Here is a 243,793-nt window from a genome sequence, read left to right on the forward strand (position 1 = left end):
GAGAATCCTACCTCTATTAGCTTTATTAGTGGTTACTCACTATTAGCACCTCATCCGAAGCTTTGTCAGTCTTCTTGAACCACCTGAGCCAAGAAATCAGCATAGCACAAAAGAAATGCTTTAAGAAATGTACTCAGAAATATGAAATGCACGCAGAAATATGAAATGCATGTAGAAATGTGAAATTTATGTAGGCATTCCAGAATCTGAGATTTTTTTATTAAAAAATTCTTCGTATATTCTCCAATAAAATGGCACAAAATAACAAAATTCTAAATAACAATTGCACAAAATAACAACTCGCGAAACCTTGTCTGGAAACCTATTACCATATAGAACGGCGGCTAGGTCCCACAACTCTATTAAAGATGGTAATTGTAATGTGTATACTGAACAATCATTACTTACAGTTTGTAACAATCTAGTAAAACTGAGACAGAGTCTGAAACTGACAATCCATGTAAAACTAAGACAAGTCTGATAAGACCAGGTCTCACAACCCTAAATGGAGGCAAACATAATTCATATTCTGGATTACTTACAGTTGTTATCAGTGAATTTTACCCTACATAAAATGGCCAGTTAGTATGTGACTTTGTTGGGCTAATATCAGACGAAGATTTTTGAACAGTCATATCTCAACCAAAAACAAAGTAGTCAAGCTGTAACTAGCAGGTATGGTTATGAAGTGTTAAATAAGTACATTCAAGCATTGATTTATGTTAAATCCTATTCTTTTGGCTAATGTATAAGCATACCTGCTAGTTAGAGTTTGATCTATTCGCTCTTGGCTGACCGTTCAAAGATCTTCATCTGACATTCACCCATACCCCAAACTTACAAAAAATACTCCTACCGCGTGGCCATTTTTATGTCTGTTACGTAAGCTCACAAGAAGCATCTGACACACTGATAACCAAGTCCAAGAATCTTGTTCACTAAGTACAATTGAAACAAGACTAAATATAGTACAATTTGCAAACGCTTAGTGGACTTACTTTTGTTAGCAATACGAGCATGGTCAGTGAAATAAGGACAAACAAGATGGAACAGGTTCTTAAAAGCACTCAACTCATTTACAGTGCCAGACGTATATGAGGTAGCAGCAGTCAGCTGTTGATAAAAAGTAGTGGAAAACGTGAAGAAATGAGACCAGTTCCCAGAAGAAATGAGATCAATTTCCACAAACCTAAACGAAGGTAAATATAAATTGTATACTGGACAGTCTCAGTGTACTTAATTACAGATGTTAGCAATAGGAAGAATCTCCTAGAACTAGTCTCTCTGCAATTCCTACCCTATTGAAAAGAAAATAAATAAAAACACAATCAGGCTTAATGCACTTACAGCTGCAAGTAACTAGAAGATGAGGTTGAACAACTCCATGAAAAAAGAACAAAACTGTCCACATATGGTCACTACCAGATTCTTTAAAGTAAGCAGCTGCCATTGAAGGAAACTAACACTGCAGATGTTGTACACTGACAACCTGTAGAACTAAGAGGTCCAACAAGAAACTGTACCTCTGAAGAGATAATACACAAAATCATAAGAGCAGACCATGCATACTCTTACCGTTGATAGCTGATGAACAGTGCCCACTCGTCATCCACCATAAGCTGAGATAACAAGTTATAAAATACGTAGTACATACACAGCAACACCAAAGTTGAATCATTTGCAGGTCATTGTCATACAATACACAATAAACAATTTAATACGGCTAAACCTATCGTACAAGCTATCATTTTAGTCTAATACTTACTCATCTAGAGCGGTTTTTGATCACTGCCATCGTAGGAATTGTCCACGCCGCCACTTCACCAGACGGACATTCATTTTCTTTTCCAGATAATAACCTCGCTTTTAATCTTTTTGCTTTTTCTTCTTCAGCTTTCTTAGCCTTTTCTGCCTTCTCTGCTGCTTTTTGAGCCTTCAGTAGTGCTCTCTGCTGTTTCTCTTCTTCTACTTTCTTTTTCTTTTCCTCTCTTTCTTTTTTCCTCCTAAGTTTTTCTTCTGCTTTCTTCTTCATTTGTTTTTCTTTTATTATGCCGAGGCACTCTTTGCTAGTTAACACTCTTGCTGTAGTGATCACACGAGTCGCAGATTTAACTAGTGGTTTAGGATTGACTGGGGTTATCAATTGTTGTAGAATGTTCGAAGTGTTTGATGTTACAGCACTGTTGTTTTTGTTTGCAGGCAAATGGTGTTGCAAAGAGGTAGTTGTCACATCTCCAGGGATGTTGCTAGCTGCTGAAGAAGTGCTAGAAGGTGTTGTGATATCCACATCTGTAAACTGCTACAGGACTCAATACGGGAACATCAGTGAAATTGTCAATTACTGAATTGTTAGTAGAAATGGAAGCAGTGGAGTGACTGGACACAAGATTGTTTGCTTCAAGCCATTGTTGATATATGGGATCGTCCATGTTATATCCTTCCTCATATCGTCTCTTAAATTTTATGATCATTTCATCTGTGATTTTGTCATCAGTATCCTTATTATTTGATGAGTGATTGTGGGACTCTTGTTGATCCAACAGTTGATTGTGAAATGAGGAGTTGTTATTGGACAAACACGGCTGTTCTTTGTCATTGGATACTTGCTTATCTGCCACGACAACATCATCATGGAGTACCTCTATTGCCTCACAATTGAAGGGGTAGACTCCACACTTCTTAAAACCAAATATTAAATTATTTGGTGAAAAAGACTGTGACCATGCCTTTGCAAACAACGGGGAGAACCTTTATTTTGTAATAACTGCCCCAGGGTTATCCTGCTGATAAGTATGGCACACCTCAGTCCAGGCTTTTTTTAGTGGACCAAACACACAGCTGTCCAGAGGTTGGGACCTGTGTGTAGTGTGGGGAGGCAAATAAAAAATAATGACGTCCCTCTCTTTATAAAATTCAATACTGATCAGTTCAAAATGAGAGGAGTGCCCATCTAGTAATAGTAAAAGTGGATGCCCAGGGTTGGCATATTTTAAAAAGTTCCTTAACCAGTGAAGAAAAAGCTCCTGGTCAGTCCATCCTTTACCACTCATTCCATACAAGGTCCCAGGAATTTCCCCAACTGTCCATTTGTGGTTAAGGTATTTTCCTTCGAAAATTGCCATGGGAGGGATGGACTGACCTACAGCCAGTGACAGTTATTTGTTTTCTTTTCCAGATTGTTGGTAGTGTGGGAGGCCGGGGCCCTGGAAGGTGGGCAAGATGGTGTTCAAAAATTGAAAAGGAAGGCCAAGGGATGAATTAGGCCAAGTTTTGAGCCATTGAGGTCTCAAAACTGGCTAAAATGAAAATAAATTCACAGATGTACTTATTCAACACCACAGAGCTGTACAGCCACATGCAGTCATTCCCAGGCTGACCAGAGCTCCATTAAAGCCCCACACCACACGTACGGATCGCCACTGGGCTTGGGAAAAGCAGCCAGCAAAACCAGACCACTCAAGTCTAGCTGATTTTAAATGTGGAATTAGATAGTTTATTCATGTAGCTGTGTGTCCTGGGTGAAAAATTGAATCTGCTGACATGGGCGGTAAGACCGGTTTTCTCAGACTGGGTCACATACAACTGTGTCACGTGAGATCACATGATCCACCCAATAATACAAAGTTATAAACTGGCTGCTGTGGCTGTTCTAAGTGGCTGGCACAACTTCTGGATGTCTTTCATGGCTGAAACAGGTAAGTTAGCTGTTCTGGAGTATCTGGCTATAAGTCTGTAGTTGTATGTGACCCAGTCTGACAAAACCGGGCTTATCGCCTATTTAAAAGTATCGAGAAATGCCGGTTATAAGTATTGAGTGTGTTGTAGCTCGCCAATGGTTGAAGCTATGTGTACCAAATTTTCACACGTTTTACACCAATTCATTACCTTCCAGAGCATCCACTGTGCAAGTAGCCAACAACTAAGTTTCCCGCCATTTTAGATAGTTTTTAAACCAAGGTTGACTGTATCAGGCAAGCTGCAATTTGGGTGGGAGGCAGGGGCCCTGGAAGGCGAGCAAGATGGTGTTCAAAAATTGAAAAGGAAGGCCAAGGGATGAATTAGACCAAGTTTTGAGCCATTGAGGTCTTGAAACTGGCTAAAATGAAAGGAAATTCACAGCAGATGTACTTATTCAACACCACAGAGCTGTACAGCCACATACAGTCATTCCCAGACTGGCACATCACACATACGGATCGCCACTGGGCTTGGGAAAAGCAGCCAGCAAAACCAGACCACTCAAGTCTAGCTGATTTTAAATGTGGAATTAAATAGTTTATTGTGTCCTGGGTGAAAAATCGAATCTGTTGACATGGGCGATAAGACAGGTTTTCTCAGACTGGGTCACATTTATTGAATCCATTCGGATGTGGGCAGTAGAATCTGCATGGTGCAGAGAATGTTCTGGTTGACACTCAATAAACCTTCTCCACCAACTATTTGAAATTTTATCCTTCCTAGGAATTGCCTTGGCCTTTGCTATTGTTTCTACCATCATATTAACTTGTTTTCTTGTTTTCCCATAGCCTTGTTTTGCAGCTGATACCAAGTGCTCAACCAACACTTCCTCTTCATCAGCTCGTAAGTATGGGCTTGGCCCAGGCTTGGTGCCATGTTGCACATGACCACTTATGCGATCATGTAGTGTTGTCTCGGGCACACTAAATTTCTTCACTATTTTACCAATAGTTAGCTTTCCCTTCTTGAACTCTTCTAAGGCTGATGTCATTTGTATGTCTGTCCAAAGTTTCTTTTTCCTGGATGGCTGGTGGTTGGGCCTGATGTTAGCCGTGGGCTTTCTTTTCTCCATGCTGTTCTAAACTTCTTTCTTGGCATATCTGTGTAGTGAATTCATAATAGTCATGCACGTGTATCAACGTACATGATGTGTTTGTGGCTATATATGCATACACACCTTATTTTATATATTGCTGCTTTAATATTTTGCACTATACAGATGTGTACTATTTTGTAATAAATCTACATGCTGTAGTCCAAACTTACTTGGTGATCCCCCTAGGTGGGGTTTCCAATAACTGAAATGTGGCAGTCTGTAATTAAACAGGTGTTGTGCAAACTGAAGCTCTGAAAATACAACCTCTGAATGGCTATTAGATAAACAGTAAAGTCGTAACACTTACCAGCTACAACAGAAGATATCTCGGGAATGTGCCGTATACATAGCAGCAGACGGCTCGCTCTAAAGTAAACCAAAATACAAGTGTAAATAGAGCTCTACGGCTATGCAATAATGCATGGCTACCCTTATTAAATGTGTATTTACGAATATAACACTCACCACGCTTAAAAGATAAACAATTGTGATCCACAACGTGGCTGAACTAAAAGTGCTCCAAGCATTCAATTTTGCGCGCTTGTATAGTTACGCATCGGTTCTGTATATTTTATTAGTACGTTACGTTCAATATTAGTTCCATTCGATAATAGGTGACTTACGCTAGTATGGCTGAAATATTCTTCCTATTATGCTAGCATTGTGCTCAATGCTTTCAGGCACCAATTATGCTCATAATCATGTCAACATAATTGGTGGGCCCCTAATCTATACACATTGCTTTATTGAGAATCAATTTGTGTGGCATTTATCCCTTGATTTCCCGCAATACATTTTCTCATTACCATCTGGTTATCTTTTTTTGTGGCTAGATGGAAAGTTGTTTCTCTGAACATTTGCTTTTCATTTGATAAGTGACCTCTAAGCACAAGTTAGAAATATAAAGTTCCTTAAAAGGATCCTGTTTACACGAGCTATCCATTTAATTGTTGTTTGTATTCTTTTTCTTTCGCACGGTTATGAATTATCTTATTTTGGTCATGAAGTCCTCATAGAATATGTTTTTCACTTCCAATTTTTTTCTACAGGTAGCTGAATGTTGTGACTATCCATTGAAATGCTAAAGATTCCTAATAGAGCAGTCAGTGTATAAAGTAAAAATTAATGCACATTTTTCCATGTTTAAATGCACCCCAACTCTAATTAGATTATTTGATGATCACACCCATGTTCTCAAATCATCACTAGAATGTAGACAAGTAGTGCTGAAAATTTCATGATGATAGCTAAATGTATGTAAGAGATATAATGCAATATTTGAAGTAGCGTAAAATTATTGTGCAATACTTGGGAACCCAAGGGTTATGAAGATGCTCACACACTTAAAAACTAGCTAGCAACATCACATAGTTCTCATTAACACTTTAACATTAATATTGTAATATCTATATTAATTTTACAACTTGGACACCTCACACATCATCATGGCAGCATTATGATATCATTACTTTTTGTCGCAGTTAACTCTGCTTTACTTGGATGCACACTTTTTTTTACAGCTATAAGCTGTTTTTGGATGAGATTTCAATACTTTTTGTTAGAATAAGCATACACTGTTGATAACAGTAGGTGAGTTTCCATGGTTTTGACAGAAACCCCAGATTACAGTGACAGAATATTAAAATACAACTGTAATTTTAGTGGCATGCAACTGCAGTCAACTAACACCCTTTTTAACTAGTAAACCTTGGCTCACTTTGCCTTTGATCTTGTACTGCATTAATACTCTAATAGAGCAGTCACAAATCAGCTGTAACACAGCAATCAATATTACAGAATAGTTGCACCTTTTGCCGAGCATTGGATTGTATAGTTTAAATTACTAGCTACTTACAGACTTTACAATATAAAAATACAGCACTTGTAGAAACGTGACTGTTCTATTGGAGTGATTGACTGCTCTATTAGAGCATCTCGATCTATTTCAAGCATTGACTAATTCAAGCAGAGAAGCCACGCCCTGCCCATATCAATAGGAGCTCTTGTGAAATGAAATGAGAATAGTAGAGAAATGGCAAGTATGTACAGAGACAATAGAGGGGCATGTAATTATGTCCTGTTGTAAATAAACACCTTTAAAATTTATATTACTACTAAATAAGCGCACCAGAGTAGGTTGTGATCTTTGCGATATTGCTTGTCTTTTCGTGTCGAAGGGATTTAGTGCCACTGAGACACAATTGGTGAGTTTGACTATACATGTATTCTGTGTTGTAAAACTTAATTGTAAAAAGGCGATTAGCACATACCACGATAAAACATGTGTTTGTGCAGTAGAGTTTCTCACGATTATTAGACATTAGACCTGGAGGTGCCTGCATTTTGCGGCCTTAAAATGGTATGAAGCGTGCTGTTCTAACTCGCAATAGAGATGGATTTAGTGTGTGACAGTGTGGGGGGATGGGGAAAATAGGGGTAAAACAGGGACAGGGACGGCCAACAGGAGTAAGACCGGGACGGGGACAGCAAGTACCACAGAAGTTATATACCCCTAGCTGAGAAAACAGGAACTGGCGACGTTTGATTAGATGAAATGGCGGTTTTTGTCTTCAAGATGGCTAGCAAGGTCGGGACAGTCCACTGTAGTAGCTGCTATAAGTATATCATGATCAGATTTGAAGTCAATAATAAAGTTTGTACAATTTGTTAGCTGTAATTTTCAGTTTTATAATTAGCGTGTTTGCTTTCCTTGCTATGCCCATGCACAGCTGACCCAGGTTGGTCAGATATGCATGCATGTTGACCAGGAATCCATCATGAATTTTCAAGTATATGTTATTGATTTTGTGTACATTGCATTTATAGTTGATGTGCAATTATATATGTGTGCACTTAATTTCCTTTGTTCATCATAATCATGATGGTGTTTAAATTAAATATGGCTCAGTGGCCAGGGCGGCTTATATTCTTCCAGCATGTACTAGAGCTATTATATAGTTATACTTAGTAATATAAGATTGCCACTAGCTATACTGATAAGACATGTTGACATAATAGACACTGAAAATACAGGATTAGCTACAGTACGTACACAACACACCAAAATCATGAATTACGAATGCAGCTCAGTAGCTAGCTATAGTGCAATAAAATAAGTGCTAAGAGAAATCATAGATGTATAGCTATATAGCTACGTGCGGCATGCAAAAACATAGTTATTCTCTACAAAAAGTAATAAGCATATGAACCAGTTGAAGTTTTGAACTTTGTGGCCATTTTAGAAGAATACTTGACAAATCGCTGTTGTTTTGTTGACTTCAGGCCATCGTAATAGAAGGGACGTCCACACCACATTATGATAGAGACAAAATGTCCTCCAGTATTGATGGTGCAACCGCCAAGCTAATAACGCTGATCATAAATGATAAGTGAAAATGGCAATTTATTGATTTCTTTGAGGCTGGCTGATTCTATGCTTATCGGAATTACCCATGGACTTTTATTGGTAAAAGTATTAGCATAAAAGCTAACTTCAGATGGTTGGCAGTTAGCATTGTTTGTAAGTCATGCTCAAGATGGTTCCAGCAAAAAAATATTCAAGCACAATGGAAACACATCAGTAAAGTCGAATTCTCTATTGGTAACTATCAGCAGTCTCTTTGTAGCCAAGAGTGGTAATGAACACTTTAGACTTTTCATAAATTAGTAAGTGATCTTCTTTGAGTCTCCTTGAATGAATGAAGAAGGCCACTGGTGTGATAGGGTCTTTTTGGAATAAGAAATTTCAGCGAACTAGAGTTGAGAGGTAAAAATCTCCCATATTAAATATGGTATCATAATGCAAGATTACTGGCACTTTTAGCAACATTTCCAGGTTCTCCAAGAGAGGGTGTGGTATCAGATAAATGCATACATTTGGATAAATTTGAAAACGCTTTAAAAAGTGTTGTGATTCTCCTTTCCGATCCTTAAACTGCAGTTGGAAGCACAGTTGATACGTGTTGAAAAAGGCATCATGAGATATTCTGAATAGACAATCTATTTCTTTCTTAAATTTTTTGATTTGATTCTGGTTTCTTGGGGTATTGATGATGTGCTGTGGTCCACCTTTATCTTCATTGACAATTTGTTGATAAAGTTTTTGATTAGAAACCAAAGGGCCTTTGCGTAAAACGTATATAATCATACACCAAAACTATACAACAGTGCATGCAGTAGTATAATCAGCATAAACACTTTAACAGTTGCATGGATATAAACATTGGCGGTGAAAATGGGGGGGGGGGGGGGGGGGGTGCAGTGGGCCACTTTTATTGGATAATGCTTGCAAGAAAAGATTGAGATACTCTAATAGAGCAGTCAGCTACATGTACTTTAATAAAATAGTCAGCCACTCTAATAGAACAATCACCATTACATTTCCTTTAAAAGTGTAGGTAGCTAGCTACATAATTAGTATAGTTAGCAACATAGTGTGATAGGTTACAGAGTATACTGTAACAGAGTATATTGCATTGTATTATTATGCCATACTTTTTCTTTGATGTAAGGTGCAGACTGGACAAATGGTTTTGAACTTTTTTTACAATTGCGATGTTGAAATGGTTCATAGATCGTGTGATCCCCTAAGTAATGAATCAAATAACTTGATCCTATACCCCACTACTCCAATCTCTTAAATGAATTGTCGGCAGTTTCAATTTTTGTATCTTTGACATCAATTGCACCTGTCTTTTCTTGATGGAATATTTACCAAATTCAGTAGTACGAGTACCTTCGTGCACTCACTTGTATTGGTCACACCTATATAAGTAGATGTATGCATATGAAATGCATTAGAATACATGCCAAATGAATTGTGTAACTTGCTATAGTATCAGTATAGTGTACAGGCACACATGCCTTTCGATACCATGCGGTAAACTAATTTTCAGCATGCGCTTTTAAATAATTCCACTTACCTTAGCTTCTTCTTCTTGACTTTCCACTGTGCTCCTAGATCATACAGAAGCACTGTCCCTCCTTTAGGTTGGATGGGAGGATTAGCATCCGAAGTGTTCATGTACTCCTTATACGTTGTGTTAGCATTCTCCAAGTAATCTACAACTTGGCTATGGTCCAGAGCTACATTCAAATCGCTAGAAAATAACAGTCTGAGCAAGAAATGATTTTATCTTCTACTTCACAATCCATTTGAAAAACCACTCAAGAATCTCTTAGCTGTGAGGTCTGAGTTTATATAACTAGCTAAAATTTCTCTAACTTTATGTGGTAGTTCAAAGGTTACCCAAAAAAAGCTACTTGATTTTTTCTTAGCTATAGTATGTTCATGTTGAGCTGAATCCTGAAAAACAGCTAAAAATTAAAAGTGGATTTTTTCTCAACAGAGTTAATATTTCAGCCAACTAGATGATTATTGGCAACAGCAAAGGTGTCACACGTACGGTTTGGCTCCATTACAAGTTCAGGAAAGGGCTATAATGGACACTGTACTTATATGGCTTCCCATAGGAAAGGTATTGTGAAAATTTTGATTGGCCGTAAATATTATGTCAAACATTTGAACAACTATATTTTGAAATATTTTTAGCGGGTCAAGCAATACTACAAATCAGCCAAATTTCAAGATCGTGTGTAATTGCATCCATGAGTTATTAAATGTTTTTGAGGATTCAGCTCAATGTGAACATAGCTACAAACATCAATATCTCTCAAACCATATATGGCAGTTTAAAGGTTACCTCAAAGCTACTTGTTATTTATTTGCTTAGCCATACATATGTCAACATGATCCGTTCAGAGAAAATCTCTTATGATCGCTACACGATATTCTAACAACACATATAGCTAGCTAACTGAAACTAATTCATGAAGCTCTTGTCACGAGCCTTTATAGGCTTAAACATTTAATAGTTGCCTGTATAGTAGCTAAGTATACAGTAGATGAGCCCTTCCATCTTTGGTCCCTACCTTTGGCTGTCCCCGTCCCAGTTTTACTCCTGTTGGCCGTCCCTGTCACTGTCCAGGTTTTACCCCACCCCCACCAAAGGCACTGCTTCAGATGCAGGCAGTTGGCTGTCAAGCCAAAGTGTAAAAATTTTCACTTTTGGTCCTTATAATATAAGCTCTTGATGAAGAAAGTGATGAAGTCATTATCCATAGGATATATATTTTTCAGAGTATCCGTTTTAGTTCTACTATATAGTAGCCAAGTATAAGACGAACATAACACAGTATTCCAGTGGTTTAGTGGTGACCACAACACTGTCTGAGTTAAACTGTGGTGAGATTTGAGACTACCAGAAGCCTTGGAATGCCTTCAACACATGAAATATCAAATATCTGGCTTTCATCCACAGTGTTGGTGGCCACTTGTACAGAAGGGAAACAGCTGCCACACAGTCTTGCAAGCGAAACAGTTGCCACACCCCTTAATTATCAATTTTTAAAATCTTGAGCAAAATTGTGTGTGCGAGCAAGTGCAATATTGTGCTTCGGCAGTGCTGTGTATATGGTAGCCATATCAGATACTGCCTAGCAGTGACACATCATGAGTATTTAAGTCACAATGCATTTCTTTATCATCCATCTAAATACAATCCCTGAATGTGTCATTTTGTGTACAGAGCAATCTACCACAAGAAGTGACCTGAGTAAGGTTTCAGTGTATATTGTTAACCATTAATATTGTTCACCATTGTTAACCGTATGTACAGTGAAACCTCACTTAGCGGCCACCTCTTTAATGAGACCGCCTTGTTATATTGGCCACCTCTAGTAGTCCCAAATATAGCTAAACATTACTTTATGACTTCATTAATAAGGCCACCTTGTTATTCAGGCCAAATTATTTTTGTCCCAGAGTTGGCCCTATTAATGAGGTTTCACTGTACTTATGTGCATTTTTATTTTTTTGTAACTTTTTTCTTCAGGTTTACTGATGGGCACTATGAAGCATTGTTGACTGGTCCATGCATAATGTGGTGACTTGAAGTGCTAAAACGGTACGTAGCATGTCTTGTATGCACATGTTGTGATGTGTCCACACATCTTAGAAATAAATATAATTGCATTCTCTATAAATACTCAGTTCCATTGTAAATCTTCCTGATACAGATGTCAGGTTGTACTTGTTGCCATGGATACTGCTCATTGTAAGGCAACAATGAGGCTGAATTTGTAAAATTGTTTGTAGGATACACTAATGTACATACTGTATTGTCTTGTGACAGGGTTCAAATAAGTGTCTGGTCTTAGTAAGAAACCTGGATAAAATTTTCTTTGCAGCAGCTTTTGACCCAGGCCACAAGGTGAGAGTATGAAGAAATCAACATCTCAGCCACCTGTCAGAATATTTATTCTTGTTGCCATGGCTACCCAGTACACAGCTTTTCATTGTTTCCATAGAAAGTATGTCAGTTAATGTTAGTATTCTTGTGTTGTGCAATGTGTGGGGTTTGGCATAAAATCTTCCCATTGTGTATGATACTGCACAGATTGCTTGAATTGGGTTTTATGCCATTCGTTTGGCGTAAAACTTTCCTTTTAAGTACATAAAGCAAAGAGTGGTGTAAAATCTTCCCTTTAGAGTAAAAGGGGAGCATAGCGTAAAATCTTCACTTTAGACCTAAAGGCAATGTATCCCTTAATTATGCCATTGTGTGCAGTACCCTTTTCATTTTGTCGGATTTCCTTTTCATTTTGTCAAACATTTCATCGTTCAATGGCATCACCCGTTTTAGCGAAGCCACCTGAGCCACTTAATCTGTAAGATAGAATGCGGGGTCTATTCTACGGAACGGAATGGAATGATGGACGAAATGACGGAACAGAATGATGGACTAAACGGAATGGAATGCTTTCTCAAATTGAAGCTTGCAGCTTATCATTGCTGCAGAAGTTATTGGTGACACCTCCAGTAGGTAATCAAACGTACCCCAAGAAAGATAGAAACAATTTAAGGATCGATTGTGGGTTCTTGTTGGTTGTCTTTAGTAACGAAGTACCACAGATACTACACTGAAGTAATAAGCTAACTCAGCGTGTTCATCTTCAGATGTATCAAGTAGGGAACTTAATGCATGACTTGTTTTTACTAGTATGTCAGTTGATTTGTTACTTACTTTGACTTTAGAATGCAGTCTGGGGCCCAGCCTTTCTAATCGGCATAAATCACTAGCTAGCTATGTAGCTACACTATACTACACAGTACAACGAGAGGCATAGACTGATCAGTATAGCAGCGTCTACAACACGTATATAAACAAAGACTGATTACATACGTGTAGCGTCAACCCAAACGTATAGATCAGTCTATCCCGAACCTGGACTCTTAACTTAGACGTCACCTCTGTATATGTCACGAGTATAATCGTATTATAGACCCACACAGAGTCACACGTACCTCAATACGGCTGCATACTATCCTCTATACGGCTGTATACGCTTCTGCTAGACCCACGCCTTGCCCTCAAGACGGCCCATATCCCATCCGAAATACCCTTTTAATTAATGACGTCGCTTTCGATTTATTGTTGCTATTTCATGTGAGCCATAACAAAGTACAGTTGTACAATAATGAAACTGAAAAAAAAGGTAAAAGTCAATGAGTTTTCAGTTATAACTGTTCTGCCTGATCATCACTGAGTTGTGTAGCAAGAACCCACAACACTACCCAATCCTTGCTTTCTTCATACTGAGAACAATCACATCATTTGTGACCGGATTTGCAAAAAGATACCTTTTTCACACATTTTACATACCAGCAAACAAAATGACATAACACTTGACTCTTTATACTGATTAACTTGTTCTTAGTTTCCAAATGTAGCCAGATACAGTAGCTAAACTCATGGAAAATTTCAGGCAAATATGTGCAATGATTAAAAAGTTATGAAACTTCAAAGTTCAAATAATGGGTCAAATTTTGTGTGTAAAAAAGGTACCTTTTTGCAAATCCTGTTACATTTCTTCATCTGCAAATAGTTAACATTAAAGTTCATACTTCGCATGTTGTAAATATACTTACCAACGCCAATTTCAAGGTGAGTAGGTGCATTGAACTTGTGGAGTCATTGATGAGACTGCATGCTGTAGTGCATGAGATAAAAATTAGCAAAACCATACAGTGTAACTCTACTCACATCGGTATCTCTCAAACTAACTACTCTTGGAGTGCTCTATATAAAAACATACATGTAACCCGCATCTCGCATGCCATGTACCATGCTGTGATATTCAGCCCTTGTGCACCTTGAAGATTCAAGATTGCTAGAATCACAGGGTCAATGCAGCACAAATAACTTACTGAATCACCCAAGCAGGTACATCATACAGATTTTACAAAGGAGTAGATAATATCCACTTTCCTTCAATGCTTTATTCAATGTTCCAGCATTTCAAAAATCTAGGCAGTCCAAAGTCTATATTGCATAAGTGCACAGTCACCAATTATTATAGGGTACACATATACACATACTGTCAGATCTCCACAGTGGTTAGTAGGACTTGTAACACCTGATTACTTTCATCGTCCCTCTTCTCTTAGGTCCATGTCCTGCATGTAATTCTTCTATGAAAGGAAATAAGCAGTCAACATTATACAGCTTGCGTATTACAGTATCTGACTATCTGTAGTTTATGTGCACCTCTTTTTTAACTGTTTGTGCAATTCACTCACACCTTCATGGTTGACGCTGTAAACGCTGGTGTCATAGTGTCGATGTGCTGCTCTGTGAACAGAATTAGAGATATAAGACAAAATTACAACTTAAGAAAATAGTCATCAGCTTTCTTTCTCATCTTGAGTTAATCCGTTAGCAAATAATTGAATATAAGTTAAAAAAACCTATAATATTTATGAAGTTGTTGTAAATTAAAACAATTGTGATAATAACACTGATTGGTAATGGCTCACAGCATGGACTTTCCCTTACTGCAATTTCGTGTTGGTCATCTGACTTCACAGCTCACCAACGTCCTTCCTAAGAGTTAAAATTGTCTGTGTCATCATTCGGCGTGCTTGAGACCCACATGTAGCTATATAAGTAGAGGATATTGTACACAGGACATGGTATACACAAGTAAAATTCATACCAATACCTACAGTAAATTATTATTTATTCTTGCCAATACTATTAGCACACAAAGCTAAGGGATATATATGGCCACATGTTGTCTTGGGCTTGGGCTAGGCCAGTCACATGCATCACACCCAAGAGAGATGAGACAAAGATGCAACAGTTACACTTTTGTCTGTAACCGTAGTTATTATATTAATATGGCCAGGGGTGGATCTAGGATTTATAAAAGGGGGGGCTAACTCAAGGTACTAATCCCTTGGGTAGAGGTGTGCAAAGCACACTTCCCAGCATGCTGAAACTACGGGGCTCTGGGGGCATGCCCCCCAGGAAAGTTTCGAAAAATAGATGCTAAAATACTGCAATTTGGGGACATTATCACATAAAATTCATAGTATTTTCTGCCTGTAGATATTTTATATTCTGCCTTTAAATTATAGGTATGGCTCTCTGAAGCATTTTGTTGATGGAAAAGTTTGGGTAGGTACAGACAACCAAATACATGATGCACCCCTCTCACAATTGCACAACACTGAATAGGTGCATGTTAGAATAATAATGTTGGAAGTGGAATTTGAACAATACAATATTGAATCTGAGAGACACGTCCAATGCTGATCCAGGTCCTTGTTGCATAAACTTTAGCATAAATCCACTGATAATACCTTGTAAAGATGTTTATAAGGTGGTTTTATGAGTGTTTGTATTATTAGTGACCATATAATTATGCTAAGACAAAATTTCATTATAATACTCAGCATATTGATCAAGTAAAGCCTAAATATGAAGGGGGGGGGCTTCAGCCCCCAAAGCCCCCCCCCCCCCTGGATCCGCCCTTGATGGCACAGAGATTTAAAATAAAGCACACTACAAGAATATCACAATAATTAATATTTGTATGGGAAGTATCTGATACAGATGGGTCTCTCAATACATTGCACCAGCTCCTACAGATGCAAAGCATCCCACAGAATGCCCACACAAGAGACCAGACGAGTAGAACTGGTAAGTAAAGCGTGTCGACAGTTTTATGAGTACGTGCAAAGAATGACCCCTTACAATCCCACACTCAAGCAATCCTGTGCATACTACTGCGTGTGTGCAAGCTTCTGTTGTTCTTTTTGAAGGGGTGAGCATTGCCAGACTAACTCAACAAAATTTAATTCTGCCATGGATTCACCTTCATTGACCCACTCGGACTTTTACACCTCTGTTCCAGGACCACAGAAATCAGACCAGCCCAGATTCTATGCTGGGACCATTGGATTGACCCTACTAGTCTGTTGTGGCCATGCCACTTTCTCTTCAGACAACAGGGCAAAACCAATTCTTCCTTCCCGTTGGGCCGCTGGTAGCTCACCAAGGATGGCAGCTAACTGCTGTTATATTTGTACATACAAACTAGTACTCACTCAAAACATCAGTCACTTCCACCATCTGTGCTTCGGCTGCACCATACTGCCACTCGAGCATCAGTCAATCAGTAGCTGAGGCTGGTTCTTTGTCACAATAGCGATTCGCGACGTTTCACACAATGCAGTAAGTCTTGACCACAATTATGTGAACAGAAGAAGGCGTTCATGTATATGTAACGTTGTTCATTGGCAATCTATACACCTGTATACAGCCTGCCATCTTGCTCCGTCTCTGTATTTGTCTGTATATTCTCCGTATACGTCTGAAAATGACGGTTTTGTATATATCTGTATATGCTTCCAGTTGCGCTGTGCTAGGAAACAAGTATGGTGACAAGCTGAATCAACTCAATCTAAGCAGAACCTAAAGGAATTTTGTGCAGTGTGTAACATTCAGATACCACAAGGAGGCTATATTGTGTTAACATCAATGATTTTTAACAGTGCATGCAGTGGACTAATTCCAGATAGCTATAGCTATCTCATAGTTGAATCCAGGATGGGAATGCTTTCTGAATCAAAACTTGCAGCTTGGTGGAATTGCATTTTGTTAGTGGAACCTCCAGGAAAATGGAATAGGATATAGTAATAAAATATTAATAGCTGTCTCATTGGATTGATTATTCTCTTACCTGATGAATCAAGCAGGTCTCTTCAACTCATGACCAAGGCAAATTTTGTTACTACAATACAGAAGCTGATTGGATATCAATTGTTTCTGCTGATCTTGACAAGATAGAAGACCACTCAATTTCTTCAGCTTCAGAGCATAATGTCCACAGAGAAATTAACTAGAAAGTTATGGTGACAAGAAAAGGCATGACCTCTGATTCAGTCTAATAAACAAATAATTGTATGGGAGGTATCACTTTTGGAATGCTCAAACGACCAGCGATGAAATGCATGGATTCATCGAATTTTGTTTGTAGTTGGAGATGGTAAATATTCAAAAGCAAACTGACTAGCTATATATATATATATATATATATATTTATTCGCTTTCTTTATATTTTCTCAATTTTGAACCTGTATATAGCTATAGAAATAATTAAATTTTTCTCAGTCAATAGAAATACTAGAATAAGATAGATAGAGAGAAAATTTTATTTTTGTTTACCTATACTGTACAACTTAAAGGAAAATGAAGAAATCACACAGACAAACCAATAAAATTATATAGTACAATTACAAGTAGGTGAATTATAGATTTAAATACTTGGTATGAATTAGAGCCTTTAGATCAAGACTCACGGTAGTGAATCGCGCAGCCAGTAAAGCAGAAACGCGCGCCGCAGACAATAAATGATGCGACCACTACACGTGAGGATTTTACATGAACAAACGTTGTCAAATTCGGCCCCTCCTGTAACTCACCCGTCACTTACACTATCCCTCTAAAACTCTAGAGTTGAACTCATCGTGTCACTAGTAACTACCACACAAGCAGTGAAGTAGTGCTGCATACCATCGTTCGGTTTGAAATTAGTTGCCCCCACGTAATTTGCTCTCTAAGGGTGCGGCTTAAAGAATGATACAGAGCACAACTGCAGTTACTAGTTATTGACACAAGCTGTGAGTAATTAGTACATGTAGCTAACTTAAAAGTAAGTGTGTAAAACCACCTGATATTTCACAATTGTCACCATGCATTTTATAGCATCCCGCACACAAAAATTACACATGTAACTACAACATACAGAGGACACATGAATACCAAACAGTTTTCACAACAATAATGTAAGAATTGTACAATAATGACTGTGATATAACTGCTATGAAAATCTTCTCCAGTGGCCCGCCATGGTAGCAAGTCTCACACAACGGCATGTATATTCATCCAAACACAATGGGAATAATGAGTAAGTGCAATGACAACAAGTTGGTATGACTCCATTTGTAGAATCCAGAAGAGTGGGTGTGGCTCCAGTATATCTAAACAGTTAACAAACATTCCTATTGTAAATATGTGCTAGAGTTGCAATATAATAGTACAGTATTTAAATACTAGTCTCCATTGCATCACCATCAATCACCATCAAAGGACACTAAGTTAAGGATATTGTTACGTCTCGAGATAAACAGTTTTAAAGAATTCAAGCCACCGTAACTCTCAAGGATAGCAAGCATGCATATGAAATTTACACTAAAGAAGCATCAATCTGTTACCTTTCAGACCACTTCCGTAGCTTCTTGTAGAGTTTTCCACCAAATAAGATAGAAAATCTGAGCTATTGGACAAGCAAAATAGTATCATGAGTGCTCACAAAGGGGTGGAAGGTGGAGGGTGGCGGGGTGGGCAAGGGTTAGACCTCCAAATGGAGGCAAACCATGATTGAAGTCAAGAGATGAGATTACAGGGCTGTGCTGCTCCCTAGTGGTTGATATGTAGCAAAATCCACAGAAAAAACGTCTGGCTAACATTATCAGGCTGGCCACCAGTAAACCACTGATTCTTGCCAAGTCAGGTCCTTCACAAGGCCTAAAACTGCCATTCAGTACAATAGTGTAGCTATCCACTGGTGGTGTTAGTTTGATTTTGCCTGATGTGCGATTTGGATTGGTTTTGTAAAATCTGATCACATATTCTGTCAGTGGATGAGATCCACTTGGCCAGGACAAAATGAGACCCAAATGCCCTGGATGATCCATACTCAACCCATTTATGGCACAGCTTAAATTTACTTTTTTTCCAGTGAACCAAGCAAGCACTCACTGTCCTTAACTGGTGCTTACTATGCCTTCCTCTTAAGAGCAACCATTGGAATGTACTGTTAAGTCAGGTGCACTCCCATAGGATGTTTTCACTCCATCATTTGCAGTGATGTACTGAAGTGCAATGGCTTTGTCATTTTCATAGTGACTGCATGGCTCCATAGAGTGAAAATTTTCTGTCACAGCTTATGGCTAGAGCATTTGATTTCTCTACACCATTCGTGTTATGTGGACGTTTGTCCACGTGGACACTTGTCCCAATTGCCAGAGGATATTTGGAGAAATTGGTTTGCAAGACATCTTCAAATGTTTCAGCCTGGTCCACCACTGGACCCAATTCTTTGCCCCTGCAATTTTGATGTAGACAATCCTCATGCTTGATGATATCCAGAATTCCATGCAGTGTCTGCAGTAAGTCAAAAAGATTTCAAATATCTTGCTTTGATCTGGAACTTCAGTGATGCAGTTTGCAATCTTGCAAAATGCAACTTCTTTTTTGTACTATCGTTCACCATGTCAGCAACTCACTGGTATGATCTCGTCCAGTGAACATTACACCCTCGTAGAACAATCTCATCTCCAACCACTTCTCTCAATTCTTTTGCTTTAGAATCACTCCAAGTGATTACAATACCTTTCAAATTCTCACTTGCTTTAAATTATCCTGGCATGTGTTAAACATGATATCAAATGCCACCTTGTAAAGTTCAGATGATTCCTTGCTTGCCCTCATGCAGGCTAATACAGCCCATTCATTGTTGCAACATCAACAACAGTAGCATTAAATAGATACATTAGTTCTGTATTCTTATTGTACAGTGTATGTAGTGTCTGTTTCTAAAAAGCCTGTTTCTAAAGGAAGTTTGCTCACCATAGTCATTAATGGGCTTATGATGAATTGTTAGGTCATGCATGCTGTTATAAGTACAGCCATCCAAATGCCTTGTACTGCTTATTTACTATGGTGAATCCTTCCTTAAAACTATCTTTCTCATCTACCTTATCAGCAATTGCCTCCATTTCTGTGATAACATGCACACCTTCATAACTATGCCACTCTTTATTTTTGTATATTATAAGCTGGTAATTGATCATTTCATAACTAGTTCCTGCCATGTCTACACTAAATTCAAATGAATTATTTCAACCTCCACGGGCAAATATAAACCACAGAAATGTTGGTTAAAATGACTATCTAAAGGTGGTTGTAACTGCAGGAATTTGAACTAAATCAGTCAAAATAACTAGGGAAGGTCAAGATAAAAGTAATATTCACTTAGGATGTTGAATTAAGGGTAATTTCAGTGTGTATTGTCAAGTCTAGTATGGTAAGGTTGAGCTGATCAACTACATGGTTAAATTAACATTGGTACACGGATCATTAAAATATTTGTGGTCAATGCTGTTGGCTAACTTTACATCCCACAATCAAAAGTGAACATGGAGAACATAGGTTTATATACAATTTGAAAACTCTGTAAGATTAGATATGGTGATGTAGAATTATTGTGAATGTGTCATAGGTATAGATTAATGTATGTTATTACTAGTGATGACTGACTCATTAACTAAATATAATTAAACAAACGAACAACTAAATAAACAAATATTTTGTGACAAGAGTAGAATGGATGGTTAAAATGACCATGATGGCAAGGTTGTATCAAACATTTGCAAGAGGTTGAACAGACCATGGGAAATGTAATAGTTGTAACACGGGCATGAGGGCTTTGCCTGATATTTATGCCCAACCTCCAGAGGGCCACAGGCCTGAGTGCAGTATCAGGTAAACCTTGAATGCCCCATGTTACCGCTAATATGTAATACTTATCAGGCTGATAGCCTGTACAGGGTGATCAATCACCCTAGCCAATATGAGTGCAGGTAATGGATGCATTATATATGTATACCTAAAGTTTTTTGATTATGGGTCAGCAGCTAGTATGTTCTGGTCACGTTCAGCTACGGTGAAAGGACATATCCTACAGATATCATGGAGATGCGAGTTTAATGTTTTAATCAGTGCTGTTGATTCGTTTATGGACAAAGTTTATTAAAGGCCTAGAGAGGTAAGCTTGCTTGTAGAGTGGTTACTCTGTGCAGAGTGGTAGCTTCATGATGGGGACATGTCCATATTCGAAAAATGTGCTAAGATGATCGTTGAATAAGCATAGCATTACCTCAGCCCAATGTTTTTCAACTCGTAGGTTGGTGAAGATAACAAAACAGTCTCTCTGTCTAAGTGGTTTTCATGGCAAAATCCAAGCCGTGCATCCAAATCACATGAGTATTAATCAATCCCCACAATTGATTTTGGCCTCAACGTCTATATAATCACTGCCCAGTTGTAGCCCTGCTACATACGAATTGTAACCCAGGTGGTTCCTTTGATCTGAGATGTGAAAATGTTACATCTGGGTAATATACCACTTTGACACCTCAGATCGAAAAAAATATATATTTCATGCATTGCCCTGTAAATATAGCCTTCACCACAACTGAGTTTGATGCTGAGGCATTTACAAAGCATCGGTTCCCTTTGATTGTAAAGGGTGGCGGCGCATCTTCGCCGTGACACCTCTATATGAACCCACTGTAAACTAGACTCAAATAGACTCTTAATATGATGACACACATCAAAACAACAATTCTGAGTCTAATATTACAATAACAACCGTGTCGTGAATAATGTCCTGCCTAGTACAACCATAACACTACTAACACCTGGGACGGCATGGTCAGTCACGTGCCCCCATTTCTGGATTGCGTGACTTCCCTACAACTTATTATATAGAGCTGCTTAGAGTTTTGCATTGTGGGTTGAAGTTGAATATGTTGATTTAGCTAGGCTAGGCATTATTTTGAAGGAAAAATAATTGAGGCAGCATTGCATAGTTCAGTTACTAAGCACCACTAAATAATCATTTTTGCAATGTGGGGATTGTCTTTCTACACAATACATTTCAACCGCCCCCAACCTATACACTTAAGTATTTATTTTATCCACAAAGTGGTTATTTGGTTATTTGGTTTAAAATGGCATCACTACAACCAGTGAAACCCACAATTATTTCTTTTTGTGCCCACAATTTAAACCCACAATTGATGTTTGCAAACCTCTGTATAAAAGCAATGTGGTTGACTGCTGGTTTGTCTTTCTTCACCTATTGGTGAGCATACCAGATTGGTATATACCATGGCCACTCGAAATTTGCCTGATATATATGCCCACACCCTCAAGTCTGCGGCTCTAAGGCTTGGGCATATATATCAGGCAAATTCCTCATTGCCATGGTATAACTATTAAATATCACTATATTTTACAAAGTTAAAATAAACAAGTACATTCTTGGGTCATTATTACCCAAAAAAATGGTCATTTGAATTGCAGGTAAAACAACCCAACTTTTGGGCCATTTGTACCCATATGAATTTACAATGTGCCAAACTGGGTTTGTATCCAATTCCCTAACTGCATGCTAATTGGCAATATAAGTAGTGAGATAAAAATTTTCATTGATGGTGTTTTGGATTGCAGATGTTACCATTGAAGAGAGCTTGTGAGACAGACTTAAAATGACGTGATGATTGAGGAGGTTTCTGCTAGAAGATACCACACCACTGTGACCAATTCCTTATCCACCTCGGTATCTGCAGGAAAAACATATACAAACTCTATTGCACAAATAGAAATTCTGCAATCATTTTTAATACAGACATTTGGCAAAATGTGGTCGCATTTTGTACACTTCTGTACACTATTGCATTTGGCCATCCAGTAATTGAGGGTCTCCTTCCCATGCATTATCACTGATGTTGAATTCTTAGAAGTACTATATAGCTTTTCCATATTGAATATCTTGCCACAGATAATGCTCTCCACTATGCTGTGAAAGCAAGGTGACATTTTCTGTGTAGTGAAGAGCATTGCCTACATTACTGTCATGCCAGCTAAGCCGGTTTCCTCACCATCATGCAGTCTTTTCAATATTGATAGCATGTGGTTTCCTTTCCTATTCAGAGCTTTGAATAGCTTTTTGTCCTTTCCCTTCACCTGCTATAGCATTACGTCTTTTTTGCATAAGCACCCTGGATGCTTGTTCCAAAGGTAGCTGGTTTAACAGACCGTAAAATGAAGCCAGCAGCAGAAGTCTGATGGATAAAGATTTTCCACCATTCTTTAGATAAGCTTGGTGGACTCCTGCTATGTGCAGATGGATCACTCCTTACTATCTTTTGCATCCAGGCAGTTTCACCACCCTGTACCCATTCTGTCACTCAGTAGCTAAAAAAAGCTATTCTTCACAACTAGCCCAAACCTGAGACCGGGGGGGATAGTAGTACATATGAACAAAATTTTCATTTGTGTTTGAATTACCTATTTTATATTCTATATTGTCACAATTGTTGTGTAGCAAATGTCAGTGAAGGGAATGATTGAAGGGATTTCAGGGGAGTGTGGGAGTATATTTATCTAGTTAAAACATAACTGTGGCAAGATTGAATCTGGAAGCAATTTGAAATAAGTGACTGAGACCTGGAACTAGGAAATAGCAAACAAACTTACAATGACGTACAAACCAATTCTTTAGATCAAACTATTGTTTTATAAGATTTTAAGGCAATTATTTTACATCAATAGTGGACTGTAAAATGACTATAACTATAAAGTACAATTTTAGTGGACCACAAGTGGAAATTTTTTTAAAATGGCAATCTCAAGACTGGATATTGAGAATAATTTTAGTCAAATCCCTGTAAATATGCACAGCACATGTGTGTAATTTTTGACTTTATGGTACAGCTTTCTATTTAGTCTGACTTTTACAACTAACCAAATCACCATTTACAACTAGCCAAAAGTCATTTACAACTAGCCAAAAGTCATTTACAACTAGCCAAAAGTCGTTTACAACCAGCTTTTTGGCCACAACTAGCCGCTTTTTTTAGCCCCTACTGTCACTTTCACGTTCTTAGTTCATCAACTGCTTGAATTAGTAAAGACAGCTCAGATGTTCTGTCTAGCTCTTCACATCTCTTATACTTCTGCCTGAAGTCCCATTCATACACCAAATGTGCCTTATCAATGGCTACTAAAGTAAACCAGGTTGATTCTGTCTACATGTATGTATTTACAGCCCAAGATTTATAGCTGCAGAATCAAATAACCACTCTGGGCTAACAAACAAAAAAAGGGTATCAGAGATTTATCTGTCAGGGCTTTACTTTCAGCATGCCGGTGATCCTAAGTTGCATTGCAGGTCTCTTTTGTTCAATTCAATGATTTGGTCTTGCACAAGACTTATTGTTGGCGTAGCTAACAACTAAAGTTAGGATAGCACTTGCACACAGCAGTGAGTTAGCTGTTTGATAGTATTAATGTTAGAACTCTCTTTGGTTTCTTGTAAACTATTATGTCAGTCTGTGATGCTGGATTCTTACACCCTGAATAATCAGTGCTAAAACTTGGGAAGCATCCTGACCATAGGAAGGGGGCTAGGAGGACTAAAGTGCCCCTCGGTCAACTGTGGGGGGGGCTTAGCCCCCTCTCAGAATGGTATCTCACCAATATTATCCTTATAAGTGGGCTGAAAACTGTGATAAAGATTGATATACTCTATTAGAATGCTTAAATACCCTAACAGAGCAGTCAAGTTCTTCCATAAAACATGAGGTAAAATGCCTGCAATGGAAATTGAACCAGGTACCTCTTAATTTGAGAGTTGGTGCCTTACCACTATGTCAAGTGTCTCCAGGTGGCTAAAGGCTGTTTTGTACTGCTTATAAATCCTATATCTCTGTAGTCAATAGCTAAACCTTTGCTACAAGAGGTTTTTATCAAGTGTAAATAGCCTGTTTAAATACTTTGACTAAAAGTTGGTGCAAATTGTACGTATAAAATTGTTAAAAATTAAGTTTGGTGAACTTTGAAACATTTTGAAAACTAAAATGGCTGGGAGCACAACCCCCAGACCCCCTGCTGCCAGAGAGTCTATACTCTGGTCAGCCCCCCCGCATCAACTACTTCCTCCGCCACTGATCCTGACAACTCAAAATTAGTATGTTTGTGCTTGTGGTGGTCTAATTGATGCACACTATTTGCAGTGCAAGCACATGTATTTTTTGTTACCATGGTTACTTAATGATGTATAACTTGTTCTTGTTTCAATAGTAACCATGTCAATTTGTGGTATTACTGTTAGGTCATGCAATGTATGGGGCTTAGCGTAAAATCTTCCCATTATGTATGATACTGTAGAGACTGTTTGCATTGGGTTTTATGTCATCAATGGAATAGGCTGTGGTTGTATGGGACCCATACTATCAAACTGATATCCAACAGTTAGAGAAAGTGCAGCGTAGAGCTGCAAGATGGAGATACAGTTCAATCACAAACACAACATAATTCATACACAAATACTGACTGTATTTATTCCGTCTATGTTTAGGTGTTGGAACTAATAGTCCAAATATTCTATCTTGGCTCAAACAAAAACAGACCACAGCACCAAATAGTGAATAACATTAGAGTCATTTATAGAGTTGAGGTTTGTTTTGTCTTGTTATAAGGAGTTTTTAAAAATATTTGTTCCAATACTGAACAAAGACGGGGTTAGAATATGTAGTATTGGAACACTATTTTTGCTGTGAAATATGTTGCAACAGCTTTCTTGGCCAAGTCTCCAAGTACGTTGTAAGATATGTAGGTTACAAACACTATTTAAAATCATCCACAATGAGTACCCTTTATCTATCCCATCCTACTATTTAGAAATGGAGGAAAGAGCCACTAGACAATATCATCCTAGACGTTACATTCTTCCTACTTCATCCACCAACATATTCCAGAATAGTTTTTATTTCAGATCAATTCGTGTTTGGAACGCTTTACCACCCAGATTAATTGATCATGATAACATTGACCAATTTACTAATGAAATCAAATTTATAAGTCCTAACTTCTGTACGCATGTAATCATTGTAACTATGTTTGTAATTGCTAAATTTTTCCTGAGCTAGTCAGCACTGAGTGCTGCCTGCTCGGTAATAATAAATAAATGTGTTTGGCATAAAATTTTCCCATTAAGTACATAAAGCAACGAGTGGCGTAAAATCTTCCCTTTAGAATAAAAGGAATCAACTGCATAAAATATTCCCTTTAGACCTACTCCCAAAATGCGCTGTTATATGTTCGACCCTTTGCAAAATTTGCCATAAAACATGAATGCGTGCTCCAATCGGGATGAAATTTGGCACACGTAAAAGGCTCATTAAGGCGGATCTCCGTACCAACTTTGATAGGAATCCGATAAACATTCACGGAGTTATGACCGATTATTCACATAAAAACTGGTCAAAGGTCCGTCGCCCACAGGGTAAACCTCTTGAAGGAATGAGCTGAAAAATTGCTATGTAGATAGAGTAACCATAGTAGGAGTGCCTTTTTGTGGAATCAAGATAAAGACCATGGAAATATGACACAAAACCCAACCTGTGTCACAATTACGCGATCGATTTTTATTAATAAAACACTATTAGTTTTCACGCCTGCCAGGCAAACCGCTTAGAGCAATGAAGTGAAAATCGGTATGTAGCTGAAATATTTATCTTAGAAAGTCCTTGCAGTAGTACAGAAGAATCGGAGTACAAGCCACTGAGTTATGAATCGAAAGCCAACTACCATGTGTAGCAAATGCGAGAGAGAGAGAGAGCCATCATTACATGAGAAAATATGTACAGGTATGAAAAAGAAAGAAACATGTGTAACCTCGGACTGCATGCGACCACAGAGTAGGCTGCCTAGAGCACCACTGTGGGCATGGCAAGGTACAAAAAGAGAAAAAAAAACACACACAATTATACACATACAATTACAATGATAATTACAATATTAGCTAACTACGTATCTAGTTCGGACACCACTCTTTACATTGTTTTGCCATGAAAATCGTCTGAGAGGCAGAGATACTGGCAGAGGCTGCTTCATCTAACCAACTCCTGGTTCCACTTTTTGATGTGTTTAACTCAGGAAGGATAAATCTGAACATATTGACCAAGTTCTGGATAGAAGAGACTTGGTAATGCCCCAATACTGTTATCTCAATTGTTTCATAATAATTAGAGATGTTGAGGTGATCAAATTCAGCCAACAACTGAAGGTAATCAGTTTTATTCTGTTTTCTAGATTGAGCCAACTGAATATGATGAATAGAGTCTAGCGGACATGTTAATTCCAACAGTGCAATGGATGAGCTCTGAGGGTTGTAAATTACAATATCAGGACAGTAGGGGGTAATAAAAAGACTTGCTGGAATTGTTGACTGGGGAGTGTTATCAGCATGGAAACCTGGTAAATCTGCAAACACTTTGATGAAAGGAGCACTAGTGAAGGCTTCAACAAATTTAGTTGCTAAAACGAAAAGCACTTGGTTATGCCGATACGTATACCTCTGTTGAGTCAATGCCACAGGGCAGCCGCTCAGAATATGAGCTGTAGTGGGACGGTTTGTATCGCAAAGTGAACACCTTGCACAACACTGTAGTGACCATCGCTGTAAATTAACTGGAGTAGGGAGAGTATCAGAAGCTGCCCGTAGGAGGAATGACAGTTGACCAGAATGAAAGCCTTTTAAAAGCCTATTCTAAGTTTTACAGGAATTCTCTAGTTCAGCTGAGCCCTCAAACTTGGACTGAACAGATAGCGTCTGCAGATGGTCTTCACATTGACTCTTAGTATAGTCTCTCAACTGATTCTTGGCTTTAACATATAGGGATCGAGCAAATGGAAGTGTAGATAACTGTTTCCTGTAAATCGACAAGATGGAGTAGTCATTGTCATTAATTTGCAAAGCAACATTCCCAAGCTGTAACTGGAGGCCAAGCTCCTGCAGCCTTAAGTCAGAGGAAGTGCTGACACATGCCAACAAACTTAACTTTGCTTCTCTAGACACATGGGTGATACTCGGGAAGCAAACCCCAGGATAGTACAATATAACACGAGTAGCACTTCTGGGTAAGTTTAACCATTTCTTCAAAAAACAAGTAGCGATCGACTCTACCCTCGCAACGGAATAGCTGGATACAGCATCAACACACAGGTGAAACCGAAGCAATGAAATTATATAGTTCCTATAAATCCAAAGCTTATACTCACCGCGAATTGGGAGTGAGTCAGTTGCAGTAAGCAAGTTGGTCAGGTGGCATACCATGTTCTTACTGGCAGCTTTCTTTGTAGCACCTAATGAGACATCAATCAGCTTCCCTAAAAATTTAGTGTGACCTTCTGTGATAGGTCTGGTGGAACCCGTCGATAATGGTAGCCCTTGTGGCATACCTTTGGATCCATCAAAGAGAAAGGAAACACATTTTGGAGGTTTGAAAGTCAAGCCCAAGTCGGAAGCTTTTACTCTAATAGAACAGTCACCCTAATAGAGCATTTGCTACATTTATAACTTACTCCATTATAGAATTATGTTACACTGCAAGTTATTCTGTAGGGAGTTCAGCTACAAACAGTCAATCTTATAGACAATTCAGCTACAAGAAAGTCATCCTAGCGAGTTCTGCTACAAATATATCGCTGTAGCTAGAGATTCAGAACATTACAAGTCACACTGAAGAGAGTTCAGATATAAACAAGTCACTCAGTAGAGAGTTCAGCTACAACAAGTCACTTTGTAGAGAATTCAGTTACAAACAAGTCACTGTGTAGAGAGTTCAGCTACAAAGAAACTACCCAGTAGTGAGTTCATCTATATAAACAATTTAGCTACTGTATATAGATCAGCTACAAACAAAGTATTTTATACAATGTTCAGCTACAAGTAAGTCACTATGTAGAGAGTTCAGCTACAAGCAAGTCACTCTGTAGTACAAACAAGTCACCATGTAGAGAGTTCAGCAATCAATAAAAAATATGCCCTGTAAAGGGTTCAGCTATACAAACAAGTTATAACTATATAGAAAGATCAGCTAGAAGCAACACAGTAAAAACAAAGTAGTGAAGGTCACTACTAAATGTAGTGAACGTCACTACTAATGTCTGCCACAATACTTACTATTATTGTGTAGTGACGTTCACTGGCATCACTACTATGTGGTGAGGGTCACTACAAAGGAGTAGTGAAGGTCACTACAAAAGTAATGAACGTCACTACACAAAAATAGTGAGTATTGTGGCAGAAATTAGTAGTGACCTTCACTAGTTTGTTTTTACTATGAAGAGAGAGCTCAGCTACAAACTTAAAATAGATCACACTGTAGAGAGTTCACTAGAAACTGTAGAGAGATCAGCTATAGAAACAAGTCATCCAGTAGAGAGATCAGCTAGAAGACATTGCCTTGTAGAGAGTTCAGGTACAAACAAATCACCCTACAGATAGTTCAGCTACAAACAAATCACCTTGTAGAGAGATCAGCTAGAAGAAGTCACCTTGAAGAGAATCCAGTTACAAAGAAATCACCATGTAGAGAGTTCAGTTGCAAATAAATCACCCTGTAAAGAGTTCAACTAGGAACAGATCACCCTGTAGAGAGTTCAGTTAGAAACAAGTCATCCTGAAGAGAGATCAGCTAGAAACAAGTCATCCTGTAGAGAGACCAGCTAGAAGAAGTCACTTTGTATGTAGAGAGTTCAGCTACAAAAAACCGCCCTGTAGAGAGTTCAGCTACAAACAAATCACCATGTAGTGAGATCAGCTAGAAGTGGTCACCTTGTAGAGAGTTCAGCTACAAAGAAACCACCATGAAGAGTGTTCAACTGCAAACAAATCACCTGTAGAGAGTTCAGCTAGAAACAAGTCACCCTGTAGAGAGATCAGCTAGAAACAAATCACCCTGTAGAGAGATCAGCTACAAAGAAACCATCGTGTAGAGAGTTAAGCTACAACCAAGTTACCCTATATAGAGATCAGCTAGAAACAAATCTTCTTGTCAGGGCCACCCAGAGAAATTAAGGGACCCAGGGCAAAGAGCTAAAGTGGGACACCAGAAGCAAGGAGGTTTCCATTCTGAATCACAACTTCACTCAAGTTGCAAGTTGAAGACCAAAAAAAAGGTCATTACATGCTAACAATGACAATAGCTACCCCTCGCCAACCATCTCCTTATTTATAAACTTGCTACACTGCTCCTCTGAAGAATACTTTGACTGCTCTATTAGAGTATCTAGATCTGACTGCTCTATTAGAGTATATCGATCTTTTAAACAGGCATTCAAAGGGCCCTTGATGGGGCCTCCTGGGGCTCCTTTCAGGCGGGGCCCCAGGGAAAAATGCCCCAGTTGCCCCCCCCCTGTGGGCGGCCCTGCTTCTTGTAGCGAGTTCAGCTACAAACAAATCACCCTGTAGAGAGTTCAATTACAAACAGATAACCCTATGGAGAGTTCAGCTAGAAACAAGTCACCCTATAGAGAGATCAGCCAGAAATCCAGAGATCAGCTAGAAACAAGTCATCCTTAGAGATCAGCTAGAAGAAGTTACCTTGTAGAGAGTTCAGCTCATAAGCGGGGGGGGCAGGGGGGCCATGGTCCCCCCACTTTTATGGGACACTGTTTGCAAGAAAAGATTGAGATACTCTAATAGAACAGTCAGGATCTGGATACTCTAATAGAACAGTCACAGTATTCAGAGAAGCAGTGTTAGGGATGCGGCGATTATGCCAGCATAATTTCGGGCATAATAGGTATGTGTGGAAATCAGGAAATATGCTAGCATTTTGACGTGATTATAAAGCTTTAACAATAAGAAAATCTGCAGAATGCACAATTCCGTTAAAAAAGATCAAGATACTCTAATAGAGCAGTCAGAATCTCTAATAGAACAGTCACTGAATATTATTTACTCTAATAAAGCAGTCATATTAAAGTCAAATACTCTAATTCAGCAACCATCTAAAGAATTCAAGACTATTTGAAGCTTAAACATCAATGAAAATAGTCTGATACAGCAATAAACTGGCATTATTAGCCAATTGTGGTGGCATAATTTTGGGAATAATGGGCAATTCTCAAAAGCATAATAGATGATTTTTTTAGCACTGCTCAAAAGCATAATGCTCATTTTTTGGAGCATAATAGCCTCATGCCTAAGCAGTGTAGTAAATTACTTACATACATATGTGTAGTTATAAATAAGGAGATATAATTGGTGGAGAGTAGCTATTGTCAGCAGGTTGTGACTTTTTTTTTTTTTGGTCTTCAACTTACAGCTGGCCTGGCCCCCTCACTCTTTGGCCTGCTCCACCGCCCCTGGTTCAGCTACAAAGAAACCGTCATGGAGAGGGTTCAGTGCAAACAAATCACCCTGTAGAAAGTTGAGCTATGAACAGATTATGCTGTAGAGAGATCAGCTAGAAGGACCATCTTGTAGAAAGTTCAGCTACGAACAAATCACCCTGCAGATAATTCAGCTGCAAACAAATCACCCAGTAGAGAGTTCAGCTACGAACAGATCACCCTGTAGAGAGTTCAGCTACAAACAATTCACCCTGTAGAAAGATCAGCTAGAATAAATCATCCTGTGGAGAGTTCAACTACAAAGAAACCACCATGTAGAGAGTTTAGCTGCAAACAAATTAAATTATAGAGAGATCAGCTAAAACAAGTCACCCTGTAGAGAGATCAGCTAGAAGAAGTCACCTTGTAGAGACTTCAGCTGCAAACAAATCAAATTGTAGAGTTCAGCTGCAAACAACTCACCCGTTAGAAAAATCAGCTAGAAACAAGTCACCCTGTAGAGAGATCAGCTAGAAGAAGTTACCTTGTAGAGAGTTAAGTTACAAAGAAACCATCATGTAGAGAGTTCAGCTGCAAACAAATCACCCTGTAGAGAATTCAGCTACGAAAAGATCATCCTGTAGAGAGATCAGCTACAAGAAGTCACCTTGTAGAGAGTTCAGCTACATTTCAAGTCACCCAGCAGAGAGATCAGCTGCAAACAAGTTGAGAGTCCAGCTACATTTCAAGTCACCCAGCAGAGAGATCAGCTGCAAACAAGTTATCCTGTAGGAAATAATTGGCATGTAATAAATAAATATATATGTATAATTTGTATGATTACTGATAAAATCAAAAATAGTTAAAGTATTAAAAAATAAGAAATCTTCTTTGAATCTTGATTATGATAATAATTAAATCTTTTTCTTCCTGTGGTAAAAAAAGATAGATTTAAAAAGCCCCAAAGCCGGCCATTACAAAAAGAAGTGATATCTAATCCAAAGCAGCCAAGCTGTAAAAAAAGAGTGCGGTCCCCAAAAAGGCTATGGTGAAAAAAGATGTGAAATCCAAGGGGGCGGCCAAGAAATGGCTGTGATGGTAGGTTAATGGTGAAATTTTTAATAACGACAATTCAGATGAATTTTGTACCAAGATCAAGCAGCACCAAATTCACCTGAAGTGTCATTATTAAAATTTTTACCATTAACCTACCATCACAGCCATTTCTTGACTGCCACCTTGGATTTCACATCATTTTTCACCATAGCCTTTTTTGGGAGCCACACTTTTCCTTTATCAGCTTGGCTGTTTTGGATTAGATTGCCTTTACTGTAAACAGTGTAGCTAAGTTTTGTGCTAAACCTAACAAACAGCATTGGACAGCTGTGAAGCAAATTTTTCGTTGTTTAAAAGGAACTCAGCATTATGGATTATTTTACAAGACAGCTGTATCTTAAAGTTGTAACACGGTATTCAGATGCTGACTGGGGCGGAGATCTAGATGATCAAAAGTCAACCTCTAGTTATATCTTTCAGATTGGAGGAACCGCCATAAGTTGGAGAAGTAAAAAACAAACCTGTGTCGCCTTATCAACAGCTGAGGCTGAATATGTTGCTTTGTCAAGTGCTGCTCAATAGTTAGTGTGGTTACAACAGCTTCTATCTAATTTAACTAAAGAGCTAACAAAATCTATGATTTTATGAAGATAACCAATCAGCAATTGCTATGGAAAAGATCCTCAATTTCATGGGAAATCAAAACACATTGCTATCAAATACCATTATATAAGAGAACAAGTTTCTAATGGAAGTTTAGAGCTGAAGTATTGTAAAACACATAACATGATCGTTTGACCAAAGGACTGACAAGTAAACGTTTTGAAAAATTAAGATCAATGATAGGACTTCAAACAATAACTGATCATGCTATATCAAGTGAGAAGGAGTATTGAAGAAGCAGATGTCGTTGTTTATTTTTGATGAACTTTTTTAAAAACAAATATTCACCATGACTGGCATATTGTAGAATGTTTTTTTTAAATTGATTTTGTACAACTATAAAAGGACTGTACTGTGTGTATACTTTGCCCATTTAAAATTATATTCTTGATCAGTTGAAGTACTCTGCAACATTACGGTGATATTTTTTGCCATAAAAGCCCAAATTTTCTTGATGCCTAATATACCGTACTACTGTACTCTACGATTATGTACACTGTTGTCAGGATCAACCACTACCATTTTCCAGGACCCTGTAAATCATTTTCATCATTGACCTTTCAACAAAATCAGCCTTCCTACCCTTAGTGGAAGTCCTTTGACATTGGGAATTTCAAGGCTTGGTTCCCTACTATGCATATCACATCAGATATATCTGTTTCATTTACAAATTTGCAATTCTCATCTTCATAGCTATCTCCGCTGCTGCTATTGTACATTTCTCCTATATTAGTCATAGTCTACACCCCTGCATTGTGTGTACCACTAGTTCTACCACTAAACAAGGCAAACTACAACCAAACAAGTCAAACTAACTAGTGAAGAGGCAAAAGAATAATCAAAGTGGAAGTCATGGAGAAAGATTGCATACTTTAAAGCAAACCAGTATCTAACAGAGCAGTCAGGAGGCTATTGCATAAGAGCAGTCAGGTATATAGCTATAGGTACATTGATTTTTGGGTAACATTACAGTTCAGCATGTTGCTATATATTCATTTAGAAGTTGTGTTAAGTTACTACATAATGGGTTTTTTTGTGGAAGAAAATTTCACAACTTCATGATTGACAATTTGTTTGTGAAAATTGAGCTTACGAATTGCTAAGTATAGGTATTATCTAATCCAAAACAGCCAAGCTGTAATAAAGCATGCGGCCCTCAAAAAGGTATGGTGAAAAAAGATGTGAAATCCAAGGTGGCAGCCAAGAAATGGCTGTGATGGTAGGTTAATAGCAAAATTTTAATAATGACAATTCAGGTGAATTTGGTGCCAGGTCTTGGCACAAAATTCACCTGAATTGTCATTATTAAAATTTTTACCATTAACCTACCATCACAGCCATTTCTTGGCCACCACTATGAATTTTAGGGCCGCACTTTTTTACAGCTTGGCTGTTTTGGATTAGATATCACTTCCTTTTGTATTTGTATTCCCCAAAGCCAACCTATGACTGGCTTTGGGGATTTTTTAACCTATCTTTTTTTCTTTAACACAGGAAGAAGAAAAAGATGAAGCAGGATATTAAATACTTTAACTAATCCTGATTTTATAAGTAAATGTACAAAATATATTTATTACATGTCAATTATTCCCTACAGTATAACTTGTTTGCAGCTGATCTCTCTACTGTGTGACTTGAAATGTAGCTGAATGATCTACAGGGTGATTTGCTTGTAGATGAACTCTCTAGGGGATTAGGGATACAGCAGAATAATTTTGGGCATAAAAGGTATGTGTGGGAGTCAGGAATTATGCTAGCATTTTGGGGTGATTATAAAGCTTTAACAGTAGGAAAATCTGCAGATTGCACAATTTCGTTAAAAAGATCGATATACTCTAATAGAGCAGTCAGAAACTCTAATAGAACAGTCACTGAATATTATTTACTCTAATAAAACAGTTGAAATTCTCTAATACAGTAACCAGCTAAAGAATTCAAGACTATTTTGAAGCTTAAACATCAATGAAAATGATACATCAATAAACTGGCACTATTAGCCAATTATGGTGGCATAATTTTGGGAATAACAGGCAGTTCTCAAAAGCATAATAGGTGATTTTTTGAGCACTGCTCAAAAGCATAATGCTCAATTTTTGGAGCATAATATCCTCATTCCTATAGGGGATTCTCTCTACAGGGTAACTTATTTATAGCTGAACTCTCTGCAGGGTTATCTGTTTGTAGTTGAACTCTCTATAGGGTGATTTGTTTGAAGATGAAGTCTGGGTGATTTGTTTGTAACTGAAATCTCTACAGGGTGATTATGTTTGTAGCTGAACTCTCTACAAGGTGATTTGTTTCTAGCTGATCTCTCTACAGGGTGACTTGTTTCTCTATAAAGTGACTTGTTTCTAGCCGATCTCTCTACAGGGTAACTTATTTACACAGTAGCTGAACTATCTACAGGGTGGTTTCTTTGTAGCTTAACTCTCCACAGGGTAATTTGTTTCTAACTAATCTCTCTACAGGGTTTCTTTATCTGGCTGATCTCTCTCAAGGGTGATTTGATTTTGTAACTGAACTCTCTACAGGTCAGTTGTTTGTAGCTGAGCTGTCTACAGGGAGGATTTTTTGTATCTGAACTTTCTACAAGGTGATCTCTCTACAGGGTGACTTGTATGTAGCTGAACTCTCTGCAGGACGATCTGTTTGTAGCTGAAATCTCTATAGGGTGATTTGTTCAAAGCTGAATACTCTACAGGGTGTCTTGTTTCTAACTGATCTCTCTATAGGGTAACTTGTTTGTGGTTGAACTCTCAACAGTGTAATTTATTGTAGTTGAACTCTCCACAAAGTAACTTATTCTAGCTGATCTCTCTACAAGGTGACCATTTTCAGCCATCCAGCCAAAATATCCTAACAGCAAAGTAATTTATTAGACACTAGATACTGTACATGGTTCACACTAAAACCAGAAAGATTTCTATGAGTAAAGTACAAAAGACTGTTGATGGTGTGTGATATATAGTGCGTTTACACTAGTAGCTCCAGCTCGGTACGGTACAGCATGGTACGGTACGCTATGTTTTAAGTGCGCGTTTACATTGGTAAGGAAATAACCGTGCTGGGCAAGTTTATACATAAGCACGTGATGGCTAAAGTATCGTCCTATGAGATGCCCTCGCCGTTTCAAGCTTGTTTCAAGCAGTTGCTGTCGTACAAGTTACCAGCAATCCGTTTGAAGGACAATATCAGCGGCTATCGCTCTATGGACAGCTCATTCAAGTTGAACTTGGTAACTGGACTTTGTTTCACGTTTGGCCATGGTAGAAGCCATCGTATTTACGTGCAGCAGCCAAGGATATAGCAAGGTTTGTTTCAATTTGTCTACCGTGCCGTGCCGTACCGAGCCAGCACGGTTGAAGTAGCAGGGCCAGGTCAGCCCGGCACGTAACGGTTTGGCTCGGATCGATACCCATTTACACTAGCAAAATTAAGCGTACCGTGCCGTGCTGTACTGTACCGTACCGTGCCCAACTGCTAGTGTAAACGCACTATTAGGTACAGTATGACCTGTTTCTCTCTGATCTCTCTACAGCATGACTTGTTCTAGCCGAACTCTCTACAAGGTGATCTGGTTGTAGCTGAACTTTCTTAGGGTGATTTGTTTGTAGCTGAACTCTCTACAGGGTTACTTGTTTCTAGCTGATCTCTCTACAGGATAACGTTTTTGCAGCTGAACTCTCTAGTCTCTACAGTGTGATTTTTTTTGTAGCTGAACTCTCTACAAGGTGAATTGTTTGTAGCTGAACTCTCTACAGGAGCTGAACTCTCTGTAGGGTGATTTGTTTGTAGCTGAACTCTTTACAGGGTGGTATTTTTTTTGTAGTTGAACTATATACAAGGTGACTTCTTCTAGCTGATCTCTCTACAGGGTGACTTGCTTCTAACTGATCTATCTACTGGTGACTTATTTGTAGCTGAACTCCCTACAGGGTGATCTGTTCATGCCTGAACTCTCTATAGGGTGATTTGTTTGTAGCTGAACTCTCTACAGGGTGGATCTGAACTCTCTACATGGTGACTGGGTTCTAGCTGATCTCTCTGCATGCAGGGTAACTCTACAGGGTGACTTGTGTCTAGCTGATCTATCTACAGGGTGCTGTGTTTGTAGCTGAATATTCTACAGGGTATTTTGTTTGTAGCTCAACTCTCTACAAGGTGATTTGTTTGTGGCTGAACTTTCTTGGGTGGCTTGTTTGTAGCTGAACTCTCAGTTGATTGAAGAGAGATAGACCTGCTACCATGGATGCACACCGTCGCAGAGCGCAACAGTTAGCGATGTGGTGATTATGCCGGCATAATTTCGGAAATAATAGATATGTGTGGGAATCAGGAATTATGCTAACATTTTGGGGTGATTATAAAGCTTTAACTGTAGGAAAATCTGCAGATTGCACAATTCCGTTAAAAAGATCGATATACTCTAATAGAGCAGTCAGAAACTCTAATAGAACAGTCACCGAATATTATTTACTCTAATAAAACAGTCATATTGAAATGAAATAGTCTAATACAGTAACCAGCTAAAGAATTCGAGACTATTTGAAGCTTAAACATCAATGAAAATGGCCTAATACATCAATAAACTGGCATTATTAGCCAATTATGGTGGTATAATTTTGGGAACAATGGGCAATTCTCAAAAGCATAATAGGTGATTTTTTAGCACTGCTCAAAAGCATAATGCTCAATTTTTGGAGCATAATAGCCTAATTCCTAGCAACAGTAAAAAAGACAGACAGTGTGTACCTAATCCAGGCCAGAGTACGACTATACATAGTTGAACTTCGGCTGGACAGTAGGTCAGCCAGATGTCTATAGAAAATTACTTCCTCTTTTCCTTTTTTTATTTTTTATTTTATTTCTTTGAAAGTATAAAATTGTAATAACAACACGCAAGTAGCTACAGTAAACAAAACTTTAAGTAAAATCAATTCCTAAATGTGATTCTACCCTAACTAGATCCATTGGAGGTGGAGTTCTGCCAGACGTCTATAGAAAACTACTGCCTCTTTTCTTTTTTAAATTTTTTTTGAAAATATAAAATTGTAATAACAACACACAAGTAGCTACAGTAAACAATACTTTAAGTAAAATCAGTTCCTTAAATGTGACTCCACCCTAATTAGATCCATTAGAGGTGGAGTTCTGTCTAAGGACCCGCCGATTATGCTGGCATAATTTTGAGCATAATAGGTACCTAAAAGCATTGAGCATAATGCCAGCATAATAGGTAAATATTTGTACAATCTTGCTGGAAAAATGACAATTGCAAAATAAGATCGATATACTCTAATAGAGCAGTCAGTAACTCTAATAAAACAATCATTAAACTGACTGTTCTATTAGAGTATATCGATCTTTTCTCTTACATGCAGCAAGAATTTATTATTTGTGTTCCAGCCACTCATTTTTTTCTATATAGTGTTAAACTAGTAGCAAAGCATATGAACTAAAGCATGGACATTGAGCATAATCGAGCATAATAGGTAAATATTGAGCATTAATTTAAGCATAATAGGTGAATTTTTGAGCAGTGCAGCATAGCATAATAGGTAAAATTATGAGTATAATCGGCGGGTCCCTAGTTCTGTCAAAGTGACCGGATTATGACCGAGCACCACGGATACATGCAATAGCAGAACGTAGGAAAGACAGCAATGGAACCAGTTTAGAGTAACCAAGTAATTATCCCGCCACTTATTGGACAAAAGAGAAGCCAGACGTTTGTAAAAGATAGTGGCCTCATGAGCCAGACCTCCAATAGTGGAAAACACCAAGGTAGAGAATGAGGAGTGTTCAACTTCTCGGATACGTTGGCCATAAGCACGCCGTTTGATGTTCTCATGCTTTTTATAGGCAGCAGACAATGATGAGTACTTATTTGAGGCAGCATAATGATTGAAAACTCTGACATCGACAAAGCATTTCTCTGATTTACCACCCCAAAAACCATTTACCGCAACATCCAGACGAGCACCATCTTGAGTATTCGAAGTAGCGAGAGGGTACTTGTCTGGATTTGAAACAGGTTGCAGTTCAGGCTCAACTATGACCTGAGAACATACTTCAGTCTATAGAGAAGCTGTAAGGTCCCTGATATCATTGTGTCTCAAAGTAGGAAGTCCTCCCTTTGGACATGACAGCACATGCTCAACAGAGAAGAAGGAACCACAAGCACAAAGGGAAGGAGTCCTAAAAGGAGACCAACCGTAATGCAATGTAAGGGCATCTTGAAAGGCAGATTTGTGTAAGGCAAATCCGTACTTCTGCAGAGGAAGGGCAGTTAACCAACTAGAGACCCCCTTAAATGAAGCAAAGTCAATAGCAGACTAAATGATGGCTCAAAATTCTCATGCAAAGACAAACACAGAGCAGAATATCCCTCAGCCTTTGACTTCTGAATCAAAGATTTCCTGTTCAATTGGGAGGAAGAAACCTCAGCAAAGGAAAGAGACGGAGTACAAATATAGTCGCAAAGGGGCTCACAAATGTTGCAGGAAGCAGCAAACTCACTGTCACAGATAGAGGATGGTTCGGGTAAGCCAAGACCACCCCATCGAGCAGGAAGGCAGAAAAGCTTACATATTGAGTCAGATGGAGGCGAGCGACCAGTGATTGTAGGAATGAAAACCTGGCAGCTGACGTTGTCAAGTGGTTGAAGACAGGAGGAAATGCCAGGGACAGTACGACAAAGAAATAGCCACCGACTAGAAAGTGCAGAAGGCACAATAGGCAGCATGTGGTTGAGCTTCAGCGATCTTAGACAACAGTTTTACTTCTTCAGTCCAAATTTGAACCTTCTCAGAGACAGAATTTTGAATGTAGGATGAAGTGCCTATTGCAGCACCAAAGTAAGGGTCCATCACTGGTCACATTTACCCCAGAACTAGCAAAAAGTTGTTTGGCATCAGGAAGCAGATTCTCTTTAGTAACTAGCCAGGTCTTTAAAGCATTGACAAAATAGCCATAAGATGGACCAACTGAGCAAAGACGTTGCCACCACTGCTACAATCTTCCAAGCTTACCACAAGCGCAGGCAATATCGGCATACCAGATTTGTTTAATATCCCCTAGCAATTGCTTTAAGAGTGGGATTGTAGCAAGAGCATACATAGGCATGGCCAAAGGGTCACCCTGGGTGGTACCTTCTTCTGGCATTAAAACATAACCAGAAATAAACAGGAGAACGGTAAGTATTGATAAGGAGTGTGGCAAAAGGTGGGCATAACTGACGAATGTTGTGAAGGGCCACAATACGATTTAAGGAATTAAAAGCATTGCTAGCATCTACTAACAAAACTGCATCACAGTCACTAAGAGCAAAGTAGGAATGAACTGAGTGGATAGCAGCTTCCACACCGGCAAGCTTCCCAGCACACAGTTGAAAAGATCCTACACTAGCCTGGATATCATCACGGATAATGGATAAGGCCGCCTTAGCAACAATTCGTCTGACTACTTCGCAAATTCCAATAGAGTGAACACCAGGTTGTTTGCCTAGTGCAATCAGACGGCAGGCTAAGAAGGGGGATAGAATGTCTGGGAAAGAAAGGAAGTACACAAACAGCGAGCAAACAGAGCAATAGCAGCACAAAGCTCTCCAGAAGCACCTTGAAAAGCAGTGCACAGTCTACGTATACGCCAGCAATAAGCGTCCAGTCCAGAGGGACCAGAAGTCTCAGAGCAGCAGAACGTATCACTGCAGCATTTAATGAGTCAAAAATGATGGGATGAGATGGTGGTGGATTCTTCCATCCTGGAAGCAAACAGTCTATATGTAAAGGCTGAGCAGGGGGATGCTTAGTCTTCAAAACATCACGAACATCGCGAGTAGTGGAAGTAGAGTTCACAGCATCATCAAGGTGGAGGACACTAGCACGGCCACGACAAGAGACCAAATCAAGAGCAGCCTTGGTCTTTCCTTCAAACATAAGTTTCGCAAAGGAGCGAGAAATCAAATTATCACTCACAGCTGGGTACTGAAGTCTAAAATGGGACTGAATTGCCTTACCCTCGTCAATTAGAGATAAAAGATTTCTATCTTTCCATGACCTCAGATGCTGATCCAGGAGACGAATGTGGTCAGAGTTTTTAGATGTTCTAGATGACTTTTGCAGCAGCCAAGCACTTGCAACAAATACAGCTTTTAATGCAATTGATTCGAGGGCAGAACCCTCACCAACAGCAAGGAACAAATGAGCAATTTCACGGACAAAAGCTTTACCCAAGGAACCTCGGGGAACTGAAAAACAATTCCTTTTCCAGTGTACCAAGCAACATTCAGATCCTCGATAAAGTCAGAAGCGCTACTGGCGTGTACCCTACACAAAGTTAGGCTGAACAACTAGTTGAGAGTCAGAAAGCTCAGGAGGTCGGGGTAACTGATTTAAGTCTGCTGGTTATGACACCTGAATCAAATCAGCTAAAACAGTGGAAGATAACAAATTGGGCTGATGAGAGTTTGTGACCGAGGTTGCACACTTGGAGGGCATGGCATGCCAGGGCGGATATTCATGCCCGTGGTTTCTGGGGATGGAGACAAAGTGCCTTTCTTGACGTAAGGGTGTTCCACCCTAATGCACCAAGTTACTGTAACTCCAGCATACCATCTCTATATCGTCGTCATGAATTACAGAATAAACGAGAGTATGGCGAACGTGTCCAGGAGGTGGAACAGGCTTCCTTTACCCCTTTAGTATTTTCCACAACCGGCGGAATGGGAAGAGAAGCACTAACATTCTATTGTTGTCTGGCCAACATGCTTCTCACCACAGCTCAACATCTTATAGTGGCACTCTGGTGGTATGGATTCGCTGCACATTGTCCTTTACATTGCTTCGTTCTGCTACAATGTGCATCCAGGGAACACAATCCATCCTTCATCGTTCCAACAATACTTCCCCGGAGATGGGCCATATTGCTGGCCCTAGGGACTTTTAGTTGTCCCTCTTTCAGTTGTCCAGCACACTTGCTCCTTGGTGCTGGGGGTGGTAGGCAAGGGCAGTACATCGGGAAAAATAAAATAAAATAAATCGGCAACAACGTTTACCAGAGCTGTCCACAAAAGAGTCCAAGTATCGGGAGAGGGGTTGATCTTGATAACGGATGGTATTCTTCAAGTTTTTAGCAGAAGCATTACCCGCTTCATGCTGCCTGAAACTCACAGGGCGTAAGCATTCGAGAACCAAAGTCGATGTAACGGCTAGACCCACAAGTTAAGTCTCTGGTAAGCAACTTCACCTGCAAAGTTCCACAGACTGTATCCACTGTCAAGACCGAGGTAGTTTCTGTAGCCATGAAGCCTACCGTGAAGAGGAGTTTCTTGGAGCTATGAACGTGATCAAACACACTCGGTTGAAAAACACACACACACACTGCCTCTTTTCCCATACCAAACACTGCCTCTGCCGGTTCCCACTTACCTCTGCCGGTAGAGCAGGCCACTGCCTCTTTTCCCTTTTCTCTTTTCCCAAACATGATCAAACACACTGCCTCTTTTTCCATACCCTCTGCAGTAGTAAACACAAGGCCAGGGGTAAAAGAAGTCTGTTCTACCTCCCTAATGTGGCCTCCATGTTCCCACTTGTTCTGTAGTTCATGGCACTGATAAAGTGATGGGATACTGGATTGGCAGTAACTCTGTGGGTTAGGGTGAAAGACCCTTATTATTCCACTAAGCAGCTTGCCTGGTAGGCGTAAAAACTAGTATTATTTTTATTCATAAAAATCGATCGAGTAATTGTGACACAGGTTGGGTTTTGTGTCATATTTCGATGGCCTTTATCTGGATTCATTTCAAACACAAAAAGGCACTCCTACGATAGTTACTCCATCTACTTAACAATTTTCAGTTCATTCCTTCAAGGGGTTTACCCTGTGGGCGTGACAGACCTTCGACTTTATTTTATGCAAAGAAATCGGTCATAACTCTGTGAATATTCATCTGATTCCTACTAAACTTGGTACTGCGATCCGCTGTAATGAGCTCTTTAAGTGTGCCAAATTTCAGAGCATGCATTCATGTTTTATGGTGGATTTTTCAAGGTTTGCGAAATAAAAAAGAGGAGAAAAAAATGAAAAAATTGAAATGAAATTTTGGTCGCTTTTATCTCGAACATTTCTGGATTGATTTTCTTCAAATTTGGTATGTGGACTCCCCTACCTGGCTGGCACTTCTGTAGCAAATCTGGTTCCAATCGGATAAGAGATCACTGAGCTACATAGGTGTGAAAATTGTGTTTTCTTTCTTCCTGTTAATATACTCGCGGTGTGGTGCGCCAGCTTCTTGGGCCGCACAACACATTACCATGTGTCTTGATTCAGTGAACTATTATAGACTGTGGTACTGTTATCATCAGATTTGTGATTGTTTCCTTCAGCAGGGTGTGCAAAGATTTTCCAATAGCAGTGCTTAATTAATTTCAGGAACCATAGCTCTCAACTGCTGATCTAAAATTCATCAGGAGCCATTTATGTGAACAATGCTGGGGAAGGGGAAGGGTATATAGTTGAGTTGAAATATTAGTTGTACATTGCACTGCACCTAGTCAAAACATGCACATTACAAGCTTAGTATTATATACAGTCTATATTATTATAAGTACGTATGTACTGTATAAAATAAGTATATAACAAGTAAACATGATAGAAGATAGCAGTGGCAATTCCAGATGGCCTTTCTGATAAAGAGCTGCTCTTAACAGAGAGGAGATGTAGTATATGGCAGCAGTAAAATGTAGTGCTTCTAACTATAGGAGATCTTGTGGAGGTGTAGACCCCAGAAACTGTAGGAGTTTCAATTTAAAGGTAGTTAAAAGTGATGCTATAAAACCTAAGATTTGCACAGAAGTAATTTCAATTAATTAATTAATATTAAGGTATATGGATAATTGTGCACAAAAACAGTCAACTTTAAAATCCCACATATCTTGGGATAAGCGCAGCAAAATTTCTATTCCAAAACATTGGCTCTCAAATTACATTCAGTTAATATGGAATTTCGTAGTATTGGGTGTCCTTGCAATTTGCAGAACACAGTGATAATTCAGGGGTCGATCCATGGTTTGGTAAGAATAGGTATACCAGGATAGTAGGCATTGAAGCTGGGGGGTGCAAGTAGCTTCCCATGGCATGATGCTGTAAATGCAAGTTTTCATACTCGGTGAAGGATTATTAATAGTGTTGTAGTATTAGAGACTTGACTGACTGCTCTATTAGAATATTTCGATCTTGTATAAAGTTTTTTTGGATGGGGGAGGGAGGACTCACCACTGCAATCATTAGTAACATCTCAAAGTTCATAGTTGGTGTTTCTATATTCTAATATGGTGGTTATTACACACCTTGGATTCTATATAATATTATGCATTTGCCTTGAAATAATGATACGTCATGTAGGCATGAGCTGAAATTTATACGTAGAATCCTGACCCCATCTAATGACAGTACAATCATCATTACATGAAGCAAAATAGCATGCTGCACGTAAATTATGCAAATGCCAGCTTAAAGTCTACTATGCATATAACCAAGAATTCATTATTGTAGTAGGGAGTTTATCCTACAGACTCCTACATTCAGTACAGCCTGTACAAAACACAAACATGTAGTGTGAAGTTAGACTTCTGCTCACCCCATTTAGTTTGTTAAGCCATGCACAGAGTGCTATAGGTATAGCTTTAATAAGCAGCCTACTGGAGGCATCTTTGACACTTTCAGTGTTAAAGAAAGAAAGCAGTGTTAGGTAACTAATCTTAGTGCAATATGTAACATAGAGTCTAAAGTAGTTTATATGGGCCCAATGTGGAGTCTGTGGAATTTATAAACCCTCAGGCCCTTAGTAGCACCCTCAATTCATGGGCCTTCACGTTTATAAATTACATAGACTCCACATTAAACTGCCTGTATAACTATTGTAGAGCCATATGGTTTTCCAGGTAAATGCACTATACTGTATTAGGATGTGCCTGTATATAAAATACCATGCACACGTGACCATTAAATGTTGTCAGTACTGCTCCCCCCCCCCCCCCCACATGCATACAATAATATACAGGTCAAATCTTTATACTGTATATGTACAAATTTTCAAGGGACATGTTGTCATGGATTTATCGATTGCTTGGCTTTCTGCAAAATTTTCATCCTATGATAATCATAAAGGTTAACTCTATGGGTTTCTACTAGGTAACATGAGTGATCCTTGAAAATAAAACCACAAAAATCCTGAAATTTACCATTTCACATACCTAGAAAATATATATGTATGTGGTCGCTTCTTTGCAGTATTGTAGAATCCTTCCACTAAAACATTCAAACACTCTAATAGAGCAGTCATCCAATGTTTTACTACCATACCAGGGACCTGCATTGAAAGTCTGATGAACTATTGCTGGCAAAGATTAAGTAAATGGACTAACTAGGTTGTTAATACTAAAAGCTGGCTACAGTAGAACCTGTTAATCAGGACACTTGAAAATGAGGACACCTCAGAAAGTGATAAATGTTACATATACAGTGTATGGATTTTAACAATCAAAAGAAGACTTGTCCAATAAACTGGTCATGGCCATTTTCTAAGTTAAGTGTGCACGCATGAACTCAACAACCCACCCATGCATGCACGCCCGTGCACACACACTCACACCAGTTGTATTCGTTGAGGGGGACTGTATAGCATGTTGTTTCTAGTAGGGGGATGCTTCTCCAAGGCATCACAATTTTGACTAACATAAAGCTCTAAAGGTTAACTAAGTAGAGCATACATAACCATTTAAACATGCAGTCTGAGGGCTAGGGCATTCCCACAAGAAATTTTTAGAAAACTGATATCATGAGATTGACAATTTCAACAAAACTAAATTACTAAAGATTTGATAGGAAAGTAGAGTATGTACAACTATTTAAATATGCTTCCCTGGGGTGGTAAATCAATAAGTGGAAGAATGGCAAAGAAGCACAATCCAATAGTAACTTAATCTGAAATACAGAAATTGGTATTTATACTTGACTGTCAATGCACTGAAGCTTTGAAGAACTTATTCATTATTAACTTTGATGCAATAAAAACTAATAACGAATGCTACACAGAGGCGGATTTAGGAATTTATAAAGGGGGTTTCCACTTTAGAAGGTGGACATATCCACTGCATAGGAGGTGGAAGCTTAAGGATGCTACAGTTGGGGGTACTTAAAATTTATGGTGGTACATGTAGTAGTAAGTATATAATTCTAGGGGGGTCTGGGTGCACCCCCCCCCCAGGAAAAATTTGAAATTAGGTGCCAGAAGATTGAATTTGAAGGCATTTTCGGTGGTTTTAGCTGTTAATCAAGTACTAGCACTATTAATTTTATTTTAATACATGCTTGACTGTTGTATTAGGATGAATGCTCTATTGGGTATTGGGGTGACTGTTCCTATTAGAGTATTTCAATTGTGATTGACAAGTTTCTGGAAATTCATGTGATGACTATTGCACAATACAGCTTCGAGTTGGGGGTGCACAGCACTCCCAGTAAAATAGTTGCAGCACCCCCTCTTGGAGCCACTTCAGCTTGACAAGCTTACCAGTTGCAATGCAGCATACATACTCCCATCATGACTTCTAGGGATGCAGCAATTATACCAGCATAATTGGTATGTGTGGGAATCACGAATTATGCTAGCATTTTGAGGTGATTATAAAGCTGTAACAGTAAGAAAATCTGCAGATTGCACAATTCCACTAAAAAGATTGAGATACTCTAACAGAGCAATCAGAAACTCTAATAGAACAGTCACTGAATATTATTTACTCTAATAAAGCAGTCACATATTGAAATACTCTAATACAGCAACCAGCTAAAGAATTCAAGACTATTTGAAGCTTAAACATCAATGAAAATGGTCTGACACAGGAATAAACTGGCTTTATTAGCCAATTCTGGTGGCATAATTTTGGGAATAATGGGCAATTCTCAAAAGCATAATAAGTGATTTTTTTAGCACTGCTCAAAAGTAATGCTCAATTTTTGGAGCACAATAGCCTCATGCCTAATGACTTCTTACTATACTAATGAAAACTGGATTCACAAAGTACTCTAGTTAACTGACAGTGTCTATTATAGGCTTTGAAATCTGTACCTACTGCTTCCAAATAATGGTTAATAGTTGGAATATTTCAATGTTTAAAGGAGTAGCTAACTTTCAGTGTTGATTACTTAGCTAGTCTATATACCTAATCTACGACAGCTATAGCCCATCAGTTCACAGGCCATCAATGTGGGTTCCTGGTTGGATAGTTAACAAAACATACTTGATCGCTCTACTAGAGTATTTTAATGCAGGTGACTGCTCTATTTAGAGTGCTTCAATTGTTTTAGCAAAAGTATCCAAACAATGCTGCACAGAAAATCCAACCTATATATTGAATGATCTTTATCAGACATTTTCCATGGATCAATCCCATCCCATTTTCATCGAATTCTACTTACCCGCATGCATGCACACACCTGGTCCCAGGAAACCATATCTACCAAAGGTACAGGCAAACCAATCCTACTCCTCACTATGCTGGGAAATCTGCAAAGCCCTTAAGTTACCTAAAAACTTTTCAAACAGTCATGGTGAAATTACTTTTTCTAAAGTATGTTTTCCTTCTGCTTCATGGGCCAATATTCCACAGTACACCCAGCAACACGGCTTAGTAGATCATGCTTTTGACCTTCTGAGAGTTCCAAAATACTGGCAGCATGAATGCCCAATTCCATATGCACACTGAGATTTCACAAGACAGCCAAGATAATGAAAGGACATTACAGATATAACAAAGTCTTCTCCAGTAAGAGTTAATATGCAATTATAGTTACCATAAAATACGCAATTATAGCTCCCACCATTATTACTAACTCTTGAAGTTACTATAGCAGCAAAGATCAGCTCAATGTGGAGGGTGCTCTTGGCTTACCTCCTCTTTTACAAATAAAGTTGACTTTAAGTTGTGCACATCATTACCAACACCACAGGATAGATAAACAAAGTAGGTACACAGTCACAAACACTCACACTACACAAACACACACACACAAAGCATGGCAACACACTACACAGCACACACAGATGCAGTGAAACAGGACTATCATTTAGCAGATTTAAATAGGCGGCTGCATTAACCACGTCATTTGTACCAGTGACATTCAGCTCCATGTAAATGTCAAGGAACATGATGCTGTTTTATTGTTTTTACCAAATGCACAAAATTTCTATACATCCTTCTTATGCACTATACTAATGTATCATGAAAATGGTAACAAACGCTTAAAATAATTCTGTATGAGCACAGTACACTGCACCATACATAATAGTAGAAGATGCTATACCAATTCACTTTTCAATACCACACTACAATATTAATAATAGTGGAAGCAGTAACACATATTAATATCAAGTTACTGTTTAGTCCAAAGTCAAGCAATGATACTTCAGTACTGGGCTGTACACATGCCACATAATTCAGTTAGTAAGATAACTCCCTCATTCCTCATCTTCCTCTGGAGCACACTATTAAAGAAAACAATAGTAAGTCAAGTGCATTTATCAACTAATGATACAGGAGGAAATAAGGTATGTATGGACTAGACAAGGCCTCAAGGTGATGGTTAACTTTGAGGCACAGTAACTACACCTTTCTATGAGCAAAGTCATCATACAACTAGTGCTGAGCAATATACCGATTACCATACAGTACAGTGGTACTGTATATTAGAGGCTAGCGCCTTTTCACAAAAAATATTGACCAGAAATCAGTATCTCAGACTCACAATAGCACCTTGGCCGTATTTATAGGTAGAATCAAGCCCAAAAGTGTCTCCAGAATGGCCAAAAATACTTCAGATAGGTTGGTAGTACAAAATCAATAATAACTAAGCTACAGGGTTGATTTTTTGACTGCTCAACGTTGCTTTAGCCCTACAGGAGCCTATTGGCATGCCGCAGTATGTAACACTTTGACACTTCAGATCAAAGGAATTCTAGAGGATACATTTACCATGTATATCCCTTTACAGGGAGACATCTAAGTGTGTAAATTGAAATGTATCCTGGGAAAGTGGTTGCACTTCTAAAAGAGCAAGCCACTTTCACCAAAGCAAGCATGGCCGTGATGTGGATGAGGTAGTGGTACCACCCTCTGTTTGGCTTAGACCGAAATCGATTGTGGGAATAAATTAATGTTCATGTGATGATTACTACAAACTGAAGTGTTGCCACAATCCTTGTTTCCCTAATGTTTTCTATGATTCCTAATCAAACTTAAAATTCCTAATACTTGTTTAGACAAACCATGGTATCTGTGTGTTTAATACTGTCTAATTCCATTAACCATAGATACTAAACCTCTCCCCGGGATTGGAAACGCCTGTAGTTTAAATTGTGTTAGCGCCAGCACTCCATGTCTTACCATAAACTTTCCAATAAATTTGTTGCTATGGCCGAGGCTCATAGGTCTTGGGCTGGTCGTTCGTCTGCTGCCGTTGAGAACATGGAATACAAAGGTGAACATAGTCGCTATAGTATCGCTAAGGCTTATGTAAGGTGGTTTCGTGTTGTGGGGAGTTAATTAGATGGTACCATACACTTGCGTAGACCAGACCGACTCGGGGGACCGACATTTTCTTTTGTGGCTATTCCCCACCCACACACAAGGGAAAAAAAGTCGATCTGGTCATGGTGCCGGCGTGTGTGCTGTTAGAATTGGCCATATTCCCTAAACCAATAAAGCTAACCAAATCAATGCCTTTATTTACAGAAACCTGTGCCACTGTCCAAGCACTGTGAAATGTACCTATTACAGAAGTATGGTCAGGCCAGTGCTTGAATATGCATCATCTGTATGGGACCCCCATACCTTAAATATATTAATACAATTGAAGCAGTACAGAGAAGAGCGGCCAGATTTTGCCTAAATGAGTTTTCAAGTCACTCTAGTGTTACCAGCATGCTAAGCACACTCAACTTACCTCCTTTACAACAAAGAAGAGAGATCTAAACTTATAATGATGTATAAAATTATTAATGATCTTATTGATATCCCCAAACATTACTTCACCCCTAATGATTCACAATTAAGAAATGATACTACAGGCAACTGATGACAAACATTGACTCGTATGAATTTTCCTTTTCCCCCTCTGTGATTAAACTTTGGAACCCCCTATATAGTTAATTTCCCTTCCCTGGATAATTTTTGTAACAACTTAAGTAATTACATCTGTGCATTATAATCATTTGTGATTTCTGCACATGCAGTAAAAACAAAAATAATAATAACCCCCACACCTGTGGCATAACTTGATCTAATCCACTTTTATTTTCCTTTTGCTCGCATGAGGATAGGCTGGGCAAAACTTCAATAGGTGCATAACCTCTATTTAAATTATGAAATGTTTTACCATATACATTTGTCATTTCTTTTTGTATGTAGAAGAGTTGATAAGACCAGTTGAACACATACTATTAGTAAATTTCAATTACCCACACCTGAAGCTATTGGTACAAGAAAAACTGCATTAGCGTTAATGGAATGGATGAAGAAGTCAGAGAATGAGGGTCATTTGTTTACATTTAGTAGTTCTTTAATGACCTACTTAAAAGATTGCATTACAAAGAGTACAAGCAAGTGTCGGCTTAGAAAGGAAAAGCTTTGGGGATTCTTCCACCAATTACGTACATCTCAGAGATTTACCACTTTATGGACTAAATTTTTAGAGGAATATATAAAAGAGAAAACGTCACCCATACTTTATCAAAGTTTGACATACAAACTGTTTAAAGAACTTGTTAAAGCACAGCATCCAAAGGCATTATCGGCAGATGACACTCCAACCAACCAGCCCTTGCAATATGAAGAGCAGAATGCTCTACGATACGTGGCTGGGTATATTTGTAGGACTCTGCAAGATAGATTGCAATCTTCATCTATTCCCGGCAATGAAGGTATGATTCTATGCTTACAAGAAATGGGTACAGGTGGTGTTGAGTCAGAAACATCAGAAGATTGGATCAATCTTATAGATAGAGGAGGTCTGCAACATGTCAGTGAACATTTTTACACTTTGTTCACTATTATGGAAGAAACAGTACAAGATCACTGGACAAAGTCAAGTGCAGAAAATCAGTCCGAAGGCGCTAGACAAGAAATGGTAAAAAATCTTCTGCAAAATGAAGATGTGCAATTTCAGTGGTGCTTTTGCTACAGTGGATTATCTGCAAATGATGAAACTGCGTCAAATCTTTTAAGGCAGTTGTTCGTAAATATTAGAGGCCATGCATTCGCCAGTTCTATGTTGGAATTGTACAAGCAAGTGAACGATGAGACACTTCAGTAAGAAACTTAATAACTCAGATTAAATATTGTTATGTAAACTGCTCAATTTACTATGTAGTTTATATGTATGAGTCTGCTCTAATGTCTACACTTCCTTTTTGGTAAAGGTGTGTTCTCATCATTGAATATCATTAATTGTTCAGAAGGGATATTAAGTCTACGACAGTTTCCTTTGATTTTATGGCAAGTAGAATTGATCACACGTAAAGCTTGAATGTTCTTCATGAATTGTAACACCAGGAATGTGTATTTTCTGGCGTTTGAATGAAATGAATTAGACAGAAAATAAGCTCCCACGTTAATACGTCATGGTTGTGTCATGCGTAGCACGTGATGCTTGGTATAAAAGTGTGTTGTGAAATATTATAATTCATTCTAGGCCACAAAAGTGTTACAGGTTGGCTTGTCTTATTTGACTGCGTTCGAGGATGGATGACGACAAATTCGAAAAGCTAATGAAAGAAATGCGGGAGATCCAAAACGTTCAGCGACAGGCTGACGATAAGCTCTCGAGCTCCTTAAAGGAGCTCAGGAAAGAAGTAAACACGGCGCAGGAAAAGACGGCCAAGGATCTCTCCCAGAAGATAACTAAGTCGGGATATACATTCCAGAAGAAAGGCCATGAACACCAGTTTACGTTCAATTCCGGAATGCAAGAATCCATCTCATCGGCCCGCAGCGAGCTGGAGAAGTTGGCAGCCGACCCATCAGATAAGGATGCCCTGGCCAAAGTTGACGCCTGTCTGGATGAAGGTGCGAAGGCCTTGCATAAAAGGCAGAAACACATGATAGCCGACAGTTCTGATTGGGGTGCCGTCCGACATTATGAAGCCGATCCTTTAGCCGACGACTCCGATGATGAAAAGAAAACTAAAAGGGCGAAGAAGGAGTCAAAGAAGGAATCGGAGACGACTGGAGTTACGTACAGAAAGCGGCGTGGTGGTGGCCATATTAATGGGGGATACAGGAGGAGACGCCAGCAATCCTTTATGGACCAACCAGGATCTGGTTACAGGAGGGATGTGTACCAGCCACCACCGCTAATGGCCACAGGGGGGCCCCCATATCAATACAGAGCCCCAGTTGGGCAGTACCAGAGTATGCAGTACTGCAACCAACAGAAGCTAGGACCATGCTATGGCTGTGGAGGATATGGCCACCTGGTTGCCAGTTGCAAAGCGAAAGACCGCTTGTATCCTCTGTACCAGCCTGTCGTGAGCAGTGCTGCTGATGTGTCTGAGTTTGTAGGTCAAATTTCTTGTTGTACATGTGTTGATAGTCCAGTTGTTGGGCAAGTTAAGTACAATGAGTGTGTTGATGGCCTGGTTACTGAACCAGCTAAATACAAAGAGTTCATTGATGGTCTGGCTTCCAGGCCAACTAATAACATAAAGTGTGTTAATATCAAAGGGTGTGTTGATAATCTGGCTGCTGGGCCAGCTAAATGCCAAGAGTTGGATGTTGAGCCAATGGTTAGGCCCCTTGTAATTGATGCTAAAAGCGTCCATAAGTCTGAGGGTTTACATGGGATGCCTGATGTGCACCAGGTCAATTATCATGGCATGTCTGGCGGTGAAGCATGTCCTGACATAACTCAGAAATTCTGGGAAGCAGAGTCCAGTGGACTACAGCAAATAACCGATGTCCAAGGACGCCTTAAAAAGAATATGGAGTTCTGGGAGAATGTGCTGGATGCCCCTCCCCCAGTTTTAGATTGTATTAAGAAATGGGTATCGCCTGCCTCTTAAGTTTATCCCCCCTACACACTTCCAGCATAATCACAAATCTGCCACAAGCCACAGTGATTTTGTATCTGAAGCAATTGAAAATCTGGTTAACAATAGATGTGCAGCACAAGTGGAGGGCAGACCATATATATGTAGCTCTCTTTCAGCTGTGTCAAACTCATCAGGCAAGCTTCGTCTGGTCCTTAATCTAAAATAAACCAGTATTTGCATGTATTGAGTTTTAAGTACGAAGAACTAAGAACAGCCGCCCTGATGTTTGAGCCGGGCGAATATATGTTTAAGTTTGATTTAAAGTCTGGCTATCATCATATTGATATACATCCTGAGTATCAAAAATATTTGGGTTTTCATTGGGAAACCAACGGTGAAACAAACTATTTTGTGTTTAAAGTCCTTCCATTTGGGCTTGCAACTGCATGTTACCTATTTACCAAGTTGATGAGACCTTTGGTAAGGCATTGGCGTGGTAGAGGATTGAAGGCTATTGTGTACCTGGATGATGGAATTGTAGCTGTAAAAAGCAAGGAGAACGCCTTAATAGAAAGTGCCCAAGTTAAGCTGGACCTGGGAAATGCAGGATTCGTTGTAAATAATGAGAAATGTGAATGGGAGCCTAAGTGTAACATGGAATGGCTGGGATTCCTAATCGACTTATCAATGGGTGAATTTTCTGTCCCTGCGGGTAAACTTGATATGCTTAAGTCAAAGTTGCTGGCAGTGAAGGAGGCCCAGTTGGTCCCAGCAAGAAAACTAGCAAGTCTGATAGGCACAATAATTTCAATGTCCTTAGCCCTTGGCCCAGTTACCCGCCTAATGACCCGTAGCTTGTATTCTGTGCTTAATGACCGCACTTCATGGTGCCAAAAGTTAGCATTGTCATTGGAAGCTTTGGACGAAGTCAAATTTTGGTTAGATAACATATCTCAATTTAATGGTAGAAACATATGGCCCACACCATCTGCAGTGAGGGTGGTATACTCAGATGCCAGTAGTACTGGCTATGGGGGATATGTAGTGGAGCATGGTAACAAGGTGGCCAACGGTCAGTGGTCACCCAGTGAGGTAGTGCAAAGCTCTACGTGGAGGGAACTGAAAGCTGTTAGAATGGTATTAGAATCATTTCAGTCAAAATTAAAGAATGAGCGTGTGCGTTGGTTCACAGACAACCAGAACGTGGTGAGGATTGTCCAGTATGGAAAGTAAAAAGCCATCCTTGCAGGCAGAGGCCTTAGGAATTTTTTCTACATGTGCTAGTAATAACATACGAATTGAGCCAGAGTGGATTCCTAGAGAACAGAATGAATTGGCAGACTACTATAGCCGCATCGTCGATTACGATGACTGGATGTTGAACCCCTCTGTTTTTAGCTGGTTGGATTCTTTGTGGGGCCCCCACTCTGTTGATCGTTTTGCTAACCCATCTAATGCCCAACTTGAGCGGTTCAATTCAAGGTATTGGGCGGCTGGATCAGAGGCTGTCGATGCTTTTACATGTGAGAATAATTGGTGGTGTCCCCCAGTTTATTTGATTCCAAGGGTTATTCGGCATGCCCAAGCTACGCACTGTAAAGGAACTCTAATAGTCCCCCAGTGGATATCTTCCCCCTATTGGCCACTATTGTTTGCAGATGGTATAAATCCAATAAAATCAGTTGTAGGGATAGCTGAGCTTCCTAATAGTGAAGCCCTCTTTCTGTCAGGTCCAACAGGTCAAAATCTGTTTAAGGGTTTACCTAATACTCCAGTTTTAGCAGTGAGGCTAGATTTTACAATGTAGCACAGCCACAGATATAATCATCAAAAAAAAAAAAAAAATTATTAATTAATTAAAAAAAAAAAAAAAGATTAAAAAAAAATATATATATATATAAAATGAAAGCATGTTGTTTAAGGAGATGTTGCTAGAGTTTTGGCAATTTTTTGCCTTCAGCCAATAGTTGCAGCCTCCAGTGCTTTGAATATGGTGGCAGCCTACAATGCTTAGAGCTTATGTTGAGCAATACAGCCTACAGTGCTAATATGAACGACAACAGCCTACAGTGCTAATATAAAGAATGTACAGTCTGCAGGCTAATACAGATAACTTCTGCCTACAGTGCTAATGTGAATGATCATTTGTGCAGCCTATATAGTTCTATCAATAACCAGAGGTATATGTATATATTATGTGTGTTATAGAAGGATGTTCCGAATGGGCAACTGCCACAGCTTTTTAGTACCCAGTACCCTGGTGTATGACATGATGCGGCTGCACCTCAATTGATTGATGATCCAAACTCATCCCACGTGCATGTGACATGTTCTCTTTGTTCTAGGTGATATGCATGGGTATATGGTATCTAGAAACTATACACGGCTGCTTAATATTATAACACACAGGTATTCTACTAGAAGGAAGCTGGAAGCTACTAGATGAGCTAGAAGATTCTGGGCTAAAGGAATTGGCAAAGAAGTTACCTAACACAGTCCTCCATAGTCGTGCTAATAGCACTGTTAAGAAATACTTGGGCGCATTCAGGAGGTGGAAGACATGGGCAACCTCTCATAAGTTGGTGCCTTTGCCAGCTAAACCTCATGAAGTAGCCTTTTACCTTCAGCATCTGGGGGAAAAGACCAGGTCAAAGTCAGCAGCTGAAGAAGCCTGTAATGCCCTCTCATGGGCCCATGCAAGTGCAGGATTGGCTTCACCATCTTCTAACCTATTCGTGAAGACTGTGCTGGAAGGGCTTCAGCGGTCATATGCTAAACCAGTAGTGAAGAAGGAACTGCTAACAGTGGATATGCTGGAGAGGATCGTTGATGATGCAGAGAAGTCAGGAGCACTGTCTGATCTACGCTTAGCTACTGCCTGCCTTCTGGGATTTGCAGGTTTTCTTCGGTTTGATGAGCTCATAAGGCTGAGACCATGCGAAATTAAGTTTTCTGAAGAAATGCTAGCAATTAAGATTCTAGGGAGTAAGACAGACCAGCTGCGTCAAGGAGACGAGGTTGTCATATCAAGAACTGGAAGCCGGACATGCCCTGTAGCTATGCTCGAGCGTTATATGGCTAGGACAGCCACACCCCATGAGGATCAGCGTTTCCTCTTCAGGCCAATACAAAAAACCAAGCATTGTGAAGAGTTGCGAGGCACAGGAAAGATAAGTTACACTTGTTTGCGAGACCTTTTTCGGAAGAAGCTGTCTAGCCTGGGGTATAATGTCAAGGACTTTGGTCTTCACAGATTGAGGGCTAGTGGTGCTACAGCAGCAGCCAATGCTGAGGTGCCCGATAGGCTCTTCAAAAGACATGGGCGATGGCGTTCAGAATCAGCAAAGGATGGTTATGTGAAGGATAACATTGAGAGTAGGCTACAAGTCTCTCAAAGTTTGGGACTGTATCTTAATATAGCTATAAACGCCTTCTTTGTGCCCTCTAGAGTCAATAATTATTATAGCCAACCTTCTGTGGTGGCACAATCCAAAGAGTTGTATAGTGGGTGTATGGTATGGTATGTTGTGGGAGGTGTTTTTTCTGGCGTTTGAATGAAATGAATTAGACAGAAAATAAGCTCCCACGTTAATACGTCATGGTTGTGTCATGCGTAGCACGTGATGCTTGGTATAAAAGTGTGTTGTGAAATATTATAATTCATTCTAGGCCACAAAAGTGTTACAGGTTGGGCCACCCACCCTCCCTTCCAGTTTTCCTTGACTCAGATGTTAGATAACTGATCGTAGGAGGAGACTCATAATTTTGATTTTATACTGGCACACACACTGTGGAGTGGAGCATTTTGGGTTTTTTCCTACATGGCCAAAAAAAAAAAAAAAAAAAGTGAGCCTGTAGGTTTTTTCCCTGAGTTGTTCTGGGCTGGTCAGCTCAAATTTTTTTTGTTCAGTTTATTATAATTTTGCTAGCCCCCACTCCACAAAACATACAGATTTTGCAAGGTAGCTATATAATTCAAGTTTGATCAGTTTGTAGTGTCTCTTATTGTATGCTGTGCTAGAGTCAATAATTATTATAGCCAACCTTCTGTGGTGGCACAATCCAAAGAGTTGTATAGTGGGTGTATGGTGTATGGTATGGTATGTTGTGGGAGTGTAAAGAGGTATTTGACAAATCCTAGGAATGAATTTTCAGGATATGACTCTGCAACAAAATGACTGTTGTCATTCATTATCTTCTTGAGATCTCCAAGCAAATTGTTATCAACAGTAACTCCCCATTGCTTATCAAGCTTGGTTAAACGTGCGAAATACTTTCTGCTGAATGGTTCTGTTTTCTTTTGATGGAGCTGTTTCATTCGTTGATTCTTCTCTTCTGAGGTTAAACATTGAAAAGTAGTGTGGCTTTCTCGACTGGTTTTATCCTTATCCTTATTTGTCAAAAAAACGATGTAGCATTCGATTCAGAGTCTGGTGGCAGACAGGACAACATTCTAGACCTTGTGGTATAAGTAGGTGGCAGTCATCACATCGGATTGTCTGATAACGTGGATCATAAAATGCTACTGTTTTTTTCACCTATACATAACAGCAAGAGTCCATAATAAAGAGGTAACAGCATAATATATATATATATATACATGTATAGCCATGCATTTTGTTACCAAGATGTTACCTGATGCATTGAGGAAAATTCCTTTTCTAGCATCTACAATAGGCTTGTACTTATCATCTTTGTTGCCACCACAAAGATTATGGGTATCAAGTGCATCCATAGCAATCTTCACATCAGCTACACTAGCCAACTTTTCTGGGATTGTAGTCATAGTAGTGCTAGTACAGGGCAAAAGTTTTTCCTCTATTCGTGAAACCCAAGAAAAATCATCTTCAATAGTCAAACTGCGTATCACTCTAGGATTCCCATCACTTTCACCAAGAGTTAATAATAGTGGAGAGTGTCTAACACAATACAGAGCCTATACAAATGATTCAGTATGTTTCAAAGGGATTCTCTCAGACGTGTTAACAAGTACACACTGCCAGAAAAAGGAAATGTGATGATTGCACATGGGAAGAACAAAGAAATGTGATGATTAAAGCAATCTTCACATATAGAATATACTAAAAATCACAGAAGTTTACAGAGGAATCCCTTTGAATCACGCTGCTGAATCATTTGTAGAGGCTCTGTATTGTGTTGGACACTCTCCTCTCAATTATTAACTCTTGCTTTCACTTATGAGGGAAAAAAGGAGCTGATTTTGACTGCCACCATTCACTGTTACATTGAACCAGCTTGCCCAAGTAATACACATAAAATTACATTCAAAGTATGTGCACATGTCAACAACCTTCTGGCAAAAGAAGGCTGGCAACAAGTCTCTTCTGCAAATTCAATAAGCTTGGTGCTGGAGCTTCCAGAAAAATGTACCATGGTATTGACAGAGAAAATATTGAAATATGATCCAAAGAAATACTAAGTGAAAAACAAGGATTAACAGTCACTGAAAAATTAGAGTGTGCAGCTCTCTGTTTACGGTAGACATTCTTTGGCTGGATAGACAGTTTAAGCTTCCAAGGCATCAGCTAGCTACATGTAATATACATAATAATGATTTGGTTCATGGAAAAATAAAATACTCAAACCCAACTCAACAAATACTCTAACTAAACAGTCATCTCACGCAATATTTATAGCATAATTTATAGTCTCATCTCTAGCTAATAACATAAATTGCATAGTTACAGTGAGGCACGCATGCATTTCCTGCCTACAAAGAAGTTACGCAGCTGTAAATCCAAATAAAGGAAACGGCAAACGCTAACTCAGTTATGCTGTAAAAGAACCATGTTGAGCCCTTGTACGAGCCTTACCATCACTTCGAAAAACCAATTAGAAAAGACTAAGCCTATACAAATGCAAAGTAAACTAGCATAAAGCGCTGTATACTGTTATTTACACTACGGAGGGAGACAAACCTTGTTACGATACAATAGTTAAGCAGCAACTTTAAAAGGAACTTAGCTCATACTATGCCCCACCCACATGCTATTCAATACTCAAATAGAAAGCCATGCTTCAAAAGGCACATTCTCATACAAAAACAAAAGCCATGTAAAGTTTCTAGTATCCTTTATAGGGAGACAAAACATACTAGTCCTCTAGTTCTACAACGGAATGCAACAAAAATTAATAGCAAAATGTGTAACAGTTTGTAGCTATTTGTAGTTAACAACCTACACTTATACGCACATATTTCATACACAAATACGACGTTCATATGTCTCTAAACAGTCACTGCAGAGTAAGAAATACTGTAGCTAGCTAAGTTCCAGTATTTCTACATCTCGCAGCTGAAGTTGAGAGATGTAGCTAGCTGCTACTTCTCTCAACTTCAGCTCAAATTGCTCGACTTCAGCTCAAATTGCCTTGGCGGGCACTCAACCGGGAGACAAGTTCCCTCTCAAAAATTTCGTGCTTAGCGGACGTGGAGAGTTTCTATGGTAGTATACGGCGTTTCCAATCCCGGGGAGAGGTTTAGTATCTATGCTTTAACACTGCAATACCGTTCATTAAAAAAGAAACAGCCTATTAAAACATGCCAACGCAATTCTGTCTAGGGCTGGGCGACAGTGAATTTTTCAATTTTGAACAGTGGTATGTCACTGTTCATGATAGATAATAGTATAACGGTAGTGAAAATCTACTTATTACCTTCACAGAGGGATATGGTTTTGACTAAGAGACTGAACAGCCTTTTTAGTCTGATTTTTGTCCCCGAAATTATTTTTACAAGTGTGTTTTGCATGAATATTTGCATTTTGATTATTGTCCGATAGCAATTTTTCAAATGATAGGAGATACACGATAGCAATACTATCTTGATATTCTGATATGTTCATACTATCCCCCAAACCCTAATTCTGTCATTAGTAAAAATGTTTGTAGACTGTACTTTGTATCTGGATCTAGTAGTTAAGGTCTAAAATGTCAACTAACTAAAGCATGCTGATAATATAGTTACATCGCAATATCAAGTAACAATATCGTACCATCTATGAAGCATCAAAACCACTCAACGAAGCCTAAACAAACAGTTTCAGAGTTAAAATTATTACCAAACAATAATTATTTTTAGAGATGCTTAACATTCTTGGAGATGTTAGAGAAGTAATTTACTAAATATTTCAAGGGGTCGAGGTTGAGCAATGTTAAAACTTCACAGATTTACAAACAAATGCAAGACTGTATATATGGAAGTGTAAATATTTCAAGGATAAAATTTTCACTGTTAACCCCTAAAACCTCGAAATCATTGAAAATTTTTCTCTGTCAACTATACGGTGCAATTTTGCAACAAAAGGAAATAATTCGAGAACTGTGCTTACTATGTAATGAGTTTTCCTATAATCTTTACCCAGCACTGAATCAAACAGTATGACAATACTGTTAAGTAGGATTCCCCCTAAAGTGGCGCGCAGCAAATGGCATGTCTAAAAGCCATCGTAGAAAATTATTAGTGACAAAACATCACCTTCATGAAATAGTTTTATTCCATTCAATATTACATCAGCATTAAAAATTACAAAACACTCAACAGGGCTCCAGATATAGAATTTAAAAACATCAACATCAAAACCTGTATTTTGACCTACCTTCCCCACTGCCTGATCACAGTCATAAGGCTAAAGGCCAAATGAAGCATCGTATAGCTGCCATTTTATGCCACAACAACAAACTCACAAGCGGGATGTACCTTTTGTGGTTCTGGAAAATGTCTACCTTCCACGTTTTGTTATTCCTTTATCTTCAACTACATGTTCACCTTCTTTTTCATGCTAGGAAACCATATGAAGGAAATAATTTTCTGCTAACTTGAAGGAGCACAACAAAACTATTTGAGGTGCTTAGCAGACTATAGTATAACTGGTAGTATCAGGTAGTGGGAAATATAGTAATGAGCCATGCCCCTTCAGTGACCAGAACACCACACAACATCTCTTGATGAAGCTCCACCCCCTCAAAAATCTAGCTCTGTAGAAAACAAGGTATTGTACTACACCCCTAGCTTAATTTACTGCATAGTTGAGTAGCGTGACTGAGATACTCTAATACAGCAGTCACAGCCACAGTGTATCTTATAGCTCTGCTCAAACAAACAAACAAACAAAAAACATTAAAACTTGTGCAAAATTGAATGAAACGAAGTAGAGTTCCAGTTATAGAAAGTAGTGAAACAAGGGATGATGGTATGATGGTAGCTATGAGGGAAAATCCCTATTAGCAATGTGGGAAAATCCCTCATTGGCATTTAAAAGATGGAAAAACGGGCCAATTTAGGAATTTTCCCTCATAGCCACCATCATCTCTTGTTTACTACTCTTAATCACTTGAACCTTTTAAAATTATTCGCACACACACCTTCTTGCATTATGTAAGAAAGTCACACAATGCATTTTTTGAGGCAAACCCTAAGCAAACAAGAACATCTACAAAGTGTAATACAATACATGTAGTCTTATCGCTATCATGTCATAAGATCTACATGTACAATGCATGATGACAAAAAAGGTCCTTGGCACTTGAACACATGAAATACTAACCAAATATTCCACAAAACATATTTGACCATCTTCAATTCTTATCATGTACTGTAATGAGAGAAATCCTCTGCTGTCAGTCCTGATACACACTTTACTGGCCTGGCTCAATGCTTTAGTTGATGGCTTCAACAGCAGTAGTTGATAGCTGAAATAGAACAAAGCATATACATACAGCATTCATATATATACATGCAAACATACATACATAGGTCAATTCCATTTTTACGGATGTACATTCACACACTTCCTCTGCTTACTCTATTAGTACACAGTACTGTTTCACCAAACTAATATCACAAGGACATATATACCTGCCATACCTTCACAGTGTAAAAATATTTAGCTTGCTTTAACTGGACAAGAAAAGGATAATATTAAGTGTTACAGACATACGTGGAAACTTGCTCAAACTCCAATACATAGATTAAAACTCTAAAATATTTTTGATACAATTACAACAGGATATTGTAAAAGTTTTTACACATTTTAACTGGCCAAGAAAGGATCATCAATGTATTTAGTGTAATAGGTAATCTCAAAAGTGGGTTGGGAGGCAGATTACTCAGGTTAAGCTAGGTTAGGAGTTCACTCCCTTTTAGAGAGCCCATCTCCTTTTTGAAAATATCAGAACATTAGCTGAAGTGATTCCAATGACAGTGTCCCAATGCAAATTGTACAGCTGTTGGTAGCCTAAATTCTCAAAGGAGATACACCCTGTACATCCAATGATTCCAGTCTCTGCCAAACAGCAGATAATGTATAGAAACATCTACTACAATCAAGGTCACCAGAATACTGTATTTATTTGCTGCTTAGTACTTTCCATTTGCCATTAAAACAGTGTGGTAAGGTGACTGACAACAAGGCTGCTACCAACTGATTCTAGTAGATCTGGAAGAATTTTATGGTCATTCCATTATAATTGCTTTCTAATTCTATGACCATGTATTAAAGAGAGCTGAACTCAGTTACGTACTTTATTGTTGACAAGAAGAAACAAAATTTATCATAAAGCTGTTGTACAACATTTGAAAGCAGTATACTGGTGGGTTTCCCATTCATGTTACAGACATATGTACAGACAAGTTGTACATCAGTAACACCAACTAACTGTTCTTTAAATAGAATCACAATTTTTATGGCATGTAGTTGTGCCTTATTAGAAGCTTATTTATAACACAAAATTTATAGCTGTGTATCCACTGCTACAAAAACTTTAGTGTGTATATACATTACGGATGTACGGTACAGCATTGCCCTAATTGTTCACCACTTAACACTCCCAAACCAAGATTTTCGTGATAATTTCTTGCAAAACATGTGAAAATTGATCCATTAAACAATTATTGACTAAAATGACCTTATCAGTTGGAATTTCTGCCCTTTTGAGTTTTAAAGTGTCAAAATGATGAAATTTTACATTTAAAATGGTTCATCATAATACCGCCATAACTTAGCTGTTTGACCAAAAAAAATTGTCCAGTAGTATTAATCAAAACAATAAGGCGTATGAGTATTTATGATTTTGAAAATCTTTTGATTTAAGTTTTATTGTGAGGTTTCACGTGTCACGGAATTGACCCATACATACACACACACATACAAACAAACATACATACATAAGTACATACATACATACATACATATGTGTTCACCAGTCATAATAATGTTACAAAAAAGTAGACAAACAAGTATAAGGAAAATTAGGAATTTTAAGTTTGATTAGGAATTTTAAGTTCGAGTGGGGATCATAGAAATAAAAAGTAGGGAAACAAGGGAGGCCTCCTATACCTACAGATATAGTGGACATTTAATCCCCTGGGTATAGGCTGAAGTAGGGATTAACAATGTCCACCAGTATATCTGCAGGTGAAGGCAACCTTCCTTGTTTCCCTACTTTTTATTTCTATGATCCATAATCAAACTTATACTTGTGTCAAGAGTATATAACAGAAACCAAGAGTATGTATTACCCCGTGATCAATGATTGCGTGAAGTAACACGGATATTTTAGTAATTGTGTTTATATTTCCATTAAGGGTTACTGTATTTAGCCCAATTTGGCTACTAAACTCAAGTGAAAACATGATACGTAGCATTAAAGGAAAATGGCTGATGTTAAAAATCTGGCATTGCCAAGTGGATCCCTGAAGGCGTGGCAACATGCTCGTTTGTGCAACCGTTGTTTTAGCAAGCTGGAGTTATCTTGGCCCTTACTATACTTTCCTTGTACAATAACTGAATACTTGGTTGAATAACACAGAAAACTGGCAAATAAAGACCCATTGCCATGTACGCAATTCAAATTACCATTTTGCGTAAACGAACAAGCATAAACAAACAATTACTGAAATATCCATGTTATTTTATGCAATCATTGATCACTGGCTAATACACCATTCGACACTCTTGGTTTCTATTATATGCTCTTGCTTGTGTATGTATGTATGTATGTATGTATGTATGTATGTATGTATGTATGTATGTATGTATGTATGTATGTATGTATGTATGTATGTATGTATGTATGTATGTATGTATGTATGTATGTATGTATGTATGTATGCACATAAAGCATCAAAAGAAAGGATGGCGCCAGAGTTAATGTGTGGATAGGCCGTAGACAATTGCAGGGACTTACTTGGTCTATGTAGTGCATAATGTAAAGCCATGACAACTTGGCAGTACTACTTAGGCACAGCCAAGCCCAAAAATATCTTCAGACCAACCTCAAACCCTTCCAAAAAGTTTCTATGGAATTTAAAAACTTCTCTATTTAACAGAATTTTATTCTGGCCAACTAACTGATACTTTCAGCTAAGCATAACTCAACAATGGATATAGCTACAGGCTTGATTTCTTCACTATTCGACATTGCGAGATGTGTGCCCTTTCGCCAACCGCAGCACACACAATACACGCATTATGGACTTGCCTTTGTCCTGCTTTGTGTTCCAGTTCTTTCCTCTGACAATGCAAGGTGTCGACTTGCGATAGTACGACCTGTGGCTGTGTAGGTATCTCGCTCGTATTTTCCGGATTGATTGTAGAGATGCTTCTCGTGTGTACTGTTCTTTGTTTGTAATGTTGTGTAATGGACTAAAATAGGTGAAAGCGAAGCATAATGGCTACCACTCAATCTCAAGTAGTTGGGGCTTGCGAATCATCCATATTGTGGTGACTGGATTGATTGCAGAGGTGCTTTTCCTACTGTTCTTTGTTTATAGTAGTGCTGTATAACAGGGTGAACATAGCTGATAGCAAAAAGTAATAGCTACTTCGCATTTGATTCAGTAATTGATATCTGCCCTAATTTCAACAGCTTGTAAAATAGGTTACTCAACATCTCTTGGCTAGGTCAGTTCCCTCTCCTAACCTAAATTCAAAAGCTTTTAGATGGGCTATTCAGCAACTTCTAGCTCGGTAAGTGTGTACTTATCATGAGGACTGGGCAGAGATGATGGTTTCCAGACAAGCAGAAGTGTGTGTGTGTGTGTGTGTGTGTGTGTGTGTGTGTGTGTGTGTGTGTGTGTGTGTGTGTGTGTGTGTGTGTGTGTGTGTGTGCATGTGCGCGTTAAGGTTGGGGGATACCAAAAAAGTATACCACGATATATTGTGGAGCATTTATCACAATAATTGATATTATCGTGATATTATATGTTATATGCTCATTAGAAAAACCATGTTATATTCATATGTACAAGTTTTACTATGGCTTGTTATATCTATCCCATAAACAACTAAGCACTGCATATAGCTTCATATAAATGTGATTTGTTGCAAATGTGAGGCAGTAACATTAATGAGATTTTATTATGTTTACAAGCAATATATTATAAACTCGATATATCATAACGTGTCGATACAGTTATCGTCTCATACTTTTTATCATGATAGCAACGATATATCATTACATTGCCCAACCCTAGTGTGTGTGTGTGTGTGTGTGTGTGTGTGTGTGTGTGTGTGTGTGTGTGTGTGTGTGTGTGTGTGTGTGTGTGTGTGTGTGTGTGTGTGTGTACTGCAATACATATATCACAATGTATCACACTTACCTGTTTGTTTGTGCCTCACTACATTCAAATGATTCAATTATAGAAGAGTCCTTTGGATAATCAATCTACAACACAACCAAACACATACTCTACACATGTAACTAGTGGTGCGTGATATATGTACTAGAAGTACAAAAATGGTACATGACTAGCATATATACAACATTGCAAACTCTTTTATCAAAAAAAAAAAAAAGCGTACATTACTGTACAATGACATCTTAGGTACATTTTTCCCTAATTATAGCTAAAATCCATTTTATCACGATATATCAATATATTTCACATAACGCACATTACTACATGTAACATATACAACCAGACATACATAGGTACTCCCATTGTGTCCAAATGTAGACAACTGCAAATATGGAGCATCTGATGAAATCAATATCTTCAATACCTCACTAGTCATATCTAGATCATTGAAAGTTTCTCGTAGACATTCTGCCTGTAATAATATTTATCAAGGTGGTACTGTGTCTGTACAACTACCTTTAAGATAATCTTATTCACAACATTAGTGCCGTAAAACTCAAAGTCCAATGTCTCTTGAGCCTCATGCGTCTTAATACTACAATCAGTTACCACCCCACCATCTTCTAATCTATGTATGAGAAAACATTACAATTAATGTATGGCAAATGCTTTACTGTCACAAATAGAGACTATAGCTATGGCCAATGCTGGCCATCAGAGCAATTGAGATTCATACCAACAAGTATATTAAGGATCATTGAGGTTGCCCCAAAAATATCACCCAAGAACCAGCCTCACTTTTCCTTCATGAAAGCTTGGCAGTATTGGTTAGATGTGAAATGTCTTCAGACCTACCCCAACAAGCTGAATTTATTCTACTAACTAACTGCCTGATGCCTCCAGCCAAGGATTACTTGACAGCTATGGGCTTTACTTCTTCACTATTCACCGTTGCTTTCATATTGAGACGTGCCTTTTCGCCAACCACAGCACATACAATACACATACAATGGACTTAACCATGTCCTCCTTTATGTCCCAGTTCTATTTGCTGACAATGCAAATTGTCAATTTGATATGGCCTCCCTATTTACATTAAATATCTCTTATCCATAGCAACTGGATTGATTGCAGAGACACTAGTCATAATGTATTTTGTATGTAATGATGTGTAACAGGTGGAACATAGCTGAAAACAAAACATAATGGTTTTCAGTAAATCATAGTCAGGGATGCACAAAATTAATTTTATGGCATGCCTGGTGCCATTCTTGGTGTGTGTGGGTTCATTAAATTAACAAGTAGGGGAAGTCAGGGATTTTAAGTTGGCAAAGTAAAAAATTGTTGAACATACTTGTGAAACAAGAGAGATTTCTATACCTCCATGGTTATAGAATAAAGCATAGGGACTAAATGTCCATTAGTACATCTGGAGGTATATACTATCACAACTTTTTTTGCTATTCCCTTGTTTCATACTTTTTCTTTGATCCCTAATCCAAGTTTAAAATTCCTTCTGTTTATACAGTCAAAACTGTTAATGTAACCAACTAATTAATGGAAATATGGCAGATGATTAACCCATTAACGGCCACTGCCACCATATGGCGGCATGGCATCACAACCCACTCACAGCATAAACTTTAGCCTCACCATTACTTGTAAAACGTATTTCATAGCAAGATGTGCTAGTACTGAAACGGACACGCCCATAAAAGTCCCGTTTCTTGGATAACTGGATCCTTCCCGGACTAGTGCACGTTTGTTATGTAATAGCATAAAGAATAACCTTTTATAATAGGCAAATTAAATCGTTCTTCGAATTGAAAACTAACAAAGGAAGTGTTATACATCAATGGAGACAGGTAAAGTTGACAGTCAACCAGACGTGGCATGGTGGACACGAGTGCAGATACACATGTACAACAGCAGAAATGGGACAAATCACAAAGAAACCAGCTGTGGAACAGATTGCACCATAAGTATACTGTATAGAATAGTTCTTTGGAGAGTAATACACCTTAGTAAATAGCTAGTTGGGATTCCATTGTTTATTTGGGCTGGTTTGTACCGAAGTTTAGACTGTTGTTTGATAACTTTGTTGCGGTTACTGTTATGTAAACAAAAACAACACAGTCAACCTTCTTAGTTTATAGTGAATATTTAGATATATGGTTACTAAGTAGTTCTGTGTATTGAACACTTAGTGTGATGCGATTCGGCAATTTGGCCAGTGGTCCCAGAGAATTTGGCCATCAATGGGTTATTAACCACTACATCTGTCAATATGAAATTAATACTTGTACATACATATATGCAATCATACACACACGCACCCATGTACCACACACACATGCGCAAACGCTCGCGCACCACACACTCATACACATACATTAGGGTCAATGGTGTTCCATATCCAGAATAGTACATCTTGAGCCTGGCATATGTCTCTGGTGCTCCACTAAAACTGTTCCCTGATCCAAATATTCCCAAACACTCCTGCAAAACATCAAATCATATAGTATGGATCATAAATCTGGTAACACTACTAGGGCTGAGCGATACTGCCATTTTAGTATTACGATCGATACTGAAGCCACTATTCATGATACTGAATAGTTCACGATACTTATGAATAAGTCAATCATAGCTGCTGCTACATACTGTATTGCTCAGCATTCCTGCAGGAAGTCCTTATAGGTGATAGTAAACTAGCCACTATCATTCTTGTTTACAGTAACAGTTATTGTAACACATGCTCTGAGGTTATGTTGTGGTGTTCACACTTCTCTGCAGGGGAAACCAGGTGGGTGAACTTTATCACTTACAAGGATTCTTAGCCTAGTACTGCATAACAAATGGATTTTTAATGACAGCAATGTACAGGCCTGGTATCACAATAGTTAATAACAAAATATCGCGATTTCGATACTTGCAAAATATCGCGATATATCGCTAAAACGGTAGTATCGCCAGCCCTAATACTACATTGCCACACTTTTGAGAACTATGTGAATTTATATACCACTTTTTGTAAAAAAATATATGAAATTACATGAAAGTTTCTTGCTAAAATGCGGAATTACGGAATGGCATTCCACATCTGTCAATATAATCACGTGAATCATATAATTGAGTCTTAGCATGATGCATTGGCAGAGTGAATATGTTTATATCTAGCAGTATCTTCATTCTAGAGTATTACATACAGTGTCCTGGTAAAAGTGGATGACAACAGTGAAGCAGAGGACCTCGCAATAGACGAACCAGACAGGAAACTGGTGACTCAGTGCCACTACTCTAGTCATGGTGTGTTTGCTAAATGAAATTGCTAGTGCTCCCTTCAAGTCCCTTGGCGAAATCCTGGCTAAATCACTAAGTTAACAGAAAAATCATGATAGGTGAGAATGTGGAGCATTCGCTGGCGGTTAGTGTGTGGAGTGCATAGTGGACAGCAAATCCTTGAATGTAGCGGATGCAGCATTCCAAAGACTCGTATATATGACTTGTGTGATAAAATTAATGGGCCCATAATTCCGTGTTTTGAATAGCCTATTGAATAGCCTTGGCTATTACTTGGATAGCCTTCAAAATTACATAAATCACAAACGCAACAATTTAGTACCTACAAGGTATGCAAGTGTTACAGTCAAAATAGTGTAGTACCTGCTAAGCCTTAATTTATACATGTACATAATTACAGTACAACGTGACAACGATGTGAAGTCATGGGGACCAGTAACTTGTTATCCCATAATACACTGTAGTAGTGCACAAAAGTAACACTGTACAACATAGCATACCATTAACACAGACAGGTTTATCCTGAATATTGCTGAGCTCTTCCTACACTGATACTCATCAAATAGTCCAGACTGGATGAAGGCATTAGCCTGCATACATTTGGCATCCTCTACTGTCACCTTAATACCATTAGCTGTCAGGAAACAAGTAGCCATCTGTGTGATGAGCAACAACAAAATTAAATAAATTCTGTTTCCCGTCCACATCTGGTTGTTGTTAGCTCTAAATATTCAATTATTCTGTTTCTTCCATTATTTTACAGTATACGTTACAGGCTCAGTAAAAGTGATCTTGTAATAGTGCCAGCTCACATATCAGTATGCTATCAAGTTGGTACAAATTCATTTTTAAGTCATAAACAAATGAAGGTGTAAACATACACATGCTTTTTTATGTTTGTGCCAGGCAAGCAATGGCTTGAAAAGCTGCCAATCTTATAATGGAAATGGACCGCCCACCTGACAAATGCAAATATGCCTGAGTCCAGGATTGGGAAACAGAGAATTTATTTGGAGTGGCCTAAATACAAATCAATTTCAGGGGCTTCAGTCATGTTTCAGTAGTCTAATGTAGCAAGCTAGGCATGGGCATAGTTTCACTGAATATCTGACTGTTCAGAGACTACTTGTGTTGTGCTCGCAACAGTGTGCATCCATGATAGCAGGTCCATCTCACTTCGATCAGCTGATGTCTCTCCAGAGATGGGCTGCTTTGATGGGCACAGGGACTACTGAGTCCAACCTGTTTTATCTTCTAATAGTTGTCCAGCACATGCCAACTGGTGCTAGGGATAGTGGCAAGGGCAGACCATCTAGCCCGGGGTACGAAAAAAAATCTTGTATAGCTAAGGTAAAGGTGAACACTATAGTTATATAGCTGGTATTGTACTAGTCTCTAATGGCGCCAAATGATCCTCGTGGCAGTAGAACACAACAAACCTCCCTGTGACATCACAAACTTGGACAAAACCCACCTCCTTGAAGTTAATCGCTTTCAATATCATCAGTAAATTCCTAGCATTCTGCATTCTAGCGTACAGCACGCAGTTCTGTTCAAGCTGACTAGTTGGATAAGACATTCTCCTAACACATGCGCACCATACAGGCATACACTCGGATAGTACTAGTTTACGGAGACCTCCACGTGCTGAAGAATCAAGATGTCTGCGGTAAAGGCGCTCAATCCTAAAGCAGAGGTAACCAGGGCGGCACAGGCCCTGCAATTAAATATCAACGCTGCTAGAGGTCTACAAGAGGTTATGAGGACTAACTTGGGACCCAAAGGGACTATGAAAATGTACGTTGTAAATTTGCGCACGTGGTACCTAGTGTATCTTTAAAACACACATTAGGTTAGTGTCTGGAGCTGGTGATATTAAACTGACCAAAGATGGAAACGTGCTGTTGCATGAAATGGTAAGAATTTCAGAGTTGGTGATGTTTACTTAGTACTTTTTTGTATGTAGCAAATACAACATCCGACAGCTGCTTTAATAGCACGAGCATCTACAGCTCAGGTAAATTGTGCTATGGTAATTTACTTCAGTAAATATCAGGCATGTGTCTATTGTTTATGGGCTGAATCATTTTTTCTAAAAAGTGTAACAAGGTATTTGCTGTTATCAGTGGTTGCCTTATAAACAGACTGTTTCCATGGTAGTGTAACACAAAACAAATTGAGCATACCATCACAGATTCCTTCGTGGATTTAGCAAGTCTAGCCAAAAAAAGCCAAGTCTGTCCTAGGTGTACTTGTGCATGTACTGTATTACTGCACAACCATGCCTCTTGACATTTTAAAAATTACACCTTTGAAATAATCTTTTTGTAACAATACAGAACGTTTCTGTTTAGTTGTACAACTGTGAATGTTGGCTTCGCAATTCCTTTTGTTACTCTATGTGAAGGTACATTTAGATTGTTAAGAGTGATACATGTTGGATAAAATTTATATATATCACATGTTCACAGGATGATGCTACTGGTGATGGTACTACTTCTAATGTACTGATAATTGGGGAACTACTCAAACAAGCAGATCTGTATATATCTGAGGGACTACACCCCAGTATTGTCACTGACGGGTTTGATATTGCAAAAGGACAAGCTCTAAAGGTATAGACCTTGTACTACTGTCATTTCAATTCATGAAAATGGTACACTGGTACAGCAGAATTTGTGAAAAACAAATCTGACGGTTCACTATAAAATGAAACAGTTTTAGGTACTGTGTCCTTCAAATGGCAATGTTTGCTTTGGGTCATGTGATGTATTATTAATTAGCTCTAGGCGAAGATTACCAATTATGTATATGGTAATTTAATGAGCGTAACTTCAGACTGATGACCCAACATATCAACAGTCCTAATAACAAGTTGCTGTTAAGACTCTGAACGACATGGCCCAACAAGGTTACTAAGATTGTCTAACTAGCCAGAAAGTGTGTGTAGAGTATTTTATGGAGTTGTATATCCTGTGGTGTAATGCAACCACCTGTTTTGTTTAGTAAACTATCTTATGGTTTACACAAGCTGCTAAATAAAAATATAATTGTGCTAATAGAGTAATTTAGTGTCACATGATGTGCTGTGATGTATTGCTGGTGAAGGTTACCATTTCTTTTACTGTTGTGTTTACTGATGACATAACACATAATGACAGTACCATGTTTTGTTACTTCATGTAATTCTTGTTGATTTGTCATCATCAGGTATTAGAGGAAGTGAAGGTTACTAATACGATAGATAGGGACACATTGATCAGTGTTGCTAGCACGTCACTAAGGACCAAACTGAGTCAACAAGTGGCTGATGTGTTAACAGAGGTACACATCTGTTAGTATAACGTGTGTCTTGTAAATTTTGTGTTGTGTAGTACGTGTTGCTTATTCTTAGTGACTTGCTGCTTCATAAACAAAGCTTTATTATACAGTACAGTGGTGACTAGGGATCGTGAAGGTTTGCGCTATCTAAAAAAAAAACACATTGACAAGAGTCCAGCCTCACAATACCTTCATGACACCTTGTCAATATTGGTTAGGTACATGTATAACCAAACTCAAAAGTGCCTTCAGTACAAGCTGATACTTTAAAAAGATTTTCTACTGCCTGACTTATACTTGCTAATACCCCCATATAAGTGTAACTTGATAATGGCTAAGGCTTCAGGCTTGATTATTTTGCTGTTTGACATCCGACAGATGCCTTTGGCATACTGCAGTATGTACAATGCATGCATCATGGAGCTACCTGTGTCCTCTTTTGCATCCCATTTATCTCTGCTTGAGTGTTGATTCATGGTAGCTAGCACGCCTATGTTTGTGACAATTACTGGAGTCTGTATTTTCCATAGTGATTGCTCTCAAAGTGTTCTTTAAAAAGTTGCTCTCAAAGCTGCTCTTTTTGCTCTCAAAGTTGAAAATGAAGTGTAATGACCACTTCACATTTCAGCCAGTATTTGATAGTTGGGGCACACATTCACACACTTTCAGTATATGAGATTCATCAGTCATAATAATGTTACAAAAAAGTAAAGAAACAAGTACCGTATTAACTTGATTAAACGCCGCACCTCAAATAGTCGCCGCATTTGAATAGTGGCCACAATGAATGTATCAATTTTGAGTATAGACGCCGCCCTTGAATAAACGCCGCGGCTATTATTCAAGTTTCACATGTCTGGCAATGGCAGCAAGCAGCTCTGCCAAAAGGAAAAGAAATTACAGTGTTGCATTTAAGTTACAGGTTGTTGAGAGTGCAGAAGGCACAACCAATAGGGAAGCTAGCAGGAAATTTGGAGTGGACGAAAAGAGAGTGTGAGAATGGAAATTGCAGAAGGAACGTCTAGAAGATACCGACTCGAAGAAGAGGAGGCTGGTTGGTGGAGGACGTAAGGCGAAGTATCCAGATATTGAAGCACTGGCTTCATACATTGAAGGTTTGAGGTCACGAAACCTTCGTGTCACTACAAAGGCAATTCAGCGCAAGGCCCTCGAGTTGAGTCACAGCAGCACTCCTGCTGAACTAGGCAGCAGTAGTAACAAGCCATTTGCGGCCAGTAGAGGTTGGCTCTGCAATTTCATGAAGCGTTGGGGGTTTTCATTGCGAAGAAGAACAACAGTAGGACAAAGGCTACCACCTCAGCTGACTGACAAGGTAGTAAGTTTTATTATGAAGGCTAGAAAGCTCCGCTTTAAGTACAATTATGAACTATTAGCCATTGGTAACATGGATGAGACACCATGCTGGATGGACATGGCTGGTAACACTACCGTAACTCAAACTGGAGCACAATCAGTTCCAATTTTCACCACTGGTCATGACAAAGCCAGGTTTACTGTGTGTTTAACAGGAATGGCAAACGGCAATAAATTAAAGCCTTTTATTGTGTTCAAAGGGGTCAGAAGGGATCCCCAACTGCTCAGATTTCCAGGAGTTGTTGTAGAGTACAGTAAAAATGGCTGGATGAATGAGAAGTTAACAGAAATCTGGGTAGACAAAGTTTGGGGAACACTGTCATTTCACAGAAGAATGCTTGTGTGGGATGCATACAAATGTCATCTCACTGACTCAGTGGAAGCAAAGGTGAAACAAGCAAGATCAGATGTGGTTGTTGTGCCTGGTGGTTTAACAAAGCATCTTCAACCTGCCGATGTTTCTTGGAACAAACCATTCAAGGAGGCATACAGGAGTAAATATGAGGAGTGGCTTTTGTCTGGTGAAATGTCATTTACTCCAGCAGGCAACATGAGAGCTCCAAGCAAACTTCTTTGTGTGCAGTGGGTGAAGGAAGTCTGGGATAGCCTAAGTGAAGATCTTATTAAGAATTCATTCCTTGCTTGTGGAATATCCATCCCAATAGGTGGCTCACAGGATAGTCAGATACATTGCATGCAGGATGATGGTGTTGCCTCTGCTGCAAGAGCCCAGGTTGAAGACTGTACAAGGCAGCTTCTAGAACCAAATACAGAAACAGAGGATCCATTTGATGAAATAGACATACTGGTAGAAGATGAGGAGGAATTAGAAAACAATGAAGCAGTAATTGATGGAGGTGACACTGATTGTGAGACTGATAGTGAGTTATCTGACGAAGACTAGCTGGTACATTAACAGTGATTTCATTGTATATTAACTCCCACGAATGACTGTACAATTTATCATTTCTGTATTTACAATTATTTCAATCAATTTTCCCTATTGCTCTGTGCAATAATATTTCCAATTTGTCTATTGTACCACTTTCTTGGTGCCAAAAGTGGAAAATACATGGTACATCTAAACCTCCTTGAACTAAGTCTCTAGAGTATTGTCTGTGCCCAGTAATTTCACACAGTATTGCCCCACGCCTTTCTAAAAAATACCAACATATTCTTGAAATCTCTCGTGGGACATGTCCAACAATAATATCGTCCAGCTTGACTGCTACTGCACATGAATCTTCGTCATTGTCAGTCTCTTGTTCACATACCAACACTTCACCTATAACAGGATTCCATATTGTTTTATAAACATGGTGTCCTCTAACAACAAATTCAATGAAACATTCATAAGTGACAGCATCTCCCATCGTTCCACCTTCGTAAATTCTTTTAATGCACGCCTCGTGCACGCCCTCGAGTACATTCGCACTGTATGGCATAGCTTACCATAAATCACACTGTAGGCGCTGAAGACAATTTGCTGAACGCATGGCAAAGTACTTCGAATTTGGCCTTGGATTGAATAGTAGCCGCATATAATAAGTGCTCAAGTACAATAAATGCCGCCCTTGAATAGTAGCCGCCCTTGAATAGTAGCCGCATCAATTTTGGAGCTTGGGCTAATAGTAGCCGCGGCGTTTAACCAAGTAAATACGGTACAAGGAAAACTTAGGAATTTTAAATTTGACAACGATTGAAGTGAAGTTTCTTGTACTTGTTTTGTTTGTATATATTTGCATTCTTTTGTATTCTTCAGATTATTGTAGATGCAGTGTTAGCCATCCAACGACCAGACACAGCTATTGACCTTCACATGGTAGAGATAATGGAGATGAAACACAAGACTGAGCTGGATACACAGTGAGTAGTACCAAGCATGAACAATTACCATTGTACACTATAGGTAGTACCTCTAATAGTACTATGTACCAGTATAATTTATACAACCAGCTATTTACCATTCTGTTAGTGTAGTAAATACCTTGCCTTCACTGTTGGTTGTGAAATGGTTCTCTGCAGTGTCTTAGCAGTGTATGCAACTACACATGCGTTATTTTATTTAGGTTAATTCGTGGTTTAGTAATGGATCATGGCTCAAGACATCCGGACATGCCAAAGAGAGTAGAAGATGCTTACATTCTAACCTGTAATGTGTCCCTGGAGTATGAGAAGAGGTAAGTCATATTGTGGCTACGGTCCGTATATCTACAGTTTGTACTGTACGCGTTTGATGGCTAACTATATCATTAGTAATTTGAACTTGTATACAGTATAATATGTTGATCTTCAGCTTCAGTTATTGTATACTAGCACTGGTGCCTGCCCTACGTTCAGGACCATTTCCACGTAAATTAAAATTCACAGATTAATGTAATGGGATAAGTACATGATCATGAGCCTTATGCCATCCTGCAAATATACTGAATAGCAGAACTACAGTACATATAGCTCTACAGTACATATAGCTCAATAGTACCTGTTGTATTACAGATATACCATATTAATTTTATACATGTCACTATTGAAGCTGTTGTACTGGCACCCTTATAATCATGACACCTGTGACTGGTAATCAGTACTAGCTCCTCTTCTTGTATGGTGTTTGGTGTGTCCAAGACTGACCATTCAGTGCCATATAAAGCAACCGAATCCTTGATTGCCTTGAAGCTATTCTCCAACCCCTTATTAACCTGGGAATACCCTTCTGGGGAGTACATGCACATGTTATCAAATAAACACTCCCAAGAAGCTGGCCCAAGACAAACTTATATGGATCCTTTTTAACTTTAGACCACCACTCACAGGATGGACTGGTATCCCAGCTGCCAGTACTTACACCTGGACCTAGTCTACAGATGTACAGTTAATCCCTCACCATACACCATAAGAATCCCATTGAAATAACCAAAATTATAATCATAACACCTCAGACAACACAGAATCAATTTGGTATGTGCTCAGCACATGTATCCACAGTGCCCCTTTCCCATTTGAACTACTGTTATAGCTACATGGTTAACTGTTGTTGGTAGTTGTGTTGCTGTAGTATAAGATTCCATGGGACCTGTGCGAACCCATCACACAGAGTTGATGTCTGACTTTCCTATCAAATTGATAGCTGGCCATTCTGCCCATCCATTTACTGTAATTTGGCCCCAGCTCCAGTTGGCATTATCATTAACAACTAGTTCTACCTTCTTTATGAACATTATTCATGAGATTTCCTCGTTCTTCTTGGTCCTTGGTAGCTGCCAAGGCATTTTCAGCCATCATTGTCTTGAGGTCCAGCGATTGCTAGTTGGAGAACTGGGGTGTTCCAATCAGGTTCTTATGTTAAAGGTACTTGGTAATGACCATGTTAAGTCTAAAATCACACACTGCACATGTACTATTCCATATAGTGCCCAGTAGTGAATACTTGCAGGCTAGGCCTTGTGCTCAGTAAAGTTCCCAGATTTGGATCTATTTACATTCTTCTGGGCGGGGGGGTTAAGAAAGCTAGCTAGGTGAGAAACCATGGTAACTAATAATATTATGTCCTATTGAACTGACATGTGCATATACCACTCATTATATAACGGTATCCCAACTACTTGGTTTCATTTAGTTAGTTCCTTTAGTCTGACATGTGGAGGTATAGCAAATGTGTATAACTCCCACATAGTGAAGTCAATGCTGGATTCTTCTACAAGTCAGCTGAAGAAAGAGAACAGTTGGTTAAAGCAGAAAGAAAATTTACTGATGAGAAAGTCCAGAAAATTATTGACCTAAAGAAGAAGGTATTTGATTTAATTTGCGTAGTACAGACTGTATGACTATGTGTAGTTCTAGACACCACATAATATTTTTACCACCAAGTTATTATTTTACAATGGTGTTGATACATAGTAGATACGCATGCTAAATTGGATAATATGTGTTAATAAAGTATGGTGTGTATAGTGTGACTTTAGTGATGGATTGTTTTACACATGTAGATGTGTGATGGAACAGATAAAGGATTTGTAGTGATGAATCAGAAAGTGAGTGAAATTGATAGAATATAGTTGAAGCAGCAGTAGCATATAACAATGAGTTCACTCAAATCTTTGTAAACACATTAATTTTGTAGTGATAGAATTAATTTTGATGTCATTCTACCGTTTAGGGAATTGATCCTATTTCAAATGATATGTTAGCAAAGAATGGAATTTTGGCTCTTAGGAGGGCAAAGAGACGAAACATGGAACGGTACATTACTGTGCTATGTATCTGTCAAGTAACTGCATGTGTGATTATAGTATATAAGTGTCATGAGCTTTTTAACATGCAAGACAAAGAAAACAAGGGGCGGTAGATGAACCCCCCCAAATATAACATTAGGGAACTTGTGTATCCCTTCAGGCTAGACTTGTTTTTGATTTGGTAATTTGTTGTTGCAGTTTGACACTTGCCTGTGGAGGTAGTGCAATGAACTCTGTGGAAGACCTTACTCCAGAGTGTTTGGGATTTGCTGGTCTTGTATATGAACATGTGTTGGGTGAAACAAAGTATACCTTTGTTGAGAATGTCAAGGATCCACACTCCGTCACTATTCTAATTAAAGGTCAGGCAAACACTCCTTGAGCGTGTAGTATTGAATGTTTGCGTCTGTGTGTATAAATGTGCGTATACGTGTATAATTTCTAGGATATGTATAATTTCTTCAGTGTTCTGTGTACTGCACATACAGGTCCCAACAAACATACTATTACACAGATCAAGGATGCTATTCATGATGGTTTAAGAGCAGTCAAGAATGCCATAGAAGATGGTAATGTGTAATTGTTGTTACAGTGTTATCTCCATTATCCGAATAAATTCCTGGGGATGGGTACCATTTGTTGTACTGAAACATCTGTTATGATAGTACCATATACGAAGGTCTGGCCAAAGATTTCACCCGAAATCAGCTTCACAATACCTTAGCAGTATTGGAACCACTAAGGCGCTACAGACAGGCCTGATCTTGTTTTATAGCTACGATCTCTAATCAGACTGAAAATTACTAAGCTAATTCCTTCTGCTTGTCCACAATAAGATGTGGCATCATACTTGTACTACAATTATTCTAATAGAACAAACATTTGATGTTTGGCTATCCAGATAAGATTATACCTTATATTGACAATGTATGTATTACATCATGTAACTACTTCATCTTACATGAACACTCTAGGATGTGTTGTTCCTGGAGCTGGAGCATTTGAAGTAGCATTACACAACAGCTTATTATCACCGACGTTTTTGAAGACAGTATCAGGAAGAGCTAGGCTGGGAGTACAGGTAATATACTTGTGTGTGCGTGCGTGCGTGCGTATTATACAGTAATTTCCTATGTTTCTGTATTACATAGGCTTATGCAGAGGCAATGATGATTATTCCTAAAGTTCTTGCCCAGAATTCTGGCTTTGATTCACAAGAGGTCACAGTGAAGTTACAGGTGTGTTATTAATTAACAAAGTGACCACTAACTCTATATGTTACCATTAGGAGGAGTTTGCTAATACTGGACAACTGGTAGGAGTAGATGTGTCCACTGGTACGGCTAAGTGTGTGTGTGGTGGGGGGAGGGGGCGTGTGTAGGGGATTTCCATAGGAGAGGTATTAATATTTCTATTCTCTTCTATTCTCAGGAGAAGTGTTGATAGCAGCCAATGAAGGTATCTGGGATAACTACTGTGTTAAAAAGCAGCTACTTCATTCATGGTAAGATTATATTAATGGGGGGCATGCTTTTTAGTCCTTACAGTATGTACATAACATTTGCTTAATTGTTCCACAGCACGGTGATTGCCCGCAGTCTCTTGTTGGTAGATGAAGTCATGAAGGCCGGCATGTCATCACTGAAGGGATAACTGATAATAATGTTTAGGAGATCTTGCTGTATTATGTAGTATATAATCACGAAATTTATAATAAGTGTAAAAACACACAGTAACCTCAAGATGGATCGCCAACTGATTCATTTTAACGCCCACCCCATGTACTATAAATAGAGAACATGGTTGAGTGCTAAAACACTCTAATTGAACAGTCAGTATTGGATATACATTCTATAACAAACTACCATCTGAACATAGAATGAATTGTGCATGTGAAGGATGTTTGCACACATCTTCATCTACCCTTGTCAGACAAAACCTTTAAAAAAATTTTTTACATGCTATCACAACACTGAGTTGACAAGTCTCATAGACCAACTGTATGTGGACTAAATGTGTCTTGAACTCCTACCTACTATACTAGTTCCTCTCTTACCAGTGTTGGGTCCTCTGACACATCATTTATCACTATATCTGATTTGTTTCCAAAATTTGACTGAATTTTGGAAATTGCCCATATAGGTGCATGTGAAAAAATTGAAATTTTCATGTTTAAATGAGTTGCTAATAAGAGCAGGGCACAGTTTTGAAAATAGAATGCCATCAACAAGTAGATATACACTGTAAAGTTTGTGATTTGATCATTAAATATTATAGGTATAAAAATTAAGTGATTTTCAAAAATTCGATCACAAATAGAGGTGTTCGCATGATAATGGAATTAAATCCTCGAAATCATGACCATCATACATATTTGTATCCCAGCATTATCAGGATTCTACAATTCCAGCACATTAGATGTACTGTAATCCCATTAAAACCTACTTGAATACCTAAAATCAATGTTGAAGGTCAAGCCATTTTGTGACTCCATACTGGTTCATCCTTACCTTTCACAATCTTATTTCAGGCATAAGACATCCCATTGGTAGAGCAGTGTACCAACTTCCTTCCACGATACCATTACAAGCTGTCATTATAGTTGATTTTGCTATGACTATTGTAATAATTATGTTTGTATAGGTAATCTGTGTTGTTGTGTATTGCCTTTTGTAATGTTTTTCCTACTGCAAGGAAGAGTGGCTGTAACCAATTGTGTAAAATATCAATCAATAGTATTACAGAAATCTTCAAACAATGGCGTACATTACAACATTGTATCCCACATATTATTCGGTTAGAGTTTTACACGGAAACGTTCTGCAAGGCAGTGTCTCCACAGTTGACGCATCCTCTTAGTCACCATAAAGCTAATCATGATCACACCTTGTTGTATTAACAGGTAGACACTACCAACAAAGGCAATAATTGGTAGGTAGTTCACATCAACAATGAAAACTGACAAGAAAATGAAGAACGATACACCGACAGTTGCTGCCATGGTTACGGCAATCTTGAACAATTTCTTCTGCTGCTTGCTAGAGGTCGAGGGATCACTGATTGTATTGTACGTCTTATATGCATAATACAAGTAGACAGTGAACATGCCCATCTGGACAGCCTTGTATATACAAGCAATGACATACATCAACACTAGTGTAGGGTAGACATATTGGTTAAGGAAACTACAGTGACCATCTGCTAGTAGAGTATACCTACCATTGTCAGATGGTATATCATAGAGTAGTATTAGTAATACTGCTAACATGATGGTGACTACTTCATAAGTCATGTAACATCGGAAGAGACGGATTGATCTAACTTTGGGCAGTTCTGGTTTAAGGTGGTAGCTGTGGTACATCAAGTAAGCAAGGTGGGTCAGAAGACAAGTAGCAAATACTTCAATACTTATCACAGCCAACATGAAGGCAATAGTGACATGACACAATTCCTGTGAGTTAGTCACAATCCTATAGTGCAGTAGTAGTAAGGTATCAACAATGGCACAGACACTGACAACAGAGAGGCTGTAGCACAGCAATAACTTGCCAAACAGGTTACGCAGCTCTTTAAACAGCAGGTGTACGACAACAACATAACCACTGATTATCATTATCAAGGTAGTTGACAACATGAGACCAACAAATTCAACCATCTTTCTGCCAGTAGTATTAGGGTGGGGTACAATACAAGGTAACTCTTTCTCCAATCTAGTTATCACCACAGCAGTACAACCATGTAACAATGAGACTATCAGTAGTGTAGACAATGTCCAGTTTCTCTCCATTATCAATCATCATGATGGTACAGTTATCAACCAGACAGTATTGTGGGGTAGTAAGGTCATCATCACCACTAGCTGGTAGTTGCTGATCTGATGTTACCTTACTGATAGTAAGTATAACAATGAAGAGTAGGGCAAGCCAAGCCATCAGTTTGATTCAATACTTAAGACTGGTAATATAATAGTTGTAATTGTGAGGCATGATAGAATGAATTGTGTTGTTTCATACGATTTTATTATGTACCTTGAATATGTAATCTCAAAAATTACACCATGCCACTGCAAATGTATCCCATACTTGGACACTAGTATTTCAGTCTATTTATTACAGCATGACCATTGTTATGTGCTGTTCTGTGTAATTATGGAATTCAGTGAAAATGAATTGTTAAAAATCATATGTATGTATTATTTTCACTATTCTATTCAAGTCTTTTTCTCTTAGTGACTGCATGATTTCAGTGAAAATATTACACAATTTTACATCCACAGTAAGCCAGTTTAAATTCCCTTCCATTTCACTAGCTTTAGTAGCTGCCATTTGTAAAACACAGTCAGGAATATCAGCCAGACGAGCAACACTTAACCCATAACTCTTTGTAGCTTGACCTTCTTCCAAGTGATACAATAAAGTGACGTCTTCAGTGTCTAGTAAAATAAAACGAATTCAAAGATCACCCCCCAAGAAATGTTTAAATGTAGTAACAGGACGATATTCACTGTTCTACACTAACCTTTATGTGAGGTGGTTAGATATGACATGTGATAGTTCTTCACACAATCACTGTACACTACTTGTAGTTCACAGATCAACTGATAATGTGTAATAAACAACATGTAGCATTGAACCTGTAACATACATGTACTGTATGAACACACTTCAAGGATTAAACACTAGTTTTAGAATCCTCTCCAAAAAGCACTAGTATAATAATTTATCTGCAGGTATATGTGACCACCCTAGTTTCCCTACCTGAGAATGCAGCAGGAGCAATCTGACAGTCTAGTGGGCATGGCCCCTAGATGCTGTGCACAAAAAAGTCAGCACAGAGATGCTTACACTACCCTCCTTCCCCTTGTCATTTCCTAGATGAAGGCCTGGCTTCTAATAAATTTGCCAAATCTCACTAAAATCCTATCTCAGCAAATTTGCCAAAGTTTCCACCCACCAAACTTTCCGGCTATATGGTGATGTTACATTATTCTTTTAAACAAATCCAAGAAAAGTATAGTACGTAGTACTATACTGTTTTGAGAACACCATGTTAAGTAGTTAGATAATGCAATAACATGATACACAACATGCAATTTTCACTGTTACAATTACTAACAGACCAAACATACCTCAGTGATGAAATGGTTCAATGTGGCATAAGCTATAGCTAGTCCATCAAATGTACTAGTCCCTCTACCCAGCTCATCCAGTAACACCAGTGATTTGTTAGTAGCATTGTGGAGTATATCTGACACTTCCTAACACAACATACTTGATATATACACATAAGTACAGCCATCAATGCATTGCTTACAGTTAATTCAGTCATAAAAGTACTATGCCCCCCAGCTATATTATCACTGGCACCCATCCTGGTGTATACTGCATCTAGCACACTAACTGTAGCCTGTTCTGCAGGTACATAACATCCCATCTGTGCCATTATACAAATAAGTGAAACCTGCGGAAAACAAGTTATTTTATAGCAACAAAAGCCTAGTGTAGCAAATCTGCAAATTCACATACATCACGTACCCGTCTTTACCTGTTTAACATAAGAGCTTTTCCCTCCCATGTTAGGACCAGTAATGATCAAGTTTCTAACGCCATCGAGCTGTGAAGAGGCACACATCACTCCATACACATTACACACTACAAGTACTCACAGACATCATCGTATCATTAGCAACATAACGAGACTCTTTTGACAACAGCAGCTCAATTATTGGATGCCTTCCATTAGTTATATTAATAGTATTATCATCACCGGTTATACTAGGGCTGTAATACAGTAAATAATGCATTAAACAGTATGCACAAACAACTGACCAAGTGTATCCTGGCATGTTAGCAACATGGGATAAAGATAACAAGCAGTCGATAGTAGCTAGTTGATGTACTGCTAGTTTACAAGTATTGTAGTGGATTGAAAATGTGCTAGAATGTAACAGTGGCCATATTTACAGCTTTGATTTATCAAATATACCTCAGAAACTGTTTCCATGCAGAGTCAACCTCCACTTTCAACTGTTCCTTGTGTTGTTGCATCATCCTGATGTTATTAACTACTTGTGGAGGATGGTACCTGGTGACATGTTTAGTACTATTAATCCTCATCCAGTCTGATGGTACACGAGCCAAGTTGTCATTGGATACCTCAATGAGGTACTGTGAATATGATACAATAACATGTAATTATGTAGATATTGTCCTATGTACTATTTTAATGGCAGTCAGTGTGTCAGAAAGTAAGGTACCTAGGGCAAAAGAATTAACCGACTATAATAATTAACCTACGAAGCTTGTTTATTCTCAAATACAGAGATTACCTCTGTTCCCATCACTGTTGTATACTTCATACCAAACGTGTGCAGTGTCTTGGCAAAATCTTTTCTCAATTCCTGCATGTTATTCTTAATAGTATTGATGGTCTGGTAGAGACAACATGGTAACGGTCACATGGTCGATGGCTTCATACATTCTTTTCTTTCAATACATCAGGAAACTGATGAGGATCAATAAACAATTCTTCCATGTCACCAGTCCTGGGAACAACACACAAATACTAAAGTACTGTTTTCTCTCATCTTTCTTAATATATTTTTTTTCACTTGAAAAATATTCTTAGAAAGTGCCAACAGGTTGTACAGGCATACTAGTCATGCAAGCCCCATACAACATGTACAATTAATGATGATCACATGCAACTCCCTCCAACTCTGTGAGGGTAACATGTATGTAGCTATGTGTATGCTCACAGATGCAATGCTACACTCAAATTAAATATCAAACATATATTTATACATACATACTTTGCAGCATCTTCATTAAGCATCAACAGAGATGGCTCAACACTTCTCAAGTTGTCGACAACCTACAACACCCTAGTATGTGAATAATAGTCACCATCATCTTACTACCTGTGATATTGTAGTGATGAGTAGTTGTGAGGTGAACTCTGTGTGTACCACCCCGTGGTAGGCTGATAACTGTTTCTCTACTAGTACTAGTGCCCCAACTGCCCTAGTGAACTCTACTGGACTACACTAGAAGAACAACTCTGTTAGTATCACACTATACTAGAGGGTGTACTTTTCCATGTAAGATTCTTGTGAGGCTTCGTTCTACATCAGGAAGCTTCTTTAATACTTCACGTAACTTGTTAATAAATGGACTGCCCTTCTTACTCAATTCAGTGACAGCCTCTTGTCTTGCCTTAATGTCACTGAAATGGTATGGAAAATAACACTTGATCAATCACACATAATATTATGGTCTATTATACTGGTTGATGTACATACACCACACTGTCCTCACCTTACTGACATCAATGGTTTAGCTATCCATTGCTCCAATAATCTTTTACCAAACAAAGTATGTGTATGATCTAGTACCCATAGTAACGTGCCATGCACTTGTCCATTGGTCTGGGTAACACCACAATACAATACCAAAGAATTAAGTAAAGCCTACCTGATTTCTGAATATTTCCAAACTCTTTAATGTATTGCTGTTAAGCTGCATGATATTTCTGGTTAGATCAAACTGATGAAAATTACTAGGACCCGATAGAGTACATGGATAAATATTAGGTAGATGTAAATAGTACCTGCTGATTAAAAAAGTTCTCTCAAGTTTAAAAGGGATCAAATATTGAATCATTGCAGATAAACAACAAATGACATTGGACGGCAGATTGATCACCAGCTGTAGGGCAGTACCTATTAAGAAATACATTCAAATGATAATGATAAACACTCCTGAGGCTATGCAAAATTAAATTAACTTTTCGTGGCCTTGGCTTAATTTTTTTACACATATTACTTACAATCCTGCTTGTAAAAGTCACTGACAAAGGCAAAAGCACTGGTATACTCAAACCATTCATCCTTCAACACCTCCTTCCTTACACTGCAACCACTATGGAAAAATTAGAGTGAAAACCAAGCTTTAAACAGCCCACAGATGTATGTACTTTATCTTCTGATGGTGCCAGTATTGTAGTGTTCTTAATGTCTCCTCAGATAAGTGTTGTGGATGTACCAGTTCCACAGGTTGTATATGAGTCATCCTAGTGTCTAGTTGACTACTTGTTGTAGTGTCTGTGAACTCATCATATAATACATCACCAGTGGCTGGGTGAACTGCCTAGAACAAAACGTTATGTTTTTAATTGTGTGCATGTAAGTATTGTATTATTAAATTAGGCATAATTCTGTTAAATAATATATCTTCTTTACAGTAAATTCATAAGAATTTAAAAGGAATATGGCTACCATGACTTACCAGCATTCCAACAGTGTTCATGTTTTGACTCTTTCTTGTCTCACACACACAGAGCATATAACCTCCTGATACATCAATGTCAGTATCATTCTGACCAACAAGTGAAGTAGTTAAGAGATAACTAAGATTACTGATAATCACTACCACACAAATACTACTATACTCTAATAGAACAATCAACGTATGCAGTCACTCTACACTCACACACATTACATACAACATACAGACACATATATATATTCAACAAGGATATAAGAAGCTGCTAGTGTAGCAACAGTATACAAAGCAGTGAGTTCTCTAGTAAACAAACTTGATGGACTATCACCAATAGCCTTTAGAGCAGCAGTCTCAGTTTGATCCACTACTCCAACCTTGTACCCCTCACTAACCAACCTGTGAACATGACATGCCACCAATCACACTATACCACATGTCACCAACTCAATATCATTGTTATCAGCTACACTTTATAAAAAACAGAAGGATAAATGCAATATACACATATTATGTAGACAGATCTTTCACATTTTTAAGTCAGTATGTGTGTACCTTCCTATGTGTACATAAAGACGATGGACTGGTATACTGGCGGTCATGAAGTTATGATCTGGATGACAAAATATATCCAGTTCCTTAGCAGCTATCTACAGATACATACAACATGTTACATATGCTGAGAAATACCAGTACTAGCTCACCTCTGCATCACTACCAAAGAACCTGTACTTGTATCCACACTCCACAAACAGTATGGCATCAGGGTACTGAGACTTGATCCTAATAAACTGTTCTTCTAGTGGAGTATACTTGTCTGGTTTAGTCTTAATTATCTCTGTTGTATCTCCTCTTGTGTCCTTGCTCGTAGAATATATCAAGGGAGGTTTATGAGTATGTGGGCTGTCCTCAGGTCTAGTACTTTTGCTACATTCTCCCTCATGATAGGAGTATTGCTTGAGCTGTGTAATCCTTCTTAACAGCTTTCCTAACAACAAAAAATCCAACTAAACTAGGGATGTACTCAGGACTACTGAAATGTGCTACAAAAAGGTAAAAAATGAAGCATTAAATAAGGTATCAGTAAATATACTATAGCTTTAGTGCATTCCAGTTAACTGAAACTGTTAGAGACGATCATATGTCAGCAAGGATGTATGTCTAGATGCACCTTGTCAGCAGAAAGTTCCAAGACAAATAACTGTATGTAAAGAATGTATTTAAGTACACATGAATGTCCCTGCCTACAGGTCAAGAAAACACAATAAAATTAAAAATTTAGACAGTTTCCACTGTAGATGAAACCATGTGCAATTTAAGTTTAGACATTCGCTTTTATTTGTAAACTCTATGCACAGTCAGATATGAAGGATGGGGGGAGAGATCCCATTCCAGACACCACTGACAACAAATCAGGCTGGAAAGTACTTGGAACACAGAAAACTGACAAATGCTACATCATATGCACATTACATGCAGAAACCGTAAATAGCAACGAAACAGGCAGAAGTTTTTGTGCACAGATCGAGATACTCTAATAGAGCAGTCATTACTCTAATTGAACATTAAACATACTAATCATTTAACATCTACATGAACTATGAATTATGACTCTTCTTAACACTGATCACTAGAAGTTCTGCTTTAGGAAACTAATTTGTTAACACATACTTCAAAGCATACACTTTAAATAACCACCAAAAATGTTCTCAGATTCAGTCACAAGGAATCTAACCAATGTTCCAGGAGAAAGTAACCAGACTGTTGTTGATGTCATGGCCTAGCTTCATGACATTGTAGCCAGTGGCATATCTAGACTCAGCAAAAGAGAAGGTAACTGCCTGCATACAATGTCAGCCCTCCTTCAAAATTACTTATGTAGTGCATAAAAATCCTTTAGGGGTTAGGGTTAAACCCTTATTATTTATAACCACATAGTTTGCTTCTCTGACTAGTGTGACTGTTTTATCAGAGTGATTGACTGTTCTATTAGAGTATCTCTTGATATTTAAATTATTGATGCCCGGGCCCTGGTTCTGGCTATGCCTCAGAGAAGTACAACAAATCACAGCATAAAGACTGCACATTGCATTAGTATTGAGAGCTAGTTATTAGTACAGGGTATAAGTGATTGCTACAGGGCTATATGAACAACACCTTAAAGGTACAGGTATTCAGACAATCATACTTGTCATAGCTGGTAGAATCATTTATGACTACAAGACTGTTGATCAACATTATAATATCTTGACCTACAGATTGCTTAGTACAATGCAAACACACCCAAGAGTCCAAATAGATTACTTGATGATTGCCTCTTGATTACGTGATCTAATTCCTTGATAACATTCTGACCCCAGTCAAACATGAACAGCTACAAGACTACTAGCTGCTCCTCCACACCATGTGTATACTAAACCAGTCCAGGTCAGTGCAAAAATTGCATGCAAGCAGGTGGGCCATTTCTACTTTAAACAAGATTGGCAGCTTTTCAAGCCATTATTGTGCCTGGCACAACCATAAAAATGCGTTTAAGTTTGTGCTTCCTACACAAATGTCGCTGTGTCAGAAGTACTGCTGACACTGTTACAAGATAAGCCTGTACAGTATGCAAGAATAACCGGAAAAATGGAAGAATACTAGAGCTGACTGAAACCAGATGCGGGCGGTGGAGAATTTACTTGAGCTGGAGTGGTCTAACACATGTACAGCACAGAAACACGTGGAAAACTCACCACGTTTTTCTGCTGGAGCTAGGACCACGCCTTCATCGCTACATCTTTTCTATAGTAAGCGGCCAGCAATACGAGTAGGATAATACCTTATCTCGTACCCTACAAACATTATCAGATTGCGTAAAGAAGCTGTCCAACTTGCTTTGCATCGGTAAATGTTTATATTAGCGCTAACACCAGTGTGACTTATTCTCAAACTATTTATAACACGCGCTAAATCAGATACAAATTTTCTAATAATATGGGCTTTTAAAACAAAAACAAGAGTACAATGGTCTAATCAAACAGTCCAAAGCCCATGTCATCATCAGATTCTTCTTCAGACTCCTCTTTCTTTTCTTCTTTCTTCTCTTCAGCAGCTTCTTCCTTATCACCACCACCACCAGTGGATGACCCGGCTGCTGCTACTGCCCCACCTGATGGCACTGAGGCTAGCTTCTGCTGACCTTCAGCTATCACCTGCGATGCAACGGAAATATACACAGTAACTTCAGATACTTAATCACTGTCACATACTCGGTAAGTAGACATATGCACTAGATCACCCCACACAAAATTAACACTGTACTTCTTTACTATACATCCTTGCAAGCGTACATGTAAGTGGCACATAATGTTCAAGGGGGGTGTCACTCCAATAGCCACTGTACTACAACCTACGACCACGACAATGTTAATTTTATACAATAGACAACAGTCAAGCTAGCTGTTTTCCCACCAGGGTCAAAGCTGTGCGAGCAAGTAGTGCACTAAAATATAGTAAAAACAAATGGAAACATGCAGGTCAGTAGACATGACAAATTTTCGGCAAAAGTCAACAGTCAAAATCGAAAATTGACCTTGACCGGCAGTCACAGATCATACCACAGTGCCTATAGAGGACCTGCACACATGAAGCAACGGTTGCTAGGCGGGCATGCTTCAGGACAACTTTCTATGGCGCATATTAGGTCAGAATGAAGGTTACGAGATATATTCACTAAGTGCTGGGTATAGTGGCACTGGGAAGCGGGGATGGTTTCAAAATAGAAGATCTTATCATTGCCTTCGTGAAATAGGTGGCTATAATTAAATTTCAATATACCACTCAACAATTCTAACTTCTTCACCTTTTTTAGCGAGCTGAGTGGTATTTACAACACAACAATGATTCGTTTCATTACAGTCTGTACCAAATCCTGAAAGTGCTTTTCAGCCACAACACTGTCCCGAAACATGGCCGACAGCTACGGTTACTTTGCAATTACGCTGATTTACATCACACTGCAAGTCCTCTAATGGAGTGACACCTCTTGGTGTTGATCTGTCACAAGTCACCAAGCTCTCAAAACTTTTCATGTAAACTGGAGGTGAATCACACTTTAGACATGATTACAAAAGATACTACATTCACAATGGTACAAGAGAAATTTCCCAACACAACGATTATGCGATGAGCACTCACTTCGTTGATGTCTTTTCCTTTGAGTTCAGAAATGACTTTACTCAACCTCTCCTTGTCCACATCAATCCCAACACTGCCCAAGATCTTCTCGATGTCAGCGGCAGAGGGGTTGTCATTTCCTCCCAAAACAGCAAGCAAGTAAGCGGCTACGTAACGCATCTTTAGGAGCAACAAAAATGTGATAAATGTTAAACAACACAATGACACATCACCCACTTACTTTCTTTTTAAGTCCTTTGGACACGAAACGTATAACTCGCTAATGTTCAGTCGACTAAAACTTTTACACGTGGTGGTGCAATGTCTCGCGTGAGCTAGTGTTACAAAAATGGCGGACAGAATTACGCAATTACAGGATGCTATAAACCAAGTAAGTAACGGCTAGTGTGTATACTACATCTAGGATATAACAGTGTGGGTACTAAGTGGTCGTGTATATTCATACGCTGATGCTCGAATGTGTTAGAATCACTATAGTTGCTTAATATACACATCCATCTATTATCTGTGGTGTATATTATGTATGCTTCTCCTCACGAATGCACCTTTGTTTATTCCAAGAGTGTGAACTACTTGAGCCAAGCAAAGTTTTTTTTAATTTCCAAGATCCTCTTTTTGTCTTGTATGACACAAAGAAGCTTCAGCAATTCAAAACACTGTATCAGCTTTGTACTAACTGTATGTGTATGTGTGTACGTAGATGTAGTCTAATTAAGTATGTACGTATGTATATCGAGGGCATGCACTGCCAAAAAGCAGAATCTTTATACTGAAACAGTCTCCCTTTAAACAAACAAACAAAACAAAACCTTCACACAAAGACCTACCTCTTCTAAACTGTGTCATTTTGCTTGTATCTAAATGTAAGCTTAGCAATTGTGCACCTATGGCTATCAGTGTTAAACCCCTACACCCACAGTGCAGGGATTGGACAATTTGTAAGAGCAAAAGTCCCAAATAGGGATTTGTCTAATCCACTGCAAGCAACTTACATTACATGTGTGGACTGTAGCCTGTACGCCTGGAGTTCAAAATACCCAGTACTGGAGACAAATTTGTACAGTAAATGTTTATGAATGATAGGTGCATTGCTCTTATGATCACCATAATACCTCAATTCTTTAACCATAGGACATCATACATGTATCTGTATGGTGGAATGACTTAACTGTCAAGTTGTTTCACCGCTAGGGTTAAAGCAGCACAAGTAAGTAATGCACGAAAAACAGTGGAACCAGATTAGCGGTCAAGACAAATTTTCAACAAATGTCAACAGTCAAAATTGCAAATTGATCTTGACTGACTTTGAATATGGTCCCAGGTCATAGTATACAGTGCTTATTGGAGTGACACTCCCTAGCTTCACCTATGAAAGGGCCTGTACTGGCTGGGCCATAGCTGATGACTCATGCTGCATGATGTGCACACTACTCTAGTATGGCATCTAGCTAGCTATCAAGTTTAACTATTCTAAGGAAGTAGCTTCAGTGACTGGTTGCACCAACAACTCAACCAACAGACTTGTACATCATGTAGTGCATGAAAGTATACCACCGTATGGCTGGAGGCATGCTACAGTATGTTATCCTGTTCAGACCCTTTCTCAGAGTACTTGCTTATTGTGTGAGGCATCATAGCAGAAAAAAGGCCATATGAGACTAGACAAACATTGTGAAGTACTGTATATAAAATTCCAAACATTGTTAATGTATGTTGTATCTCCTGCCATCTAGCTATCCAACCATTTCTGTAACAGTATTGGGGTACTCCAACAAGACTCATTACCAACTGGTCAGGAGCCAGACAGTAGTCACAAGGATGCCACATCAACTGGAGCTACTACTACTACTACTACTACACAAGATGCCAACACTATGTTGTTTGCTTCCCTCATCACTAGAACTGCCCAAGATATTGATATTCTAATTGATTCATTACCAAGCCATGAGTATACTGAAGAAATGCAGGTATCATACAGTACGTTAGTACTGTATATTAGAGGTTTGAGTTTTTCTGGCCAAAAAATCTAACCAAAACCAGCTTCACAACACCATCTTGACACCTTGGCAGTATTGGTTAGTAATGGTTAGGTATAACTAGGCTCACAAGTGCCTTCAGTACGACCCTAAATGCTTCCAATAGATTACTACAATTAAAAACAAAAAATTATATAATGGAATTTTCTACTGATTGACTATAACTGCCTACTTGCCTGATGCCTTCAGACAAGCGTACTCAATAACAGCTAATAACAGCTAAGGCTACAAGCTGATTTTGACATCGCTTCAGCCCAACAGGTGCTTTTTGGCATACCGTAGTACATACAATGCACGCATCATGGGCCATATATAATATAGTACTTGTACTACAGTATATTATCTATGCATGGACTTACCATTTCTATTTGCTGACACAATCGCTTCTGGCTTCCCGGCTATGTTTGTAACAGGAATCTTCCGTATTTCCCCTCCCTGAACGTTGTGTTGGGGTGAACATAGCTGAAATCATAGTGGTCACTTCACTTTCAAGCCAGTAATTGAAAATTGGGATGCATGAATTGTCCATGGTGACTGGATTGATTGCAAAGGCGCTTCTACTGTTCTTCATTTGTAGCACCGTGCAATGGGATGAACATAGAAAAGGCGAGGCGTAATCATAGCCACTTCACTTTCCAGTCAATAATTGATACACCCTGTAGTTGGGTGCGCGTTTAGATGAAAATGTTAACTCAGGCGCCATTCTTTCTTATGATGTAGTTTGTGTGGGTTCACCAGTCATAATAGTGTTACAAAAAAGTAAACCAACAGGTATAAGGAAAAATTAGTTAAGTTCGATTAGGAAAAAAAAGTAGGGAAACAAGGGAGGTAGCCTACATCTGCAGTTATACTAGTGGACATTTAATCCCTAATTCAGACCAAATTAGGGATTAAATTATGCGTCCACTAGTATATCTGTATGTGTAGGCAACCTCCCTTGTTTCCCTACTTTATTTTCCTATGATCTCTAATTGAATCTGATTTTTGTTATTTTAGTAATGATGGATGTCACTCTTGGGCCCTACCAGAGTGTCATAATTCCTGTGTGTGTACATACAATTACAGGATAGACCTATCATCTTAAATTACCACTAGTTGTAGTTGTTGATGACAACACTGTGATATTAGTCATCTTTTACATTAGGTTCAGAGCTTACAGAAACTAGAAGCAGAAAATCAAGAATGTTGTAGAATACTACGAGAAACTATTTCTAAAGGAGGTTAGTCTACATTGTTAAACCTGATCATCAGCTTGTCTGCTGTGTGTTTGAAGGATAGTCCTGTATTGTATATGATTAAGTTTTAGTGTTTTCTACCAAAAATAGAGCCTTTACTTTATGGCACTTCATCAGCTATATTGGTTGAGTATTTTGTTTTATATTTCTCTGCACAAAAGTGTAAATTTGTGGGTAGCACATTAATTGCTTCTTATATTGGCTGTTGTATAATAACCCTGCACCATACTAGATTAATAGTTGGTTAAAAGCCTACAGTCATGGGCTAAGTAGGGGTTAAACTTGCACATCCCTTGTTCCAGTGTAATGGTCTCTGTTAACTTCTAAAATCTCTACACTTGGATTTTATTATTTACTATAGAATATAAAAAATCCATGAGCTTCTGGTGAAATACTATTCCTTGTGTGTGTGTGTGCACACAGCTACATGTGGTATTTAAAATAATATTCCTTTGACAAACTTTTGTTCCTTGTGTGGATAGGAAATAGATGTATAGTGACATTTCTGATTTCTGCTTAGTGTCTTACAATTGTGTCACCTCAAAGGGTTATGCCCTGTTAAGTGAGACAGTTGGTTATGAAATAGTGACTTGTTTGTACATCTCATAAGCTGAGTTTTCACCCCCTGTAAATACTAGACACTAAAACTGTTAATTATGTTGTTGTTATTCCTCACAGAAGCACTACTGGAGTGTATACGTAAGGCCCAGAAGGAGATTGCAGAAACTCAATTAGAACTACGAGCACAAGTATCTGCTTCAAAAAATTAACTACCCCTGTACAAAACTCCTAATTTTACAATGATTTTAAAATCCTATATTGTATTTCATTACATATTACTGTAATTAATGAATTATGCGCAATTTTCTAATTAACGCACAGTGACAGTCGCGTGGAATGCGCGTGCAGCTTAAATGTTGTCCTTAGTGTGCACAAGAGTTCGTGTGCTATGCAAGCTGAGGCCACAGCTTAGGAGCATTTCACAGTATACAGTGAAACGGAAAGGGGGCATTGTTTATGCGGACATCTACACTAAAGATGACGTGATGGATAACTTTGCAAGATTGCAGTCGAGTAAGTAATGTACTGAATATGCAGAGGAATTATTATTGGGGGTACAGGTAAGAAGGCAAAGCCTGTAAAAACCTGATCTAAACAATCAAACTACTACATACCGGTAATCATAATAAAATCTATTTAGGTATGTCTTAAACAAGTTGGTTGAATTAACATTAACTGAATCACGTGGAAGTCCATTTCAATCATTTATAATTCTTACTGAATAAAAGTGTTGGCGTGGCAAACAGGTAGCATGCATATGAAGAAGTTTTTACATGGAACGGACATAATTTGACTTAATCACAAAACACTAATTTTCGCAAACTAACCTGCAGAACTAATTCACAGTGCTTTTGTTTCATTGTAACACTAATGAAGTGAAGGTTAATGGCTGTCAAGACATCGAAATACCTCGCAGCGTTCCCTTCCAAATACCCTCCATTCATTTTGCCATAGAAAAAGTAAGTGATTTTCAACCTTAAAATGATGCACTTAAATTTCCTCTGATTTCCTTCTGCTATAGCTCATCTTAATCGCTATTCACTGCTAATTCCAAATCTGGTTCGGAATCTGAGGTATCTATCACGTGTCACGCCTTTTATTGCAGGCCCCCGAAATGTCCAATACAAAATGTATGTGGAAATTTGCTACACCCGATCGGTTTAGGCCATTTTGACGCTCCTAAATTTCCGTGAATTGGACTTCTTTTGGTATCATTGTACTCGCAGAGAGTTTCTCTACATGTATCAAATTCGGAAAGTTGCTAAACAGACTCGAGGTAGGCGGTACATGATAATTAATTTAATTTTTAATGGTTTTTCAATCAAAATGTGTTGGACATGCCTGTTCCGGCTGGCATTTTTGCCACGGACAAAAGTATCGCAAACTTCTTCATATGGGTTTGTAGATCTTAAATTATGACCTCCTGTTATAGAAGATGATCGAAGGGTAAATAAAGATGAGCTATCCATGTCCAGCATGTTATGAAATAGTCTATATGTGTAAATTAAGTCCCCTCTACAGCGTTGATATCTGAGAGATGGTAAGTTTAGGTGGTATAATCTGTCAATATTGCAAGTCTTTAATTTCACTCACTAACTTGGTAGCTCTTCTTTGAATTTTTTCAACTGACTGCTGATCAAGTATGACCTGTGGACCCCATATAATATTTCCATATTCTAGTATGGGACGAACAAAATATTTGTACAGTTGGAGTAACACGTTGGTGTTCAAGTACTCAAAGGATTTATTAATCACAGCTAGTGTACGATTAGCTCTTGCAGTTACTATAGCAGTATGATTATGAAACTTTAGAGAAGAGTCAACGACGATTCGACTGATTCAGTAGATGTTATAACATTACCATCAATACAATAATTTCCATAGGAGTGGGTGAGACCTAAATGCAAAACATAACAAAATTAAGCAACCAGGTTTTCAACCATTCAAACAATATATCAATATCCCGTTGAAGTTGTAAGTAATCGGCTTCACATCTAATTGATCGAAAGATCTTGGTATCATCAGCAAATAGTAAGATTGGGCTGTCCACAGATAACGGAATATCATTAACATATAACAAAAAGAGCAGGGAACCAAGTACTGATCGAACCTTGGGGAACCCCACTAGAGACTGTGGACCAACTAGAGTGGTCACCATTAAGCACAACTCATTGCCTTCTACCAGAAAGAAAATTCTGTACCCATCTTAGTAGAGACCCGCCTATGCCATATGCTTTCAATTTCATCAGTAGTCGATTATGAGGGACAGAATCAAATGCCTTTCAGAAATCTAAATATATAATGTCAACAGGATAGCCATCATTGAGCGATTGAGTCCAGTAGCCCATTGCTGTAAGAAACTGTGTTGTGCACGACCTCCCAGCAATGAAACCATGTTGGCTTGGAGAAAATAAACTGTTAATGAGCATGTGGTGTGTGATATGATCTTTAATGATTGACTCCAAAATTCGGACTATAGGTGACGTTAAACTTATTGGATGGTAGTTATCAGCAGCAGAATGATTTCCCTTCTTGTGAATTGGTGTGACATGAGCGTGTTTCCAACTACTAGGGAGACAGCTACTACTAAGTGACTTTTTAAACAGTATACACAATGGAACACTAAGTTGTAAAGCAGTTTCCTTTAATGAGAGTAGAGGCCAACCGTCAGGTCCTGATGATTTATTTACATCGATTTTCTCTAACCTGTCAAGTGCAATGGATGGTGTTATATCGATCCCAGCTACTATATGTGGGTCGAAATAATTTTAACAGATGCAAACTTTCTAAGGATCACGTGGTCTGGGATTGTCATCTGCATTTTATAGGGTCCCGTAGATATAGATATTAGACTGCCTTCCCATGTGGTTCCTATTGAAATAGCAGTAATGACGACTATGAGAAGTGCGCATTACATTAAGAAACACCTGTTAATAGGAATGTACTAATTATGGTTTAAATGTGTAGTTGATACTTATACTGCTGATTTACTACAACTCTGGTAGTATTATAATTTTGGCAGGTGATATAGTGCCGGCAGTCACATGCATAAAAAAAAACTTTGACAAAAACCCAAGAAAGCGAAAAAAAGTTGACTGTGCTGGGGCTCAAACCCTGGCATCTGTACTCATAATCCATACTTGTAACCACTGTACCACACGTGCTGCAGCTACGCACCTCCCCATGTCCAACTGAGGTGACCTATATATAACAAGAGTGAAGAAGAAACCAAAACTGAACCCAACCCTAATGCTATCGCGTGCCCGAAAGTACAAGAGCTGAAGCATACTACTAGACAAGTGCCCTAAAGTAGAATACTAGGGGCATATTGGACACGTAGCTTGCCTTGATACAACCGGTGTGTTTGGTAGTCCAGTTAAATAATGGACCAATGCCGGTAAAATAGCCATTCATGTTCATAACTGATTATCCACTTCCTATAATTTTACTGATTGCTCACACTGTAACTGGAAGATACCTACTGGTCTGTGAATTGGTAAAAGCAATTATACAATTTTAAACAACATTAGTATATTATAAAGTAGTGTGTTACTTATGTGCATGCATGCACTGCTGTGTAAAATATTGTGAACTTTTGCTCCAATGGAATGGTAAACTACTAGAGCAACTCTAATAGAGCAGTCAAACTGCTAAAAGTGTATTCATAAGATCTTTACAAGGGGGTATACTCCTTTCTAGAAGTTTATGTACTGTGGGGTACCTGACTACTGTGAAAGCCTTCTCCAGTTGTGTTATAAAATACAAGTGTACTACCAAGGGTTTTTAAACTATATAGTAGTATAGATTTACTCTATTGCTTGAGGCAGTTTAGCAAATATACAAACTGTGATTGCGAAAAAGACACACACTTGACCATATAATTCGCAAGATATTACTCATCATTTATACTGCTCAAATGCACGTAGAAATTTTAAAAGTACAAGTTATTTTTTGTGTCAATTATGTGATAACCCAGTAATAATTTTGTCCTTTATGGCTACAGAATAATGGAATATTGTACATGGTTATTGTGAGTGTGTTCTGTTAGAATATGGTACAGAAAGACCTGCAGTAGAACATGATCCCATCCTAATGGACCTACTACAGTCATGTGGACCAGATTTGATCTATCATACACAAAAGGAACGCCACCAACTATTAGATACAGTCTGGAAGAAACTACATACTGCAAGTATGGCAGTACTAGCTATTATAAATGTTGTTAAGTAGAATTGATATTTAGTAGATGTACTTGTGGTATAGCTAATAACAGATTAATCAGATATCACTTTAGACCTCTGTTTCTATTATACACATGACAGTAACTTTTACTACCTTGGTAATCTATATCGTAGCATATATATCTTCATTAATATCATACTTTAGACTGTGTTTTATATAATCCACGGTGTTGTGGTGATCAAGACATTATCACAAACAGATACTAAGTAATTATCCACATTGATAATCCTTAACACACTCTCTTGATGTGAGGGTCCGTGTGGTCACAAACTGTCCGTTACAGTGAGGTTCCACTAGTACTATATACATCATGGTGTGTCCTAGCTTAATGTTTTAACTGCATGTTATACAGTGAGTATCTTATGTATTTATAATCTATACACAGAACTGGTACAACACTCGGTGTACTACAACCGATTACTACAATTGTTTATTGCTGATGATTACAATATGTCACCAACTAATTTCCTTGACTCCATGGAGGCCAACAACGTTGCTCCCAACACTGTTAGTGTATTGTACTTTTAGTGTTCTTATTTTTATTGTTCAAACAATAATTTGTGTTATATGTGTACAAGTTGTATTCTGTTTCTAATAAAAATTATCACTTTCCAGTACCCACCTTCTTGCTAAATATTTTGTGTACGATTCTACTTATCTTTTTAGACCACTCTTGCTATAGTATTAGAGGCTTACTGCAAGGCTGGACAAATGGAACAAGCAAGGTATGTGCACTCACAGTTAGTGAGCTAATGAGGGGCACCAAACTATTGCAGTAATATTGCATATGTATTCCCATGTGTTGATTCCCACAATGTTTTGCTGTTCATGTGTGTTCCCATGGTAGGGCTGTCCTAGATCATATCAAGTCACTTAATGTGGTGATGGACAAGGAGACCAGCATATCAGCTTATCGATCATTATCAGTTGGAATGGCACTAAAAAAGTGAGTAGTGTACCAATTACTGTGTGTGTTTGTATAAACAAGAGACACGTTGGTATTACCAAGGGAAAACCCCTGTACATTATATAGCTTGTTATAATTAATTTCTTTAAATACCAATATACAGATTTCCCCACATAGTAAAACAAACACTAGTCATGTATGAGTGTTTATTAACAGGTGTGCTTTATAAAGCTATGTGCTTCTGCTAGAAAATATATACAATGTCTATATATGTCAACCTAATTCAATGGAAAGATGTAAGTTTTATACAGCACCAAAGATATTTTGTATGAAGCGATGATGACAGATGTGTCATTACCGTAGCTTGACAGCGATTGTAATGATACAAGTATCCATTATAAGATCACATGATCTATTGTATACCACTGAAATCTGTAGTGCATGAGGATTTTAATGGAATTTAGTTTATGCACCGTAGCACCAGATGTAGCGAAGATATATGCCTTGTTTAATAAGCAGTGTACAGTCATGGCAAACGTTTGATGAAGAAGGCTGTTTTCTAAGTGGTGTGATGAAAAGCGTTGTACTCTACTGCATTGATGCCTTAATTGTGCCATTTTATCGTGGAGTTCATGGTGAGTAATGTAGTGGCTGTGGGATCCTTGTATCATTAATACTTGCAAAATTATTTTAGTTAGTATGGAGGCATGCGTCAAAGTCTAAAGATGGTTATGCTTCTGCTATATAGAAAGTATACAATGAGTCAACCATGCTTCGATGGAATGAGCCTAAAGACTGATTGTTGTATTTGGTTGTGTGGTTTTCATAATAGTCTGTGACTTTGAAAACATGATGATTATATATATCTTGTGCTAGTGACTGGGATGGTGTAGATAGTGCACTAAACTCACTCAAGTCATCTGGTCTGGTACCAAATCACAAATACTACAATGCTGTGCTGGCTGCCTTTGCTCAAGCAGGTAACCAAGATGCCATTCAGCAGGTAATATACTAGTATATGTTTACACATAATATATGCAGTTGATCAAATAGTAAAGTTCTGTTATCGTGCAGTTATAATTGTGTTTACATAGTTACTGGCTAAGATGGTAGCTGAAGGGATTCACCCTGTGGATTCAACATTTGAGGCAATACTGGATGGATTGGCTCGTGGAAACCATGTAGATGGCATTCCTACTGTGAGTTAGACTGATGAGCGTGCACACATGTGTGTAGTGGTGTGTCTGTGTGTGTAGGAGGGGGGAGGGGGAGCAGCGCGCTTAGCAATAACATCAATAGGTACCTTGTGTTTATTGGAGAAGCGAATGCACAACTGTCGTTGTCTCACTTAGTGGTGTTAGATTTGTCTGCACAAGGCTCAAGTGCACAGGCTTCCCAGTGCTGGTTCACTGGGCAGCAATATAGCTCTGTTTCTCTTTCTCACAGGTTGCTGTTGGCTTTGCTTTGTATGCATGTATGTATGTGTGTTGTTAGGTTGGAAACTAAAGGCTTGATCTATCAATAAGTTGTGCTTGGTATCCTTTTGTATGACGCAGAGACCTGGGCTCCCATTAATTTAATTTAAAGTAATTTTAGAAAGCTTAGATAGTTTACTAAAGTATTAGACAATATACAGTACTGGCTGGACCACAATCTTAATCTAACATCTTCCATTGTGAGACTTGCCAACAATCTTCTATTAAGAGCATGCAAGACATAATATCTAGATGTAAGTGTGTAACTACCTGCCCTCAACATGGCTGCCAATGATGAGTTGTGTAGATAAGCATCATCCATTGGTTGGCTTCTTTTCAAGTTCCAAGTCAAATCTAAATGTGTGTTGTGTGTGTGTTGTGTGTGTGTTGTGTGTGTGTTGTGTGTGTGTTGTGTGTGTGTTGTGTGTGTGTGTGTTGTGTGTGTGGTGACTAAGTCAGCCTGGTAATTGAAAGGTTCCACAGTTGTACCCAAGTTTCTATCGTTTCCTTGAGCAAAAAAACTGTGCTAGTCTACCCAGCTGCTAATGAGGGTCTGGTGACCTGGTGTTAACTGCCCAATTGTGCTTATTAGTGGTATTGGGGTTGTTGCAAAACTTCAGGTTCCACGGACAACCTAGACAGTCGTCCTGTGGCTTATTAGTTCTGCCCCAAGAGGATTTTCCTGCACAAGTTTCTAGTGCTGCAGTAGTGCATTAGGCATCCTGGTGCTGCAGTAGTACATTAGGCATCCCAGTGCTGGTTCGTTTGGCATAGGTTTTGCTTTGTGAGTGTGTACATATGCAGTGTGTCTGTCTGTGCCTGTGTAAATAAGCATACGTGTGCACACCTGTGTATGGTGCACGCTTGGCATGTGTGTTGATCCACTATATAGCTGTTTACATATAGTGTTTAATATGCAGATCTTCTGCTACCTAAAAAGTGCTTACTGGGCAGCTGAAGGTCACTAACAATCCAACTGTATGGTAATAATATATGTTGTGGACAGATCTTAGGAAGATGGCAGTCCTCTTTGCCAGTCGTGGACAGTTTGATGCATCTGTTAAACTAATAGAGTGTCTGATTGATAATGGAGATCTACAGTATGGTACTATTACCACTACAATTGAACTGGTACTGAATCATATAGTGAGACACTGTGAGGTAAGGTCACAACTTTGTTGTGGAAATAGCATTTTATCATACTTTCAAATGATAAACAAATTTTAAGTTGTTGAGCAAATGTGAGGTACTGTGTGATGCACTGGGCGGATATATACAAAGTTTACACTATTTAGATATGCACTCTCATGTTATATAGAATTTGTGAACCCTTACACAAATCTCTCCTATATAATATGGGAGCATCTGGAATTAAATGGCATACCCTTACGCTATAGTGTTATATAAGAGCAGTTGTACATACCTGATGCAGAATCACTCCCAGAGATAACTTGGGAAAATTCTGCTTAGTGTATATCTGTTTTCTGGAGTGTTTCTATAGCTTCTACTACATTACGGATGGACTTTACTGAAGAACTAAATGTGTGGGTAATCATGTTTGATTTTCAATGGCAGAATTTTGGGCGGCACGCAAAATTTTTGGAGCGACCCCTACTTAAATACTACTATCATACTGTTTGATACGCTACCAAACAGATCACACATTTGCATGGAATTTTGTGTGGGCAGGGTTCCACCCAGACTGTGGTTCAAAACGACCAGTACCTCTAAAAACCGACCAGTACCCAACCAGTACACTTTTTGACAAATATCACTGATACACATGCAATATACTCTAATATAACAGACAACATATCATGTTAACTTTAGGCTATCACTCAGGAATTTCTGGGCATAACCCTGCGTGAGGTATGCAAAATTACACAAAATGTCTCCTATATAATAACACTCCTAATATGGGAGTGTGAATATAAATAGTGTAATTCTATCCTTTACCAGAAATAGTTGACAAAAATATGGTTTTCTTATTAACCACTAGAGGATGATAGTAAAATTAAAGGCAAAGTATAGAATGTGGGCATCTATTTCTACTTGAAATGTGGTGAATGTGAGCATCTAACTATTCCTCATTATATGTAGTTTTCATCTTGTATTTATAATCTGACCAACAAGTATATGATTTCATTGTGGGATTCTACAGTGTATGTGCAACATAACTGTACCATACATCTTGTGCTCATGTCACCCTACATGTAGCATGCATGTCAATATACAGGAGTTGTGTATGCATGTCACATACATGAAATCCTTATTGTAACATGAATGTCACTGGATCACATGCACCTCACAGGTCCTCACTAAACTTTCATGTAGGTGCAAGGTCACATGTTGCATGCACAACATTTCGAGTAGGGTAATTTAACCAGCTGTGAAAGAAAAGTTTTGTAAAGTTTAATATTGGTGACATTTAGTACTGTATGATGCATTTAACACTGTAGGGAGATACTGCTAAATTAGGAAGCGAGATTGGTAAAGTAATTGATTTAGGCATACCACCTAGAGATGCATTCGAATGTCTTCTATTCAAATACGAGCTATGTGGTGAGCATGTAGACATATTTTAGTGACCTAGCCTTTATCATTGTGTGTTGTACAATGCAGACTATCATATGGACTTAGTTCGGGTCATGTGGGAACGTGGTGAACCAGTACGCCACACATACCTTTATCATGCTATGGCCAATTTTGTTAAGAATGGACAATCTCCCAAGTTCCATAATTTGATGGTGTTGTTGAGAGACACTCAGTTGGAAGCTGATGAAGTGACGTAAGTGTGAATGTGTGTTGTTTGCACTTGTAATACTCTAATAGTACAGTCAGGTGGCTAGTTGTATATTATGTTATTAACTCATGATTGTAGGCACTAGGCATTCTCTTTCACTTGAAAATGTATTGCCAGGTTGTTAACAGTATGTGAGCTCTGTGACATACGATATGGGAGTGTGTATGTAGTTTAATGAACTGGCATTCCCACTTGTTAATCACTAAGATATTTGAACCCCTCTACCATGTTTGAAAACTTAACTATCTCTCATGGTGATATGCCACCTACAACTCACTAAGAGTCTTCATATTGTCCATGGTTTAATATATTCTGTGTATCTCAATAGAATTCGATACCTTGAAAAGTTTGTAGGAAGTCAGACTAAGAAAGCTAGAGACATTGACACAATAGTAACTGTATTAAAGGTAACATCTATTTCATATATCACACACATTATTGTTGTGGTGTGAATAGAATTATAATCTATTGGAGAACCCGGACACTGTTAAGGCTTTGTATGGACTGGTGACTGAAGTTTGGAAGATACCACATATGCTTTACTCCCACTGTAAGCAATGATCACTATGTGTATCCCATACAGTACTAACACACATGTATATTTGTGACCATCTCAGCAAAAACCTGTCTAGTTCACACAGCTTCCAAATTTCTTTTTATTTTGTCAGCATTATCTGCAGTATTGGGCAAGTTACTTTGTAAAAGTAACTAGTTACATATTACTTGCAACCGAACTATTTAGTTACAGTTACATATTACCCAAAAAGTAAAGTAACTATAATAATATTACATATTATATTACTTTGTGTCCACAGCTTTAAGCTGTCACATGTGAAACTACTACCTTATCACGTGCCATGATAGTGTTGTTGGACAATGTGCAAATCTTGGTTATAAGTAAGAAGCTGGTGATTAAGCTTCATTCGGTAGGCTTCATTACTTCGTTGTGGCTAGGCGTTACTCAGTGGATTACTAACGAGATTAGTAACTTCGTTACTTGCAGTAACAATATTAGATTCGTTACACTAACTACATTACTTAGGTAACGTGTTACGTTTGTTAGTAAAGTGACTTGAGTTATATTACCTGTTTTTATAGCGTATTTCGTTATATTACTTAGTTACCACAAAATTAATAATATTACGTAATGCGTTACATTAGTAGTGCATTACTCCCAACACTGATTATCTGCATAGTCCAAGGAATGGTTCACCAAAATTTCAGTTGATTATGGGGAGTAGTTTTGGAATTGCAGCGATAGAAAGTAGGAAAAGCAAGGAAATTAGATAGGTTTAAAAGCAAGCATGGTTAGATAGGTTTAATTGATTTATCACTTCTTTTCCTGAGTAATGGCTCGATTAAAACTTTTGTAAATTTTTCTTTGTAACATGCATAATTTCACCGATTTTTTTTTCGATTTTGTTTTTCTCAATACGCATGCTTGTGCGAACTAGACGGGTTTTCGCTGAGACTGTCACATTTATGGTGTTATGTAGTGCATGAACGAGATTCAATAAATCAAAAAACTTGGATTGTGGGTTTTAAATATTAGAAAAATTCGAATAATTCATTTAAACATTCGAATGCTCTATTCTAGCATTAAGGAGTAAACCTATTGTTGTAAGGATTCTATGCACTTACTTGTTGAATTACTCTTTGTTATAGAGAGTAAAGTGTGTGGAGATTTCAGTATTACAAGTCACCCTGTAGTGTGTTCAGCTACCAACAAGTCACCATGTTCAGCTGGGAGAATTCAGTATTAAACAAGTCCCCTGAAAAGATTTCAGCTACAAAAAGTCATTCTTTAGAGAGTTCAGCCACAAACAAGTCACCCGGTAGAGAGCTCAGCTACAAACAAGTCACTCCTTAGAGAGATCAGCTACAAACAAGACACCCAGTAGAGAGTTTAGCTGCAAACATATCATCCTGTGCAGAGTTTAGCTACAAACAAGTCACCTTGTAGATAGTTCAGCTACAAACAAGTCACCTTGTAGATAGTTCAGCTACAAACAAGTCACCTTGTAGATAGTTCAGCTACATGTACAACAAATTATTCTGAAGAGAGTCCAGCTACACTGGAAGTCACTCTGTAGATAATTAGGTTACAAACAAGTTACCTTGTAGAGATTTCTGCTACAAGTTAGTCTACTTGTAGGAGAGAGGACATATGATCATTTTCATACAGTATTAATTTTTGCAAAAGGAAATTGCATCATTATAAAAAAAAAATCCACATAATTCAGCTCTTTTCATGTCTTCCTCCTTTCTGTAGTAAAGAAAAAGACAAGTAAAAGTAACTCCAAAGCTGAAGTATTGAATACGTGAAGAAGCGATACCTATACAAAACAGCCAAGTGTGAGAAAAGGGTGTGGCCCCAAAAAGCCAGGGTAGTTCTCATTATCATCAGGAAATAAGACCATATGTAGGGGCTCTCTCCTCACTTCCAGTATCTTCAATAGAAAGAAGTTGTAGTTGGTCGTTTGTTTGTGGTTTAACTAGTTTTTTCTTTGGTACAGGTTTTTTGACGGTTTTTGATCCAATCTTAGCATGTGTAAAAACTAAAAATATAGTGATCCAGTAGTCCAGTCCAGTGATTAGTTACACCCCCGACAAATTGATGTATGAAAATACAATTATGTGGTACATAATCTCAGTGACAATTTGAAGCATCAAATTCTTGCTAGATTCATTGCTTGTTCTAGTAAGTTCAAGATGGAAAGCTTGAAACTGATCCTCAAATAAGCATATTTCCTTTTATGTGTAATTATTGTAGACATCTGAAAATTTGGAATTAGGGATGTGACTTCTATAGTTATAAATAGTGTACAAGTTGTTGTAAGTACACTTGGTGTGTTATCCATATCCTTCTGTTAGTTATGTCACAAATGTTATAGCAGCTGACAACATACTTTTGTTTGTGACAATTGTCATTTGTTGTGAACTTAAACACACTGTAATTATTAATATACATATTGTGGTAGCTGATCAATTAATTTGTTCTTTGCTAGATAATGCTATACCAAAGGCATCCAGACAGCCGGAGTATCTAGCCATGTTGCTTGCACGGATGGTGGTGTATGCACCCAAAGTAGTGCATTCACTGCCCAATTTTTTTGGACGTTTAGTTGCTGACATCAATGACATGGATTACTTCTGTAAGTTGATTCTTATTTGTTTAACAATGTCCACTGTACTAGGTTAGTCTCATATCATCATATATCATGTAGGATATGATTGCATGGCATGTTTAATGCTCTTATAGTGTATGTCAAAAAGGACAACATGAGAGCTTGTTGAAAGATGGTATTTCTAATTCTTAATTGTTTATTTACAGGTGCTCAAATAGAGACCTTTCTAAAAGGAGTGCTGATGAATTGTTCATTTTCAGTTGCAGTGACCACAATACAACAATTAATTAAAAAGGTGTGTATGTATAAAGTATGTTGTGTGTGTTGTTATATATACTGAACACTGCTTAGGAGATGACGGAGTGTATTCCACAGAGTGTTTTCAGCAAGATCGCCTTTCAAATACGACACCACGGTGTAGATAAATCTGATGATTTAAAAGAGGTAGGATCTATGTGCTCTTGTCACCCACACCCTATGTCACTAGCATGGCTTTGTTACGGAATTGTCACTGTGTACATATGTGTGGGGCTGAGAGATTTTGACATTTTACTACTTTCACGATAGTACAGTAGGGTGCAACATATTACAATAAGTACACAGAAAATTTGGAATTTGAGAAGGGATCATAGCACATCGATAAAAAATACTGAAACAAGCTGGAGTAGCGCACGATATTAAATCACAGTAAAACAATAAGAAGTGTTATATCTTATCCAGTGAAGTTTGATAATCGTAGGACAGCCACATTTCGTGAGTTCTTTAAGTCCCTATAGATCCACTAATGCAACAAAATAGAGTTCCAGTAATAAAAGTAGTGAAACAAGAAACGATGGTAGCTATGAGGGAACTTGGCATTGTAGCAAAGTGGGAAAATCCCTAAATTGGCACGTTGTCACCTTTTTTTTGATGCCAAAGTAGGGATTTTCGCATATTACTACAGTGCCAAGTAGGGATTTTCCCTCATAGCTACCATCATTTTTTCTTTTACTACTTTTATCACTGAAACCCTATAATTTTTATTGCACTAGTTTGTTGACTTTTTTGTCAGCAGGGTATAGCTATAAATATACATGTCGCTGTAACTGCTGTATTAGGGTATCTCAATCTTGCTACTCAGCTACACAGTAGATTAAGCTGAAGGGCACGGTACACTGAAACCATTTTTTTTGTGGAGCTAGATTGTTGAGGGGTGTGGCCTCAGCACATAGAGGCGTGGTAGCATGTTGTGAATGTTTAAGGAGACATGTAGTGTTTTTCTGGTATACTAGAACTAGAGCTGAAAGTAGTTTTAGTATAACCTTTTCTTTTTAGTTCTAGGAATTCCAATATAATCCAGTTAAAAAACTGGAACTATACTAGAAAAGTGTTGTTTTTAAGTTTTTGAACAAGAACTACTAAACTAATATTAATAGCTTTTTAGTATACCAATACTAGAACTAAACTAAAACTTATAGTACTTCAACAGCTGTTGTTTGAGATTTAGTAGGAACCTGATTGGTGAGCTGACTATCTCTCACATTAAAGCCTGACTTTGAACATATTTATTTATTTATTTATTAAGACTTTACAGCACAAATGCTGAAGTCTATAGAACTCCTGGTCCTACAGCCTGTTTTAAAGTTGTTACAGAAAGTGTGTTTGAAAAGGTGCAGAAAGGGAAAAAAAATCATCTCTGGACCTGGGCAGCCTCGAACCTGCAGCCAACCGATTAACGCTCAAACACTTACAGGAGTCTGCCAGGTGGTCATTTGTATCCATAGAAACCTTAGAGAGTGACTTTATTATCTCAAATTATCCCAAGTGGAACCAAGTGGACATTATTTTATTTATTAAGACTTTACAGCACAAGTGCTGAAAGATTATATAACCTTTATAAGAACAAAAGCAACTTTTATTATTATCTCGAGTGGCTTGTGACATTTTAGCAACCACTGTTCTGGTGGTATCTTCTGGTGGAGAGGTGATAAAGGGAAACAAAACCATATGACAGACAAAACTTAGAAAGAGAGATCTTCTTATGTAGAAACAAGAAGATATATTGTTAGAACATATTTTAAATCTTTGATTATGTTCTACTTCTCAAAATGGTATAGGATGATAATTCTGATACACTTAGTGATCATTTTTTAAAAGTAATGAATATCTATAACAAAGTATAGCATCAGTACTGTACTATAACTAACACTCACTAAATTGTAGGTACTATAATACTAACTAAAATTGTTTCAGCCATGAATACTAGAACTAATACAAACTATTATTGTTTCTAACAAGCCTTAGGAATATTAGAACTAATACTAACTTAAATATTTCTGGCAACTGAACTAGAACTGTACTAGAGCACTATACCTGTACTAGAAAAACACTACATGCAATCATTTTATGAGCCTAGCTTAGCTGCTACCCTGTACTACCAGGGATACTACAGTCCAATAAGCACCTCAAATAGTTCTGTGGCGTCTAAGGAAAATGTCAATGCAGGAAATTATTGCTTTGGTATATAGTTTCTTGGTGCGAAGAAGATGACCATTTAATTGAAGGTAAAAGGAATAGCAAAGTGCAGAAGGTAGACATTCGTCAAAATGACAAAAGGTACATCCCACTCGTGAGTTAGTTACTGTGACATAAAATGGTGGCCATGCATTGGCCTCTAGTCTTGCAAGTGTAGTCAGTGAGGTAGGCAGGCAGGTGGGTTGGCAGATGAAATTTAGACACAGCACTTTCAGATGCTCACGTCACTTTAGGGGGAACTCTACTAAACAGTACCATTTGATAATTAGTAGTGAAACAAGGAGGTTGCCTACACCTGAAGATATACTAGTTTACATTTAATCCTATTTTAGTCATACCCATGACTGAATTAGGGATTAAATGTCCACCAGTATATCTTCAGGTATTTCAAACTTGAAATTATCTTGTACACCTTTTTGTATGACTAGTGACCCCATGCGTATACTGCATCAAGAGAAAGAATGGTGCCAGACCTAATGCTTTGGTCTGAACACACACTCCAACTGTCAATTGCTGAATCTGAAGTAGCCATTGCATTTCGTTTTCAGCTATGTTCAACTTACACAGGGTTACAAATGAAGAACTGTGTGAGATATGCCTCTGCATTCAATCCAGAAAAGAACACAATTCCCGTCAAACGTGGGGAAGTCACCATGCACTACCACAATTCAATAGCTTGTGATGTCAGCAAAAAATAAATGGGACACTAAGATGGACAAAGCTACCTGCTGCTATATCGTATGATATTTTCAAAAGCACTTCTTCGTGTATTTGTAATGGTAGAAGTATTTGCAATTGTATTTGGATTTCATGGTATTAAAGTGATTGTATTTGTAATTAACAACTATGCAATGTATTTGTCCCCAAGTCTGATAAAGTATGGTAGTGCTAGGTATAATAAATTAAACTTTCTGTGTATAATATATAACGTTTAGCGAATGGATAAAAACATAACTGTTTCATAATTTGAATCCCGATTTGCTATGTGCTTGTACACACATTTTCTTAGTAATTTATATACATACAGTATCTGTGACAGCTTTTATGTTGGATGATAAGTACTGGTCGATGGGAATCACAGCAGTCATCCACAATTATGGTAATGCTGAAGTGTAAACATCAGTACTTTATAATGTATGTATCTTATAGTCAGCTCTACATAAAGGTGATGCGGAAAAAGCTATTAAGCTGTTTGATAAAGTTAAGGTACGTCCCATAAGTCACATTTGCTGTGTAGTGTTTATCTTTGTATGAACTACATAGAAGGACGGCATGGCTGACAAGTTTGCCTACTCGTATTACTTGATGGCTTTGATAACAGTAAAGTTTTATTACACGTTAATTGTACTGTTGTGATATTATTGTCTTTGATAGAAATATAAGGATAATCGTAAGGAAGTTGATCAAGCATTACAAGAATGTTACCAAAATGGAATTCAGTAAGCTGCAAAGTTTAGTTTTTGTATTTCATATAATTATGATTGTTTTTGTAGAATTTTGCCTGTGGCTATTGAAAATTTATTATATGTTACCTCACTATATTTTCGAGGTGCTCATGTTGCTGATATGATGCTCAGGTTAGAAGCAATTACACATGACCAACACTATAGTGTGCAAAATACTGCAATCCAGCAGTCACTTTAGCCTTCCTTAATGTAACATGATCACTGTTTATCTGTATTGAAATTTAGCAATGCTGCGAAATATTTCAACTACAAACCCGGTCCTTTTATAATTTCAGTACTGGCGAGAGGATACTCCAAGCAGAGTAACTTGGAAGGTATGTATTGGTGCCCTTATATACTACAATACTGTTAGCTATTATACCTACAGGTGTTATGAAGTATAATGGAGTATTGAAGAAGATGAATTGTGAACATTTGTTGCCACTGCATGATAAATTATCAGATGTTTATTTGCAACTAGGTTTGCTACAAGGTGTATTGTCTGGTGGTATGAATTTCTACCTGAAGGTAAACCCGGTGACATCATGACAATGATTGACGATCTGGAAAGTTGTGGAAAACCAGTCACCACTAAGATAGTGTCTGCTCTTATCAAAGCTCACTGTAATATTGGTGACATTGCTGGAGCTTTAAAGGCGTATTATGACACCTGCCATTTTGCGGCTCCCAGGAAGGCTGTACTTGGATTAGTACTTGAAAAATGTATAATTACCGATGACAAGATCAATATTGGGCCAGGTACTTATTCAATGTGTGTGTGTATTATTACTGTAAACATATTTCTCTTGTACTAGTGGTGAACATGCTATTGCATTCTGGAGCAAAACCTAGTTATATTAACCAAATTATGATTTTATCCCATATACGATTTGGTGACTTAGATAAGGCTAGATGGATTGCTAGGGTAAGATTATACTAGACTACATGTTTTGCACGCAAACACATTCAGCCTTTGTTACTCTAGTATATACTTATAACTGGGCTCCAATGAGCACATGGACCTAAAAACTGATTAAGGGATACTTCATCTCTTGGTTTGTTTAAATGCTACAATTCAAACTGTATAGCATATAAGTGATCTCACCATTACCAGAGCAACAGTGTATGTGCATTATTTGAGAATAAATATCCTGGATTTGTTTTAGTACCAGATCCAAAGCAATTAATTGCCCAGGCTTCTGTATGGGAAAGATATTTTATGAAGACTTGTTAACTATATCGTAAATCAGAAAAAAATCGTCGTCAAAAATTTTCATTGCTGGTTGTTTCAACGAAAATTAAAAGGACAGATTGTTTTTTAACTATACAAATAATTTGCGCATACAAATAATAACGTATAGTTATTCCATCAAATTCTTTCGTTGATTATGCCAGTGACGAAAATATGTAACGTCAAAATTTTAATAGACGAAAATTTTCTACATTGAAATTTTTCTGATTTACAAGTTAGTAACAGTTACTAGACACCATGTTTTGGAAGCAAAAATCAATGGGACCCATGCGAGAAAATGAAACCTTTTACAATTGTGCACGATTGAAGAAAGACTTGGGAGAAATCTCTACATCAAGTGAGTTACTTATATTGATAGCCAATTGAAGAACGGGAATAAAGAGGCTGGATTAACTCTGCGGTACAAGCCAGCGAGCAGCTGGAGTTAAACAATTGCCCTGTTTCTTCCAGCTGCAAAGCGATATTACTAAGCAACGAATAAACACAGCAAATTTGCCACAGCTTTCTTATTTTAACTAGCGTTCTTTGGCTTGTAACTCACTCTTGCCTCACACATTCACGAAGATCTGTAATTATATGGAAAACATTTAGTGTGACATCGAACAGATAACTTCTATGTCAGTACCATTTGTATAGTCCATGATATTCTAGCAGTTTCTTGGCTGCAATAAAAGATGCACTTTTTGGATGAGACCAATAAAGACATTTTGCTTGTTAAATGATGAGTGCAGCATTTTGATTTTCCAAGAGATGGGCCTTGACCCCTTAGATGTTTTACTACCATAGATGACAAAAGTTTGATATGACTAAATTTGGCAAATTAGGACATTCGTCAACCTTTATTTGCAAATTTATTACTGTACTATATTATTATACAATATTGGCTGCATGTGCGGTATGTATTTGCCAAACTTTTATCCATTGCATGCTTTCTAAGTATTTCCATATTTTAAGTGTACGATAAAGAAAGATATCACTATACAACACTCAGTTAATATTTAGGAAAATAATAATTACGTTGAAAGGAACGATTACAGGTAAAGTATGAATAGACGTTTCAATCTATCTATATATGATGCATGTGCAAGCACGATGGCCTCTCCAGATGTTCTTTCAATACTGAGGCCATTACAGTAACCAGCTATAAAATTGTTTTGTATATAGACAACATTGTATAGTATGTGAAAGAGTTAAACTACACTAATTGTATCTGATTTCTGCCAGGAAATATGCAGAAAGGCAAGGTATATCGTTACAGTAGATAGTTGTGTAGACACAAAAAAGCCAGTAGAACATTAAAAAATCAAGCTGGTTCTATCTGCTGAAACAAGACATGATAGTTACTGTGTATGTTGTAATTTTTAACTTTGGTGGAAAATTAGTAAACATTTAATTAGCAATTGGTGATAGTTATATCTAGTTTGGTTTTTGGGAAGTTAACAACACCAATTTGAAATCTACAGTGCAGGTTTACCAACAACCTTGCTTTTTAAGTGTGTTACATACATGGTTACTATTCACTATAGACTGAAAGATTAAAATGTTTAGATACAGAGACATGTGTCAACACAGCAAAAAGTTGGTATAGACAGGACCTGATTGATGGACTTGTGGGACTACTCATTTTATGTCATGAACAAAACTGGTCGATGGAGCATGATATCAAGCAACTGATTGTTCATTATATTTTACGTTCTGGTAAGTTACATAATAGTAATCTTGTCCTAACTGTGTTAGTTGGGTACAAGCAACATGTTAGTTGTATGCTTGAAGCTGTTACTACTAAAAGCGTAATTTTATGTTTGAAACATTTTTAACCATGTATGTTTGATTGATAGTAGCCATGTGTATATCAGTTTGTTGGTTGCTGTATGTATATTTAGGTACGAGTTATAGATATATCCCATTACAAGTGTAATAACAATGATATCATCCGAGTATATGGGATATAACTATTTTATATCCCAGTGTACGGGAGTGTGCAGAAGTTTACGGATAGTAAATTAAGTTCCGGTTTGAGTTCCTGTCACTGTGCTCAAGATTTTGTCCGACTTGTGTGGAGATTCAACTTCGTAGCTACAAGAGAGACCCTGCATACTGCCTACAAACTGTAGAGAATGCCGGTGTTATAAAGCAGCTACGATTTGCCTCTGTCAGAAGTTGGTATGGTGGTGTCGAGTGGTGTGCAAGAGGACAAAAGACCAACAAGTAGCTACTGTAGTCCGAGATGGAACGATGAAGCTAGAGGTTATCAAAAGAAGTTAGTTCTTCACCATAGTAACCGTTGGTAGTGATTGCTGGAGCGAAAATCAGCACAGACTGTTCTTGACATTTATTAAACTATTGTATTGGTAACTTGTAGTGTTACTGTGTAAAAGATTAGCAGTTTTCTTGTAAGATTTAGCAGGTGTAAGTGCTCTATTGTATCAATATTTCCTTATTTGGCTCTTTGTTCCATTGGTAAATAATACCATTCGCAGTTATTATGACAAGTACACAGAAAATTTTGGAATTTTCAACTAGAGTAGGAACCATAGCACATCGGTAAAAAGTACTGAAACAAGCTGGAGTAGTGCACGATATTAAATCACAGTAAAACAATAAATAATAGTTATATGGGCACAATGTGGGGTCTATGAAATTTATAAACCCTCAGGCCCTTAGTAGCGCCCTCGCTTCGCTTGTGCTACTAAGAGCCTGAGGGTTTATAAATTTCATAAACTCCACATTGTGCCCGTATAACAGCTTTAGACTCTATTTCATATTACACTCAGATTACCTAGCTCATCCACAGCTGTTTCTGCTGTAGGCTCAGCAAAAGCGACTGGTTTTCTTGTGATAATACTAGTGCCATGGCAACTATGCGTCCTCACGTAACAAAATAATCGCGCTCGTTAAATCACTGCACATGAACAATGCATAGCGATTAGATAAACCTAGATTTTGAGCATATGTTATATTGTGCCTGAAGGCGTGGAGTATATTAGAAAACAAGCCTAAATAGAGTCTAAGGAGTGTTATGTCCCTACTGTGCATTTCCATAATGGTATCTTGAGCACAGTAGGGATATAACACTTCTTATTGTGAGTACAGTAGGGACATAACACTCCTTATAGAACTTTACATGGGTGAGATCAAAGGAAAAAGTGTACTTTAAATTTCATAAAGTACACTCTCAGCCGGCCAACTGCTTCATCGACCACAAAGAATGCTTTATTGCACCGCAAAGAGTGCTTTGTTCGTTCAATAAAGCACTCTTTGTGGGCAATAAAGCACAGTTGCCCACGTGCCTTAGTGTAGGCTAATAGCCTATGGGGCTCGCGCCAGTACGACTAATCACCCAAGCTGGTGAAGGGTGATAGTCTCACCGCGCTGAGTGATCAATCACCCCAGCCAATACGAGTTCTACCACTGGATTGCTTTTATAGACATACCTAAATGCTTCGATGATGGGTGGGAGAAGGTAACGTTGCTGTTACGTTTGTTAATGTAAACGGACAAGTCCTGGAGATATCACAGAAATACTTCACCATGTGACTCACAATAGAATCGATTGTGGGTTGTGAGCAAAACCTGCCAAAAGACGTAATGAACGTCTACCATGCCAAATTATGGTGAACTACGCACGAGTCACTTTGTTAAACTGGTTTGTGTATGTTCAAGCTGCTAATAGTTCGTGCAATGCATGATAATTACGAGTTCTAGTGTAAGGTGAAGCTACACAAGTAGAAAGTTCCATAAATCATTTAAAGCATAGCCTTGCTCGTGCTATATGAAAAATAAAGTACTCGGCGCTTGGCCTCGATGCTAATAAAGCACTCAGCTTCGCCTCGTGCTTTATTAGCGTCTCGGCCATGCGCCTCGTACTTTATTTTTCATATAGCACTCGCGGGTATGCTTTAACATATACTTATTGTTTTACTGTGATTAATATCGTGCACTACTCCAGCTTGTTTCAGTACTTTATATCGATGTGCTATGGTCCCTACTCTAGTTGAAAATTCCAAATTTTCTGTGTACTTGTTTGCTTTTTTTGTAAATAATTAGTATGACTGGTGAGCTCACGCATGCCGCATCTGAAATGACGCTGCGTGCCCCAATTATCGTCTGAAAAGTGAAGTATCCATTACGCTTCATTGTCAGCTATGTTCAACCCGTTACACAGCATTTTGAATCAAAAACTGTTCGAAAAGCACCTCTGCAATCCACGCATATCGAAAGAAATGGTGCCACGTGCCCCAGGTTATATTAATAATTATCGTCTGAAAAGTGAAGTATCCATTACGCTTTGTTGTCGGCTATGTTCAACCACAGCAGTACGAATCAAGAACTGTTTGAAAAGTGCCTCTGCTATCAAAATAGACACTATGACAAATACAGACGATTTCCGTTACGAAGGGAAGCCATCACATGCTATTGCCAAATCAACACTTTTCGCTGTCAGCAAAGACACAAAGGAGAACACTGGTAAGTCCATGAAGAAGGCATTGCACATGCTGCGGTATGCCAAAAGGCACCTGTCGGGCTGAAGCAATGTCGAACAGTGAAAAAAGCAAGCCTGTAGCCTTAGCCGTTATCGAGTTATGCTTGTCTGAAGGCATCAGGCAGTCAGTCAGTGAGTCAGTCAGTCACTAGAAAATTCCGTTACATAAATTATTTTTAACAACTTGTTGAAAGTGTTTTGGGTCAATCTGAAAGCTTGTTTGGGCTTAGTTTTGCCTAACCAATACTGCCTCATTGTCGTCAGGGAAATTGAGGTTGTTTTTTGGGTGATTATAATTTGTGGGCCATGCCTACTCCTTTGTGGTCCCTACTATACACTACTATCGTAGTGTATGATGTCACGAACAAAACTGAGTGGCTCCCCAACAAGGTGATAAGTTAGTTATCACTGGGTGATAACTAATATATCATGCAGTAGCAGCACTGCTCTGTCTAGCTGTATGGTAGTTATAACCCAGCACGGCACTTTGACACTCCCACGTACTAGGATTTAATTTGGCATATTATAGGATGCTATTTCATAAGGGTTGAGACTTTTCTCCATAGTGTGATGGACTCAATGTATGTAATATGTTATATTTCAGATGATACCACTAAGAGTAAAGCATTAAATGCATACAACAGATTAACTGAAGCAGGAGTACCATTACAACCAGAACTACACAGATATATTGAATCTAAATTGACGTGAGTAATATTGTCATTATGGTATGTGTGGCACTCAATAATGGCTAGTGCTGGGCAGTATACTGGTGTATTTAAGTTTACGATATTAAGTTAATACCGGTATGCATACCAGAATGTCAATCAACATACTGTCATATCATTGAAAGGGTACTGTAATGCTGTGAGCAGGCATCCCTAAGTGATTAGTAGCAATTTAATTGAGATTTCTCTTTGTAAAGTGGTGACCACATGCCCTGCCCTGACTACACTCTGTGGTTCCCTGTCTTATGGGCACCCACAACACACACAGTAAACAAATTCTGTGTTTAAGATACAGTACCAGCCTGCTTGTACAGCGGCTTTTTGTAGCATTGCCATTTTTAATACGCATGCGTGTACTTTAAACTGTCACGATTGAATTCAAACCAATCAGGGCTGAAGATTATTGTTGTAGAATCATGATAATACAGCTGTGGATCATTAAAAGGCTCACCAGAAATACATCATAGTTTGTAAACAGCTTGTGCGGCTGGTTTAAAATTCTTTCATGCATATTTTGAAACGGCAAGATTACAAAAAACCACTGTAGCATGCTGTGACTATGCATTTATTACCTGTTGACCATTAGTAGCTTTTCCTTGTGGGATGACACCTTACATCCCTTTGTGCTTTTCTTGTCTCTAACTGTAAATTTAATGATATATTGTAATATCGTGATATTTAGTGTACATGATATACCGTAAAGTCGGGTTGTTAGGCGCATGCGCTTATATTTTTCAGAGAAACTTTTTGTAAAAATCATACTATCTGTTAGGCACATATGCCTAATAAGTAATTATGGTGAGTGTAATGTGGAATCACTACGTTGTAATAGAGTAGTTAATAGTTTGTGCTGGTCACCACGCCAGTATGTAAGGATAATTGACTCCATTTCTGGGTGAAATCCTTCGTGATGAATGAGATTATCACTATCCAGATGGCTGATTTGCTGTATACATAGCGAAGAGAGACCTCAAGGGAGGCGTAAGCGCTTGAGGAGACTTTAAATTTTCAGTACTTTCAGCGTTTCTTGCTGTGTGTAGCTCTATCATCGCATTTTGCCATGTGCGCTTATCATCCATGGTTAATTACAAGAAATGCATATGCCCTTAGCAAATAATATGCGCTTAATAGACACATGCGCTTAACAACCCGACTCTATGGTATCGTTCTCATTTTTCAATATCACCCAACACTAATTAATGGCTAAGACTATGGGCTTGATTTATTCTCGCTTCATATGGCATTCCGCAGAGTGTACGATGCTCAAACTCCCTTGTTTCAATACTTTTATTTCTATGATCCCTAATTGACCTTTTCTTTATATTTTTGCAACACTATTGTGACTGGTGATTCATACATATACATACTGCAACAGAGAGGCGCCAAGCTTATTGTTTTCATCTGAATGCGCACCCCAAATATTAATTACTATAATTAGCAAGGTGGCCATTATGCTTCGTTTTCAGCTATATGCAGCTCGTTATGCAGCATTGCAAACAGAGAAGGACCTCTGCAATCAATCAGCCACAACAGAAAGTTTGGATGATTCCCATCAAAGGTAGGGAAGCCATTATGTGGCACTGCCGTGACTCAATATCTTGTGCTGTCAGCAATGATAAATGGAAAAACATATACTTACGGACATTTTAATCCCTTTTTCAGTCATGGATATAAACTGAAGTGATGATTTAATGTCCACTAATATATCTTCTTTCTCATACCTCTTTCACCGTCTAATAAAATGATAGAGCCTCTTGATTTGGGGACAGCATGTGAAGAGATACTCAAATAGAACAGTTGCAGCAAACTGTACATACCAAGCAAAATTTAGCAAAATCATCAAGCAAAATAGATGGTAAATAAGGAGGTCGCTACAAATACTATATACTCCTAAATTCTGTGACTATGTCGAATTATCATTACATCATAGTAAGAATGTTGTAGATGGGGTCCTTTAGTATGACGAACTACACTGATTTGGCAGGCTGGGTCTAGAGCAAATTGTCCCTTCTCTGGCCCAATTTATCGTAAAAATGGCAGCTTTGTTTCTAGACTTTCCTGCATATGGTTATTGAAGTACAGTGGTATTTAACTTACGCAATTAACTGTAGTGGTAAGTGTTGTACATACACTGTTGTAGCTGTACGTATAGTATAGTACCATTTTATCTACGTATGAGCACATGTTTCCCAAAGACCTTTAATGCAGTCCTTTGTCCTGCACAAAATTAAGTCAAGTAGCTTCATTTGTGTTTGTGTATATATATAATATTGATTGTATGCTTGTAGGGATCAAGCAGTACAGAGATGAAGTGACCGTTCTTCACCATCAACCAAACACTCCATATCTCACACTTATACAGTTTGTATACTTCTCATAAATTATTGATCTGCATGCACAGACATATTATAATGTATGTACAATTACAAATAAAATTTATGAACGGTTCGAGTAAAAATGAACATTATGCATTGAAGTTAAAGTTATGGAAGTTTAACCAAAAGAAATGCAGTGGAATATGCCCCCAAGCTAATCACTTTTAGACCAAGCCATTTTAAACAGGTGAGTTAGTAAAGTAATGTGTTCACTTAGGAAATTTAAACTTCACCTTTTTAGAGAGGCAATCTTTCTACACACATGGTCACTGAGACAGATACCACTTCCACACACATTTTTGTGTTATTTTTCTAATAAATTTAGCACATTTAGTAACTGTATAACTGCAGAGGTTCTGTACCTTAGCAAATATGATTGCTCTCTAAATTGTGTGCACATATAAAAGTGACCGGATTTGCAAAAAGGGGTCTTCCACACACATTGTATCCAGTTTACCATCATGACGAAAAGGCTCTATGAATTGAAATGTGCATGCTTGGTATAGTGAACAAGAGTTAATGGATGGAGAATATTTACATGTACCTTAATTGAACACCATAAAATTTAATGTGTGTGGAAAACCCCTTTTCACAAATCCAGTCACATGCATATACATAAGAGTTTGGATTCCTGCAGTGAGTGGTTGTTGATGGTTTATGTAGCCTTCACATAATTGCTTGCAAAACTTATTCTGAAGTAACAATGCTCTGTAACTTTTGCTTTACCATATATAGGTGAACACTTTGAATTTTACAAAAGAATTTGATGACCAGACTTCGGAAGTTTATGCTTTGGTGCACTATATATCGTGCACATAATACACGTATAATTTTGGTGAACTAAGTTTATGGCCTGTCTGTATATAAAAACTGAACTAAAAGTCATATGTGGGCCAAGAAATTATTGCCACTCATTTTAACATAAATAATACTGCATCAGAGGAGGTTATCAAACATCTTGTGATCTCAAAAGAGAAATTCAACATAAGATACCTCTGTATTGATGTGTATAAAGTATTCTAATGCGCGAATTGATGTATAAAGTACAGCTCCCAGAGCCCTTATTTCAGTTGCCCAACACTTTGTGTGACTTTTATCAAGAAACAAATGCTACATTATGCGTACTTCTTGTGAATGTTATATACAAAGCACTTCATAATATTGAAGCTAATTTCAAGTGCCATATTTGATTGTGTAACTAGTATGTCATAGGGCTATGTTGTGTGACCAACCTCTTCTGGTACTGTATAGAGATGCCAAAGTTAGCATACAGTGAAGCTATTATTTATTTATTAAGGCTTTTCAGTGCAAAAGGGTACAACGTACAGAGGTGTGTGTATATATAACAAATAATTGGTGTGAAAATGCACTGATGGCACACTGGAATCCTGTGCCAGTGCCCAAAAACAAAAGTAATTATTACAATTAGTTCTATCATGAGCTTACATAAGAGCTACGTAAGTAAATTAGATTATAAGTTATTAATCATACAGAATAGTAGTGTATAGTAGGGACCACAAAGCAGTAGGTGTGGCCCATAGAATAACATCACCCAAAAACCAGCTTAAATTTTCCAAGACGATGATGAGGCAGAAGCCCAAACAAGCTTTCAGATCGATATGAAACACTTTCAACAAGTTGCTACGGAATTTTAAATTTTTTTATTCAATGGAATTTTCTACTGACCGACTGACTAGCTGATGCCTTCAGACAAGCATAACTCAACGGCTAAGGCTATGGGCTTGATTTTTTTTCCACTGTTCGACGTTGTTTCGGTGCCTTTTGGCATACCTCAGTATGTACAATGCATTCTTCATGTACTTACCAGGGTCCTCCTTTGTGTCCCATTCATCTTTGTGTCCCATTCATCATATAATCTAATTCTAATATGCTGACTAGCCCATCACATGTATGGCCTGATATCAGTACACAACTCCACATGATTTTCATCTGTGTCAACCTCCAAATAGCTATAGTACTTTCTGATAATGTACACAATATGCTGGACTGTAATCAGCTCCCTAAGGTCCCATCCATTATCACTTTGTAGTTCCATGCCGTAGTGCAAATCAACATGTGCGTATAGCAATAGCTGAACCTGTGTAAAATATGCTTCTATAGTACAAACTTACATGTATACTATGTGTATAGAAGCTTGCAGCTTTGATCCACAGTGCGGCATTGAATATCACATGTATAAGAAGCTGCTTCAGAGGCTCCTTTCCATTTGGTACATTAAATAGGTACCTATCACCAAGCCCTATATAATCTCCACTAAAATGTATGTTGTAAGATTTTATGCACTACAACTGTATGTGCAGGTAATTTAAAACTATGTATCTCAAACTATGCATACGTATACTTCAGTGAGATGAATCGGTGATGCCTACAGAAATAATTCCAACTGTGATATGCACGTATCCTACAAATAACGGATTATAAGGTCTTACAGTAAATTGAAAGTTGCTACACATGAACAACAGATCAGAGACAATAGGACTTATGCAAAAGTTGAGAAGGTGCCAACGTTACCTCCGATGAAACCTCTGAGACATTTTGGGAGCAAGAATTTTCAGCCACTTTTTTTGTGTAATACACCTTCTTTCAAAATGTATACAATTTATCTATTGTGTACTTAAGCATGTTATGAGAGGCATACACTGTAAAATATTTTACATGTGAAAAGTACAGATTGCAACATTCAGAAAAATAAACTCCACAAAATAATTGTAGTAAAATGTATTGTAGTGAATAATTAACAAAAGCAATAGATGCATGTGTATTTGAATGTAACTTTAATGCCTAATCCACTATACACTGTACCTTCTCTAGTAGGTGACCAATCATTAATATGGACCACCTGGGTGAGGTACCTCTCACTGTTTTTAGTCATATTCAAAATCAGGGACACTAGCCTGAGCTACATAAATCAAGTATGTATGTTATTATTTACTTTATATACACTAACCTTAAAGTTTTGCCAACAGCAGCATCTTCATCTTGTCCATTGTCTAACTGTGATAGCACTGGACACAATGCCTACATGATATACAGTACCTAGTAAGTTAACCTGAACTACAATAATACAGTACCTTGATGTCACCCAAAGGATGCAGAACAGCATGAAAAGAATTGACAATAACAGGAGACACTCCCTGCAATAAAACACACGGTGGTAAATAAATGTGACTGGATTTTGGAAAACCAGTCTTATCGTCATGACAGCAAGTTAAATTTTTTCAAGCTACATGAAAATAAATTTTTCAGCTAATAGTCAGGATTCTGCTGGCTGCTTTTTCCAAGCCCCAGTTTTGATTTGTAAGAGTGGTCTGCAGGCCTAACAAGAAGATGGTTGTGTGTGGCTGTACATCTCCATGGTGTTGGTTAAATACCTGTGTTATTAATTTTCTTTCATTTTAGCCAATTTTGAGCCCCAACCCCCTCCCACCACCACCTATTATACCTAGTGTTGTTTTGGTTCTAAGGTACTAAAACTAAAAGTACTTTTAGTACAGTAATTCATTTTTAGTTCTATAGTAACACTACATAGGCGGTGGAGACGGGGGCAGAGGGGTCATGGCCCCCCACTTTTATGGGACATTGTTTGCAAGAAAAGATCGAGATACTCTAATAGAACAGTCAGGATCTGGATACTCTAATAGAGCAGTCACAGTATTCAGTGTAGCAAGCTACTTAGCTATGTATGTGTAGTTATAAATAATGAGATATAATTTGTGGAGAGCAGCTAGCTATTGTCAGCAGGTAGTGACCCTTTTTTTGTTTGTTCGTTTGGTTTTTTTTTTGGTCTTCAACTTACAGCTGGCTTGGGCCCCCTCACTCTTTGGCCTGCTCCACTGCCCCTGGTACACTAAAACCATATATCAAAATTATGAGGTGTTTTGGTTCTAAAACTAAACTAAAACGTATAAAATGTCCATGCATACATATAAGATGTAATTGCATCTATACAGAAGCTTCCTAGCTTGCACATGGTAAAATTTTGGAGGAATAATTGAATTAGGTTTAGTGTAAGTTTTCTGTGGAAATCCTTTGAAATTTAACCTACAAGTCAAGAAATGCAAAGCTTTACATTAGCAATGTTAGTACCCCTAAGCTTCTGAAGTATTTTAGCACAATTCCTTTCCAACATGTACGTAGGAAATATTCAAATAACTAAACCTAGATGTCTGGCAGTTAAAAGGATCATTTCCACATATTTGAAATATATACAGGGCTGTATGTGGGGTCCAAGCAATGTTTTATAACATGTCGGAAATGTGTGAAAGTGCAAAATTTAATGGTTATGTAATATTTAGTTCCTTTCCAAAGTATTTCCATCAAATTTAGCAAACTCCGACGTGTAGGAAACATTCCAATAATTATTAAAATCTATTGAAATTAAACTTATCAAAGGTACAGGTTGCGAATACACCATGAATCCTTTGCCTATCCTGCATCAGGAAATGCAATTTTTTATCTCCAGTGATAGGCAGCCAATTATTGTGATTGAGCAGCTCACAGTGTTGCTAGCTAGTAAGCCACAACCATTATTACTAAAAGCCCTACTAATTTTATACCCTTGCAGTGGACAAGAATAATATATTATATGGAGTAATGAGCAAACAAGCTATGTCACTGTTGAAAAGCATGGGCATGAAGTTTTTTGTTTGCTTAAAATATACGTTATTTGATAATTTTACTAAACTATTATGTACTAAAATGTTAACAACTACAACTAATTGATGCTGATTTGTCTCATGTCCTCCATTGATACAATTTGGCTGAACTCTGAGACAGTCAACAAAAGATTTGGCAATCTGTTGACAGAGAAACAAGTGAAATCTGCTGAATAAGGTCACCAGCCAACTCGATTGATGATTGTGTCAAAGTGACCTGCTTAACGTAGCCACCCTGCTTAAATAAGGTCATAAGGTTGCCTGTCTAAACCAGCCAACTTGAAACAAAGTTATAAAAAACATTTCTGGTCCTACCAACTCCCCAAAATTGAACAGGCTTGTAATTTGTATATGATAATTATGGCACAATACATTTGATATATTTCTAGTAGTACACAGGGAAGTACCCTCAGGAATAGTCAGGATGCATAGTACACAACTAGTTAAGACTCAACACACACAGTATTTTCCTAGTAGGTGCTATAAATAATTATCCGATAGATTGTGGGAAGATTCAAGTTCTTCCCAAAGACTATGAGAAGTGGTGAACACCTTCCCATAGATTGTGGGTCCCCCAGAAAACTTTACCATCTTTCCATAGACTATTACCTGACATCTAGATTTAAGATTCCAACAGATTTGTGGCAGAGGAACTTCTCATGGCTGGAATTCCACAACATAGAGGGACTTCGTGAGCCAGAAGAGGATCCCACAGTAGAGGAAGCCATCTGTTTGTTTCTGTCATCAAGTCTTAAACCTTGTCTGTGAAAATTAAGCAGTCTGACTGGAGATGTGTGAGCAGAATATGGTCCCTTTGCACCTGATATACATAACAGCATGAGCTTTCACCCACTCTCCTGCTTTGGTGTACGACCTTTTCCATGTGATGTTGCCTTGACAACAGTATGCCAGGAGCTGGAAGATAAACAATTTATAGGTCTGCTGATACACAGGAAATACTAAGATTAGAAACGTTCTGGAGTGGGGATTAAATACCACCCAAAAATATCAGGATAGGTACATTTCTATCTTTGTGTCATATCCCTTAAATAAAAGTCCCATAAATAGGTCTCACATGCCATGAACACGATTTACTAGCACACACTAGAAGACATAACAGTACATTAGACAACATAATTAAGTTATAAATATTGATGCTAGTAATGGCTGCTCATTATATTTAACTTGATTCAACTTTGTGACTACATCGTCTGGAAGAGTTGAATAAAAGATTTGCTTTTCGATTATGACAATCAGTGAATATCGGTCATGGATTATCTTCCTGGGTTTGTCTTCCTGTGCACTCATGTGACGTTCGTTTTTAATGAAACGGTAGCCCTGTGGGTATGGCACATTCACTTCATTAGCCAAATCAAAATCTATCAACTTGGCTCCGCCATCTAAAGGGAACAGAATGTTTGAAGCACGGACATCAGAATGGACATATCCAGCTTGGTGGAGTGTATCTAGTGCTACCATAAGAGGCTTGAAATCATTTAATTGTAAACTGTCCCTGTCTCTTTCCTTAATGAACTCATATTTGTAGCAAATTAAACCCCGCTCACTACACTCTTTCCATTCTGAAGTAATTGGGGTCAATCTTACTTATCACATCTGTCTTGGGTGTAATATGGTTTTCATCGTAGAACTTGTAGACGTTCTTATCATCATGATTTAAAAAAGAGGAGTTAAGAGGCAATTGAAGAGTCAGCCCACTCCATGGCTCAACCACAAAGGACATGGTATTAGCAGCATTAGCCACATGCTGGACAGCAAACTTCAGTGCTGAAAAAAAGCAACTCATTTCAATTCTGTCGTTCACCATCGCCTCACCAATCTTGATTGTTACCAGTTTAGGAGCCTCACCACCAATTCCAAAGCATAAATATAAGGCAAACTTCTCTTTGGTTCCAGGTATAGTAATGATCGGTCGAAATGACTTCGTATTATGCACCACATCTAAACAATAGCCAAAAGATTCAGCGAGAGCTGTTCTGTAATCGGTAGACTTTATCTTGAAGTCAGCAGCCAACACTGGGATAGCTGGAATACCCTCCTGCCACATAGATGCACAGTAAAAGTCAGGTAAGCTCTTACTACTAGTACTACTTTTCTTACTATGTCTCATAGTGATCTGGTGCACACACCCATACGCGGGACTTAGAAAAGTGTCCAGCTCACGGGATAGCAAGGATGTGTAAAGTTCCTCGTCACTTAATAGATTTTGATCACCATTAAATGATAATATGTTCTGAAAATTGGTGACAATATCATCAACACCATCTTTATCAGCCCATTTGTTGTGAATTTCTATAGCAAGGTAGTGGAAGTGGACAGGATAGTCCACAGTTTTTCGAAAAATTTCTATTCCTTCATCTTTTGATGCAGCAGATGAAACGGATTGTGACAGAACAAATTGTGCTGGGGCATCACATGGCATTGTGATAAAAACATATCGATTGTTTGGGGTACGAATGATAAACTGGTCTACAATTTCATCACCTTTTAGCAATTCTGAACCGTGATATGCTCCAGAGCCTTTTAGCTTGTCAACTACATCCTTGATGGTTTGATATCCACTCAAATCTATGTCTTGGCATTCTTGGTGTTCCTTTTTAATGCAAACCACCCTACGTTTCACACAAAAGCCATTATTTGCATTAAAACCTGTTTTCATAAATACAGAATTTACAGATTCTCCAACAAAAGTAAATGCAGCTTGCCCAAACTGTTTACAAACAAAATTCCCAATACTATCAACAAATGCAACTTCATAGCACAGTGTTTTACCATTATAAGTGATTACTCCGTGGCTTTAAGTCTGCCGGATTGTTCTACACCATTGAAGAGCCTTTCTAAGATGATTACTCCATCTGTGCAGCGATTTTCAAAGCATTACCCCAAGTGGTTTTTCTGGTAGACCTGGCAAGTAGTCGTTTTTTTGATTAGCTAATCTCAATTGCGTGATTGTTACACACTGTTGGTTTTCTCGTTGTATCTTCCTGGTTTTTAGCTCGATTTCTTTCAAACCACAAAAGGTTTTAGGTTCAATAGTTATCCTATTCACCCACCGACTTTCAGCTTTTCCCATAAGCGGTTTACCCTGTAGGAGTGACAACATATTGGTGTTATTTTTCGTAAATAATCGCTAATAACTCTTTGCCTGTTTATCGTATTCCAGCCAACGTTGGTAGCAAGATGCGCCTTTATACCCCCTTCTGTGTGCCAAATTTCAAGGCAATTGGATATGGTGTTCGCGTTTTTATAGTAGTTTTTGTAAGTGTGCGGAAAGAGGAAGAAAAATAAGAAAAGAAAACGAAGAAATTAAGCCAATTTTTGAAGTCGAATATCTCGGGAACGCTTGAAGCGATTTCACTCAAATTTGGTTTGTGGAGTACTGAAGTTGGCGGGCGTGTCCACAGCAAAAATCGTTTTGTTTTATCAAGGCAACACAGAGCTACGGAGGTGCGAAAATTGCATTTTCGTTCTTCCTGTCAATATACTCACGGGTGTTGCGCGCCGGCTTCTTAGGCCGCACGACACTTGACGACACACTACCGTGTGTCTTGATGTCCAACAGCTTCCAGAATTATTCTAGCAAAACTAACCACCCATTACTCTTCAAACTATGTCAACATAATCTCAGGCCTAATTGGGCTAATTGCTTATTGCTATATGCATGGTATATTAGAAAAACAATCTGATATATAGCTACATCAGACTAAGCACTTGATAGTAAACCAGTTGAGTACATGCAGTAGTAAATATATAGGGATCATGGAGGTTTGCACTTCCTCACAATAAACTATAGCCTCACAATACCTTCATGGCTCCTTGGAAGCATTGCATACATAACAGCTATACTATTGTACCAATATATCAATGAGTAGCTAACAACCCCACCTTCCATATATATACTTAGAGTGAATTTTAATTGATTTTACATATTTATCATTTCTTCAGTAAATACTTACATATACTCAATTCCTAACACTGATCTTGAAACATTTAACTTGCAAAACTCCCACTTTGTAATTGTAACTTAGCACTTATAATTATTGTAATTGTACATTAGCATTATAACCCAGTTGTTTGATTGCTAATTATGAGACGAGTGTAATCCAGAGGTCCAGTTTTGGCTCTCTATGGATTTAATTTCAGCTGTAGGTCAGTCTTGGATAAAATATGACCCAGTTTCAATACTGCTTTAATTGTACCTAACCAATTAAGTGGAAATGTGATACTTCAGTAATGCATTAATTTTGTAAAGAAATTATCCATTAGATGTTACTAGCTTAAGAAATGTAGCATGTTATAATTATTATTTTCTTACTGCATACACAATATCAAAAAATATAGCATTACAATGACTGCTGGTCCATAAGGTGAAAGTGTAACATGTCAAAAAATAAAACATTTACAATTATTATTAATGTGATTGTAGTTAAGAGGAATAATGATAAACTTGGTCTCCTCTTACTGTTACTTTTAATGCCTTTAGTATTTCTTTATGTCCTGTGTGTTCTGTAGCATCATGTAGAGCTAAAACAAACTTTCGAGCATCTCCTTCTCCTTTTCCTTGTATATGATCAATCAGATAATTTACACCATCTGCAGGAGGATCATTGGTAAAGTGATATATGTCATCATCGCTGAAGACATCATGTTTATGAAAGTATTGTATTATAGTTGCAAAATTGATGTACGGTTTGATCACATGGTGTTCTCTTTTTATAAGTTCTTTTAATTCTGAATCATCACATAGACGGAGTTGATCAGCTACAAAGAAGATATAGTTAAGGGATGTAGTCAAATCTCTGCATACAGGGGTGTACTAATAAAATACAGATCACCAGGTGATGTCCTGCAAGATTATGACTATGTATCACCAAGGAGGATACTTAAGGTGGCGCTGAACCGATTAAGTCCAGCCGGCCAAAACAATTTGTTTCAACCCACGCGCTTAATGAGCTATTTTAGGGTGGCCCAAAACTTTGCTAGTGTACAACTTAATCTACGCCTTAAAAGCTGTTGTGATAGCCTGTGATACTTTAGTTTAGCATACAAAGTTTTGTGAAATAACACGCCTTCATTTTTTGCCTATAAACTCTCAAGTTGTAACCCAATTTGTAAAATAACTTGGCCAATGAACAACCTAGCGCTACACCATTTTGGTTCCAACCATTTCTCACCTTGTAGAACAATTCTACGCTTTCTTTTTCACTGATAACAACATGGAAAGTAGTGAAAATGCACACCTGTGGGCTACAACATTGGCTAACAACTCCATCAAACCCGAATTGTGAAAATTCGAAGTGTACTATTGTAGAGTATTGCTTACCTAATGCCTATACCAAATTTTGATGGTCTGTGGTGCATAATTTTGAAGTTATTTAGCGAGAAAAGAGATGGTGTGGCTAATCAGGGCACGGTCCGTATAACAGTAATCACACAATGGCAGCCGGTGCTGTTCGCCAGTGAATTAACCAGAGTTGTGTCAAGCTAATAGTTTTAAAGTGTGAATAACATTAGTTGTATCAACAAAAGTAGCTGGGCGGTCAGACAGTCCTTGTTCTGTTAGTCCACTGAGATGCTTCGCTGTGGTCTATGAATTTCCACATTTGTTCGTGCATTACCACAAACATGCTGTACAATTAATTTTGTGCGGCTGCCCTTAATCGGTTCAGCGCCACCTTAACCCTATATATAACAGTCTTTTTTAAATTATTTTAATTGAATGTGTTCAGAGGTTCCTGATACAAATATTTCTGAATTACATTATAGAGCATGTGATCCAGGTTACATAATTCTTGTAAAAACCCAAACATCCACCATTTTGATGCACATGTGTAATGCAAACACAAGCGAATCAATAGAATCAGTACATTTGAAACAACTCAAATGAAGCATGAGATCTAAGTACGCTGACGGCTTGGAGAAGGAAGCAAAGGATCTATAGAGAGAATCTCATTGATAAACTGATGGGATTGACCATAGGCAGCAGAAAAGGGGGGCTGGGGGGTTGGGGCCCCCTCGCTCTGCTGAGGGGGGGCTTAGCCCCCCCCCCCCCCCCCTCAGAATGATATCATGCCGAAATTATCCTTTTTGGAGTGGGGCTGTAAGCCATGATAAAGATCGATAAAAATTATTCTAATAGAACACTCAAATACCCTAATGGAGCAGTCAAGGCCTTCATAAAAACGTGTTCCTAAAAGTAACTTAAAAAAAATTTACCTACAGTGGGAATCGAACCAAGTGCCTCTTTCTTTAAGAGTTGGTGTCTTACCACTGTATCAAGTGTTTCCGGGTGGCTATAGGCTGTTTTGTACTGCTCACAAATGATATAATTTTATGTTCATTAACCGCGTAGTCAACAGCTAAAAGCTTTGCCAAAAAAGTTTTTAATTGGTAAATAGCTTGTTTTCAATAGTTTTGACTATAGTTTTGACTAAAAGTTGGTGTTTTAGTTTAAAATGGTTTAAATTTTACCTATAAAATTGCTATAAATTAATTCTGGTGAACTTTGGGACATTGTGAAAGCTAAAATGGCTACAGCTTCTGGAGGCACACCCCCCAGACCCTCTGCTCCCAGAGATTCTATACTCCGGGGTCAGCCCCCCTCATATCAACTACTTCCTCCGCCACTGGGATTGACCCGTTTTCCCAGCCTAGTGGAAAGGGTGGGAGCCTTTCAACTTGGACAGAGTTCGTCCTCAGTGCCAGTGAAAGCGGGTGAAGGACTGTTCTAGCGTCATATCTTTTTCTTGAGACTACTTTTTTTTCTATGGCACGGCAGTTTCAAGCAAGGAAAGAATTAGAGACATACAACTAATTCATGCGAAATGGAACAAGAAATTTGCTGTAAATGTCAATCTGAGACGTGAAGAGTTATCAAAATGTTATGCCATAATCAATGAGTTACCTTTTGAAAGTCTAGCAGCTGCACCATCATTCAATGAGGAAACATTAGACAGTGTGGATGAAAGGTTTCCGTATACACTTGGCTCTTCCAAATTTCAACTACTGAAGGCAATATTTGACCATGTTGTGAACAAATTGCCAGTGGACAGCCACGGGCTAAAGATCTGTAACCTGTCTTTATTTCAACAGTATATTTGAAGCTAAGATTTGATGACCCAATTCAAGATTTGATATACGAATTCGGTGTTACAGTGTGAAAGATATTGTCAAAGTGGTTACCTCAGATAAATCTCAGGCCTCAAAATCTGATAATTTGGTCAGAATAAGACAGTTTAAGAAAGCCATACAGCCAATTAGTGTGGTTGGATCAAACAGATCAGTGTAGCTAAGCACAAGCCCCCTGAATGACTTAGATATAATTTATTACGTAGCAGTTGTGTCCACATATGTTCGTCATTTTTAGCAGTGAAACGAGCCATTGGCTTTGCCAACAGGCCAAGGTGAATTTGGTGCCCATGTTGCATTGTTGATTGAGGCAGGAACTACAGTGCATGTGATTGTCTAACTTACTGTACCTTTTACACAGACTGATGCATAGCTATATTAGTTTCTTTCCAGCTATCATTACATCATGGAACAAATTACCAAATGAAATAGTTAATGCCACCATACGACACTTCAAACTCTAAATCCATATTATCATTTTCCAAAGGATACTGACAGAACTGCAAAAAACTCAGTATATAGCAGAAAAGGCATTGAGCTTATTACTTGTTATTAGCTACTTAGCAATTATTTTGTTATTGCAATTGTTGCATTATCATTGTAAATTGTAATTGTTCATTTAATCAACCACATTACAATACAACAAATTAATATGAAATTGTATGTACACTTTGTTCAAATGGTACAACAGAGACACAGATCAGGGGAGTAGGAAGCAATCTTGGATTGGTCAGACAACTAAAACCTTCAAACAGATTGTAGTGGTGTACTACATCCTTAGATTGCCTTTTATATGATTTTTTATATAGTGTAGTTAAGCAACTGACTGTTCTATTAGAGTATCTGACTGCTCTATTAGAGTGTCTGACTGTTCTATTAGAGTATATCGATCTTACTATGGCAAGTATTGGTTTGGCAAATGCCAGGTCTGCCGGACCTACTCTGACGCCCCTGCAGATATTTGAAAGAGCATGACATACATGCAATGCAGTCAAATAATGGAACAACTTCACCAGCTTTTAATAGTGAATGAATAATACGGTACTCCAAAGTATGGGGCATGTTTGATACAGCAGTCCTATATATATAACATGAATTCTCACTTATTTGGCATTTCTTTTACTTCCATGGCAGATATAGCTGAGTCCTGGAATGTTCATTGAAGCAACAGAATCAGCAATGTTGAAGCCACAATCAGCAAATACTGTATGGCAGGCAGCAGAGTCTTTAGTATAGTACACTTACATGACCACTCAAACCATAAAAAAAGGGCAGTCCCATATTTAGTTAACCACATAGATTCTCATGATTGCAGGCATTCAATAAAATCTTTAAAACAATCAAATAATGATTCCTGATTCCTATACCTTTCCCTGAATGGCTTTAAACTGTGCCATAGTAATAAAACTAGCCTTAAGAACAAGAAATGATGCTAGAACAGTCTTTCACATGCATTCACAGGCAGGATGAACTCCAAGGCGAACTCCGAGTTGAAAGGTCCCTTAGCTTCGTTAGGCTGGGAAAAACGGGTCAATTCATTAGTTTATCAGTGAGATTCTCTCTATAGATCTTATGCTTCCTTCTCCAAGCCTTCAGCGTACTTAGATCTCATGCTTCTACACATCTTTCAAATGTACTGATTCTATTGATTCACTTGTGCTTGCACTACATATATGCACCAAAATGGCGGATGCATGGGTTTTTACAAGAATTACGTAACCTGGATCACGTGCTGAAACAACTCTATAGTAGAGCAGATAACAACAGATTTTGATGAAATCATTCACTTTGTGATAAAAACAGCACATTTTCAGTAGAAGTTGAGTAAGGTATACTAAATCATTTGAGATACAGTGCCACATCCCTTAGGGCATGTTTTGAAACTTTAAACTAGATTATAAGCCCATTCTAGCTGATTAGGAACCATACAAGTACATTCAAAATCTTCGTTTTGGCTTAAATTGCATGAATGTATTTCAAATTTACAGAAAATCTGGTACGATAATCTGTTTTAAAACACTTCTAATGGAGCCAATATTTCAGTGTTAAGAGTACAGGCATAATCCAAAAGAAATAATATATTGCACATCTACGGCTTCACATACCATTACCCTCTGTGCTTCTTAACATGGCAAGACCTAATATGACCATCCCTTGCTTGTCTATTCAGAAGCAGTTTTGGTATATCACACACATACTATTCAGTACTTTTATGGCTTCACCAATACATAGATCATGGAGGATTGGGCTTTCTTGACCAAGAGCACCCTAAAAACAGCCTCACTTTCCTTCATAACAGTTTGGCAGCATTGGTTAGGCATAACCAAGCCAATAAATGTCTTAACAATATAGGGAAATATTTATTATCGTTTTGGGCCCATATATTTTGATATGCTATTCGTGGTATAAATTGTGAATGGTAAAGTGCAGGGTGCTAGCAGGAAGAACAGCCTTATCCTACAATTTGAAAAATTGTCAAAATATTTATATGGCTGGGTCTTGATCTGGACACCAGAAAAAAAGAAGGTCTACCTAGAATTGCTATGGAAATGAGGCACTATTTAATACTGAGTGTCAGAGACTGATAGCATTCTGTTTGACAGGTAATTGTTGCTAATGATTCTCAGTAATTCTTAAAGACAAAAAAAACTTTGGTATCATACAGTACTATATAATAGGTTCCCTTTATGGTGCTTGCCAAAACATTGCCATTAAAACCATTATAAAATATCATGCACAACAGAAAGTACCTTAGAGTCTTACACATGAATAAGACAAAAGACCAAATATAGATTAAAATTTAACCCCACGGCTGCAAGGAGAGAGGCTAATCAAAACAGTGCACATCCACCATTTCACACAACAGCCAACTCACACGTGGCTGTGGCATGTGTTCAAGTGTTTGCTTTTTGCTCTTTGTCTTTCCTTAATCTTCAATTACACGGTAGTCTTCTTCACCATGCATGAAAACCATACTAAGGCATTAATTTTTGGCATTGACGCTTCCTAGAGGAGCATATTTAGATGCTACAAAATATTTGAAGTGCTTATGCTACTGTAGGAAGACTAGTTACCTTCAGTTGTACTTCTGAATCGGATACTACTGAAAACAGAGCACGGTAACCACCTTTCTAAACAATCAGAACATGATGACTATATGCCTCAATCCACTAGAACATTCCATTAAAAAATTAAAGCATTGCCTTGTTCATGCTATATGGATTATAAACACTTGACTTCAATGCTAATAAAGCACTTGGCTTCTCCTCTTGTTTTAGTAGCATCTTGGCAGCACGTCTTGTGTCTTATTATCCATACAGCATCTGTGGCAATTCTACAACATACAGAGGGACATAATTTTTTGTGATTTCACTGTTATTTGGCACAACTTTGAAAAGAAGCGCTTGAGGCATGACTTACTCTAATAGAACAGTCACTGAAAAGTAAAAAACGTGCACAAAAAACACCAGAAAAATTAAAAATATTTCTCCAGGTTTTAAACCAGGGACCTCTACACCTATATACCCCAGCCGTTTACCACTTTGCCACTGCTGTTAGTTCACTTAATTTATGAAAGTTCTAGTTTAGTACACTAGAAATGATAGCAGTTTTTCAACATGTTAATATAGCAAAATAGAATTTTGCAAAAATAGTTGGGTTTCACTTAGCCATTGTTTAGTAGCAGTTGCTATGGTTGTCAGATTAATTTGTAATAAGATGGATGGCTGTGGTATTCGGAATTAATAGTTCTTGCATTGTGAACAGGAAGGTCAGCTTTGCCTCTCACTATTTTACTGTTTCCTGTTTGCGACGCCTGCACTATTTATCCCGAATATCACAGCCATCCATCCTATTACATAATTAGATCTGTGTCAAATATGCCAGCATAATACAATTATAGTAGGCTGGAGTGCTACACCAGTTAGGAAAGCCAGACTCCACTGGAGCAGCCTCTGGTTCTTATTCTTCATTGTTTACAAGAGGATTGTGGTCTGTGTAAACTTCAACTGGAGCTACAGTGGTGCCGAAATACACATTAAAGTATTGCAATGACAACAGAAGAGCCAATGTCTCCTTTTCAGTGGTAGAATAATCAACTTGATGTTTTTCAACTTATAAGATAAGTAACATACAGGGTGATCAATGCCACGATGCCCTTCTTGTAACAAAACAACACCAATGCCAATGTCACTGGAATCAACTTGGAGCTTAAACGGCTTTTCAAAATCCGGAGCCTTCAACACAGGTGCTGACAATAACAAGGACTTAATCTTCTAGAAGGTATGTTGGCATTTCTTACTCCACACTATCTTCCCTGTCTCTGTAGCAGAGCGGTAAGTGGTTTAGCAACCATGGAGCAAATATAACAAAACTTGCAGTAATACCCCACCATTCTCAGGAACTTTATCACTTCACGTTTGTCTTCTGGAGTAGGGAAATTTACAATGGCATCTACCTTTGATGCTACTGGAGCTACTTCTCCCTGGCCTACAATATGGTCCAAGAACACAACCTGTGCTCTACAAAACTCACTCTTGGAGAGGTTAACGGTAAGGTGAGCATCTCACAGCCTACTAAGAAACTGTCTCAATAGCTGTATGTGGTCTTCCCAGCTTCCACTATAAAGTACCAGGTCATTGATGTAAGCATCACATCCTTCCATCCCTAAGATTACATTGTACATCATTTGTTGGAAGGTTGCGGGCACGTTCTTCATACCAAATGGCATGACACAGTACTGAAGCAAGCCATCCAGGGTTACAAATGCTGACAACTCTTGAGTCCGCTTGGTCAATGGTAATTGCCAGTACCCTTTCAATAAACTCACATACTTAGCATGATCAATTTTATCAATACAGTCATCCACCAGGAGAATTGGGTAGGAATCAGTCTTAGAAACTCTACTGAGCTTTCAAAGGTATGCAGAATCTGTATGTACCATACAACTTTGGCACAAAGACACATGGTGAGCTTCACTGGCTTTGGCTAGCTTTAATTATTCCATTCTGCAACATGTACTCAATCTCATTCCTCATTAGGTTCAATTTCACTGGGTTGACCCTGTAGGGATGTTGTTTGATAGGTGGCGTGTCACCCACATCAACATCGATCTGTACGAAATTGTACTGTAAATGTTTACTTCCGTAAATGTAATTATGTCTTACTTCCCTCCAAAATTGAAACAGATTGACTAAAGCACATACAAATTATTGCGATTGTTCTAAAGTGTGCAAAAAGAAAGTTAACTGGTTAATTTCCCTTTGGGCACTATCGAGCTATGGATGTGTGAAAACAACAGTTTCTTGGTTCCTATAATATACATACACTTGTCTGTCACGTGTCCACACTAGCTGTATTTGTCTGCATGATGTGTCCTGATCTGCACTGCAATTTAGACTTTATAGTTGTGCCAGATAAATTTAAACATTGGTTTGTCATCCACAATATGCACACAAGCAAATTTTAAGATTATGTTTTATTAAGGTGACACTGAACCAACTAAGGGAAGCCATACAAAGGGACAGCATGTTTGTGGTAATGCAAAAATAAATGCGGAAATATAGTGAAGTGTTTCAGTGGACTAACAGAACAAGTTCTGTCAGACTGCCCAGCTACTGTGTTGATACAACTAACAATATCCACACTTTAAAAGATTAGTTTGTCACAATTTTGCTCAATTCACTGGTGAAAGGCACTAGCTGCCATCGGGATTACCAGTATACGGAGCTTACCCTGACTAGCCACATTGTTTCCTTTCTTGCAAAAATAACTTCAAATTTATGTACACAAACCATCAAAATTTTGTATAGGAATCGGGTAAGCGTTACTCTACAACAGGATGCTTCGAATTTTTGCAATTCGGCCTTGATGGAGTTATTAGCAACATTGTAGTATGCAGGTGTGCGTGTTCACTACTTTCCATGTTTTTATCCGTAAAAAGGAAAGTACAGAATTGTTCTGCAAGGTAAGAAATGGTTGGAACCAAAGTGGCTTAGCACTACTGGCTAAGTTATTTAAAAAATCAGCTTGAAAGTTCAAAGTTACATGGGTGCAAAGTGAAGGCTCGTAATTTCACGAAACTTTGTATGCTAAACTAAAGCAACACAGCCAATTCACGGGCTATCACAACAGCATTTCAGGAATAAATTAAATTGTACAACTTGCAAAGTTTTGGGCCATCCTAAAATAGCTCATTAAGCATGTGGGTTGAAACAATTGTTTTGCACTGCTGGACTTAATCGGTTCAAAAATAGATAGCTCATATGACACAGAATGCAACTTTCTAGTTAGTTACTAAGATATAAAATTGCCCATTAGCTGTATTCAGTAAATGATGGTACAAAAAAATCGGATATGGTAAGAAGAACGGTATCGTGATGGGTTAGGAAACTATTAAGTGCATGTGAACCTATTTTTTGCAAACTTACTTGAGGAAATTGAATCATCAGTTACTAGAAATGCTTCATCTAATATATAATAGCAAGAATACAACACTTCACCTCAATTGACCAAACTTACTGGAAACTTGGTTGGTAGCATTGCTCTTGCTCCTTACTAAAAGTACAGAGAAAAAGTATTAATTTATAAAGTTAATATACAAATACGTACATGTGTTATGGAATGTATTATCCATGCAAAAACAGCCAAGCTGTATAAAAAAGGTGCAGCCTTCAAAAGCCTGAGTGAAAAATGTTGTGAAATCTGAGGTGGCGGTCATGAAATGGCTGCAACAATGCTAACCATAATAAATTCTAATAATGGCTTGTGCATTATTATCAACAACATCATTCGATTTCACACATTTTTCATGCAGGTTTTTTACCTCGCAATGACTGTTAATTTTACATTTACAGTTGTTTGGTTTTAGTCTTGTAACTCTATAGCTGTCAGTGTGATTTATTTTAAACCACACAAGGTTTGAGCTATGATGGTTAACCTATATGCATACCAATTTTTAAGTTATTGCCATAAGTGGTTTACCCTGTAGGCATGACAACAAGTCATCCTTTTTAAAAAGCAAAATTAATCAACCATAGTTCTATGACTATTTATCAGATTTTCACCAAACCTGGTATGTGATGCGTTCTTAAAGAGTACCAAAGCTCAAGAAACTCAGGCTATGCATTTGCATTTTATGTAATGGGTTTTATAAAGTGTGTGAAAGAATAATGTAAGCCCCTAAATGAAGAAAATAAAATGAAGAAATTAAGCCGAATTTTGAGATTCCATGATCATGTTAGTCAATCTTGCTGAAGTTTAGTATGTGGGGTGCTGAAGATGGAGGGCATCTGCAGTACAAGAATGATTCTAATTTGAGAAGCGAGCACGGAACTACGTATGCATGAAAATTGCATTCTGTTTTCCCTGTATGTAAACGTATTTCACGGTGTGGTGCTCCACACACAACACACTACCACGTGTCTTGATTTAGCATTGCTAAAATTATTAGTTATTATCAACTTTCCCAGTTAGGCACTGGAGGGTGAACACAGAAGGCAGAAACCTGTAAGCATGTTTATCACTACCCTAGGAGCTAGTAAAATATCCTAGTGAAATGGGACAAACACGTAACCACCTTGTCGCTTCATAGTATTAGCTAGTAAACAAGCCTTGGAACTAAATAACAGTTGTGCAAATACAACACTGAACTGGCCACTGAGCTGGCAACACACGTAAACACGCTGAAAAGGACCTTACCTATCGTGACTCTCTGCTTCTTTTGTCAGTGATGGTAACGAGTGAATAAGTTAGATACCCACTGTCGTTTTTTAGTAGATTGAATGCCACGCCTTGGTGACCAGACCACGCCTTCAGGTTATCAACCTGCTGTATATTAGGTCGATAACCTAATATACAGTAGGTTATCAACCTACTGTATAGTAGGTTGATAACCTAGTATACAGTATGTAGGCCACCCAGATTCTGGCCAAGTGCCACAGTCAGTACCAACTAGGGAGGCTGCCTATGTTAATGTTCATCATACAGTATGGTAGTACTGTATATTAGGGATCATGGAGATTTGGCTTTTTCTGGCCAAAAATATCACCCAAAAACCAGCTTTAGAATACCATCATGGTGCCTTGGCAGTATTGGTTAGGTATAACCAAGCTCAAAAGTACCTTCAGTACGATCCTAATTGCCTCCATTAGATTGTTATGAAATTTAAAAAAATTATTCAATACAATTTTCTACTGACTAACTGCCTGCCTGCCTGCTTGATGCCTTCAGGCAAGCGTAACTTGATAATGGCTAAGGTTACGGGTTTGATTTTTTCACAGTTTGATGTCGCCTTTCCGGAGACATGCCTTTTGGCATACCGCAGTACATACAATGCACGCATCATGAACTTACATTTTTCCTCCTTTGTGTCCCATTTCTTTTTGCTGACAGATTCGTGGAAGCGGAATGCATGGCTTCCCTATGTTTGTAAACAGGAATCGTCCGCATTTTCTGTGGTGACTGGATTGATTGCAGAGACGCTTTTATTTGTTCATGTAACAGACTGAAAATAAGTGAAAGCAAACCCACTTTACTTGCAAGGCACCTGGGGTGTGCAATTGTCCATATTATTCGTGGTGACTGGATTGATTGCTGAGACACTTCTCATACTATTCTTTGTTTGTAATGGGCTGAACAACATAGGTGAAAGTGAAGCATCATGGACACTCCACTTTTGAGTCAGTAATTGATAACCGGGGCATGTGTTCAGATGAAAATTTTATCTCTGGCACCATCCTTTCTTTTGATGAGGTATGTGTGGGTTCACCAGTCATAGTAATGTTACAAAAAAAGTTAACAAACAGGTATAAGGAAAAATTAGGAATTTTAAGTTCGATTAGAGATCACAGAAAACAAAAGTTGGGAAGCAAGGGAGGTTGCCTACACCTGCAGATATACTAGTGAACTTTTAATCCCTAATTCAGTCTGAATTAGGGCTTAAATGTTCACTAGTATATCTGGCGACCTCCCTTGTTTCCCAACTTTTTTTTTCTATGATCCCTAATCGAATTTAAAATTCCAAATTTTCCCTTATACTTGTATTAGTAAGGGAGTTTCTACAATCGTGAATTAGTAAAACCTTAAGAAGGAATGTACATAGTTCAAATTTGTCACAAGTGAGAATTGAATGAGTACAAGGAAGTTTCTGGAACATGACTAAATACAGAACAGACTTACAATTATTATACCTGTCTATTACCATAGGTTACCATTACCAGTACTACCTCATAGGTTTCCACTTTCTCACAAAATACTGACAAGAAACCAGCCTCACAGCACCTCAACAGTATTGATTAGGTATCAAAAGTGCCTCCAATGCAACCTGAAACACTTTTAATAAGTTATGGTACAGCTCAAATGTAATGTTGTCTCGTGAAGAGTGTGAATGTCGTCTCGTGAGAGTGTGAGCAATTCAACAACTTGCGGCGTAGCACCTGTTTCACCCGTGACTATTTATCCCAAATGAAATGAAATGAATACTTATGAATGAAATGGACGCCATGCCCTTTAATTAGCAATTTTTATTTGCTCGCACTCTCATGAGATGACGTTACATTTGAACGTTACCATATCATAAAATTCCAATCATTTATTTAGTAGAATTTTTTACCAAGTAACTAACTGCCTGATGTTTTCAGACAAGCATAACTCAATAATGACTAAAGCTACAGGCTTGACCTTTTCACTGTTAAATTTTGGTACAGCCCAATAAGAGACTTTTGGCATTCCACAATATGTACACTACATGCATCATGGAATTATATTTGTGACCAGATCTGCAAGAATCCTACATATTAGCGCAAGTCTAGTTTTACAGTAGAATGCAATAAACACAATGGATGAAATATTCCATAAAAGTATTGAGTGCTTGTTTCACAATGAATAATGGTGATAATGGCAAAAACCTTCGGAAAATAAACTACAGGTGTTTAAGTAGACGATCATAACTTACTAATGCAGTCCTCTACCAAGATGCAACTCACACCATCAGTTTCTCCATGAACAGGCGAATCCATTGCAGGTAAGTTTTGTCTTCCAGACCTTTCCTACGACCAGGGAGAAGGCAAAAACGTGAGTAAAAAATGATGGTGAACCGTCTGTCCAAGACTAACACTCATATCTTCCATCTCCTTGTGAGTACAGACACAAAATGAAGATTTTGGAACTCCTCTTGCTTTGGGGATCACGATGCTACCAAGGTTTATATGCCTTTATCACCTTCCTTCACCATGCAAAAAGTGCTCAAAAAACTTACAGAATTTTCGTAAATACTCCACCCACTATGTTATTGTAAAATTAGGCTTGCACAAACATACATATGGGATTCTTGCAGATCCAGTCACATTTTACAACTAGCCCTAGTCTGGGGCATACTCTCCAGAGAAAATTTTGAAACATATGTGTGCCAAGATTGAATTTGGAAGCAATTTAAAAAAATGGTCGAGATCTGGAAGTACTTTAAGAAAACAGCTAGCTGTAGGACATATCTAAATATAAGAACTACGTATATAATTACATACATGTAAGCCCGCTTTATTGGATTGGACTGTAAGAAAGAAAACTAAAACTAAAGTAGTTGTATTGTAAGGTATTATAAGGCAATTTTTAATCAAGATTATACCATGAAATGGAAAATGTTTCAAAATGGCTATCTCAAGATGGATCTTGAGGTACTTTTAGTCAAATCCCTGTAGTAAACTGTAAAATAGTTAAGATGTACAACACATAAATATAATAACTTTTGAGTTATACTTTTTGTGGTGCAGCTGTCTATTTTTGTCTAAGTTTTACAACTAGCCAATAGTCATTTACAACTACCCCTGAAACTCTGACTTGCAATGTAGTTGAACACTCTATGAGACTTGTAACATAGCTGAGCTCTCTACAGGGGTGACTTTTTGTAGTTGAATGATGACTCGTAATGTAACTGAACTCTCTACAAGGTGACTTGTAATGTAGCTGAACCCTCTACAAGGAGACTTGTCTTATGGCTGAACTCTCTTATAGGGTGACTTGCTCGTAGCCAAACTCACTACAGGGTGACTTGTAATGCAGCTAAACACTCTACAGAGTGAATTTTTTCATAACCAAGCTATCTATAAGGTGGATTGTTTGTAATTCAATTCACTGAGAGTGTTATGCAGCTGAGTTCTCCAGTGGGTGATTTGAAGGTTATTTAACATAGTTGAACACTCTCAACGTGGCAACTTATTTGTAGCTGAACTCTATACAGGATGACTTGCAATGTAGCTGAATTCTCCATAATAACTGAATGAAGGCATATTTGAGCTTGACCATACCTAACCAATACTTCCAAGGCACTACAAAGCTGGTTGATGGCCAACATTATTTTGAGAAAGTGCAAACCTCTGTGATCTATAATATACAGTACTACTGTACTATACAATATTCTCTATGTAATACAACAAAACAAAAGCTAATGAGCTAAATATTGTTGACTAATTCTAGCTAGCTGCACGGTGGCAAATTTTTAGAAGTAGCACAGCATCAATTTGTTCCACAGCTTGGATGTTTTGGCATAGATCTCCTTTTACAACAATCTGCCAAACTTCTGTTATCTTTCATACGCAATTATGAACTACAACTGTTACTGACAAAATAAATATTATAGTTACCACTGCAAGTATAATAAACAAATGAAGAATTTACAATAATACATGACAAACATTGGGAATGTTGGAATCTTACCTCTGGAAATAATAATTCGCTGTTTGCAGTTACAACAATAACTCAAAATGGTTATGGAGAGCAGCAAAGTCAGTAGTATAACAAGCAGTACTCCCAAAATTATTCCAACAATCCCTCCAGCATGGAAAGAGTCTGTAGACAGAAATGGATAGAATTATTCTGTACCGTAACGGTTGCACTATTTAGAAGACATTGTTCAGCATAAGCATTGTATTACATACGTATGCAGTAAAAATTCTTATAATAATATATCTAGCGTAAGGGACCGTAAGTTGTGCACCTTTTGCATTGCTGCTCATAATGTCACTGTACAACTAGTAACATCAGTACATGTTAATAGTGCCCAGAAGGCTACTCAGTGGGACCACTGTTTGAGGGTATAGCTACAGTACAGCTCAAACGCAACGTTATCTCGCGAGAGTACAAGCAATTAAAAAACTTGCTAATTAAAGGGCGTGGCACCTGTTTTGCTCGCGAGTATTCATCCCAATTCGCTTGGGATAAATACTCATGAGCGAAATAGGGGCCAGAACCCTTAATTAGCAAGTTTTTTAATCGCTTGCACTCTTGCAAGACGATTTTGCATTTGAGCGTTACTGTAGCTGTTTTGTATGTTATAAAGCATAAATGCCAAAGTTACCAAAAGTCTTCAGCAACACATTAAGTGGCACACCTAAACAATGAAGCGATTTCCAGTGCTTAGAAAGCTGGTTCAAGTAGTAGTGTTGCCCAATCAAGTGTTTAATGTTTGGCCATGGTAGGTATTGATTATAATGATAATCAAAAGGGCATTTCCTTCATGACACAGTAGACCACCTATGTTTCCTCGTACTATTTGTCATCATGAAAATTTATGTTTCACACAACTCACTATCCACCAATCATGGTCAGAAGAAAGTAACCAGCTTTAGTTAATTTATGTATTTTGATTGTGCGTAACATAGAGAAGTGAGAACTGCATGACTTACTGTGGTGTGCAACTTACGGTCCCTTACGCTATGTATGACCAAAATTCCATAACCATCATTTGTCAATATAAAACTTCATAATGGATTACCCTAAGAATGAAGTAGTTTACCAGTTTTTTTTAACGAAAACGTGATGAGTGTAACAAGTCTATAATTGTGTCTAACTATACTTCAGGCACACAGGGTAGAGGCTCAGCCATGGGGAAGCAGAGAAACAAAATACTTTAAAAGTAATAAGTAAATTTATAGCTATTGATTTTCCCACAGCTAACATACACTTTTTTTTGCAAAAGAGCTAGGGTATCTAAAAATATTTCATATAAATTAGATATTTGTTCTCTTGCAGCACAAAATAAAACGTCTTCAGAAGGAGGGAGGGGTGAAATATTTCAAATGAAACATTTGTTCTCCCACACTTCCACAGCATAAGGTATGAAATCATCATTGATAAATGATGCAGAATGTGTACAAAACGAAAATTGCAACTAAAAAATTAAATCCTTGGATGAATGCAAAGAAACAGGACCACAAAATAAGGGACTTGTGTGGGAATGACAAGGAAGGTGTGGTTACAAAAATAACATTTAGCTACAACGGTAAAATACAGCTAATTGGTTCACCCATTCTTTGCATGATTGACTAAGAGAATTTCAGACAATGAAATACTTTTACAAGCAGCAGCATCCAACATTTCCCTGACAAATGATGTGGAGGTTGCTATGCCAGGGCAGGAAAAGTTTGATTAATCAGATTGTTCACAGAGGCTGCCAAGCTCTGTAATTTCAATGCCTCATAGTAACTTTGTACTTTCAAACGGTCAAACTCTGCCAGCAATTGAAGGTAGTCTACTTTGGATTGTTTCCTGAAACAAGCTGATTGTATAATTATGATTTAATGTTCAGTTACACACCCTCACCTTGTTCAGACACTGTACTCCTTTCTGCTCTTGTTGTGTTGACTCCTGCAATCACTTAATTGAGGAGGTTTGGTAAGTGCAGGGAGTCTCGTCTGCCATGGTAGGTAGCCTTAGAAGTTTGAGGAGGCCCAAAGTAGGAACATTAGATATTTGCCTCGATGCTTGGATATTGAAAGAGCTAGGAGGGATGGAGAGGCGTCTCCATACCTCCAGATTCTTTCTGACAAAGGCCATAGGTAGATCGTGATAAGTGTATTGCGATCTCTCCCCCCCCTCCCCCCCCCCCCAAGCACCAGAGCACATGAGTTGGCGCATTGGCTTGTGCAATCAAATGATGATAATGAACCAAAGAATAACACACTATATTGAACAAGAATTATCTGTGTGGTAAATTTCTAACTTGTGAGGGTCTCTTTTACATATATAGGTTCAGACTGTATTTTTTGAGTATCCCGATGTGATGTATCTGGAGTTTTGCCAATTCTTGAGTGGGTGTCCTGATGTAAGATAGATAGGTGTTACTCTTCCATCTACCCAGCATCTTGATATAGGAGTCAGGGATGTTGGCTTGCCTTGCAGAGGTAGCAGCTCCTATGCGGAAGCTATGGGTGTTGTATTGCTACTTATCCAAATTGAGCTGCAGCAGGGTGTTATTGAGTGCTGTGCTAAAGCAATGACAAGTAAGGCCTTTGCCATCCTTGAAGATGAATAAAGGGCCTGGGTGGTTGCCTCTTAGTACTAGGTATGGTAGAATGCCGGAAAATTGTGTCACTTGTTGCCCCAAGGTATATGTTGACCCCCCTGTGGTCAAACTCTGCCAGCAATTGATACTTTGGATTGTTTCCTGAAACAAGCTGATTGTATAATTATGATATACGAGAGTCCAGAAGGTGAGTCAATTCTAACATAGCAATTGATGAATTTTGTGAATTGAACACCGTAATTACTTGGCTTGGCTAAATGCTACACCTTCAACAGTAGCTGCACTTAAGTGGTGCCATGATTGATTTTGAAACTAAGGGCTTCAACACCATTTTCAAGCATCGAGTGGTGGTCATACTTGATTGAACAAATGAAAAAAAATTAGCCAATGAGCTTTGTAGCTAGAATATGAAGTACCTGATTGTGACAACTCCTATGACTTAAAGCAACAAGACAACCATTCAAAACACGTAGTATAGTAGGGTGGGTGAAATTACACAATAAGCACTTTGCATCACATTGCATGGACCAACACTGCAGATTGACAACAGTAGGTAAAGTGTCAGAGCCAGCCAGTAAGAGATAATTGACCAGGATGAAATCCTGACTATACATTAAAAGGGAATCAAATTTTTCAAGTGAAATGTTTGTTCTACCACAACTGATAAGTTTATATAAGAGGGGACTGTCTATGACACTAAATCCTTGGAAATCAGTATCACTGACTATGTAAATCTCATGGCGTCTTTCTTTTTTCAGGTGACGAGGATCAATTATTTCAGCTGAATATTTGGACCCCCGGTACAGTGCGTGATGCTTACAGCTCTTCAAGAGGTTGGATAAAATACTTCTGAGGGGTCCAAATATTTCAAGAAAGTGTATCGGGAGTCCACTTCTTTAGGGGGTCCAAATATACTGTTACAGTGAAACAGTGCATTTGCACATCTTAAATAAGTGGACTCCTACATATATGTGCATGCACAGTTACTCAAACATCTGAAAATCAGACTCAAAGATAATTACTTCAGCTATCAACAGGTTAGCACTGTTTACTAGACTGTTAAAATGTAAGGTTTCACTTTTTTAATTTGTATAATTTTTGCACTGTAATGATAACAGTCTAGTACAGTTATAATAAACAGTGTTAGCCTGTTGATACTATACTCATGACTGTCACTTATTCCTATACAACTCTTGATCAATGCAGTCCACTTAGAAAGCAGTATGACTTAAATATTTGCACATAAAACTGCTATATATCAAACGTTCAATCCCGAAACATATGAAATAGCTTTAGCTTGCATACACATACTACCCCCCCCCCCCTTTCCAACCCTTGAATCTGCTCCTGTGATAGCTGAAGCAATTATCTTTGAGTACGGTTTTCATATGTTTGAGTAAGTGTGCATATACATATATGTATACAGGAGTCAAGGTATGCAAAAGTAGTAACTTACCACTACAACCTTCTTTTACTGATTCTTTTCAATAGTAGTGCCATTAATACTTTAACAAATTGCTCACAATACTTATTATTCACTATCAAAAAGTGGACTAAAACAATCCAAATAATTTTGAGGTAAAGAATTCAAGCCATTATAACTTGCCAAGGACAGAAAGCATGCATATAAAATTTATACACAAAAGATGCATCAATTTATTACCTTTCAGACCACCTCCAGTACTTGTAGCTGCTTGTAAAGTTTACCACCAAATGTGGAAAAGCAAAGTAGCATCATGAGTGCTCACAAAGGGACAGAGGGTGAAAGGTGGTAGGGTGGGCAAGAGGTAGACTTCAAAATGGAGGCAGACCATGATTGAAGTCCAAGCATGAGATTACAGGGCTGTGCTGGCTCCTTAGTGGCTGATATGCAGCAAAATCAACACAGAAAATGCTTGGCAAACTACATCAGGCCATCCACCAGTACATTACTGATTCTTGTCTACCCAGGTCCTTCAAAAGGCCAGAAAGTGCCTTGCCATACAACCCAAAAAACACGTCTCTTAAAACCAGCCTTGACTAGTTTAAGTAATGCTGAGCAATAACATGGCAGTGTAGCTATCCACTGGTGGTGTTAGTTTGATTTTGCTTGATGTACGATTTGAATTGGTTTGGTAAAATCTGGCCATAATAGTATGCAAATGGACTGTTTATTATACAGAATGGTTACTACAGAATAGGCGCAGTGGCTACTAAAACACACAACAGAAGTTACAGAATACTTACGACAAAAATGATACTTACAATGAAAATGACATTTTGGATGTTCATTGCCGATTCTGCTATATGGCAGTTACCATAGCGAGTACGTCAACCTACATCAATTTTCGGCAATGCAACAATCCATGTGATGAATTATAGCAAGTCTATTTCATGGCCAGAGTACATACTATTGCAATTAGTATTATGTAATACGTCTGCACATCTTTGCGCTTTTTCAGATCCCATGTTATTACACTTCCTAAATTTACATAGTCAAAGGAATGAACAACCATAGCCTCAACTTTAGAAGGCGACAGCTTTAAGAGATATAGCTAGAACTAAAAAGTGTTAACAACAGAAAGATTGATTTATAGAATGGTAATACAGAAAATAAACAGCAGGCACTTAATAAAAAACTTATAACTTAAGAAATGCTGTCCTGTATGGAGATGCAACTTTCGCCATCGTGTTCCTCTTAAGCAGGCAAACCGATTGCTGGATAAGTTACGTTTTGGTTCTTTTAAAAATATACCAGGGAAAGGTGAAAGCTGTGAGAAAAATGAGAGTAAACCAAGGCAGGCAGGCAGGTAGACAGGCAGGCAGGCAGGCAGGCAGGCAGGCAGGCAGGCAGGCAGGCAGGCAGGCAGGCAGGCAGGCAGGCAGGCAGGCAGGCAGGCAGGCAGGCAGGCAGGCAGGCAGGCAGGCAGGCAGGCAGGCAGGCAGGCAGGCAGGCAGGCAGGCAGGCAGGCAGGCAGGCAGGCAGGCAGGCAGGCAGGCAGGCAGGCAGGCAGGCAGGCAGGCAGGCAGGCAGGCAGGCAGGCAGGCAGGCAGGCAGGCAGGCAGGCAGGCAGGCAGGCAGGCAGGCAGGCAGGCAGGTAAGCAGACAGGTAAGCAGGCAGGCAGGCAGTAGAAAATTCTGTTGAATAAATTTTATTCTAAATTCTGTAGCAACTTGACGCAAACGTTTCAGGTCGATCTGAAGACACTTTTGGGCTTGGTTTTACCTAACCAATACTGTCATATTATTGTGAGGAAAAATCGTGGCAGGTTTTTGGGTTATATTTTATCACGGATCGTCCCCACACCTTCGATGTCCCTAATATACAGTACTATCGTACTGTATGATACATAAAGAACTTTGCATGGGAGGATCAAAGCAAAAAGTGTTCTATATTCACCATAAAAGCCCAAGTGTTCTATATTGGGCAGTTATAGAACACTTTAATAGACCACAGTTCTATATCAGATAGTTATAGAACTGCCAGGTCTATTTTGTAGGCTGATAGCTTACTTTGAGTGAGTAATCACTCATTCTGGCCAGTACAACCAATCAACCAAGCCAGTGTAGGCTGATAGCCTGACTGTGCTGGCTGACTAGTCAACCCAACCAGTAAGAGCAAAACCACTGGATTTAATTTATAGACACACTTGAAAACTTTGATGATGGTTGCTTGTGGTCAGCAGCAGTGAATGTTCTTAGTACGTTTTGTTCACATAAACGGACAAGTCCTAGGAATATCACGGAAATATGCTTATTAAAGTACCACAATCAAAAACGTTTGGTATTGAGAAGATGGGCTAGACTCACAAAATGACTAATGAAGTGCAGCACAGTGCAATGCATACGAAACACAGGCGTAATGCCTATTCTACCGATGATAACACTCCTCCGTGAGTTTTTAATTGTTTCGTGTGTCTTGTGTGTACATCAAGTTGACAGTTCTCTATACCAGATAAAGCACTGCCTTTTGCTCGTGCTATACATGAAATATAGCACTCAAAGAGTGGTCTCGAGATGAAATATAGCCCACTCTTTTCGTGCTATATTTCCTGTATAGCACTCACGGCAGTGCTTTATCTAATACATATATATATATATATTATTACGTCAAAATATAATACTTTGTTTATAAACATTGATATATGTGTGTGTGTGTGTGTGTGTGTGTGTGTGTGTGTGTGTGTGTGTGTGTGTGTGTGTGTGTGTGTGTGTGTGTGTGTGTGTGTGTGTGTGTGTGTGTGTGTGTGGGTGGGTGCGTGTGTGACCGGATCTGCAGCACTGATTACAATGGGTGAAATACTCATTATTAAAAAAATTGTGTAAATTTTTAAAAACATTTTGTTTTTAGTGAAGAAAGGATCTAGAAATAAACACCTGGATGTCATCTTATTCACCTACTCAAGAGGAGTTCGAAAATATTGCGGTAGACACAAGGCTATTAAAGTTATGGGCATTTGTTTACATCTTGTTAAAACAATAATACGTGATCGATTTTTCTTCACTAATTTTGTCTTTGTTTATAGTGAAGAAGGTGATACAAGGAAAATCTTACCCAGACATCGATCCCTCCACTCATGGTGAACAGGATGGCCCAAATTTCAACTCCTTGTGTCATTCTGTTCGTAAGTTAAAACAGTTTTAGTAAGCACCTGTAATTTATTTTCCCTATACTTGCTGTACAAATTGATCTTTCTGTTGTTGCTACTTAGTAGGGCTGTAACTCCCAAAGGCACATGAGGCTGAAACTTTGTCAGAACATGCATTTGGCTAGGTAGAATGAGTTCAAAAAATACATGATTGCGTCGGGTTTTCACAGATCCGGTCACATATATTAAGTACAGTTAGCTAGTTACTACTACTAATATAAAAATTGTTATTTAAAAATGAAGTAGGGATCTATGCAATAAAAGTAGTGAAACAAGAGATGAATGATGGTATTACAGCATAGCTCAGTGGGAAAGTCCCTATTTTGGCATTGAGCAAAAAATAATCGTTATAGCTAATGTGTTAAACTAGGGACTTTCCCACTGAGCTATGCTGTAATACCATCATTCATCTCTTGTTTCACTACTTTTATTGCATAGATCCCTACCTCATTTTAAATTAACAATTGTTTTCTTAGTTTTTTGCTGTCACACAGCTAGCTACAATGTAACTTGTAACTGTTCTAATAGAATGTCATACATGACTGTTGTATTAGAGTATATCTCGAGTCATGTGCAGCTAGCTAGACCAATGAGCGGTGAGGTCATCTTGTTTACTGTTAAATAAACAGCTAGATTGTTAGGAGGTGTGGTCCCTGTACTCTATTGCTATTACTCTACCTAGATCTTTAATTGATGGGCGTGGTCGCAAACCTATCGAGAACGGGATCTCAATCGTGAACTTGCAGATATCTAGCTAGTATATCGCTGGGACTGAAGCACTTCTGAAATTCAGCTCTGAAATAATTCTGTGGCGTCTTATGTTGCTGAAAGAAAATGTTGATGAAAGAAAATGTTGATACAGAAATTTAAAGCCTCGATATGGTTTCATTGGATGAAGAAGACAAGCAGCCTGATTGAAGATAAAAGAAAAGACAAGGCACAGAGGGCCTACACTCGTCGGAACCCCAAAAGGCACATCCCACTGGTGAGCTTCTTGTTGTGGTGTAAAATGGTGGCCGTGCGCTGCTTTATTTGGCCTCTATCCTTGCAACTGTGGTCAGTGAGATGGTGAGACTAAAATTCAAGTTTTTGACAATTAAAAAAAAATTCTATATCTGGCCACCTGTAAGTGTTTTGTTATATACTATATTATGGGCTAGTACTATTCCATAAAGGTGATTTTCGTCATGTAAAATGTCTCTAGGGTTTTTAAAGGTGGAATTTTGGGGCGGCACACGAAATTTTCATCGTGATCCCTACTTAAATGGTACGCTTTAGCATAAGCATTCAAAGGTGCCACTTGGGGTTTAACTCGCATATGTGACCGACTCAGCAAAAACCCAACTTGTTTGCACAATTTCGGATTATTTTTATTTTCTCAGCATTGTCTCCAGTGTCCAAGGAATGGATCACCAAAAGTTCAGCCTTCTGTGGTGAGTAGCTTTGGAATTATAGTGCTAGACAGTAGGAAGAGCGAGATAATTGATTTGTACAGTGACTACACTGAAAATAAACTACAGGAGCTTACATTTGCAGCCATAATGTCCATTTCCATTAGACTACAACGTTGAAATTTGGCTTAAAATGTTAACCATGGAATAGCACATCAGCCAATGTATAGTGTTAGCCATGTAGTCACTTGTGCATATGAGCATGAAGGCGGTTTAGCTGCTTTACTAACTAGCAATTTTCATGAACTACCTTCTAGTTTTTTAAAGTGGTGCAATTTGCTACTTGCACACTAAAGAAATGATGACAATCTTGTTTATGGTTACCGAATTGTAAACACATGCACGTGACATGCATATAGAAATGAAACAAAGATTTTCGAACTCTTCATGAGCAGGCATTTTAGATGCTGTATAATTTTAATCGATTTGAGTCTTCCTTCTTTGAGTATCGGCCCGATAAAAACTTGCGTATTTTTCTTTGTAGCATGCATAATTTTATGAATTATTTTTAAATTTCGTTTTTCTCAATACGCATGCTTGTGTGAACAAGTTGGTTTTTTGTTGAGATAGTCACATATTTTCTGGGCAACATATCATGAGAATGCAGTTTGCTCATGACTTTGAAGACAACCAGTTTCAAGATATGGTAATCTTTGACTCATTATATTGAGTGACATGGAGAGTTTAATTATGGGTTTGGGTTTACTAGCTATAGGGTAGGCTCAGTGTAGTTGCTAAGTTTGATTAGTTGACAGTTAAATAATTGTTTGGGCAATGCATGGATACATATATCTACCTACCATGTGTCAGCCATTGAGCAGACCACAGAACAGGACATTTAAGATTTAAATGGCGAGTACCTTATAGTCCTAACCAAGATTTCATCATACATAGTAGGGACCACAAAGGAGTAGGCGTGGCCCACAAAATAACATCACCCAAAAACCAGCCTCAATTTTCCCTGACAATGATGAGGCAGTATTGGTTAGGCCCAAACAAGCCTTCAGATCAACCCGAAACGCTTTCAATAAGTTGCTACGGAATTTAAAAAAAATTATTTAACGGAATTTTCTACTGACTGATTGCCTGATGCCTTCAGAAAAGCGTAACTCGATAGCTAAGGCTAAGGCTATGGGCTTGATTTGAGTTGCTTCGGCCTGAGAGATGCCTTTTGGCATACCGTAGTACGTACAATGCATTCTTCATGGACTTACCAGTGTCCTCCTTTGTGTCCCATTCATCTTTGCTGACAGTGAAAAGTGTCGATTTGGCGATAGCATGTGATGCGATGGCTTCCCTTCGTAACAAAAATCATCTGAATTTTTCATTGTGGCTATTTTTCGAACAGTTCTTGATTCATACTGCTGTGTAACGGGTTGAACATAGCCGACAACAAAGCGTAATGGATACTTCACTTTTCAGACAATAATTGATATAACTGGGATGCATGGCACCATTTCTTTCTTTCGGTATGCAGGGAATGCAGAGGTGCTTTTTGAACAATTCTTGATTCGAAATGCTGTGCATGTAACGCGTTGAACATAGCTGACAATGAAGCATAATGGATATTTCACTTTTCAGACGATAACTGATAAAGCTGGGGCATGAGGCGCCATTTCAGATGCCGTACGTGTGGGTTCACCAGTCATAATAATTATTTACAAAAAAAGTTAACAAACAAGTACACAGAAAAATTTGGAATTTTCATCTAGAGTAGGAACCATAGCACATTGATAAAAAGTACTGAAACAAGCTGGAGTAGTGCACGATATTAAATCACAGTAAATCAATAAGAAACGTCAAATCCCTACTGTGCTCAAGATACCAGAATGGAAATGCATAGTAATCCAGCTTGTTTCAGTACCTTTATCAATGTGCTATGGTCCCTACTAGTCTAGTTGAAAATTCCAAAATTTTCTGTGTACTTGCAATATAAACTCTTGTCCTAACTACCGAACTTAATATATTAATTAACTTAGTACTTACTGTCCTAATAACAAAGTTAGTAGGCTAAATGTAGTACAAAATATATATATATATTTTAAAACGGATGGTCCGGATCCCACAATTGCAATTTTTCTGGTGCTATGTGTAAGCATACTGACATATCACCTACATCACAACTGCGTCTGGTTTACTGATATATACCCAGGCTTGCACCCTCGGTGTATATATCAGCAAAATTCCTCACAGCTGTGGTGTAACTATCAATGTGATTAACCACAGCTATGTACACGTTGATGCTAACCACAGTTGTACATGTAGATTATAAACTTTTTCCTAGACTAACTATTATACTATAACTATTATACAAATGTACACAACCCATTGCTCAAAGCACATGTAGTAGTGGGTCAGATTTACACAGCAATATGACATACCATCATCATTATTATCAGCTGGTGGAGGAGTTTGAGCAGGTGTGATAATTGTTGCAGTTGAGGTAGTCTGAGTTGTTGACACAGCATCAGGAGTACTCGTTGCTGCTACAACACCCAAGAAAAATGTTCATTAAATGCAATTTACAAAGCGTGCTGATAAACTCATAGACCTAGCCCTACTGTGTTTATCAACACAAATGCTTACTTAGATGAGTGATTTTAGCTTGGTGTAGCTATACATACTATGTTTATGATCATGTGCAGCTATATGTCAGCTTTACAAAATATGTGGCTGCACTTGTAAAAGTTAATATACCATACAAGTGAGATCACTTAGAGTTATGTATATGTAGGGATAATTTTTGGGAAAGTCCCATTACAAAGCTGGGCAGACATGGTGGCTTATTAAAACTATATTGCTGTAGTCAGCATATAATATATATAGTTTCTTACTTGTACATGATTCCAGGGCTTCAGCAGGTCCTATCTGTTGTGCCAGTGAGTCAATGTGATAAGCTGAACTAGAATTTTTTAACGGACATTGTGCCATGAGGTAATCAGAAGAGTTAAAACTTGTCAAATTAACAGAACATCTTTCAACATCAAATTTGCATTGAGGAAGCCATCCATTTTTAATCATGTCACACCTTTCTTTTTCAACAGCATCCTCGTCAATATTTAGTGTTAAATGAAAGTAAATTCTTTGACCACTGCGACAAGCAGTAAAGGTCAAACACTTTGGACAAATGAAGTTATTACCTATATGAATGATGGTTGAAAATTTATTAGACATTATGATTTCTACCACATTCTGTGCTGCATACACTGTGTGCCTGATGCCTGTACATGTGACTCACCAGGAGGGACTACTAAGACTTTTTTGAGAACTTTAGCTTGATCATCCCTTCTAATGCACCGATGCTCTCCATACTTGTTAAGAGTCCAGTTGATGGAATCCGAGATTCGTTGATCAAACAGTGTCCACACGACGCCAGGGCATGCCCCGTTGCATTGGTCAGAACACGTCAGCGTCAACCGGCTTGCATTGTTCCATTTCTGTATCTCGTATTTGGCAGATTCAATGAATAAACAATTCAATAGCAACAAAAGAAACTGACTACTAAACTGTATTTTCATCACTGTACTGTATGTCTAATAGTGTCTCGCGCACGTGCTACTGCATGAGCACCGCATGCTGCATGATGTAATTAATTAGCTTCCGGCATACATCTGCGCGCAGCGTACCAATTCAAGTACTCGTTAAATTCACCCATCCATGCCGTTAGTATCAGAACAGTTGGCAGCAAGCTGGCTACTAATACTATAGCTAGCTACATTGATAATTGAAGCTGACGTGCCGTCCGTGGTGCCTAGGCTGATGATCCATTTGTTGATTCTGACAACACCGATAGCCTTGCAGGTGATTGGTGAGTTAACCTTTTATATTAATTTTTGTGATGACTTCACTGATTTATAGTTTTCATCGCAGGTTCTAAGGTAATACATGATCATAGCTACGTAGACTAGCTACAACTCATTGGCCCTGCATGCTAACTCATATCTAGTTATCTACTGTATATACATGCGTAGTTCCTATGCAAAAGGTTCAAAAGATGTATATAAGCTTTAAAGCCTTGGTCCTTGCTGCTAACTACATGATAAGTTATATTGTGCTAAAACCCACTCAGTTTTGCTAGCTAGCTATGCATTTCACTTTTTTCCGGAACGACGGTATGTTGCAATCGTGTAATTCATAACTGTATTTAAAATTCCTAATTCTGTGAAATGGTGCACATTGTCACTGTGAGTCACGTTACATCTTCAGTCATTTAACTAGCACTATCTGTTAGCTATAAACACATGTACAGAGACTAACAGTCTTACTGGCTGTAACATACATAGTTATACAAATGTGCCAGATTGACCTAAACTCAACACTATCCAGTAGTTGAAGCTAGATCACTATAACTATATCTGCTATGGGGTCTAGATTTGGTTTCTTAAACTTTTGTGTGTGTGTGTGTGTGTGTGTGTGTGTGTATGTGTGTGTATGGTGAAGCAAGATAGCCAAGTGGCTAAAGCACAATCGAAAGGTTCTAAGTTGATGCTCAGTTGATATTGTTGTTGACTTGGTTCCTTGACTCCTGTCTACCCATGGCCAGCTGTTTACATGGGGACCTGGTGATTTGTCAACTGGAGAAGTACCTCACCCAGCTGTAATATCAATGGGTACTAACTGCGGAAGAAGTAAATTCCCAATTGTTCATGTCTCACATAACAGGTGAAGGTCCAGGAGGGACTTCAGGTGCACACAAGTATCCCGGTGCTGGTTCACTGGATAAGTATGACCATCTAGGTAGCCAAAGGCTTGCTTTATGGCTGTACATGAGTGTGGGTGCAGTGGTGGGTGCATGTGTGTAGAGAGTAAGTTAATGAGTGTTGTCAATATGTAAAGCTATACTGCTGCAACTGTACAAGACTGAAGCTATAGCTACATTTTGTAGTGGCATCTTTTGCAGAATCTATAGTTTTTAGATGACAATTTTAAATAGTTGTAGCTGCATAACACTTGGAGATTGGCTATTTATCATCTTCAACTTGAGCAAATCATATGCTGCCAGTGGAAGCTATAGTTATATTCATTCATGCAATATTGTTGCCAAGCACATCAATCTGCCTATGCAAATTTTCAATTTATTAAGGATAGTTGTGACTGCAGACCATAAGATCACCGACAGGTGCTACTTCATGAAGCTTTAATACCATCTATGTGGTACCAGTACACTGATTATGGAATTCTCTCCCAGTGATTAATGCCTCTCTCCCTATCCAACAAATCAAAAGGCAATAAAAAACTTATTTTTGGAATAATTTTGTTAACAATTTTAATGTAAACAACAATTGTACCCTCCATTACTTGTGTCTTGTTGCAAGTGTTCTAAATTCTCCTGCCCTGTAAATTTTAATCATTTATGAGTAGCTAAGTTTGTGTTTTTGTATGTTGTCTACATGTACTGTAGTTAAGTGATTAATCAGTATTTTCAGCAATTAGTTTGGAAAGTTGGCATGCACATGTTGCCATCTGACCTTCAACACCACCACACTATTTTTGTATAACCATTTAATTCTGTAATCTTACATCTGGAACTGTAAAGCAATAATAAATAAATACATAAATAAATAAATAAAGTATATAATATGTACAGAAGGCTCACCAGTTTCATTGAAATTTTATTCGTATCAAGGAAAACACTGGTTTAATTAACCCCTGCCTTCAGTATATTTAATTTATGCGTTGCATGTAATGTGGCTGCATAGATCATACTGAGTACAGTGCAATTAACTGGATCATCTTTTGAAGTTGTGCTTTTGTTGGTTTTTTATGCATAGGTGCAACATTGGCAAAGGTTGTGTCTGAGCCACCAGCTCGATATGTTCTTGAAGGTGGTCCAGCAACGTTAAAGTGTCATTATGCCAATGAAGATGGAGTATTTCAAAATTACATAACAAATGCTCAGTGGTATCGATATTTCCCAAATGGCAGTTCAGATCCAATTGGAGAAAATAGTCCAGTTTCTGTGTACATGTATTCCTTGATATTCTACCCCACTGTGAGGGAAGTTGATCAAGGGAACTACTACTGCTGTGCACCAGGTGGAGGGTGTAGTGCACAGTCATTAGTGGCCATTGCAGGTATATCATAGTCTTTGTAATGCATACAGCAGCTATTTCAGTGTGTTGTCTAACTCATGCATCCTACCTTAATGTCATGTGTTGAAATTTGCTTTTATGTACATATATATAGTTCCTCCGGTTGTTGCAGTAGTCACCACAAACTACACTGCGTTTGTCGGCTCAAGTGTAACTCTAGTATGTAAAATTGTTGATAAGGGTTCTCCTCCAGCATCATTCCGATGGAGAAGACATGGGTTGTATATCCCTGATGATCACACTGTAACCAATGACACCCATACCATGTTGCCACTTACTAACTTGGCTGAAGCAGATAACGGATTTTATAGATGTGTTGCTGATGGGGTACTAACATTTAATACACATGAGGTTTATCTAAATTTGCAAGGTTAGCACTCAGCATGCTTGTGTTGTATGTGACCTTGACAGCTTACTATAATATTTGCATCCAGTGGCAATTATGTTTGTGTATTTAGTTATACTGCATATTCCATACAAATCAATATTTGATAATGCGTTCCCTACCACAATGGAAACATTATGCAAATTCAATTATATTGCAAACATGTCATAATTTGTATACAACACTATTATTAGTTTTTCCGGAGATAATAATCAATGGACCAGTTCAGGTAGTAGCCGGAACTACCGTTTCCATAAACTGCTCAGTATTACAAGGAAGACCATCTCCTGATATCCACATCACTACACCTTCTGGAGAAATTATTGAAATCAGTGTGATAATGTTCACTGCAACATCAAATGACACTGGAAACTACACTTGTGTTGGCAGTACTTCACAGATAAAAGTAACTGCTAGTCACCATTTATCAGTTACTACGGTCAATGGTAAGTGGCTACATATACAATGCCAACATGACATTTACACATCTACTTGAATAGGAGCCTGCATATCAATATTATAGTTGTGTAGCTAGGTAGCTATCTTTGATTTTTCTGTGCTACATGTATTTCAGGGATTGACATGAAGTCTTACCAAATGTTACATATATAACATTGATCATTAAACAACACTGTACATGTCTTACATTATAGCATGACTCAACTGAAGTTGTATGAAGCATCAGTGGAGAACACTAGATATTTTAGGCACTTATTCACCCTAACTACTATAACTGTGACACATTCAATAGGAAACTCTGGTGGAAATTCTGACATGCAAATCAATTGTCAAATTGGGTATAGGGACAAAAGACTAATCGCACTAGCCGTCTAGTAGCTGGTTCCCTTTGAAGTTTCTTTCAAGATAGCTGTAGCCCAGAGCAGTTTATCAGGTAAAACAAATGACTAGAGGTATCGGGGAAGAAACTTCCTTGACCTATTCTCAAACTTTAAATGAATAGGTAACATGTATACAGTTGAATAATTTCAATTACGCAGTGAACGTTATAGCTAGCCATATATTTTATCTGTCTCAAATGAGACATGTCTGTGCTAATATCATCTCTGTACTAATACTACTTGGCTAGTAGTTATTCTGATCCTAAGAGTAATGTTAAGGTATTATATTAGGATCAGTTGTAGGCACTAAACATGTTTACCTTGGCAGGTATGTAAAAGGCTACAATGTACTATACGACCTGCATAGAGTTGAGACCATGCTTGCACATATAAGAACAGGAATAGATATTGCATGAGTTGTCAATATTCTACTAGTCTTCTATGTCCTTAATCACTTGCAAATTCCCAGCAAACTTAACTTCTGGTATGTACATATATGGCTGCAATACTTTTCCTGGAAAACCCACTGCTTTTGGACATTGCATACCTAGCTGCCATACTTACCTTACAGCAATGAGCTATTTGTTGTTGTTGTTGTGTGTGTATGTGTGTGTGCGCGCGTGCATGTGCGTGTGCATGTGTGGATATGGGTGTACATGTGTGTGTGTGGGCGTGTATGTGTGTGTGTGTGTGGGTCTGTGTGTGGGTCTGTGTGTATGTCTGCTTGCACGTGTGGGTGTGGGTGGGTATACCTCTCAAAAATCTTTGAAAAAATGCATGTTCAATTCAGTTCACAGGTCCAGCATATCCAGTCTGAAGAAGTTTTAGAACTGTGAGACCTATTGCTTAAGATCTACCATCTGGTAGAAAATTGTATTATAAAGTTACTACATTTCCAGGAATAGTTGATCATTCTTACTGCTTCACATTTACTTGGAATGTGCTGAATACTTATTTACTATGAAAGCAATGGTTTTCCCTGGAAAGGTAGCTACTAATGTAATAACAAATTGGTTTTCCAAGAAATGGCATATGCTTGTATTACATGGCTTCTGGTAAACCATATTAAGCATTTCCAAGAACTGCTAGGTTATTTACAGTGAACCCTTAACAGTTGAAATTCTTTACCACTTCCTGTATATACAGTAAGCATGTACATACTGCTGCTTCAGCAGATTTATTACTGTACAATAATAATTCCCATTGAGCTACTAACTCACATATTTGATGAATTTGTGCACTGAAAAGTGCTTTTTAAAGTTCACACTTCACAGGATTATTACCCAAGTACAGGAGGTGTCTTGTGAAGGTGTGCAGCCCAAAGTCCCACCTGAACCTCACCTGTTATTTGATATATTATTATGAATAGTTGGCAATTTGCTTCCCCAGTTAATACACCCACGCATACACACAAAGACAAAGCATAGCCTTCACCTGGTATGATAGCATGGTTGCACCAACCCAGTGGACCAGCACTGGGCACCTGTGGACGACTCAGGTGATATGAGTCGACACAGGCAAATCATTCTGGGGAAAGACTAGTAACCCACAGGAGGCTGTACCATGTCTCACAGGTAAAGGTGTAAAGTCTCACCTGCATCTTCACTCGTTATGTGAGACTTAAACAGTTGACTTTTGCTTCCTGGGTTAACACCAGGCACCTATTAATGTTACAGCTGGGTGGTATGCTTCCCCGAGCCGCCAGGTTCCCATTTAACAGATTGGTATATAGACTGAAGCAATGTAATTTGTAAAGTTTCTTGTTCAAGAAAATAATAGCCATCGAATTTGATTACCAAACTGAGTGCTCTAACCACGCACACTTGGCTATGCTGCCTTATGTACACACTCACACTCACACACACTCACACACACACACACACACACACACACACACACACACACACACACACACATGCACACTATGACTGCATGCACATGTTGTCCTATACAAGCACCAAATAGCTTCTTCTTGTGAAGTAAGCATATATAGCAGCCTGGTACAGTATCAAGTATTAGTGGGCAAATGGAAACAGTGGAAATGGAAAACAGAAATAGTCAAATCGTCATATAAATGTGCCCTAGAGTAAAACCCTTGTTTAGTAGCCACCTCTTAAGGGCCACCTTCTTATAAAGACCACCTCTGTACAAAGACCACATTGTAATCAGATCTCAAAGCCAGATGGCTAAGGACCACTTTGTGATCACCTTTGATAAAGACCACCTAATTACATAGTAATATTGGTAGCTTCAAACATGTATTTCATGACTCATATCAATGCCATCACTCAAGTCATATGCCATCATTGCTTAGTTTGTACCAGCATATATATAGATAATATTATGGTACCAGAATGTGTCATACAAAAATATTCCATGCAAGTGCTAGTACACTATGTCTTTTAACCTGTTTTCTGACATGGGATGTTTGGAACCTAGCTATTATTGCAATGTAAAGAGGTGATCTTTATAAAAGGTGACCATGAAGTGGTCAGTATGCCTTAGCCCAGCATTTTTGAGATCTAATTATATTGTGGTCTTTGTACAGAGGTGGTCTTTATAAGAAGGTGGTCTTTAAGAGGTGTCCACTAGACAAGGGATTTACTATAAAGTATATTTATATGACGATTTGACCATTTCTGTTTTCCACTTTCCGTTTTCAGTTTCCATTTCCACTGTTTCCAATTGCTTGGTATTAGTACCAGTATTTATTATGATGTACAGAAAATTTTCCAGGAAAACCACTGCAGCCATAATATATATGCACATATAGAATTCTATAATGACTGGGAGGTAACATGTTAATAGATGGCTTTTCTAAGAAAACGACTTGTAAATTCCTATCATATAACCGTTTTTCTAAGAACTATCATGTGTTCACTTTTAACTCCCACAACTGCTGAGGTACTTAACATATGTTGATACTTCACCTCTGACCCCTTGCATAGGATGACATCCCACAATTTCACCCAATACAAACCAGTCAGACACATGCCAGGCCTTAATTATTGTTAAAGTGTGCTACTAAAGTGCAGTTTCAATTAAAGGCAATAACAATAAAACTATGTAGCTATGGGAGATGACATTTACCACAAAGACTATGATTGCCTGTGATTTCTGTTTAACTTTAAATTACCTTGTAATCCCATCTACGATTATTTTGGATTCAATTTAAGAAGTTTCCCTATTATTTAGAACTTGTGACTCTTCAATTTTTTTTATTATATGACTTACAAAGCCAGGGAGTTTCATGGGTTAAAAACTAATAACCAGGGTTTGCAATAATGTGATTTGTTCATTCCCTACAGAAACAGGTACCAGTAATTCAAGTGTCAATATGACTTCATTCCTTTACTATTTCCTGGTTACTCTTCACAGTGCTAGAGATTGCAATTTTGTCAAGGTAAAGCTACAATATCACTTAGTTATGTACATACATTGGTAACTACCCCAGACCTATGTAGTTATTATTTTGTTTCAATTTTATAGAAAAGGGGATTTCCTGATCAACTTGCTACTGCCTTAAAACATTACATTGAGGGAATGGAAGATTACGATATCCAAGTGATTCCAATACTATTTAAATGTATTGGTGATTCGACAGCATTGTATGATGTGGAGATCACAGGGAATATGATCAACAACCATCTAAAAGAAATCCAGATAGCCGTAGAACTTGGTATTGTCACACTAACAATTTGTAACCAATCCTGTGAAGTATTATCTACTGATGTATTTGACCAGCAACAAGATGTTAACAATGATAAGTCCTTAGATTCATCAGTTATAATTGGTTTATCAGTGTCTGTGTTGTTCACAGTAATCATACTAATTTTCATTGCTGTAGTTGCAGCATTGTTTTGTGTAAGATACAGGTAAGTGAATATGACATTTGAATTTTAGTGATAGTTACTGTGCTTGCACAGGTACTGTCTTAATATACATAGTTATAATAATTTATAACTTTATCTTACTATTTTAGGAACAAAAAGTGTCAGCAAGATGTGGTTAGATGTACAGAAGCATTTACACCATCAGAACCTAATACCATTGAAACTATAGCTGCAACAAGCACAGATAACAAACCCATGCAAGTGGGTGTGAACGTAAAAATTTCAATCGTTAAAACAGATGAAGCTACATCTCCATCACTAGTGTGCCAGTAATGGCACATCACAATCATTAATTTAATTTTTCTGATATACAAGTGAATACAAATCCATCATATACTGTTATAACAACAACAATGTCATGATTATAATTTATTGTAATAATACTCCAGTGTCTGCAAATGTTATTTATTATAATAATACTCCAGTGTCTACAATATAGCTACATGATATATTATGTTTTGTGAATTTCTGTACATGTTTGTGAGTAGTAAAGTACATATTTAATGCTTTGTTGGAATACCAATATACGTAAGTACAGAATTATTATCATCAATAATTATAATTAAGCGCAAACAGCAAAATACATTTGTAATAGTAAGCATATAATGAGCTCTATCAGTAACTTGGACTAGCTATATTATAATATAGTTAATAATGGAGTGTATAAAAACCCTAGCCTGGTTTTCAACAAGTATACTGGTAACATACCTTGAACAACAATGACATTAATTTTGTTATTATAATTTTGGTCTTGACCATGTTGTTTAGCTCTACCAGACAAAAAGCTGCAAGTACTTGAAGTAAACTGTTGCAGTCATCTAACATGTTACTACAATGTGTGTTCTTGAGTGCAGGTGAGTTGTCTGACCATACACCGAGCCATACATCTGCATTCAATAAGTTAACATCTAGACTAACACTTTTTTTCTGCACTTTATAAATAATAGTTATACGGGCACAATGTGGAGTCTATGAAATTTATATCACTCACGTGACCATTCGATGACAGCTTATCAAGTTGCTCTTCTTCCCCAACTTAAAGACTGTGGTACCGTGGTTATTTTTGTGTCTACTAACGGTACATGTTAAGGTAGCAGCATCGTCTTGTCAGAACTATTGTTTTTGTGCCTGCTTTTGCTAGTTTCTCCCGGGACGCGTTAATTGGAGTGATGGAAACCCTTAAGCGAACTGCCAGTTCACCGCCTAATACAGACGGCAAAAGGATTAGAGACGAGGACTTTGCACTTTGTTGCAACCCAGCTACAGATAGTGTTATGGAGTGTATATGGTGTGAGGCTCATCTGCACGCGAAGTGTGCAAAGCTAAGTGAAGAGCAGTGTATTCTAATTGGTAACGCTACTAGAAATGTTGTGTTTTTCTGTACCCCCTGTCTAGAAGCACTTCCAGAAGCATTCAAGTCTTATGACGGTTTTTCGCTCGTAGACTCAAGAGTCTCAACCATTGAGAAATCAATCAGTGATATGCAAACCTCCACCCTTCAGGGACTGAAAGCAGAACTAACAACTCTTCAAACAATTAACTCTTCAAACAATTACTTCTAACCTTGCAACCAAAGTCAAAGATCTGTGTACTCAGAACACTACACTTCAGGAGCAGTTGCAAGTGGCTTCGTCTGATTTGACAACCAAGTCAACTTCGTCCCTGAGTGACTCTGATGCAGCTTCATCTACCTTTGATGTAGCTAATGAAATTGCTGAACGTGACCGACGCAAGAGAAATATTATTGTTTACAACCTTCCCGAAAAAACGGAACGAGCTGCTGACAAGGTTAAGTTTACTGAAATGTGTAAAGAAATTACTGATGTTGAATTAAAAATTACCAAAACTTTTCGACTTGGAAAGAGGGTTGAGAGCAAACATCGCCCTTTGTTGGTAGGACTAGAAACCGAAGATGACAGAGCATGCTTGTTGTCTGTTGCTCCCAGACTACGGCTGTCAACAGAATTTAAACAGGTGTTTATTGCTCTGGATATGACTAAACTGGAAAGAGAAAGACATCAAAAAGTTGTTGAAGAGCTCAAAAGAAGAAGGTCAAATGGTGAAAGTGGTATTTTCATTCGTAATGGTAACATAGTGCAACGACGTTCCCATCCTGAAACAATGCAGCATAGTACAGTAGCTGCTGCCCCTGCTGAGTCATCAAGCAGACCTTCAGGTCAATCGAATCAGTCCTCCTGATGAAAGTGTCCATACCTCTTCCTGGAATGATTTGGAGAAGTTGAAAATATTTTATACTAACATTGATCAGTTCTTAAATAAAAAAGATGATTTAGAAATGGCCATTGCTGGCAATGACCCTGATATTATTTTGATAAGTGAAATTTTACCTAAGGCCAGAGGGCTGGCCTATATTATCACTTAAAGAGTGTGCATGTGAGTTAAGCATTCCATTATCCATTCTATTTGTCAAATCACTTGATTCTTCCACCTTACCCACTGCTTGGAAAGAAGCTTGTGTTACCCCTATATTTAAGAAAGGTGACCGTCATGTTGTTAGCAACTATCGACCAATTAGTCTTACTTCTCCAGTTGTTAAAATATTAGAATCCATCATTAAAGATCAAATCCAAGACCATCTTAACAGTAACAACCTGATCAACCCTTGTCAACATGGTTTTACTATGGGTAAATCTTGTACTACCCAGTTACTCACTGCTGTTAACTCATGGACAGAAGCTCTTGAAAAAGGTCTCTCAATTGACGTAATTTATTTTGACTTTGCTAAGGCATTTGATTCGGTGCCCCATGTTAGACTACTTATTAAGCTTGAGTCTTATGGCCTTACAGGAAACCTTTTGGGATGGCTAAAAAGTTTTCTATCTGGCAGGAAACAAAAGGTTGTAGTTAATGGACAGTCATCATCTTGGTGTGATGTGCGTAGTGGTGTGCCACAAGGTTCTGTGTTGGGTCCATTACTGTTTAATGTCTACATAAATGACATAACAACACAAATCAGTAGTCCTATCTTACAATTTGCTGATGACTTAAAGATGTTCCACATTATCAATGATGCTACTGATTATCACCAGCTGCAGCAAGATATAAACAATTTAGTTGCTTGGGCAAACAAGTGGCAATTGAATTTCAATGTGTCTAAATGCCATCTATTGCATCTCGGCAAACCACATAACTATTGCGGTTACAGCATAAATGGAATCCAGATTTCTCCGAATGACTCCATCAAGGACTTGGGCGTTATTGTCGATAACCAACTAAAGTTTCATGAGCACGCTAATTCTGTTGTTACAAAAGCAAACCGTAAATTGGCTATTATACGGAAGTCCTTCAATTTCACTGATAAGACAATGTTTCTTAGCCTTTATAAGTCATTGGTGAGACCGATCATTGAATATGGTAATGCTATTTGGGGGCCACATTATATCCTTGATCAACAATCAATTGAAAGTGTGCAACGACAGTTTACCAAGTATTTGTTTAACTTTAATGATCTACCGTACTCAGAACGTTTATCAATATTAGGTTTGCCATCCCTGCAGTATCGTCGCTTACGAGGTGACATGATTCCTATTTATCGAATGATTTATAATGACATTGGACTCGAGCTATCTGACTTCTTTTCTACCAATACATGCAGTTCTACCAGGGGCCACACAAACAAATTTTTTAAACCACGTGCTGTCACCCGGCCAAGATCAAACTTTTTTGCAGTAAGGAGCATTAATGTATGGAACAATTTACCAGAGAATGTGATTGCAGCCCAATCTATCAACAGTTTTAAAAACCTACTGGATCAACACTTCTCCTCACAAATGTTTACTATCGATCATGACTGGTAGCTAATTTAAATTATGTTTGATTTTATTTTGCTAGCTATAGAATAGGATCATATACAGGCATTGCCTATGTATCCTAAATCACTAATACCATAGATTATATATACTACGTACCCGGGATTGGAAACGCCGGTTTTTATCCAAACTATCCGCGTTGGAGCGCACCCTTATGACAGCGAAGCGCCTAGCCAGGCGAGTAGTTGATTCTTTTCATCTTCTTGTGAGTTCATAGCTAGCTAATAGAGATATAAAGGCTACTTAACTCAACATTTCGTATTTCGTAGGTTTACTAAATGAAGGCATTATTTGGAGTTAGCTGACCAGGTGAGCTCGACAGGAATGGGCGGTCAGCGGCGAGGTCACCAGTTCTTTGAATTCTTACTCAGACCATGCTCAGACACAATGATACGTACGTTATTGTTACAGAGCAGACAGCACGTGTGATATGGCTAGGGAAATTACAAAACAAATTAAATTTTATGCAATTACAAAATTAGAGTGCATTTCTAGATGGAAAGTAGCCCTTAGAGTAGAAATTTTACTGGTGTGAATAGGTAGATGATTTTGGGAGAATGAAACAATGACATTGATGGTATAGCCTGGTGGATCTTTCCATTGTAATGAAATAGTTGAACCATCCAGTTGGTGTCTAAAATTGTATCGGAATCTACCAATGATTGAAGTCTTCTGGTTATTGTTGTTTTATCATAATGTAATTTAAGCACACGGGGTCACTAATACTGCATGCTTGTGATGTAACCTCGTGACACGTCAAGACAAATGGGCAGACCATTTCTCCCCTACCCAGTGACAAAGAGAAAAAAGTGGTCTGGCCTAACGGTATGGGTACCGGTCTTAAAACAACTGCAGCATGTTCCATTGACGAGGTAATAGTAACTGTAGCTATGGTTGCAAGTATGGTGCATTTCTTGTACAATATTACGTTGTAATACAATTAACCATTGTGGGATTCTTCCATTGCTGAGGACAAGCTAAGTGTCCAGAATTACCTGCCCTCACTTACCTTAAAGTGAATGTGCCATAGCAGTGACAAGAGTGGTGGTGATAAACGTACACGGCATATCTGGTTAGCACAGTGCAGTACATGATTACTGTGATTTCCAGTGTTGGGCAAGTTACTTTGTAAAAGTAACTAGTTACTTATTACATATTACTTGCAACAGAACTATTTAGTTACAGTTACATATTACCCATAAAATAAAGTAACTGTAATAATATTACATATTATATTACTTTGTGTCCACAGCCTTAAGCTGTCACGTGTGAAACTACCACCTTATCACATGACATGATTGCGTTGTTGGACAATGTGCAAATCTTGGTTATAAGTAAGAAGCTAGTGAATAAGCTTCATTCAGTAGGCCTCGTTACTTCGTTGTGGTTAGGCGTTACTCAGAGGATTACTAACGAGATTAGTAACTTTGTTACTTTTAGTAATAATATTACGTCATATTAGACTTGTTACAGTAATTATATTACCTAGGTAACGCGTTACGTTTGTAAGTAAAGTATCTTGCGTTATATTACCTGTTTTCATAGCGTATTTCGTTATATTACTTTGTTACCACAAAAGTAATAATATTACATAACGCATTACATAAGTAACGCGTTACTCCCAACACTGGTGATTTCCCTCTCTTTTGACTGTTGCATTGTGAATGCATGACATCAATGTGTTTGATGTACAGTGGAACCTGTCCTAAGCCGGTCACCTTCAGGCCAACATTTCTTGACGTTTGCTTTATACAATTGGGTTAGTGTATAGCTGCCTCACTAAAGGAATTAAAGTTAGCCAATTTCAAGAGGTGACCTTTCTATACAGGACAGGTTCCACTATACATTGTACAATGTTAGTGTTGCATTTGCTAATGTAGCTCAGTCTTTATATGTAGACTGTTTTTGTAGGTCAACAAAACTCTTCCTGTGCTGTGTCTTTCTACCACTTGTCAAAGGATACAGTGACAGTGCTTGTTGCTGTGAAAGATTCATCTCGCATTGAAACTGATAGGATTTTTGAGTTGACTATAGAAAAATTATATAATTTCTATGTTGTACCAAGTTCAGGATGTTCTTAGTAATAAACTAACAACATGATGGTACAGCACAACAGTGTATGTTGCAACATATTGCTAGAGGGATGGTTGTATGTATCCAGCAATGGAGTCGGGTATGACATGTCACTTATCTAGACTCTGTAGTTGCTGTGAATACATGTAGCTAAAACAGCCACTGCCGTGAAATTGAGTATGGTGGTAGGATGTAACATACTCTATTACAATATTCATTATGTACACTCAATTGACTTTCTGTTCCAACACAGAAACATTGTACACTTGTCTCAATCAGTGCTCCATGTGACTATCAAATGTTAAAATTGTGTAGCTATTAGTAGGTCTTCTTTGACTAGCTGAAGTGTTATTCAAGTTTGAGAGCTGTACAGTACCACTCTATACGGAATTGCCTATCATTTTAACTTCTGAAACTGTCCGGTTTACAATGATTGAGACCAGAAGCACTTAACAGTTTTACCATATTCTTGTAGAGGGGGTAGGAACAAAACAGCTAAGAAAGGGACATAATTACTTAGCTAGTACCACTTGGGTAACTAAATGTTAACCTCGTATACATTTTTTGTGGGTTTGAAATGCTCCCACTACACTGCACACTCCCGATAACTTTTTTGAGTCCATCGGCTAAATGGTTTAGACGCGACAGAACAACGAATTCGCTAGGTACGAATCTCTGGCCCCGGTAGGCGCCTAAGTAGCTATTAACCTACCAGTATTAGTGGCTTTAGGCGTATTTCAACCTGGATATTAAGCCTTCTCCTTCGTCTTCTACCATTCAAACACTTTGAAAATGGGCGGTTATTTGGGGGGTGCGCTCCAACGCGGATTGCTTTTAGCAAATGTACACGAATAATTGGATCACGTGTCTCCGTTTCCAATCCCGGGTACGTAGTATATATAATCTATGCTAATACCAAGAGTCCATAATTCTTTATTATGGACTCTTGCTAATACTAATACTAAACCCGAAGGCCCCGGGCTGTAGCGCACGAGCGAAGCGAGGGCGCTACTAAGGGCCTGAGGGTTTATAAATTTCATAGACTCCACATTGTGCCCGTATAACTGCTTTAGACTCTATTCCACATTACACTCAGATTACTTACCTCATCCACGGCTGTTTCTGCTGTAGGCTCGGCTAAAGCGGCTGGTTTTCTTACGATAATACTAGTGCCATGGCAACCGTGCGTCCTCACGTGACTAAATAATCGCGCTCGTTAAATCACTGCACGTGAACAACGCATAGCGATTGGACAAACCCGATTTTGAGCATATTTCATATTGTGCTTGAAGGCGTGGAGTATATTAGAAAACAAGGTGGAGTATATGAGATTTATTACCCACCCAAAACAGCCTAAATAGAGTCTAAGTTTTAGTGTTAAGTTTCTGACTCCACACTGCTGTAGCTACATGCCTACAAGGTTTATAGTGGGAATAATGTTTAGCTAATGGTTAAATACAGTACACTTTATTTACCACAGGACTCCTATCACTATTACTAGTACAATCAAAAGTTATTATTTGAAGTAAGGTTCCAGCAATAAAAAGTAATTTAAATTATTACAACATAACTCTGTGCATGGGAATTGGGCTACATTGCAGGCTACCATGCACCATTTGGTCAATGCCAAAATAGGGATTTTCCCACATAGCTACCCTGATTGTACTTGTTTGCTAACTTTTAAGTTATAGCTATGTTATAAACATGTGCTTTGTTATTATTCTACTATTACTACTATTAATACTTTACAGTGACCAGCACTGACGGCCTGACAGCAACGTGTGCTGCAGCCTTAGCCTAATTTCAAGGACTTAGACTTGATGACTTCACTTAATGACTTATAGCATTCCATTTTATACTATGCAAAAATCACAGATGATGATAATGAATGGTATAGTTACTAAGTTATTCCAAAAACTATCCAGGAAAGGGAGATAACAACCAGAACCAACAACATGTCCTCAGGCAGAGTAAACAATGCACTCTAGAATTTTGAAACAAATAGATGCAAGTGTGTAGTTACTTGGATGACAGCAGCAGTTCTCCAAATATCTGATAGCTAAGTGACCTTGATGTAACGATTGATGTTGGAAAACAATCAGGAGAAATCTCATTAGCAATTTCGATATTCTTGCTTCATTAAAGGTAGCTATGTAATAGATTAATGGACATGGTTCGACATGTCTAGTTTTCTACAGCAAAACTGCAGTTAATTGCAGCTAGATCATTAAGGGATTAATATTGATCATATTAGTTCAAAGTTATATCAATAACAGTGTGTATATATGTATATATAGTAAGTTGCTTTAAGGAGATGTTTCTTTCCTGTGTGCCATTGTGTCTTGATAGTCACATTTGTTATTCAATGGAGCAAACCTAATCATCTCCTATATATCACATAATTATATACAACAAGAGGAACATGTGGTATTGCACTCAAGTGCACAGGTGATACACACAGGTGTACTACACACTGCCTATCATGCCCACATATGTATAGTAATATTCTTGCTGACCTATTATGCCTGAAGGCCAAGGCTGTGACCTTGACCTTCAGGCATATAGCAAGAGGTATTTCAAGGCTGCTTCATTGTGAGTTCTTCAATTTCAGGTATATAGCAAGAGGTATTTTTCTGTTGCATCATTTCCATCAAAACTTTGTTCCATTTAATCCCAGGAATGCCCCACTGTACCCCACACCCCTTACTACTTGGTTACAAGTGTTACAATTACCAAAGCTATAACCTTAGTATATATACAATACTTGAATTATACTGTGACTATACAGATACAGAGAAACCCTTATGGAAGGGATTCACGTGATTATTTTTTTACCAATGGTGGTCAAAAGCCTCATTTAACTCATGATTACCATGTACTGCAAACAAATGATAGGTGCACAAGAGCATGTCATATACTCATGTTAAATACTTGCGGTAACAGTGTCCACACTCCCGCTAATGTATATTTTATGCTAGCTACAAAATTTACACTTTTCAACTTGATATATACACTCCAACCACCTCCTTGTTTATTTCTGTATCAGTTCCTGCATCATAACTACTGTAGCATTGAGAATCAACAGTAACTACATTATTGCAGTGGACCGGTGCTACAACTACTCATGTACAAGCCTTTGTTGTAGTATATAATTATTATAATGATTTGTAGGAGTGGCAAATCTGATGAGGGTGCCATGGATTATGACTAGGTTCTTTAGGAGAGTCCAAATAGCTTGCTGGATTAACTACTGTATAAGCAAATAATTAATTGATTTTATCTGTATTCTTTAAATACACTAGCTGTACACTGTAGCTGCTTATATACAGTACTCAACTATATTTAATTGTGGGTTTTAATTACCATGTAGGGTTGCTATTGGAGCTATAGTAATCATAATATAGACTGATGATGCTCAATAACATTTGGATAGCTAACTGCCACAAATATAGAAGATAAATCATCACTGGGTGAGATATACAGCACAACTGACATGCATACAAACTTTGGGCCACCTTCACTCCCCAGTCCCTTAAATCCACCTCTGGCACAGAATATTCAATACATAGTCCAACTGAAACAACAGCTAATACTATTTTTTTGCGTAATAGCCATTTAAGTGTGTCGTTTTGCTCTAAACTTGATAAAGTTTTATTAACTGTTTTCACATAGTAATGTGTATGCAATACACTTGTTCATAAACAAAATAGACTACATCGTAAAAAAACGTTTACTGTGGTTAACTTCAGTCCATGTAAGCACAACCACATAGATGATTTTTCATAGTGTTGAGTAGTGTTAACAAGCCCATTACACCTCCCTGTAATTAGTACGGCACTTACTGTCCAGTTAAATTCCCATGCATGGCCAGTAGTATTACAGGCACATACTGATTGTTGCATGTGTTTGTATTTCCCCAGATATAAGATGCTTTTATCCACAACAAGGCTGATACTCAGTACCTCATACACTCATCTGTTGCTTAAACTGCATAGTAAGATGAAATACTCAAGTTTTATTGGCTATTTACAGGTATCTAAATCCTGTAGATCCGTTGTTTTAATCTCAGTAGAACCCTGTCAGTTAGACAGTAGACATCCAGAGTTCCACAGAATTTAGACCCTTTTGGTGGTGAATTTGGTGGATTTGGAGGTGTCTAAGTTACTTAGACCCTTTTCATGTTTACTTAGACCCTTTCATGTTTACTTAGACCCTTTTCATGTTTATTACGCGCACCCGGACTGGTAGCGTTGGCAACGCATCTCCACCTGAAAATTTATTTTAAACAGTTACGGGTGGAGTAATGGCTTGTTTCTACTAATGAACACTACATTTCTCTGTTACAAGCAGCTGTCAACAATGTTAAGGTACAACAACTACATAAAGGGTCTAAATAACTTAGACTTCAGACCACAGGGGTCTAAGTAATTTAGTAACCCTCAGGCCCTGTAGTAGCGCCTTCGCTTCGCTCAGGCACCACGACACAGGGCCATCGGGTTACTAAATTACTTAGACCCCTGTGGTCTGAAGTCTAACTATTACTTAGAAACCCTCAGGCTCTGTAGTAGTACCTTTGGTGCCACAACACAGGTTGCTAAATTCTGTACACAGCTAGGCCTGAGTCAAATATACTCAAAAATTTTCCGAAAATGCTTTCAGGAATTTCTCACCTATAATGCTCTTCAATGTTCCCATTATCATTGCTAGGTTAGCAACATTTCTTGCAATTATCTTGGAACATTTTTATCAGTGAATGGTCTATTAGAGTATTTCACTGAAAAATGACTGTTCTATTAGAGAGTATTGATCTAACTGTTGTTGTTTCCAGTTTCCACTGACTGCTCTAGTAGGGAGTATCAATCTATTATCATGGAATTAAGCTCTTCAGTTTGAATATTCACCTAATATGCTAACATTATGCTGGCATAGTACTCCAGCCTATTATGCTTTTTATTATGCCGGCATATTAGACACAGGCCTATACACGGCATAATTCATATGTAAATACTACCTGTATTATTTGTTTATGTTTTGGTGTCGAAACTATGTTCAGACAAAATCAGACCACAGGACCCAATGCTGAATAGCATTGGAGTCATTTATACATTTGCGGTCCATTTTGTCTCGTTATGGGGACATTAGTTGTTTCAATACTGACTAAAGACAGAGTTAGTATAGGTAGTATTGGGACACTATATTTGCTGTGGTAGAACCCTGCATGTCTAACTATTATATAAAAATTCTGCTAGTTGCAGAGTCAAGTGACGTGTTGTAATAGTTATACTACCAAAATGAATCATGCAGTGTTTGAATGGCACAGTTAATACAGCATAGCATAATTATGCCCACAATTAATACAATGAAGACCAAACTGTTATATTCCTTTAAGCAACAGGGATTTGCATGGAACTCATGCAAGTATAACAGCATACATTTATATGTAAATCGAGAAGTAGCACAGAACATTCCATGTTTTAAAATTTTGAATTCTAAAATAAATTACAGAAGAAATAATATGTACACAGCACGGTATTGACATGACAATTACATACATAAATTACAACAATCAGTTAAAACCGTGGTATGTAGCCAAATGATGGGCACAGAGTGGTGAGGCTATCGCACTATGCTGTATGTACCTGGATCAGAAAGAGCTACAAGGAAGACAATTGAGTGTTAGTAACAAAATGTATAATAATTAAGATAAGTGGTCAATAGAGTATCAAAATACAAAACATTCAGTATTTGAGCTAATCTACGTGGAAGAAAATTTGACAACAAAACTACCAATTGGTGATTAAATCTGATCTAGTGTGATTAGAATGCACAACATATTTTATGCAAGAATGAAACATTTGAATGTATAATTTTTGTGTCTATCTGTCTGTTCCTAGTTGTACCAAATCTGGCCTGGGTGAGTGACTTTGGGCATATGATGTGTAACTTGTATCCACAGTAAGCAAGTGATAGTACCGGGGCCTTCCAATGGAAATTTACAGAGCACAGTTGTGGTTATTCACTGTCCTCTATGACCATGCACTGTTATGGGTTAGGCTTAGTAAACTGAACTGTGTGTGATCATCTCTAAACTGGTGAAATACCTTAGGTAGTGATCACTGTGTTACCCACTCATACACGGTACTCAGTGACATAGGCGGATCTGAGGGGGGGCCAAGGGGTGCTGTGCCCCCCCTGGCCCTTCTCTGGCCCCCCTTGGACCTACAGTACCATATGTATACCAGAAACTAGAATCATGCATTCACACTGCATTTAGAGGTACAGAAAGCCAATTGGCAAATAGAAGACAACGCTTATAAATGTGCCTAACATTTATAGTTAAACTGTACGCCTTAAAGAAAGTGAGGCAAATAAATTTGAATTTTGTGCAAAGATCGAGATACTCTAATAGAGCAGTCACTACTCTAATAGAATAGTCGCAATTCTGATGTCATCAATTTACAAATTTTACAAATCGTAACAATGTTAGCTACTCCTTATTTTGATTTGGTATACACTTTACCATCAAACAGGTTATCTCAGATAGGCTAACCAATCTTTGCAAATCACACACTTTTTAAGTTAAGCATTATCAAAAATGCTCTGAAATTCAAACCTGGGAGGTCTGATTTTTAAAATTTTCTCCAACTACAGTTTTACAAACTGTATGTCCATCGTTCATCCAGCTATATGCTGAATAAGGTCATGCAAATGAATATAACTTGTGTTCTAGAATTTCCCCATAGCTCATAGTAGAATAAACACTGTTGTGCACTAAAACTTCTTGCCCCCCCTTGGCCCCCCCTGACAGTGTCTCCTAGATCCGCCTATGCTCAGTGAAACCAAGAATACCCTTGGGACCAACCAATAGTGTCCAAATTATCAAGGTGTTCTGAGATTAGTTTATATACTTAGGGATACTTTGGGACCATATCATCACCATTTTTAACTATCCTGATTGACTGGTTCCACTGTATGTTGATGAGTGATGCACACATAACTATCTGTACAACTTTGAATATTAAGAATTGAATTTTTTATGATAGCTATATGCAATCATCTCAGCAAAAACCTCACAATTTTGTTTCATTTTTTCAGCATTATCTACGGTGTCTAAGGAATGGATCAACAAACTTTCAATTTATTGTAGATTTGAAATTATAGCTTTAGACAGTAGGGAGAGCAAGGATATTGATTTGTACAGCTATGAAAATAAACTACAGGAACTTAATTTTACAGTCATTTGCATTAGTCTACAGCAGTGGGATTTGGCTTAAAATGCTCACCATGGATTGGCAAATTGACAAAAGTGTGGTTTTTGCCCAGTAATCACAAGCACATACATGTATGAAGGCAGTTGTATTGAAGAAAGGGTGATGATCTTGTCTACATCTACTGAATCATAAACAAACACACGTGACACATATACTATTGGGGCTACAGAAATGAAACAAAATGTTTTCGAACTCTCCATGAGCAAACGAATAAGATGACATAATTGCTTTGCAGCCATCCCTGAGTAATAGCTCGATTATAGCATGCATATATTTTACTTGTCTTATTCATAATTTCACCAATATTGTTAAATTTCGTATTTCATGAAATGCATGCCTATGCGGTTTTTTTCTGAGAAGGTCACATATAGAAGTCTGGGTGAAGATTGATGGTTTGTTACCATACAAAGACCACCATTAATCCTACCCTTACATTTTAGATTTTACGTGGATGATATTCGTTATGTAGCTAAGCTCGATCTGGTGATTTGTTAGCATCGTAATTATAAAAAAATGGTGCTTACTTATATAATATGAAATCATGTTATTAGAATTTATACTTACTTTTTCCTACAGACGTTTTAAAACCTGGCATCATTCTCCCAGCACCTGTAATCTTGTGTTCTAAGTAGACTGATTGTGGTCTTCTTGTGTCCATTTTACTAAGCTGTAAAATAAAACCAAGCTAGTACCAAAAGTTTACGTGTACAACAGCATAGATATACACATAACCAAAATTTTGTGTATACTTTTGCTACAAGTGGCCATTTATGGGGAGTTACAGTGTAACCTCAGTAATCCAAATCCCTATAGGTATTCAGATAGCTGAAAATTTTGAAATTGTGTGCAAAATCACCTTAAAAATGATGCATTTAACACTTCCAAAAATAAACAGAAATTTTGCATATTTTGACTACTCTAATAGATACATCATTTTGGTTTTCAATTAACCAAATTCTTATTTAAATATTTGCTGTATGTATATACTGGACAGATCTTAGGTCACTTTTACAAGAACATGAAGTACTGTGCAATACTATTATAACAGCAATTTACCTGGTTTAACGCATTTTTAGTGGCAGTGGCAGTGGGATATGGTATGTCATCAGAAACTGATGATGAATGACTCATTTGAGAAGCTGCAAAGTAAAATTGAAGAACTAAAAATAATTTAAAGCAGTTGTACTACTTACCCTCTGCAACCTGATGACCTGGTCTTTCAAACTGCTGTTGGTGAGTTAAGATTGATATGAGATTTTTTAAAGCAGAATATTTCTCCAAATCAGGTAAATCCTCAATTGGCATATCGTTTGGTATATCATGAAGAGAAATACTACACACTGTCCCATACCTTAAATTAAAAGGTAAAGTAGTTCTAATCTGATCTATCGACATAACAGAATCCAAAAATACTATGATAATATGTGTACGGTTTCCAGTTATTAAACTGAGTAGTGATTGACGATCAACATGAGCAAATACCATTCTAATATGACTATTATCATTGGAATCTTTATGGTTCAATAAGGTGTCCATTGTTTCTGACCATATCAATATGATGTATCCTTTATTATTAATACACTCTGTTGATTTCTGTATTGTCCATAATGACCAATTTATATTGTTTTCTGAGCCATGATACAGGTCAATGTCAGCATTGATCCTACACCTTGTTCGTAAGAAGTCTGTAAATTCATGAACTTTTCTTCTTGTGTACTGATCATTAGTCTCAATAGCATATAAAACAAATACATCAGCTGCAACTAAAAATATGCCACAAAATCTAAATATAAAATTGTTCATGATTAAGTTATAGAATGGTTGCAAGGGGGTTGCCTTCTATACTTAACCCCTAGCTGGGTTTTGAAAGTAAAAGTCAGGTAAATCAAGTAACCTATACACATATGCCCAAATCAAGTGGCTTCCCTCAAGGGTGAAGGGAGACCTACTCCTACTCCATTATTTTAATGGAAAGTTCAATATCCCCAGGTGAGAAAATACACTAATCCATCTGTCTCACACAGCCAGTTGTCTGTCTAGTAAGGCCAAGAAAATTCACCACAAATGTGAGTCCAACAGGTTCCAAGTAACAGTTGTAATATGGGAATGAGGGCTTTGCCTGATATGTATGCCTGACTGCCCTCGGGGCTGTGGCGCTCGGGCAGTTGGGCATACATATCAGGCAAAGCCCGAATGCCCCATGTTACTATTAATATGTAACACTTATCAGCCTGACAGCCTGTACAGGGCGATCAATCACCCAAGCCAATACGAGAGCAGCTACTGGATATATTATATATGCATACCTAAAATTTTCGATTATGGGTCAGCAGCTAGTACATTCTGGTTACAATGAACAAACATATCCTACAGATATCACGGAGAATTTTGGTTATGTGAGTTTAATGTTTTAATTGAATTGTTTCTGGAAAATTACGGAGTTCACTAAAGGCCTAGATGGGTAAGCTTGCTTGTAGAGTGGCTACTCCATGCAGAGTGGTAGCTTTGTGATAGGGGTATGTCCGTCTTTGAAAACGTGTAGAAACGATCGGTGAATAAGCTATAGCACTAGTTCTCCCCTTAGTACAACATTTTCCAACTCGTAGGATGGCGAAGATAACAAAATGCTCTCTGTCTGAGTAGCTTTCATGGCAAAATCCAAGTTGTGCATCCTAATCATGTGAGTATTTTTCAATCGATCCCCACAATCGATTTTGGCCTCAACATCTATATTATCACTGCCCAGTTGTAGCCCAGGCGGTTCCTTTGATCTGAGGTGTGAAAGTGTTACATTATAATATATCCTCTATAGTTGAGTGGACTGCATTGTGTAATTAGAATATGTAATAGGCTGTGCAAAGTAGCATGAAATACTTATTCGGCTATTTGACTATTTGGTTGACATGAATCGCACACTATTCAAATTATCGTTAGCACTTTGTACACTGTATTCAGATGGAAAGCCAGCCTTGAAACTTAAGATTGTAAATGAAGTGATGTATCTATGCAGTAAAAATTATATTTTAGAAAAGGTAGAAATAGCTCTTAGACTTTACCTTGCTCCATAACAAAAGGTTTCAGTACGTAGTACTTATTCAATAGAAGTATAAGCTTAAAGAATAATCAAATATTCGGTCATTTTGTTCACAACTATTCAAATAGTAGAAATTGCTATTCATTTCAGCACTAGTGCAAAGTTAATTCTACGTTTCTGATCCTACCATTCCTCAAAATTGACCCGATGACCAGTCTTTTTTTGCAACTTTTTGATGTGGTATACTACATTGACATAGCAGTACATGGAATTATAGGGAAAAACAAGGTTAATGTATAAAGTTAGTGCATCTTTATAAGAAAAGAGTGTTTACAAGACATGAACCTTTCAACAGATATAAAATATTATAAATTATTGTATGGTGATTGCACAATTCATTCTGCAAAAAATGACCAGGAAGGGAACCAGAAACATATAATAAAGTTTCATGGCCACTCTATAAATGAACATTATGTTAACAACAAACAAAATGGGTTACAGAAACATGTTTCATTGATAATATTATACCTGCAGTGTCTTTGCTGCTGTATTCTGGCTGGTGTTGAGTCATACCTGCATAAATAAAAGTTGGGTAAACACGTAATTGCAGAAGGATAATGTTATTGTGGTTCTAAAAGTACCCTTGCTGGTTAATAAAAGTAAGAAATCTCATGGTATGTGTTTTTTTTGGGTCCCGACGAGTGCCCATTTTTAGTTTAGTGCCTTGCTCTTATTCTTCTCACCGTCATCTTCTTTATGCGAAGAGCTTTTACTAAGGCATTATGTTTGGATCAAAATGTTGCTTACAGGTGATGCCACTAAATCATATGATGCTATTATGAAGGGAAGTGGATAGATGAATTCACACAATTTGTTTCACTTTAGAAACCAAACACAGTGCCATTTTGCTAGCTACATTTAACAAAGAGTTAAACTATAGAGTATTAAATTTATTAGTTTAGTGATATTTCTACATACGTAACTATGCTGCCTGATCACATTTCTTGTTTCACTGCATTTTCACACATGAACTTCTAATTGCTTTTAAAATACTTTTTAATACAGTATTTTGTACAAGCATATATGCATCCTTATAGCCTCAGAATGTTGCTGAAGATGTGGTAGGGATGGGCCTACTTTGCTTCTTTTCCACCTATTTTACTTTCCAGCAATTCTTTTATTTCTTACTTATTTTGCTCAATATTTTGCTTGACGTTTTTCTATTTTGCTGAGCATCAGTAAAAATTAATTGTAGTATCTCAAGCTTACAAGCATGTGTGACTGCTCTATTAGAATCTTTCGTACATATTGACTGTTCTATTAGAATATCTCAATCTGTAGTCACCATTTCCTATGAGCATATTTTGTCCTAATACTATGCATGACTGTTCTATTAGAGTATCTCGATATTTTTCATTCAAAATGTGCTAAGTTGCCATTACTTGGTGCCCATTTTTCCAATTTTCCACCCAACATTTTGCTCTTTGTTTTTACCAACATATTTTTCCAAAAATTTTGCCGGCAAAAATGGTGCATCTCTAGTGGGTGTATAAGGAAAGGGTCAGGTTTAAGGAAACCAGACTAGTAAATTCTGTGTTTAAGTTTAAATCTTAGCTACTGTCTCCGACCGAGTCACAAATACATAATTTACCATCAGTTTCTGCATTGACTCCCAGTAGATGATGATAACAGATTGCAACAGCTGTACAAAGTAAAAGACAGAGTATATAGTTGAAATACACAAATGTACTATTTGCAAAACATTGAACAAATTTTTTACTTATATATGCATCACTTTTTAACAGACACCACTATATAAGCAACACAATTGATTTATAGCTCAGGTGCATATCCAAGATTTCTCCAAGGAGGTTTCCAGATATGGTAGTGAGTTTGATACAGGCACCACTGACTGGTTTTGAACATCAAATACTTCAAAATCTACTAGTTCATACTTTATGGATAATATAAACTATCAATATATGTGACCGGATTTGCGAAAAGGGGTCTTCAACATACATCCAATTCCATCAACTTTGAAGACCATATCTTAGCGTTCAAGAAAGATACAAACCTGAATTTTTTTCATCCATTCACCTATGTTGGTGCTCACCACTAACCAAGTTTCAAGTTGATAGCACTTTCCAATCCCAAGTTTTGACTTGTCAAAATTCATAAATTGGATGTGTGTGGAAGACCCCTTTTTGCAAATCCGGTCACATATGCTATCTTCAATACATGCTTATAGTTGCTTAGCTCCCTCAAGTCCTATCAATTTTGGTTATATGGCTGGTCAGAAATATTGTAGTGATCCAAATAGCTATCCAAATTCTGTAGTTACAGGTTTTTGCAATTGAATTCGTCCCGTTTGCAATTGAGTTCGTCGCTTTTGCAATTGAATTCGTCCCGTTTGCAATTGGATTCGTCGCTTTTGCAATTGAATTCGTCCCGTTTGCAATTGAATTCGTCGGTTTTGCAGTTAAATTTGTCCGTAACAAGAATGGCAGCTGGAGCAAACATGAAAACATGATGTAGCAGCTGCTACAAGAACTTGTTCAAGTACAACAGTAGTAAACAACTCTTTACAAGGCAATAATTCTTCCTCTGCAGCCTCTCCAGCAACATTCCAAACTCTACTACGCCATTCGCGATGGGTGTGGTCACTCGCGAGCGAGCTAATTAACTTGTCAGACAGCTATCAGCTTCGCGTACTACCAGCTTCAATTACCTTCTAGTGTCTCAAGTGTAACTCTCCATGGCATAAATAGTTCATCTCTTAAGTGATTATGTGGATGTCTATGTGATTATGTGATTGTGGCTTGTGATTTTACTGCTTTCTTATATCAATCTTTATAACCTTTGCCTACCCCGTATTTACCGTTGGTGTTTCTTACTTTACCTTGGAGAGTGCTTAAGTGTGGTGACTGCGGTTGTTCTTAGCGTTTTTGGCGTTTGTTTGACGGCGGGCATTAATTAGAAATGTCGGAAGAACAAACTGGAACTTCTCAACCAGAGAAGCGGCGTAGACCTGAAGACGATGATAACAATTGTCCCTCCTGTGCGGAGGATGTTTTGGATAAGGCCACTTATTGTTAATTTTATGTTTCAGATCCCCCTCCCGCATTCCTTTGCTGCACCGCCTAAATTTAGTCATTATTGTGAAGTCCTGTCTAATTTTTCATTATTTTTTGTACTTAAAAATTTTTGTAATGTTTTCGTGCGAGTTATTCAGTTAGCTAGTATGCATGGCTTCGAATATCATAAATGTTATTGTGTTCTGCAAGTCGACAAACAGTACTTTGTTGCCTTGGCAAATTGCCAAAATTCATCCTTCTGCTACTTTTCGTTCCTTTTTCACTGAAGTTATTTCCAAGAAAATGGCGCCACGGCATGATGGAACAGTAGGAAGCATTGCAGAAGTTTTTATTGGTAAAAGAAAGGACCTGTTAGATTTGGTGGATCCTGATCTACAAATTAATGAGGTTACTCCTACCTTTGGCCAATTTATCAAGTACTACATGCGCGATAGATCTGCTAGTGAATCTGGTGTGACAACAGTGACGACAATGGTGATTCAGTCGAATGGTCAGTGCAGAAATGCGTTGCAAATCATGATGGCAGCACAAGCCGAACTCTGCAATAAACAGTTACCAGATGTTAACCCCAATCCTCGAAATGGAAAAAGAAAACTTAGAAACGACGTTCTTTTATTCCTTGCAGCCAAAGGATGCAAGTGGAAAAACATGCAGTTTGAAAATACATGGTATGAATAATGAATAATGAACCTCCCTCCCGCCTTTCCATACAGCAAATTTCCTGATCTGAAACATAAAATTAACAATAAGTGGCCTAACGGAGTGCAGTGTCAGTGGTGTGGTTCCTGGGAGCACTTTAAGTGTGCTAGAATGAGTAAAGGTGAATATGATATGTTGTCCTTAAACTCCCCTCGTATCATGTTTTTTTGTTGTCAATGTCAGCCTAAGGTTAATAGTGCTTTTGAATTTTTTGACAAAATGTTTGCCAGGCAGGACTTGTTTGATAAGAGGCTCCAAAGAATAGAACACAAACTCGATGGATTGTCTGAAGGAGTCTGTGAAGTTCAAGAGGGTAACGAGATGTCCACTGATGCCAATGAGGATAATAGTGTGTTGCCAAAACCTGGCCTTCTACCTCGAGTTGAATCGTTGTCTGTTGGTGGTATTTCATCTGCTGTGGCATCTGTTCTGAATGAAGAAAAAGATAAAGAAAAGAGGAAGTTGAATGTTATTCTTCACAATGTTACCGAACCCACTGCTGATGACGGTCAGTCTAGGAAGAAGGAAGATACTGATCATGTTTCTAGTATTTTTCACAAATCATTGGGTGTGCCTACTCAAATCACTAATGCTGTAAGGTTGGGTAAAAGAGGCGACAAGCCTTGTTTGCTGAAGATCTCAGTTGACTCATTAAAGTCTAAGGCTTCGATTCTTCGAAATTGTACCAAGTTGAGAGGTAAGGACGTCCCTAAACATCTGTCCAAAGTTTTTATCACTCCTGATATGACCCCCAAAGAGAGGGAATGCAATAAGTCTTTGAGAAATCAGCTTGCTGATCTTAACAAGAATGGAAAGAACTATAGGATAAAAAACGGCAAGATAGTGCGGAAGAACAACTGAGTTGTTCTATCTGCACTGATAATCATGAGAAGATTCGGAATGTGTCTAGCCAGGCCCGTAGCCAGGGGGAGTTCGGGGGGTTCGGAAGAACCGCCCTCTTGGAAAAAGGTCCACAATTTTTGGTATACAAGTCCAAATTTTCAGGAGCAAAAGTCCATTAGCTAAAGTTTACTAGATACCACTAATAAGAAACTAAATTAAGCGCTTCGAGTAACTCATTCATTGCATGGATTAAATGCAATGCAAGATCGAGATACTCTAATAGAGCAGTCAACCACTCTAATAGAACAGTCACAATATTTGGACCTTTACTAAAGGTCCACTTTTGGTCAAAAAGAACCCCCCTTTCAAAATCCCTGGCTACGGGCCTGCTAGCTATACCATGTCTGCTATTACTTGTCTTTTTACCAACACTCAAAGTATTATGAATAAGTTTCCTGAACTACAAGCAGTTGTGTATGATCATTCTCCACTGATTATTGGAATAGCAGAGTCTTGGTGTACCAGTTCCATTGGCGATGCTGAACTCTGCTTAAATGGTTACAACCTTTTCCGTGACGATCGACCATCTGGAGTTGGCGGTGGAGTTGTGCTTTATGTACATTCTTCACTGTCAGCTATTCCATGTAAAGTTTTATCTGATGTAGGTTTTGAGAATTCCTTGTGGTGTTTAGTCACACTTTCCTCCGCTGAAGTTCTCCTTGTTGGTGTCGTTTATAGAGCTCCATCTTCATCTAACATAAATAATCAAAAACTATTATCTATCATTGGTAGACTTTACGAGCTAGTCAACTTTACACACCTTTTAATTATGGGTGACTTAAATTTTCCAACTATCAATTGGGCTGAAAGCTATTGTGCTGGTAGTGATAGTTCTGCAGCATCCACATTTTTTGACACTGTTCAAGACAGTTTTTTAGTTCAGCATGTTGCCAGTAGTACACGTCACAGACAAGGCCAACAGCCTTCACTTTTGGATTTAATATTTACCCTTGACCCAAACTCTATTGATGAAGTCACACATCTATCCCCTCTAGGTAGTAGTGACCATGTTTGTTTACTGTGGAAATTTAAGTGTTTTGATGATTTGCCTTCCAAAAAGAGTGTCCCTATGTACAATTACAGAAAAGGTAATTACGAGGCTATGAATGATTACTTTGGGAGTATCAACTGGTCTGAAGTTCTGTCTGGCAATGTTCATGATGATTGGCATGTGTTTAAGGTGACAGTTCAAGATGCCATAGCTAAATACATCCCGACTTCCATTCCTAAAAATAATAAACCTACTCCTTGGTGGTCCAAAAACCTCTCTAAAGCCATTAAAGCTAAGCAGCTTTCCTTTACCAAATATAAACATTCCAAATCAAGATCTGATTATGCCACCTATCCAGCAAAACGCAATGATGTCAAATGTAAGATACGATCTGCTAGAAATTCTTATGAACGGTCCCTGTTAGACAAGCTTCGTTCTAATCCAAAAGCACTGTACAGTTACATTAAGTCTAAACAGAAGATTAGACCTAGTATTGGCCCATTGATAAAGAGTGATGGTTCTCTCACTGCTGATGACCAGGAGGTGACTGAAACCCTAAACCAATTCTTTGAGTCAACATTTACCAAAGAAAATTTATCTAGTATGCCTGTTCCCTCCTTTGTGTCTGAAGATAGTATTTGTGATATTGACATAACAGAGTCAACAGTTCTTCAGAAGCTACTTGAGCTCAAGGTTAACAAAGCTCCTGGCCCAGATGGTATACATTCTTATGTCTTAAAAGCTTGTGCTAACACACTTTATGTACCTTTAACCATTCTGTATTCTCAATCCTTATCTAGTGGTGTCCTCCCTGATGAGTGGAAACAGGCACACGTTGTTCCTGTTTTTAAAAAGGGTCAAAGAAACCAAGCTTCCAACTACAGGCCAATTAGTTTGACATCTTTAGTTGTTAAGATCCTGGAATCTAATATACATTCTGAATTGGTAACCTTTCTTGATGGGCAAGGCATACTTAATGGTGAGCAACACGGTTTTGTTAACAGGAAGTCCTGTTTTACTAACTTGTTATCAACTTTTGAAGAGTGGACTTCTGCTTTGGATCAAGGATTTGGCATTGATGTCATATTTCTAGACTACAGTAAGGCATTCGATTCTGTACCTCATCATAGATTGATCTCCAAGTTGGAAGCATTTGGTGTTTGTGGTAATTTGTCTTTGTGGCTATCAAACTTTCTTTCCAACCGCTTCCAGAGAGTTGTGTTGAATGGTCACTTGTCGTCTTGGGCTCAGGTGGTGAGTGGAGTCCCCCAGGGGTCTGTTTTAGGGCCCTTGTTGTTTACATTATATGTTAATGACATCCCAGACCTTATTGAAAGTAATGTAAGAATGTTTGCTGATGATACAAAAATTTATTCTGTTATTCAGAGCTTTGACGATCACCTTAGGCTGCAAAGTGATGTTGACCGATTGTTGCAGTGGTCTCACACATGGTTGCTTCGGTTCAATATAGCTAAATGTAAGCTGATGCGGATTGGTAACTCTGCTCCGTTCACCTACTCTATGCTGGACAGTTCCACCAACTTACCCTTTGAAATCACAGAAGTGCAAGAAGAAAAAGATCTTGGTATTTGGTGCACTGAAGACTTGAAACCATCTCTACAGTGTCGTAAGGCTGCAGCAAAAGCTATGCAAGTTCTTGGTTTGCTAAGAAGGTCCTTCAAACTTTTTTCTGTTGACTTGTTGACTTTTTTGTACAAAATGTATGTCAGACCTCACTTGGAGTATTGCATCCAGGTCTGGAGCCCTTACTTGGCGAAAGATATTGATCTCCTAGAGAAAGTACAGAGACGTGCCACCAAGTTATTACCTAGTTTATTTGATTTACCATACGAAACTCATCTAGAGAGACTTGGTTTATATTCACTGTATTGTAGACGTCAAAGGGGAGATCTAATTGAGACCTACAAGATATTGAATGGTTACTATGACATTAACCCTACCTCATTTTTCACTTTGAGTAATACGGATACCACCAGAGGTCACCACCGTAAACTATTTAAATTTCGATCTCGGCTGCTAGTGAGGCATAACTTTTTCACCAACAGAGTAGTTAATTTGTGGAATTCTCTTCCAGCAGATGTTATTTCTGCACCAACTGTGGCATTGTTTAAGAAGAATCTTGATGATTTATGGAGAACAACAAGATATGGGCACTCTCAAAGGCCTGCGGCCTAGCTTGACAGTCTTGTACTGCCAAGCAATTTTTGTCCATTAATAATAATAATAATAATAATGAACGGGTTGGTTTCTTGGAGCCGTTTTGTTTATGACGAATTGTAATGCAAACGCGACGAATTCTATTGCAAAACCGACTAATTCAACTGCAAAACCGACAAATTCAATTGCAAAACCGACGAATTCAATTGCAAACGGGACGAATTCAATTGCAATACCGACGAATTCAATTGCAATACCGACGAATTCAATTGCAATACCGACGAATTCAATTGCAAACGGGACGAATTCAATTGCAATACCGACGAATTCAATTGCAAACGGGACGAATTCAATTGCAAAAACCTGTAAAAACTCAAAAATTAATGTTTCAAGCCAGTCTTGTATTAACATTATTCATAATATTTATACCTGTAATCCATCATTGTATGAATGTTCTATAAGAGTACTTTTGACTGCTCTATTGCAATACACCTGACTGCTCTATTAGAGTATATCTCAACCATTGATAGCATTTTCACTTAAATTCCATACTCTTGTTCCATCCCTAAAACAAGTTTCCTATTAATACACCGTAACTCTGCTCTATATTCCCATCTTTCTGTATATTTGTGCAGCCAAACTATAATGATTTGGTGTTCTTGCTACAAGCCCACAAGTCAATTTTGAAGGGGGTTTCCAGAACCCCATGCAGCCCTAAATACACCCCTGTAGCTAGATACTTACAAAATACAAAGATTGAACATACAAAGATTGTGATCAAAAATTATTGTTAACTTTGCTCTCTTCTGCTTACCAAATTGAGTTTCCTCTATAGGAGATTGTACACTTGGTGTGTCGTCTAGAGGAGTCTGCACACTTGGTGTGTCGTCTAGAGGAGACTGCACACTTGGTGTGTCGTCTAGAGGAGACTGCACACTTGGTGTGTCTATTTTAGTTGCTATTGATGTCTTACAACGTTCTGAAAGCAAACATGCCATACAAACAACATTCACACAAATATTTTGTTCATTTACTTTTATGCATCAGAAAACACACAGATACGATAATGGCTATAATGATGACCGGTACCAGAAAAACACCCACAATCACAGGTACTATATTGTTGGTATCAGTGGAACTTTCATTTTCTAAAGTTATAAAAAAGAATTCAGTTATAAACAGCAAGAATGTACAAGTAGAATCTCAAGCAGTCAGTACCACTGCACAATGGATCAAAAGGTAATGAATATTGTATATTGTGCCCATCAGTTATAGTTAAAGCAATGCTGGCACATGTGTACAAAAAAACAGCATGAGGGGGTATATCGAGAGGCTATTACAGCATGAGACAAAGCCGAGTTCTTGAATGCTCTAAACATGTCCCAAGACCTGTATTTTTCATACACACAATCATAGGTGGTACTTTAATTATTATAGTGTGTTCTCTGCCAGTGTGCATCTCAACTGCCTGAAGCACTTCTTATCAGTAAGTGTTTATATAATCTATTATCTCTCCTATACTTTACTTTGTGCAGGAGAATGGCGGTGAGTACTGTTTTTCTTGTAGTATACCAATTGTCCACATAACTGCACTGTATGAGTCATACAGTACAATTATGTGGATAATTTGGCAAATACAGTACAGTTATCCAGCACTGCTATGTAAAGAATTTCATAAACACAACTCCAGCACTAACAATCATGTGCGTGACATTAAAAATTGCTAAAACTATCCAAACTAATTCTACCAGTTTGTTCTATGACTAGAAATAGTAGCTTCCAGATAATTTGGCTATGTAAAAATAATCTGGACTTTTAACAATCTGTCGCTAACCAGCGACCTGTCAATTGGTAATATTGTTTTTGTTCACTTGTTCATTGTTTTCATTTAAGGAATTAAATATTGACAAAATAACATTATCATTTTACAATAACTTTTGCTGCAACATTAGGCCACTCCATCTAGTAACTACGCTTCTGATGCTATAAAATACATTTAGATAGGGAATGAGGTACACACAGTGTGTTTGTATGTCACAGAATCCAACATTGCACATAACATTATGTTATTTACACAACAAATAAATTTAACCTGATTGAGCAGTTGTCACAATTATTTCATTTGATGATGCAACACTAGCATTAATAGCAGCTGCTACACCAATGACATATGTTGTGTTGCTTGTTAGATTTCCAAAAGTCATGTGGTTTGTAGTAGTCATATTGGTCATGATATGTGTACCATTAGGATGTGACAGGTCAACATGGTAGAACAAGTGTTTCTCTTCTTCACAGTTAGGACTAATAATAACATTGTCCCATGCGATGGAGATTGAGTTCATATTGTTGGTGATGACCCTGAGATTACTTATGTCTGTTAGGAGGAGATAAATAAATTACAATAACACATGTGGCAAGTATTATATAATATTTGCCAGTAAAACAAACAGTTATTTTAGAGTACTTGTGAATAAGGTGACTACAATTAGAAGCATTTCTACAGGCAATACTTCATGGTTATAATACTGTTAACCTAACAATAGGTCAATAGGGCAAATTTGAAAGTTGAAAGTATAACACAAAAAGAGCCTGCTACATACTGTATTTATTTTTATTTATTTTATTAAAGCTTTACAACACAAGTGCTGAAGGTCTGTAGGACACCTGGTCCTACAGCCTGCTCAAAGATATTAGACACTAAGACATTAGCTACTTAAGGTGTGTTTGAAAAGTTGCAGAAAGGAGAAAAAATCCATGACTGGACCTAGGTAGCCTATTTCCTGTATAAAGCTTTTATTTCCTTCCCAGCATTTTTACCTAGGCTGTAGATGAATGGGGCCTTTATTTGGCACTGGACAGACAGGTATGAGTGATGCCATGCGTTTAAAACATGAAAGCACCATTAATAGTAACAGTAAGCAGAGAGCCTTTATACAGTGCGCTGACTACTGAAGGCCTAAAAAGATTGGCAAACAGTTGTATGATATTTGTCTGCACGTATGCAGATTTACACAGACTACTCATGTGACTACTCGTAGCACCTTCATCCCCTAGAAGGCTTGCTATTAAGTTTGAAGAAACAGCAACAGCAAGGGAAAGACTTAAAGCCATTAATATCCTGGGCCAATATATGAGACAAGGCATTTATTTTACAAATGCGCTGGAAACCTCCCCCCTAGCTTATAGTGTTTATTTCAATATGGCTCTTATATATGAGGAAGTATGGTATAAATTGATGGCCTGAGTATTCAGTACACTTTAACTATAGTGACTGTTTTAATGACCCAATAGACTAAGATAATTTGGGTCACTCAAACCACATAGCTTATAATGTACTACAGAACACATAATGCACTTACATCCCATTGTGGAAGCATTTGAAGATGAAACACTATGTCCAGCATTGTTGGAACTGTTAATAGTTATAGTATAATTGGTAGCTGGTACTAGTCCAGTAAGAGTACAAGAGGTGTTGTTAACTGTTATTATTTGTACCGTCTGGTCAAACTGTGATATTGTCACATTATATGAGATTGGTCCACATGTGGCATAGTCATCAGAATTACTTTTCCAAGACAGTGGGAGTTGTGTCAAGCACTGGTTGGTGATGGTGATGTCACTGCTGCTTGGTGAACCTGTGGGAACAAAAGCTACATAGCACACATTGTACACATAACACCTTGCTATGGAAATGGATCAAAGGCAACATCAGGGATATGTACTACCATAACCCAGGAAACATTTGACAAAGTTTTACACTAGGGATCTGAGGATGATGTGGGCTTGGCTACCCAAAAATTAATTACCTTGGCCACATGTAGCGTAGAAACCAATGTCAGCTTATAAGTAGTTTTTGAAATTTTCCCTGAATGACGTGGTTAAAGAAAGTGGACTGTGGCTGATAGTATCAAGTTCACAGTGTTAGTGCATCAGTGCCCATGATGCCTGTCTTTAACTAACAGTACAACTATTTCCCTGAGCAAAGCAGGTAAGGAAAGAGCACTGGAGAGAAAGTGGTACACTGACTGTGAGTAGTAAGATTTACCCTTTGAACTGACAGTGTCAGCTGCATGCACCATGACATGTAGTACATCACTGATGCCTAACTGTCTTGTCTAGAAAGTAAGTTAACAGTAGGCTATTTCATTTTTGGTCTGCCGATTTGTTGGTCAATGTAGTACAAACTAGATCACAGGTTCTATTCTAGATAGCAATCTTGTTAAGTGTCCAGACATCAAAGGAAATCATGCGTAGATTTTCTAACTATATTAGCACATCCACTTTTGAACTGTATACAACAGTTGGATACCTGATAATATCAACACCTAATACATGTATTTGGAAGCCAATCTGGTCCTATTGGCTAAACTTTACAGTGTTTCTGTGACTACTTCACTAAAGACACAAGTAGGTAATGAGCATAATCAACATAATTATGTACAGAAACTTGTAAGTTAAGACTTGTTTTAGCACTTGTTGGAGTCTCTACACTTGGAACTTACAAGTCATAAAACAATGCAAGGAGCTCTTATTAAGAGTTCATAATGACGATGCACTTTCTGCTAAGACAGCAGTATTACATGGTTTCCTTCCTCATTCAATAGCCCACACATTTATTGCTGGCTTCCTGTTCATTTTCAACATGTGTATTTTAGAAGGTGTTTTACCCATAAGTATGTGCACAATGATATGGTTACCCACAAGTCACTACTGCTCTGATCTACTGGGAAAACAGAGGAGGTTGGACACAATTATTAGCGTTACTGAAAATGATTATTATTTGATATACTGATATTACGAATAAAGTGTTTAGCAATAGCCACACTGCTACATACCATTTTGTAACAACAGATTTTTATTGAAAGAAGAGTGCATAGGTCTCCCATTCTCTGCAAGGAGGTGCCACTCCAATTTATCCTGTATTCCGATCTTCAACCTCTGTCAAAGTGGTCAAACTCAACTAATAAGCTTGATTTTTGCAAAAAAAATTGTACCTGACTCTTGATCAAATTCTACCATATTTTACAAATCACATTAACATTGTTGTTCTAAAAGTATTGACCATGGTATACACTTTATGAACTGTGCTTGTCCTTTGACTGACTACATATTTCTAACTTGACTTTCAACTTTCACTTTGACCAAGGACAAAGATCAGTAGCATTTATATTGCTTTTGAAAAAGTTTCTTCATGGGCCAAACTACAAGCATGTAAGGTGTCCCTATAGCACTGCAAATCAATACCATGGATGAATTCACCGTGATCTCCTAAGATTTCAAGAGTGATTTACATGCTTGGTGTAGTGGATGCAAATTGGTGTCTGCAATACTTAAACAGATCTGGATTAGTTTTGGGTAGTACACAGGAGTAAAAGAATATTAGCCACAACAATCTACAAAGTATGTTATATTCCCTAACATAACATGTTGGTGGAAATAGAAGTAATTTATATGCCTATAGACCATTATGCATGTGTGACACAATAAATGAAACTTCAGAAACCTGTATTGTATCACAAAAGCAAATCATTTTGTTGTAATAGGCTTCTATCCACATTTATAAACAGTCTATGGAAATGCTAGAGAACAAGAAAAAGGAATGTGGTCTATGAAACTATGACTTCGCTTTGCTGAGTTATGCTACTAAACAATATTCATACACAACTACTGTTGAGATCATAACATTTCCTCTGGGTTGATGGCATGTAGGATGTCTTACCACAATTTTAACCATATATGGTAATTTGTTAGTGGATGCTATGAATATAACAAATGCTAATGACTTAGACTTATGTTGTAAATTACATACCAGGTTTATAAAACGCTTTGCGGGAAGCTTACACCCTATCAGGCTACTTCTAACTCAGTTGCAGAACTCCGTGTCAGCTCTTGTTCACAAAACTGCTCAACACATGCAGCTGGAGCCGACTAAAAACAAGCGCATGATGCATAATACATGCCATACAATACGCTATGTTTGTATTACTATCTAAAATTGTAGTAAGCATAAGCTGTATGATGTTATAGCCACTGTATTAAGTTAGTCATTGGATACTTTGCATAGAACGATAACAAGTCAAGTAGAGGCACACCTTGTAGTATGTTGTACCTATATTGTAGAAAATACTTGCTATGTGACCAACAAAAGTGAACTATTACAGGGGCGTAGGCAGGATTTCCAAAAGGGGGGTTCTGCCCTAAGTATAGAATCTCCACAGCGGGGGTCTGGGGCCGAGTACACGTGTACACGTGTAAACATGTGTATTCTTATAAATTCATTCGCAATAGCGAGTAGAGGTACTTGAATTCTTCTGCCTGAAGACCTGTAGCTACCCATTTCAGTGGATTTGTGTAAGTTAATTCATTTCTAGTTAACCAGTATCACGATTTAAAAAACTTAACTCTGAAAAGGGGGTTTGTCCGAACCCTTTGAACCCCCCCTGGCTACGCCCCTGTATTACAACCTGAGCTAATAATATGAATGTGTTCACATTGGACCAACCCATGCCAGTCCACTTTCTCTTTTTGCGCTGAGCTTGGCACAGCTTGATAAATTTACACTGCTCCAGGCTAGGCTGAGATTAGCCAGGGTACCAATTTAAAAACAATAACTATTTAAAGCCATATAAATACACAGTGGTTTTATAATAAATCCTACCAATCAGAAAATACTCAACCTACTCTATCCATTGTTTGGTACACCTGTCTGCCTAGCAAGATCTTGCAGAGGGGAAGGTAAAAGCACCACGAGTAGAGTGTAATGTATAGCTAAAGTATAGCTATTAAATTTTATTTCAACACTTTGCTAATAACTTTTGATAAAAACATTTTAGAGTAACATTTTAAAGCCATTAAATTACCTCCCATATTTGAATTATACATCTGAATACTTCTATTCATTGCGTATCTCTGAAAGTGAAAGGAGTAGGTAAGGACCAAGGGACCAAGCTATATCTAGCAAGAGAGTAGACAAGTTGGAATCCACTAAGACACCATATAATTGACATAGCAGGAATGGAACATAATAAAAAATTGTAGTTGACTCCTTGTTATAGCTATCCCAGGGAAAATATCTTGCAAGATTTCCAAGATCTTGCAAGAAAAGGGACATTTTCAGTGCAAGATTCTTGCAAGCTTGCAAGATTAGTGTACGTTTCTTGCAATAACAGCTGCAAGGAACTTGCACTGCAAATCTTGCAAGCCTTGCAAGATATTTTTTTCCTGGGATGTGCCAACGTCTTGGACAAATAGCAGATTGCTCGTCTGTCATCCTAACTAAGTTCATCATATACCATCATGTTCAGACATGTGTAGCTATATTTTGTTTGTTTTGTACTTTAGATGAGAATTGTTAAGTTCCTAAATTCCAGCTATATTGAATAGATATGGCCTACTTCTCAGAATCAGTGTACTTCTTAGAGAATCATTGTAATGTAACACTCTTCTGATCAGTTACATATTTATCAACTTGTCAAATGAAGTCACTTGCATAACAAAACAGAGGATTTATGTACTAACTGGTGTTCACAGGATTCATTTCCTGGACACAGTTTATTCTTGGTATTGTATGTGTACTTTAAAATATCCTTTAATTTTATGGTATGTTAGAGCAGGTTTATATATTATGGAGGTTGAGCTCACACACTATACTAGCGGACATTTAATTTCTACTTCAGTCATGCATGGCTATGGAATACTATAGCTGTGGGTATAGATGACCTATTTTGTTTCATTTCTTTTATTTCTACTCAAATATATAATTTCTAATTTTCCTTATAATATTTGTATGATGTGTTGCATTAAATCCTGACAGCATTAGCATACCACTGCTTGTCTAGACATCTTGTCTGAGTAGAAAATCAGATATTAAACAGAGCTCAGAAAACTACAGATACCAGAACTACTTTACACAGTTAGCAGTTGTGCTAATGAACTACTATGGTGTGTGAGTCTAGAGTATGAATACGTAGCTATGTGTGTACGTGTGCACATGTGTGTGCATGTGTATGTGTGCGTGCGTATATTACTTCATAGTTGATATTTACTCTTGATTGCAGTTGAATTCACCACTACACGTATGCCTTATAAGTAGTTTACCTGTCACGTTCAAGATAGTGGAGCTGCTGATTGTGCCATCAGTATCACTGCACGTATACTGTGTCCCATTGTCGTCATCCACTGATACATTATGTACAACAAGGGAAGTGGTAGTGTTGAATGTGATAGTGTACTTGGTTGAATTCTCCACCATCTGATCACCTATCCACCAAACAGCAGATGTTCTTGTTTGGTTAACAGTCTTCAATACTTCACATGTAAATGTTGCGTCCCTTCCTTGGCATGTTGAAGTGGGACCTGTAGCTTCTTTGCTAAAAGCTAAATCACAGAAATTTGAGAAATGTCTAAATATAATGTGATAGCACATTAATGCAAGTTAGTCTAATAAACCATGACACATAGTTCCAATATAAAATAATATTGCCTCCTTTTGTAATAACAATGAAATACCTAGATTTGCAACAGATCTAATACATATAACATTTAGCCCAGCACCTTCTCCATTACAGAAACTCAACACAACACTCTACAATTAGCTATAGGAAGCATTAGATAGTTACATAGAAGCCATTGCTATTCTTTAAACAATCTGATTACAAAATAACTGTTTTCACATAACAACCATATAGTGCATACATCATGTGGATTTGTGTAAAGGCCTTTTTACACTTAATGTACATTGAATGTGGATCCAGCTGTGGTCAAATTGAGAGTGAATCAAATGCACATCAATCCATTTTCACACTACATGTGCAGCAACTGAATTCAATTCACTTTTATAGCACATGAATTGATTAATTGATTACGTAACAAAAATTTAAATGGCATCGGTAATTGTACTAGCTCCTTTGTATTTCTTGGAATTCGCAGCAAGGAATGTTGTTAACACTTACAAAACGTTGGAGCCAAGAAGCTGGTTAGTTGTCATGAGGAAACCTGTACATGTACCGGGCATGATGATTTCAGAATGGTACGCTATTCCTTCAACACTAACTCATGGTTACCGTATCGCTTCCACAAGCCATAGGTATGCCATCACTTTAGTCTTGATGCAATAGCCATGCTTTGAGTGAGATATCTCAAGATTGTACAGCGCCCCCTTACTAATTGAGCCAATGCACATTAAGTCAAGCCAATTCACCTCTTGAGGTGGATTGACATGAAGCCAGATTGAATGCGCATTGTGATCAATCCCGACTCAGGTGGTCTGATCTGCCTTTAATGCACATTTGACTGTAGTGTGAAAAGGCCTTAAATAGTTACACTTTGATCAAGTACACAATTGTAAAAACATTGCAAACAGTTTTGTTATGTTGATAAAGTTTCAACACATTATTTGTATAGTCCCAGAGATAAATGTAGCAAGCAGTTTATGGAAGCAAATCTTAAAGATAGTTATGTATAGACTAGGAACTCAGGCCGAGGTTTTCGTGGATTTAGAAACTGAGCAAAACAGGTTTCTAAACTATGAAGAATCATTCCTGAATAATGGGATATTTTATAAGGGTATATAGGTGGAATCATGATATGCCAGTTCACCAGACATCTGTCAGGCTAATATCAGGAGCTTGCGAGAAGGAGCGTGATACTAGTGGTTCCAACATTTGACTAATTACTTAAACCTCAGTCCATGTAGGGCATTCATCCTATATTCACTGCTACTCAGTGGTTTATTGCATCATCACTTTTAAGCTGTTAATTTTCAAAGGAAGCCATGATGAGTCTAAGTACTTGTGTGCTATTTGTAAACTAAAAGAGACTGAACAACTCTTCAAGTAACAATGAAATAAGTAGCCATATGTTTTGTAAGCTCTCATATGCTGTGCTGTACTGAGGACCAGAAACAGAGCTGTGTTGAAATAATTCTTTTAATTACCCTACCAGTATTACTGACACTCTATGGCTGCATATTAACTGCTAGCACCTGTTAACAAGCCAAGCACAGCCCAGGAAATTACTGCTCTCTTTATAAGGACATGTTTCATTAACAAAAGATAGAACACAGCTATATCCTGAGTGTTACACTCCTTTGCTTATAAGCTCCTGCTAATATATAGGCCTTTTAATTTTTTGTAGAAGTATTCATTAACTTTGTAGGGTTTCTTAACTGATTATGTCAACCAAAATACCACAACCTCAATAGGCTCCTGTACATTTTAGCAGCTCTGTGGTTGTGTAGCCATACTGTATATCCTAATAAACAGTATACTAGCAAATAGATCAAAGCCTGCTCTACACGTTGGTAGTGGTCTGGGATTAATCTGTCAAGGCAATTTTGTGTAGTGAAGTGATAATGCTGACATGGTTTTGTGGTCATTGATATAGTGATTGGTGCAAATTAACAACACAATAAACTGGTAAGGGCTTTTCTTTGTAATGTAAATTAACACTTTAGATAGTAGCGAACTGACTAATCATGGTTTTTAACAATATCGCTAGCATTATTATCCCAAAAACCAATTAACTTTATCACTTCACTACACAAGATTGCTTTGACAGATTAATCCCAAACGACCACCAGTGAGTAGGGCAGGCTTTGGTCTATTTAACAGTACACAGCTTATTGGAATATACAGTATGGTTATGCATTCACAGAATTTTAAAAAGGTCAAAAATGTATTGAGGCTTGGAGTATTTTCACAGAAGAGCGTACTCCAGTGCTTATATCATCAGTAATTAGTCTGATTGTATACCTTAGGCCCAAAAATGAAATGGCTTATTGACCAGTTTGGCATTATTGTCCGGTTATTTGTCTTGCAGGACTTTCCTAACTCTATTAGCCTAAAACCATTTAGCAACCCAAAATTTATTCATTAGAGTACTTAGAAGGCCAAATAACCACTGTAATTTTTTAAAAGCCATAAAGAAGGGTGTCTGGCCTTCTCTGTATTTTCTTACATTCTCAAACATGTGAATCTAATTGATATGGCGAGTAGAAAGTAGTTCTTCTGTAGCAGAATCCTCTGCAAGTTCAAGCCAGAAAATGAAAAGACTGTCAAGGGCTACTTTTGCCAAATGGAAGAGGGAAAATGAAGTACCTCATCAGACAATGACATGGCTATGCTGTGAGCTTGAAAGGGACAAGAGTTTTGTTGCATCACTCCACTGTTCTGTTTGTAAACGGTTTGAGCAACACATATATACAATCATGAAGGAATTTCTCCTAAGCATGGATCACTGGTTCAGTCAATAAGAAGCTCAGTAATGTAATTGACTGCGCCACAAGTGATGCACACAACGCTGCCATGTCAAAACTGAGGGATGAGCAGGTGAGGCAAAGTGGTTCATCGGTAGTTCTAAGTTCAGCAGTTGGCCAGTCCCTTTTAACCTTGATGATGGCACAAGGCAGAGAACAAGGAAAAAGTTTGACATCTGTAATATGATGGCCAAGGAGAGTATCTCATTTGCAAAATACCCTGCAATTGTAGAATTAGAGAGCAGGCATGGTGTGAACCTGGGTCCAGCTTACAGAACCCCTGATTCTGCAAAGGCATTTACAGGGTACATAGCTGCAAGCTTCCATCAACGGTTTTTAGATAAGTCTGCAGGTCCAAGTATTTTTAGCTTTTTGATAGATGGCACTATGGATGCTGGGAATCAGGAAGACCAGTTGATTGTGTTGGCTTATTGAGACAAGAATGAAGCAACTGGTGAAGTTACTACTTGCACTCACTATTTTTTAGTGCATACTCCATCTAGGGCTGATGCTAGTGGTATTTCACATTGTATTGGTGATGCATTAAAGCAAGTTGGTGTGACAAATGTATTAGATAGTGAGTGTGCAATGGGTGTTGAGAAATTTCCTGTGCTGGTTGGTGGTGGTACAGATGGAGCAGCTGTCAATGTGGCAGAAAGTGGTGGGCTAAGGTCAACTAAAACAAGCATTTCTCTGGATTTATTGGTCATGGTGTTATGCTCATCGCCTAGAGCTTACCTGCAGGGATGCTTTTTCCAGTCCACTTTTTCTGCCATTGAGGATTTGCTTCTCCGTCTGTACTATCTATATGAGAGATCACCAAAGAAGTCAAGTGACTTATGTAGCTGGAATAATTGAAGACCTCAAAGAAGTCTTCAGCTTTCCTAAAAGTAGTAACCTTCCTGTACATTGCCAGGGCACAAGATGGGTTTCTTATAAAGGAAAAGCTATCCAGCGTGTAGTAGATAGGTATGGAGCATACATTGCTCATCTTATTGCTTTGACTGAAGACAGGTCGATCAAAGCTGTGGATAGGGAACTTAGCAAAGGTTATTTGCGCAAGTGGAAGCGGCCCAAAATTTTGATTTGTTGTGCCATGTATTGAAGTACTAAAATCGCCCTTCTAAAGATCTGTGTTGAAGGACCTTGCTTAAAATTTTTTAATGCTGACTTAGCAATTAATCTATGGTGGAAGAGTTGCTCCACCACACGAAGAGCAAATCAGAGCCCAAGGAAAGAGTATAGGCCAAGAGAGAGGGAGGAAAATGACAGCAGTGGTAGCAGTTCTGATGATGATGGAGTCAGTCAGGCTTCTTTCCTTGATGACTGGGATAATTGGTTTTCACTAGGCTCAGGACTTTAAACACATTTAGCTAATTGTTATTGTTATACATATCAATGCATATACTAGTTGATAGTACTGTAGGTAAAGTACCAGGTTTTATTTTTCTTATAACAACTTGATATAACTATGATTGCACCAATTATAATTTTTGTAATCAGGCAAATCATATCTGTAAATTTTTGGCTAAATTTAAATGAAATTGGTTTACTATTTTTGTTTACAACATGCCTAAAAACTTAAGAATCCTGCTAATTATAGGCCAATATCCTTGACAAGCATACTGTAGTTAAGCTTTATGCTGATGATGTCTTAATGTACAGAAGTATCAATGATTCTAGTGATCATCATGCACTGCAAAATGATCTGAACAAGTTAGCTCACTGGTCCACCATTTGGCAAATGCCTTTCAATTTAACTAAGTGTGAGCATCTCATAGTTACTAACAAATCCTCCCCTTTTGTATGTCACTACAGGTTTAATACAGAGAGTACAATCTGCTAAGTATCTCGGTCTAACAATTTCAGGTAATTTGTCCTGGTCCACACATATTTCAGGAATTATTGGTCGAGCAAACTCTACCTTGGCATTTTTTTGAAGGAACTTTGGTCAGTGCACATGGATGTTAAAATTAAATGCTACCAGACATACATTTGCCCCATTTGTGAATATGCTGCAGTCACCTGGTCACCCCACTTACACACTAACATTCACCAAATTGAGATGATTCAAAGGAAGGCTGCCAGATTTGTATTTAGCGATTATTCTTGATTTTCCAGTGTTATAGCTATGCTAAATCAACTTGATTGACAATCATTGGAGAGACGAAGAGATGATTCAATTTTGGTTATGTTTCATAAAATTATTAATCAGTATGTAGATATCCCTTGTGATCATATCCTTCATAAAGTTCCCAGTATTACCCGTAGTAGCAACAAGAAATTCCTATACTTACCCTCAAGAATTGATTCTTTCAGACATTCGTTTTTTCCAAGAGCAATCCAATTATGGAATCACCTACCCGATCACCTTGTGGAAACTGATAATGTTGATAATTTTAAATCTCTACTAGCTACTTAATTAACGTTTAGTTTGTTATAACTAATCATGTACATTATACTCGTGATTGAGGTCTGTACATTATACAGTAAAAATAATAACGTCATCGAATAATAGTAAAATATAGCAAGTACAGAAACTGAACATGTTAGTGTCAACAAGTTAAAGAAATTGAAGTTCGGACTATATTGCTGCTTCCTTAGTAAACTTAGAGAGAGCAGTGCTATAGTAAAATACATGACCAAGTGTCATCAATGGAAAGTCACAAGTTGTTGAGTGCCACCAATATAGTTTTTACATAGGTGTTTGTAAACTTCACTAATAATTTAATAGAAGACAAAACAAGCATAAAACGCTTACTATAACATATGCATTCTAAACAGAATTTTCCGTGATATCTCTAGATTTGTCCATTCGTTGTAACAAACATAGCTACAATGTTATACTCTTCTTTCCATAATCAAACTCTTTTAGGCAAGCTTATAAAAGGAATACAGTGGTTAAACTCATATTGGTTTGGAAACTAGTTTTCTGCTGTGGGCTATTAGCCTGCAATATGCTTGGAAGAGCATAGCAAATCCATGATCAAAAGTGAGATTTACAATGCTTTTGAGTTTAGAGGTCCCTCCACCAGCAGGTCTCCAACCATTTTATCAGAGGCCTGCTGTAGGATCTGCTAGCAGGCCTCTTAGTGGCCTCATTATTGTCCAAAGATCAAAGCATATTTTCCATACCATTAAAGAACTTGCAGAATACAGTATATTTACATAGACATTTTATGAGAAAACTGAACCCATAGATATGCATCAACAAAAAAGTATATAGATTGCCATCGGTAGTGTCTAATCACTGGACTGGACTACTGGAATGGAATACTGGAATGGACTACTGGACTGACATTTTTTTTATGGTTTAACTCATGGGTTACTGTATATTTGGGTGACTTGTGACAACAGTTCATCACTGAGCGGTGAATAATGATACTTTAATCCTCAAATGTAGTAGTGATAAGCCAAATGGGTGGTTCAATTAAACATATTCTAATCACTGGTTGACAGTATCCACTCTACTGTATAGCAGATACTGACATGTGTGTATACTCAAAAATGTTTCTCTATACACATAACTGATAATTGTGTGATTCAACTTTATATGGTGGTGTGAACACACAAACTAGATCCCATGGCTATATTTCATTACTAGAATGAAATGTCTGCATTCTGTTAATTGTATTACAATGCCATTTAGCTGTTAATAGAAGTAAAAAAATTGCATGGTCATAGCACAACGGCACACAATACATGCAAGTTTTAACAGTAGGTAAATTTAATGTGTCCCCATTACAGACAGCTACATATCATGGACTCCAGTGACTAATCACCGATTCACCAATTCACAATATACATATGTTATAGAAAGTAGTATCACAATAATCATGTGTGCCTAAGAGTGAGAGAAAGGTATAAACTGTCAAGTAGTGAATAGAATACATTTAATTGAACCCATTTGGCTTATCACAGCTACCTTTTAGGATCATATTTACCACTCAGTGATGAAATGTTGTCACAAGTCACCCAAATATACAGTAAACCCACCCTTAAAAATGTGTAAAACCAAAAAAAATGTCAGTCCAGTATTCCAGTCCAGTGATTAGACACTACCCAAATTAGCTATAGGTGATAACTGAAGTGGCACCAGAGGCGTAGCTAAGGGGGGGCAAGGGGGGGCATTTGCCCCCTCATCACTAGCTAAATGATTTTTTTTTTAACCTTCCGTCACAAGTTTACCAGTATTAAACTGACACACAAATGACTGTAAACTATGTACACTACTACGCGGTATCACCAGGGGTTGCTAGTGAATGCGCACACACAACATTCAATTCGCTCTTGAATCCATCGAACGAAAATATTAGAGACAAACTTCTATATTTAGCCTAGATTACTCGCGTGATAGAACATTTTTGAATCTAAAAAGAGTGACCCGCTTCTCCGCGGCAGGAGTCACAACTCACAAGTGACAAAGGAGACCAAATGACGCTACGAACCTACTGCCTACGAGGTGATAAAGTGTTAGCTAGCTACCAAGTTTATTTTATCGAGTCAATCACACTGGACCTTTGTACGTACGGCAGTGCAGTCTGTTTTTACTTTGTCAGTCAGTCAGGTGGATCAGTCAAGCTTACAAGTTCTGATAGCAAGACAGGTGGGATTTCGTGCAATACATGGCATTTGAATTTCGCTGAGTGAAGTGAGTGAATACGTCATCCTGTCAGCAGAGTGCTAGGACTGCAGCACAGGCTGTGGCTAACTTGTATTTACACTAAAGTATTAACTCTACCGGACTGTGGATGAATTTGTTGGAGTACAGTTGTGGCATGTGCGATGATGCTCGACGAATATAGTTACCTCGATTGGAAGCAGTCAGTTCTGAAGTAGATACGTAGCTAGTTATTTAGGTTGTAATAATACAACACCGTATGTTGGCTAGCCCACCATTGGGTCATTAGCCTTTTTTGCAATCATGGATGATTTTAAGTGTTTCGTGGGGGCGTGCCTGCCCCTTTATCACCTTCTGGCTAGCTACGCCCCTGAGTGGCACATGTGTGTTGGTCCACCACACATTAATATACTAGTTCAAAAATAATAATTATTTTATATGACTAACCTGTACAACTTGGTAATGTTGTATTAAGATATATACGAGCTGACATCATTTCAACTCTACTACTAGTTGTGTAGCCACTGATGGGACATACCACAGTGTAGTAATCAGAAGAACTACTAACATTGACCACACAGCGTGTGGTGGCAGTTGGGCATGCCGGCAGATAAAGGTCATTTTTATAAAAGGAACACGTTCCAGGTCCAACAATGTTATGGTGAACATTGACTATCGAATGAAGTTCAGCTTGTAGTCCATTATGACAGACAGTTGCTCCCACACAGTCAGCACAAGTGAACTGCCTACCTGCATATTACATGATATAACAATGATATCAGTTACAACATGTGATTATTATTTATAATTACAAAGGATGAACTTAGAACTTCCTGTGGTGGATGATCTATGATGTGATCATGCAAAGCCAAACTGCTGATTACACAGTCTAATTTGAGAAAACTAAATGAAATACCATAGCAATAATTAAGACAGTGGCAGCTAGCTAGCTAGCTACTGAGCTAATAGTATAGCCACACTGTATTGCATTATTTCTTTGGGCCGTACATCAAGCTTGCTGTACATACAGAGTATACCGAGTACAACATACTATTTACTCAAACAATGTTACATTAGACTAACATCCTAGCAGATTTTTAGCCGGTTTAGCCAGTATAGTTTAGCTAAACTAAGAGTCAAATGCTTTCAGTTACTGAAATCCCCACCGGTAGACCGGCGTACCGTATATCTAGCTACGCCTGTACTAACTGTACGTAGTAACAGTATCGGAGTAGCTACTTCATCCACGTTACTATACGTAGCTATTATTAGTATCTTACCCTTTGGCATTACAAACACTAGACCTGTTGCTAGGTTCCTTGTATTGTCCACAAGGTAGTATTCACCGATCCATTGCTCGGCATTGCGGTTTATTGTAAAAGTAGGGCCGATCTCTTTGCTTCCTGGTTGGTCAGGTCTCTTAAACCACCACACACAGTCATCAGATGGGCACTGTATATCGTTCAACTCCTGATGACACGTGAAACCGGGGCCTTCTCCTACTACACATAACTTCACTGGAAAAGCATCCGCGGGCTGTGACCAGCATGACTCCAAGCGAAGGCTTAATAATAACACGCCGAATAAAATCGCAGCAGGGAACTCTGCCATATCATAGCAATGAAGCTATCGACTGTGACAATCTCTCGTCTGATTAGTCAACCGCGTTATTTTTTCACTTTCGGTGGCGGTACGTATAGCTATATGTCTAGGCTAACTTATAGTCTAACCACGAAACCACGAAACCACATAAAAACACAATAGCAAAATTCCATAGAACAGATGGCATGGTTCTTGAAGTACATTTTTATTGATTGGATCACATTCACATCAGACCAAAAATAAACCGAAAACGGTTATACGTGATGCAAGTCATTATTTAGGTTCAGTGTACTCATGTTGATTGTTGGGAATCAAAATTCGAGACATTAGCTAACTGTTTATAGACATTATCACTCTGGAGCAAGCTTGTCCTTTATGGAAGAGATTGATGTAGCTATGGCCTCCCTGAGAAACAGCTGTCCAATTACTACGTGCTGGCTGTGACACTCTACCAACTCCTATGAACCTGGCTAGCTAGGTGGAACATCATTACTAGCCCTAAATGTGCCCTTTAAGATCCCCAGCCCACAACAAACCACAATTAGCTAGACTGCATGGATGTACTGTTGCTCTTGACCAAGGCGGGTATACTTGGAGACATGATCAGTCCTACACGTTCTCGTTCACAGACTCCAACAGCACTTACCTGACAATTATAAACTCTATGCTGACTTTCAGGACTAGTGTCTACCCTCCTAGCACCATTCCAACCAATCTTTCCTCCACCCTTAGCAGACCTGACTTGGTGTTGGTCTCCAATATTTCCATCTGTTTGTTCAAACTATCCGTCTATCCCCACCAATACCCAGCAGCATCTTTTGGCTGCTAGAGCTTGGAGGGAAGATCGGTATGGCTGTTTACAATATGACCTTCAACTTTCTGGCTTATCTGTTAATCTTATTTCCATCGAGATTGGTTGTTTAGGCCACTTTATGCCAGACACAATTGTCCAAGTGGCCAGCTGGTGCTTGTGAAATGATGAAGGAGACTGCAAAATCCCTGTTTGAGCAGGCTGCTCGCATTGCTATCTCCTGCTCATACAAGATTTTTAATTCTAAAACCTCTTGCCTAAACTGAACTTTTCTGCCTGCCTTAAACATTATTTTTGTATTGTAATTAAATTAATAGCGTAAGTCTTGCCAGGGCTTCTGTACTGTCCACCCAATGCATGGTACCCCTGAGCCTAGACCCCTGTAATTATGTTGTATATTGTCTTAACAAATAAGACGTCTCTCTCTCATATATCTATAGCCTGGACACAAGCCATCCGGGGCTGGGCCATGTATGATATGCTCTGCAGACAACAGCTAGACTGAACTACTGTACTGTAGCTCTCATCATAGCCGTTACCGTAAAACTGAAATTTATTAGCTGTAAGCACTGCAGATGAGCACTTAGCTACTTCTGAAACAGTGTAATAAAAATGAATGTCTGGTTAAAGCAGTGAATGATTCAGATCTGCCATCAGCGTTGGGGCAATTACTTTTTAAAAGTAAATCATTACATACCGGTAAGCTTCGGCTTTGTTACTTCATTGTGGCTAGGCGTTACTCAGTGAATTAATACTAACGAGATTAACTAGTTACTTCGTTACTTGCAGTAATAATACCCAGGTTAAAAAAACTTTCAATAATCTTGCATCAAATTCTTGCACAAATCTTGCCAATTCTTGCACTTGTGTGAAGATCTTGGACAATTTTGTTCAATCTTGCAATTTTTTTTTTACCTGGGCATACGTAATATTATTAGACTCGTTACAGTAACTCATTAGCTACTTAGGTGTGGTCACACAATTTGTTTTGTTGTGGCTAAAGATATAAGTACACAGAAAAATTTGGAATTTTTAACTGGACCGTACATAGCACATTGATAAAAAGTACTGAAACAAGTTGGACTAGTCCATGATATTAAATCACCGCAAAACAATATGAAGTGTTATATCCCTACTGTGCTCAAGATACCATAACAGAAATGCACAGTAGGGACATAACGCTTCTTAATGTTAATTTAATGTCATGGACTACTCCAGCTTGTTTCAGTACTTTTTATCGATGTGCTATGGTCCCTACTCTATAGTTGAAAATTCAGAATACTTGTTTGTTAACTTTTTTTGTAAATAAATTTATTATTACTGATGAATCCACGCATACCGCATCTGAAATTTCCAGCCCCTTATCGTCTGAAAAGTGAACTATCCATTACGCTTTGTTGTCAGCTATGTTCAACCTATTGCAAGGCTGGAGCCCAGAGATTTTGAGTGGTCCGGCCATCCATGGACTGCAATGAAGGTCATAGTCATGCACACTACTCAGTTTTTATTGATCTAATATGATTTGTAAATCAGAGATTATCTGCTTTGGTCACTGATGTGTTACTTAACTGCATGTGCTATAAGTACACACAGCATGCTAAGCTAGAGGGGTCAGGGCGCATGCTCCCCCAGGGAAACTTTTGAAAATAGATACTCTGAAATGGTATCTGGAGGCTATTTTACGTGAAAAGTCTCTTCTTTTTGTTAACATCAATGGTAATTTTGTGCTACATTACCCCAATTAATTGAGTTTCATAACTGACTAGTAGCTAATTTTATTTTCATGATGTATACAAAAATCTAATCAAAAACAGCCAAGCTGTAAAAAGAGTGCGGCCCTCAGAAAGGCTATGGTGAAAAAAGATGTGAAATCCAAGGTGGCGGCCAAGAAATGGCTGTGATGGTAGGTTAATGGTAAAAATTTTAATAAAACAATTCAGGTGAATTTGGTGCCGCTTGGTCTTGGCACAAAATTTACCTGAATCGTCGTTATTAAAATTTTTACTATTAACCTACCATCACAGCCATTTCTTGGCCGCCACCTTGGATTTCACATCTTTTTTCACCATAGCCTTTCTCAGGGCCGCACTCTTTTTTTACAGCTTGGCTGTTTTGGATTAGATTTCACTTCTTTTTGTATTTGTATACCCCAAAGCCGGCCTATGGCTGGCTTTAGGGCTTTTTAACCTATCATTTTTTTCTTTACCACAGGAAGAAGAAAAGATGAAGCAGGGTGATTTCTTTGTAGCTGAACTGTCTACAAGGTGATCCTTCTAGCTGATCTCTCTACCAGATGACTTGTTTGTAGCTGAACTCTCTACAGGGTGATTTGTTTGTAGCTGAACTCTCTACAAGGTAACTTCTTCTAGCTGATCTTTCTACAGGGCGATTTGTTTGTAGCTGAATTCTCTACAGGGCGATTTGTTTGCAGCTGAACTCTCTACATGGTAGTTTCTTTATAGCTGAACTTTCTACAATGTAACTTCTTCTTCTAGCTGAACTCTCTACAGGGTGACTTGTTTCTAGCTGAACTCTCTACAGATGATTTGTTTGCAGCTGAACTCTCTTACATGGTGGTTTCTTTGTAGCTGAACTCTCTACAAGGTGACTTCTTCTAGCTGATCTCTCTACAGGATGACTTGTTTCTAACTGAGCTCTCTACAGGGTGATCTGTTCATAGCGGAACTTTCTACTGGGTGATTTTTTGCAGCTGAACTCTCTACACGATGGTTTCTTTGTAACTGAACTCTCTACAAGGTAACTTCTTCTAGCTGATCTCTCTACAGGGCAATTTGTTTGTAGCTGAATTCTCTACAGGGTGATTTGTTTGCAGACATGATGGTTTCTTTGTAGCTGAACTCTCTATTAGGTGCCTTCTTCTAGCTGATCTGACTACAGGGTGACTTGTTTGTAGCTGAATCCCCTACAGAATAACTTGCAATGTAATATAATTGAATAAATTATAAATGCAGCTGAATGCTTTATTAGGGTGACTGTTCTATTAGAGTATCTCGATCTCACATTTGCTACACGTAGTTGCCTTTCGAATCATAACTCAGTGGTTTGTAATCCTATTCTTCTGTACTACTGCAAGGACTTTCTATGATGATTATTCCAGCTACATACTGATTTTCAGCTCGTTGCTCTAAGCGGTTTGCCTGGTAGACACGAAAACTAATAGTAGGCATTCCAGTATCCGAGATTTTTAAATTAAAAAATTCTCCGTATATTCCCCAATAGAACCCTGGCACAAATTAACAAGTCGTGTTTAACTTGGGATTACTCCGTCGTCCGAGCTCCAATGAGGATGAAAATCGCTGTGGGGTTTGTCTACACGCTGATCATCATGACAATCTTAGTTTTATCGTGCGCGTTACATAATAAGTAAGTTTTGTAATCTTTTCAAGCATTGTAGCTAATGTAGCTATGTAGAATACTTTAAAACTTTAAAAACGTATACTGTCGGGTGGAAGGTAGTCACTGGTGCTTACTTTAAAGTGCGTAGTTACTTCGCTCGGGTTGGCGATTTTCAGCTCCAGAGCAATTTTCTGATGGCTGTGTCATCAGCTCAAAAGTATAAACCACTTCAAAGTCGGCATAACAATGCCATACATATCAAAACTTGTGTAAGATATTCCGGATTTCCGAATGGGTTATGCCCGTTTCGTATAAAATAACACCGTCCTCTAAACAAGGCGCCATAACTTCCGCGTATTTTGGTTGACAGACACGAAGTTTGGTTTATCAGATTCCTTGATGAAAGGCGATTCGATTCATGTGTAAGTTCTTTGTGTAGTAACGAAGGTGAAGCTAGAAAGTAGCCTTGTACCGCGAAATTTACGTGTTCGCGGCAGAATGCCCGTAAAAACACGTGTTTTTAAACATATTTCTATAAACTAACCTGTTTAACAATTTGTACGGTCGGAGTCTTATTAAGCATCCTTCGCTGCGTAGAATGATACGAAATTTAGCGAATTTGGTTAAGGATAACAACTTGTAAATTGGGATTTTCCCGGCGAGATAATTGAATTTTCCAATAGGTTAAGGCATGTGTGGAGCGCGTATTATGTCATCATCAGCAGTAAATAACTGTCGCTATGGCGACATTTTCCCATTTGTACGGTCGGAATTGGATAGAGAAATTGAAGGGCTTTCTTTTATTGTATGGTGTGCTGTAGAAATTTTGTGAGTTAAAGGTTGTAAATTAGTGTTTTAGCGTGTAGTGTAAAATACATGTATTTTATATTGGACAAAAAATGACAAGGAATGATGAGATTTTATGATCAGCCTGTTTTACCAAGTTGAGGTTTCAAAAAGGATATAAAACAGATATTAGATTTATTTAATGCATAATTCTTAATTTTTAAAGGTTTAACCCAGTGTTTGAAAACTTTTAATGTTGACCACCTGAAAATGCTTGATTTGACAAATCCCATACATATGTTTTGATATGAATTGAAACCAAAACTCCACCTTAGGTATTGTTGCATCATTGTGGCACCTCCACTTTAGTTGTTTACCTTTATAAGTTGTTAACTTGATGTTTTTAGTTACTTGAGTTAGCCACTTGCCTATGGGTATACACCATTGCATTGAGTAGTGTGTAGTAGGTGAAACATATTTGACCACAAAGCATAGAAAGATCGCTGAGATCCGATAAGTTCTGAAGTTACTCTCATTACATGTACAAACTTGCAGCTAGAAGCACCTGCAGTTTCAAGATAGTCCAGATTGCTAGATGGCTTCCTGATTCAATTGTGCCATTTTTCCCTTTAAAATGTATGGGGAGCCCTGGAGAAAAAAATGTACCTTTTTTCAGTTTTTAAGTACTGTGCATGCCAAAGTAGCTAATTCCAACCCAACAAACTATATATTTCTGAGATCAGCAATCAATACTCTATCCATTGAGCATATAAAAAGCCCATTTTTCCAAAATTTAAAAATCGGGCTGGAATGCCTACTAATAGTTTTTTTTATTCATAAAAATCGATCGCGTAATTTTGACACAGGTTGGGTTTGTGTCATATCTCCATGGTCTTTATCCTGATTCCTTTCAAACCACAAAAAGGCACTCCTACGATGGTTGCTCCATCTACATATCAATTTTCAACTGATTATTTTATTTATTATTTATCTAATTTGTCAAAATGACAGGGTGGCACCAAAAGGCATAGCCTGTATAAGGGTGCTTCCCTAAAAGGGGTTTACCCTGTAGGCGTGACAGACCTTCGACCTTATTTTACGCAAATAATCGGTCATAACTCCGTGAATGTTCATCGGATTCCTACCAAAGTTGGTACGGAGATCCACCTTAATGAGCCCTTTAAGTGTGCCACATTTCAGCCCAATCCGAGTGCGCATTCGTGTTTTACGGCGAATTTTTCCAAGTGTGCGAAATGAGGAAGATGAAGAAAAAAAAACGAAGAAATTAAAACGAAATTTTGTTCGTGTGTTTAATTTGTTTTTTTATCATTTTCAGTTGTCATCATACTGTAAAGTTGAAAGTATACTATTGCCTTATAATTAAATTCCAGCTGTCCAAAGGAGATACTTTACAATAACCACAGTATGAATCAGGAACTTGCAACCATAATCAATTGCCCTTCCCTGCATGGTGAAAACTCTTTGAAAGCATATAGCCATACCCACAAGGCTCTTGCTGAAGTCGTGCAGCAAAGTTATCAATGATCTTGTGCTACTTAGACTGTATGAACAGCCTGACAATGTTACAAGATAGAATATATATTACAAGTAACATTAACTTAAATAAATAATCTTCCATATATTACTTATAGTTAACTATATTATTAGCAATTTTCCATCTATTTATAAAAAAAAAAAATATATATATATATAAAAACTTTAATAAAGTTGAGTGAAACTGCATGATCCCACAATGTATTGTTACACTTGTTGATCAGGTTTAAATACATTATGCTAACACTGGTAAGGGACAACTTCCTTGTTTCCCTACTTTTTCTATGATCCCTAATTGACTTAAAATTTCTAAGTTTTCCTTATGCTTGTTTTATTCTATGACTGTTGTTAAAATGTTGCATATCCCATCGCAGGGAAATTATAAAGCCTGGAACAAATTGGTTAGATAAATGAAACAAAACCAGAATGAACACTTTGAGCACATGTTCAGTTTATAATATAGTTGCTGAAGCCTTGTTATATAGACTGAGTAGCAGCAATTCTGTAGAGCATTTGTATATCCACACCATTATATTGTACTGGGCTAGTGCTGCATGGAGATGGTATATATATATCAGCTATAGTATGTTCACGTTGAGCTGAATCCTGAAAAACAGCTAAAAATTAAATGTGGATTTTTTCTCAACAGAGTTAACATTTCAGCCAACCAGATGATTATTGGTAACAGCAAAGGTGTCAACAACAGACACGTACGGTTTGGCTCCATTACAAGTTCAGGAAAGGGCTGTAATGGACACTGTATTTGTATGGCTTCCCCATAGGAAATGTATTGTGACAATTTTGATTGGCCGTAAATATTATCTCAAACATTTGAACAAAAGATTTTGAAATATTTTTAGTGGGTCAAGCAGTACTACAAATGAGCCAAATTTCAAGATTGTGAGTAATTGCATCCATGAGTTATTAAATGTTTTTGAGGATTCAGCTCAACTATAATTTGGCAATATGAGTATAGTGAAGTACTACAACAGGTTAGTTGGTTACAAGTATAGTTGGTTACAAGTACAACATGTGTGTTTGTATTATCTAAAGCAATTACAATAATTATAATGATGATTATGGCCTTCACACCCTGTCAATAGTTGTGTCAACCAGTTGCCCTTCTATTAGCCACCACTGATATAGACTTTACCATGCATCTAGTGCTAAAGGGAGCCAGTAACCCCAGGAAAAAATAGCCTTGCCCCCCCCAGGAATTCCTAGATCTTCCCTGGACAGCTAGCTAGTGCAGCTCAGTGTGTGATTGCCAGCCATGGCAGAAAAAAATGGAATAATCTCAAAATGCTACAAACCACATAGCTATCAGGTTAGTAGATAATTAAATAAGAGTCTATAAAATTCAAAGCTGGCCAGATTCCATAATCTATGCAAAAAAATTATATTTTCAAAATCTACCAAATGTATAATAATGTTATATAATTATTCATGCCTGTAACTTTTTATGCCTTTTCCTCAGTTTTGTTCTCTCTCACATGTAACAATGAACACAATATGAGAACCAAAAGCATAAGGAGGAGTTCCAGAAGCTCCCTTTTAAATTTACACTGAAGTTTAGGTTGATAAGAAGCACACTGTAAGGATCGAAATTTATATTATTGTTTTTCAGTACATAAAATTATACTGAAAGCCACTGGCAAGTGCTGCCAGTGACTCACTACATAAAACAAAATAATAAGTAATTAGTCACAATAGTACTTCATATATTGGCGATGGTGACACTGTTGAACAGTGGCAGCAAGGACAAAGGTAATGTAAACTATGAACATTACTATCATTAAATTGCTGTATGATCCCACATGAAGTTGTAGAGTTTGTGTTTAATGGTGTTTGTAGATAGACAGATCCATTTTAAATACTTTAATAGAGCTGCATGCAGTACTCATATAGAATGAAGAACATTACAAAAACTACAATTCATGATCAGATTTTTACGGGAAAGAATCAAAATTTCAGTGCACTTGCATCTGATGATCTGGATAGAGGTAATCTAACTTTACTAATGTAGATGTCTCAAGGACGGATCCAGGATTTTGCAAAGGGATGCTTATCAAGGATGTTAATGTTGCACCAAGTTATAGAATTAATAGTGGTAGCAGGTTCATTTGTTATTCATTAGTCACTATCCCTCAAGCAACCTGTAAGAACACTACAGAAAGTCTGTAAAGCAGAGAGATGAATGCAGAAAAGAATAACTAGTACAATGTGTGGAATATAAACTGTGTGTAGATCTTGATCTCAGCTATTTGATAAGACTGTTATATTAGAGTATATTAAATAAAACTGTCCAAAGAATAAGGTTTAAATAGGAATCACTATAATCAAGTTAAACTTTATATTTTTCAGAAAGTATATATTTACTACCCTGCATGTTTACTATTGAGTTCATCATTCAAATAATCATATCATCCTGTTATATACACTCACAATTATATATATATATATATACATATACACAATATGTTCAATTTATTTTTATTATTAAATGCTATCCCCCTAGGGACCTGTGAGAAGGCTAAAGCCTGTGAACACAGGGAGTCAGAATCATTCAATTATTTGTATCAGCATCCATGTCTTACAAATAGTGTCATCATTTACTAATGTTGCATGTTTACATTGGCAGACTACATATTTATAGGACTATCCCACTAGGGACCTGATTTTACATATGTGTTAGTTCAAAAGGACTCTATTAAATAATGCAACTGCATTAAATTTGATACTGCCTATCATAAGTTTAAATGCATTCTTAATGAACCAATTATTTCCTCCTATGTATTCAACCTATACTATCAGTCCCAAAGTCAGTTTATATTGCTGATTTAGGGTAGGAGTGATAAAGGTAGCCTGGCCAGCTGCAAAAACAGTGCAATCTTCAAAAAGATAGGGTCATGCAGAAAAGTTGTGAAATCAAATGGGTGCAATGATGCCAGTGTCAATCATTTTTAATGGTGATTTACTTCTTTACTATAGGAAGAGCTAAATCTTCACCAAATCAGCTTTTTAGCAACCATTTCCTAGGAGAGACATTCCCCCAAGACCCCCTTAGTTTGCATGCTGGGTGTACTTTGCAAACTCAGATGTAAACCTGAAAAATATGTCTTAATGGTACACCTTTTCATGTAAAAGAACCTGATAAAAGTCTGGACAGTACAGCCCTGGTGATTTGTCTTGTTTGTTGTTTGTAGTTCATAGTGAAAATTATATATTAGGTGACTTGTAATAAAGCTGAATTAAGAGATTGGTAATGTAATTGAACTTCCTATAGGGAGAGTTCTAATGTAGCTGAACTCTCCTGAGTGACTAATAATGTGGCTGAACTTACTTGTAATGTAGCCAAACTCTCTGACTTGTATAGTAGCTCTATAGCTACTATGTGACTTGTAACGTGCTCTCTACAGGGTAACTCAACATAGCTGCACTCTCCTACAGGGTGACCTGCTGAACTCTCTACTGGGTGACTTAATTGTTATGTATAGCTGAATTCTCAAATATTACATTACACCTGTGACACATTCTGATGGTGCTTCCAGGGCCTGTATATTATACATATGCACTATTGTATAGCCACACATTTACTTAATTGATTGATTGATTGATTGGTTGATGATTTTTTGCTTAATTTCATGGCAGTTGGCAAAAGCTGTTCTTCCTTACATAAACACTATAAACAATCATAAAGCTTATTTAAGTAAAAGTCCTTAACAGAGGATACTATAATTTCATCATAATTACAAGTAACACTTGTGGCATCAGTGAGAGAATTCCACCAAGAAGTGGTAGATAAATGGGAAACGTTTTTGGTGGAGGACTGAGAGATGACAAATTTTTCAAAAAAAAAAAAGTTGTCCTTGCAACATGTATGATATCTGTACACGCATACAGTATGAATTGCAACCTACATAGTAACACCACAAATACATAGGTCTGCACAAATGGTTGCATTTCCTCCTGACTTATGCTGAGCTGTACAGGTGTGTTTATTGTCTACACACACACACACAAACACACACAGAACATGCATGCACACATACACACAAATGATGACGTTTTCAATCAAAAGATATAATGAATTGTAGATCTGAAAACTAGACTATACATCGCTAACTGTCTAGGAAAGTGATGTGTGTGTGTGTGTGTGCATGTATGCACTGAGTATGTGGAAACATCACACCCAATAGTAGAGATGATGATCGGCCTGATGCTCAAAAGGTAGTTTGATTCTTGGTTATGCCCGGTTGCTGCTGTTGTAAGAATTATGAGACCACGGTCTCCTGCCTTTATTCAGTGACTGCTAAGATTATCCATACAGTGCCTTGTATGTCACGGCAAAAGTGACTGTAAGCTAAAAAAAATGAGCCTAACTTTCAGCTTAGTGTACATAGCTAAAACTTTGCAGTGCATGCTGGGGTAATAGCACTGATGTCTTTTACTAGTAGCCGAAAGTCACAATTGCGTACATAATTACAGCTTAATAAGTGCACTTAGCTAGCATAAATTGCATTAATTACATTATTACATTATTGAGGATCAACATAAGGGAATATTACAGTCAATACAGAAGAATAACTGCATGTCATGAACTGAGGTTCCATAGGTAGGCACGCAGCTAGTTTCTGCTTAATTGTGAGGGTCTGGAAGATATACCTTGGAAGCCTGGCCTTGTTGAAATAAAATTTTCTGAGCTATCGTAGATCTGGTTTGTGGTGATGGATGAACACAGCTTCCAGTGGAAAAACACTGATTGTGATGATGATATGTAATTTGTCATGGAGGTGTTTTAACCTTTGGTAATGACACATAATTTTCAATTTAAGGTGAGTTTTATAGCTAAGTCACTGGTGAACTCATTGGCGGTTATTCAAACAATAAAACAATTTTTTTCAACTGCGCATTAATTTTTTTCTTACTAATAATTTTTAGGCCATAAAATAAATGAATTAAATCTACAAAAAAAACAATAACAGTTATTGTATAAGTGATGGCAGTTTGGTCTCTATCTGGGTCCTATCAACCGACACAATTTCTAAAGAGTGACTAAATCTGCCCTTAGATGATCTACATCCCCTTAAACATCTTATTGCTGATCTTAGGAGCGAAAAGGTCACAAGCAGCATTATACCCATCCCATTACAGCTGCGTAATTTGAGTCCTACTTATCAGATAGCAGGGAGGCAAGGTGCTTGTAAAAAACTGTTGCTTCATTAGCCATACCCACTGTGGCTTAGAAAATTAAAGAAGTAAAGGAACTCTGTTCAATTTCACGTATGCTAGCTTCATACGATCACTTCTTAGCTACACAATTCATGTTTTCTGTAAATGGCCCTAGTATTGGTGGTACGATTACTTGGGCATGTGGGTAAAACTTTTACATCAATGTAGGTCTTCTCACAATGACCTCTCCAAAATCCATTAGCTGAAATGCCTAGACGAGTGCCATCTTCAGAAGCTAGGATGAACTGCTTACCTGTGACTGGTTGTAAATTGGGTCCAACAACAACCTCATGACAGACCTCAATTAGTAAACTAGCTGTCAAATCATGAATCTCATAGTGACGAATTGACGGAAAACCACCCTTGGGACATGTAAAAGAATGTTCAACAGTGAACTTAGTTCCACAGGCACAATGTTGAGGGAGCCTGGCTGGATCCCATCCATATCTCAGAGCAACAGCATCATGGAAATCAGTTTTGTGAAGGGAGAAATTGTGCTCCTGCAATGGAAGGAGAGTTAGCCAATTTGAAGTTATTTTTTCAGAGGCCAACTCAATTGATGTCTTCAAACTAGTAGAAATCATGGAAACTTTCAAGTGGTAAATTTCAGCTTTATGAAGAATTTTTCACCTCGAATATCACTTGAACAGGTACCAGACTGAGATAACAGATGGGATTGCAAAGGCTTGATAACTTTATCAGAGGCAGAAAACTCAAAGTCGCATATTCTGATGGGGTTGATAATACCCATACGTGCTGAAACAAATAGCAATTTTTACAATGTATTTGTGAACTGACAAAACGACCGAATATTTGATTATTCTTTAAGTTTATACTTCTGTTAAGTAAGTACTGAAACTTTTTATTAGGGAGCAAGATAAAGCCTAAGAGCTATTTCTAAAAGATTTTTTTACCGCATATATACATCACTTCATTCATAATCTTAAGTATCAAGGCTGGCTTTTCCATCTAAATACAGTGTACAAAGTGCAAATGATTATTCAAATAGTGTGTTAACGAATCGAATAGTGTCATGCTGACTGAATAGTCAAATAACCAAATAATCATTTCAGCACTAGTCTAATGCATTCCTCAAATGGTTGAAAAATGTCATCCACATTAGGTATAGTATATGAGAGCCGTATGGGGCTGGATGACAACAATTGATGATAACACTAGTTGTAATTCTTGAACCCAAGTAGTGTAATATAAGTAGTAGATCCAATAGCTGCTCCAAGATGAGGCCTTCCATCTGTGGTTACATTAAGTATTGGCAAACAGCAATTGAGCATGTTTCAGGTGTTATTTGACAAGGTATCTTAGTTTCCTCCAACCTCTCCTGGAGCCACATTGCCAATACATTATTGCCAAAGCTTATAAGTTACTAGGCCTTTTGAGACATACCTTCTCAACTCACAATACCATCAGCAGTAAGAAACAACTATTATATATCCCTTGTTCGCTCCCAGTTACTGTATTGTTCAGTTCTGTGGAAACCATATCTCATCAAACACATGCACCTTTTCGAACAAGTTCAACGCCGAGCAACCAAGTATATACTAAATGATTTTACCAGTAACTATACAAGAGTCGTCTTCTTAAATTATACAGTTACTACCATTAATGTATACATTTGACTTAAGTGACATTATGTTCTTCATTGAGAGTTATATTATAAATCACCTCATACAGTCTTCAGCATCACAAACTACATCACATTTGCTACTAGAAACACTCAACTTGCCAAATTGAATCAAACCAGATACTGCCAAGAATTTGGAATCACCTCCCTGTTATTGATTTAGATATCAATGTTGTTACAATCAAGTAAAAATTACGTACTCACCTTTGGAATCACTTTTTATCAAACTTCAATTCAAATAACAAATGTAGTTACTCTTTCCTGTGACGGTCCTTGCATCAACTGTAACAAGCACCCAAGAACTCCCAACTTTGACTTTCTTTTATAACAACAACCAATGTAATTTTCAATTGTACTTACTGCTAATTAAGTGATTACTTTATTACTTGTAACTCCTGGCCACTGGTACAGGATACCAATGGACCGTCAGTTCCTGCAGCACTGTAAACCTTTTAAATAAATAAATAGATAAAATAACAACAAGCCAAGTCTTAGTGGCATTAGGGAAGTAGCCAAAAGGTGGCCAAGTGATGAAAAAAGCTGGTCCCACCACGAAATAAATCGGGTGAGGGGGAGATCTAGAGTTTGGGTGTTCGTAATGGTAGAGTAGAACTAAACTTTAATACTTATAGTTATTGCCGGACGGCCAACCTCATTCTTTACTGGAAAACTTTAGCGCGCGCCCGAAGAATACAAACTATGCACATGAGAATGTTTACAACATACTAAACCAATACGAATAGACTCGCGTTGGCAGTTTTTGTTTGTCCTGTAAATCCGTGTGCTCCAGTCAGATTGTAGCTTGTTCATGACTTAATCCAGTTTTGACCCGATTGATGCCTCGATTTACGAATAGTGCTACGAGCACAATAAAGCGGCTCTTTTGTATCGTCTTGGTGATGCTGCTTCATGAAAAAGGTACCAGTAGATATACTCATGCACATACGCTTATCTACGGTACAGTAGACGAAGCTGGTTGGGTACAGTAAAACACTAGAATGTGTCCTGATTGCTACGCTGTGAGACAAGCTCTTATCATGCATAGCTCAGTAGTACGTAGCTATAATTGGCTTCAGCTCACTACTGTAGCTATACAGGTGAATGAGCCCTTTAGCAGTAATTGGTGTTATTAGCTATAACATTTCTAGCTGCATATTATGAATGATGTTTTGTAGGAGTTGCTGTGACCAAGTTGATGACTTCTCCATCCATTGTTTATGTGCTGGAAGATAAAGATAAGGATGTGGTACATATACACTGCTACAGTAGGACTGATGATGACACAAGTAGCAACAACATTTTAAATGCTTGGTGGTATCGACACTTTTCAAATGGGTCACTGCATCAGATCACTGCTTCAGGACCACCAGCAATGGTATTCAGTCAGCAACATGTTCTAACATTCTATCCAAGAGTTAGAAGAGTTGATCAGGGACAGTATTTTTGCTGTTTGCCAGGTGGAAGAACACCAGGTGGTAGCAACTGCAGTGAACTTGTTAATGTCAGTATTGCAGGTAAAAAGCTGTTTCATAGTCATCACATTATTTTATTTGGCATATATATATATTGGGCAGATGATGGGAGAGGGTGATGAACCAACATAGTAATGGCAGTGCATGTGACATGTGTGTATATTTCATGGATTGCTAAATGTGACTCTGTCAACATTGTAATAAAGTGCTACATTACTGAATCCTTTTGCAGCCAAGCAATGAATAGCCCACCCATACAAATTGGTACAAAACAATGCATCTAATATGTCATTATATATTACCCCTTATTTTACAGGTATCTCTGCTCACATGGTACACCACACACGCATGCACGCACGCACACACGCACGCACGCACGCACGTACGTCTTCAAGTATACAATATGTGCTTAGCTAGTAACCAAACAATTTCTGCTGATTGGTTTTAATTGTTACCAATGTTGCCCCCCAAATTTCATGCCACTTTGTATTTATGAGACTCTAGTGTGTCTTATCTATACTGTAGTTGCTCCAGATATTGAAGTTGTCAAGACAAACTATACTGGTTATGCTGGGTACAATGTGACCCTGTTGTGTAAGATCGTTAACATTGGAACACCTTCTGCATTATTTGGTTGGATAGGACATGGGAGAAATCTTCCTGATAATCTCATAACGAATAATGGTACACATGTTGCTTTAACGTTCACCAATGTAACAAAAAGTGATGAAGGAGTCTATTACTGCACTGTTGATGGAGTATTAACATTGAAGCAATATCCAGCATATCTTCATATAGAAGGTTAGCACTTTGTGGAGACTGTGCATAGCTATAACTATTCATTGTGTAGTGAAGCCTTGTTGTGCATGTTTATGTGCTTTGTGTAGCATCAAATATTCCAAGGCTTCCTTTATAATAGTCCCTTTTACTTATAATGGAATGCAGCTATAAGTTAATAGTGTTGCTATCATGAAACACTAGTCATATCTATTTGGGTACTCGAAGGTACATACAAAATATGTAGTGTTGCACACTATAGTACTGTTGTTAATTTAGCTCCCCCAAAGATATCAACAGTTGGACCAAGAATAGTACCTGTTGGAGAATCAGTTCAATTAACATGTTCCCTGTTGGAAGGAAATCTTCCTCTTTTCCATATAATAACTCCACTGGGAAAGACAATACAAGGATCTCAGTATAACTTCACAGCTTCATTCAGTGATACTGGACACTATCAGTGTGTTGGTAAATTAAATGTTTCAGAAATTATTATAACAGAGAGTCACTATCTCTATGTGTATGGTAAGTGTGTTGTTGTTTGCAGTTAGCATATTATGTTGTATAACAGTGTTGTTTATGTGCACACTCATACAATGAAGTTAATGATAATGGCTTCCTGTAACGAGAATAGGAGGGGACCAATTTGCTTTGTGCCACATAAAAAGAAGCCATCATAACTGAATCATGTGGTACAAATACTAGCACTTTCCTGTACACAATTTCATTGTGGTAAAGGTGACAGATGGTTATAATACCCTTGCGCAATGGGATATTTCCCTACTGAACAATAGGATACTACAGCAAGTTGTGTGCAAGTTTTTATTGACTATATATCTGCCTGTAGTGCAATTTGCTTTGACTGTTTAGAGTGTAATAGAATCTATCATGGTGTAAAGTGAGATTGTTATTACTGTGTAATTTTATTACAGTGTGCAATCAGTATCTATTTCAAAGGGAAGCACAACTGTATGCATTGCACTATAGTGTCCTTGTGGTTCATAGGGAGATTCTAACTTAATCCTACCCAGGCTACCATGAGGCATGGTACACCAGCAATGAAACTCATGTAGAAGCAACTGCACATGTAGAGAAAAACTGTATCACAACCTAAGCACTTTAGCATGCCACAGATGATACAAATTACACTGTAGAATAAACAAAATTTAATTAACCCTTATTTCGTAGCAACTAGGTACACAATTAATAAACAAAGATCAAGTGTTAATTAAGATGCACATAAACAAATAATTATGTGTCATAAAGCAGCCTAGGTTTCCCAGCTATACTCCATATCTTTAATGTATGTATGCTAATGCATGTTTTACTCAGGAGGTTGTCTTCATTGTTTTGTTGTAGCTATCAAACTTTTATCATACTAGCTTTAAAGTAGTTATTTTTATTTGCAGACATTAGCAACACAACTAGTAGCATCTCTTTCCTTGTTATTGTTCGTGATGATGATTGCAAGTTTATTAAGGTGAGAAATACATCAGCAAAGTTATTTGTAATGAAATATTATATTTAGACTGGCAACTTTGAAAGACAATTGTTGGATGCTCTAAAGCAGAACATTTTTGAGCTTTGTGATTGCAGTGTTTCTTTGACTTCAGAGAGATTTCAATGTGCTGGAGACAAAACAGCATATCTTGATGTTACTGTGGATGGATTTATGGCAGGAAATATAAAAGAAGTTTTAGAAAATAGTCAATTAACAACTCAACTTGATCTTCAGATTGCTACATTATATGTATGTGATGATAGGTCTTGTAGGAGTACTACCAATAATGTGACAAACAATGTGACAATTACTCCTCAAGGTGATGATGACAAACATTCTGAAAGCCAAAATGTTTCAGTAGTTGCAATAACATTCAGCTTGTCTGTGTTAACCCTAGTGGTGATATGCTTGATTGTTGCTCTTGTGTTGAACAGGTGTGTCATGCAGTTTGTTGTGTTTTAGCATATCTGTGTGTTGGTGTTGTATAGCCCAATGCATAATGTATGCACACTGCTCTATTAGAGCACTTATAATTCCATATTCATGGTCAAGTGTGTCTACTATTTAGCAAATGTCATATATTCTAGGTGGATGTGTTCGAATAAAGGAGGAAATTGTACGATGTGTAATTGTACTATAACTGCACCACCAACACCGACAAAGAGTGATATTCAATTTCTGTGTAAGGAGCCTACAAATACAATGTTACCAAGCAAAGAGAATTTGTCAGTACAAACTGAACTACATATCACCAACAATATTAGTAGTTTCCCTGATGAACCAAACTCTCCATCATCAAATACAATGGACACAACATGCGAACCAAAGGAAGCCAAACATAACTCCAGACAATTTAGCTTTCCAGCAGTTGATAGCAGTAGGGAAGTTAGTGTAGTAACTCTTCCTTCAGTAGCAGACCAACAAGAACCACAATCTTTCACATCTTTATCAGGAATTCATAACAATCTAAACATTAGCTATGGAATGTCAAAATACAGGGAAGATGGTACTGAGATGTCTTATGGTGTTGAGTGTATGGACGCCACACAGATGCAAACCAGTAACCAAGCTGAGGAAACACAGCTAGGAGATTTATCCGATTTGCTCACACCAGCCAGTCCACAAACACTTGTCAACACTATACAGCAGCAACATTGTGAAACTTGTGTGTAATTTGCTAGTGGACACTTGGTGTAGGTATGGGGTGTGTTTTACCAAACTCAATCTGTGTAACTAGCTATCCCCTAATGTGTAAAAGTGTTACATGTGTTTGTATCAGACAAAGAAAGTTTTGTATGATTTTTAGTGGAGTGATTATATAGCAATCCTTTTTATTGTTACTGTATTTATGCTTAGCTAGTTTATGTTTTGTACACATCCTTTATTGTAGTTGTTAGATGCACTGTTTAGTATTGATGGTGCTTGTGATAAACCCAATTTTTCAACAAAGACTGTTTCCTATACCGTACAATGCAAACATAATGACTTGACAAATTCGACAACAGAGTTAAGATTTGATGAAATACTTCAATAATCGTATTATGGAACAACAAAGATGTAAAATTCTAAGAGAATAAATTGACAAGCTGCAACAAATAGTCAACTAGTCAAAAAGTAAGATGTGCCATTTTAGAAAATTTGCAGCTTTAGCACTTCAACAGCTAACAACTGTTTATATACCAGCTAGGTATTATAATTAATCAGAAGGTACATACTTGGTTAGCAATGATCATGTTAGATAAGATTTTGCTTGTTACTGCTGCTCATTATGATCTATACTACAAAATTTAGTAACTTTGGTGCTACTGAGTTGTTTGTGCATAATTTATGATGGTAATCTATACATGTACGACAATGAATGCATATATGTTCCTCAACCAGTTGAAAATCATCGGTATGTTAAAAGTCATGATATTCCAACTTGGAGACCTGGCATGCGTGGAGGTATGGATAGTTCCATTCCTGTGGATTGGGGTTATTAATTGGTCAATTGCACATAAGGATACATCTAAATTATAGATTGTTAGGGGTCCAGTGGTTCATCAGTTTGTTATTAGCCAGCTATTTACTGGCCCAAGCAGTCCATGCACTTTTGAGTTCCTGATCTAATAGTGGTCCCTCACATCCTACCCAATGATACTGCGATCTGTGACTAACATCAGCAAAGTTTACCTGATAACTTTACACACACAAAAATCAATGGGCCTCTGCATTGCTATAGCATTTCAATACCACATCAACATAATGGATGCAATGCCCAGGGTCACCTATACAGATGGCTATATACTCCTTTTCTCCACTGGTATGTTGTTTATGGGTTATTAGTTATGGAACACTCAATGGCACATAATCTTGGTGTATGAGCCTCAATTACACGTAAATATATATCTGATTCATATCATCATGTTATCCACTAAGCTCATGGCATGCAAGTTTGCAGACATGAATGAGCTTAACAAATGAAAAAAATGAAAAATTAATATGATATTAAAGTTCAAATGGTAATGCACACAATATGACCTGCACACAATATGACCTGTCCACAATGGGCAAATAACATTAGTACATTATCAATTAAACCATGGTGTTAACAGTGATAGTACTGTTACAATAAATAATGATTGCTAGCTTGAGTACGATGACTAACTGGTCTGCTTCATGTTGTCTGAGCCTGTGTCTAGGACAAAATTATAATAACAGTGACATATACCTGTCAAGGCATACTTTTGCAAATCACTTTATAACAATCTAGTTGTACAGGATTAGCATAGGATTGATACTACTATAAATTTATAAGCATCACAAATCAATATGCACAAGTAAATAAAAGAGGAAGATAATAGAAGGTATACCGTATAGCCGGAAATTTTCGAGGGACGAAACTTTTGTGAATTTCACGAGTGATGATAGCTTCTTGAAAACATAATTGTGAAATGTTTCAGTTTATACACATTGCTATTACCTGCTTTCTAGACTTTCGTGAATTTAAAAACGTGAAAATTGTATTTTGTACAGTTTCGTGAAAGTTTCATCCCTCAAAAATTTCCCACTATACGGTACAGGATGCCTTCCAGAAGCCACACAGCTAGTAAAACTGTTCTTGTTAACAAATTTGAGACATTTCCCACCTTGCTGTGGATGATTTCAAGGCCATGAATATCTCCACAGGCTTGTACAAATTGTTGAGCTGAGAAAAGCAAGTTAGCTATATAAGTTGCACCCAGTGTAGCTATAGAACTAACTACTTGTGTAGTTTAGTGATTTAAGTATTGGTGCAAGCTGGTGTGTGCAGTCATGCTCACAACTAGTGCATCTTTCTTGTCACATGATATAGATATCCATACAGTGGACTACTCTATGCAAAGTGCATCGTACTTCATGACACTTCTTGCTTACCTGGTCTCTCAAACTCTTGCTGATGTTTTAAAACTGACAGTAGATTTCTTACAGTAGCAAACTGCTGTACTTGATTATCTGTCATCATGTGTAAATCCTTAAGTGAAATGTTATAAACTGTTCCTTGTTTTAAGTTTAATGGTAAACTCTGCTTTATGTAAAGTAATTCTCTGTTGGAGTCCAAGCACACCACTACAACATCCTGACGCCTTTCATCTATTAAACTAAGTAGTGACTGCCGATGTAAGTGAGCATAGGTCATTTGGATTGGATTATTATTGTTGATATCACTGTGATTTAATATTTTGTCCATTCCATCTGACCAAATCAAAATAATAAATCCTTTCTTAGTTTTACATTGTTGCTCTACCCACAGTGGCCAACTAGATATCTTTTCAGAGCTATGATACAGATCTACATCAGCATCAATCTCACATTTTGATCTCAAATAATCTGAAAATTCATGTATTTTTGCTGTCGTATGCTCATTCTCAATTGCGTACAAAATGAATACATGCTTTGGGTGAACTGCAACTGGAATGAAATTTGTTAAAACCCAAACAGAGAATATCTTTATATTAGCTATAATTAACTAATTATACATATTGCTTAACGTATAACTGATATATATTAAAAATATCAGTTGCCATTAGTGATAAGGTGGTTAGTAAAGGTTTAAGAAAAAATGCATTATCTTTGGCTGCTTTATTAGAGAGATTATCCTGACAACAAATTAACTTATTTTTTGTAGCTCTGTAACAAGTAGTTAGCCTTAATTATGTTATACATAAATAACAAAACTTCAAAGACATAATTATGCTTTACAAACCCTGAACTTTTAAATCCAAAACATTCTAATAGAGCATTCAATGATGACAAGTATACTTCATAAACAACAACACTTTTACACATACTAAACTAACACTATATAGTTTAACTACATCTCTAAAACTTGTATAATATATATATATATATATATATATATGCTACATTATCCCGTAGAAAACAATGCTACATATTTCTGTAGTTATCTACATTATTTTTTGGTATATAAAACAAGCAAAACAACTTGCAATATAGGCATACTCAAATTTGCCATTTGTTAGATGTACATTCTATACATATCACTATTGTACACATAACACAGTACAAAGTTATGAAAACAAATAACAACTTTACCTGTAGCTGCATTATTGTTGTTTGTTGGCTGGTAGTGTACTAGACTTGCAGCTCCTAAAATTTAAGTGACAACTACTAAATGTGCTAGTGTACTACACAGTACAGGTACATAACTCTATGTAGAAATAGTTAATGTATTCATCCTGGCTTTAAATCCATGTACTATCTGAATGCTAGAAAAGATGCACACGCACATGCACATGCATTTCTTCAGTAAGCTGAATCTTGTTTCTTTTAAATATAGGGCATTGTATTATTTTCAATACTATTTCCTGAATTGATATATGGGTGACTTATCATTCAGATATGATAGTTTTATTAGACTAGTAAAATATTACAGTTGCGTATATAAATGCCATGGTGATGTTGTACATGCACGTTTATACTTGAGGGTGACAGTTTTATCAACAGGATCATGGAGGTTTGCATATTCTCACAATCCAAGATCAGAAACCAGCAAATATCTTCACAGAGCCTTGGTAGTATTGATGAGGTATAACCATGCAAGCCCAAAAGTGTCTTCAGTACAACCCAAAGTGAATTGCTTAAAAAAAAACGTATAGTCTGTCTGAGTCCTTCTTTCTTGTTAATAACTCTTGTTACATGAGCCAGCTGTCTACACATTTAATGGCACTGTGAAGCCCTTCACATGCCAAAACTGTTTATCGAAAAGCACGTTGATGCAAGCAAGAACAAGTGATATGAAGCTGTAAAAATACCCCATACATTTATTAAGAATGGTTCAGGCATACAGACATGTTCACAACATGAAAACATACTTGTTCCAAAACCAGTGGGAATGAACACATGTTCCTTTTTTTGCTATTAGTTTTTTTGTTGGGGACTCAGGTGAATGCAAACTGACATTAGTGGAATTATTTACTGCCTGACTAACCAATACTTTGGTATCTTCACTCAAGCGTAAGTGCTAGGGACCCGCTTATTATGCTCAAAATTTTACCTATTATGCTATGCTGCACTGCTAAAAAAATTTAACAATTATGCTCAAATTATGCTCAAGCTTTATGCCTCATTTCCCATGTTTTACTATTAAATTTGCAGTTATGGGCACATAAAAAGTGGCTGAAGTACATCTTTGCTCTCAAAATACATGTGACAGAAAAGATCGATATACTCTAAAAGAACAGTCAGCTGACAGATTGTTCTATTAGAGTTATTGACTGTTCCATTAGAGTATATCGATCTTTTTCTGTGATATTTATTTTTACTATGAAGGATTTGTAGTATGGCTCAAATATTCTTCCTATTATGCTAGCATTATGCTCAATGTGTTCAGGCACCCATTATGCTCATAAATATGCCAGCATAATCATGCCAGCATAACCGGCGGGTCCCTAGTAAGTGCTTAACTCAATAATGGCTAAGGCTACATATGGGCTTGATTTTTTCACTGATAAATTTTGCTTCAACTCAACATATGTCTTTTGGTATACCGCATGACTACCAGGGATACCAGGGCTTTCAGATGACATATCAAAAGGTTTCTAAAATTATGAAGAGCCAAAGGCGTGGTTCCTAACTGACTTAGAACAAGGCTTGGTATTTAATTTAACCACATTACATTTTTGAAACCCACAATCAAACACTATGACAAGTTCCATGACTACGTTTTAAGTAGTTGCATTTTGCTAAATACTACACAGTGAATGTTTCTGAAGTCTGAATAAATCACTCAGCAGGAGAACAATGTGTATTAATATTCTAAGGTTTGAACACGATGTTCTACAAATGACTTGGAGGATTAATACATAATAGACATTGATGAATAGTAGAGCTACACATGTACATTAGTGTTTGTGAGGAAGTACGTATAAAGTTACAACAGTGTTGACATACCATCAGATTCTGATATGTGTCCAAATGCATCATAGTGAGGAGTACCTGTGGCTTCTACAAGAAAAGAAAGCAAGTGATGCTATAATTGAAACAAGCACATCTGCATATACTTAATTATGTAAACATCACTCAGATCACAATATTTAATAATACGCAAATTCAGTGTTAGAGGTATTTGTCTATGTAAGGAGAGGCTGACTAGGGTATAGCATCACTATATAGCGGCCCTGGTAGTAACTGCAGTCATTTTAGCCTCTGACTACTTAAGTAGAAATATGAATTTTACAGTGGTGGTGGAAGGTGGGGGCTACTGCATACGTAAAAGTTCCAAGGTAGAAAACTTCCATAGATGAGCGACTATGGCAAGATTGGAAGGAAAACGTTTATAGCTAGGCAGTACTATAGCTAATTATTAGCATAATTGCTGGATCCGGAGGAAAATTTTCATAGGTGAAAGGTGATCTACGAAATTTACAAAGTTTTCAAATTTTTACGTGTACAGTAGAGGGGTTGGAGCTCCCCCAACTTTTAGATGAAAAGGGCAGAGCTCCTCAATACTTACCTTGTATGATGTCATGAGTGTATCACAAGATTGAATATCATCATGGTTTCTAAACCAGCAACTATAGCTAATATATAGTGGAAGGATTCGTTGTACGTATGTACATTTGAAAATACATTTTGCAAAAGTGCCACCAGATTCAATCTTTTAGCACCTATTTTTCTAGGGGGCATGCCCCCCAGAACCCCCAACAGGAGCATGCTTGGCATGCTGAATGTGCTTTGCGCACTTCGTACTGCATGCACTGTACAGCATTACAGTATAAAAGATCATGTACACACTTGGTAAACTGTTGGTACAGTTGTAAGATACATAAGTATAATATACTGTGAGGTAATGCATGGATTCATGATCAATACCAGACATTTTAAGTATTGAGCACATGTTTGTGTTTCACAATCAGAAAATGTGAACATGGACTATAATAGGGTAGACAAACATGCACATTGCTGATGCGGAGGAAACATAGTTTGAGTGTTCTATTAGAGTATATCTATATTTTCAGCCTCACTCTTTAAAATATAATTTTGGCACCAAACTGAGGAAGGATAAAGATGGGACAGTATGGGGGTGGGAATGAAAATTTAATTTAGCTAAAGTGGACTAAAATAGCTAATCTGTAAATCTGCATCCATTAAAATTTGCATGTATAACAGTGCAAGTTATGGGTGCATTTTACTTACCCTTTACTGTTTCCTGTTCAGGACAATGTACACTTAAAGCACTTATACTATCATCTGGTAGGGGTTTTGAGTTGTTGCGATGTTCTATAGAAGCTCATGTCACATAAACACGTTTGCAAGAAATATTGTTAACTTACTGCTGTACCACAGAAAACCAATGATCGTAATCAAAAAGGTTATGATCAGCAGAACAGTAACAATAACAAGTGTTACAGTGATGGGTATAGCAGAGCTTTCATCACCTAAACATAGGCAAATATAACTAAACATCATTTGCCTGCATAAGTTATATATCATGTGCTTATATAATGAACTCCAGCTAATACAACAGAGTTGATTGTATATGCTAGCTAGTAGTAAGTGGCAGAATGTATGATGATCAAACAAGTTGTACATGTTTTACTGACATATGTGCTATCTAATCTTGTTGGACAACAGAACAGTTATCATGACATCACAAGGATGTTAAGCATAAAGAAAGAAAAAAAAGACAACATAAAATAATGTAGTACTTCTTAAGATTATTCCTTGACAGAGTGCACTTCTTCATGAATGTTACTGTTATATGTTTTTAATGCATTCATTAAGTATAGTATCCTACTTGCATGACACATTACTAGTTACTACAATAAATGTTTACACAACATATATTGCAACCTTTATCTGTTTCTAGCTGTGTGGCAGTTGTCACATTTATTATTTCACTTGATGATGCAACACCTGTAGTACTAGCAACTGCTACTGTAACAACATATGTCATGCCTTGTGTCAAGTTCTCAAATGTTATGTGGTTTGTTGTAACATTGGTCTTAACATGTTTACCATCAGGATGTGACAGGTCAACAATATAGTGTTTCTCTTCTTCACAGTTAGGACTAGCAATGACAACATTGTCCCATAGGATGGTGACTGAGTTCATATTGTAGGTGCTGTTCCTGAGATTAGTTATGTCTGTTAGGAGGAGACAAATAAATTCTAGTCTATATACTAGAATACCAAGAATACATAAAGTCCCAAACTATATGATATGATAATAAGTATAAGACCCGTACAAAAGTTACTCTGTTAATCCACCTTAGTAACTCTAGTGGCTAGTGATAAAACAGAACACCTATAAATACACTTACGTCCTACTGTGGAAGTAGTTGAAGTTATAATGCTATGTCCAGCATTGTTGGAACTGTTAATAGTTATAGTATAATTGGTAGCTGGTACCAGTCCAGTAAGAGTGCCAGAGGTACCATTAACTGTTGTCGTTTGTATTACTCTATCATGGTGTAATGTTGTTACATGATGTGACACTGGTCCACAAGTAGTGTAGTTACTTGTCCAAAATATTGTAAAGTGTGTCAAACAATGGTGGGTGATGGTGATGTTTCTGCTGCTTGGTGGACCTATGGGAACACAAGATTACAGTAAAAAATATGTAGTTTGCATTCTGCAATAACACCAACACTATATGTACATCTCAATACAGCACACATCAAATAGGTATGTATACATCTGTTTGCAATAGTAATATCTGCAGTAAGTGTGTATATAAGTGTTCCCAATCTAGACCAAACGGCTAGCATATGATTGCAGTACTCATTGTTTAGTAACATGAATTTTGTGTGTGTGTATGGAAGGGCAGCTGATCTTAAGGTCTACTAACCATTGTTTACAAATATTGAAATCACTAAAGTCTACTAGTCACGAGTAGTGAGTTGTGCCATGAAGACATAAGACTTGATAGTATTCACAAGTCTATACAACAGACAGCTAGGAACCTGTAATGTATAGGTTATATTTAGAAACTTAATGTAAAATTAGGAAATCAAACACTTTTGAAAGCTCTAATACATCTTGATGACGTATATAGCTATTTCCTTTCAGAAGAGCTTCACATGAATGAAAAAAGAAGCCATACATGTATTATACATGTAGGTGTGAAACAGTAAATACAATTCCTCATGTATAGGTGTCAATGAATTTCCATGATGTCATGAAATGGTTCATTTACAAGTTTATAGTGGAAAGTACTGTCATATACTCTCTTTATATCTGACAACTTATAGTACTAGTTAGAAGTGATTATATCAATAATAGGAATGTGGTGATGGTAAAGCTACTCACTGAAATTATTTTGCAAGCTATTGAACAGAATCCCTACAAGTACAACTGATGACAACTTAGGTATGATGAAGCCTAGGTGAGACAGACATAACACATATTTTATGGATAGAACAGTTGTATAACGTCATCAGGTGGAACAGAATACATGTGCTACTGCTTGAATGGACTACAACAATGGTGTTATCCAGCCACTACATCAATCAGCCCTTGTTAACAGGTATAACATATAGAGTGAATGCTGCACTATATAATGCACTTAAAGAAGAGTTTGGGTTGACATGACTTTTACCCTACAAGTGTACTTAGCTATTGTCATTTGGAATATGTGTATATAAAGGTGGGTAATAGCAACTGCCTACCTACAAATGATCACAAACTCTACTATAGCAATAAAATAATGTTACTCCTAGGGAAATTGATCGAAATTGATCTCTATAAAGTTCAGTATAGTTGGCACAGATATAAGGGTATTAAGCATCAATTTGAATGTTGGGTGCTACATACGTCTCAAATAATTTGGGATGTGAATATTTTAACTGAAGTGTTTTATTAAATGTACAAACCTATTAGGTACACTGAGACCCTCCTTGATTATACATACTTATATGTTAAGCAAATACAGGAAATTGATTAACCACTGTAAGTTGTCACAATTACCAGTTGTGATGTCATGCTTACTTGAATATATTCATCAAGCACTGAAGCAATGTCACAATAGTTCATGCACCTATGTGCACTTTCGCCACACAGCCTGAACAGCATCAGCTGTAAGCAATGCAGCTACATCGCAGGTGCCACTCCTTCCCATTATCCCTGATACGAGTGGGTCTACCGTACAAGTCTTGATACATTTGACTGTTAAAGGTTCAACAAAGGTTAAAGTTAGAACTTTTGAAGTTTTGATAGCCCTCACAATCACGAGTCAGGGAAAAGTGTACCAGTTGGTCATGGCCTCCTCCTGGAAGGCCTGTTGTGTGGTTTGCAAATGAAAAAGATTTGAAGTCTGTACACATACCTAACACAGTTTTAAATTTCACAGATCAAAGTACCCTATTTACCAACTTATGTTTGTTGGTCTTGTAAATTTGTTGAGTGAAGTTTAATATAGTTGTGGGGTCAGTTAAAGGACACCAGTTAACTAATGTCATAAAGATGACTAGCTAGCAGAACACACAGAATTATTTTGTTTGCATACATGTACTACAAACCTAGATCCCAACAAATCTAATCAGTTAACAGTTTAGTATTATTATTTGATAAAGACAGGACTACTCCTTTATTAATTTCTTATTCATTTATGTATTGTTATTCCACAATAATAAACTATATACTATATTCTTAAGGGTGTAATACCAAGATTTCATAATATTTGTATGGGGAGAGTGTCTAACTCTCAGTAAGGCCTGTACAAATCATCACCTTCATTGGGGATAGAAAACTGTTGATTGGTGTTGATTAGTGTTGACGTAGGCAAAACCTTTGTTCTGAAATAAGGCTGAGCTGTTACTTTATGCGGGGTGTTTGGTGAAAGCATTCAAGTTAGACACTCTCCAGCCACACAAATATTATGTAATACCGTATAACTGGTTATTTTCGAAACAGAAAATTTCGCACAAGAAGCAAAATCTGAATTTTGAAGGATTTTAATTTTGAAGAGTGCATATTTTGAAGTCCGGATGGATTTCAAATAAACGGAAATTTGTGTCACAAGACATGAAGATGCGTGAATGTTTGCCAAAATCTGACTTACTGATGGAAATATCCCCATTCCTGTGCAATGGAGAGAAGACTGAGGGAGTCTCGAGTGGAATAAATTCACTGGCTCGATCGTAGCTAGCTATTTACATACCTACCATACTGATTCTAGAGCAGATGGCATCAGTTCCCATTCTAGATCACCTGTTTTCTGGTTATTGGCACAGTATTGATACAGTTTACCCATTATTATCAGTAAAATACTGAGCTAAAACTTGAGGACTACCAAGCGAATTGCCAAAAGTTGGATCGCTGCTTTCACTTGTGGGAATTTATTTTTGAAGAACAACTGGACGTGGGAATTTATAAATATCCGAAAATAAAAACCTTTTGAAAATTACCAGCTATATGGTACATTATTATATATGCAAAGCTACAATGTTACACAGTTTGACTCTACACCAACTGCAGTCAAAACAATAGCTAAGCTATATTTTTAATTTGCTTTCCTTGACATACATAGTTGCACAGCAATGGATTTACTACATAGGCTATTTCTATGTTATAGTCAATAGATGTGGTCAACATCATACATTAGGGATTATGGAGATTCACATTTCACACAACGTTGAGATGCATATACCTCCACAACGTATTTGGCAGTATCGGTGAGGTGGTATATATAGTGTGACCCAAAGCACTTCCAATAAAACATAATGCTGACTGACTAACTGACTGACTGACTGGTTGACTTACTAATTCCTTCACCAAGCATGTTGTGACTAGCCATCATCCATATTTCCATAGTGACTAGATGAATTGCAGAGATACATATCGTACTGTTGTTTTGTTTACCTTTTTGCATTACTGCTGAACCCATACGTACCACATCAAAAATAGAATGGTGCTAAACATGCCATAAATTAATTTTGCAATTGAACGTGTGTCCCAACCATCAACTACTCAGCCATTACATTTTGTTTTCAGCTATGTTCAATCCATTACACAGCATCACTAGTGAAGAAGCACGAGGGAAAAATTAGGTATGAGGAAAAATGTAGTGAAACATTTACACCTACAGATATATGCTAGTGGACATTTAATGCCCGTAGACTGAATTAGAAATTAAATGTCTGCTGGTATATCTGTAGGTGTAGACCATGTACCTCCCTTGTTTTAATTTATTTCTATGATCCCTAATTGGACTTAAAATTCCTAATTTTTCCTTATGCTTGTTTCTTTGCCAATATCACATGCTTGTTAACCTGTCAAATAAAGCCACCTGATGGACAAGCAAAATGGTTCCTTAAAAGTGATCAGAAATAGTTTAAATATAAAACTTTCCAAAAAAATTAATTCCATATTATTGCCACCTCAAGCCATTTAGTGTATCAACATATTTGTTATACAATACAGTGAGTGTTGACAACATAGCTACACCTGTTCAAAACAAAATGAACATTATTCTTTATTAAACAAAGCCCAAAAAACTATTTTCATATGTTGCCTATTCTGATAATTGCTAAACAACATTTTACAGATACATATAGTGGTGGACTATTCGTTCTTACGGTATATAGCTAAGAAACACCAACTGCATAAAGCCGAATACAAAAAATTACCTGTCACATTTAACATTACAGAACTACTAATTGTGCTTTCAGCATCACTGCAGGTATATTGAGCTCCATCATCCTCATCAACTGATACACTGTGAACCACAAGGTAGGTCACCCCATCAATAGTATTAAACACAGGTGCGTGTTTTGTAGAATTTTCTATTAACTGTCTATCTCTTCTCCAAACAGCAGGTGATGCTGTGTGGTTGGCAGACAATATTTGGCATTTAAATGTTGCATCACTTCCTTGACATGTTGAACTAGGACCAGTAGCTTCTTGGCTGAAAACTATAAATCACAAAAACACTAGTGTTTGTTTGAATCAGTAATATACATACTTATACCACTATACAATAGCTATGGCACTACTGATCTTTTAGGTCAAAGGCATTGATGGAATAATAGTGATGTGACTTTTAAACCTGAGAATTCATGCAGTGTTTATAGATTATAGTCTTTCCAATATTCTGACTTTTAGCTATAGCCTCTCGGTCTCTTGAAATGATACATATTTGGTGGCAAGATTGAACCTCATAACACATTTGTTTGTAAAAGTTTCAAGCTGGTTAGTAACTTCAGTGTGAAGTTATGCTTCAGTGAATTTGAAATTGAATGACTGGAAAGGCTGTCAAAGTGGATTTCACAAAGCTACAGTCACATAATATTCATTTTGCACATTATGCCCTGAATAAAATGCTTGTTTTAAGCATGTCCATGTTCAAAGTATTAAGCATGCATGCATATTTTCTGTTACTGGTTTGTGGGAATATCAATAAGATTATACACTCATTCATGTACCAATCATAACTACCAACTTGTAATTACAGCAAAGAAATGTACATCACGGATGCATTTAGGTACTATTCAATGTTTTTGCTTACACAATCAGTAGAATGTTTGCATTGACTGTTTGCTACACTAACTATTGGCTACATTATTTTCAACCTTTTAATAGTCACAAGATGGTATGGCAGGGACAAATCCCCTCTGATATAGCGTGCGCCCCTACAATTCGTCTGGGTAATAAAAATTACAGACAATTATGTATACTGTATTATATTATGGCACTTTTGTATTGGCCTTTTTTTTTGGTCTTCAACATGCAACTAGGCTGAAGTTGCAATTCCAGAGAACCAGAAACTCCCTCTGAAAATTTCTAGATCCGCCCCTTTATGGACATGACTACTAAAGCTAATAAATTAATTCATTGAGTTTGGGTTACTGGATATATATACAGCACTGCTATACTTTATTCATATTCTATTAAAAGAATTCATTTAAAATATTATTCAAGTCACCACTCTATGCATGGATACTGTCAAGATTTGAAAATTTTAATTAACAGGCTTAGAGGCCTTGTATAGGTAGTAGGATATCGTATCTATAATAAGTTAGAACACTAACCATTTAATTAAAGTGAGCTCATTGCTGGGGAAACCCTGGGATTTTTCTTAATTGTTGTACACTATAGTCATGAAACAATATTAGTGTAGCCAACACAGTTGTCATGGCTTCGATTTTTTACTTTCCTGATATTTGATGACATACACATAGTTAACTATACTTCTGCTACCAAGGCAACATATGCAGGATATACTTCACTAAGTTAGTAAGACTACTACATAGCTATATCACACAGAAAATATTTATTATTGACAAGAAGAAGATTAGAACTTGGTCAAAACACTCCCAGTTTGCCATATCAATTCTATATACTGGTGTCACATAAGGTTTTTTGTTATCCTTTATGTGTGAAGTCACATAAGTGCTACACTGATGATTTCTTATGAAGTAATTCTTCAGAAATGATCCCATACAGTTACTAACCTGTGCAGCCCGGTAGAGTGGAATTGAACCTCTTCTCAGCTGACATCATGTTTACATTAAAATCACGAATAGGACATTTCACAATGTATCGATCAGAAGAATCAGTCATATCAACCAGGCAGTGACTGATACCGATATCACAGATTAGCTCATAGTCATTTCTATAGAGAGAGCATCTTTTTCTGTCAATAATCTGATGGTTAATATTGACCATCAAATGAAACTCTGCTTGGAGTCCATTGTGACAGGTAGTCATGCCAACACAATGCGGACAACTGAACTGGTTCCCTATATAACAATATAAAATGATGTATTAGCAGTATCTGTTTGTTGTGCACTTGAAACCTTTTGCAAAGGCATGTAATCAGATGTGATCTCACTAAAAACAGCAGCCACAAAATTTTGAAACATGTATTTCTTCCTGGCCATAAAGATAACAGACTTTTTACAAATTATCAATACCAATTTGTTAGTTAGCTCTATAGGCTGTTTATATACAACTTATGAGAGGAAAATGTCACATATAATAACCTGTTATAGGTACGTATGCATGGTAGCAAGTTTCTTACAATTGGATACCCCAACATAGCAAAGTATTAGCAAGTCTAAATATAACTTGTTAAATGACTATATGGTATAGTCAATACAAAAGTAGATCAAAGGAAACCACAGGGTTATAAATTTTCAACTTACAGTGTCCGAATTAAGGTCTGACAGCAATTTATGCTGTAGCCTTGAGGTAATTACCTAACCGAATCAAAGACTTTGACACACTTATAATAAGGCGAAACAGAGAATGGGCCAAAGAAAGGAAAGTGATCCAATTCACATAATAGTTTTAAGATACACGGTTTTAAAGAATTCACTTTCCAAGGATAGCGGGTGTATGGAAATTTACACAAGAAATGCATCATTTCCCTATAGTATTTGTAGTTGCTTATAGAGTTTCCCATCAAATAAAATAGAAACAGACCACAACTGGAGTCCAGACATGAGATTACAAGTCTGTGCTGGTTTCTTAATGGCTGATATGTAGCAAAATCAACACAGAAAACATTTGGCCAACTATATCAGGCCACTGATCCACTAGTACACCACTGATTCTTTGTCAAGTCAGGTCCTCTACAAGGACAAACACTGCTATTTGAGCTTACCACATCCCCCAGAATAGATGCTTCTTAAAACCAGCCTTGCATACGTAGTGTACTGAGGATCAAAACCAATAGTACAGTAGCTGTGTAGCCATCCACTGGTAGTGTTAGTTTGACTTTTCCTGTGGATAGGGTTTTCAGTTTTTATCTGCATGGTCACATATTTCTCTGGTGACATTGTGATATCACCCTGTGGTTAGGGCTATATCATGACAGCCCTGGCCACAAATGGTTTGATGCATACTTGAGACTCGAGGCAGCAGTACAAAAATTAGCTTCCTTTGGTTCTTTAAAGTAGGAACGTAGATTACAGTAGTTTAGTTAGGCTTAGCGTTCTCTCGAAAGAATATAACTTGTATTGTATCATATAGCTATGTATTATATGACCATGTATCATGTAGCTTTCACTTCATACCCCTTGATCACACCAAGGATTTGGGAACACACTGGGCTGTGTTTAGTGGAGAGTCGTAATCTTGTTGATTAGAATAATTGTGATTTTGTTTGTTTGTTTCCTTTCATTGCTATTTGGGAACACACTGAACTATATGGCAAGTTGAAAAGTATCGATCCTGCATTGACTTTTCCGAGGATTCTTCCCTAGTTTTATTACACTACTTACCCGCCTTATTTGTTAACCTCAAACCACAGTACTAGTCTTATATGTGTAGTAGCTAATCACATTGCGTCATTGGCCTCAACAATATGGGATGTAGCTATTGATGGCTAGATAGGTTCCTTACCAACTGGCATCACGAATACTATAACTTCAGTCCGATTGTTTATTCTGTTCCGACAAAAATATTCTCCACTTTTGCTGTCTTGATTTAAGCTTAAGTAAGGACCAATGGTGGTATGGCCTGGCTGGTCAAATCGCTGAAAACTCCAATAGCATTCACCAGTTATATGATCCCCAATCTCTTCCACAATATTTTGACAAGTGAAACCAGAACCTTCACCTATCACACATATCTCCACTGGAAAATTTTCGGCTAGCTTGGAGAACCAGCACGACTTTAATAGAGTCATCACGAGTAAAATAATTGCTATAATCTTCGCCATACTGAACCAATAAACAAGTTACTAGCGTGCAACTTTGTTGGGGCATACAAACGGTTTCAGTATAATATAGCAAACGAAGAACCGGCATAGCGACATCATCAGTGCGATTTCCTGCGCGTCATTGGCACGCGTGTGACGTCAAATAGTCACATTCACAGGAAGCTCTTGTGGCATGATATACCTGGATTCCATAAGACATTACAACCTTGTGTTATAGATTATATGGGGTGGGAAGGCGTGGTCACCTTACGTAATTTAACCTAAAAATCACGTGATTTTAAATAGGTATGCTTTAGTATGTTACATTAGCTATACCATCTATAAAGTTAGATTAACTGATTGAATTTTTTATTTATTTATTTATTAGGGTAGGCATTCCAGTATCTGAGATTTTTTAATTAAAAAAATCTCCGTATATTCCCCAATAGAACCCTGGCACAAAATAACAACTCGTTCGTCATCCGAGCTCTAATGAGGATGAAAATCGCTGTGGCCTGTGGCTGGGGTTTGTCCACACGATAATCATCATGAAAATCTTAGTTTTATTGTGCGCGTTTACATCAGTATAAGTAAGTTTTGTGTTGTTTTGTAATCTTTTCAAGCCTTAAGTCCTCGTGTAGTCTATGTTGAATACTTTAAAACTTTAAAAAAAAACGTACTGTCGGGTGGAAGTAGTCACTGGTGCTTACTTTAAAGTGCGTAGTTGCTTCACTCGGGTTAGCGATTTTCAGCTCAGTCCAGGCTGTTTCATCAGCTCAAAAGTACAAACCACTTCAAAGTCGGCATAGCAATGCCATAATTGAACAACTCCACCTTAGATATTGTTGCATCATTGTGGCACCTCCACTTTAGTTATTTACCTTCATAAGTGTTAACTTGATGTTTTTACTAACTTGAGATAACCACTTGCCTATGGGTATACACCCGGGCCAATGCATTGAGAAGTGTGTAGTAAGTGAAACATATTTGCTTACCGCAATGCATACAAAGATTGCTGAGATCCAATAAGACCTGAAGTTACTCTCATTACATGTACGAACTTGCAGCTAGAAGCAACTGCAGTTTCAAGATAGTCCAGATTGCTAGATGGCTTCCTGATTCAATTGTGCCATTTTCCCCTTTAAAATGTATGGGGAGCCCTGGAGAAAAATTGTACCTTTTTTCAGTTTTTAAGCACTGTGCATGCCAAAGTAGCTAATTCCAACCCAATAAACTATATATTTCTGAGATCAGCAATCAATACTCTATCTATTGAGCATATATAAAGCCCAGTTTTCCAAAATTTAAAAATCAGGCTGAAATTCCTAATTAGGGTTTATTATTAGTTCCAGTAGCAGATCAGGGAGAGAGGGGTCGATTTGCAAAAAAAGTATCAAAAGTTCAATGCCCTAATGGAAAGTTAGGTTTTGTAGTCACTTGCACCAACACAGTAAAAAAAACCAAACAAAAAAAACCCCGGCAAACTAAGATCGTAGTTATGGTTTCCTCAAAATAGGAAGGTGTTTCCTTTTGTTGTTTCTGGAGATTTTCACACAGACGTACCTGTAAGATAAAGCAAACAAGTGCTAATTTGTTATTAGATTGCTTGTAGCATTGGTTATCAGCATAAGACATCATAGAAAGTCCTTGCAGTCGGAATTAGATTACAAACAACTTAGTTATTATGTTAGCGACATGCCCTTAATAGTTAATAGTCCCACTTATCAATTTGCAGATGACATGAAGATGTTCAGAACTATCAGGACTGTGGACGACTTTTGCCAACTTCAACAAGATATAAATTTGCTTTTTGCATGGTCCAAGAAATGGTAACTGAAGTTCAACATTAGTAAGCATAATTGGTCACACTTAGGTAAACCTCATGGATTTGGTGAATAGTTATGTAATTGATGGCACTGCTATTACATCTCGTGATGTTGTAAGGGACTTGGGAATAATGATTGACAATCAGTTAAAATTTCACGATCATACCACCACAGTTGCCAAGAAAGCTAACAAACTACTAGCAGTTTAAGTCTCTAGTTCTTGTTTGTTAGTCCAAAGACGCACATGTTGCTGTCAGACTGGCCACTGTAAAACTGTAATTATACAACCAAGTAGCTAGCTACTAAGAATAATACGAAATGTGGTTAAAATTACATAATGAATAAATAAATAATTAAAGAATGTTTGAGAAAACTACGAGGCCTAGAGACATTAACTAAGCAGGGATAGATTCGCCTGTGAATGAAGGCACAACCGTATAATAAGTACGCCTGTTCGTGCTGATGACTTTACGGTTTACTGTACGTGTAATTCTATATAACGCCCAGCACCACACCCTTGTTTAATTACAGATTGCTCGAAGGAGAAGATTAGTAAATGTCCGCGGAGAGGCCAGAGGCCACTTTACTGGCAAACAACAACATTACAAGTATGTTTACAGTGGCGGATCCAGGATGGGGCATTTGGGGCAAATGCCCCCCCCCTCTTCAAGAAATTGCATACAAGATCGAGATACTCTAATAGAGCAGTCAATTACTCTAATAAAGCAGTCACAATGTTCATGAAGCAGTGTAGCTTACCTATGAAGCTACAAATAGGATTTTATTTTGCACAACAGATGTGATATAGTTGGTAAGGATAACTAGCTATTATTGCTGTGACCTTTTTTTTTTTTTTTTTTTTGGTCTTCAACTGGTTTTCAGCAAGTTTTTTTGGTCTTCAACTGTTTTTCAGAAAGGTGCCCCCCCTCTTTCGAAACTCTAGATCCGCCCCTGGTTTAAATGTTTGTAACTGTGTATTTTGTGTGCAGGATATGCGCTCCAGGCGTCATGTAGTGAACAACCAGTTGGGATACCAGCTGATACGCTCATAAACAACCAGCTGATGCGCTCATAAACAACCAGCTGGAACAACAAGGTAATGAGTAATGTAATACTTGTACCGTTGGTAGTTGTATTATACATCGTCCTTCATCTGGCTTGCTATAGTATGTTCACGTTGAGCTAAATCAGCTAAAAATTAAAAGTGGATTTTTTTCTCAACCGAGTTAACATTTCAGCTAACCAGATGATTATTGGTAACAGCAAAGGTGTCAACAACAGACACGTACGGTTTGGCTCCATTACAAGTTTGGGAAAAGGGCCGTAATGGACACTACTTATATGGCTTCCCCACAGGAAATGTATTGTGAAAATTTTGATTGGCCGTAAATATTATGTCATACATTTGAACAAAAAGATTTTGAAATATTTTTAGTGGATCAAGCAGTACTACAAATGAGCCAAATTTCAAGATCATGTGTACTTGCATCCATAAGTTATTAAATGTTTTTGAGGATTCAGCTCAACGTGAACGTACTATAGCGGCTGGAATTATTTTCCACTGGACTGTCTAGCTACTACTCTACTGTGAGTCTGTATAACAGCTAAACAAGAAGCCGATGTAGTGCTGCATATACAACAATGTGTAACTATCTTCTGTATGTTGTGCATGGCTGTATGCATAATATTATAGACTGTGATAACTGTGCCAATGCCACACCACTGATTTACTGGCACATCACATGTGGCCTCTAGTTACAATAGAGTCTGTTGTGCCATATTGGCTTGATTGGGATCAATTGTTAATTGTGCCTTCACCATGTCCCTTGTTCTGCAAAGCCTCACTTCACTGCTGAGTCATCTTGAGAGACACGTCACACCTACAATATATAGCTACTTTCAATATAGCTTGGTTTTTGTGTAGGTTGTATTTTAGTATTGTGGTTTTCTGATGCGGCCAGTTAAACTCCCTTGCCTGTGTACGTATGCATATGTATCATTTCCACCGGTAAACGCACACTGCTCTGAGTGCTGCCTATGGCACTGTTTATACTTGCCCAATGGGTAAGTTGCGATGTTGGTGTATGTACTTGGTTGTATGTGACGCGGCCCTAGTAATAATAATAATAATAACATGCAAGACTAAACCCTAATTAACTGGGTAAGATACTCTAATAGAGCAGACATAAAATTTCTCATAATTATTTCCTTAAGTGTGCACTTGGGGTGCATTTAGTATATAGATTAACTTCTGTTGCAGTGGGTAGGGGTCACAAATCACATAGATTGACTACACCAAGTAGCTACAAATACACAGAAAAAAACGGAATTTCAACTAGAGTAGGGACCATAGCACATCGATAAAAAGTACTAAAACAAGCTGGAGTAGTGCACGATATTAAATCACAGTGAAACAATAAGAAGTGTTATATCCCTACTGCATGTGCTCAAGATACCGTAATGGAAATGCGCAGTAGGGATATAACACTCCTTATTGTTTTACTGTGATTTAATATTGTGCACTACTCCAGTACTTTTTATCGATGTGCTATGGTCCCTACTCTAGTTGAAGATTCCAAATTTTTCTGTGTACTTGTTTGTTAACTTTTTTGTAAATAAATTATTATTATTGGTGAACCCACGCATACTGCATCTGAAATGGCACCGCGCGCCCCAATTATTGTCTGAAAAGTGAAGCTTTTTTGTTCAACCCGTTATGCAGCATTTCGAATCAAGAACTGTTTGAAAAGTACCTCTGCAATCCACGCATATCAAAAGAAAGAAATAGTGCCGTGCTCCCCAGTTATGTCTGAAAATTGAAGTATCCATTACGCTTCGTTGTCGGCTGTGTTCAACCTGTTACACAGCAGTACGAATCAAGAACTGTTTGAAAAGCACCTATGCTATCAAAATAGCCTCTATGACGAATACAGACGATTTCCGTTACGAAGGGAAACCATTAGTCTCGTGCAGCCAGACCACTATTTCTCCCCACGGCGCTAATCGATTAGAGATTATATATATATATTAAAAAAAACTAGAGATTATAAGTGCCTGCTTGAAATAGGGTCTATTTCTCCCCACGGTGCTTATCGATTAGAGATTATAAGCGCCTGCTCGAAATAGGACCCTATTTCAAGCAGGCGCTTATAATCTCTAATCGATAAGTGTCGTGGGGATAAATAGTGGTCTGGCTGCGCGATACTAGGAAACCATCACGTGCTATCGCCAAATCGAAACTTTTTCGCTGTCAGCAAAGATGAAT

General features: G+C 37.8%; 13 protein-coding genes and 2 long non-coding RNA genes across 20 annotated transcripts; 6 read left to right on the forward strand and 9 right to left on the reverse strand.

Moving 5' to 3' along the window:
* Window positions 1–14,025: 14,025 nt before the first annotated feature.
* On the reverse strand, window positions 14,026–15,104 carry LOC136244745 (uncharacterized). Its single transcript, XR_010695561.1, has 3 exons — window positions 14,475–15,104; window positions 14,274–14,366; window positions 14,026–14,217 (listed from the first exon to the last, which is right to left on the reverse strand). It is a non-coding gene; the product is annotated as an uncharacterized lncRNA (long non-coding RNA).
* A 33,196-nt stretch (window positions 15,105–48,300) lies between these two features.
* Window positions 48,301–70,554, reverse strand: LOC136244208 (cell cycle checkpoint protein RAD1-like). Its single transcript, XM_066035755.1, has 8 exons — window positions 70,396–70,554; window positions 69,422–69,577; window positions 68,011–68,117; window positions 66,135–66,246; window positions 65,968–66,090; window positions 65,640–65,704; window positions 61,585–61,729; window positions 48,301–48,478 (listed from the first exon to the last, which is right to left on the reverse strand). The coding sequence occupies exons 1-8, from the start codon at window positions 70,528–70,530 to the stop codon at window positions 48,452–48,454; spliced, it is 870 nt and encodes a 289-aa protein (XP_065891827.1). The 5' UTR covers window positions 70,531–70,554; the 3' UTR covers window positions 48,301–48,451.
* Window positions 55,061–57,125, forward strand: LOC136244207 (integrase/recombinase xerD homolog). Of its 3 annotated transcripts, XM_066035754.1 has the most exons (3): window positions 55,076–55,200; window positions 55,430–56,426; window positions 56,756–57,125. In XM_066035754.1, the coding sequence occupies exons 1-3, from the start codon at window positions 55,158–55,160 to the stop codon at window positions 56,757–56,759; spliced, it is 1,044 nt and encodes a 347-aa protein (XP_065891826.1). In that variant the 5' UTR covers window positions 55,076–55,157; the 3' UTR covers window positions 56,760–57,125. The 3 variants fall into 3 exon arrangements, with proteins under 3 accessions (XP_065891825.1, XP_065891826.1, XP_065891824.1); XM_066035753.1 differs by lacking the exon at window positions 56,756–57,125 and having other exon boundaries at window positions 55,061–55,378; window positions 55,430–56,706; XM_066035752.1 differs by lacking the exon at window positions 56,756–57,125 and having other exon boundaries at window positions 55,430–56,706.
* Window positions 70,538–79,581, forward strand: LOC136244206 (T-complex protein 1 subunit zeta-like). Its single transcript, XM_066035751.1, has 17 exons — window positions 70,538–70,718; window positions 70,774–70,837; window positions 70,888–70,938; window positions 71,393–71,536; window positions 72,132–72,245; window positions 75,379–75,482; window positions 75,686–75,796; window positions 77,287–77,401; window positions 77,600–77,644; window positions 77,770–77,852; window positions 78,044–78,207; window positions 78,334–78,414; window positions 78,820–78,926; window positions 78,997–79,083; window positions 79,134–79,182; window positions 79,277–79,349; window positions 79,426–79,581. The coding sequence occupies exons 1-17, from the start codon at window positions 70,582–70,584 to the stop codon at window positions 79,496–79,498; spliced, it is 1,602 nt and encodes a 533-aa protein (XP_065891823.1). The 5' UTR covers window positions 70,538–70,581; the 3' UTR covers window positions 79,499–79,581.
* A 964-nt stretch (window positions 79,582–80,545) lies between these two features.
* On the reverse strand, window positions 80,546–81,632 carry LOC136245024 (uncharacterized). The gene is made up of 2 exons (XM_066036550.1): window positions 81,065–81,632; window positions 80,546–80,998 (listed from the first exon to the last, which is right to left on the reverse strand). The coding sequence occupies exons 1-2, from the start codon at window positions 81,630–81,632 to the stop codon at window positions 80,643–80,645; spliced, it is 924 nt and encodes a 307-aa protein (XP_065892622.1). The 3' UTR covers window positions 80,546–80,642.
* LOC136245021 (DNA mismatch repair protein Msh3-like) lies at window positions 80,546–89,073 on the reverse strand. Of its 4 annotated transcripts, none has more exons than XR_010695696.1 (24): window positions 88,958–89,070; window positions 88,860–88,908; window positions 86,829–87,112; window positions 86,680–86,774; window positions 86,384–86,523; window positions 86,131–86,231; window positions 85,820–85,992; window positions 85,673–85,764; window positions 85,318–85,565; window positions 85,162–85,271; window positions 84,937–85,069; window positions 84,765–84,890; window positions 84,657–84,718; window positions 84,323–84,389; window positions 84,174–84,275; window positions 83,831–84,012; window positions 83,674–83,781; window positions 83,511–83,625; window positions 83,390–83,458; window positions 83,159–83,305; window positions 82,974–83,102; window positions 82,364–82,478; window positions 80,809–82,277; window positions 80,546–80,754 (listed from the first exon to the last, which is right to left on the reverse strand). XR_010695696.1 is itself a non-coding variant. In XM_066036547.1 (24 exons), exons 1-24 carry the CDS (start codon window positions 89,006–89,008, stop codon window positions 82,018–82,020), a joined length of 2,907 nt encoding a protein of 968 aa, XP_065892619.1. In that variant the 5' UTR covers window positions 89,009–89,069; the 3' UTR covers window positions 80,546–82,017. The 4 variants fall into 4 exon arrangements, 3 of the variants coding, with proteins under 3 accessions (XP_065892619.1, XP_065892618.1, XP_065892620.1); XM_066036547.1 differs by having other exon boundaries at window positions 80,546–82,277; window positions 85,318–85,402; window positions 85,454–85,565; window positions 88,958–89,069; XM_066036546.1 differs by having other exon boundaries at window positions 80,546–82,277.
* A 4-nt stretch (window positions 89,074–89,077) lies between these two features.
* Window positions 89,078–90,678, reverse strand: LOC136245026 (large ribosomal subunit protein P2-like). Its single transcript, XM_066036552.1, has 3 exons — window positions 90,524–90,678; window positions 90,304–90,462; window positions 89,078–89,318 (listed from the first exon to the last, which is right to left on the reverse strand). The coding sequence occupies exons 2-3, from the start codon at window positions 90,460–90,462 to the stop codon at window positions 89,136–89,138; spliced, it is 342 nt and encodes a 113-aa protein (XP_065892624.1). The 5' UTR covers window positions 90,524–90,678; the 3' UTR covers window positions 89,078–89,135.
* LOC136245025 (mediator of RNA polymerase II transcription subunit 21-like) lies at window positions 90,568–94,449 on the forward strand. The gene is made up of 4 exons (XM_066036551.1): window positions 90,568–90,673; window positions 92,037–92,270; window positions 93,484–93,559; window positions 94,253–94,449. The coding sequence occupies exons 1-4, from the start codon at window positions 90,632–90,634 to the stop codon at window positions 94,342–94,344; spliced, it is 444 nt and encodes a 147-aa protein (XP_065892623.1). The 5' UTR covers window positions 90,568–90,631; the 3' UTR covers window positions 94,345–94,449.
* A 39-nt stretch (window positions 94,450–94,488) lies between these two features.
* On the forward strand, window positions 94,489–119,574 carry LOC136245022 (uncharacterized). Its single transcript, XM_066036549.1, has 28 exons — window positions 94,489–94,648; window positions 98,184–98,327; window positions 98,763–98,884; window positions 99,044–99,102; window positions 99,225–99,323; window positions 100,161–100,287; window positions 100,379–100,483; window positions 101,680–101,719; window positions 101,766–101,920; window positions 103,219–103,321; window positions 103,382–103,547; window positions 103,891–103,969; window positions 104,019–104,112; window positions 106,571–106,717; window positions 106,897–106,985; window positions 107,042–107,134; window positions 110,244–110,303; window positions 110,354–110,410; window positions 110,468–110,524; window positions 110,579–110,643; window positions 110,698–110,781; window positions 110,896–110,984; window positions 111,038–111,130; window positions 111,178–111,408; window positions 111,465–111,574; window positions 113,428–113,599; window positions 116,989–117,091; window positions 119,401–119,574. The coding sequence occupies exons 1-28, from the start codon at window positions 94,489–94,491 to the stop codon at window positions 119,420–119,422; spliced, it is 2,925 nt and encodes a 974-aa protein (XP_065892621.1). The 3' UTR covers window positions 119,423–119,574.
* Window positions 119,575–128,407: 8,833 nt separating this feature from the next.
* On the reverse strand, window positions 128,408–155,257 carry LOC136244288 (uncharacterized). Its single transcript, XM_066035836.1, has 7 exons — window positions 154,924–155,257; window positions 154,520–154,825; window positions 154,067–154,171; window positions 143,019–143,150; window positions 137,829–137,864; window positions 137,738–137,776; window positions 128,408–128,942 (listed from the first exon to the last, which is right to left on the reverse strand). Exons 1-7 carry the CDS (start codon window positions 155,201–155,203, stop codon window positions 128,608–128,610), a joined length of 1,233 nt encoding a protein of 410 aa, XP_065891908.1. The 5' UTR covers window positions 155,204–155,257; the 3' UTR covers window positions 128,408–128,607.
* Window positions 155,258–155,307: 50 nt separating this feature from the next.
* LOC136244284 (roundabout homolog 3-like) lies at window positions 155,308–168,842 on the forward strand. The gene is made up of 8 exons (XM_066035829.1): window positions 155,308–155,493; window positions 157,457–157,759; window positions 157,872–158,147; window positions 158,357–158,608; window positions 162,310–162,404; window positions 162,491–162,876; window positions 162,984–163,748; window positions 168,636–168,842. Exons 1-7 carry the CDS (start codon window positions 155,445–155,447, stop codon window positions 163,165–163,167), a joined length of 1,545 nt encoding a protein of 514 aa, XP_065891901.1. The 5' UTR covers window positions 155,308–155,444; the 3' UTR covers window positions 163,168–163,748; window positions 168,636–168,842.
* Window positions 168,843–174,262: 5,420 nt separating this feature from the next.
* LOC136244277 (uncharacterized) lies at window positions 174,263–204,545 on the reverse strand. Its single transcript, XM_066035822.1, has 13 exons — window positions 204,124–204,545; window positions 203,291–203,593; window positions 195,066–195,344; window positions 190,328–190,603; window positions 189,061–189,342; window positions 188,003–188,116; window positions 187,783–187,947; window positions 180,754–180,804; window positions 179,631–179,675; window positions 177,262–177,831; window positions 177,125–177,207; window positions 176,633–176,735; window positions 174,263–174,451 (listed from the first exon to the last, which is right to left on the reverse strand). Exons 1-13 carry the CDS (start codon window positions 204,452–204,454, stop codon window positions 174,414–174,416), a joined length of 2,640 nt encoding a protein of 879 aa, XP_065891894.1. The 5' UTR covers window positions 204,455–204,545; the 3' UTR covers window positions 174,263–174,413.
* Window positions 204,546–217,762: 13,217 nt separating this feature from the next.
* LOC136244290 (uncharacterized) lies at window positions 217,763–218,404 on the reverse strand. The gene is made up of 3 exons (XR_010695140.1): window positions 218,206–218,404; window positions 218,032–218,146; window positions 217,763–217,975 (listed from the first exon to the last, which is right to left on the reverse strand). It is a non-coding gene; the product is annotated as an uncharacterized lncRNA (long non-coding RNA).
* Window positions 218,405–218,557: 153 nt separating this feature from the next.
* LOC136244279 (uncharacterized) lies at window positions 218,558–223,014 on the forward strand. Its single transcript, XM_066035824.1, has 7 exons — window positions 218,558–218,745; window positions 219,003–219,341; window positions 219,825–220,100; window positions 220,356–220,601; window positions 221,486–221,556; window positions 221,605–222,011; window positions 222,165–223,014. The coding sequence occupies exons 1-7, from the start codon at window positions 218,664–218,666 to the stop codon at window positions 222,748–222,750; spliced, it is 2,007 nt and encodes a 668-aa protein (XP_065891896.1). The 5' UTR covers window positions 218,558–218,663; the 3' UTR covers window positions 222,751–223,014.
* A 1,023-nt stretch (window positions 223,015–224,037) lies between these two features.
* On the reverse strand, window positions 224,038–238,778 carry LOC136244278 (uncharacterized). Its single transcript, XM_066035823.1, has 11 exons — window positions 238,405–238,778; window positions 236,511–236,798; window positions 234,687–234,971; window positions 230,382–230,648; window positions 229,912–230,205; window positions 229,392–229,496; window positions 229,255–229,338; window positions 228,010–228,063; window positions 226,153–226,206; window positions 224,974–225,507; window positions 224,038–224,254 (listed from the first exon to the last, which is right to left on the reverse strand). Exons 1-11 carry the CDS (start codon window positions 238,721–238,723, stop codon window positions 224,220–224,222), a joined length of 2,319 nt encoding a protein of 772 aa, XP_065891895.1. The 5' UTR covers window positions 238,724–238,778; the 3' UTR covers window positions 224,038–224,219.
* Between the last annotated feature and the right edge of the window lie 5,015 nt (window positions 238,779–243,793).

The sequence above is a fragment of the Dysidea avara genome, chromosome 14 (genome assembly GCF_963678975.1).
Source record: "Dysidea avara chromosome 14, odDysAvar1.4, whole genome shotgun sequence".
NCBI classification, from domain to species: domain Eukaryota; kingdom Metazoa; phylum Porifera; class Demospongiae; order Dictyoceratida; family Dysideidae; genus Dysidea; species Dysidea avara.

Coding starts and splice junctions, on each gene's coding strand:
- LOC136245026 (XM_066036552.1), bottom strand. CDS start 90,462: ATGCGTTACGTAGCCGCTTACTTGCTTGCTGTTTTGGGAGGAAATGAC. Junction 89,319..90,303: donor AAGGAAAAGACATCAACGAA/GTGAGTGCTCAT, acceptor GTTGCATCGCAG/GTGATAGCTGAAGGTCAGCA.
- LOC136244278 (XM_066035823.1), bottom strand. CDS start 238,723: ATGGCGAAGATTATAGCAATTATTTTACTCGTGATGACTCTATTAAAG. Junction 228,064..229,254: donor TGAACAGGAAACAGTAAAGG/GTAAGTAAAATG, acceptor CTTTTCTTGTAG/AAGCCACAGGTACTCCTCAC. Junction 225,508..226,152: donor CAACAATAATGCAGCTACAG/GTAAAGTTGTTA, acceptor ATTTCATTCCAG/TTGCAGTTCACCCAAAGCAT.
- LOC136245025 (XM_066036551.1), top strand. CDS start 90,632: ATGGCGGACAGAATTACGCAATTACAGGATGCTATAAACCAA. Junction 90,674..92,036: donor TACAGGATGCTATAAACCAA/GTAAGTAACGGC, acceptor CCTGCCATCTAG/CTATCCAACCATTTCTGTAA. Junction 93,560..94,252: donor AGAAACTATTTCTAAAGGAG/GTTAGTCTACAT, acceptor TATTCCTCACAG/AAGCACTACTGGAGTGTATA.
- LOC136244206 (XM_066035751.1), top strand. CDS start 70,582: ATGTCTGCGGTAAAGGCGCTCAATCCTAAAGCAGAGGTAACCAGGGCG. Junction 72,246..75,378: donor TGGCTGATGTGTTAACAGAG/GTACACATCTGT, acceptor TGTATTCTTCAG/ATTATTGTAGATGCAGTGTT. Junction 77,645..77,769: donor TTGTAGTGATGAATCAGAAA/GTGAGTGAAATT, acceptor TCTACCGTTTAG/GGAATTGATCCTATTTCAAA.
- LOC136244277 (XM_066035822.1), bottom strand. CDS start 204,454: ATGGCAGAGTTCCCTGCTGCGATTTTATTCGGCGTGTTATTATTAAGC. Junction 203,594..204,123: donor AGTGTTTGTAATGCCAAAGG/GTAAGATACTAA, acceptor TGTAATATGCAG/GTAGGCAGTTCACTTGTGCT. Junction 180,805..187,782: donor TATAGAGGAAACTCAATTTG/GTAAGCAGAAGA, acceptor TACTTTGTACAG/CTGTTGCAATCTGTTATCAT.
- LOC136244208 (XM_066035755.1), bottom strand. CDS start 70,530: ATGCCTGTATGGTGCGCATGTGTTAGGAGAATGTCTTATCCAACTAGT. Junction 66,247..68,010: donor GGAACACCATTGACCCTAAT/GTATGTGTATGA, acceptor TCTCATACATAG/ATTAGAAGATGGTGGGGTGG. Junction 48,479..61,584: donor TATGTTTTGTGGAATATTTG/GTTAGTATTTCA, acceptor TTTCTTTAATAG/TGTGCTCCAGAGGAAGATGA.
- LOC136244279 (XM_066035824.1), top strand. CDS start 218,664: ATGCCTCGATTTACGAATAGTGCTACGAGCACAATAAAGCGGCTCTTT. Junction 220,101..220,355: donor AGCATATCTTCATATAGAAG/GTTAGCACTTTG, acceptor TTGTTAATTTAG/CTCCCCCAAAGATATCAACA. Junction 220,602..221,485: donor TCACTATCTCTATGTGTATG/GTAAGTGTGTTG, acceptor TTTTATTTGCAG/ACATTAGCAACACAACTAGT.
- LOC136245021 (XM_066036546.1), bottom strand. CDS start 89,008: ATGCAAAGCAAGTTGGACAGCTTCTTTACGCAATCTGATAATGTTTGT. Junction 88,909..88,957: donor AATCTGATAATGTTTGTAGG/GTACGAGATAAG, acceptor CGCTTACTATAG/AAAAGATGTAGCGATGAAGG. Junction 83,103..83,158: donor CTTTTATGACTGAATTAACT/GTAAGCAATGCA, acceptor ATGTTGTGTTAG/GAAGTGTCAGATATACTCCA.
- LOC136245024 (XM_066036550.1), bottom strand. CDS start 81,632: ATGGAGAGAAACTGGACATTGTCTACACTACTGATAGTCTCATTGTTA. Junction 80,999..81,064: donor TGATATACCATCTGACAATG/GTAGGTATACTC, acceptor ACCCTACACTAG/TGTTGATGTATGTCATTGCT.
- LOC136244207 (XM_066035752.1), top strand. CDS start 55,158: ATGATCATTTGTGCAGCCTATATAGTTCTATCAATAACCAGAG. Junction 55,201..55,429: donor AGTTCTATCAATAACCAGAG/GTATATGTATAT, acceptor TATAACACACAG/GTATTCTACTAGAAGGAAGC.
- LOC136245022 (XM_066036549.1), top strand. CDS start 94,489: ATGTTGTCCTTAGTGTGCACAAGAGTTCGTGTGCTATGCAAGCTGAGG. Junction 106,986..107,041: donor TACAACAATTAATTAAAAAG/GTGTGTATGTAT, acceptor AACACTGCTTAG/GAGATGACGGAGTGTATTCC. Junction 110,411..110,467: donor AGCTGTTTGATAAAGTTAAG/GTACGTCCCATA, acceptor TGAACTACATAG/AAGGACGGCATGGCTGACAA.
- LOC136244284 (XM_066035829.1), top strand. CDS start 155,445: ATGATCCATTTGTTGATTCTGACAACACCGATAGCCTTGCAGGTGATT. Junction 162,405..162,490: donor GAGATTGCAATTTTGTCAAG/GTAAAGCTACAA, acceptor TCAATTTTATAG/AAAAGGGGATTTCCTGATCA. Junction 162,877..162,983: donor TTGTTTTGTGTAAGATACAG/GTAAGTGAATAT, acceptor TTACTATTTTAG/GAACAAAAAGTGTCAGCAAG.
- LOC136244288 (XM_066035836.1), bottom strand. CDS start 155,203: ATGAAAATACAGTTTAGTAGTCAGTTTCTTTTGTTGCTATTGAATTGT. Junction 154,172..154,519: donor AGCCCTGGAATCATGTACAA/GTAAGAAACTAT, acceptor TGGGTGTTGTAG/CAGCAACGAGTACTCCTGAT. Junction 137,777..137,828: donor TGCTACCAACCAAGTTTCCA/GTAAGTTTGGTC, acceptor ATTATATATTAG/ATGAAGCATTTCTAGTAACT.